The 246,012-nt window shown below is 44.1% G+C and overlaps 5 protein-coding genes across 13 annotated transcripts; 2 read left to right on the forward strand and 3 right to left on the reverse strand.

Annotated features, from left to right (window-relative positions):
• The first annotated feature begins 402 nt into the window (after positions 1 to 402).
• Positions 403 to 60,486, forward strand: MYO7A (myosin VIIA). Of its 3 annotated transcripts, XM_041414091.1 has the most exons (48): positions 403 to 420; positions 3,108 to 3,221; positions 4,245 to 4,397; positions 9,887 to 10,071; positions 11,511 to 11,632; positions 13,386 to 13,528; positions 13,616 to 13,729; positions 14,537 to 14,690; positions 15,339 to 15,415; positions 16,642 to 16,761; positions 17,957 to 18,099; positions 18,457 to 18,667; positions 19,144 to 19,279; positions 19,689 to 19,795; positions 28,253 to 28,390; positions 30,440 to 30,598; positions 30,946 to 31,038; positions 32,361 to 32,455; positions 33,544 to 33,628; positions 34,499 to 34,717; positions 34,867 to 34,974; positions 35,525 to 35,734; positions 36,277 to 36,480; positions 37,296 to 37,472; positions 39,560 to 39,649; positions 40,856 to 40,983; positions 41,518 to 41,644; positions 44,954 to 45,073; positions 45,783 to 45,956; positions 47,113 to 47,340; positions 47,753 to 47,923; positions 48,922 to 49,039; positions 49,320 to 49,446; positions 49,561 to 49,730; positions 49,840 to 50,030; positions 50,582 to 50,706; positions 51,436 to 51,593; positions 52,076 to 52,229; positions 52,344 to 52,499; positions 52,857 to 52,962; positions 54,640 to 54,753; positions 55,851 to 55,938; positions 56,736 to 56,842; positions 57,042 to 57,227; positions 58,072 to 58,188; positions 58,663 to 58,746; positions 59,275 to 59,394; positions 60,094 to 60,486. In XM_041414091.1, the coding sequence occupies exons 2-48, from the start codon at positions 3,123 to 3,125 to the stop codon at positions 60,181 to 60,183; spliced, it is 6,501 nt and encodes a 2,166-aa protein (XP_041270025.1). In that variant the 5' UTR covers positions 403 to 420; positions 3,108 to 3,122; the 3' UTR covers positions 60,184 to 60,486. The 3 variants fall into 3 exon arrangements, with proteins under 3 accessions (XP_041270025.1, XP_041270026.1, XP_041270027.1); XM_041414092.1 differs by lacking the exon at positions 403 to 420 and having other exon boundaries at positions 3,102 to 3,221; positions 49,501 to 49,730; XM_041414093.1 differs by lacking the exon at positions 403 to 420 and having other exon boundaries at positions 3,102 to 3,221; positions 58,072 to 58,182.
• A 3,988-nt stretch (positions 60,487 to 64,474) lies between these two features.
• On the reverse strand, positions 64,475 to 106,711 carry GDPD4 (glycerophosphodiester phosphodiesterase domain containing 4). The gene is made up of 16 exons (XM_041414159.1): positions 106,648 to 106,711; positions 86,481 to 86,689; positions 85,775 to 85,878; positions 84,918 to 85,011; positions 79,350 to 79,409; positions 77,520 to 77,618; positions 75,359 to 75,452; positions 73,662 to 73,807; positions 73,086 to 73,168; positions 72,076 to 72,226; positions 71,167 to 71,391; positions 70,198 to 70,355; positions 67,794 to 67,941; positions 66,603 to 66,685; positions 64,983 to 65,074; positions 64,475 to 64,506 (listed from the first exon to the last, which is right to left on the reverse strand). Exons 2-16 carry the CDS (start codon positions 86,661 to 86,663, stop codon positions 64,475 to 64,477), a joined length of 1,752 nt encoding a protein of 583 aa, XP_041270093.1. The 5' UTR covers positions 86,664 to 86,689; positions 106,648 to 106,711.
• Positions 106,712 to 109,501: 2,790 nt separating this feature from the next.
• PAK1 (p21 (RAC1) activated kinase 1) lies at positions 109,502 to 211,568 on the reverse strand. Of its 7 annotated transcripts, XM_041414203.1 has the most exons (16): positions 184,807 to 184,971; positions 158,499 to 158,578; positions 142,603 to 142,813; positions 137,661 to 137,761; positions 136,104 to 136,251; positions 134,939 to 134,976; positions 132,915 to 133,031; positions 132,427 to 132,601; positions 129,420 to 129,483; positions 128,516 to 128,564; positions 126,119 to 126,231; positions 120,770 to 120,887; positions 120,229 to 120,328; positions 118,253 to 118,449; positions 116,581 to 116,718; positions 109,502 to 114,772 (listed from the first exon to the last, which is right to left on the reverse strand). In XM_041414203.1, exons 3-16 carry the CDS (start codon positions 142,790 to 142,792, stop codon positions 114,686 to 114,688), a joined length of 1,635 nt encoding a protein of 544 aa, XP_041270137.1. In that variant the 5' UTR covers positions 142,793 to 142,813; positions 158,499 to 158,578; positions 184,807 to 184,971; the 3' UTR covers positions 109,502 to 114,685. The 7 variants fall into 7 exon arrangements, with proteins under 7 accessions (XP_041270137.1, XP_041270139.1, XP_041270133.1 ...); XM_041414205.1 differs by lacking the exons at positions 158,499 to 158,578; positions 184,807 to 184,971 and adding an exon at positions 211,492 to 211,568; XM_041414199.1 differs by lacking the exons at positions 158,499 to 158,578; positions 184,807 to 184,971 and adding an exon at positions 185,102 to 185,584.
• Positions 210,535 to 221,943, forward strand: AQP11 (aquaporin 11). The gene is made up of 4 exons (XM_041414207.1): positions 210,535 to 211,447; positions 211,549 to 212,193; positions 216,272 to 216,388; positions 221,803 to 221,943. Exons 2-4 carry the CDS (start codon positions 211,599 to 211,601, stop codon positions 221,868 to 221,870), a joined length of 780 nt encoding a protein of 259 aa, XP_041270141.1. The 5' UTR covers positions 210,535 to 211,447; positions 211,549 to 211,598; the 3' UTR covers positions 221,871 to 221,943.
• A 3,410-nt stretch (positions 221,944 to 225,353) lies between these two features.
• On the reverse strand, positions 225,354 to 237,779 carry CLNS1A (chloride nucleotide-sensitive channel 1A). The gene is made up of 7 exons (XM_041414208.1): positions 237,595 to 237,779; positions 234,886 to 235,022; positions 232,560 to 232,664; positions 231,722 to 231,832; positions 231,121 to 231,294; positions 228,690 to 228,774; positions 225,354 to 226,150 (listed from the first exon to the last, which is right to left on the reverse strand). The coding sequence occupies exons 1-6, from the start codon at positions 237,741 to 237,743 to the stop codon at positions 228,707 to 228,709; spliced, it is 744 nt and encodes a 247-aa protein (XP_041270142.1). The 5' UTR covers positions 237,744 to 237,779; the 3' UTR covers positions 225,354 to 226,150; positions 228,690 to 228,706.
• Between the last annotated feature and the right edge of the window lie 8,233 nt (positions 237,780 to 246,012).

Here is a 246,012-nt window from a genome sequence, read left to right on the forward strand (position 1 = left end):
CTGAAGCCCACGACCATGTTAGCGGTAAGATAGGGGGTCCCAAGCCCTGAGCATGGCTGGAAGCTTTCAGGCTGCTTTGAAATCTGTCTTGCTGTTGATGGGATCCTTGTACTGCTTACGCCAGCTTCTCTCACCTTCCTCCTTTGTCCCCCCCACCAAGCACTGCAGCTCCCCTGCAGTGCAGCCTTCTTGCTCTTCACTTTTTTAAGCTCCTCCTAAAGATCCTCTCTGTGAATTGTGTGGATCTGTGTGTGGTGTTTCCTCCTTTTGCACCACTGTTTGGTTGTCACTGCCCTCAGTTTGTGAGGTGCTCATGGTCTGCCCCAGAGCAATTTGGAAGATTTTTCTAGTTTGGAAGGATACTAAAACCCGCTGGCTGCATTGAGGAGGAAGAGGCAGACTATGTTGATACTGTAAAGGGTCTGGTGGCGTTCTCACTTCTCCAGTACTCTGTCATGTATTTTGGGAAATAAACTGCACCAGTGTAGGCATGAGGCAGGTTATGCAACTTACAAGCCACAGCTGGTAAATGCATGAATCACCCTGATTTGCCCTGAAATCCCCAATATATCTGCTGGGTTTGGGGCTGATCCGAGGGTGATTACTTCAGCAGAAGGAATGTAACTGACTTCCATGGGGTTTATATGAAATTGATTGAAGTCAGAAAAGGAAATGGGTTGGCACTCTTAATAAGTGATGTTCTTTTATAACTCCCTCAACCTTCCTGAGCTTACCAGCTTAGCCCATCCCATAAGACTTTTTTCACCAGTATTAAGAACTGCACTTTAATGGGTTTAAAAAGAGCAGTTTGAGGGGATGAGCACTCTGTGCATTAGGCAGACAAAGCACAGGAGTTGTCTTAGTGGTAGCAGAGTATCAATTTACCTTGGGGAGAGCAGACTGCCTTTTATCTCAGCTGTGCGGTAATACCACATATGAAGCAGGCTGCTTTTACAGCTATTCAATAGTAGAGATTTTTTTAAAAAACAGCATTACAATTCCTGGATTTTTGATCGAGAGCAATTTTTACAGAGCTGCTAAGGTGTTGGAAAGGTTTTCTGCTGAGCAGGAACTGAGCAACCCAGCTCATCTCTTGCTGACACCTTGATCAGGTTACCCACCATGTGGATGAATTTGCCCAGTGGTGCAGAGAGGATAACAGTGCTGAACGTTCTGAAATGCTTTGAGAGTCTTGGATCAAAGGAGCTAAAAAATAAATATTAATATAAATTGATTTATAATGTGTCTGCTCCTGATGCTGCCTTCATTAGTTGTGATATTTTTTTTGCCTTTTTAACTAAGTTATGAGATATAAAGATAAGAGTCAATTGGAAAAATGTATTAATATTATATTTTTATGAGCTGGATGAAGGTACTTAGAGCTGTAGCACCACCCTCTGAGGAAATGAAAACCCAAGCTAAGGACTGGATCCTGAGCTCCATGAAAGCAGGATGACTTTGTTGATATCCTAGTGGAAACCTAGCAAGCAGCTGCCAAGGGTAGAGTCTGCCACAAAATGGTTGGGAATTCCTGGTGTGTAGCTTCTCCATGTGTGGATCCCTGAGTGTCACCTTACACCCTGGTGGTACTCACAGGTTTGTGTCTTTTGGAAGTCTTAATGAATGATGACTTGGATGGTGATGTCTCCCGCTGCCACCACCCAGCAGAGCGATGAACATTGTTTAGCAGCTATTGGGCCAAACCAAATCCATAAATATGCTCTGCCCACAGAAATGGTTGATAGTGAATACTCGGGAAGGGGGTTATATCAGAGCACATGCAAAGTGATACATCCTGGTTTTCCCTTCTCCCTCTCCCAGCAGTTTTTCAGGACTTCAAAAGGTAGATACCACATTTGCATCAGGCTTAATAGGTACAAGTGGAGCTGGTCCCCAAGAATGTGGTGTTAGGTGGGGCTGCAAGTCCACAGCATTAATCTCAGATGCATGAATGAAAACACATCTGACAACTAGATTGCTCCCCATTTTAATACCCTTTCACCTTGAGTATAGGGGTGGAAAATAATTCTGCTTTGTTCTAGGATGGGTCCTGCTTGGGGCTTTAGTTTGAAATTATTTTAGAGTTTGCTTTTGTATTGAGAAAACAGCTTCTTTAAAAGCTTTTTTGCATTTAAGTAATTTAATATCCACAGAGCTGATGAGCAGATAGTGCCTGCCCAGCAGGACTGACAGAGGTGTATAGGATCAGTAGTGACATAAAGTGAGTGCATAGGGGTCAACTGCTTGCTGTCTTTCAAAATGAAAACACAGAGGTCTGAAATGAAAGAGGTAAAACATTTCAAATGTGTAAAAGGACACAGTCTTTTGGGATTATGGATGCTAAAACTTTGCACAGCTTCAGGACTCAAAGTGCTCACAGCAGATAAAATCCACTGAGAAGTATTAAATACAAGCAGCCCACCTACATATTGCTGTAGCTGGAAGAGCTCCTGAAGAAGAACATATATCTGCCTCTCTGTTTATATTCTTAACCCCTCTTTAGTCATTCCCTTTTCAGTTGCCTCCAAAGAATATCTGATAGTGATTCTCTGAAAGGAAGGAAGAAAGATGCCACAAGCCTCCAGATAAGGCTTATCAGAGCTCAGAACCATCTCCTAAATGTGATTTCCTATGTTTGTACGTTACACAGAGGAAAACCTCTACCTGGGTGGGTTTTTCTACCTGTATCACTGTTCTGTAACCACTCTGTGACCAACAACCACTCATGAGCTTGAGAAGCAGAGAGTTAGGGCAGTGGGACAGCACAGAGTTAGGTCCATATGCCGTGTGGACCATGCTCTGCTGCTGGCACTTTGCGCGGGATTTCACAGATTTGTGGAATCACTGAGGTTGGAAAAGTCTTGTAAGATCTTTGAGTCCAACCATTTACCCAGCAGCAGCGTGTTCACCACTAAACCGCATCCCCAAGTGCCACATGGAAAGCATCAGCTTTCCTGAGCTTCTGTGAACAGGGGTGGTTTGTGGTTTGCGAGGGAAGTAATTTGGCTTGTGCTAATGACTTGGGTACAAAACATCAACTGCTTGTATCCCAAGGGATGCTGAACTCCCTGCAGTGCTGAGTGTAACTGTGCTGTCTTTGGTTCCAGGGGGATTATGTGTGGATGGACCTCAAAACCGGACGGGAATTCGATGTCCCGATTGGAGCAGTGGTTAAACTGTGTGACTCTGGACAGATCCAAGTTGTGGATGATGAAGGCAATGTAAGTACAAGGGCTTGTTATGTTCCTTCTTCAGCTCGATGGCCTTGCTAGGCCAGGGGTCCCAGGGCGATGATAATCAACTTTGTTATGGACTTCCCGTATGTCCTTGGGAATCAACTGTGCCATAGTTTTCTATTTGTAAAGACAAGACAATGTTGTGTCCCTGTTTTCATGGCTGTACTGGAAGTGCAAAATTGAGAACCTTCTTGAGAGCAATGGTAACAGAAGCCCCCAAATACATTTAGGTAGTTATTTGAGCAAACCCACCTACAACTGAGGTTCCTCTGTTGTTATCCAGTCCTTCCTGACCTCCTACCAATACCTGATGTGCCAAAGCACTGGTCCTCCTTCAATTTCCCTCCTCTGTTTTTGTGCAGTGGTGGCTATTTTAGAGTAAGGTTCATATCAAGGCGGTTCTCTGTGCTTCTTTTCTTTTTTTTTCTTGCTGAGGTAATTGTGAATGCTCTCACTCCCTTCAAGGGTAATAGAGATTTGGTTTGGCAAGGTCCTTGTGGGCAATTTGTAGTGGCTTTTGAAGCCCTTAGAATTGCTGAGTCTAAATAACACTGCCAATAAAAGTATGACTTTGCCAGCCCTGTCCATCCCTTTCTCCTTTTCTAATCATCTTCTCTCTTGCTCAACAGTATTTTGTGGGAGAGGGTTAACCAGTGATGTGAAAATGCAGTTGTGAAGGGGAAGACAAATGTGCTATTTGTTATAAACTCCCCTGGTGTGCTGGATGACCATGTTGCCCTGGAGGAGGCTCCTGCCAGGATGGCTTGTGTCTCCTGTCTCTTGTTGCTGCAATAAAACTCCATTAAAAAGATGTTTTCCTTTTTCTGTTACCAAACTTTCACATTCATCACTGCCTTGCCCCAGGAATAGAAGCTGTGCCACATGTGTTGATGACCTCTTGTGTATGCTCTTCCGTTTGATCTTTCTCTTTGGGGTGGGCTGTTTGTGTCTTTCATCCAAGTGGTCTCTCATTTGACTTACCTTTCTGTGGCCTTGCTCTTTTCCCAGGAGCACTGGATTTCCCCACAAAATGCCAGCCACATCAAACCCATGCACCCCACCTCCATCCATGGAGTGGAGGACATGATCCGCCTGGGGGACCTGAACGAGGCAGGAATTCTCAGGAACCTGCTGATTCGCTATCGGGAGCACCTCATCTATGTGAGTGTCCACCTCACCTCACCTCTGGTCCTGCACTCCACCCCCTGCTCTCCTTAGCTCTGGGGAACCCATGTGGGGGGAACCCTGACTGAACTGAGCGTCAGGGTTTCTACCTTCATCTTGTCCCAGGTGGTGAAGGGCTTCTGACTTTGGAGGACATTGCAGAGCTTCTAGATGCCCCAGTGAAAGACCCCATGAGTTAGGTGATGGGCAAAGTCCACACCACCTTGCTGTCCTGCCCCTGTAGAAGTTTTGGGCATGTGCATTAGCTTTCTGCACACAGAGTAACCAGTTAATCCAGGCCATGAGCATGTTGTAGTCATCCTAAAGCAAAAATTTTTGTAGAGGTGTAAACTACATGCTGAATGTGACCCTTCTGCCCTCTCCCCCTGAGCTAGAAATTTATTTAACCCAAGGGGCTGAAGACAATCATTGCTGGAGATGGAAGGGGTGGAGAAAGGATGATGAGGGGCATGCATGAAATAACTGGGAACAAAGAAGTAAGCAACTCCCAGAACAGCTCTAAAAAATCTTCCCAGTCTGTGTTCATGGCTTATTAGCCTTAGGCTGTCTGGGATCCTGGCAGTTGATCTCTGAGGACAGCGGTGTCCTTCGTTAGGTCAGCTCAGTCATGTCATGCCCAGTGGACCCAGTGCAGCCTTGCCAGTCCAAACAGACATTCACAGATTGAGGGATTTGCAGGGAGCCAGTCAGAGCTGCATCTCTCTTCTGTGTGACAGCATTGCAAAGACCACCTCCCCACCAGGACAGGAGTCAGCATTCAAGTCTCTGTGCTGGTTTCATTAATGTTCTCTATGCTGTGTAGTCTTCTGTACGTTCTTCAGACAGAAATTCAGAGTGCACATCTGTTTACTGCTAGATAATGTACTCAAACAGCCTCTGCAAATATGGAAAAATTGGTATTACTCTTAAATCCTACATTTTTCAGATGTTCAGGTAAGTGCTTGCTGTGCCTTTGAAGGCCTTTTCAAACCCTCCTGGCCATTTAATTTTTAAAAGGCTCTAGAGACCACTAGATTTTCAGGCTGGAGGGAATTGCAAGACAGTCAGACTTCACAGATAAAATAATTGTTGTGCCTGTTGCCTAAGGCCCTATATTGTCAGTTTAGACAAAAACAGTATAATCAGAAAATGATTCCCACATTAGATGAACTGGGTTTCTCCCTTTGTAATCAATTTTTCTTGCCATTTATAATGGTAAACTAGTAAGTTAATAGCCCAAATTCATACTTGAGGTGGTATCTCCATGTGCATCCATGGCAGTCACCAGAGGTGTCAATAGAGCCAGCAGAGACAAGATTGTCTTTCAGCTATGCAAGCAGAAGTACCTCTCAGATGCTTTAGAGCTGACTGGAATTTGGATATCATAGAGGAGTTTATGTTGGAAGAAAATTTTAGGCTGGAGGTCTACCGTCCAACCTCCCCAAGCTCAGAGCACATCCATCTTCAAGGCTGGGTGCAGCACTTGTGTGGATAACTGAATTCAAGCTACCTGAATGCCACCTGAGAAGTACAGATGGCCAGGAACTTCAAGGAACTTAAATTTACCCATTGCCCCCTTTTCCCCCTGCTTGTGGGCACCCTGCAGTGGCACAAAATGGATTCCTGCCACTCTCTCTGAGAAAGTTTGGATCACGTTGGGTATTTTTTCAGTGTTGTCTGTGTATCTCTTTTGGGGTGTCTGTGTTATCCAGCAAGTGCCTGTTGCCTCTCCAAGTGACCTGAGGTCCTCAGATACAATTCTGTGTGTACAGTATCATCAGATTGCCTGTGAATACACAAAACCCCTTTGAAAAAGCTCTGTCTCTGAGCTCCCTTGCCAAGCTAGTCACAGGCATCCAGGAAGATTAGGAGCACAAACAAGCACTGTGCAAAGTGTTGTTTGGCAACATCATCCTAATAAGGGCTGATGCAAAGGGCAGCTTTTAGCCTGGAGGTGAGTGTGGGTGCTGATTTGGGCTGAAGTGACACGATAACCACATCAGTTTCTCTACAAGTTCTTCTGGTCCGATGGTGACAGTGCAGTGTGCCCTACAGAGATCCTGCCTAAGGGATGGCCACATCCCACAAGGACATTTGCATCACAGAGGTTCCAGGTTACTGTGTCTTGATTGCTCCACACCACTAATGCCAGGAACTGGGCACAGCACAGCAATTAGAGCAATCTCAAAATCAGAATGACACTCTCAAAATGACAGAGAGTGAATAGCTTGATAGAGAGGCATGCACACCACTTCTGTCTCCAGTGTGTAGTTGGAGGCTCAGGAGCCCAACCTTAGATCTCAGCTATGAGGAGTGATGGCACCAGGCGGAGTAGGTTTGTGTCGGATGTGGTAAATATTGATGTCAGTTTTGCAAAGCCAAGGTACCACCATATGGATGCCATGGATGCATGGGACATCCAGTCTGCTGAGCTGGTTTTTCTTCTGTGGTATAATTAGCACTGTCTCAAAGACAGTGAAGTTTCACTGCTTGAAAGGATTTCTGAGCCTGCTGAGTAAATGATTACTTTTCCAGTGGGACTTCAGTTCCTTTTGTTTCCTTGTGTCCTTAGCTTTGTGGAGCATGTAGTTCTGCTCTAATAAAATATAATTTCCCTTTTTCTTCTCCCTCACATTTTACTCATAAGACAAACTGCGGCGGGAGGGTAAGTATGACTACTGGCAACGCCATTTGCAATTGCTGTCATGCCTTCCACTGGGTCACCTTTTTCTGTTCAACATTGTGGCCTTCTCATTTACTTTGCGCCACCATTGCTGCCACTTCATAAATGCACGGAGAGCATCCATCCGCTTTGGTGCAGAGCTTGACCCACATGGTAAAGTTGTGACATGTTTCCAGAGCTGGAAAGTCCCCAACCTGTGAATGTGGTTAAAGCTTTAAGTGCTTCTCAGTAATGATCTTAACTTGAAGGGAAGAAATGTCTGCAGCAAAATATGAAAATCTTCAACAAGGGCTTCTTGCCCTTAGTTTTGCTTGCACACAGCAAGAGAAACTATGCTGAATAGCAAGAGAGTCTGGTGGGGAGTTTGGACTTGTGAGTAAGGTTAAATCTCTATCTGGAGATAAAACCAGTGCCTGCTGCTGCTCTCTAAGGGCTGCCAAAACACAGTAATGTTTGGTAGAGCTTTAACCCCATAACAATCCAGATGAAGTCAGCCATGGTGTTCTGGGTAGCAAGGGAAGCAGGCTCAGAAAGGATTTGTTTGGGGCTAATTAAAATGTAGGTCATGCAGGCAGTAATGAATTTGCTGTGAGAAGAGGTTCCTGTGGTCAGCTAAGGCAGAGTCCCTGCTCTCAGTAAAGCTTTATTTTTCCAATAGAAAAGGGCTTTGACATCACCCAGCAATAGAAACCAGTAAGCTACTATTTCCTTGGAAGTGCCCTTTGGCCCCTGATCAACAGAGTGAACAAAGTTTTGCCTTCTGTCAGCTGTGAGAATTGGGCAAATTGTGATTATTTATCAACTAGGAATGACCTGTGAAAACAAGCAATAGTACAAGAGTTCATGCTGACAAAGTGTTTTGTGGATCACAAGGGAAGGGTCAGTGGTAGCATCCAGAAAGAATACCTAATGGTTAACACCTTTAAAAGCCTCTCTGTTTACATTTGTGGCAGGGCAGACCAGTGTGACTGAAATGCAGGGATTTCAGAGACCTCTGCAAGGAGTTAGATTAAAAAAAAAAAAAAAAAAAAAAAAAAACAACCACCCTCAAGGAATATGAAAAATGTCCCTAAAATTAACCCAGTGATAAATTGTAAAGAGGAAATGAATGAAGTAATGAAGACTCAAAGGAGTCTTCTTCATTAGGGATCTTGGTGTCATAATCCCATTCAGAAACTGAGCTCCCTCCTCCTCTGAGCACTGATGTTACCTGTTCTGTCCCCTTTGAAGGCTTCTCTTGGATGCCTCTGCTCCCTTTTTCCAATACCTTCTTCTTCTAAAATCTAGTCTCCATGATTTCACAGCCAATTTCTACCCTTTGGAGTTGTGACAACATTTTTCTGGAGCTCAAAGAGCTTTTTTCCCTTACTGGCACATAATCCCCCGTTACAGAGAAGAGTATTGTGTCCTTTCTCAGTTAGCACTGTAAAGTCAAACCTCATGTGGGACTGAACTGAAAGTTGCTCTCTTGTGCTGGCCATGAGTGTAGAAGGTGAGGATCCCATAATGGCTTTCACCCTCCCTACTATGGGACACAATTGCCACCTACTGGCTGCCTTCAGGGGGCCTGAACTGGTGGCAGGTTTTGGATAGATGGGGGCAAATTATTTCTTCTCTCTCACAAGCATCCTTGGCTGTGCCACTTTGCTGCTTTGTGCCAAAGCCTTACTGGGTTTAGTCCATGCAGATGAAAACCCATAAGGATTATATGAATGTTGAAATTGCTTATTTTGTTTCCTGAAAAGATGTATGCAGTAGGTGGGGCACTTTCACAGCTGGTTCCAGCAGGAAAGAAAGGTAAGATTAATCTTATAACTTCAGTTGCTAAAAATTAACCTAGAGAAAGTGACTCGAATGAAGTCACAGAGTGAAAGTAGCCTTCATCTCATGCCCCTTGGCTAGCCCAAGGTGGAGGCCCATTGACTCATCTGCTCTAGACGCTGACTTTTAGACAGATGAAACAGGGGAAGGAGATCCTTATTCTCTGCCTTGAGCTTGGGATGTGGCCAAACCTCATAAACTTGACACTGCATCTGAGCAAGATAACAAAGTTCATGAGTCCTTTGATGAGAGTCTTGACAGAAACAGCATCTGGAAGGGCAGAAAGGAAAGAAGAAGACACTACAGAGTTTGCTACCCAAGGCCCAGGACAGCTAGACCAAAGGCCATTTAAAAAATTTCAGAAATCGATGAGAAGGGATATGTCAGGACTTTGTGGGCAATATCCATCTGCACAGGACAAGGTTTAAACTGAAGTATGGAGAGATTTGGTTAGAGAGAGATGGTAGAGAAGAATGCATTGCAGAAGGAAGTTTAGCAGCTGCTGTGGATTGATAACCTAAAAACAGGTTAGATAGCCATCTGTCAGAAGGGTTTAGATCCAACTGGTCTTGCATTGAGATATGGGAATAATTGTCAGGTTTCTTTCACCTATGGTTTCTTATCATATGTGCAATGCAGTAGATATGTCTGGATATATGCTGGTTCTGGTGATATTTTTGCAAATATGAGCTTCTCTTAAGTCTCTGAATCTTAACTGAGAGCATACAAAATATGAATTAAGGCTTGAAACCATGCTGTGCATGAGCAAGGCTGCATATGAACTGATTTAGGTATTCTGGCACTTCTGTTCCCATTTTACTCCAGGCTCCCCCTGCAAGCATTTCTTACTTGAGCATCATCTTTCATCCAGCTTTTAAAAAGCCTTGATTTTTCTGGCCTCCATCCACATCCCATCCAAGCTGATAAAGTCTCTCAGCTACACCTCACTGTCTCCATAAACTTTCATGTGCTTCTCCTCCAGACATACACTGGTTCAATACTGGTGGCAGTAAACCCCTACCAGCTCCTACCCATCTACTCACCCGAGCAGATACGCCTCTACACCAACAAAAAGATTGGTGAGATGCCACCACACATCTTCGCAATTGCTGACAACTGCTACTTCAACATGCAGCGCAACAACAAGGACCAGTGTTGTATCATAAGGTGAGTTTCCAAATGGGCCATATCCTGAAAGCAGATGCTGAGCAGATGCAACATGCTTGATTTGGAATAGCTTATCAGATAGTCAGACACTGAGGGACTGATTAGATCTTCCATCCACATATGCCCAGTGCAGAGGAGGTCTCTGTTCACAGTCACTCTGTTCCTGGTAGAGGTGCTTTGTCAGTACTTTGGTATTTAGCCTTACAACCCAATAGATCTCATATTCTTCTTTAACCTCCACTTTTAAATGTAAGCTCATTACTCCTACAGACATCAAAAAAGCAAACATGGATACTTTCTGCACAAGGAAAGGTCAGGGACAAGCTTGGTCACTGGACCTGTTGTCATTCACACTCCTGAATGGTGTCTCCATCCATGGCTCTGCTCTGGACTGATCAACCCAAGGATTACCTGGTCACAGTTATGGGTATAGTTCCCTCCAGTATCTGTCCCAGATGGTAGTATGAGCCAGATTTGATGTCCTCAGCTCTCTAACACAATCCTATGAATTCTTGAACCCACAGTCCTTTTTGTTTGAAGCACCCTTTTCCCCAAGGCATGCCTACCCTGTTTAATTGCATGAAAAACCATAACTCTGGAACATCCTGTGTGCAGTATTTCACATGCATGAGTCTGAAAAGGCCATTCAGTAAGGCTTATTTTGCTGGTCTAAAAAAGCATCATGTGGGGCCCATAGGAGAGTCTATGCAGCGTGCCAGTGGCCTGAAAAATGAAACAATTTGCCCATGAGGCCAAGGCTAGATACTCAGTGTCAGGAAGGTCTGTTTTGGTTACCCCATGTATTTACCCCATGTATCAGACATGCCATAGACTCACCCAAATATTTCTGCCCAGCCTTTCTCAAGATAACTGAGGTTATCTTTCAATGAAGAGAAGAGTTTGAGGAATAGCTCTGGCTTCCTGCCCCATAAGCTTCTCCTCTCTCACCTGCTCCTTGTTAGAACAAGCCTAGGAGACCTGTCTAGTCTCTCCTGGTAAAAGGCTGTATTTATTTCACAGTCTGCCTTATCACAGCTCAAGACCAGTGATGATGTCCCATGGGAACAGCTAGATCCTGGACCACAGGGTCATGGTCTGGTGATCATAGCTGGAAAAGCACTCACTGAAAGTATTTCACAACCTTCTTAGCACTGATGGAATGATGGCATTTGCTGGGGATACCCAAACCCAAGCAACAGCTTGGGCCAAATGGAACATGGGGCAAATCTGGATCTTGGCTGGAAGCTCTCTGGTACCATGTCCTACCATTTGTCCCACAACCAGTCCTTGGGATGCTGGAAACCCATCCTTAGTGGTCTCATCCTGCCTATCCTAGGAGAAGAGAAACAAGAGACAGTAGTTCCTTTGGAGACAGAGGGAGGAACATTGGCAGGGATGCAGCACGGCTCTCACTGACCTCCACTCCTTTGTCTTTGCAGTGGAGAATCTGGAGCAGGGAAGACAGAAAGCACAAAACTGATTCTGCAGTTTCTGGCAGCAATCAGTGGTCAGCACTCCTGGATAGAGCAGCAGGTCCTGGAGGCAAATCCCATCTTGGAAGGTGAGGCCTCAGATAATAAAGAATTCTTTTGCTGGACAAAAAAAAAGAAACAGATTCAGGAACCATAAAAGAAAACCGAATGTAAATCACTTATGTCACACTTTAAGTTTCCAAAAAAGTGACTTTTTTTTTTTTTTTACGTACAGTTTTGCTAGACAACACATTCAGATTCTTTCCATCTAAATTTATTTTTCACAAGACTAATTTTCTCTGATTTGAGCTGTCAGTGTTTCCTTTAATATTTTTGACAACTATTTTTGAAAGCAAAGCATTTCAGCTGACCTGTATTATTTTTTCAACTGTTTTGTTACTTTAAAAATTGGAAAAAAAAGTGATTTTCCACTTAAAACAGTACTTTTTTCCCCCCAGAAAATCCATACAAAACCCTGAATTTTGCCTAATTCTGTGTGTAGTATGTGAAAATGTGGGTCAATACTTTTTTGCATATCTGATGTTCAATCAAAGCTGTTTTGAAAAATCTCACCACCTCCTCCAGTGCTGGACTGCATGCAGAGCTTCAGTGTCCCATCAGTGTTGTATTCAGCTAACTAGTTGTTTGATTTTTTGGCCATAGTTGCAAAAATCCTATTCCTATTCTCAGATGGTTCCATAAAACATCAGTTTAATAGGACCTGAGCTTCACAGCACCTTGTGCTGGCTGTATACAATAGCAAACCCCACCTTTTCCTTCCAAGACCAGTAAATGGCCGCAGAATGCAGAAAAAGAAATAGAGGTGTCCAAGAAAGAACCAGATAATGAGAATCAGCTTGTGGCCTTAATAGGTTCATTGGCAGGCTGTTACTGTGATCAATCCCACTGTTTTAATTGGATATCTGTAAATTAAATAGGTTATCTAACCCTCTTGACCCAACATGATGCCAGATGTACCTTTTACGCTTACACAGAAAAATGGTATTTTCTTTAAAGAATAGCATTGGGGTTGTTCTCTAAGGACAGAGGTTTAATCAGCCTGGTCTAGTGAGAAGTGCCCCTGCCCTTGGCAGAGGGACTGGAACTAGATGATCTTGATGGTCCCTTCCAACCCAAACCATTCTGTGATTTTTACCTCCTCTGCTTGGTAAATAACCCTCTAGGAACCAACAGAAATGTGACAAGCACACAGGGCACTATTGAATATGCACTTGGTCACTGCTGAGATTCAGGAAAGAGAAGCTCTGTAATTCAAGCGCATGTCCATCACCTTCCAGAAATCCTGGAGCAGAAATTGCAGGGTGTGCTGGCTTAGGGCACTCATCCACACCCAGGGGATGGACACAGGTACCTTTCTCTGCACAGTCTTCTTGCAGGAAGAAGTTTTCCACTGGAGGTTGGCTTAGTTGTCTGTATTTCCCTTTTGGACATATTTTCCCTTTTCTTTCCTTCTCAATCATCAAATTACTCACCAGCATCTCTGTCATTTTCTGCACAGTGTCATCTTTCACACTCTTGCTCAACTCTCCTCTAATTTCATCAGCTGCTGCCAAAATCCTACCATCCTAGCCTTTCTTCCTTGATAAGGTCACCCCATTCCCAAGCTTCCTCTTCTGTGCTCCTCTCTGTATTTTCAAGAAAAGTCATCTGGTATACATCTTGTTTCCTCACATTGAGATGAAATTGATCCAGCCAAACTTAAGGGAAGGCTTTGAGGCTGCTTTTAACCCTGTCAGCCTCACTCTTTTGACTCCCTCAATGAGACCAGATCCATCATCCTCCCTGCATCAGACCCTCTCTAACGCACCATAATTCTTGCAGCTTTCGGGAACGCGAAGACCATCCGTAATGACAATTCCAGCCGATTTGGGAAGTACATCGACATCCACTTCAACAAAAGGGGAGCCATAGAGGGGGCAAAGATTGAGCAGTACCTGCTGGAGAAGTCCCGGGTCTGCAGGCAGGTAAGCTGGTACACCTGCAAGGTGCTGGCAGCTGATCTTTGCCGTGCTGTTCTCCTCACAGAGCTGGCACTTGCTCTTCTCCGGCAGGCCCAGGATGAGAGGAATTACCATGTGTTCTACTGCATGCTGAGAGGAATGACCGTGGAGCAGAAGAAGAAGCTGGGTCTTGGGAAAGCCACAGACTACAACTACCTTGCGATGGTTAGAGAGCAGTGAAACAGAGGTTTGGTGTGGTGATGTGGTGAAAGGTCCTTAGCAAGGGAGAAGGAAAAGACAGGTGCTTCTGCAGCCAAGAGCTGCTTTGCTGGTTATGACCTTCCTGAGCCTTAGCCACAGGGTTTGACAGATCTCTTTGTCTCACCACCACAAGCCTCATAGTCTTAGTGAAAATCCTTAATCCCTGTGTCTAGACCAGGCTATTTTCACACTTTCTGTGAAGTAGAACACAAGCTTGGATGAGATGGCGTGTGGTGCCCATGCCATGTGTTTGGAAGTAGCCAGGGTGTTAGATAAGACCTGCTGCTCTTGAGGCAGTGATGGGTGTAGAGGAGTGCTCGTCTGGATGGGACATTCTCAGCAGAATATGGGACTGAGGTATGTGTGACCGAGCCAGCAATCTCCAATCCCACTCCCTATATACCAGTGTTGATATCCAGAGGAGCTGATAGAAGCAGGTGTAATTGAGGCTGGTGCATCATCAGTAAGGCTGGGACCCTGCTTTCTAACTGGATCAGTGGGAGGCTCCAGCTCTCTATCCCCATCTCAGAGAGCTTTTTCTTTTCTGCTGATGACAATCAGATGCAGGGTACCTGGGAACACCAGGGTCAGTGTAGGTCACAAAGCTCAGCACTGAGTTATAGAATATGACAAAGAGCAGAGCCAGATCTACAAGTTCAGCATCATCCCTTAAACAAAACCTTGCTGGGGGGAAGCCCTGATAGCTTAGGGTTATACTCCGGTGCTCCCTGGCTTTGCCCCATGCAGTGTGTGCCCCGTTTGCCTCCTCAGGGTAACTGCACAACCTGTGATGGCAGAGATGACAGCAAGGAGTACGCCAATATCCGCTCCGCTATGAAGGTCCTCATGTTCACTGACACTGAGAACTGGGAGATCTCCAAGCTGCTGGCTGCCATCCTGCACATGGGCAATCTGCAGTATGAAGGTAAAAGGACAAAATACATGGTCCAGTGCACTGCTGCTCTTTATTCTTGCCTGCTGACAGGGAGCCAAGCTGAGGGATGGAGGTCTGTATCCAGAACACCTGCCATGGTGCCATGCCAGGGACTCAGGTGTTTAGTATGGCATTTTAAGGACAAGGAATAAGGAATAATTCCACCTGCTCACAGCAACACTGCCAGGCTGCAGTATGCTCAATGACATCCACGTTTCTGAGTGTTGTGAGGTTGAATATGGACACAGGCCATTCAGTAGACTCAGGTTTTACAAAGAGAGACTAATGGAGTGTTTGACAGGTGCCTATGTGATTGAATATTGTAAATGTACCAAACAGCTCTGCTGTCAGAAAAGACATAGTGATTTTAAAAGCCTCTTCAGAAGACAAAAGCCTAAAGCACTTAGATGCTGAAACATTTCTACATTCTTTACTATCCGGTCTGGCAGAGCAGAGTGCAGGTCCTTTGCAGTAGCAGCAGGACTCCAGCAGATGTGTGAACTTTTCTCTCCCTTCTGATGGCTAGATTTTGCATCATCACATAGAAGCAATGGAGAAAGACCCTTTCCCTCACCCCATCCACTTTCTGCAGAGACACGTCCCTTGCTGATGGCTTTCCCTCTGCCTTTCTTTCCCCAGCTCGGACCTATGACAACCTGGATGCCTGCGAGGTTGTTCAGTCAGCATCGCTCATCACCGCAGCAACATTGCTAGAGGTCAGTGGCCCTGCAGTGCAGCTGTTCCTTTCTGATTCCATCCCAGGTTTTTAGTATTGTGGCAAAGCTTTGTCTGAGGCAGCCTCTCCTTGCACCACCAGCTCCAGGAGGCTGAAGAGGCCTGGATAAGCCATATTGTGTCCTGCATTGGCAGCATGAAGGTGAATGTCTCCATCTGGGCTGAGTAGCCAGAGGAGGCTACAAAGATACTCAGAGGGCTCGAGCACCTCTTCTGTGGAAACAGGCTGGGAGAACTGGAGTGTTTCAGCCTGGAGAAGAGAAGGTTCTGGAGACAGCTTAGAGCACCTTTCAGTACCTAGAGGGGCTCCAACAGAACTGGAGGAGGGACTTTTGACAAGGGAATGATAGGACAAGTCAGAATGGCTTCAAACTGAAAGAGGACAGATTTAAATTTGATACAAAGAGATTCTTCACTGAGAGTGGTGAGGCACAGAACATGTTGCCCAGGGATTTTGTGGCTGCTCCACTTGTGGGCATGTTCAAGGCGGGCGTGATGGGACTTTGAGCAACCTGGTCTAGCAAAAACTGTTTCTGTTGGGGGGTTGGATCTAGGTGATCTTTAAAGGTCCCTTCCAACCCAAAATATTCTATGATTCCATGATCCGATTAGCTGAGCTCCCCTTCACACCAGCAGATAGGAACAGACCCTCTGGTGGGTCTAGCACGTTGTACTATAAAGGGCATCCAAAATACCTCAGTTCTTAAAGTAGGGTGTTTCCCTCACTGATATAAAGCAAGGTCATAAAGGTACTTGAGACAGAGGTCATATATATTCTGTGTATCTGAAGAGTGAGGTGAGATAACCCTCACTGAAATCATCCATGCAGTGACTGGAGCACTCTTCAGTAGCCTTCTCAAGAGCTAACAGGGGCATCATCTCATCTCCATAGGCACTGCTTGTCCCAGAGTGTAACCCACAGTTCTCTGTCCACTTAGGGAGTGGGCATTTCCCTGAAGAAGTATAAAAAGGGATCAGGGTGATGCAAATCTTTAACCCATGCTGGTAGCATACAGCTTTGCAGGCTTTGCTCTGCTTTCTCATCCTGTCTTCCCACAACTCGTTAATGTCTCATGCTAAGTCACAGGAACACCTTCCAGATTAAAATATGGTATAAAAATGTTATTTTTTCTCTCTGAAAAACCCTGTGTCTTCATTTGAGGTACCTCCCCTGTACAGCAGCTGTGTTTGGTGTTGTGTCTGTCAGGTTGAGCCTCAGGACGTGATGAACTGCCTTACCAGCCGGACTATAATCACAAGGGGTGAAACTGTCTCCACCCCTCTCAGCATGGAACAAGCGCTGGATGTGAGGGACGCTTTTGTAAAGGTAAGTCTCAGGGCATTTGGTTATGCCTTCTCTTGATAAGCTGAAGAAATCTGCCCCTTCTGAGACTGGAGCATCCACTGCACAGGAAAAGAGTCTCACTTGGTGCCTGTGTGAGCTCAGATCAGCAAATGCCCTTGAAACCATGTTCTAATTGGGATGTATGAAGAGAGTGTAGGTAACCTGCTCTGCAAGGGATTTGCAATCTGTACTGGAGATTGTACTCAAAAGGGGACCTGCAGAAGGACCCAGTATTCTGAAATTAGCTCAGCTTCAGTAAAAATACAGCTGCTGTAAATCAGAACAACTCTACCAACACCTCTAGCACACACACCTGAATTTCAGGATTTGGGAACATAAGCAGCAGTCAATACAGCTGAACAACACAGGGCCAGGGATAGAGCAGTCCAGAAGCTATCAGAGCACTTAGAACATCTTGAGGCTTTGGAGTGAAGAAGGTTGATGGGATAGGTGTACGTCACTGCTGTGCTGTTTGCAGCCCCATGTAAAATTGCAAGAGAAGCATTATTGGCATGCTTTTGCCAGCCTGAGTCCTCATTTTATCTGTGGGGAATTGGTCGATCAAGTTGGTTTGATAGCTAACCAGCCTGCAAATCCTGGCAGTGTCTTCTCTAGTGGTGATGGGCCTTTGAATTGGGCTCCCCTCTTGGTCACACCGCTGTAGCTTATAAAATAATAATTAATAACAGTTTAAAACATGAAGTTCTGGAATTACTGAAGCAGCAATATCTGTGTTATTAGATCATCAGACTGTTCAGCCAGTGCTGCAATGTTTCAGTGAGCACCTTGTTCAAGTGGGCAAGATGTTCTTGCAGTGTAACATGGCTCTGCTCTGCTGATCTGTAAAGAGAAATGTGTGGAAACCAAGGAAAGGACTATCTGGCTTCACAGCAAGCCCATAGATCCAAAATTTAGCACTATCCAAATTTGGGGGTTTGCTCTCAATTGTCTTTTAGCTAGGCTTTCAGGTCTGTTTTCCTTGATCTACATAATGCTTCTTGAAGCTTTAAACCATGCCAAGAGCCTGGCACAAACGTTGGTGAGCACGTCCTCAGGAACTGTCTGGTTTTGGCCATGATTTAGGAGAACCTGTGCCATCAAGGGTGAAGTGGTGACACAGACTAGTGGGACAAACTGCTGAACTGTCTCAGTGAGCTCCATCTTTGGGATCTTGCAGGGAATTTATGGGCGACTTTTTGTGTGGATTGTGGAGAAGATCAATGCTGCAATTTACAGACCTCCTTCCCAGGAACTCAAAAGTATCAGGAGATCCATTGGCCTTCTTGACATCTTTGGCTTTGAGAACTTCACTGTGAACAGGTATGGAGTCACCAAAAGGAGAACCAGGTCTTAATCCTCCTTCACAAGCCCAAGCTCAAGGTCTTGCAGTCCTTTCACCTCTCCTAAAGTGAACTGGACTGGGTTAGATCAAGTCTTTTTCCATATGAGAAATTATCAGAGCTAATCAATCGGTTTCTAAACTGATTTAGACCACACACATAACATTGTTTTGGGAGAAAAACTGATTGTCTGAACCAATAAAGAAATTCTAAGCAAACAGCAGCCTTATTGAGTGGTTGACAGGGTCTGAGAGTATTGCTTCAAGCGCGGAGAGAGATGTAGAAAAATTAACCAGGATGTATATAAAAAGGCCTTTTCTTGACCTTCCCTCCACAGTTTTGAGCAGCTTTGCATTAACTTTGCAAATGAAAACCTGCAACAGTTCTTTGTGCGCCACGTCTTCAAACTAGAGCAGGAAGAGTACAACCTGGAGAACATCAACTGGCAGCACATCGAGTTCACTGACAATCAGGATGCCTTGGACATGATTGCCATCAAGCCTATGAACATCATCTCCCTCATTGACGAGGAGAGCAAGTTCCCCAAGGTGTGTTTTGGGCTAAGCCTTGCTGCCAGTGACTCTCCTGATTTTATCCCCTTTGCACTTGTATGCTGGCATCCTGTGAGGGATCTGCTCAGCCCCAAACACACATTCACCAGTGGCCTGCCTATTTATAGTTTTTATTGCTCTCTTAAATTTTCTTCCATCAGTGTCACCAAAACAAGTGTTTCTGATGGGAAAATATGCCTGCAAGAGGCTCAAAAACATCTATTGGCAAAATTTAAGAGAAAATAATGTTAAATATACTCCTTTTGGAGCATTATTTTGAATACAGCACTACATAACAGTGATATTTAATAAATTTCTGTAATTTCTGCACTTGACATATCTTCTCCAGCATATCACTTCTCAACATAAATGCACATTGTCACCAAGACAAGAAAGAAACATGCTATTTACTGGAAAGTTATTTCAATGGGAATAGACTTGGTTAAATGTCAGATCTTTTCATGCATGTTCAGGGTACAGATGCCACCATGTTGCACAAGCTGAACTCCCAGCACAAGCTTAACACCAACTATATTCCTCCGAAGAATAACTACGAAACCCAGTTTGGCATTAACCATTTTGCTGGAATTGTTTACTACGAAACAAAAGGTATGGGGCAGCTCCTAGAGCACTGCAGGGGGTGAAGGGATATTCATGGCCAGACAAGCCACTTCTGTGTTGGAGCAGGGCAGGGTGGTAGTCCATGGTCATGTCAATGTTTTTCTTTTCTGGCTGCAATGACTTGACCCTCCAGCTGTGCCCATGAGCTGCAGTGTTTGGTGCTGTTTCATTCATGTGTGCCTGTGACAGAATGGCAGTGCTTTGCACCACTGCATCCTCAATCCAGTCTGAAGATGCACCTCTGTCTTCCTTCTCATGGTCTCTCTCTCTGCCCGCTCATTACTCCCATTACCTCACCAAGAACATCCAGCAATCCAACAACCCAGAAGCTGCTTGCAGCTCATGTGCTGACCATGTTGCGCTGTGTCATCTATGTGTTGTCCCATTATTTCTCTAGGTTTCTTGGAGAAAAACAGGGACACGCTGCATGGAGACATCATTCAGCTGGTGCATTCCTCAAAAAACAAATTCATCAAGCAGATCTTCCAAGCAGATGTGGCAATGGTAATGCAGGCGGGAGAAGATCTTCATTCAGGAGGAGGGGTGTTCAAGGGGTGGAAGATTTGCAGAGTCATATTGCTCCTATGCTCCTTGGGGTGTTCCAAACCTGTTAGTGAGAGTCAACCATCAGGAAGTGTTAATGCAGTGTCATGGGTGCATCCACATTTATGCCCCCAGTTCACTGCATTTGGTTCATCAAATATTATTTTTTTGCTCTGATGGCCCCTCAGACTTGTGTAGGGATTGGAACAATTAGGTTTGTGATTGTAGAAATCTGAGAGAAAAGTAACTGTGCCTTCCGTTCGGTCATCCAGATGTGTGTATAATAGATGAGAAGTAAACTAACAGAGGGCAGATTTCGATTAGGTGTTAGAAAGAAGTTCTTACCTGTGGGGGTGGTGAGATACTGGTATAGGTTGTCCAGAGAAGCTGTGGATGCCCCATCCCTCAAAGTGTTCCAAGTGTTCAAGCAATTTGGCCTAGTGGAAGGTGTCCCTGCCTATGGCAGGAGGATTGGAACTATGTGACCTTGAAGGTCCCTTCAAACCCAAAGCTTTCTATGGGTCCAAGTAAAAGCCAAATACTTGTGGAGCAGAGTAGAACAAAAGGACAGTCTTGCTGGTCCTTAAGCACCACAACAAGACTTGGAGGGAACAGCTGTGTTTTACTGTTACAACAGCAGAGAGAGGGAACACCAGTTATGAAAGCTGAACTTCAAAGCTCCTCTTTCCACATCTCAGTTCTCCAGGAGGTTATGTGTTTACTCCATGCTCAGTGTGAGAGAAGACTTTGGCCGTGAAGTTTCAGAGAAAGTCAGAGTTACTGCTTTAACTCTTTCCACCCCATTTGAGCATTTATTACTGGGATACCAGCTTAAATGCTGAGATTAGTGATCATTCCACATTTAATAACACAAATGTATAGTATTTTCTTCAGGAAGTTAAACATCTAAATCTCTGTACTCATCCCTCCTTCCAAATTTTTAAAATATCAGTCTTGCGGGATCTGAAAGCCTATACAAATCAGTCACTGTGGCCAAATCTCCCAGTCTTTCCCAAGGCAAAAGTCATGGGACTGCAGAGGGTGTGGGGATAACATTTTTAAAAGCAAACAGATTTTTTGGCAGTCAGAGTCCCATTTCCAAATGCCAGCCAATGCCACTGATGGACCAAGGGACTTAGGGACTTTCAGGAGTGCCAAGTTGTAAGTGCTGAATTCCTTTACTTGCCAAGGGAAAGAAATATTTACATTCCCAAGACATTTCTTTGAAAATGCTACGTGCTGTTTTGCAAGCCTTGTTCATAACCTTCAGCCATTCAGTTTTGCTCCTGCTGAAATTAATGATCATTATCCTTTTGACTTCATTTGGAATAAGAGAACATTTATCAATTACTAATTAAGCAACCAATTGGCATGACACTCCTGTTGGGTTCAGAGCTATCCTCAGAAGTGGGTACTCCTGTTGAAGTAGACGCTAACTCCCTTAGCATCAGTGCTGCTGCTTACTTTGCTTTTTATTGCTTATTCCTTGCTGCTTTTTATTTTTGGTGTAAGCTTTGCGGTTGACCTTGGAAGTGATTTCTTTCTTCTTTGGTCAGAGCAGAGATGTACTCTGGGGCATCAATGAAAAGGTTTGCACAGTCACACAAGCTTTCTCACAGGGATCCCTACCAAAGCATCTTTAAATATGCTGGAAGTATATAATAGCAAAGTTGAGATGTCTGCCTGGATGCTGTCTAGGATCTGAGAACTGAAATCTCTGAAAGCATTGGATCCCTTTTTAACGTAAAGTGTTTGAGGTTTTTTTATAGTTTCACTAGACATCTTCAGAATCTGTCCCAAGTGGTGGTGTCTGTGCTTTGATACTTTAATGATGCCTGAGTTTCTTTTTGGAATGAGAGATTTTTAGCCTTCTGTCATGGAACTGGAAGAAGAGCCAACATTGTGTGCCAGCTCCCCTAGTCATGAACAGTGTCAGTGTGGACCTGGAGAGCACTAATTCCCTGAACACCACCATAAAAAAATTCTCAGGGCAGGATCCAACATGGGGCTGAGATGCTTTTTCCATTGCTTTCCACCAACCTTCAGTAATGTTTTCAGCCCCTTTTTTAGGACATGCTCCAAAAGAAGGAGCAAGTGAGCCTGGGTCACAGGCATTGACTGCATGCAGCAAAGCTCTGTGGTGAAGCATCCTTGGAATGCCTTGGAGCTGTGCATGCCTTCCCCAAGCTTCAGTGAGGCAATCTGTGGAGGAACTTTCCAGAGACACACAAGCTTGGTCAATCAAATATAACATCTTCTCTTAAAGAGAGACAAGGAGACAAGAGAGACAAGACAAGCAGAACAGCTAAGGGCTAAATCAAATCATGAGGCATTTTGCTCAACACCTTCCAAATGGTGGTCCTCGGGAGCTTATTGATGAGTTTGTAGGATTTTGTGAGTCAGTTACAAGTCCACATCTGCTTTACATTCAGTCTTTCAAATGGGGCCCTTATATTCCAGAAACTTGAGAAAGCCACAGATCAGAGAAATTTGAAAACTGGTTGAGATTGTATATTTGAATGTTGTAGTAACTGTTTGGTCCCTGAAAGACCTAATACCTGTACACAACGAAACTTGTGGGGAGAACTGGAGCACATGGGGGTGTAATGTCTCATTTATTCATGGACATCACAGAGAGGGTTTATCTGCATGTGTTCGCTGAACAGGAACATTGCTTTGAGCAGAGCCAGATGAAATTATGGATTGAGTGGGAGTTGTACACTGTTCCTCTGAGGAATCAGCTGGTATGGTCTGGCAGCACTGATTGTTCAAGGAACAGGTAGAAGGAGCAGTGGAGGATGGAAAAATAAATGGGAAACGGGGGTGGGGGGGAGGTTTAAAGTTTAAATTCTATCAAAAATACCTGATTTTTGGGATTAAAATAAGGAAGGAAGGAAGGAAGGAAGGAAGGAAGGAAGGAAGGGATTTCTTCACAATTTTTGTGGTTTGATCCTGGTACCTTCCCAACTACTGTATTTTGAGAGCAGAGATGTGTGAGGAAGAAGAGTGGGAATGGCTGAAATTGGATGGATAAAGAGTGAGGTTAAAAAAATGTATAAAATTTGTTTCCAAGAAGCAGGAGCTGAACACTGGCAGATCCCTCACATTCAGAGAAGTGAACATCAAGACAAAGGAGAAAATCCAGGAGAGGGTTATACAAAAATCTGAGAATTAATGCATTTTGTTCATGAAATGTATAACAGCTGGACTTCCAAGACTAAAAATGTCAGGCTCCCATTTCAGTTATTCCTTCTTTTCACTATTTGCTCTTCTCTGTCTCTGTTTTGTGTTTTGTTTTGTTTTTTTACCTGTGCTTCGTGTAGTTTCTCTGTGGCTATGCATCCAGCACATTTGGCCAGTCGCCCACACCCACACCAAAGGTAAACCGAATACATGAGTTCCTCTTTTGTATACTCACCTCTCCTTGGCAAGGATTGTGCTTTACTCCTGTTGGTTTATTCCTCTTCCTTTACTATCTATAGAGGATCCATTTCAAGTGACCAATGTGTTGGAGAGCATTTTTACAGCTTGTTGAATAGGTACCAGGGGTATGACTGTGTCACTTCATTCTAGGACTCAACTCAGAAGAACTTTGTAATGATGGGGATTTGGTTTGGGTAAAATCAGAACCAGGCTCAGCCAAGGTTTTGAGGATTTTTTTCTGATACTTGAATAATTCTAAATAACTTCAGATTTGGCTGGGATTTGGCTGTTGTTTACCATGGTGCCACAATGGGCTTCAGTGAGACATTATTCCTCCAAACCGCTGCAAATATGACCCTGTTTTGCACTTTCTGAGGCAAGACTGCTCACATGCAAAGAGATACCCTTGGACTGCATTTCTGGGTTGTTAGGAAGCACTATCATTTCTGGAGGTGGAGGGTTAGTTCTTGTTCAAGGGGGACCTCAGATCCAAGCATTCAAAGACAAGATAATATGAAATTTTGTCATGATCATCAAAACAGGCTTTTGGCACCTCCTTTAAGTCTTTTCTGTTACATCTCATCTGCTGACTGGTTCTGATAACTTCCCAAAACTTGCTTGCTAGTTATTTGGCCTTAAGGTAGCATATTGTGTGCTAAAAATTTTATGATATAAGCTTTGTGACTCTGCTCACATTTCCACAGCCCCTTGATAACCGGAGGATTAGATTGCTTTTCAAAATTCAGCTCTTTGCATGGGGCTGAATTTCATCCCTTTTTACTTCTGCAGTGTCTCAGATGTTTGGATTTGGAATTCCAATGAGGAGGATCTGACCCAAAATGACTGAAAGCCATTAATCCCAGAGGTGGACTCCTTCCTCTCTGTATCACAGTTAAAATTGTTTCAATTGGAACATATCACTGGGCCTTGCTCTAGAGTTGAAGCAAAAGTAATAGTCTTTCCTGAGTTAGGATACGAGAGCTGGAGAGGGCCTTGAGTGATAGGACAAGGGGAATGGATTTAAACTGAAAAAGAAAATGTTTAGTTGCGGTATTAGGAAGAATTTCTTTCCTGTGAAGATGGTGAGGCAATGGCACAGGTTGCCCAGAGAAACTGTGGATGCCCCATCCCTGGAAGTGTTCAAAGCCAGGTTGGATGGGGCTTTGAGCAACCTGGTCTAATGGAAGGTGTCCCTGCCCATGGCACCAGGATTGGAACTAAATGGAGTTTATTAAGATCCCTTCCAACCCAAACCATTAATAATTCTGTGATTCTATAGTGGGATAAAATCCAGGAGACAAATGTGCAAAATCTGCCAGAAAAGTTTAGACCAGTTTTTTTCCTCTGAAGATGTCAACAGGTGATGCAGGGAAATGGGAGCTTTGTTGTTGTCATAGTTGATCTTACAACTAAACTTTGCATTTTGTAGGTTTTCTAATGAATAATAGTTGTTCATATTTGTTAGACACTGAGGTAAAAATGGAACAGCCAAGATGAAAATTATTTTTCATATATATATGTATACATACATATATATATATATATGCATCTCAATAAGCTTGTAATTCAAAATAGTGATACTTGGCACTGTTATGTAGCCCATGTCACCATTGCATTGGAAGGCATTTTCCAGACTGTACAGCCTTTAGGAGAAAGACTGTCTTCACTATATGATGCTGCAGAATGAGGTGGCCTCAGCTTTCAGTGGTCATCTGAAGGTCACCCCAGTGACATTTCATATAAAAATATAACAAAGAAAAAGCATAATTTTGCCCAGAAATTGCATGTCACATTGGCATGGCTCAATTTAGTGGCCTTTTAATCCTAAAGAGATGGGAGGATGGTCCTTTGTCCAGAACCTTTCCCCAAAGTATTGCTGATGGCACATGCTTTGCCCTCCTTCCCTAGCTTTCCTCAAGTATTTCATCTTTCTGCATTTACACTGAAGCAGGCTGTTGTCTCCTAGTGGTGTTTCTGGTGCACCAGCAGCCTTGTCCTTCAAGGAGGAGAAGGTGCAAAGAGACAGAAGGAATAACCTCTACCATTTCTGGCTCATTTACCATTCTCCTTGCCTTTTGTCTTGGTGTTACTGCAAACAACCATGTGTGTGTTTGCACTTCCAAAGTTCAGTCTGGCTTAAGATGGCAAAAAGTGGAACTGAAGCATGTCTGGATGTCATGCTGGTCTGCACATCATTCTAAACTCTCTTCTGGATGCTTCTTTTCTGTAAATCATCTAATTATCTTCTTTTTCTTGTTTTGCTCTTCTGTTTTTGAGTATTTTCCTTCCTTGATGTTGAGTACAGTCTGAGTGCTTCAGTCTGGGGTATAGCACCTGTGAATCCTGCTCATCCTTCCCCATTTTACACAGGTCTCATCCTCCCTTCTACTGGGCTTTGTATGAACACAAGAAGAGATAGTCTGAGTCCCAAAGATGTTACAGTCTCGGAGTTTGAAAGCTAGGAAGTGTCTGGCTGGGGAAAAGCAGAATGTATCAGCCCTTTCTTCATCAGGCTATGGGGACTGGGTCTTTTTTTAGCTTAAAAAAAAGCTTTTTCAGTGCCTTGCTAGGCTGTGTTGAGAGGCTGCTCCACTCCTTGTTTTTGAAGTCATTTTGTTGAAGTAAGGGAAGAGGTGTGATTCTCTCCAAGCTGGTGTTGAGGTGAGCCATAAGGAACCACAATTACTTGAGAGGGGTCACCCAACCCTGAAGGATGAAGCTGGTTATTTATTGTGTATCTGAAAGCCCAAAAAATGCCCATAGGGGTGGTGCCCACCATTAAGAGGGGTCTGTGCTCAAACATCAGCCCTGAAGTGTCATTCCTGAATGGGATGATGTGGTCTTGACAGGGGGAGCCCAGACCGCTCTGACTATTTGGACAGGAAGACAAGCTGCTCTCTGGTCACTGTCCCTTCCTTCAAACCCCTCCCAGCAAAAAGCCCTCAGATATAAGGATGGAGATGGCACCACTGCTTTTTGCCAGATCTGGATGCATGCAGGAAAGAAATGCAAGGCACCAGCAAGATGGAGAGGCATTTCTTGCTGTATGGGAGCAAACCACTCATGCATTCCCTTGTAGACCCTTGTACAAAGTTTTGCTCCCTTCCTAACACCATGGCTTAAAAATGGTCTCTCCCAGCCAAGCCCAAACTGACTAAAATTTGGCTAACATGCAATTGTTTTGGACTGCCAGCCCTGCCCCTGCATCTGTTGCTGCTTCCAGCCCCTGTGGCTATCCTTCCCCACCTCACAGAGGTGACCTCGTGTGCATAATTAGCAATGTGATAAGAAAACATTCATCAAAGCCTTTCAAACCAGGATTCTTGCTGAAACAGCCTTTTCCTCAGAAAATCTGCAACAAAATATGAGCATCAGACTCTACAGTGCTCTGCAGGTAGCAGCTGTGTCCATTAATTACTCTAGATTTGTTAGCAGTTTGTCCTTCTGGGGAGGATTTTGCTGGGAGAGATCGCTGGTAGCCCCCCATGCCCTTCTTGGCAACAGGCCAGGTTTTTGTGGTGTTTGCATGAGCTGGGTTTTCTCTTGTTGGAATTCCATGATGACTTTGTGTTTGTCTTGATTGGGTTTGTCTCAACATCACATCCAACCTGAGCTGTGTAAACTCCCTCTTTGTGGCAAAGGGGTTGGACTAGAGGGAATTTGTAATCTCTTCCGATCCAAATTATTCTGTGGTTCTATGGAATTCTTCAGTTTTGAGGGGTGGGAATGTTAAAGGTTATTAGTGATATGTGATGAAGCACATGTAAAAATTTTAGCAAAAGTTGAAATAAACACATCAACAGAAATGTGCAAATAAACACTGCAAAACACGGCATCAACGCCAGTGCAGATGAGGATTTTGTGACTCCACACGTGGCTTGACCACCTGCAAATAAGAGGATATTTGAAGCAAAAATTAGTTAAAATCCTGCTGGAATTCTCCTTTTGGGAATTCTCTGACCATCAGGTCATGTCACAGGTCATGTTACATGCTCAGCCTGTTTTTAATTAAGAGGGAGTTACCTCCTGGTGCCCAACTCTTCCTCCAGCCCTCCAGCATTACCTGCTGCACCAGATCCCACTAGACACAGCACCTCTGTGACTGATGTGTAATGAGCTCAGGTAATAGTGTCTGGTACGTGAAATGAGCTAGAGACTTGATTTGCAGGTGGTTTAACAAGGTTTTCCAGATCAGAGAGAAGGGACTATTAAGGGAAACATACACAGTCTCATTTAGAAACACTTGCCCCAAAATAGAGATTGGATTATTAATATGACCAGGGGAGCTGAACCAAGAAAAATACTGCAAATCATCCTGATTCCCCCTAAATACTCACCTCGTTTAGTCTAGTTAATATTTTTTTCCAAAAGTAACTTGAATCTGTAGTAGTACAGGCTGAGGAGTCTCAGCAGAACTTTCTGGAACTGTATCAGAGTCACCCTTCAGCAAGCATTTTCCTGGATTATTTTTTACCCTAAATGAGTCTCTGGTTCTTGTTCCAGGGAGCAGGAGGAGCCCTGCCTGACACGAGGAACCATGACAGAGGGTTTGGCATGCCCATGCCGCAGTGCATGGGGACAGGGAAGCCCACACTGCTCCTGAGAGCATCCCTGGGCAGGTGCACTGCCCCAAGCTGTAATACAGAGAATTTTGGTGGCCCAGAAGAGGCTGTTTGCTCTTATGGGCAGATCTTCCTCATGGCTCTGCACAGGGAAGATGGGTTTTCCAGTCATACAGGGAGGTTCAAGCAGGAGAAATTAAATCATGGCACTTTTCCTGCCTGCATAGAGCCATATGGAGTAGGCTGCCGGAGCCCGGCCATGGCAAGTTCACAGGCTCTGCCTTTCCCCTCTTCTGCCACAACTTGCAGCCACCTCTGGCCCCGCTCCCCGCTCCAGCCCTGGCTTTTGCAGGAGGTTCCTGGGGCAGCAGCCAGAGGGGAAAGTCAGTGTTATCCTTTCATTTCCTGAGTGTGCTGCGCTGCGGTTTTGCAGGGAGCAGAGACGAGGAAGCGCTCGCCGACGCTCAGCAGCCAGTTCAAGCGCTCCCTGGAGCTGTTGATGAGGACTCTCAGTGTCTGCCAGCCCTTTTTTGTCCGCTGCATCAAGCCCAATGAGTACAAGAAGCCCATGGTAAGTCCTGCTTTTCTCTCCTGATTGCTTTTTATATGGGATTGGCCGTGGGGTCATTCTGCTCTGGAGCTACTGGCAAAACTCCTTTGGGCATCAGTGGAGTCAGGACTGACCCTGCATGCTTGGAAAACCAAACCAGAGCCTGCTGTGCAAGCAACAGAGTCAAGAAAGGGTTGGCAAAATCAGGCACTTGCTTTGTAGTTCAACAGCACCCCAAAACTTTTGCAGGGGTAGCTCCGGTCCCTGCCTTTCTTCCCAAGGGCGATCTCAAGGAATTCACCCTGCAGCCCCTTATCCTATAGGAAATGCCTCTCCATTTCCATAGGGGGTAGGCTCCTTCCTGCCAGAGACTTCAGCTGAGCCATGGGTTTAGTTCTGTGGCAGAGTTCAGTGCTTTCTGAAAATCATCTTCCCGTGGGTGTTTTCCTGAAAATCTTTGCTCACAATGGATCTCCTTTATTTTAAATCCTGTTTGATCATTTTCACTGCCTATTTTGCATGGTTCTAAAAGCAGAGGAAAGTAAGAGGCAAAATAGCACAGAGGAAACATGAGAGGAGTTACCTTGCTCCAATTCACAGAGGTTTGTTTCAAAAGTAATGAACATTATGGGAGAAAACTTTTGGGAGCAAATTAAAAGGAGGGGGGGCTCTCAATCCCCCTGACCACAAACTGCTCATGGAAGGAACTCCAAGTTTTGCAGCAGAAGACAGGTGATAAGGTGGCTGCTGCACACCCTGATCCCACTCCCCACACCTTGCAGGATCAGACACTGATGCTGTGAGCAATCACTGTTTCCTGCTCATCAAACTTAATTGTGGTACTGCTTGGAAAGGAAGAGCTTCATTTAATAAATAATCCAGCCAGGGCTGGAGCTTTATCTAAAGTCAGTGTCTGTTAGCAAAGCTCAGTCGAGTGCAAAAAAGCATAAAATCCTGAATTTCAGGACTGTTGTGTACAAGTAGTGTTTGTTTGAAACTTATTTTTGCTGTTCAGAGAACCTAATATGATGCAGAGTGAAAGGTTTGGTGGGTCTCTCAGATCATTTTACTGTGCTCTTATCCTGGTTTTGGTGAGAGTAAAAACCTGTTAGTCTGTTAATGGAATATTTTGGGTAAATATTTAACAATATGTCTGATGTGTGATTATCATCTGAGCAGAGATCAGGACAAGACCTTCTTTTTGGACATAGGTGATGTTGAGAAGTAGGTGTATATCCTGAACTGATGTTAAGAAATTATTCTGTATGCCCTGAATCTGAGCTGTTTTTACACCTGGATATCTGGAATTCAGTCTGGTATTTTGACTTCTGCATAGGAAGTCTGTATTTCATCAGGTCTTGCAAGTGCTAAGCCAGAAGTCTCTGTTCAATCTATTTGTCTACAAAACCTTCAGTGGGACAGGAAAACAGTTTCAAGTTAGAAAGTATTAAACAAAGAGAAATTAATCTCCCCATGAAAGAAATAAATGCCTGAGCTAACACTGAATCAGAGACTGCAGTGTGATATGAAATGTGATTTCTTGCTAAATTTAATTTTGGCCTTGGTTTAATAATCCAAAGGAAAAGGAATCCCAGATAAAGGCACACAGAGCTGTGCAGGGTGACTGCAAAACAGAACATTGTCTGAGAGATCATTTTCTGTCCCTGCCTTTGAAGGAAAACGTACTGATAGTGATAGGAAATGGCATAGCGGAAGTGAAAGATCAGTGGAAAGTCCTGACTGTTTGTTACTTCATGTTATTCTAAAACTTTTACTTCCTTCTGAAATGTGCTTTACGGGGAAAAAAATTGTTTTTATGGGGATGCTGGCTGGAGTTCTCTGGGTCTGTATATCATCCCATACTGCTGCTTCTGAGTATTGTTCGGGTTAGTCCAAGAGTAAGGCGTGGGATGAATTAGATAACAAAACCATGCAAAGAAAATCAAAACTGTCTCCAGCAGTCTGTGCCTCATCAGGCCCACGTGGAGGAGCGCATAGTTGCCCATATGTACAATGAACTAGCCCTTAAAAGATTTGCAATCAAACACCAGTGTCCTGTAACCTCCCCAGCTGTTTGATCGGGAGCTGTGCGTCCGTCAGCTGAGGTACTCCGGAATGATGGAGACCATCCGCATCCGCCGGGCTGGATACCCCATCCGCTACACCTTTGTGGAGTTTGTGGACCGCTACCGGGTGCTCATGCCTGGGGTGAAGCCAGCCTACAAGCAGGTGAGAATCCTCCTTCATGGGTAGTGAGTGCTCTCTGCTGGGCAATCTCCAGAGATATTTGAGGGGTGTGCCTCCTCTCCAAAATCAGTTGCACAACATTTGATCCCCAGGTGTCACAGTAGTGCTCTGGGCTTTCCAAGTGAAGAAAAATGGTTACAGGGCTGGCAGGGACAGGTAGCCGTATTCAGCCTGTCCCTCTCACTCATCTTAAACAAAGTGACAGTAAAGCCATAAGAGCCTCATTAGCAGAAAACTGCAGGATTTAGGACCAGAAGAGGTTTACACTGGGCCTGGGAGGAGAGATGGGTGAGTCTGGTCCTGGTGAATCCCAACTCCTTTTCTGTCAGGGTGACCTGCGTGGGACGTGCCAGCGCATCGCTGAAGCAGTGCTGGGGAAGGATGATGACTGGCAGATTGGCAAGACAAAGATATTTCTAAAGGTGGGTGGTTCTCCACATTCCCTCTGCCATCTTGGATCCTTGCCTCTGGAGGTGTCTCCCACCATTTCCTTTCCATCAGAAGACATGACCCTTTTCTATGGTCTCTGGGCTGGCCTAGAGCAGAGGGGGGTAGAGCCTGGCTTAAGGCAGAACATTTGGGGCCAGTTTAGGAGCAGCAGGCAGGAGGAAGTCCTGACACGGTGCCAGCACTGATGCATTCACAAATCCATATCAACACAAAAGTGGTCACATCCAGTGCACAGCCTTTTCCCTCCTGGGCTGAGTGGTTCAGCTTCGTGTCCTGCCTTCACCCAAAAGGCACAGCAGCAGGACAGATGCCCATGCAGAGCCCTGCAGAGAGGGGGACATGAGCACAACAGGCACATTTTGCTTTCTGCACATCCTTGTACAACCCATGATGTGCCTACAGTCTCCTTTTCTGCATCAGTCCAGCTGACACAGAGTAATCCAACACTACAGGTCCCCTGCAGCCCCATACACACTCAGCTTTCCTTACAGACCCATTCCTGTGCTGTTCTGGGAAGGTGAGGCTTCTCTTGAGCAAAAATCACAATGATAAACCCTGACTGCTTGCACCTAAATTCACCCCCAAATCCCACTGCCAGTACAAACACCCCCCTCTCTTCCCCAGAACTTGTTCCCACTAGTTGCTCTTTGCAGAGCCTGTTATCAAGATTTCACAGCTGTCAGGACAGGAAACAGAGAAATTGGGAGGTCCTGAGGGGCCGCAGGAGGTCGAGCAAAGCAGGAAACATGTGGAACTGCCTCTGCTCCACGCAGTACGGCATGGCTCAGCTGCATCACACACAACATGGGAGGAATCAGAACAAAGCTTGGATTGGTGCATGTGAAAGCCTCAGGGCAAAGGAAATTCCATATTTTGAGGAGCTTTTTATTTCCTTAGGTTAGGGAAGCATTTGCACTCTTAGCTGGAGGAAGTGATGGGACCCAGGTAGCCTGGAGTTTTTTTGCAAACCTCTCCTGTGCTCCTAGGAGCTGCTCCCATGGCTGAGAGCACTAGAAGGGAGCTCTGCACGGAAGGGCAATGTAATTCTGTTGTTTTCAAACTGTGAAGTATTGCATTTGCAGCTTCTGGATGATCTGGTTCATTTGGGAATGAAGACTGTAAATCACTATGGTTTCTGTTAGGATTTCCCCAGTGAGCAGGTGGTGTGATACTTGGGATGTAAAATGACCCCAGAGTTTATTTTGGACAACTATCCTGGGGCAGGGTCTTGTACCACCCACTCTGGCCACATATCAGGCTTGAGACATTGATGTTGTGTTGCTTCCTCCCACAGGACCACCACGACATGCTGCTGGAGATTGAGAGAGACAAGGCCATCACAGACAAAGTCATCCTCATCCAGAAGGTGGTCCGTGGGTATAAAGACAGGTAGGTATGAATCCCATGGCCAAATGGGAGGTGGGCTATGTGGGATGCTTCATCCAGCAAGTGGATCCTGGAGGCTGCATCACTTCTTTGGTGCCCAGATGACCCCGATATGTTGGCACTCAGGTGCAGCAAGTACTGGAGGAAAAACAGTAGAGAAAACAACAGGGTAACTGTGTTATCTGCCTCAAACCTGGACAGAATAGGACCTTCTGTCCCTGCTCAGTGCCATCTTCAGGGGATGTGATGTTTGCTATGACAGTGCAGCTGTGGGCTCTGAGCCAGCTGTGGGCCACACTGAGACTCCAATTTATGGAGATCCCCACAAGACTGCAGAGGGAACGCTGGGTCACCTACTACTAAAGTTGCTTGGCCCAAGGGGTTCAGAACTCTTCCCTTTGCAGCCCAGTTTCAAGACATGGGAAGAGGACAGATAGCTCATGGCACCATTGTGGATGAAGAGGGGGAGCCACAGCCAGGGACAAGCTACACCTATGAAGGAGGGACAGTTCTTGGGGTTTTATGCTCTATGATTGTCCACGCCACGGCTGTGACTCAGGTTGTGCTTTGCAGAAAGGCCACATACTAAATAACTCATCAATCTTTCACACACTGATCGCAGCAAGACCCCCAAGGCCTCCCAACAAAATTGTTGTCTGCAGATAGGATCAGATCAGGCTGAGAAGGACTGGAGGAGCAGATAGGGATAGCAGCGTGGTGTTAGTGAGGTTTGCTCTCGATCATTTGGGTGGGATTCAATCCATTTTCAGGTGCTAGAATGAAATGGGAAGGACACATAGAGAAGAGATTTTAGGTGTGAGAAGATGATGCTAGGCTGGGATTCCTGCCATCTCCTGTTCTTCCCATTCCCATAATGTGGCATAATCTCCCTACAGAGACCTCTCAGAGAGAGTGCCTACAGATATTTTTATGAAAGCAAGGAAAGCTGGGTAAGGAGACATTTTCATGCAAAAAAATCAGTGTTTATTCCACCTGGACAATCAGATTCAAATCTCCAAGAAATGAGACCCAGGAGATGATGATAACTTGTGTCAAAACCACAGAGGCAAATGATTGAAATGCTTTTGCAGGTCCAATTTCTTGAAAGTGAGAAATTCAGTCCTGATGATTCAGAGGTACTGGCGTGGACATAACTGCAGGAAGAATTATGGTGCTGTAAGTACAGGGGTGCTTCCTCATGCCTCTGCCTTCCTGCCTCTCTAGCCTGGGACATACATAAGGGTTTCCTGGTTCAAAACGTCCCATTGAATGTCGGAAGTGGTGAGGTTGGCTTTTATCAGTTGGAGTGATGAACGGAAGTTTGCTCTTTTGCTTCGTCATTTCATTGAAGAGACCACCTTGTAGTTGTTCTCTCCCCTGTGACTTACGTGTCCATTGCACCAACGGGTCACTTGGGGTTTTGTAAGCCTTCCCCTAGTTTCCAGATGACTGAAAACGCAAGAGCAGCTTCCTCTAAAAAATGGATTCCATCTCCATGTGGGATCATATTTGGGTTTCTCACCCTCCCAGTCCATAGTCCTCTTCTCTCCCTGTACCAACTAGTTTTGACCCACCAGCAGTGTTTTTTGGAAAGTGTGTTAAGGTCTAAAGTATCTCAATATAATCTTTCAAGCCTGCAATTTGTAGAAATCACTACTTCCAGGCTGGCTAGAATGCTGCCTCCTGCCATCAGACAGCACCTTGACTGTCAGGCAGGAGTTCTGCAGATGCTGGACCTCTGTAGGAGCAACCCTCATGGCTTTTGGCTACCTTGGGATGGCCAACTAGACATCGTGAGTCCTCTCAAAGGCTCGTTGGGGAAGAAACTGTGTTTGTCCTTCCTGGGCTTTGAATCAATGCAGCAGCCAGAGCGCTTCATTTCTCCACCCTCTTGTAGAACCTCCCTCCAGAAGGTTTGCTGTCATGGGGACTGATTTCAGTGGCTCTTATTTAGAGCCGTGCAAGCAGGAGATTAGCAGTGGAAATCTGCTTACGGTGGGTGAGCCCCTGGCTGGCGGTGCGGTTTCATCCTGCTCCCTCCTGCAGATGCGGATTGGCTTCCTGAGGCTGCAGGCCCTGTACCGATCCCGCAAGCTTCACAAGCAGTACCACATGGCTCGCCGGCGGATCATCGAGTTTCAGGCACGGTGCCGGGGCTACCTGGTCCGTCGGGCATTCCGCCACCGCCTCTGGGCTGTCCTCACCGTCCAGGCCTACGCCCGGGGCATGATCGCCCGAAGGCTCTACAAGCGCCTCCGGGGGGAAGTAAGTACCGTGGAGGAAAAAAGGAGATGAGGAGAGGGAAAAATACATGCTTCTGTGTCGTGAGCTCTTGGGATCCAATTTTAAAGGAAAAAAATATCTGAAAATAATTAGATGCCTATTCAGAAAGGCTCTTCTGTTTATTCCCACAGTATTATCGACGCCTGGAAGCAGAGAAGCTTCGGCTGGCAGAAGAGGAACGACTTCGAAAGGAGATGAGTGCCAAGAAAGCCAAAGAAGAAGCAGAAAAGAAACACCAAGTACATGGGGACTGATCTCTTTGTGGGGTTCTGTCTGTTCTCCAGGAACTAGTTTTGCTCCTTTGGTGGGCAATGACAAAAATGTCTAAGGGATTTATGCCCTGCTTGAGTGGTTTGTATTTAATTCTCCAAAGTACTCTGTGCTCTATTAGTTTGAATCTGCTCCAGAATTTCTGATTTGCTGCACAGGAATGCCAGAGATTATAGTTATTATTCACTTTTGCTATTGTATGAAGGGGGAACTGGGACACTCCGTGTATGTGTGGACATGCAGGGCTGTTGTATAAAAGAAAAAAATTAGGTCAGTGAGAGTTTCTGTGCACGGACCAACACCCCTAAACAGGCACTAAGGAATGGGGAAAATGAATTGCTTTGTCCTTCTGCAGTTGGAAAACTGAGACACGGGCATGTCACTGATTTGCTCCAAGTTATGATACGGGTATAGTGCCCTAAGCACCAGGCAGCCTGCCTCCCTAAATCCATGCCCTGTGGAATTTACTGCCAGCTCTTTGGAAGGAGCAGTTCAGTCATTGCACTTCTCCTTTTGCAGGTACGCCTGGCCCAGCTGGCACGGGAAGATGCAGAGAGAGAAGTAAAGGAGAAAGAGGAAGCACGTCGGAAGAAAGAGCTCTTAGAAAAAATGGAGAGAGCTCGCAATGAGCCAGTGAATGACTCAGAAATGGTGGACAAAATGTTTGGATTCCTGGGAACAACCTCCTCCCTTCCTGGCCAGGAGGGACAGGCACCCAATGGCTTTGAGGTACTGGAAGATGTACTGGAGCTTGGCTATCACGTGACAGGTGTTGGCAAAACATTAATAGATCAAGAAAGAATACAGTAATAAAAAAGTGGGTCTCTGAAGGCTTCCTTCAGGGTAAGGCTCTCCTGTGTGACCCCAGAGGGTTATTGTGCTGTGGCTAGAGATGGGCAGGCATCCTGGCAGCTTTCCCTGGGACTACCAAATGGAGGAGAGCACTAAGGTCATCAAGGACTTGTGGCCTTTGAGATCTTCCCTTTTAGGTTCATCACAACTTAGGGCATTTAGCTCTTAGACATCCTTTCCCCATGCTATGAGTCGGGCCATGCTTGTTGCTTCTCCTACTGCTCTGGGGACATTCCTGGGCACATGTCCTTCAAAGCTTGGGCTTTGCGTGGGCTCTAGAGCTATATTCCATGGTTTTCCTCCAGCTGACTTTTCCTTTTGGGATGGAAATCAGACTGGCAGAAAAGTCAGGCCCAAAGGGAAATGGTAGTTTGATATCCAGAGCCATGCTGAGTGTCTGACATTTCCTTCCACAACAGGATCTTGAGCAAGTCCAGAAGGAGCTGGAGGAAGAGGACCTGGATGCAGCATTGCCTCTCCCTGAGGAGGAGGAAGAAGACCTCTCAGAGTACAAATTTGCCAAGTTTGCTGCCACGTATTTCCAGGGCACAACAACACACACGTACATCCGCCGGCCCCTCAAGCAGCCTCTCTTGTACCATGAAGATGAAGGAGACCAGTTGGTGAGGCAGGGGATGAAAAAACTTGAGCAGGGCTCAGTGGGTTGGGGCAAGCCGGGGTAATCCTCCAGCCAAAGGGCACCAGGACTTTCTATTTTGGGATACACTCATCTGCTGCACCTGTGTCCATGGCCACTGTCCCACCAGTATGCTTTGAGTGCTGGTAAGACAGTGAATATCAGTGGGATGGGGCACTAGAGAGGAGGGTCCCTCTCTGTACCTTGGTGTTAAGACAATGAGGTGCTGTGTGCTCAGGGCATGGACAGTGAAAATCGTTGCTTCAGTACAACTTCCAAAGCTTCTAGGGAGCTGGAAAAGTGGCTTCTTACCTTGTCATACCAGTGCAGAGCTAGAAGAGAAGAACTGCTTGTCCCATAGCCAGCAGTACACGAGCAGAAATGAATTGAACCTCCATGGCTATAATGCATATTACATTATCCATGAGCTTGCCCTCACTGTGGTTCTTCTTCCCCTCTGCAGTGGGTTAGTAGCTGCCAGTCCCTGCCCCTTGGTAAGGCTGGCATCTCCTGTTAAGAGGTAAACCCCTTGTAGGATTCATAAACACATTCATGGTGGCACAAAGACAGAGCCTGAATGTCCCAGCCAGCAGCCTGCCCAGCATTCAGAGAAGATGTGTGTTGCAGGCAAAAAACAGTGTGCCACTGTTACACATGGAACAGGGAATACAGGGAAGTATTTTATCTCCTGCACATGTACAGAGAGACCACAGTGGGGATCCTGATGGATCCAGCCTGGCAGGACCACCCCCTCCACTGCCCTGGTGTGAGCTAACGGGCTGTAATTTTCCTTTCAAATAGGCGGCACTTGCTGTATGGATCACTATCCTGCGTTTCATGGGAGACCTCCCTGAGCCAAAATATCACACAGCCATGAGTGATGGTGGTGAGAAGATACCAGTAATGACAAAAATCTATGAGACTCTTGGGAAGAAGACCTACAAGAAAGAACTGCAGGCTCTGCAGGGAGAAGGAGAGGTAACTGGTGTGGCTGTAAAAGAGATGTTATTGTTAGGTGTCGGATATTGAATTGTGTTGGAAAGAAACAACTTGTGGGGTTTGCTGCAGGCAATCAGTTTGTTGACTTTATTTTCACTTATGCTATGAAGGCAGAATTGCCTGTGATCCTGTCCCTTCCTCACAGGCAGAGCTGAATGTCCATCAGCTGAATGTTCCCCAGTGAAGGAAGTGCCCTGATATCTCTCATGGGACTTTGATCTCTCTCCTCCACCCTGCAGGGCTAAAGTACATGGGGGAATGCAATGTCCTATGTTTCTTATTTGGGGATTTCCTTTTGATCTGCCCTGAGTCAGAAGAAACTAAATTAAAAATGTGCCCTTAATCTTGGAGGAGGAAGTAATTAGTTACCAGGAGATTAGGCTGTGAAAATATTTAAAAAAAAAAAAAAAATCCCTGTTACATCCTGAGTGCCTTCTGGATGTCACTGGAGGACTTCATCTTAGTATCCTTCCCAGACAAAACATTATTCTAAATAAATCAATGTCTACAGTGCTGATACATTTTCATCTTTGGCAATTGCTTTATTCAATAGGACAAGATATAATCTGCTATTGGCATCTTCTGGATGCCACTGTTTAATTTTCAAGTTTTCTTGACAAATCTCTGTAGTATTTGCAGAGGTAAATAGCAAATCTCCTTGTTCTTAAAGTGACAATACCATTCAGCACTTCTAGTGAATTACCTGACGAGAGTAGCCTCAGGACCATAATTCTGTAAAAATATACACCACGAATCACCTTTCATTCCTTTGGCCCATAATTTCTTGCTTGTTTATTACAAAAAGGTATATTTTGGCCAACTAGTAGTAGAGAAGGAAATTTAAGCTGTCCTTTTTCTCTGTGGTTACATTATCTCTTCACAGTACAAAAAGATGCCTGAGCAAAATGATATGCAAATCCAGGTTTACAGCACCAGCTCATGTTTATAATGGATATAAACTGTCACAGCCACAGGACTCAAGGTGTCAATTGGATGTGAAATCATGGTCTTTTCAAAGCTGTTTAAATGGGTAGAGGTTAACTGGGTCCAAATGTTTGCTATAAAGGTAGAAAGTCAGCAAGTAATTTGATGATACAGAGTCAGTGCCTGGAGCTGTCCCACATCAGAGGTGTCCTTCTGGGAAACCTGATAGAGCACAGGCCTGGTTGAAAGTTATGAAACCACAGTGGGTGGACTACCTGTCCATGAATCCCTGGCTAGGTGACTTCCAGCTAAAAACCTGCTGTGCAAATGGCTTGTCTCAGAGAGTCGTCTTGCTCATCTCATTTCCACTGTCATAGAGCAGAACTGGGTGGACCTGGGTGTAGGAATGCGCCCCCTAATGTCAGAGTGGCAAAAACTAACCTTTGTCCCTTAAAAAAAGGAAAGAAGCCCAGAAGCTTCTCTCAACTGTTAGGTGGAAAGCCACCTCATAGGGCCTCAGGGACTTCACTAAACACCAGAGAACACCTAATTGGATAGAAGCCAAAAAGTCCTGCCTGATCAATCAAGTAGAAGAAAAGAACAGAACAAAGGAGAAGGGCTTTTGTGTGAAGTGTTTCTACCAGGGGCAGACCTCTGTACCTGGCTCGAGTTTTTCTGTTTGTTATTTTGCCTTTATTAAACCCTTTTTGTTTCTAACACAACAGCAGAAGCCATCCTGCTTATTTTATGCCCCCAAAGTGTAGCTGAGCTATCCTTGGGTGTATTAAGTGTTTTTCTAGGGCTTATAAGAACTGGCTCTAAGACAAACAACTTAATACCTGGGCTCAGCACAAATCAGCCATGTATTCAACATAAGTTTTTTCATATATTCCCAAGATGTAATTTTGTTCTAAGAGACACTTACTGATTAGAGAGTATCTACAAAATTCAGAGCCAACCCTGGGTTATCAAGGGGCTCAGGAATATGGGTCCAGACTTCTGGTTCCCACCAGCCTCTGACACATCTCACTCTCTGCTCAGGATTAATGGTCTTCTGCAGGAGCCCAGGGAAGGGCTCCAGAGAGAGCACTTGTTCAGCACTAGCATCTCACCACTTTGCATCCACTCCTCTTGCTTTGCAGAGTACTCATGTTGATGGGCACAAGAAGAACAGTGTGCGGCACAAACTGGTCTCCTTAACACTCAAGAAGAAATCCAAACTGACGGAGGAGGTGAGGGGAGAAGCTTGGCCGCCTGGCAGCACAAGTGCCGTTGGATTGTCTGCAGCCCTCTCTGACTCTCTTCTGCTTTTCCCTAGACAACATAGAACCAGCCCTCCTCTGGGTTTGGCGCTACCTGTCTCTCTGCCTGAAAGATTTAAGGAGTGTTTAAGGGGAAAGGTTGGCTTCCCGTGTCTCCTTGAGTCATTCTGCACCTCGCGCCGGCCTCCCCTCGGCTCCTGTTCTCCATCCATCCAGAACCTTCCCTCCCCTCTTTCACAGCCCTCCATCCAGCTGCCGATACCTCTCAGCACTCTGTGGTGGTCTGATTGTTATCCCTGCTTTTAGTTTCCTGCCCGTAGATAGCAGAGGTGGGGTCTCTAACAGCACTCTGCTCCACTCCAGTGCCAGGGACAAAACTCCCTGTGGGAGCAGTTATCCCAGGCTGAGAGCTTTTGAGAAATGCCATCTCAAAAGAGTGAGGAATGATAAGTCTTTCAGGTGGGGGTGATGGAAACAATTGATAGACTGCCCATTTCCAGAGCAGGCACCATCTTACCTGGCTGTAGCTGCTTGAGAGCATGAAGATTGCTCTGTGAGATATTCCCTAAGGGGTCAGTGGGTAGAAACAGGGCCCAATCCAGCTCACCCTAATGGGCTCTGAAGATGCTACAGAAATGTCCATCTCTCTAAATGAAGATGGGATTGACTAGCTGAGACGATGAGCTGCTAGGCACGCAAATGCCATCCTTGTTCTCACCAACAGCACCATGCTTCTGCAGTTTCAGCTGCACCATTAGCATGGGGAATGGGTCCATTTTGCCAGTGAAAACATTGATGATTATTTTAATGTGATTAGATTAAAGGACAGGTCCTCCTTGGCAATTAGATGGTTCCAAAGACCCTTGTGGCCCTGTCCCAGCAGTAGGACCAGCTCAGAGCTGGGATGCAAGGGGGTGCCATTGTAGAAACCCTGTGAAAGGACCAAGCAGGTGGAAGTGTAACTAGACAGGACCATTTTTAATTTCACCCATACATGATTAAAGCCAACACAGTCAAACCCTCCCACTGCTGTTAAAATCCTAGATGGAAGAACTTCTGAGAGCCCTCCTGGCTGGTGGAGGAGCCCTCCCAGGGGAGCACCACACACTTGGGATGGGGGTGGGGGGGACACAGTAACTGGCTGTCCTGAAAGAGACCAATTTGTTTGGTTGGCAGGTGACAAAGAGACTTCACGATGGTGAGTCTACGCTGCAGGGTAATAGCATGCTCGAAGACAGACCCACTTCCAACCTGGAGAAGCTCCATTTCATTATTGGTAATGGCATCCTCAGGCCAGCCTTAAGGTTAGAAATCAAAACAAAGGCATGAACATGCCATTCTTTCCATTTCTTCTTCCTTGAGCTTTTCTTGAGCTATTCAAACAAGTTTGATATTATCTGCAGCTTTACAAAGCTCTTGTTTCATTATTTTTATGGTTATGTTGTATAATGCAGGCTAGGCTGGATCATGTTCCTTACTGCCCGAATCAGGCCCAGTGGAAAGACCATGCAAACAGATTCAAACATTTCTAAAAGTCCTAATGACACTGGATTGTTCTTTTAAATGCCCACTCTTGTTCCTCACTACTCTGTTTTCCATTTGACTATTGTATCTCTTTTGTTTGTGTGAATATTTTTAATGGTGTGCTAATGAAAAACTCAAACTCATTTCAGCGGCTAAATGAAGCATTCAAAAATTGGAAAGTGTCAAATGAAGGGCACTTGCTAGTCTCTGGTTTAGCCAATTTATATGTTTATGTTTATTAATAGAAATTAATTGTTAAATAATTTCTCTTTTTTATTGTTTAACTTTTAATTATTTTTTTATTCCTATTTTAGGGATGAAATCTACTGTCAAATCTGCAAGCAGCTGACTCAGAACCCATCCAAAAGCAGCCATGCCAGGGGTTGGATACTGATGTCCCTTTGTGTGGGATGTTTTGCTCCTTCTGAGAAGTTTGTGAAGGTAAATTGTAGATGACATTTGTCTAATGAATTATCTACCAATACATTTTCTTTTCCACTCATGGGACCAGCTTTTCTCTTGGGTTTCACAGTAGAGGGAATCCCAGTCTTTGCCAGAAATTACGATGACAGAGTTCCTAAGGAAATTAATTGTTCATGATCCCAAGTTCAATGTCTCATGTCAATCAGATGAGTCACTCCTGAGAAGTGACTGTCTCTTTCCTGTGACTCTAAAGGTAATGTAGACAACCAAATTACATGATGTCTCCTGCATGTAGATCTATGAAGATGTGGTTAAGTAACTTCTGGTAGGAAATTTGTTTGTGGGAGCCTGCAAGTGGAATTTACACAACCAGAATAGCCCACGTTTCTTCTCTGTTTCTTATATGCAAAGGTCTGTGCATTCAGCATTTACTGGCTTTGACAGTCTGACCTCAGGCACCTACTCTACCAAAACTGGCAAGGAACAGAACACAGCCAATTACAAATATAAATGTATACTAAAAAATGCACATAGAAAGGGAAGGATTTCATTTATGTGGAAGTACATTTGCAAAGGTGCTCTCTGAATGATGCTGTGTTCCCCATCATGTGTCATATTGAGAACATCCAATTCCAAAGAGCCACATGAGATGACATGCAACCCATCTTTAGCAGCACTGTGGATCAGCAGGACTGAAGTCAGTGGGGGATGCCAAGTGGCTGACACTTTTGAAAATCAGGCTGTTCTTAAGCATTTTCTATTTTCTGAGCAAAGCTCTGTTGCCTAGATTTGAACAGTCTGCTTTCCAGGTGAGTTATAGAGTCGTGGAATTGTTTGGGTTGGAAAAGATGTCTAAGATCAAGTTCAGCCACTGCCAAGTCTACCACTAAAGCATGTCCACAGGTGTCATATCTGCATTTTTTTTTTAATACTTCTAGGGATGGTAATTCCACCACTTCCCTGGACAATTTGTCCCAGTGCCTGACTGGAAATAAAGATGTTCCATTTATTTCCGTAGCTATAAGATTAGGTACTGGGTGTTCAGCGCTGAAAGAGCTGAAGCCAGGAATAGAAATGTCTCCTTCATCCCCAGGCCTTGTCAGTGTGAAATCTAATAAAGAAGATAAATCACTGGCAAAGTCACAGAAAATTAAATTATATGTGGAAATGAGATCTGAGAAGTATGGTGCAGGAAGCTGTGTTGGTTTAAATCTTTAATAATAGAAGATTACTTTAGGATAGTGAAGCACTTGTCAGAAATAATTTATAAGCAGTTCTGGAGACTCAGACAGAGTCATAGAGGCATAGAATGGTTTGGGTTGGAAGGGATCTTTATAAGTCATCTAGTTCAACCCTGCTGCCAGGAGGGCATTCCTTCCACTAGACCAGATTGCTCAGAGTTCCATTCAGCCTGGCCAGGGATAAGGCAGACACAAATTTTCTGGGCAACCTGTTCCAGTGCCTTACCCTACCCTCGTAGGAAATAATTTCTTCCTTATGCCCAATCTAAACCTGACCTATTTTGGTTTAAAGCAACTTCCCCCTTGTCCTGTCATTCCATGCCTTTATCAAAAGTCCCTCTCCAGCTCTCTTGTAGCCCTCTAAGTTCTGGAAGGTGCTCTAAAGTCTTCCTGGAGCCTTCTCTTCTCCAGGCTGAGCAGCCCCAATTCTCTCAACCTGTCTCTATAGCAGAGGTGCGCCAGCCCTCTGAGCATCTTAGCAGCCTCTTCTGCACTTGCTCCAGCAGCTCAACATCTTTCTTGTGCTGGGGGCCCCAGAGCTGGATGCAGTACTCCAGGTGGGATCTGGTTAGGGCAGAGCAGGGGGCAGAATCTCCTCCCTCTCCCTGCTGTCCACGCTGCTAGTGATGCAGCCCAGGGCACATTTGGCTTTCTGAGCTGTGGGTGCTCACTGATGGGTCACGTTGAACTTCTTGTCCATGAATACCCTCAAGTCCTTCTCCCCAGGATTAGTCTCAATCCATTCTCTGCCCAGCCTATGTTTGTGTTTGGGATTACACCAGCCCAGGTGCAGGAAATTGCTCTTGTCCTTGTTGAGCTTCATGTGGTTCATGAAGGCCCAACACTTAGGCATGTCCAAGTCCCTCTGGATGGCATCCATTTCCTTCTATGATTCTATCAAAGTATCAATTAGAACTGAACATTTTGAGAAGGATTTTGCTGATAATGAGGCAGGTCTTCAATATGTATTCCAGCTCCCAGATATTCAAGTTATGCTTTGGATCCCATTAGACACCTTTAGCGCATCATGTGTTAAACATGGGCCAAGGCACATTAGCACTGCTGTTCTTTACTCCTTTCTTTCAACCAACAGTGGGTCTAGGTGGGAAGGTTCAGTCACAAGGAAATAGGAATGTGAAAAAATACGTAATTGCGTAGTTCATTATTAGCAATAGCATAATCAGAACTACACTTTTACATTGCATCGACCATTTACGATCTTCTGCAGCAGATCTCATCCCCGATACCTGGCTGTGTTGCATAGTTACTTCATAGTCTCTGTAAACTAGGATTGACAGAGGTATCTGTCTCTCTGGCCATGTTATTTATGGCTGGCAGTGTTATAAAGCAGTCTGTGTTTCTGAAGGCATAGCTGTGTGTTATCGTGCAGAGAACTCTTATCTTTCTACAAAGTCTCTCAGAAAAAAATTTATTCACAGATTTATTAGTCTTAGCTAACATTTTGGCCAAGATGTTTGTGTAATATTTTTAAGTGTGTTATCTTTCATATTGTGGAAATCACTGGATTTAATTTTCTCCACAATAAAGTGGTTATATTTTTGACATACACTGAAGTGCTTCAAATTCTTGTTTAGGCCAAAATGGTATTTTAAATCTGACTAAGGAGATATCTGTTTAATATCACTGTGAAAGATAGATAAATGTTCTGAGTGGCATTCACTTACAATCCCTCTGAATCATTACTTACACATATTTTTCATTTGCTCCCATCTTTCTGGCTGACACTCAATAGCATTTTATAACACATCTTTAAAATACAAAGATAGAAATCACTGGCAGCAATAGCAGGAACAGAAAAGCTTCTGCTCTGGCTTCGATCAAAGGTCTGTCTGGTCTGGTATCTTATCTCCTCTGAGGCCAGAAATGCACAGTAGAAGAACAAGGCAGGGGTGCAGACTGTCCTACTGTCTCTCAGCTTCCAGTGATTTGATGTAGGAACATCCAAGCCTGAGTGATATCACTGTCATTAGTCACAGAGGCCTTTTCTCCAGTAAAACATTACTTTTTGCAAATGCTTGGCCTCTTAAGCCAAAGGTCTAAACAATGTGTTCCCTGCTGCCAACAGTATTTAAGGAACTTCATCAACGGAGGCCCCCCAGGTTATGCTCCCTATTGTGAAGAGAGGCTGAGGCGGACATTTGCCAATGGGACAAGGACACAGCCACCCAGCTGGCTGGAGCTGCAGGTATGAGCCCTCCATGTCCTCCCCAGGGAGCTGGGGCTTAGGGTTTAAGCCTTTCACTGTCACAAGAGCCACATCTCTGTCAGGACAGAATGTGGGACAACAAAATGCCTATTTCTGTCAACAATTTTCATGAAATTCCGACATATCGCATTCCCTGTACATCCTGGATTTGCTCCAGAGTATGTTGAAGATCAATCCTTTTGCCTGCATCAGTATTTGTAAATTAAAAGTGTGCTGTTGGTATTGAGGCCAGCTGGCACAGAGCAAGCCCCTGTGTGTTCAAAAAACTATCTTCCAGATGAAGGTGGCTGCAGGCAAACTGCCTCCCATGAATGGTCCCTGGGGCTTTTTTGGGGATAATTATAGCTGGAACAGGCAGTTTGTGCAAAAACTGCTCATTTTCTAAACTGGTTTGCAAGCATATACAGCTGTGTTCTGGTGTCCGTGAGCATTCCCAAGCATGCTTTTATCTTCTGGATTAGGCACCTTGATGACTGAATGTAGTAAATAAAATATCTGTGACTTCCAAGTGCTTCCAGTGGCTGACTGTACATTATCCTGTTGATAAATATGGTGTGGTAGCACTGAAAAGCAGCCAGTCAGTGGGATCAGGAATTAGTAAGTAGTTTTCAGAGTGGGGTGGAAGAGTATGCAGTTAAATACTATTGAAATACATGTAACATTATAAAGTTTGACTTTAATCCTTTAGGCGACCAAGTCCAAGAAACCGATCATGCTGCCTGTCACATTTATGGATGGGACAACAAAGACACTGTTGACAGACTCTGCAACAACTGCTAAAGAGCTCTGTAATTCTTTGGCCGACAAAATCAGCCTGAAGGACCGATTTGGCTTTTCGCTCTACATTGCACTTTTTGACAAGGTATGTTTTAAGTTCTGTTCCTGAATAGTTCTGGGAGAGAAGGGGGAGGTTCTCCTTGCTGTCACATAACTTCCTGAAGGCAGAGGGATTATTTCCACAGTGCTAGTGTCAGCACGATTTTCACAAAAAGAGTTGTCAAACTCTGCAGCTGGGTTGTAGGAAAATCTCACTCCTTGGAGATATTCAGAATTTAACAGGAAAACGCACAGAGAAACCCATTCAAAGATGCACCTGTTCTGACTAGTGTGGTGGACCAGAAACCTTCAGAAATTCCTTTCCTCCTACAAACTTATGAGATGCTATTCTCTTACTTTCAGTTGAGCTTATTAGAGATGAATTTCCAGTAAAACATCCTACCTGGATTTTTATGCAAGGGAGACAAATTTAATTGGAAAGGAAACAGTTGAAATTAAGCTTCTGAAATTAGTTAAAATCCAAACTGCCATGCCTGCATTGGCATTTAACCTGCTTTATTTAACCTAAAAACATACATATTTCCAGAAGTTCTGTTAAAATACAGGTGAGCATAAATGAGAGGGGTAAAGCTTCATCAGGTGAGACAACAGCTATAAGTCAATGAAATTCAAGTATTCCAAGAGCTTCTGTATAAGAGGATGACGCATATTTTCACCTACAGATGTGGCCACCTCTACCTCTGTGTGGGGAAGAAAATGGTTTTATACTCTGTCTTCTTCATCTTTTTTGAGGAGACATTCAGCAAGGGATGATAAGTCTGAGGAGATATAGTGCTTTGGGGCTTCATGGCAGACCCCAAGTGAGGAGACGTAAATTTCTGTAACAGGACAGGCTCTTTTATTCTGGGTTTTTCTGATGCTTACTTAACTAGGTTGGATCCAAGCCCATGACTTTGAAACAGTGTGTTTCAAAGCACAGTATGAATCAACAATAGTTTAAAATGGGACCATTGGCTTTGCTGAATCATGTTGATGCTCTCCTTTTAGTCTGGATGGGAAGCTGGAGCTCAAAATGGAATGGCTCACCAAGCCGTGCTGCAGGACTTGGCTGGCTAGATGACATAGAACCATTGATTATTTTGATTATAAAGGTAGTCTGAGTGACTCAAAAGCAGATCTCTCTACCTAAAAAGGTCTGCATTTGGTCAGGTGAATGCCACATTTCTCTCTGCCCTGCCTAGGTGTCCTCGCTGGGGAGTGGCAATGACCACGTGATGGATGCTGTGTCCCAGTGTGAGCAGTATGCCAAGGAGCAGGGAGCGCAGGAGCGCAATGCACCGTGGCGGCTCTTCTTCAGGAAGGAGATCTTCACCCCCTGGCACAATCCCAGTGAGGACAACGTGGCCACCAATCTCATCTACCAACAGATCGTGCGAGGGGTGAAGTTTGGGGAGTACCGGTGTGACAAGGTATGTGACCTCAGCAGCTCCCAGTCTGGTCCAACAAGTGTCTTTGAGATGGTGAAATAGGTTACAACAAAGGGGATGATAAATATTCCTCCCTGGACACCCATTAACTTGGGCATTATGGTAATTCACTTGGAAAACAGGAGCTACAGCAATCAGATCTTCTTGACTGGGCTTGGATGCTTCCATGTGCTGCATGAGCACTCTTAACAATGAACATTAAGGCTTAATCATAGCTTTTAGTGGTCAGTGTCATGAACTTTAGATGTGCAAAAGCTGAAGTTCTGCCAAAAAGAAGCGTGCCCACATGATTCTGTAGTACACCCAGCCTCCACAACAGGCTTCTTGAGTGGTGGAGGATGGATGTTGTGATGACTTGGTGACAGCATTAACTTGGTTTGTTTGGCTCCCACAGGAGGAAGATCTAGCAGAACTGGCTTCCCAGCAGTACTACGTGGACTATGGGTCAGAGATGGTACTGGAAAGGCTGCTAAATCTAATTCCATCCTACATTCCTGACAGAGAGATCACAGCTTCAAAAACAGTGGAAAAATGGGCTCAGCTCATTATAGCTGCACATAAAAAGGTGGGAACAATAGATCATCTGTCGAGGACCACATCATGCTTCAATAGCTTCATGTGCCTTTTGAACGTGTGTCAGACATCATAGCTCAGCTCTTAGCCTGGCCTGAAGCTAAAACAGTGAGAAAGGACAGGGTTTGTACTAACCGTATTCAGCTTTACCACTGGTTTTTGTGCAAGATCTGACAAAAGACATCCTGCAAAGATTTACTGTGAGATGCAAAACACCATCTCAGGGGTGGCATTCCTGTTACACAAGGTTGTGGTGTTACCAGTTGTATTACAGAGGTGGTTCATGTCTGTGGGTAACGTCAGGACTTTTTTGTGCCAAGCGTTGTATAAAACCTCCCTGGCTTCAGTGAGAACATTTGTGACACTCTCACACAACAACACTTCCTATAACTCATTACCCAGTACTCATGACCACTCACGAGGGATGATGTTCCTGGCGTGAGGTTGGGCACTCCTTTAACATCAGGAGCCAGCTTCAGATTAGGATCCCTACTACGTAAACATCTCCATGTGCATAGGGAGTCTCACCTCAACTTAACTGTCAGTGGAGACACAGGGATTCACTTGGATCTTGCACATCCCCCGTCAGCCTGTCAGCTTTGTACAGAAGTGGCAGGTGTCTAAGGATGCCCTAAATAAGGGGCTTAAGGGATGAGTGTCTGCTTCCAGCTAAAGGAATGTCAAGCTGAAAAGTAAACACTTACTTTAGGGAAACCCACAGTCTAGTGAGATGAACCTCACTGAGATTGGTCCCTCCAGATGCTTACCCAGCCTTCTCCAAGTCAGATTATTCCATAAAGTGGGAACTGAAGACCAGGACTTTGACCAAACTATCACTTGTTCCTGTAGTAGTTTGGCCCTTAGCACCACTGAGACTTCCATTAATATTTGTTCCAAGATCTTCAGGTTACATGGTTTGATTTTCCTTGCTCTCTTCCAGGATATAACTGTGTTTTGCTTCATGTTGGTTGTGGTTTGCTTTTTCTGTAGGGAATTTATACTCAGAAGAGGGCAGACCCAAAAAAGGTTAAGGAAGAAGTAGTGGATTTTGCACGTTTCAAGTGGCCTTTGCTGTTTTCTCGGTTTTATGAAGCCTTCAAATTCTCAGGTGAGTCAGTAGAGCACATCCGCAGAGCACAAGATGCTCTAAAGCAAAAGGAAGAAAAGATAGGGATTCCACAGACAAGAAGAGGACCATCTAGCTCATCTTTTTTGGACACATTATTTTTTGTTGCATCCTGATTAGCAATGGCTCAGGCTATGGGTCTGCCACTATTTCTCTCCCTTAAAAAAACACAGAGCTTTTTGATAATTACATCCTCCTTTGAAACATTTTCTGTATCCTAAGACCCTTCATGAGCTGATTGAATATCTTGTCTTAACCCCAGGGCCAAGCCTGCCTAAAAATGATGTGATTGTAGCTGTCAACTGGACGGGGGTGTACTTTGTGGATGAACAGGAGCAGGTTCTCTTAGAGCTCTCTTTCCCAGAGATCACAGCTGTGTCAAGCAGCAGGTAAGGAGGAACAGACTTGGCTGACAATCTCACCATAGATCAGTCTTTTTTCAGGCTTTGCCTCTGGATGTCATTATGTTTCATGTTTATGTCTCCTATAAAAATATATCCTAGAGGAGGAAAGCTGCAAGGGCAGAGTTTCACCCTGGCCACCATTAAAGGTGATGAATACACTTTCACCTCCAACAATGCAGAGGATATCCGGGATCTGGTGGTGACCTTCCTTGAAGGACTAAGGAAACGATCCAAGTATGTCGTCACTCTCCAAGACAACCCAAATCCAGGCAAGTAAATAGCCCAGCTCAGTGGTAAACACAGAGATAGATTAAATATTCCTTTAGGAGCTTGGGAAAAAAACCAACAGTTCTAACCAATGGTTGGGGTTTTTTGCAGTGGGAGAAGAATCTGGGTTCCTCAGCTTCCTTAAAGGAGACCTGATAGTTCTGGACCAGGACACAGGAGAACAAGTGATGAACTCGGGGTGGGCTAATGGGTTCAATGAACGGACCAAGCAGAGAGGGGATTTCCCAACTGATTCCGTCTATGTCTTGCCCACCGTCACCATGCCTCCGTTGGAGATCGTGGTAAGCAGTCTTTTGGAATTACACAACTTGGTACAATGTCCAGGGAGATCAAAGCCTTTGTGAAGGGCTTAGATCTGGCCAGAGTCTCCCTGAACGTAAGGCAGAAACCAAAGTGGATGAGAGAGGTGACATGTTGTCCAAGACAAAAGTGATCTCAGCCTTTCTTCTGACCTTGGTACTCAGGACACGACAAACTTGTGACTTGGAATATCCATGTCTTGTGCTAAATCCTTCCAGCTGGCCTGATTGCTTAAGGGTGTACTGTGGTTAAAAGGAACTGCTACATTCACATATGGAGCTGTAGGTTCCAGAGCACATTATCTTCCTTAGGAAGTGATCCACGCTATGGAAATACTTATTATTTCTTGCATCAGTGACTGAGAATAGCATAGAGAAATGACAACTGCACAGTTCTAACTGACTGTTAACGAGAATTGATGGATTATTCTCATTTTTACAGTTCTTGTTTTGTATCTGCTTCCTCTCTTTGAATACATCAGGTATATTTTATTTCAAATACACCAGGTAACAGAGAGCTTTTCATCCCACAGGCCCTGGTCACAATGACCCCTGACCAACGACAAGATGTTATCAGAACCTCTCAGATGGCAGTTTCAGACAGTGAAGAAAGAGTAAAGCCATACACTTTGGAGGAATTTTCCTATGACTATTTTAGGTGATTTCTTTAAACCATTCTCAAAAATTATAGTAGTCCATCTGCAGGTAGCTTAGGAGAGAGGTAAATTTTGCTACTGGAAAAGACTCTGAATACCCAATTGTGTGACTTTGTACAATGGCAACCTCTGGTTTAGGTCATGGCATTTGAGCTGCAGCTTTTCCACAGAAAAGGTTTTATAAAGGATTTATTCTCATCAGAGGTGTAGCAATTTGAAATTTAATATTATGTGGGAGGATGTGCTTAGGTTATATAGACATTTTCATCTCAGTTCTAAAAATTTAAATGTGCACCACTGCTGAATGCAGCTGATCAAAGCTCCCACTTCTGTTTGGATGGGCTGGCAATCCAGACAGGCAGACTGGATCCTTTGAGATGTCTTGCCCTTGTCAGGCTTATACTGCTAGGTAATATTCTTTCAGTGTGGCTGCCCTGACCATTCATTGCCATCATTCTTCCTGTGACTAGAAGCTTTTTGGGATAGGGTAGGTGATTGTGGTGTCATTGCTGCGGTAGGGTCTATGAGAGACTCTTCTGAGCCATAGGAGAGCACACTGGTTCTCTTTGAGCAGAACTGGAGCTGGATACTTGCTAAATTGTGATGTCCTTTGTGATGTAAGAGTTCATTAGCCAGGTGCTGAGAGCAAACTGTCCTAGGTGAAAACTGGCCACAAGCTGTTGCTATCATCCCTGTAATCTCTCCACCTCTTGCTTTGCATTTGCTACCAGACCACCTCCCAAGCACACCCTCAGCCGGGTCATGATCACCAAGAGCCGTGGAAAGGACAAGCTGTGGTGTTACACCCGCGAGCCCATCAAACAGCCACTGCTGAAGAAGATCCTGGGCAGCGAGGAGCTGTCCCAAGAAGCCTGTATGGCCTTTATTGATATCCTTCCTCTGCTTGGGAGTCCCCTTGGGCAAGAGGTCTGATAAGCAAAGGACTGAGCAGGGCCTCTTTAGGGTGCCAAGCAAAGCCCAAAGAAAGGTTTGTGGTCCCTCTTGAGGGCTGTGGGACCATGTCACAGGCTTGGAAATGGGTCTGCACCACAAATTTGTACCTTAAACAGCCTTGAAATCTGAGGTGTGTCTACTTCTTAATCAGTGAGGATTCAGGGACCAGTTCTTGAGTCCTACTGGTCCACACACACTAGCACTGTACTGTTCTAGCTTGGTTCAGCTGACTCTCTGCACCTGCTGTGGATGGCCACAGCCCCAATGAGTCCACATGGCATTGGAAACAGAGTTTGCTGCCTGAATATCCCTTTGCAGTCACTTCTGTAGTCATGTTAGGATGTCTTTAACAACACCATCAACAGAGGGCCTTCACCAAATATCCCAGTTAGCTCATCCTTGACTCCTGCCTCCCACCTGTGCTGAAATATATGGGTGACTACCCCTCCAAAAGGACCCGCTCAGTCAATGAGCTGACAGACCAAATATTTGAAGGTGCCTTGAAAGCTGAACCCCTAAAGGATGAAATCTACTGCCAGACCCTCAAGCAGCTCACAGACAACCACATCAAGTAAGAGTTACTTGTTCCCCTTGGCCCAAATACACTAGACTGTGTTGGGCAAAGCAGATGTGAAGTGTCTGTGCCACAAGTGATTTTTTTCCTCCTGGGTCTCTTCTTGAGCAGATACAGTGAAGAGAAAGGATGGGAGCTGTTATGGTTGTGTACAGGCCTTTTCCCTCCGAGTAACATCCTCCTGCCCCATGTCCAGAGGTTCCTGCAATCCCGGAAACATCATCCCTTGGCAGCAGACTGCATCCAGAGACTCCAGAAGGCCTTGAGGTATGGCACTGGAAGACCTTCTAGTCCTGACTGTACCACAACATCCAAATATGTGTGAAAAAATACAACTGGGAGATATTTTGGTGACTGGGGGCACAGTGAAAGCTCACAGCCTCTCTCTCTTCCACCAAACTGATTGCAAGGGACATTGGGTTACTGATAAGTAGTGCATAAAAACAGAAATTAATCAACTTCATCCAGGTCCATTTCAGTCACTTTTTTTATTTTTTGGAGGAAAAATAATATTGAGAAAGTAGCTGAAGTTACTCAAAAAGGATATGCATTAAAAAATGAAGATTTAAAAAAAGGATTCTTGCTATGATGATGCTGTGACACTTACTACCTCCTGTTTTGCAGGAATGGATCCAGAAAATACCCACCCCATCTGGTAGAAGTAGAAGCCATTCAGCACAAAACTACCCAAATCTTCCACAAGGTTTACTTCCCTGATGACACTGATGAGGTAAGTGGGGGAGAAGGAAATTCTTTTCTGTCAGGATGGTTGTCAATTTTCTTATTAAAATCTCAGAAGAGGCTAGTATTGGTTCTGATTCAGAAAAACTCAGCCTTTCCAGAAGCCTCTGGGCCAAAGCCTAGCAAGGAAAATCCATCCTTGTCTACTCAGGTTTGTTGCAAGTTGTGTTTTTCAAGGCATGGGTGCTTTGCTGGTGTTCACTGGAGGCTTTAGAGAATGACTGCAGAAAGAGGGAAACTGGATGGGCTCATCCATTCACTCACAGTAGCTCACAGACCTTGGCTCTCAGTTATTTGGAGCCTAAACCAACATATATTGTCCACCCAACAATACCCAAAGGGCATGATGGGCCCCCCTGGGAAATGGGCAGACTATTGCAGGACTGGCAAGTAGGTGACTGAAATTACCCCTTCTGACCTGAGATGACACAAAAATCATACCTGCACTCAGGAAGCTCTCACTAAGCACCTTACATGCTGGTAAGGCAGCTAGTCATATTGATGCCAGAGCAGATGGGCATGTCCTTGCAGATACTTCTGTCTCACCTACTGAATAGTCTTCCTATGAGGCTTGCATCTCTCCCTTCCCTCATACCCCTTGGTACAAATAAATTTGTGTATTTCCAAGTTTATTTATTTGTAAAACAGTCCACACCCATGGAAGGAAAAGGATGATTCCCCTGCAGCAGCTGGAAGTGCCCTTGTTTATCTGTAACGGAGAGCTGAGAGAACTCTTGGGGTTTCTCATCACTTTGAGTATTTTTTCCTACATGACCAGCAATGAGCATGACATTACTTCATATGCATGCATCTGTGTGAGAGCCAGTAGAAGGAGGCTGTGGGGATTTCTACACTTGGACGGGTTTGCTGTGATCCGTTTGGCCATGGAAGTCACCAGGTGGACTGGCAGAGTAGCATCATTCCAGTACAGCGTGCATCTGCACTGACGTGGTGCTGAGCATTAGCAGCACTGAACCCCAATCAGACTCTCGTGGGATGTGGAACGTGGGTCCTGGTGGCTTGGTGGTTCAGTTGTGCATGTGGTAGTCAGAAGCTTAAGTTCCTTGAACTGCTATGAGCTGAATCTCAATAAGTGGGCAGAGCAAAACTGAGGCAATGTAAATGCTGAGCACAGCTCAAAAGGCAAAACCAGAATTGGGATGTGCATACGAATGGGACAGACTTCTAAACACCCATAAAACATGAGGAATCATTTTCCCTCTATTCAACTATCTAGAAACCAGGCATCTGGCGTGGACCTAGTCTAAGCCAGGCATCTGACTTCCTCATCGTCACTGGAGAGACAGTTGGGACAAATCAGGCTGGAGGTCTCTCACTCTGTCTTTCCTATCCCTCTTCCCTCAAGCAAAGAGTTCTGACACTTCACTGTTAGATCAGAAAAATCTCTTGCATTGCCTGGAGAGCTCTGGATAAGCTAGCACAAGATATAGATACAGCATCACAAAGCACAATGGTACAGCAGTAGCATGACAGAGTTTCTGCATACATCTCTTCCAATGCCCAGATCCCCAGTCCACAGTATCGCTGATTTCACTGGTGGTGGGCATTTATATCCCTCTGTGCATGTGCACCTGGAGCTCCTCAAAGAGAGCAAAAAGTAGAAATTTACCCTTAGATAGCAGTGGTGATCTTCCTCTCTTTGTAGGCATTTGAGGTGGAATCCAGCACGAAAGCCAAGGACTTCTGCCAGAACATCTCCAACAGGCTGCTCCTGAAGTCCTCTGAGGGCTTCAGCCTCTTTGTCAAAATCTCTGACAAGGTGAGTGACCCACCCAGAGGCTGAGGTAGCCCTGAGGTACCCAGGACAACCCGCTTGCCAGTAGGTACACATAGGTGGGGCCAGAGGTGTGTGGTGAGATGCATTTCTCCACAAGCTGTGTGGCATTCCTAATCAGATCTGACCTGATGCAGGTGAGGTTTGCAGTCCCACAGCCCTGACTTAACAGCAGTCACCCCAAAAGACTTAAAGCACAGACAGGCAAAGCTCTCCTAGCCTGTTGCTGAGTTGGGTTTATAAGAAAGGACTAAGTGAGAAAAATGTGCAGCTTAGAGCTGCCTCTGGCAACTGGGAGAACTCTATGGAGATAGTCATCAGGAAGGGAAAGGAAGGGCTGTGGTGAAACAAGCTGCAATAAGGAGTAATGGGTGAAATTAGAGACAGAGCCTGAAGCAAGGTGCTGGCATTGGCTTTCTCACATCAGCAGTTTATAACACATCAGTGTAAGAAGTGCAAAGCAGTGAGCAACAACTACAGGACATGGGCTGGGCAATGGCCAGCCCTGCCTGTGGAGTCTTGCTGCTTGTTTGGGAACTGGGAGAAAAAGTAAGAAATAAAGTAAGAAATAAAGCTGGTAGAGAGGGCTACGACAATGGTGAAGGCCCTTGAGGGGAAGGGGTGTGAGGAGCAGCTGAGGTCACTTGCGTTGTTCAGCCTGGAGAAGTGGAGACTGAGAGGAGACCTCATTGCAGTGTGCAACTTCCTCATGAGGGGAAGAGAACAGGAAGACACTGATCTCTTCTCTGGGGTGGTCAGTGATGCGACTCAAGGGAATGGCATGAAGCTGAGTCAGGGGACCTTTAGGTTGAATATTAGGAAAAGGTTCTTCACACAGAGAGTGGTTTGGCACTGGACCGGGCTCCCCAGGGAGGTGGTCATGGCACCAAGCCTGACAGAGCTCAAGGAGAGTGTGTGTGCAATGCTCTCAGGTACATGGTGTGATTCTTACAGATATCCTATGCAGGGCCAGAAGATGGACTTTGATGATCTTTCTGGGTCTCTTCCAACTCAGGATATTCTGTGATCTTACTGTATGACTTATTTGCTCAGCCTTCGTGATTATGTGCTGTGTCCCCCAGGTCATCAGTGTGCCAGAGGGAGATTTCTTCTTTGACTTTGTGAGACACCTGACAGACTGGATAAAGAAAGCAAGACCAGCAAAAGATGGTAATGATTACTTTTTTTTTGCCAGTATGGGTCACGCACAGCCTTCCTACCACCCTCCAGCACTTTCAAACAAGATTGACCACATAGTCTGCCACAAGCTGGAACAGGTTGTTTATGGAAGTGGTGGAATCACTGTCCTCTAGTGTTCAAAAAAATGATGTGGTGCTTAGAGATACTGTTTAGTGATGCTCCTGGCAGTGTTAGGTTAATGGCTGAACTCAGTCTCAGAGGTCTTTTCCAACCTCAGTGATTCTGTGTTTCTGTGATCTGTTGGGCCACACTGGTGGGGATGGTGCCCTCTGCAGCATCCCTGGGGACATCACCTAGGAGGTGGTCCATCCAGTAGCAGCAAAACCTCTGTTCCAAGGCTAGTCCTGGCCCCTGTGAGAAGCACCTGCTGGAGGGCATCTCTCCAGGAAGTGCCTGCAGGAAGGTTTCAGTGATGGGATTCATCTCACCTCACTGACCACATCAAAAGTGGAACTGGCTGCAGCTCTGCTGAATTTACCAGTGGCTGCAAGACACAGGTGCCTCCAGGGTACAACTCCTGTGTCCTGTGTTAGGCATGGGTACAACCAATGAAGTACAGTTGTGCAAGTGAACCCAGACACTTTTTCCACCTTATTAAAGCTTTGCATGGCAGTGATGTAGTTTTTTCTGCAAAGTCAGAGCCCAGTTGGCCTTGTGAATGCCCCTGTCCCTGCAGGTTGTGGTGGCACATGGGCACTGCTGGATGCAGACACCGATTGCCAGCTGATACTCACACCGTTGCTGTTACATTTGCTTCATTTGCACAGGTATAGTGCCTTCCCTCACCTACCAAGTGTTCTTCATGAAAAAACTGTGGACCAACACAACGCCTGGAAAAGACTCGATGGCAGACTCGATCTTCCACTATTACCAGGTGCGCCAGGACTCTGCAGTAGCAGTGGAGACTTGGGAGGGATTAGGAGTAGGTTGCAAAGGCTTGTCCATCTGCACATGTTCCCGGGGAACAGTCTGCTAGCCAGGGGCTGGATACCTCCACAAACTCCATTTCACATGTGAGGGTGAAGGTCCACAGACATCCTCTCTACCTTTCTGTTGTTCTTTCCTCCATGCAGGAGTTACCAAAGTACCTGCGTGGCTACCACAAGTGCTCACGGGAAGAGGTCCTGCAGCTGGCAGCTCTCATCTACCGGGTCAAGTTTGAGGATGACAAGTCCTATTTCCCCAGCATCCCCAAACTCCTGAAGGAGTTGGTGCCTCAGGACCTCATCCGGCAGCTCTCTCCAGATGACTGGAAAAGGGTAATCTAGCAGCTTGATTCATACACCAGGCCTGGCTGGGAGAAGCCCAGTCTCTCAGGTGACTTGTCTGACATTCAGTGTTGAAGTTGGACTGCCAAAATCAGTGACACCTGGTCCTTCTGGAGCCTTACAAGAGATTCAGCTTCCCTGGCACCACTAAGAGGAGAGATTGTACATGCATGTTCACATACACATGCCTTGCCCCAGGTTTTCTTTGTCCTGAGACTGTGGCTGTACTGGTGGATGCAAAGCCAGATGGAAACATGCTAAGAGATGTTCTTGTGAAGAGGTGTTCTGTCATTTAATGCAGACTACTAAGTGAAGGGATAATCCTTCCTGCTTTATGGATGGAGAGCTGTAGCACAGATGCAAAGTCTAGCCTTAAAAAATTAGAGGTGTCTCACTGTCAAGAAATAGTCCAATAAGTGCTTTCTGTTTCCTATCTGATATCAGGATCTCTGGGTTGAAGGTCTCTCAGTCTCCTCTCCTGCATAAATTGGGTAATCACAATTAATAATCTCTTTAATGGAGTCACCAGCTCAGCTTATCTAAGAAGGATCTGCCTTGGTTCCAGGCCCTGCTCTGGTGACCAGCCAGCACATTTTTGAAGTGTTATTGGAGCAGAGGCTATAACCAAACATCAAGGTCAGGTTGGGCAGGACTCAAAGCAAGCTGGTCTACTGGAAGGCAACCAGGATAGTTGGACTAGATGACCTTTCAAAGGTCCCTTGCAACCTAAACTCTTCTATGATTCTATCATTAAGGAGCTGATGCTCCTTGCCTGCAAATATCCCTGGTGCCAGGTACTGCAAGCCCTCCATCTCTGTTGTGTTCTCTGTTGCAGTCCATCGTGGCATACTACAACAAACACGCGGGCAAAACAAGAGAAGAAGCCAAGCTTGCCTTTCTAAAGATAATCTTCAAGTGGCCTACATTTGGATCAGCATTCTTTGAAGTGAAGGTACCTGCCCTGGGGGTTCTCTGGCAGCTTTTAGCCAAGATCAGGAGCCCTGTACCACAGAGGGGCTCCAGATCTGAACCAGACTGGGACAATCCTGATGAAACAAGGAAAAATGCAATACTCTGAATTGGTAAAGGGCAAATACACTAGTTCATTGCTGCTGTGTCTCTTTACACAGACAGAAGCATTGTAGAGCTTCAGCATATCTCAGTCATTGGGGCTATTCCCACAGCTGTACTGCTGAACACACAACAGCTCTTCTCTGTTTTGCCAATGTAAAGGGAAACCTGTGATTTTCCAAGGGATATGTCTCTACCCACCACAAACCAAATCCAGACCATCCACCATGGCACTACAATTCCATCAAGGACAGTAGAAGCCAGTGCTGTCAGGAGAAGACAGGCAGAGAGGAAATAGGAAGGGGTCTGATTTTGCTTGACACGTCCCCTAACCAGTTAATCTCTTTTCTAACAGCAAACTACAGAGCCAAATTATCCAGAAATCCTCCTAATTGCCATCAATAAGCATGGAGTCAGCCTCATTGATCCAAAAACCAAGGTAAGCAAAACTTGGGTGTTCACCAGATTCTCCTGAGCCCCCTCCCCAGGCCCTCACGGGAGACATCCCACGAGCGTGATTTTTAGTACTTAGTGAGTTCTCTTTAAGCCAGGTTAAAAAGGCTGGATAGACAGAAAATATTCTGGAGGCAGAAATTCACTGTTGCACAGAGCCAGCCCAGACTTTTCCAACAAAATATGAGTTGGGAGCATCAACTATTAGGGCTCTGTACCTGGAGGGTGCACGCACTCTTTCCTTAATCGTTTCACAGGAAATAGGACAGGAGTTAGAATGTATGAGATCTTACTAGTTACTTCCACCACCTGCATGGTCATTCTAGTGTAGCAGTCCTTCACAAGCTCTGGAGGATCTGGAGTCTTGATCTGCCATTTTAATGAGTCTCATCACAGCAGACATCCTTGGCCTGCTGTGATGGAAAGTGAACAGGGACAATGAGAAGTGTCCACAGCCCGTCATGGAAGTTGAGGCTCTCTTGCATGTTGAGTGTCAGTTTTGTGTTCCCACCAGGATATTCTCATCACTCACCCCTTCACCAAGATCTCCAACTGGAGCAGTGGCAACACGTATTTCCACATAACCATTGGCAACTTGGTGAGAGGAAGCAAGCTGCTCTGTGAGACCTCCCTGGTAAGAAGTGTTAAAGATTAGACCAAATCCTGACTTCAGCAGCAAGTTGTGTCTCGGGAATTCTCTGGGCTGAAAGTGGTCTCTCAGAAGAGCCACTGATACAGGTTTTTTTTTCTGATTTTCCCATGGCTCTGCTCAATGAATCAGGGCTCTCACTTGCTCCATCATCCAGCAAACAAGCAAGCCTAAGGTGCTTGGGATGTTGCTATATCAGGAGCATGAGGGACTGCTCCCTGTAACTAGACTGAAAAACATATTAAAGCTGATATGGGCTCAAGGGATACTCCTGAGCCCTTTAACCAGTACAATTTACCCAGCTTGTCCCTAGTAGCAATCACAGCAATAAACCTCCTCCTAGACTATCTTAAAGTACAAAGGATAAAAATTCCTTTTGGATTAATTGTTACTAATATGAGGCATTCAATATTTTGCTGGCCATTTGAAAATTTATGCCCTATCCAAAGCTCCCTATGTAGTGAGCCTCAGCAGCGAGCTCCTCCATCTCAATGTTGCAAATTATGTTTGGACAGTGTTCCTTGTGGTGGTGACATTTCACTCACAGAGAATGGTGAAATGTAGGTCAAAATGTACCTGAAAATATGCAAGGCAAGACCTGGTAGCCAGTGTGTTTAGGAGGCTCAAGCCAGAGACTGTAAGCTGTATTCTAGAAGCCGGTAACATCTTCCCTCTCCTCTTCAGGGGTACAAGATGGATGATCTTTTGACCTCGTACATCAGCCAGATGCTAACAGCCATGAGCAAACAGAGGAGTGCAAAGGGTAGCAAGTGAACTGCAAGAAGCCACTGGCACATGGTCATGGGGCTAATTCACCAGCTGAGGGCTGTGGGATACCCGTGCAGCTGGGCAAGAAACTTTGCCTCCCAGATGTGGAAGATGAGCCGAACACCATCAGGGAGTTCAATGGACTCTGACCTTGAGGGCTCCAATCCCACCTCCCCTTCCAGTGAAGATGACTATCTCTGACCTCCTACTCACCTTCCTCACCCTCATCCCAACTCAATCCTACACCTCAAAGATTTCCAGGAGACACCACTGCTCTCAGAGAGTGACCAAGGCAAAGACACTCCAGCAGGAGGTCACAAAGGCTCTTGGAAGAGGATTTTTGTGTGTGTGTGTCTGTGTGTGTGTGGCTTGCTTTGTTTTCATTTGTTGTTTTTTCTTAAATATGAGAGCTGTTAGGATGCTAACAGGTTTTTGGTGAAGTTCTGGGAATTTCAGGTTTGAAGAGGAATAAGAGAGCCCTGACCCATGCTGGAAAGATGTCCAGTGAACACTGCAGGGCTTGATTTTTAGTCATTACAGATGAATACACTGTGTTCTTAAGATGTACAGAAAGAAAAAGCAGGCAGGGAGGAGCACATTTTAACTAGGAATCAGAATAAACAAACTACTGATCGAACAGGCTAGAGTACTAAAGTCCTATCCGTGCAATGCTGGAAATATTTAAAGAACAAATTTCAAAGTTTTGTTTCTTCTTCTATTTATTTTTTAAAATATTAAAAAGGAAAAAAAAAATCCTGTATTTCGTGCCAGTATCTGGATGCTGACCTGCAGAACAATCCCTTGCCCAGAGATTCCCCAAGAGCCATGACTGCCAGAGGCTGAGCAAGGCACATCTTTCTCAGCCTAAGGGTTCAGCTGGAAGTGAAGCTTGGAAAATTAATTATCTCCTTTTGCTCCCTGTGTCCAGAACAATTAACCTTGACTTTTACTGCAAACTTCAGTATGGATATAGGGGCTTTGAACACCCCATGTTTGGAAAACTGAAGCCGAGCCTATGTTGGGCTGTAATTCAAACATTAACTTGGCCATCGGGTTTGTACCAGCTGATGATTTTATTGTGATTTGTGTGTGTGTTTCTGTGTAAAGCAGCTCTTCATGAGTCCTAGCTGGACTTGAACCACTCACAGCAAGGGCAGACCCTTGATTTTGGTGGTCTTTTCTCCATCTTTGATTGGCTGTACTCATCTGCTGGCTGTGTGTCTCATCTGCCACCCAATGTCACACAGTGCGGACCAACCTACTTTGGAGCAGAGATGGGACCTGCTGGCAGAGAGGAGCCTAAAACCATATTGTGTCTGGAAGGATGCAGGGAGAGAAGCCTGGGGGGTGCCTTTCCAAAATCCAGGCTTCAAAGGAAGACATGGCTGGGTGTGGGGTATCAAGAGAGGGGAAAATTGTACACCAAGATCTAGTGTTGGTGTAGCCAACACTGAGTGGATCTCAGTAGATGTTGAGGCCAGTCATGGTCCTGTGCATTGGGTTGGGTTTGACTGCTTTTGTAGAAGTCCATATTGTGGGGTGTCACATGCTGCTCTGTTAAGCTCAGCTGAGCTCAGGTCTCCAACACCAGGGTGTGCCAGGCAGAATTGGCAGCACTGCCTACCAGACCTGGAGGACTGTGACATTCAAGTGGGACGCAGCAGTGACTTACGATTTGGTTGCTCCATCAAATAGAATGAGATGCTGCACGGAGACATCCACCAGCCAGACAGGGCTGCTAGAAGATCCCCTTCCTCCATCATCCCTACCCAAAGCACTCTGGTGATGGGAGTGTGGTTACACCAGGGCTACATTGGGAGCCCAGCTGCCTTCTCACCATCCATCTCCAACATTTCTCTCCCTTCTCCAGCTGCCATGATACAGCTGTCCCAGGGATCTCACCTGTCCTTAGACACATGCCTATCATCACCACACCATCACTGCTTTTTCTGAGTCTCCAGCCATCCCTGCCACCCATTGCACACTCAGCAGGCGATGCACCATAGCAGTGTTTTCCAGAGCTGTCCTGGCTCATCTTTCCCCTGCCACCACCCCCATCCCTCCACTTAACAGCTCTGTTGGCATCCCATGCACCCCATAATTTTGGGCAGGGCTGGGGCTCTGTGTGTGTGTACCTGTGTGTCTTATGTATTAGCATCTGCTGGCCTCTTTGTATTCACACCAAGCGATGTAACATGAAAAATACGTATGTCCAAGTGAAATACTCCAATTAAAAAGCATCAAGTGGCTTGTGGGAGGCTGTTCTGCACTGTGCAGTCTTGGTGACATCTCCAGGGGGACGGGTGGAATCAGGGCTCCCAGGTTCTTGTTGTGGACAAGACTCCTCCTTGCACTGTGCAATTCCTGATGAGAGCATCCAGCAAGGGGGAACAAACCATCAGTGTACCCAGACTGGAAATTAATTGAAATATTTTATTTTGGGGTAAAAAAACCACCTAAGTCTGGGAGTCTCCACTGCTTGTCCTCTATGACAAGGGCTGAATCTTCCAGCCAGTTCTGAGCTTAATCACTGCATGTAGGAAGTGTTGGGTGAAAAGTCTGTGTGTGGGAGTCAGACAACCAGTCATGTGCTTAACAAGGTTGCCAGACCTTGCTAGCTGAGAAGCAACAAAAATAGTAGCTGAGATGTGATAGAGTGTAAGACATTAAAGGAAACCACAGGTCTTACTGGCCAGACTCTGTCTAGGCAAGGCTTCTGAGGATGAGGAGGGTGAGTACAGGGAGTTATCAGTGCATACTGGCCAAGCAGCAGCTAGATAACACAGATCAAAGAGCACTGAGGTGTCTTTTCCCAATGTACATCAAAGGCAGCAGTTGGGGAGTCACAGCCAAGTCCCTCACTTGAACACCAAGGCACAGGCTGAGGAGCCCATGAGGCGCACACCACACTTAACCCACACACTCCCCACCTCCTGCTTTTGCGGCTCACATTTCCTACGTGAGTGGTACCCACAAAAAGTTATGAACCACCTATGTATGCAGGGCACGGGGAGGGGGATTTAACACCATCCACTCCCCATAGTTCATAGATCTGGAGCTGCTCTACAACAATTAATCAGCTCTTTAGCCTTTTTCCAAAGGAGGATCTTCATTTTTAGCATTTCTAGCCTCCAAAATACTCCAAAATTGCAACTTGGAAAGGTTTGGGTGCTTCTCAGCACAGATAACTGAAACTTAATGCTGCCCTTTCACTTGTGATCACTTCATTTAACAAAATGCTCACATACAAGAAATGTCAATAGTCTAGATCTCTTAAAGACTATCGCATTCTTTCCCCTTCCCAGTTTGCTGAAATAAGAACAAAACAGGATAGGAGAGATAAAATGTATTTAAAACATCACTTGCAATTTACAAAAAAACATATTTTCTCTTCAAGTAGAAAGATATGGCTTAAACCTGAGAGATGTTTACATCTCCCTTACAGAGCATAGGCCCCCTCCCCACTGTGTGCCAGCAGCCACTGGGAGAAATAAAAATTGGAATAAATCCCAGGCTATAGTACAGGTGTACAAACCTTCCCAAGGGAGAAGCAAACACTTGGTAGGACCAATTCACACACAGCTCCATCCTTCTGAAGAAAAGTGGTTCTTACTGGTAACAGTCCCAGTAGCTACATGGCCAAGACACTATAAGTCCTTCAGCCCCCACATGCCCTCACCCACAGACAAGGGGAGAAGATTGTCCTGTTAAGCTCTGTGGCAGGGCAAGAGTGGGGAAAAGGAAAACCAAAGTTGCCCCTGGCTGTGTTATAGAAAGGTACCGATAGTAATGACCCAGCCAGCACCACCTGACCATCGTGGTGGGGACAGTGTTCTCTTGGGGATGGAGGACACCTGCAAGGGGGGAGGATGGGAGGTAGTGTGTGGAGAAGAGGCTGGTGTGATACGAGAAATCTGGCCACCTGAGAATGAGGAGGTCTGGAGGATGCTCAGATGCTTGCAGCACGTGCTTGCAGCACAGGGCTTACGCACAGCAGGAATGATTGCCCTGTGGGATGCCAGTAGTCTCAGGTAAATGGTGGCTCCCATGTGGTTGCTGCATCTCACCATAACACAGTTTCTTCATGGCTGAAACTGCATCTGCACTCTCCTGCACCCCAAGGATCCCTGACAGGCATGGGAATGTGAGAAAAGCTGTAGGAGAGGAAGGTTGGTGCTCATCTCCAGCAGGGCCATGAAGGCAAGTGGCTCCTCCTCACCAGGTAGATCTGAGCCCCCACCAGCTGGTCTCCCCAGCCTTGTCGAGATGGCAGGTCCATGTCCCCTCTCTGCCCATGTCAGGCCAGGACGGCAGGCATGTTACTGAGCTCTGGAAAAGGAGACACACAGTGAGCTACCAAACATCTGCATCTGTTCTGACAGCCACTGTCAGCAAACAGAACCTGTTTGAAAATGCAGGCAGCCTAGGTTGGGTAATTTTGTCTGGATGATAGCTGATAGCCCCACAGGGGCAGAAATGTGGTACGTGGGAGGGTCCTCAGCCAATCCCACCCTGCCTGGCAGAACCAAGAGCTCTTAGTGTCTCCAGAGTCTCTTTTCACAGCATTGCAGAGTAATGACTATTGGAGGGGACATCTGGAGGTGTCTGCCCCAGCCTCTGCTTGAAGCAGGGCCAATTGGATTGAGCTTTTATGGTGTCTGGGGCTGAGATAACCCAGACTGCATCCTTCCTCATTACCCTCCTTTTACGTATAGACACCCATCCCCAACCCACCCATCAGGATCTCGGTACTCCCACAGAGACCACCCTGAGCAGGATGCAGCTGCTCTCCTTGCCCTGCTCACCTGAATTTCTCTTGAATTTGTTGTAGGTGCCACCACTCTCTATCATGAGGTTATTGTCTTGGGCACAGGAGGAGAGATTCTTCTCTCGACACCTGCATGGGGCAAAGCACTTGGGTCAGGCCACTGCTTGCTGTGGTGGTCCCCACAGACCCTGCTGCCTTGGACAGCTTTTTCTTACTTTGTGAGGGCAGGTATTTTGGGATTTTCTCAGGTTCTTACTGAGAAAGGACTCAAGTGCATGACTGATGTCTAAGCATCCACACTTCATGTGTGCTGCATTTTGAAGGCAACTTTCTGACTAAGCCCTGTTTTTTAGGCATGATTTAAGAGCTCCAAAACCCCCGAAATGTTTATAGACATTGGTTCTACATTACAGACTGGTTCTAAAGCAGCCAGGCAAATTTAAAAACTGTGATTTTGGTGTGCTCATAAACCTGACAAGACCACACAGGGCACTGAGGCACTGCTAATGGCCCTTTGGTCTCAGGAGGGCTGGGGATGCCCTTCCTTGGGAAATGCACACAACATGAACATTATCTTGGAGGAGATGGGCATGGCAAGGTGGTGGTGATGCTTTACAGAGCATTTTTGTGTACTGCCCTGAAACCTGTAGCCTTGAAAACAAGGGGAAAGCAGGACTTCAGGAAAGCAGAGCAGGGTAAGAGGGGAAGGAAAGAACCACCTTGCCTAGGGAAAAACCTGGATGCCAAGCAAAAATGCCTGTACAGCTGCTAGTTAATCACTGTCAAACTGCTACTAATTAATTTTTTCACCATCCCAGAGCAATATTAGCAACCTTTTCCTATGCCAAAGCAAGTCAGTTAACAGCAGTCCAGAGTGCTCACCCGAAGGGTTCCCATACTTTCTGCTTGCTGCCACCAGCAGCACCATTGTACTGCCAACACCCTGCAAAAACACTCCCCTGGGCTGGCTGCTCTGATGCTCCCACCCACCCACATCCAGCCAGCTGAAGAGCTGAGCCCAGCACATCCTGCTTTCCTTGGGCACTACTGGGATGAGAGCACAGGCACGTTCCTCATACAGCTGAGGCAGAGCAGAACATCCAGCAGCCAAACACGACCAGCTGGGGTGAGCCCATTCCATGAATCCCAAATTCCCCAATAATCTTTGATGGAGTGGAAGGAAACAGAACGTGGTGTCTGTGACATGGTCAGACATTGTTGTGTGGGAGGATGGATTTCCTGTGGGACTCTGGTATCTGCAGAGAGACATGGGATGCTCAAATATTAACACTGAGAGCTTTCCTAATAAATCAGTCCAAGGAAACACTGTCAAATAGTAATAATAGAAAAATCAGCCCTTTTCTCAGCCCACCAACTTTGATAATTGGTTTTATGTTGGTACTATAAATTCACCAGTTCTCCACTAAACCCTGAGGGCAGACAATGCCTGAGTTGCCAAAATGGAAAGGGAAAATGAGAGCAAGCAGGAGAAACAGAGAAGTTTTGGGACTTCTGGGTCTTTCTTCCCTTTCCAAAAGAGAAAGCTAATGTTCTCAAGTCTAGTTTTAATCCTTCAGGTCACCTGAAAGCATTCCTCCTTCCCTCCACCTGGAGCAAAAGATCAGGTTAGGATGGCCATTAACAACTTGGTAGTTACCAGTGCAGAGCAAAGATGAGTGAGATGAGGAAGGCAGAGGTCAGATCTGTCAGGATCCACATGATGTTGTACTGCTGTGGAGTCTGGAAGAAAACAACAGAGGTTGTGCCACCACCAAGGACCACGAGATTTACAAAAAAAGTTACTCTAGCTCTTTCTTCCTGATTGAATATGGCTGTACAGCTGCCTGGTTTGCATCGGCAGTAACATCCCTTGGGTGTGTAAAGCACTTGATGGCACTTCAAAGTGGCCACTCAGCACTGGGTGTTGGTACTAAATCATTCTCCTTCATACAAGCAGGTCTGTTGTGTAGCCAAGAAGATTTTACCATATCATTGTGAATGCCACAGAGACCTCTTGTTTGTAAGGCAGGTCTTGTACTTCTCAGCTTCACCCCAAATAAAACATCAACTGGTGGCATCTCAATTTCTGGCAAAATTGCCCTTTAGTGAACACCACAGAGAGCCTGGGGTGGCTCCCACTTTAAGAGCATCTGAAGATTCATTCTTACACTGGACCTCCACCCAGACTTAGAATGGACTGAAACACTGCACTTCTCTGGAGGGGAGCATTGTAAAATCTAATTCAAGACTGTGAAGCCAACTGTTTAAAGCCCTTAAAGAGACTCTGGTGGGACCAATTCCCCAGGTGGTTCTTAGGCAGGATAGGTTGTCCAAGGCAGAATAACAAACAGAGAAATTATGTGAAAATTCCTCCCAGAAGGAAGGCGTATTTCTGTAGTTGTTTCCCTTGGACTTGTAGAACGAGACCAAGCTTGACAAGGGCAGTGGGACGCTCTGGGAAAAGAGAAACTTTTGACATCAGTAAGGCGCTTCAAAAGCTAGCTTAGAAATGGAAATCCTCAAGCATCAACTTGTGTCCCCAAAGGCCCTTCCTTTCTTCCTGCACAAGTCTCAATATGACTTCTTTTCCCTTATCTCAAGGCCTAAGGTGATAATCCAAACAAGCAGGGTGCTTCATCCTGAGCCAGGAGAAGAGGGAAGGGTATGGTAACACCTGTAGTGGCTTTGAGGTTCCAGGTAAGCCAGGCTTCAATTCAGGTCCTTCTTATGCAAAGGATCCTTCAAGGATGCTTTATCCATGTGTGAACTGGCCCATCATCTCCAGAGGTAATCATGAACATCCCTACCCTGTTTCCCATCCCCAAGAGGGAGAAAGACTTCCACTTACCATGAGGAAGAGTGGCTGGCTGAGATCCTTCAGCAAGTGGACGGCATTGGTGGTCACAGAGTGTGCCCCAGAGCACCATGCCAGGGAATAGAGCCATGGCTCGTTGACCACATAGAAGTTGGTGGTGATGTTTGCCTCAGCATATTTCCTTTAAAAGACCAAAAGGCAACAACCTTCATTGAGCAAGGAGATTAGCACTTCCTTCGGGCTTACTCAAGGAGATTCGGGAAGATCATGGGAAATGGTTGTAATCTTCTGTAGGGAGTGCTTACTTTAGGACCTAGATAAGGAACATAAAGGAAAGCCAACCAGCCAATAATTAATCATTAACAATTGGTCAATACAGAATAGCTGAACAGCTGGAAACAAATGCAGATAAAGCGCCCAAAAGGTCAAAACCTTTCTATTCCTTCTGCTATATGAATCAACGTAACAATGCATTTGTAAAGGAGGCTGTAGCCAGATGGGGGCCAGTCTCTTCCTTCAAAAGGCATCAGAAATATTCTGGTGTACCATTCTTTCAGCATGGAAGATCTTCAAGCAATAGAACTAGAAGAAATGGACCCAAGCTTCACCAGGGAAGGTTCAGATTGGATATTAGGAAAAAAATTCTTAATGGCAAGGGTTATCAAGCTTTGGAATCAGCTGCCCAGGGAAGTGCTGAAATCATCATCTCTGGAGGTACTTAAACCATGTGGATGTGGCACTTGGGTGGGGACATGGTTTAGTGGTGGTTTAGGCAGTGCTGTGATAATGGCTGGCCTTGATGGTCTCTTAAATCTAAACCATTCATGTTATTCTATAATATTCCCACAGTGTCTTCCAATCCACTGCAGAATCACAGGACAGCCCGAGTTGGAAGGGACAGAAGGCCACAGAGTCCAGCTCTTCAGTTAATTGCTCAGGTAGGGATTGAACCCACAATGTTGGTGTTGGTTAGAGCTCCTGACTTGGTTAGGCCAGCTGAGCTAATCTTTGAAGCTGGCCACCCAAGTTTGTTATGGTTGCTCCATCAACACATCATTTCTCAAGTTATTATAAGCTATTGAAACTTAATATGAAATAAGTTCATTCCTTGTATAAAGGTAATGGATCATCAATATCTGCATTTATAAATCTACTCAGGAACTCTCCAAGGTTTACCCAAATTGATCTGCCTGTGATTTTTTATAACCTTTCAGCCTGGAGAAAAGAAGGCTCTGAGGAGACCTTAGAGCAACCTCCAGTACTGAGATAGGCTACAAAAGAGCTGGAGAGGGACATTTTACAAGGGCATTGAGTGACAGGACAAGGGAGCATGGCCTTAAATTGAAGGGGGAAAGGTTTAGATCAGACATTAGGAAAAAATTCTTAATTGTGAGGGTGATTGAGACACTGGTACAGACTGCCCAGAGAGGTTGGGGGACTCCCCATCTCTGGAGGTGTTCAAGGCCAGGCTATGGGGCTCTGAGAAACCAGGTCTAGTGGGAGCTTTCCTGCCCATAGCAGGAAGGCTGTAACTAGATGGTGCTGAAAGTCCCTTACAACCCAAACCATTCTGTGATTCTATGATTCTATGATTTTACATCCTGTGACAATTATAACTGAGAAAACATGAACATTACTCTTGTCTAAAGGATTAAAATTTTTCATTTCTTTTTCATTTCAACTAGACTTCAATGGTTTTGGGCATTGAAAAAAGCAAAAAATCTTATTTACAAAAGGAGAGCTGGACAGGTAAAGCTGGAGGGTTTTGGTGATTTGTTGGGTTATTTTGCCATGTGAGAGTAGCATTTTGAGAACTTCTGCAATGAATGTGGAGCCTTTCATCATAAAATGACATTTTCAGAGTGTCACATGCAACAGACTACTGGTAGCAACAGACAATAAATGATGTCTTCAAAACACCGGCTACCAGAGAGTGATGGTCTCCCACCACAGCATTATGCACTCCCACTGGTGTTTGTGGAAGAGCCAAGGGAGGTTAAATAGTTGTTCATCCTCCTTGATTTGGTGTTGGTGGGACTGGGGATGGCACAAAAAAAAAATGCAATAAATCAGGATACAGCTGTGTTGTTCTGACCACCTCCTTGATTTGGTGTTGGTGGGACTGGGGATGGCACAAAAAAAAATGCAATAAATCAGGATTCAGCTGTTGTTCTGACCAGAAGATCCTCACATCCTGGTCAGCATGGAATTGAGGATAGCCAGATTTAATTACACCTGCCACCTCTTGATCAACAGTAGGAGTGAACTGCAGCCTGTCACCCCTAAAATACATCAGGGATGGCTACTTGATCTGAATGATCTATTCCCAAAACATTATAGTCTCTGGAACTGGTCACTGGAGGGAGACATTGCCCCACGCATGGGGCAAACATAGTCCAGATGTACCCCAAAGATTGTACTTGGGGCTGAAACCTACCGGATATCTTCACTGGACATGTCAGTGTAGACCAGATTGAGTTTGACAATATTGTGCTTTAATAGGTCTTCTATTGGTGCCTTTCTGCCCATGGTGTGCTGAAACCCTGGAGCAACAGATTGAACAAAGGACCTCACGCTGTTATGCAGCCACAGGACCTGCAGGCAGCAAGAGGAACCAGTGAATTCTCAGCAGAAGAATTCATGCCCCAATATGCCCCACTGTGCACACAAGCCCAGTAGAGATAACGTCTTCAGGGACTTAACCCAGCCTGTCAAATTTTCTCCCAATGTTTCTCCCAATGATCAAATAATATTCAGATGCAGGGTTAGAACTTGCAAGCCACTTGTACCAAGAAATAAGTATCCACTGTTCCTTGCTTATCTGCTGGAAATCAGTGAGTATGTTTCACACAGCCCAACAAAAGATGCAGTGTTAAAAATGAATGAAAATACAGCTTTGGTTTATGGAAAAGGCAACCAAAAATGTTCTGTTCTACCATTCTTCCAGCATGGAAGAAAAGATCTTCAGCAGATACAGATCAGCATAACTCCCCAGACATCAATGGGTACACAACCTCATTCCCATGAGTTTAGCATTCATCCACTGCCAGGGAGAGGAAGGCAATAAAGACTTGCAATTTATTTTAATTTAAGCCAGGAATTTTTATGCAATACATAAAAAAAGCATGGGTAGCAGGGAATAGAGTGATAATGATTACATTTATGGAGAGGTGCTGTTTAGGAGCTAAGGCATCAGCTGGTATATACGCTGCCTTTTTTCTTGTCCTGCTGAAGAATTACAGTATTGTGAACCTTCTGAGTATATCAGGAATATACTCCAAATGATGCCTTTTAAATCAAGTGAAATGCAACGGGCCAATTTTATGCAGGTGAAATCATGCAGAGTAAACCCCAAAGTCCCAATGAGGAGAGCAAGAAAAAGGGATATGCAGTGAGGCCACCCTACCAGATGGCGTTTAATCTTCGACTCTTTGAGGATGACATCCAGGACTTTGCGGAGCCACAAGTTCCTGTAAGGATGTTTCTCTGGAGGGCGGTAGAGATCAAATATCACAAGTTTATTGTGACTGTCTGCCAGGCGCAAAAAACTACTTAGCGTGTAAATGGACTGATTCTTTGCCTGCTTTTGATCTGCCTTTGACAGGGAGCTCATCCCTACAAATGGTTTGTTCTAGAAATAAAAACATATTTAAAAAAAAAAAAAGGAAATCAATCAGTTAGTTTGCTCTGGGAGTCAGCTGTATCTCTAAGAGGGAAAAAGTTTTATGTCAGTCTTCAACAGGTGGGGATAATTTATTTTGCTTATTTCTTCTACATAAGAAATAGGGGAAGCTAACCCAGGCTGTGAGGACACTGCTTCTGGGACCTAAATTGCACAGTTCAAAGCTAGCTCTGCTGTGCTTCTCTATCCCACCTTGTTAGCTCTGAATACTATAAACAACACATTGCACAAGTAGCTCTTTTCTTCTTCCCCCAGCCCATGAGCTCTGCTGCTGCCTTGATAAGGTGACACAAAAACACCGACCATCGAATTCTTACAGGTCTCCTTAGCCTGAAGGCAAACTGGACAAATCAAAGAGACCCAAATTGATTGATTTACACCAAATTATTTGAGTTTTGACTTAACTAGCAGTTCCTCTTCTAACACTGATGCTGTTAAATAACAGACAGTGTCTCTTTTACATCCAGTTGGTGATAGTCATGAAATCATATGAAAAGTTTGCATTGGAAGACACCCTTAAAGCTCATCTAGTTCAAGCCCCCTGCAATAAACAGGGATGTGTCCAACTGGATCAGGTTGCCTAGAGTCCAATCCAACTGACCTTGAATGCTTCTAGCCCTTTATGATGCTTACCTTAAGGAACCACTTTCCAGCGTTCAGTTTCCGCAGGGCATCCCAGGAGAAAAATGAAGCAGCTTTACCAGCGTCATTAGGGTAGACCTCTTCGATGTTAGTTGTCCTCCTCAAGGTGTCATCATGCATGAGGAAAGGAACCCCATCATAGCTGCCAGAGAGGAAGAGTTCAGGTCAGCTGGGGAGCAGGTTCATTCACAGCATGAGCAGACTCAAGCCAGGTCACAAGAACATGTGGGCCACTGTAAATGCAGCACAGTATAGCAGTTCTTTGCAGAATATGCAATACAGAGGAATACTGAGGCTCATGAGACCAGGTTATTTCCAGCTTAAATACTTTTAGGAGATCTCACAGAAATCATGCTTGTCTGTGTCACAGTTTCCCTAGGGGCAACATGAAGGACGTGACCTCTTTGTCTACCAACTCCCTCAAAAATGGTTAGTTACTTATGGTTGAAATCTCTTTTTGCTGACATCAAAGTGTTTCTGTGGTTTTCAGAGACTGAATTTTGAATGGTAGTGATGGAAACACAAAATTTTCTTTTACAGAAAGGTCTAGTTTAGTAGAACAAATGTTAGTGTTTTTCTCATTCAGTGCCTGTGAACAGCTCATCCTGCACAGAATGTTAGCATTTCATGGCAATGAAAGGCAACTAAAGATCTAACAATTAGGGCAATGCTGCCACAAATCTGAACACAATTTTCTGTTGGTTTGTAGACCTGATATAACCCTCACTGTGACCTGGAAGTCAGGCTAGATTAGGGGTTTGTTCTTATACTCTGCCAGGCATTTAAAACACACTGTAGCAATAACGATTGTTAAATCAATAGCTGCAGCTTATTGACTTGCCTGAGAACAACCATGCCCTACAGCCCCTGTCATCACAGGACAGCTGAGGCACCCTGTCCCAGCCATCAGTAAAACCCAACTGCCTGGAGCTGCATGTCTCCAAAGACAGCTCTTAGAAGAACAAGCATATATTCTGTGAGATGTGATGGTTTGCCCTCACCTTATAGCGACATCTGTTTCAAGCCCATCCCCACCATGCTCAATTGTCTTCAGAAATGACATCTCAGTGTTTTCTGGTGCCAGCTGAAAAAAAAGGCACATAAGCAGATAATTTTCAAACATGCTCTGGAGGACTCTGCAAATACTTTCTGCTTCTTTGTAACATCTCAGTTTTTTATTAAGGGAGCATCATTATATTGCTAAAGTCGACTGTTTGTTTTCTTCCACTTTAGCCAAACCCATTGTGTACAAGAATAACAGAATCATAGAATGGTTTAGGGTGGAAGGGGCCTTGAAGATCACCCTATTCCAATTTCCCTGTCAGAGCAGAGCCACCTTCCACTAGGTTGCTCAGGGCCCCCTCCAACCTGGTCTTGTCCCTCAGGAACATTGTTTTGCTTGTAAGCCAACTCTTGCAGTGATGCCTTTGGCATGCAGTGGCAATGACCAGAAATGTTTCCACCCTCCACAAATTTCATGGGGGAAAAAAAAAAAAAAAAAAACCACAAACAACAAAGGATGATGATGAAAGTAGCAACACACAGGACGAAGAAATTACGTAATTTCTTCGACTTACCATTGGTGCTCCACGGTGTCCAATGAGGGCTGGCTTTGGTCCAAGTGTTCCCATCTCTCTGATGCAAGGAGAGTACATCCCCAGAGGTATCAAGAAAAGAAAGAGAAGGATAGCCAGGTATGGACCAACAATTATCACCTGAGTAACTGAAAGAATTTGAAGGAGGAAGGCTAGAGTTAATCCACATCGTAACGTACGAGTCTGCCTTGCCACTTAACTTTTAATCGAATCCTCCATCTAAGTAGATTCTGGGCTTTGTCCCATCCCTTTTTCCTTTCCTTCTTCCCCTAATTTTCACTTTCTCTCCAAACAATGCAACCCAGGAAAACGAATTGGTCAAAGCAAAGATGCAGGCTGTCAGGACTGCAGGTTTTAAGCTTTAATTACATCTCACCATGCCTGACAGGAAGATATGGCTTTATTTCTTTTTTTCTTTAGACATGATGCAATTAAATCTCCTCCACATGTAGAAAAACAATCCTCAGCAGAAGGATGCTAACTTTTTCTTACTCAGATGAGAACAAGCACCATTTTCAAGTTTCATTCCCAATGAAGAAGAGTAGCTACCTCTCCTTCAACTATGTTGCATCTCTTTACTTTGAATGCTTCCCTGGTTCATTCAGATGGTTGGTAGTGACTGTCTGTGTGTGACCTAGATAATCCTACAGACCCTGAGAGCACGGATATTGCACCTCAGAAACTTGCCAACTCATCTATCTGTCTTCTCCCAAGTCTGTTGACCCATTGCCCAAGAGCCCCAGGAATCCTTCTCCTCAGGGACCAAAAGAGTTCTTCTGAGAAATGAGCACCTATGAACGAACACCTCTTTCTTGAATGGGTACCACCATCCTCTGTGCCAGTGGCTCTGAAGGAATTTGGGCTTACACTAAGATGATGTACTAAGCTAGGACTACCTCAGGCATGGTGGTATATAATGTCTAGGGTCCCTTGTATTCTCCCCCAACCTCCCCAGCTGCAGTTCAACAGGAAAAGTCTTGGATGGGAAAAACACACTTTCACCAGTCCATTCTATCTGTGATTGTTATAGCAAACCAATATCTGAAGATGACTGTCGGGTAGATAATTTTGGCTATATGGAGAGACAATAAGAGAAAAACAGCCACTCCAGTTAGGTTCTTCTGCAGTTGTTCCTGGCATCTGGCTTCATCCTTACACATTTGGTCATTCCTCCTAGAGGTGGGCAGGAACTTCCCACGAGATAACACTAGGAACTGATCAAAAAGACCTTTTCCCTTTCCCAGCTGGCCTCTGCTGAGGTATGCTAGTCTGAAGTGGTTTGTCTGACTGGACTGGAGATCCCTTCTGTACACAGCAAGCAAAAATCAGCCAAGGGAGCTGCCACTGGCTGCTTTCTCCTGCAGAGGGCCAAACAAATTTTCACTCATGACTCAGAACATTTGTGCTTCTGCTAGTCTCCTCCACCTCAGCACAGATCACTGCCTCAGTAGAGGGCAAAACACTGCAAGGTAACACACGAACAAGCAACAGACTGAGACAGCAACAGGGCAGTGCACAGCCCAAGCCCCAGCCCTACTAATTTCCCTGAGAGATGCAGAATTTGGAAGTCTCCTCCAGATGGAGTGCAGGTGTGGGAGGAAAGGGCTCCTGCATGCCTCTTTTCCCATGCTTGTATATATCTTTTATCATACTGGAAGCAGGAACCAGAGCTGCCGTACCTTTCTTATCTGCTCTGATGGCATGAAGAGCCACAGGCCAGGCAAGAAGGACCATGATGGCAATTGCCCCTATGTGCAGGTAAGGAGCTGTGACCTGGCAAGGAGAAAAAAGGGATTTTAGTCAAAGGATGAACTGTGGAGACAGATGGAAACAATCCTATTAGAGCTACAGTCCTTACACCTGGATGGGCTCCTGCTGCAGATACCAGCAGTCAACCTCTCTCCCTCACTTCTGCTGGATCCCCAAACACCTCAGGAGTCAGAAGAGAGACATGTGCCCCTGACCAGGCCAGGGAGGAGTGTGTCCCAGCCTAAGGAGTGCTCCTCAATTCTTTACTTTCTCCTGAATCAGCTGAAGGGGACACAACTACCCTCCTCCATGAGGACATGATGCCACTACTGATATCAATAATCTGTGAGCATCTTCCAGTTTAACCCAATATAAACGACTCCAATCCAATCCCATCCAGGCAATCGCTATCTCCACACCACACCACGCCGCAGTTAAATCATTAAATTGATGTCAACAAACCTGAGTGATAAAATGTGGTATTTACTACCTGTGGTATGAAACTATCTACTGTGATATAATAGAAGCAGATATATTAGATGATATTGCTGGACAGTTATAGTTAATAGATGTGATTTTTTTAATCCTAAAGATTAAACAAGAAGATCATAAAACAGGAATCACTTCTATGCTTAGCATGAATGCATGAAAAGAGTTGGAAACCAAGCAGAAATACAGAATCTAAACGGTTGTTGGTCTAACACATTTTTCCTAAAACTAGGCAAATTTGAACTAGAAACCAGTCCATTTTTTTTCTCATGCCCATCAGTGCCCTGTGGCAAATATTCCAGCTAGAACTGACAGTTATTATGGTATGTGCTAGGGAAAAAAACAACAAACAACTCTCCAGATGCAAACCTTTCCTGTTTCTTAGTCCTGATGCTCAATTCTCTAAGCTGGAAGGGTTGAAGAAAGCAGCAGTCACTGGGACATGTTACTGCACATGACACTGCCTGCCCTGGACACCTGACACCAACATCTCCTGACCAGAAGCAGGATTCAGTCATGCAAGCAGAGGTGCCATCTGAGATGTCCGGAATACCTGAGATAGATTTGCTAGGCTAATGGACATGGCACAGTATCTACAAGAGGTTCATGTCCTTTGGGAACAGCAATGGGAGGCCATCTCAAAAGGCATGGAAGCCCAAAATAAACAGCACCTTTGGGGAACCCAAAGGCTCTTGTGTCGCCTTCTCCTCATCCACATCCCTTGGTGTCTGTCGGGGAGGAGAAGCTGATGGTTTGTCATTACCTTTGCCAGTGCTTAACCCAGTGGTTAGCGACCTGTAGAACAGGAATGTGCAATTAACCACTCCCTACAAACACCACATCTTCAATTCCTCTGCCAGTCCACTTGCATTGCGCTCCCAGCCTTCACAAGCACCAAGACACATAGGGGAGAGGTAGAAGACCCAAACAGCATAAAATTATAGAACTGTAGAGTGGTTTGGATCCTGCAAAGCAGCTGTGGAGTCAAAGGCTACATGCTTCTTCCTTCCCAATTCAAGTGGGGACCTGGATGCTCAGACACTGAGCAGCACTGGACAGCTCTTGCCTCCGCCTTCAGATCTGGTGAGAGTTGAGGAGGCCAGCAACTATGAACTCTGACCTCCTGCATCCAGCATTTTGTCCCACCTGACACCAGCGTTCTCCACCTGCTCCCCAACAACCCAGTGTGCTCATGCCCTCAGGAGATGAAGCTCTTCTGAGTCACAAGAGACTGAAACTGTGCTGTACCAGCAGATTGGGATGAGGGAGAAAGTTCATGTTTCAGCAAACCTACCAGCCTAAGGGCTCTGATTTACCTGCCCTGGACAGCTGAAATTTAACAGTACACCTAAATTTTTGAGGAGGGAAAAGAAAAAAGGGCTTTAATTTTCTATATCTTTCCAAACTGGGATGTGTTAAATCACATAGCTTGAAACTCAACCTCGGGAAATGTAAAGTCATAATAAAAGTTTTCTCAGGATGTACCTTGCTAACAAAACCCATGTGAAAGACATCCACCATACAGAGTATCTTCTGCCAATTGTCACAAAATACTCCTTTAAACAAGCTGCTCTTTCAAATAGACCTCCTAACCCCCCTTACCTGGAATGACAGACGGACAGTTTTCCGGTGATCTCGCCAGAGTATGGATAATGCAAAGAGGGATGCGAGAGAGAAGCCCAGGACAAGAAAAGTCCCAATCTGGGGGACACAAAGAAGACATAAATCAGCCTCAGCATTTCTGCATAGGGTATGCTATCCATCCTAGTCATGGCTAATTTAAGCAGCTGGAAAAATTGTTTCAGATGCATGAGATTGACTGTGCCAGTTCAGAGACAGAGAGATCCAACAGGTCTAAAACCAAATCCACAATGCTATCAGTATGGTAGAACTGATTTCAGGAGTTGGATACTCAACTAAGTCAGCTCTCAGGATTCTCTCTGTAATCAGTGGAGAAAGAGGAATTTCAGAGGTGATCCATTCCTGCTTGCGTTATGGTGGAATATGCCTCTCTCTCTCTATTGACATAGATGGAGCCTAGGTGATCAGCTTACATTAAGTCCCTAACCTGCAGATGGGATTCATCACTTCTAAATTTAGAAGTGACAAAATCCACCCAAAAGGGACAACAACACAACTTCCTTGTTCTATGAGCTGCCTTGTAACAGGCTTCAGCAATAACAAACCCTCCCATAATTAAGAGATGAGAGCACTTTTTAACCAAAAACGTGAGCAATGCCTCAGTCAATTCTTCAGCTTCTTATTCGGTTTGGTACCAGCACTTTGGTAATGGCACACATTTCTTGGTATATCATCTTTCTGCTGACAACTAAAGGTAATTGCACCAAGGCCCTAACCATTCTTCAGGGGATCTTCTATGGATCAATACTTTAATAATCTATCCCTAATCCCTTGCACCCAAGAATGCCTCTTTTTTATTTTTTTTTTTCATTTTTTTTTGGTTGATTGGTTTTTTTACAAATTCTTCTACAACTTTCTGGTTCTTCTGGAACCCATTTTTCAATAGTAAAGATCATGCAGTTTCCATTACTTAAATGAAGCAGCACAGGATCAAGCATGTTCAGCTATTCCCTCCCCCTGCAGCTTTTGCAATCACATTGCATCCTACCCTAAACTGCATGGACAAAGAATCATTTTTAAATGCCTCACATAGCCTCAAAAATTACATAAGGAAGATTATTCTAACCCATAATTTTATAGCAACAAGGCCTTGATAATTTGTTTCCGTGCCTTCAAAACTCTAAAAGGCATTTCCCAAATCCTAGAATTAAGAACTACAGAACAGTTTTATTTGAAAGGGACTTTAAAGATTGTCTAGTTCCAGCCCCCCTGCCATGGACACTAGATCAGATTTCTCAGGGCCCCATCCAGCCTCGTCTTGAACACTCCCAGGGAACCACCCAAAGACCAAAAGGCATAAGGCACCAGGATGCCTTGGAAAAGCCATCTTTCTCTCCTGTGGAGAGAGCAGACACTTTTTTCACTGTTGCTGGGGTCTGATCCAGAAATTCATGCAGTGTTTCTCATGAAAACTTTGCTTTTGACTTCATATGTAGATGTGTCAAATACAGACATCTTCACCTGAAGAGTCACTGCAGGCACCTTTTAGAGTCAGTGAGGGGAAAAAAGGTTTTTTGAGTGTTATTCGTCTTTTCTTAATTTAGAGGCTTATGACCAGCTGGATGAATTGCATCCTCAGAGGATTCATTTCCCTCCACTGAGTTCAAAAGGAGTCTGAGTGATCAGCTCAGGTGGAGATATCATTTTCATGGGTATCTCAATCTCATAAGATTAACCTTTTCCCTCTCTTCCTTCTCTCCCATAGTCCAAGAGGTTTTCTGTGCAAAGAAACACCACAGACTCAATTAAAAGCATAGATTAGAGTTACCAGAAAGCCCTGACTCTCCCCACCTTGTGACTCCAGTGCAGGTACAGCTGCTGACCTTCTGCGAGTAAACACATCGCGAGGACCTGGGAAATCAAGAAGAGATTGTATGCATCCTGGTGGAAGGTGTGACCTGTGCCCGTGAGGCACTTCTGGAATTAATTTTGCATTGGGAAGTTACTTTACACTAGGTCTTCCTGCACAATGTCAATGTTTGCAAGAGAGGTGTATGGAGAGAAAAGTTTAGTGCTACAGTAAAATTGCTTCTGAAATGGCCAAGCACATATCAAGACTGCCCTTCAGGATCAAAGACATTTTTTCCAGGTAATAGATAATTGGGCACTTTGGGGTACTTGCTTACAATGACTTTTTGTGAGGAGTCTCTAAAAGAGGCATGATGGCCAGGGTCAATTATTATTGTATAAACCAATACAGCACTAACCTTCACTATTTTCTATGCATTTATTGTGATTAGAGGCATATCGACCACAGGAGAGAAGTCCAGGAATTTAAAATGCCCCAGAGCAGCACAAAAGTACAGAGCAGACAGAAAAAAAGGCAATTCTTCCACATTAACCACAGAGAATGTAAGAGACAGGCACATCTCAGATCTGTTTCGGAGAAAAGTGTCTTGAGGACTAAATGACTCCAATTTTTGGTGGTTGGCATGTCCCTTCCACCTGATGGCAAATTGGAGCCCTTGGGAAGGGTTCCTGTGAAGCATACTGCAAACCCCAGCCAGGACAGAGGACAACCCAAGATGCCTTGAACACCAACAAGCCAAGAATGAGGCAAGTCAGCCCATGGTTCTCATGCAGAGCTTCTTCACATAGTTCCATACCTAAGTAACCAGTGAGTCTGGAGATAAATTTCACCCCAAGAAACACTTTGCTGCTGTTAAAATGCACAGGTCTATGCTCAGGAATCTAAACGCCTGGGGAAACTTCCCAACCACTGTAAAGGATCATTTTGGGACCAGTATCACCAGGTATCAGGGTTTAGAGGAAAGTATGTTAGTAGACACCAGTGCTCCACTGAGGAGGATCATTTATGATGCAAGTCCCTCCAGACTGTAGGATAGCGGGATTGCACAAAAACAAGATACATAGATTTGGGGGAAGAAGGTCTTCTCTCCTGAAACTCGACTGCAAGTCATTTCCTATTCATGTACAAACACACTCTCTTTCCAGGGTCATGCTGATTTGAAGCAAGACACACAGCCAGGTTGGATGGGGCTTTGAGCAACATGGTCTAGTTGTAGACATTCCTGTCATGACAGGGGGACGGGAATTAGACACCTTGAAGGTCCCTTCCAACAAAAACTATTTTACAATTCTGTGATAAACTCAGCAGTGAACGTAAGTACTTCTTGACATGTTGGCTTCCTGTAATGCACTAAATGCACCCAGTATAGGATGAGTAACATGGGAGAAGTTGAGAGAGAACTGAAATACTGCTAAATATCTTAAATCAGCCCCAAGGAAACAAGCTATTTCAGGGTGAAAAAATGAGAGCAAAAAGCCACTCTGCTCCTTTGCTGCAAGTGATGTTACACAAAGGCCTGAATAGAGTAAAGCCAAATATTTAGAACATTCTGAGCCAGAAGGGACACACAAAGATCATCAAAGTCCATCTTCTGTCCCTGTGCAAAATCACATCAAGAATCACACCATGCTCCTGAGAGCACAGTCCAAATACTCTTGAACTCAGGGCACTCAGACAGACTTGGTCCCATGACTACTTCCCTGGGGAGCCTGTTCCAGTGCCCAACAATCCTCTGGGTGAAAAACCTTCTCCTAATTTTTAACCTAAATCTCCACTGATACTGTTTTATGATATTCCCTCATGTCTTCTCACTCATCTGTGTACTCCAAATTACTTCCACACACTTTCTGAGATTGTCTAATATAAGTACAGAGAGCTTAGGTGATCAGTGTGTTTCTGACTAATACTGCCAAGGTTAGAGTGAAGGTCCCTCCTGCCAATCCCATCATCTCCAAGAATCTTACAGCCTCCAACTCTTGCATCCTTCTCTTCTTTAAAATGAGGTGTGGAAGTGTCTCCCATCCACCTTCTACCTGCAAAGTGAGGATTAAGGGATGCTTCCCAGTGTCAAGAGAAATGGATTCACTGCAGTGCAAATTTCATTTCTGTCTCCCTCTTTCAGAATGGCTGCACTGACCACAAGGTTTTTCTGCAAAGCGTGGACAGGAGATGCTTAACTCCACTCTACTTCAGCATGGGAACTACCTTGTAATCATCTCAATACTTCTGGTGAGGTGTGCGCAGGCTCTGAACCTACACTACAAGGACGTGCAAGCATGTATTCAAACACTTGGCTCATGTGAAACATCTGCTCACTCAGATGTTCACAGCAGCTGGATTCATTCACTTTATGGCAAAAAACTCAGAACTTGTCTGGTACCCCAGTCTCTTAGGGATGGAGTTCTTTGAGGTCACATTTTGGATTTCAGTGTCAATGTACTATTTTGTGTCCTCTCCATCTATGAATTAAGAGGTCACAATACATCTGAACCTCTTCACTTTGTACAGTCACAAGTCACCTTCTCACAACCCTTAGAAAAAACATGGTTGAACTGCAGAGAGGCAAATGTTATCTGTTGGGATTTGAAAGACTATACAAGAAAAGATTTTTCTTCTCCACTGAGCATAAAAAGTTCTGTAATTAGACCCCTCAATTTAACCTTTTAGCCTTAATGGGGATGAGAAAATTGTCTTGGGGAGTGGTTGAACAATTGAATTAATTGAAATTGATTGTGTGAAAAAATGACAATCATGCATGTGGATGGAGAGCATCTTTTTCCAGACAGTTAGTGCTTTCTTGTGCAGCATTTTCTTCCACCATTTGTGGCTGGTGGGCAGAAGTCTGTATGCTTCAGTGGGTCACAATAAGGTCATGGAAGGAGGTTTGCAGGTTCCAGCTGGGCACCATCAATAAGAGAGGGTATGGTGTTCACATGCAAAACCAGACCAGCTACTGGCTGATATCAAATCTTTCTGCTCCAGCAAGGGCATCAGGGTGTTCAGTTTTCTGATGCGATGGGCTGTTCATGCAAAACACCACCAGAAAACATCACCTAGGTGAAGGTACTCTCCATCCAACACGGTTCAACCAGAACTTGGGATGTAATTAATCATGGCAGAAACCTATTTGGCCATCAGTTGTCTGAAATGTATTAGAACCACACACCTATATTATAGTTCCCAAGCTGAATGACTTATTTAGATGTGGAAGGGCTGAGTTACTCTTACCAGCCCTGATGCTCCCAGAGTTTTCCTGGGTGGTCCATCAAAGCCTTCAGTGAAAGGGAAGCTATGCAAACATTGGTGGAGGGGTGGATTCCTGGAGAGTTCTAGATTCCTAGAGTCCTCATCTGAAAGAGCCCTGCTAGGATGAGCTTTGTTAGCCATGGTTGCTACAATACCCTTCATGTTTTGAGATAGCAGGAGCATAAGTGGTGGCAGTGATATCTTTCCTTGCCCTGCTTTCCCTCAAGACCTAGTAACATTTAAGTAGCAGCCTCACATCCCCAGCACCCACTTCCCAGCATGGATGCATGCAGCAGTCTTGCTACAAAGGACATGTTGGCATGTTGAGGCTGTCAGGCAGGACAAGTGTCCTCAGAAACACCCAATAACTTTGGTTGGGTCACCTAACAGCTTCATAAAAGCAAGAAGAAAATGGGCCTTCCTGGCAGGGGCTGTTCCCAGAGCAGAGAAACCTCTGAAGTGTTTCTCCTGTTGTCTGATACCATCCAGACTACTTGCATTCTTTATCCATGCTCACCCTTCTGAGGAAGGCAAATGTTGTTAGCCTCATTAGACAGAACTGAGAGGCTTGAGAGGAAGAGGATGATGCAGCTACATAATAAAGAGTAAGACCAGGACTGAAGGAAACTGTGTAGGACACCAATTTCACCTCATATCCTCCATCTTCCTTTCTGGCTTTACTTTGCCCATCACCTGCTCTGATAGCTTGTAGTCGCCATATTTATAGTGACAAAAACCTGAAAATGCTCAAAGAAAGTCCACTGCTTGGACACTGGCTGACATTTGGATCCAGACGGAGCATGACCAAGCTGACACATCAGCCCCAGGGGTCTTCAGCCTCTTTAACCCCAGGAAATTCTGTAAAGCCAGTTTCTAGCATGGGCTATGGTGAGTTAGTCTGATCCTGAGGTTGACTCCAAATCCATAGCCTGAGCACCATCTCAGATGTATCCATGTCATATGGGCATCTCTGGCAAAGCTCTGAGTTGCCCAAAGTAGTATTGCAACCACAAACTACCCACATTACTCCATGCCCCCTGGGAAAGCCAGGTAGGCTTTGCTGAATAATAGTCCATGAGCCCTGGAGCCACCATGGTGCTGCAAAATCCTTTTAATTAATTATTGTTGTTAGTCCCTTTCAGAGCTCAGTCAATCCACATCTCTTTCAATACTCTTGATCGCTGTGGGCATGAACAAGAACCTGTCCTACTTGTCACTATGGGGTTTTTATGGCTAGCACTAGAATAAAAATTCTATTTATTTGTACTTCATCAAGAAAAAAGGACCCCAGAAACCAATTTTGTTAGGTACTGCATGGACAAAGCCAAAAGAGGTTCCCTGTCATGAGCAATTCACAGACTGATTGTATGATGACACATCAGAGAATGGGTAAGAACAGCAGGAATGGATGATAAAAGCTGGTTGTCTTGGTCACAGAGGTGAGACAAAGCCATAACCTCACCTTGAGCACCTGGCATTTCCAAATGAAAGTCAGAGCAGGCATAGGACTGATGTGAACTCTAGTGCCTGGAGTCAAAGTGAATTCTTGGCCTATAGATCTGGATGAAGAAGGTGGAAAAACAGGTGCAAATCTGTCTTTATTTGAGAGCTTTCTTATGAGGGAAAGAACAGAGAAAAAGGATAATTAAGTAGAAATTTTAGGAAAATTTTGGGGTTGGTATGTTTCCCTAACTAAAACAGACATCATATCAGAAAATTTCACAAGATTTGGAAAAGTGAAGATTTCAGGAACCTCTTTCAGCATAAACTTCAGCAGTGTTTTGTGATCGCATCTATAGCCTCTACCTGGAGAAAATCCTCCATCAAAGCAGAGTCAGTCAAGTGAAAACATTCTCTTCTCCTTCCTCTCGCAGACCTTTCTATCCAGGATTAGAAGCATAACTCAGCCGTGATGACGTATCACCACCACCACAAGGCTCAGAGCCCCAGATTTCCCTGCTGCCAAAGCAACAATTTTTAGTTCCCCCTAAATCTAAATCCAGACACTGCTGGATCAGCTTTCCTTGGGTTCAAGGAGGAATTATATGCATTTATCAAAGGGAAATCATTGAAAGAAATGACACCTGGCTCAGAGACTCCTGAGCTGAAACTGGTCATTTGCAGGTAGATACAGGGAGAAAGTACTGTAAATACCCATTGTGTTCCAGATCATCTCCCGACTTTCACTGTCTAAGGATCATATGGAGGACTAGACTGAGCTTTGGTCTGACACATTAAAGCCACCCCTATGTCCACCCTTCAGGACTACAAATGAAGGTCAGCTTACAAGGAGCATTACTTACCAGTAACAGTGAGATGTATGTGAACAAGACTGCAGCCACAATCAGGATAAGAAGAGACCAGAGAAACCAGTAGCCCAGGTTCCCATAGTTATACCTAAAAATAAACAAATGAAATACTGTAAGAATGTTTTTGGTTAGCATGTGGACTAGAGAGGACCAACAGCCGCCTTCCTTGAAATTCTGAAATTTTCTAAGCAATGAAACAAAGAAAGGCAGAGGAGTAGCCTACGCTGTAACATGCAAAAGTGATTAGGAGCCTCCTTCCCAAAAACCCTGATTGCATTAACCATCAGACTAAAACACACTATTATACCTTTCCTTCCCATAGTATTTGAGCAGCTTTAATTTAATTTTAGGGGCCAGATTTGCATAACTGTTGCCTATGTAGTACAGAAGGAAAAGATATGAATAAATCCCTGATGATTATTTCTTACTTTTGAATTTGGGAACATGGAGTTCTCTTTCAGTGAGACAGCGGGTGCAATGCCTCTGATTCCAGCCACTATATTTCTTCACATGGAGTGGTGGAGAAAGGGAAGGAGGAAAAGAAAGACTCAGAGAAGGAAAGATTATTTAGTCCCTTCCATTCACAACTTTTGTGACGATGATTCTCCCCTTTCTCTTAAATTCACACTTACACCTAAAAATTGTACCCAAGCAAAGAGCAAGTCTCAGCACCTCCAGAGTCACTGGACATTCAGTTTGTATACTGTAACCAAGAGTTTAAGGTGCCAAATCTTTGCTTCATGACTAAAGTGCCCTGTTGCACCAGAGCTGCTCCAGAGGGTGTTCATCCCATTCCAGTCATCCTAGTGACTGGCCAAAGGGGTGGGAGAGGAGGAAAAGATGGTACTTACCAGTCAAAGCTGTTGTAGTCATTTTTACCTTCACCCCACGTGTACAGAAAGACCAGAGAAAAGCAGAAAGCTGCAACGAGCAATGGGAAAAACATGCATTCCCGCTGGAGAGGGAGAGGAAGGACAAGCAGTCAGAGCTACAGCCAGCTCAGAGCAATCAAAGCAAATGGCAGGTACTTTCAGGCTGTCCCTAAACATATGTAGCTTGGTGTTGGAACTCTAACTGAAGTAAATATGGAGGGGAATTCCCATCCTATCCCTTGTAACCAGGAAAATGTCCTCAAAAGCATACTCTGTACTGCTCACTCTCATGGAAAACTCATTACTTCCCAAATGAATGGGATTTTAACTGCTTCACATGAGAGGAAATTGCACTGTGGAGCAACCTTCTTTGCAATTCTTACTGCCCACCCAACCTTAATGTTACTTCTTTAATTTGATTCTATGGCTTTGAGGTGTTTCACTGGCCAGGAGAGGTTGGTGCAAAGTCCACATTTATTAGCTGTGTGGTGGCACAGACAAATTGAGCCTGCCACAGAAGCAGCAATTCATCAAGCATTTAGACCAAAATCTAAACAGTCCAACAGATCCCACTGGACTCCAAACGATATTGGGCTGGGATTCCATGTCATCAATCCCTTGTCTGCTCAGACTTCCCTGCCCCAGTAAAGAAATCCAAGTCTGTGCTGACTTGGAGCTCACTTACCATGTTGCAGCAGCATTTCCCAGGCTCGGTCCTTTCGCGCTGGTACCGCTTCCAGCGGCAGCTGTAGAAACCAGCCAGGCAGGAGATGAAGGGCTGCTGCTCGTACCTCTGCAGCAGGCTCCGACGGACCACCTTCAGCTTCCCAAACTTCAGCCTCTTGAGGGTAGTGGCACTGGCCTCCATCTGAGTGGCTTTATCTCATCTTCCTCCTGAAACAAGAACACAAGTTTAATGGGGAGACTGTTGGGCAAGCTTTCCGTATTTGAGAAAGGAGAGAAAGCTTTCCCAAGCAGATGCCGAGACCAGCAGGAAGTGATGCTGAGGACATCCCAACTAATTTTATATACCAAAGTGAGATGGTCAGCTGAGAAGGACGGTCACTGCAAATCCTCTTAGCAGTCAGTGGTGCCGCTGGTTGTAACTTAGGTGCTCTGAGTCACCTTTGATGGTCTATCTCTGCCTCCTTTTGCCTATACAGGAGGTTCTGGGAAATGAATTCATAAACTTAAGCACATTTCAAATTATGTCATATGAACCTGAAAATAGGATTAGCTATGGGAATTATTCACCATCACTGTGACCTGTTTAAAACATGCTATCAGTTTAACTAGCTCATGTAAAAAGGCACTAAACCCCCCCAGGTACACAGCTCTTTTATCCTGGCAAAACTGCAACACTGCAGAGACTGATCCCTTAAGAAATAGTTATTACCTGGCTGAAACAACTTTACTTGGAACAGATTTTCAAGTGTAGAAAGACCAACTGCAAGGATGCACATGTGGGAGATCTCTTCATAATCTTTATTAAAAACAAAGAACTTTGTGGTAAATTGCAACCACTGTAGTTACAGTGAAGCAAACAGCACAGGGACTAGTGCTAGGTGAAGAGTGGTTCACCCAGCAGGGCACTACGAAGACTTCAAGGAAGGATTTAGGAAAACAGTTTTGTGTGGGCATGTAAAGAAGCCCCATTATACAGCTCTTCTTTGGAGTCGAATTAGTCAAAGATTTTTTTTCTGTAGTGTTAAAAGTGCCATCACATCATTGAGTCCACATCAACCATGTTCAAATCCTGGAACACCTGCTGCAAAATCCCAGCTTAAGACTCAAGATTTCCCTGGTTTTTCAGATGTAATAACAACGATTTAAGAAGAAGAATAAACAGTTTGCTGCACTATACATATGGATGAAACATAGACGTGTAAAGGGTCTGGAAATAACTCAGATCCCAGTGTGACTTTGGAAAAATCAGTGCATAAATCCTTGCAGAATGACACATCCAAATAACTGACCCGTTTGCAGAAAGCACAAACAAAGCAGAGACATCAGACACAAGTTAAAAGATAAAAGACACTCCCCTCGTACTCTTTCCAAATGCCCAGCCTATTGGCAGCTGGAGTACAAGGAAAGAGGACGGAAAGAAAACAAAAAGGGGGTTCCGTTTGGACCAATAATTATTATGCAGCACTGAGAATGTCATGCCCTGAATGCCTTCCTGACACAGATGTGTCTGTCCCTTCAGGACAGTCATAGGGAACAACACACACTTGGATCTGGTGGGGTCAAGCCATCCCTAGAAGCTCAGCAGTGTCAGATCCTGGCACCAGCAAGCCACCCTTAGTAAAAAATTGATGCCAATCTCATGTGGCAAGGTGGTGATCCTGCTCTAGAATTCCAGAGCACCGCTGGGGGGATGTGGCGCAGATGACATCTGATCTGGCTGGTTTCATCAGCTGGCCTAAAGCACACCTGGCATAAACCCAGCAATTACCAAGTAACAGCCACAGCTTTTGAATTTATTTTGAACATATGACCCTTCAGAGCTCTTACCAGAAGGTTGTCAAATGCCATGGGACTGCAATATTTGTTACCTCCTGAAAGGATCCCCCAAAATATGAGTTCCTGTATCACCAAAGTACAGCATCCATTCTTGCTCAGCCCTTGTCCTTCAGCAATAGGAATTCAGGACCCTGGACCAAACCCATAAGTTTTACTGTCAAAGGTTGTTTGCTGTCATTTGGTTACTCACATTCCCGTGTGTGGGTACAAGGATCACACATCAATATTTGTCTATGAGCACACAGGACTTGACAGGAAAACTGATTATGGAGAACCTGGAACACTGCCCACATCATCTGTCTGGCTACAGCAGCATGCCAGGCGTTAAATCTAGGTGTTAGTTTACCCCACATGAAACTGTCGTGATGGAGATCCCACCATCTCTCAAGACAAGCTGAATAGGTCCTAACTTGCTTTATAATTAAAAGCTGGCAGGTTTTTTCCCAGTGTCTTGTCCCCTCTATTACAGTTAAGGGCATTATTTCATGCCTTGTTTATCATGGATACAGTGAGCAACTTAAACTCTTCCTCTGTTAGGTATTACAAGTACTCACATATGGATGTCTTCCCTTAAACCTTCTCTGGCCTCAATTATCCCAGCTTTTCTAGTCTTCCCTTGTAGGTCAAGTTTCCTCCTCCTGAGAGTATCCTTGTATGCAGTGCACAGTCACCTGCTATTTGGGATTTCTGTGGCAATTCCCATGGGTTTTGGCACACAGTAGCCACAGTCTGTCCAGGCTACACCTGTTCACCCACAGCACAGGCTACTTGATACCTGCAGTATCCAGTTTCTCTCATGTATCAAACATCATCTGGCCCTGAGCTTCCGAATACTTAAATAATTTACCCTAGACTCACCCCCAGCAGAAAGAGAAAGGTGTTTTCAGTTTCTTCACACAGTGACAGAATTGTCTGGATTGGAAAGAATTTTAAAGATCATTCCACTAGCCCAGGTTGCTCAGAGTCCAATCCACTCTGCCCTTGAACACGTCCAGGAATGTGGCATCCAAAACTTCTTTGGGCAATATTAGAGCTTCATCTCAGAGTACTTATGACACCACTATAATTAAGAATTTCATTGCCGCCTGCCTTAGTCTTTCCAATGAAGTCACCTTTCCAAGCCCATGTGTTATTGGGAAAGGGACAGCTCATTGCAGCAGAGCCTGGGGAACGAGGGAGAGACAAACACAACCTGCTGTCCACAACCACCTCCACCAGCCTCCAGTTCTCCCAAGAACATCAGGCTGGCCAAAGAAGAGCAAAAAAAGATGCCTTTCTCTCTGGCATCCCCTGAATCCCCACTGACCCTGCTGCCCAAGCAGTATCACTATGGCAATAACACCTTTCAGTATCAAGAGACTGAAAAACATAACTTGTCCCCTGCTTTAAACTCTAGCTTCTGCTGGCATCCATCCATCCCTCTTTTCCTATCCTTTCCCTTTTTTCTTTCCAGAGACCTTTTCCCTCCTCTCCCAGCCCCCGACAGACAGAGTGATCTGACTCAGCTGCTCCTTTGAAGCCTGCAAAGGGCCAAAGAATTCTACAAAGGCAATAACCTCGGACTGACATTTTATCTTGTCAAGTAGAGGACAGATGGTCTCTAGCATAAATCCACTCAGGTAAATGGACACATAAATGGAGACCCTGTAGCACCTTCCAGTACCTAAAGGGGTTACTATTGAGCTGGAGAGGGACTTTTGACAAGAGGGAATGGCTTCAGACTGAAAGGAGGTAGGTTGAGATTAGATCTTAAGAAGAAATATCGGTGAGCTCTTGTCCAAAGCAGAAACCATCCTGTCAATTCCCAGACCATATTTGATCCAGGGCTTCTGCTCCCTCTGGGCATACAGGGCTCACCTGGCAAATGGGAGCCTTTGAGCAGCTCTGCCCACAGCTTCAGGAACTGCTGGGTCTCTGCTGAGGAATGAAGCACAAGGCATACTTGAGACACTAGAAAAAAAGGTGATGCTTGCATGGAGATGCAAAGGAAAGAATTGACAGGGAGAGGGAAGACCAAGGACAGCTCACCAAATTTGAGGCTGCTCACTCTAAAGGCAGTGACTCCTAAGAAGAGCCCATCTCCCTCTACAGCTCTGCAAGATCCATGTATTGCAATGCATTTACTCTGCGCTGTTGCTGGTATCAGCAAACAGTCCAGTGGCAACTCCTAGAACAAGTCGAGGAAAAATCCTTCTTAGATGTGCCAGGTCTCACATGAGAATGAGGAAAACAGAGACAGACACAAGGACAGTCAGAAGGGTGCTTCTCAGTTAAAATGTACTCACATCTTCAGGCATTCCATTGTTCTCTTTATATGTGTCCTTCCAAACACGCATCACTCTCCCCTTTTACCTCTGCATATTTTCCCTGGTCTCTGCCCTCAGGTTCATCTCCATCTTCTCAAGTAATTGTGTTCCATTTAACACAAGCTCCCTCCTTACCAATCAGCCACCTTCTAGGTTCTGCATGACCCTCTGTCCCACGGTTTCATCCATGGCAACCAATTGCCAGTCTGCTGCCACAGCTGGGACAAGGCAATTAGAAGCTGTAAAAACATTATAACTCCCAAGATCTGGCTGAATCTTCAGTGCCTCAGACCACATCAAACACTGATACATTTGAATTCACAAGCATCTGATCCCAAGAAAGATAATATCCCAGTAACTGGGCCCAACAACCACCTAAGGGGCAAACAACACCAAAACAAATGACAGATGCAGAAGCCAAAAAAACAGTTCAGTCCTTGGCAGGACTTAGCAAGAAGCTTCACAGTCCTTGCATCTAGATTTGAAGTACGGTTCTCTTAAAATTCAGAGATCGTCTGCAATTCCTGCCCATCTTTACCAAGCAAAGTTAAATGGATAGAGAAGGGAAACAGCAAACTTGCATCCATTCACTGGAAAAGCCATGGGAGTAGAGAGCAAGCAGGTAAACACGCATCAGTAGGATGGCAAAGTTTAGGACTCCTTAACAAGTAAGGCATGAAAGCAGTAACATATGTTTTTCTGCTCCATAAACCCCAGGGACTTCAGGTTTTTTCTATGTCAAACAGAGACTTTGCTTGCAGATAAGAGTCCCCATAATCACAGGCAGTCAGACAGAGCTGCTGCTTTCCCACTGCTTGGCAGAGAGTGAGGAAAAGCATGGGAAATAGCCTGGGGGGATGAGAGAGGAAAGAGAAGGAAAGAAAAATCAGGAAATATGTTCAGCCACACTGAATGCTGAAAGCACTGAAAAGAGGAACCTGCTTCAGAGGCCAGCGCTTAAACAAGGATTAAAATCTTGTGTCTTTTTGGGCACTGGGGCTGGAGCTTCCATCTTCCAAGAGGCAAAGGTACGGCAGCCAAATCTGGCATTGCCCTGTAGCTTTTTCCCTTGGGGCCTCCTGAGCATTTCTTTCCTTTCCCCGGCACCGAGTGTCCCCCGCCCCGTACCTAACAACGCCGGGGCTGTAAGGCGCTGTCGGCGGGGCGGCAGCAGCGGCGGCCGGGGCCCAGGGTCAGCTCAGGCCGTCCAAGGAGGAACACCCAGGAGCGCAGAGCACCCGCAGCGCCGGGAGGCTCACGGCGGCGGAGCGGGCCAGGAGCGGGCGGAGCCGGGAGCGCCGCGGCGGTTTCGAACCGACCCGGGAGCGCGAGCGGCGGGGCCGGCGAGCGGGGCTGGCGCGGGGGTGGCGCGGGAGTGGCGCGGGGGTCTCTGGCGGGTAGCGGCTGTCCCAGCGGTTGTCCCAGCTGTTCTCTCAGCGGCTGTCCCAGCGGTTGTCCCAGCGGTTCTCTCAGCGGCTGTCCCAGCGGTTGTCCCAGCTGTTCTCTCAGCGGCTGTCCCAGCGGTTGTTCCAGCTGTTCTCTCAGCGGTTGTCTCACCGGTTATCCCAGCGGCCGTCCCAGCGGTTCTCTCAGCGGCTGTCCCAGCGGTTATCCCTGCGGTTCTCCCAGCAGTTGTCCCAGCCGCCGTCCCAGCTGCTGTCCCACCAATTGTCCCAGCGGTTCTCCCAGCGGTTCACCCAGTGGTTATCCCACCAATTGTCCCAGCGGTTCTCCCAGCAGTTGTCCCAGCAGCTGTCCCAGTAGTTATCTCAGCGGTTCTCCCAGTGGTTGTCCCAGCGATTCTCCCAGTAGTTGTCCCAGCAGTTTTCCCAACAGTTCTCCCAGTAGTTGTCCCAGCAGTTATCCCAGCAGCTGTTCCAGTGGTTGTCCCTGTGGTTATCCCAGCGGCTCTCCCAGCAGCTGGCAGAGGGAGGGCGCTGAGGCGCTCCAGCACTGGCAGCAGAGGCCACAGATGCCTCCAGATGAGACAATCAAGAGGGGACCTCACCCCTAAGTGTCTGCGGGGAGGGTGACAAGACGATGGAGCCAGGCTCCTCTCGAGAAACTGGTGTACAGGAAGCTCCACCTGAGCAGGAGGAAGAACTTCTGTACTGTGCAGGAACATGTTGCCCAGAGAGGTTGTGGAGTCTCCCACTGGAGATACTCAAGAACCACCTGTGCAATGTGGTTCAGGGTGAGGCTACTTGAGTCGTGACGTTGGACTAGATGATCCACTGAGGTCCCTTCCATCACGACCCATTTTGATTCCATGAATCTGCGGTTGCAGGCTCTTTCCAGATCTTAAAAATACATTTCCCAGTGCGCTGCAAGAAGTGAATTGGGCGAAAAAAATTACATGGGCAACAGGAGTCACATGAGGGACACGGAGATGGTCATTGCTTGGCCTCTGAGCATGGCCAGCTTCTCCTAAGCAAAAAACAGCAGAAAGGAGTGATGCCCACTCTGCCTGTTCCACTGTTTCCAAGGGGTTTGGAGAGAAAGTGAACCCCATGCCAGGACTAGGAGATTCCTTGAACCTGAACTGAGCCTCTCCAGCATCTGCAGCTCCTTAGCCTGGAGATTCCTGCCACCAGTCTTTAGGGCATCACTTCCTGGCCTTTCCTCTGGGATTCTTTCACAGCATCACACCAAGAGAAGCAAAGGAGTAAAACCTCCTGGCAAGCTGCTGGTTGATCACCATCACCATGACCCGCACACAGATCTTGCCACTAGCCAGAAAGGCCAACAAAGAGCATCCCTTAAACCTGCATTTCTACCCTATAGTCTGCCCAAGGCTCTGGATCACAGTCTAAGATCCCTTTTATTTGACTATCATCTGCCTTCAGTTCTTTTTCAGGAAATTAATGAGATGTAACCCAGGAAATGAAAAAAAAAATCAAATCAAATAAAAATAGTCATAACCACCCTATGATAAAGAATATCATCTATATCCTCTCCCTGACAGATGATAATTATAATTTATCAGTACGACCTTCAGCAGTTGCTTGATAAGCCCTGGCCTGGGATCCCAGGGAGTGCAATAGCCTGGGACAAACACGTGCAAGGCATGTCTCGTGCATTGCTTATCTGTTGGCTTCTGAGGTGGAAGAACACAGCCATTAGCAGAAAGAAGCAACAGGGCTTAACATGGGAAACAACCAACAGATGTGGATGTAGAAGGGGTTAACAAGGAATTACAGCTCCTGCAACTGCAGGGACAACGCTTCTCCATTCCATTTGTTGTAGTACACCTCTAACAGGCAGTGGCTGTGGCTTTCAAAGACATGGGGAAGTTTCCACCAAGGTTCATGCCCTACCTTTTGGAACATCCCACCACATTTTAAACAGACAAAAACAAACAAGCCCATTTCAAATAAATACTGCCAAAATCCTGTATCTATACACAGGGTCTTACCCCATCACAGAGGACATCCAGCAGGAGCTGTGCTGGAATGGGTGGTGTGCCCTGCTCAGCCACAAGTGCCTCAGCTGTGGGTACATGCTTTAAGGCAAGATCTTCTCAGGCAACCAACTGATCTTCTGGGGTCAATTTGAAAAGCCCATGAGGAGCCCCCATGGCTAAGAATGAGTGAAACAGGTTTGGAAATGCTGCTGGAGCCCCAAATTTCTAAGCATACTCCTACATGGTGAAACAAGCCTCACTTCAAGGTGAGATCTATTCACCCCTTGAAACAAAACCCAACATGAGAATTTAGTATACAAAAGGCATCTTAATCCCTGGTTTTATTCCAGACTGATCACCATAGAAAATAAAGCTGTAAAGTTGAAACATATTTTTTCACAAGGCGGCCGGGGCCGAGGGTCAGCTCAGGCTGTCCAAATCCCTTCCCCAGAACTGCTTAGAGTCCATTTCCTCAAGATACCTCTCTCAAGAGTCTCACACGATCAGAGGACAGCAGCACATCTCCTGTGAAGACAAACTGAGAGAGTTGGGGCAGTTACTAACTTTAAACTGAAAGAGGGTAGGTTTACATTAGAAATTAGGAAGAAATTCTTCACTGTGAGGGTGGTGAGACACTGGTACATGTTTCTCAGAGAAGCTGTGGTTGCTCCATCCCTGGAAGTGTCCAGTGCCAGGCTGGATGGGGCTCTGAGCAACCTGATGTAGTAGAAGGTGTCCCTGCCCATGGCAGAGGGTTTGGAATGAAATGATCTTAAATTTCTCTTCAACCAAAACCATTTTATGATTCTGTGTTTGGAGTATGTTTGTCCCCAATGTCCGGTGCCCAGTGACGGCTCATTATTCACAACTACTTGCAGAATCCTTAATCCTTAATCATACTTATCATCATTAGAAATTACAGCTGTTTTTCTTTATTTTCAAAGCACTTTGCAGGCTACATTAACAAATGTGTGCCCAGGAAATGACTGGCCAAGTCTCAGAGCATTTACAATGGGTTTTATACAAATGCTTTCAGCTTCACATGGAAACAGGCAAGGGGAAATCATCATGTTTGTAAAAGGGTCTCAAAGTGCTACAATAGATTTTCTCTCTTGCCTGCTAGGAGCAAAATGAGTGTTTTGAATAAAGCTGAATAGTTGCTTAAAGAAAAAAAAAAAAAAAAAAAAAAAAAAAAAAAAAAAAAAAAAAGAAAAAAAGAGAAAGAAAGAAAAAGAAGAGGTGGAGAAAAGTTTTTTACAAATGCCATGTCTTTGGCTGGACTCACGCATAATCTGATCCAAGTGTTCTTGGGTACATGGGCACTTTTCCAGCACTGCAGAACTGAGCATGATGGACAGGTATCTTTGGCTCTGTTGGTGCCAGACACCTCAGCAGTGTCTTTTCTCTGTTTTTGACCCGAATCAGCCTTCATATACCTCATATATAACCCGTTACCTTGGGTTATACAGCACCTCTTATCTCAGTCTTGGGTTCCCACCCCAAAAGGACAGAGCCCTTTGGGAAAGCCAGCACCCTGCCCCTTGGCAATACAGGTAAGCAGAAGTAGAAACTGGCCCCAAAAGGGATCAGGAACAGTCACTTTCCATCTGTGATCACACAGAGACCTTCCATCCCCAGCCAGATGCTGGTCCCAGATGGCAGCAGCGAGCTGTCCACGTCTGGGTGTCACTTTGCTCACCCAAAGAGGGAATCAGGAGCATGGCTGAGGTTATACCTCCCCAGGTCAAGCCTGAAAACACGGACTCAGCATAACCAGTTTGGGGTGAGATGCTGCTCCCCACACTTCAGCGTGGTCCACAGCAGAAGGGAAGAGTTTTGTTCTCACTGTGCCTGTGGTCAGGCAGTGTCACCAGCAGCAATGTGTGCAGCTGTTCTCAGCTAGCCCCGTGCAGCATGTGGGCACAGAAAGCTGGGTGGCCCACAGCTTTCTAAGAAGTCACTCTCCCTCCATTGAAAAGCCACTGTGGGGAGGCAAAAAGTGCTTCCACGCCTCAAAGCCTGCCTGGGCGGGAGGAGGACGAGGAATAAATCCCTTGGAAAAAAAATTTGAAAGAGCTCAGAAAGGAGGGAAATATTTCTTTGAAGATATAAATCCTACTTTGTGCATTTCAGCATGCCCTGGCTTGGGTCCCTCTCTGCTCCTGGGAATGCCTAAGCAGCTCTTTGTGCCCTGCCATTAAGTGGAGACGAGGAGACTGGGACACAGCGTGGGGGACCCTGTCCAGCCCCACTGCCCCACCGAGGACTGTGCACCACCCCAAGCATCATCTCCAGGGAAGGACACCATCCCTGAGCCAAGAGGGGAGGAGAAAGGAGGTTTCCAGATTGCATACCTCTGCTCAGCAGCTCTGCAGAGCACTGTTCAGCCTGGACAAAGGACAGGGGCTCTGGACAACCACTGTGCTGAAGACCCCAGTGCTGGCCCTCCCCCAGAGTGTGGGTGTTGAAGTTCAAGCCTTGGAGCAAAACACCCTGCAAGGAGGGGAGGAAAGGATGCTTTCCATGCCACCAGACAGAAGTTTATCCATTCAGTCATTGACAGTATCCAAATGCATGAGGGATAGCCAGCTTTTGCACCATAAGGACGTGGTGCTGCTGTTCCTAGAGAAAAAGCCTTTTAGCTAATTAAACACTACCACAATTCTGCATAAGCCAACTCAGAAAATTCTGAACTCATTTCAGAGCAATAGAATATTCTGGCACACAAATCCTCTGACCTAACCTCTGACTATGGATGCAGCGGAGCCATCACCCAGAGCCTCAGTTTCCCAGTTCAGGGCTGTGCCAACAGTGCCACAAGATTGGCAGGTGAGGATTGCATGGCTCATTTGATTTTCATCCATCTGCTGGTGTCAGACATGGAGTTTGCTTAGCAAAACAAGAAGATTAGCACAAACAACCCAAGGGCAGAGCCTTGATGGAACTCCTCGGGGCCAAGGACACGCAGAACAGTCAGATCTGCTGGATCAGCACTCAGCAGCACCCACATTCCAGCATCCTGGAGGAAACAAGTGATTTATTTAGCTGAGAGCTTGGGGCGGGTGTTTTCATTCTTCCTTTGGTCTTTCTGGAGGACTGACAAAAATCATAGAATCACTAGGATTAAAAAGCCCTCTGACATCAAGTCCAACCATTATCCCAACACTGTCAAGCCTACCAACTAAATCATGTCCCCAAATGCCACATGTACACTTTTTTTCCAGGTGACTCCATGACTTTCCTGGCCAATCTGTTCCAAGGCTTGAGCACCCTTTCAGTGAAGAAATTTTTCCTTAAATCAAATCTAAACCTCCCATGGTGCAACTTGAGGCCATTTTCTCTCATCGTGTTACCTAGAAGAAGAGACAGATGCCCACCTGGCCACAGCCTCCTTTCAGGTGGTTGTAGAGAATATTAAGGTGCTCCCTCAGTCTCCTTTTCTTGAGGCTGAGCATTCCCAGCTCCCTCAGCTGCTCCTCATCAGCTTGTTCTCCATCTCCTCTGTGTTTAAGTGGTCACCCTGATCACCAGAACAAGGGCAGATGTCTAAATAGACCAGATGAATGGCCTCACACACATCCAGAGTGCCAGGGCATGAGCCCAGCCCAAAATGAGAGGGCATTCATCCCTTAAACCCAGCAAGCCCTGCCAGTTCTCCTTCAAGGAACTTCTGCATCCTGGCATGGAAAGGACAAGGCCACAACTGCCAGGGGGGTGTCATCCTGTTGCCATGCAAAGGGACAGCCACAGAAATTCTGTATGTGGGGTGACATGAAGCAGTCACAGGAACCACAGGTGGGCACCAACAGGCTGATTGAGGGCAGTAGTAAATAACCCTACAATGCCTCATTCTCACAGAAGGGCCAAAAATTCACTCCCCTGTGTCCCCAGAGAGCATTCACCATGAATTGCAAAGGAATATAGAACAAGCCCAGCCTGCTGGTAACAGGTTGCCAACTGGCAGCAGGGAGGGAAGGAAGAGGTCACAGCAGCAAACACTAAGATGAAGGCTGGCAAGTCTGAGGGATGGAGAAGATAAAAGGGTTGGCGTCATTCACCTGCATTTCTTGCAAGGATTGGGTTGTGCTCAATGAAAAACTTCTTAAAAGCTTTGCAGGGAAGGAGAGCACTCAGGACAGAGGCACCATGACCCCAGAGAACCTTTCTGACGGCTTTGAGGCATGAATCAATTAAAGCAATCACAGAGCAAAGGTTAATCAGTAGCAAGTACATCTTAAGAAGTAAGTAGTCTTTTAGAAAGCAACTGCTTTTGCCAATTCCCCCCTTCCCATTTTCTAAAGTGTCTTTTATTTCTCTAGCTCTGGAGACCTTCCAAAGTAAGGTCAGCGATTAAGAGCAGCTGCCGAAAGGACCAGGCTGGGTTGGTGGCGGCAGCCGGGGCTGCCGGAGCAGAGAGGACCAGACCTGTAATTGTCATTGTGCTGTGAAAGTGTCTCAGGGGCTCAAAACCTTCCAGAGCCTTCCAGCCTAACTGGAGCAGATGGAAGATGGAGAAAGAAGGAATTTCTCACAGTTAAATTGGAGAACAGAGGAAAAGAAGCAGGAGAGTAAAGCAGGGAGTGACTCTAAAGCACTTCTGCACAAGCAGTGACTCCAGCCTGAGACTCCAGCAGGCCTACAGCAATGCTTTGAGCTGCTCCTGATCCCTGCCCTGCTTGCAGAGATGTGGTTCCTTCTTCTTGCACCCAAAACTGGAGCTGACGTCAAAACAGCCTCCCCAGGCAGCAGCCACAGCCTCATTCACGCATGTACTCATTCCCCCAGCCCTGCCCTCTTTCCCTGCCTGCTGCTATTCTCATGCTCCCTGCTGCTATTGCACACCACCACCACAGCAAACCCCTCACCCTGCCACCTTTCCTTGCAAGTGTCGATGAAAGAAAAGACCTGGCACACTGTGGTGGCCCCAAGAGCTTCCCTTGGCACCAGATCAGCAAGGATGAGTCCCAGAACAGGGTTTCTCTTGCTACAGCATTGTGTGCACTCACATAGGCTACAACTGCTCAGCCACCAGAAAGGACCTGGGCCATGAGCATGGAGAGTCCATCCTGACCCTGACAGCAGGCCTGCATCATGCTTAACACAACATCTTCCCTGGAGACACCAGAAGACTGGCAAGGCAAACAATGACAGGAGAAAGGGATCAATATGAGACCAGGACACAGGCATGTTCATAAAATCAATGTATCACAGAATGGCTTCGGTTGAAAAGGACCTTCAAGATCAACTGGTTCCAACCCTCTGCCAAGGGCAGGGACATCTTACTATTCAAGCCTCTGAAATGTCACTCTTTCTACTTCCCTCCTCTTTTTCTAGAGAGATCAAGAAATACAGCAAATGCCAATGTCCTGCTGGTGGGGAGAATAACAGGGAACATGACCAAAGATACCCTCTGTTTACTGGGATTTTATAAAATGCCAAGCCCTCACCCACCAGAAAACAGCCAGCTGTGAGTTCTGCTTGAATGCTGCTGGGAGAGCAGTGTCCAGCTCAAGAAGAACAGGATGAGGACAAGATGCTGAAGAGAGGAGCACCTGCAGCTGGTTGCTCAGCTCCCTCGCACCACATGTCTGTAGCTGGAGCAGAGGGTGCAGCGTGGAGCCAAGCCTGTGTGCCCTCAGGGCTCATCCTGCCACGAAGGCAAAGCCCAGGGTGCATCACAGGCCATGTCTCCAAGCTGCTCTACCCACACCAGCTCTTTCCTTTCAATAGATCCCAACTATTTTTGCTCTCTGCTTACCCAAAACATAGCCCAGGACTCTGCACACCACAGAGGTCTCTTGGGGCAGTTCTAGAGGCCAACACAAAGCAGGCCACTCCAGGATGAGGCACAGACCTCTTCCTAAGAGATATCCTCAGACATGGAGTCAGGTTTGGACCAAAGCCAGGCTGTTGCTGCACATGTGCATGGTGTTGCAGGGAATGACCACTGCAGAGCTGTCCCCCATGAAAAGCCACCGAGCTGGGGCTTTGCCAATGGGCAGGATCTGCTCCACACTGGAGCACGTGGGTCTCAGCTGGTAAGTGGTAGCTTCTCAAAGTGTCTGCACACAGCCAGAAAGGTTTGTCTGAAGGAGAGACTCTGGGTTTGCAAAGAAAAGAAGGTCATACCGTCAAAGGGCCAAAATTCCTAGAAAGAAAACCCAGCAACTTTCTCTTTTATTTTAGCTGATACTTTATCACACTAAGCAGAGCTGTATGGTAACAACTTGCACAGAGGTACATTGTGAGCTGCAGGCATTCTCACAAAGAAGCTGACACAACTAAATTTAAAGAACTGTGTTTCCATCACCAGAAATGATACATAAAGACAACATTTGCTCACCTCCTTGGTCCAATGTCACGGCATAAGGAAGTCCCAGGACTGGTCATGAGAACAAGCTTTGTGTTTGTATTCTTGCAAGGATTTCAAATTGCCCTGAAAATCTTGCACAACTTTTAGACATTCAATAGTAAAGTAATAAAGTGACAGCTTTGTCTCCTTTCACATTCAGAACCATTTCTAATTAAAATCCAGCTGGTCTTATGGTATATTATGCCTTTTCTTGTTGTTAAATGCAGCTTAAAATCTTTAAGGAAAAATCTGTTGGAAATCATTTCTGTTCTCTCTTGTCCTTCCACCTGGTATCATCTCTCAGAATTTATCAGGAGAGATGCTGCATTGTGAGCCAGGACTCCCAGAGAAGATGCAGTAGTGAAGAGAAGGTGATGTACACCATGGGCTGGACCTCCAGCTAATCAAAGTTTGCACTTTGCAACTTAAAGTTGTCCTAGTGCCAGTCCCCAGGTTTACATCTGCCCAGTGCCTGATACTGAATTAAAATTCACTCTTTCATAAAAGTGAAAATTCCTGTTTCATTGCTAATTGTGGTTATGCCTACAAATAATGTGGAAGCATTCGGACAAGAACAGCAGCCTAAAGCCAGGGTCAAATCCCGTTTCAGCTGCAAACCGAGCTGCTCTCCAAACAGTTGCCCATCAGAGCTCCCAGCGTGGCTGCAGCATCAGGGCAGATGGCAGATTGGAGTGTTGCTTCCAGCCTTTCTACCCAAGTCCTGATTATTTACAGCTGTTCCCAGATGTTACCTTTTCACGGGTTATTTGTTCCTGAGTCAAGCTCCCCGTTCACAGGCTAGGCAAGCTCAGGGGAAGAAAGAGAGAGGCTCCTTTCTCCCTTTTACTATGGAAACAGCCCTTTATCCCAAGGACTGCAAACGCTCAGCCGCCGTTTCCCTCCCACCGCTGCCCAGCCACAGCGACCCCAGGAGCCGCCGCCGCTCACGCCTCATCCCGGCTCCCGTTTATCCGCTCAACAGGTCACAGCCGACCCATCCAGCACGGACCGGGGCGAAGCAGGACTGCTGGAGCGTTTTCTCCTCCCCAGCAAACTACCAGAAAGCCCCCTGCTCACAAATGCCCGCCTTGCCTCCCCTTTTGTTATCCTTTCTCCCTGTTCTCCGGCTCTCCGGGCTTCGTTTTCCCTTCAGCCCAGGCGAGAGCCGTGTCAATTGCCCGCTGTCGCATCCCAGCCAACACACCCAAACACCCACAGATAACAAAGAAAAGTGGAAAAAACCTCGCCACCTCGGGGCTGACTTCCAAGGCAAGCAGGGGAAAGGAGGCAGGGGTGAAGCTCGGCAGGCAGGAGCAGCTCGGGGACTTCGGAGGTAGGAGGGAACTCACCGCACCCCGACGCGCACGGACGGGTTATTTCTGCTTTCCGCTGCACTTGGGATGCTCTGGCCCCTGCTTGTGACACTCCGGGACGCGAATGGTGGCACCGCTGTGTGACACCCGGTATTAGAGAGGCTGCTGGAGCCGGCCCTCCCACGGGAGGAGGGGCCATGAGAGGCTTAATAAACGCAGTCCCCAAGGCTGGAGAAATTAAAATCTCGCCATGGGACGCAGGCAGCTGCTAGTGGCATGGCTCTGGGAGACACCCAGGACCTGGGGACAAACCTGGGATTGATTCACTTATCCCTTGCCCACCCAGAATAGGAGAGGTTGGTGTTCCCATCCTGCCTTGGCAGAATTAAGTGTCAGAAGGATGGGGTTTGCAGAAATATCCCAAAGGAGATCTGGGGAAGATGTGTCATTGCTGACCCTCAGAATTAAAACTCCTGAACTTCCTCCATGAAAATATTTTTCACAACTGTAAGCCCCAGGCAGGAATCCACTGCACCAGATTTCTGAGCAACCCTGGATGCTAAACTGCTTATTTTACTTGGGTTTTTGCATGGTTTTGGGCTTTAATATCTAAATCCTATTAGACTTATAACTTCCTTTGAAGAGGGAGAGGGGACAGGTCTGTACAACAAAAGCAGGTTGGATTTTGTAACCTCCAGTGCACTCTGGGCTTTCAGAGAGGCAAAATCCCATAATAAAGTTTCTCAGGACAGGAAGCTGCGCAACGTCATGCAACTCCTCCTGCTCCATAAGAGCTCTTCGCTGCACCAGAAGCTAAACAAACATCCCCTCCAGCCCTGGAGGGCTCTCTGAAACACCACTGGTACAGTTTTTCCATCCCTGTAGTTTCTCACATTGGAATTTTTCTTGTTAAAGACAGATCAGGGGGTCCCTCAAAAGGAAAATCAGCAAACTACCCTTGGAAACAAGGAGGGCAAGAATGGGCAGAAAGGATGGGCCAGTACTTTTTGTGCAGTTCACTTTACAAAGGGAAACTTTCCAATAGAAGATGAGCTGTAGAGGTGACAGCCTGGTTCACTCCGAAACTTAGCGACGAGCAGAAGGCATAGAGGAGTTCCACTTTGGAACAGCCTTGCTAATCCTTCCTTAGCACTTGGTCCTAAAATAACATCACTCTTCCTGTGGAATTGGGAGAATTGGAGTTAAATAAATGCAGGAACCACAAGACGTGAAGGTAGAAGCAGCTGGTTCTGTTGCTGGTGGCTCTCCAGCTAACATTTAGCTGTCTGGAGCAAAAATGCATGGGGCTGTGTGGGAGCCTCTGGAAAAATGGGTTGCTTTATGGTCTAATTCCTGGAAATCTGATAAATAGGGCAGGAAATGGTGAGATTTAGAAGACTGGTGGCACTAATGAGATTTAGGAAGCAGCAGCTTTTCCAGGTACCCTGCAGCTTTAATCTCCTGAGTTGATCCACTGGATTTTTCTTCTTACGTATTTGGGGCGTGTGGAGCCCAGCTTCATCATGGGGCCACACCAAAGTCCTGAAGGTCCAAGAAAAGGGGAAGCATGGCATGGAGGTGGCCTGGAAGGCTTAAGGAGTAGTGGAAATCACAGAGAGCCAGAGCATTTTCCTCTGCCTTTGAAGACAGTAGTAGGGTCAGCAACTCCCCAAAAATAAGTTCTGAAGGGTCTTCACCATCATCCCTGTTCAGGCTGCCATTCTTCCAGCTGCTGCATCCTCACAGTGTGGATGGACCCCAAGGGTTATATGAAGATAAAGGCACAGGGTTGAGCAACTTCATCAGCCCAAAAAAAGCTCTTTCATTGGAGGTAAGAGCCTGAAAAATGAAAAAAGCTTATTGAAAGCACTACCATAGCCTTACCTCCTAACAAGAAAAGAAAACCCCAAATATCTCTATTCTCTGCCCTAAAATATTCCTGAGGTTTTGCTTTCTTCTGGATATAGAGATGCAAAGCATTCAGCATCAGTTTGCTCTGCAGACACCTGGCAAAGGACTGATCAGCTGGGCAGATGCTGCTCTGGCTTCAGTATCTTCAGCTCAGAGTTCACCTGCTTACTTTGAGCGCAAAATCCTCACCCAGTGTTCCAGTCAATGTCCTAGATCTGCCAGAAACTGGGAATAGAGGCAAGCAAGGATCTGCTGGGGCCCAGCAAGTCCAGCCTTGGAGATTATGAGTCCACAAAGGAAATATCTGCAAGGAACTAGTGCTGTACAAACCCTCTCCAAGGGGAGAGCAGGGCACGTCAGCCTTGAACCCAGTGAGTTTTGCCTCTGTTTGTGTCAGGAGAAGATAAACCCAGGGCAAAAATGGCACAAACAGGGACTGGGGATGGTGTCCCTGCCCAGCTGCCAGCCACATCATGGAGGATTTTGCTGGGAAATGAACAAATGTTCACACCCTCCTACCCTAAGTCCTCTCACGACACACTGCCTTGGCAGCATGAGGGGCCAGGGTGTGTCCCCATCACGTCCCCCATCCCACACAGCACAGTGGCACAAGGAACAACTCAACTTTCAGAGCAGGGACTCATGCAGGCAACGATGTCCCCGTGAAATTTGTGATAGAAATGGCACAGTTTATGGCAGTTCCAGGAATGATTGGGGAGGTGGAGAGAGAGGGAAGTGACCTGAACTGATCCAAGCTTCAGACCCACAGCCAGGGGAGAGCAGCATCTGCTTTTTTCAGCAAGTAGTATCCCACCAAAGAGCAGAAGTCTCAGTCCCCAGAGGCACACAGGATGGGCTGAGAGGGAAGAAAGGGACTCTGGCCAGCTCCAAGCCCCATCACAAGAGAGCAGAGACTCCTCCAGCCCCTCAATACACAGCATGTCCAAGAATAAAGATGTTCACAGACAGCTTCACATCAAGCCCCAGAGGATGAGGCTGCAGGGGAAGGGGCAGGCTGGGGCATCCTCTTGCCATCCCCCAGTCTGAACCCTTTGACACCCAGCTCCAACACAAAAGAAACAAGAGAGCATCAACTCCCCCCAAAGTGTTGGTGTGGGGAGACTCAGGGTGAAGTAGAGGCACAGTGAAAAAGGGGAGCAGCAGGTTCTGCAGGATGCTGGCAAGCCTCCATGGAAACCTGGGCTTGGCCCTGCTCCTGCATCCTGGGACACGTCCTTCACTGACAATTCTCAGGCTGCTTGGGCTGATCAGAGCTGTTTCCAAAAGCACTTGATACCAAGAAATGCTGCTGTCCCTTCCCAAGGACAGCAGTGGCTGTGGATAACGGTGCCAAGTCCAACCATTTGAGCCCAAGATGGGGCAGTTTCTTCTGGAGTGTGCAACCCACACTATAGAAAACGTACACCAAGAGCCAAAATATAAACTCAAAAAAATCACCTCATGCATGCCAAGTAGCCAGGCAAGTCCTCCCAAGTCCTGGGCTCAATGAGGGGCTCTGAGCATCGTTTCTGGGAAAGCCACATCCCTCAGGTGGGCAGGAAGGGACACCAGGCAGACATACAAGAGCCTGGCTGTAGGGAACCAGCCCCCAGCAGGAATACAGGCTGTGTTCAGTGCATGGAGGGAGCTTTTACATTGTCCTCAAAGCAGCTGGTGGGGACAAACTCTGCCTCTCACAGCTGCTGCTGCTGCAGCTCTGCTGCCCGCTCTCCCATGGCAGGGCTGGCTGCTGCTGGAGCTGGTGCAGCCTTGTCCAAAGGGAGAGAGGGACAGTCCTCACTCTTCTTCCATAGTTTCTGGCTGTTCTTTAAGAAACAGCATCATTTTGTCTAGAAATCAGGGAATTGAAGCACAGCCAGGAGGATACAGCTTGAGGTATCCTGAGAGGCCAAGGGATTTCAAGAGGGGAAAATCATGCAAGGACCAGTGAGGAAGAGAAGGGTGTGATAAAACATCCCTCAGCCAAATGTTTCTGTGCCCAAGAAATGTAACATGGCAAATGGTGAGGGGGGATCATGACAGATCTCAGGAGTGAAGCACTTCAGAGGTTTGTTTCTTGAGCACACAGGCAGCACACACAGCTCTGTGCTGCCTCCCCCTCCTCTTTGGCTGGTGAACCTGGAGCTCTGTGATAGCCCTGCCCTGATGGTTCCTCTCTCAAGAGTGATGGGGACACCTGCTGCTCCTCACTGGGGATGTTGCAGCAAGATCCCCCACTGTCCCAGGGTAATAAACCACCCTTCAGGGAACTGAGCATCAAAAAGATCTGTGGGGACTCAGAGGTGCTGTCCCATTTTGGACTAGCAAAGATGGTTCCCACCACTCAGGCCCTTAAAACTGTGACACTGTCATCACCAGGATAAGTCCAGAGAACTCACTGAGTGCTTCTTACCCTTCACGTGGTGGATGGCATGGACGAGCAGACACAGGCTGGCCAGTGGGACCCACCATCAGTGAGACCTCCCTTCCCCAGCACAGCAGTGGTGACATTGCCTAAAGCTCCTGCACCCACTCGGGAGCACCCAACCCACTGTCCCTGTGCAAGGGGACACCTGAACTGGCTGGTGCCTGCTCTGGGGACACTGCCATCTTTCTGTGCCCCAGCACTGCCACTGATCTCGTGCTGGTCCTTCCTGAGTTGGGACCTACCTGGTGGATTCTTCATGGTGGAAAAGAGATGGGACAACTTACAGGGTCCCTGGGCTGGGGGGGCTTCAGAGTGGCACAAAAAAACATAAAGGCCTTGAGTGAGAAGTGGGGATAGAGGCTGATGTGGTTAGAAAATGTGACAAATAGAAAAAAGCTGTGGATGCTTCTCATCTAGGGACTCACTGATCATGCAGCCATGAGGCTGGGGAATGAAGAGGAGTGGGACTGAGGGAATAGTTTTCCCCCCAGTTCACTGGCCCCCTTGCCAGTTGAAACTCATTCCCCTGTCCACCTTGTCCACCACTCACTCCCTTGTCCACCAATCCTTTTGAGCATTTCAACTCTCCACTGGTGAGAAAAGAGAGGACTCTTACCTGCCCACTGTCCTCCAGGGCATGATCCAGGCACACCTGAGCCCTGGAGACTTTACAGCTGCACACATGACCATGACCTTGGCTGCCACAAGAGCTGTTAGCCCCAGATTTATGCAGGTTAGTGGTTTTAGGGCACAAGGTGTGGGATGGGGGATGAGCCGGGGCTCACTTCACCCGACCGCATCCACAGGGGAGGAGCCTCTGCCCAGCAGCCTCTCTCAGCCCTGCCATCCCTTGTGGCACAGCCTTACCAGGCTTAACCAGTGTGTCTGAGCAGGCCTGGCCCAGCAGAAAGTCCCACCAGACCTGGGGGAAGCACAGGGGTGTCGGTGAGCACTAGGGACCCGCGCTGAGGAGCAGAGGGCTCACACATAACCCATGGTCTGGGGGAAGGCATTTGTCTTACAAGCTTCTGCAACTTAAAAATGTGAGAGGAACAAAGCTGGAGGTGGGGTGATCACAAGGGAAGAGACATAGCAGGACACCAGATTCCACGTCAGGATGGTCTCCTTATCCATGCCTGTGTGCCCCGGCTGCCTTCAGCGTGCATCCTCCAAAAGAACCACAAAAAGTTCCTTTTTACATTGCTCATAGAAAATGAACATGAAAGGAAAGGACTTTTGAGTGCAGTTGCCAGGAGAGGGCATCACAGGCCCAGGAATGAGAAAGGACCAGGCAAGCCTAGCCTGCTCCCTGCTTACCGTGTCCGGGCTACAGATCCTCCTCAAAGATGAACTTGAGAACCAAACTTGGAAGTCTTCTGCGTGCTGCTAGAAAGTGAGGGGACCCAGTCAAAGCATCCTCTGCTCGAGGAGCTGCAGTGTTCCTGCAGCATGTGATAAAGAACACCTCTGTTGCACCTGCCAGTGTATTGCTTCTCCCACCACTCATTCCCCCATTTCACTCCTAAATAAACCAACAACATGCAATTACACAGAGAATAACTGCTCCCACTAGGATTTAGCTGCCAGTTTGCTGCGTCCTGCTCAGACCCGAAGCTGTGTTTTCCTCAAAGCTCTCTGCTGTCTTTCCTCCCCTGCTCCCCCTCCTTAGTAACACAAGGTGTCCTCACCTTGTGTCCATCTCCAGAATTATCTGACTCCCTAACTATTAAGCTATTAAATAAGCCTTCAATAATTATTTGCTTTTAAATTTGATTATTAATTTACCTTTAAGAAAAGCTGCCTTGGGCTCTGAAGAGTTTTCAGACAAGTTAACTTCACTGAAATCAATATCAACCATTTCTTAAAGCCTTGCCATCATTCACTGTCCAACATCTCCCATCACTCATGCACTGCTGGGCAACTCAACCAAGTTCGTCTCAAGAGAAGAAGCCTCCAAGAAAGTTAGTTCTCCCCAGAAATCATGGGTAATGGTAACTAGTTAAAATAGACTATGCCCCCTCCATGGGGTAGGGGGTAGAGCCACAAGAACACCAATCCAGTAGTATTTTTAGGGGCACTTTGTGGGGACACACATTACCATGAGCAAAGTTTGCCTGGTACCCTGCTTTGTGAAGCGTTGGAGGAAGAGTGGTTGTTCAGCCTGGAGATGAGAAGACTCTGTGGAGACCTTAGAGCACCTTCTGGTACCTAAAGGAGCTGTAACAGAGTTGGAGAGGGACTTTGGTCAAGGGCATGGAATGACAGGGCAATGGGAAATGGCTTCAAAATAAAAGAGAGGCAGTTTAGATTGGATATTAGGAAGAAATTCTTCACTGTGAGGGTGGTGAGACACTGGCACAGTGATTGTCCAGAGAAGCTGTGGATTCCCCATTCCGGGAAGTCTTCTAGGCCAAGTTGGATGGGACTTTGAGTAACCTGGGTGTAGGGGAAGGTGCCCCTGCCCATGACACTAAAGGATCTTTTAGGTCATTCCAATCCAAGCCATTCTATAATTCTATGAAGGGGAGGTGGTGTTGGCCCAGTCAGATTTCTTTTCTCTATTGGGACAAGGACATCCAACATGGGATGCTACCACACCATGGCAGAGAATCATCCCAAATCCCTGCCAGTAGAGCTGCAACATTCCTCTTGCTCAAATAATGGGGCCCCCATCTTTGTCAAACACAACTTGATGGGTATCTCCTCTGGCTTTCCTGAAAAATACCTGGAAAAGCAAAGGATGGAAAGCAGTATTCAGCTCCAGCATCTGTTCTAGGCAGAGGGCATTTTACAGAGTCACATTGATTTCCTTATTCTACTTGGTAAAGTCCCCCATTCAAGGTGTTCCCTTGTGTCTCAGTGATTTCTCTAAAACCTGGCTCAGCACCCAGCTGACTCATGGGAGCTTGTCAGAGCTTCTCACTGCTCCTCACCCCCACATTCCATCTCAGAAACCGCTCAGCACCAGGCTGGGCTTCTCAAACTTCAGAGTAAAACATCCAGGTCAGATGATACCCAGGCAGTGTGATGAACTCCTGTTCTTCTCATGAGCCTTATCTTACCAACCCTAAAAGAAAAAGTGATGCTGGGAAGGTGGGTGCGCATACCCATCTCAAACCTATCCCTGATTTCCTCCTCCATACCAGGAGTCTCAGACACCAAACTTCACCTGCAGAGAAAACAAGAATCCAAGCTTCCTTCCTTTCTTCTTCAAGCTGTGCTCTAGATCCTGCTTCTAGGCAGTTTTCCAGAATATTAGCTGTGTCCAAACAAGTTAAAATAAGTGGTGAAAGGCACACTTGCTGCAACAGCTTTTACTGTAGTCACTTTGCTCAATCAAATAAGACCTGATTAATCTAAAATAGGTCAGAGAAACACAACCCCTCCTTCAAGCACCCCTGTTCATTTCTACTATCACTGCAAGGATCATTGAAACAGCAAGTCAAGCAGAACAAAATAATTAATCAAGGTTTTATATAAGGTTTCAATTTTTATTTTTAAGATGGCTGAGCTGATCTGGCACATTAAACAAACCCAGCAGTATAGTACAGGAGTTATGCCAAGGCAGCATGGGGAGAAGTACATTATCCAGCAGATTTTAAAACTGCAACAGCCTCCATAGTTCCAGGTGGGACACGACACAAAGACACCTACCAACAGCTGAGAGCTGCATCAGAAATCAGTAGGTGCAGAGCAAAAAGCCTTCTTTACAAACACGAGGCCGAAGCTGGGCAGCTGCTGACACGATCCCAAAGTAGATCTCAAAAAGACAAGACACTGGTGCTGCAAGGCAGGAAGGAATGAGCTACTTGTCATCCACAGAAGCCGGTGTTAAATTTGTTTCTGCTGTTTCACACATTCAGGAAATCTGGCCTCTCTATTCAGTTCCTTGGCACATCAAGGCCATCTCCTCGGTTCTAGCTCCACTCTTCCTTTTCAGCTGAATTTTGTCATTTTTTATGAACCTCCTGGATTAGCTCCAGCTCTGAAGCACAAGCTGTGACTCAGAGCCATATTGCTGCTCCACTCTCCACTTTCAGCACCTTTTCCCTTCTCAGGCTCCTTTCTGCTCTCCTCCTTCAGAGACACTGCTGCCTTGAGATGCAGCAGGCTGCTGTGGCACTCCCTGAATTTCCTCAGCAACTGTGTGATTGAAGTTTTATCCTTTGCTATATCCTACCCATTGGACCAACTCTGTCTCTTTCCCACAAGTTGCTGCAGGCTCCATTCTGGCAGCAGGTTTCTGTCCAGCTCCCATCTGCATTGCAGTTTTGCTGCTGTTGGCCATTCCCTGTCAAAGCTGGCATCTGCTTCTCTAAGGTCCCACCTTTGCCACAGTGAGCTGTCTTTAGCAACAAACTGTGAGAACCCACAGCATTCATTATACATATGCTCCATCCAGCTGGGCTTTTGAGCCCAAAATGCATTTACAGGCTCTCTATTACAGCTGAAATAAGAAGTCATTAAGAAGTCCTACTGTGTTATGGGGGAAAGACGAGCAGATAATCAGTTCACCTTTAGCAATTTTAACTCTGAAGATGTTGTCATTCACCAGACAAATGGACTATGCTCTTAATTAGGAGTGGGCTCCAAACAAGTATTCTTAGAAAACTGGTCAGAACCAACTTTGCTGTCAGCCAAGAAGGGTGGGTTCTAAGAAAGCAAGCACCTACTACAGACCATTGCAATCCCTTCTTGCACAGTGCTCTGCTGCAAACGTGCCCTGCTTACACCGACCTGCAGTGTTTTGAGACAGATGGATCAGGATACTAACAGAATCTCAGCTAAGCTAAGAAGAGCCAGACTTTTATACACCTCACAATCCTGACCAGGCAACACCCTCAGCACTTTTTCAAAACCAACCCCCTGAAAAGAGGCATCAAGTTGGCAACAAAACACTGCAGCAACTCCAGCTGCTTTGCAAAACAGTGGTGTCGATGTGGTGTCTACCCACCAAACCTCTTCTCAAGGCTTTGCCAGATTGTTTAAGTCAAGTAAGTGTCTCCATGGAAACCTCCTTTCTCAAAGAGCCTCCTTTGCTTGAGAAATCCCTGCACCCCTTTTGTTTAAAAGGGGAAGGCAGTTTGGTAGGAGCATAATGCCTGCCTAGAGAAGTGCCTGTAGCAACAAATCAGTCAGATTTATGCTCCTTAAAAACACATCCATGATGTGAAATGAAGACATTTCAGGGATGGCTAAAGGTGTGCTACTGCTGCTGCAACCAGCTAGTTCTGCTGTGCCCTCCACCCCTCTCCTGGCTCTTCACTTTCAGCCTCACAGAATATCCTGAGTTAGAGGGGATCCACAAGGATTACTGAGTCCAGCTCCTGGCCCTGAGCAGGACAACTCCAAGAATCATACCATGTGCCTGAGAGTGTTGTCCAAATAACCTGCCTTCTTCCCACGTGGTCTCCATACCCCTCTCACACACAAACTCTTGGACACAAGTCAAATTGTTTGTTTAAAAAACCTTTAAACTCTAAAAAACCCTAATAGCTAAAGTAATACAAAAACTCAATGCCCATTCTTAAAACATAGGAAAAGTCTTATTGAAGATACCAACTGATTCTCAAATAAGACAACTCTCTGTGCTTAAGAAAAGATGAGTTTTATCCTTTCCCTCCACCAAGCCTGTAGGATACAAAATTATTTCTGCTATAAGATTGCTTGAGATCCCCCAAAAAGGAAATCAGCTTTCTGAAAGGTCAAAACAATCGAATATTTAATGTTCTAATATGGAAGAGAGAACTTTAATATTAGCACACAAATTAATAATTAAGGGCTGTGATTAAAAATGGTTTCAACTCAGGCATAAGAGAAAGTTAGGGGGAAAAAAGGCACCAAAGAAGCTGTCAAGTTGTAGTCACTTTCAAGTAACATCAGGGACAGATATTCTTGGAAAATAAGCCCTGGAGATTAAATTTTAAGTCAGAAAGTCACTATTTAAGAGCCCTCAGAAGACAGGAGGGTGCCGTAGACAGGAAGGGCTCTTCAAAAGCCAACAGAGGTGCTGGTGCTGGGCAACTCACACATGAAAGGAGAGGGGAGGAAAGGATGCATTTCAGAACAAGTAGAACAAGGTAAACCCATTCTCTTAAGATTAGGCTAATTACAATTTTTTAAAAAATATTTTAAAATATTTTCTGAGAACATAAAAACACAATGTGTCTGGTAACTAGAAATTAGGTCCAGGCACACTGTAGCAATCACCTCCTTTTCCCACCCACCCCTCACGAGTGGGGACAGAACAGCCTGGGACAAGATGACACACAAGCATGGGCACAGTCTTGCAGCTTTTCCCAGCAGAAAGACCTTTGGCAGCACCCCTCTCCAGCAGCCAACAGAAACCAGGCATGACTGAGTCCATGTGGAAGTCGACGAGACAGAAGCACATTGTAAGATGAGGGATAAACAGTCACTGCTGATCCCTTTTCATTATGCAATAGAGGATCCAGAAGAGCAACTTAAAACACATAAAAATAACCTTTTCCATCTTGTTTGGGGAAGTTTAGCAGAAATCTTGCTGCAGGAAAATAAACTCCCATGCATGCTCACAGATAGGGCACATCTGCATTAAGGTTCTCATCTCAATGAGATGCAGAGAAGGGAGTGGGGAAGGGAATCAAAGTCAGAGACATGAAACACACTGTGGATCTAATTGAACCCTGCGCTGTCTGAAAAAATAGTCATCTGCCAAATCTGCCAGTCAAATGAGATTTTAGATCAAGAGAGATCTAGCCACTAATTCTATTCCTCCAACATATGCCATCCTGAGTCTTCCAGAGGGAATACAAAGTCATTTTCAAAGGGAATTATTCAAGCATAGTGGCCTTCCATTCCAGTCTCCATCTGAGCTCCAAGCAGATGAGCTCATCAATAGATCATATCCCTTTCCAGGTTGGCAGCTCTACTGTTTTACCCAAGGAATTCATCCTTGGATACAAGCTTTGTGAGAGAAACTTAACAATAATGGGAGATGTAATATACACACACAAAGGGAGAGAAGCTGCAAACTGGGGGAATAGACTTCACCCCTCAGCCTTTTGTCAAACAGTGACTGCCCTGGAGCACAAAGGACAGCAGAAGGCCCCTCAGAAGCAAAAGAACTCACAAAGTACCTGCACCCAGTGAAGCTAGTGTAATAGCTGTCATGGACTCGGGGCCAAATCGGAAAAATATATTTAATTAAAGCCCAAGACCAGAGAGGAAAGGACTGAGCCAGCAGCAGGTCTCACCATGAAGTAATGAATTTATGTCCAACAGAAGGATGAGAAGTTACTCCAGAATAGGTTTAAACTCACCCCGTATGTGATCAAAGCAGTACAGAGAAAGCAGCTCCCACAGTTACAATACACATTTTTTTGTATCCTTTTCACTATGTGTGAAGTGGCCCTTGGGAGCCACTTGCTATCCCAAAGGACTGCAGAAGAAGAGGTAAAAAACAAGATTAAATTACTTCATCCAACATATCCAACTACCTGGTGACCACACAAGCAATGACAGACTTGTCTGGTGACAGTGAATTCTCCAGTTCTCCTCTATCCCCAAGTTAAGAAATGCAGCAGTCACTTTATTAAAAATCAGTATACAGTTTAACATCAGCCCAGTGTTTACAACCAATCCCTCTTCTAGTAGTTTCAGGTTTCCTGTTGTTTGTTACAGACTATTGGCGACCCAAGAAATCAGTAGCATAAAGAAACCATAATTTCAAAAATTTATGTCCCCACATCTCCACAGAGAAAGCAGCATCCATTATCAGTTTGTTTTCCATTGGACTTGCTCTAAGAAGTAAGAGTTTTCAACATATTTTGTGGGCAAATCTTGTCTTTACAATAGTAACTGTTCTGTTTGTTAATCACACAGGGCAGCATCTCTAAAAAGCCTCACAGCACTGATAAAATAACCCTAAAAGAGCTCTCTGTCATTTTCTTCCTGTGATTTATTTCCTAGAACAACAAAAATTATTTGAGATTTGTTTAACTAGTAGAGTTGCCACTAAAAGGGGAAGAGGGGAGTAGGAGGCAGTTCACACAATTTGGCAAAGAGATCATCCATGAATTGAGTTCCTCAATGGCTGCAGGCAGCACGCAGAGGCTTTGTCCATGCTTCCTCGAAGCATCCAGCAGTGCTGCAGGAGGGATGCACCTTCACCCCCTCGTTCCCCTCTCAGCTGACAGCTTCCTTCCCTCCTTGAGTCATCGAGAGCCCAGAGCAGCCTCCATGGTGTAACAGCAGCTTGGCAGAAGCAGGGAAAGTGCAGCCAGCAAAAGATTTAATTTATTAAGATAAACATGGCATAAGGGTCCACGTTATTTTTAAAAATAAACACTGTAAGAAATATGAAAACAAACTGGCTTCACTACGTGTAGGTCAGGTTCAGATGTTCTCAGAGATCTTGTCACCCATACAAAATGTTCTTCCCCTCTCGTCCCCACCAAGAGGATGGAAGGACTGTTCACCTTGTAAGATCAGCCATGTCCTGGTGGGTGCCCTTCCACGTACAGTGAGTGATGCCTCTGCCACCCTCCAGGGCAAGTCAAGGTTTTAACAACACCCCTGTGAAGAAGGAGCAGAAGGGGAGAAGGGCAAGTAATTCAGTCTCTGAAATGAACATCTAGAAGTCTTGACATGATGACTGTGTTGACTTCACCACTTTAATGGTTGTTCTTGGCTGCCTCTTTAGCTGCAATAATCAGAGGAGTGAGACTGGACAGAGGCTTTGCAATTTTCAAGAACTGGTGCTAGGACAAAACAAAAGGAAAAATGGTTAGATTTTTCAGAACGTGCCACAGAAGTGGCTATTCTAAGCATTTTTACCTAAACCCATATGAGATCTAAGAACATACTCTAGTTTCTGAACGCATGAATCCAGAAGCTCTGGATTCTATAACAAAATTTTGGGGATTGCCTAAAGTGATGTAAAGATTTGCACTCAACACATGCTAAATTATCCAATGTTTGCATATGTTCAAGATCAAGCAAAACTCAGCAAATTCTTCTGGGGAATTATAAAGTTGCGAAATCTATAGTGAAATCCAGTGTGAAAGAAGGTGTACCGAAATCAACCTATGTGTTTCAGACACAAGGGGTAGGGCTCAATGCAAGAATCACCTCTCATTTCCCTGTTCCTCATTGTCACAGGTATGGAGAAAGCATTGCCTTGGCCTTCTACCAGATATCAGAAATTTTCTCTTTTTAAATAAAACAGTATTGATTATCAAAACAGCTCTCAGGTGAGAGTGAAGGGCAAGTCCACAAGCTGTTCTGAAAACAAAAAGCAACAATAATCCACAAGACTTCTGAGCATCACAAGGGATCAATCATCCAAGGCAACATGCTTCAGAAATGGAAAAAAATAAAAAGTAAAAATTCAGAGGCTGCAAGGTAGTAAATAACAAGCTGAAATTTTACAGTCAGAATGTTCTCCGGCTCCGAGGAACAGAACATAACTTCTTTCTGATATTTTAGGACTGAAAAGTCCAGAACAAAAAATGATCTTTCAGCTACTACCATATTGTCAGACATTTATGCTTCATTATAGTTACAGAAGGCAGCAACACACCCAAGTCTGAGCCCACTACACAAATTAGTGGAGACAAAGAAAACAAAATGTTAGCTGTCTGGTACTTAAGGTCTGAGTGTTCCTGATCACAGATCTATTTTATAAAGACTTACATATTCTACTCTCATGGCAAATTTGACAGAACACACAAAACACTCATCTCATCCATGTTGGTAAAAAATCCTGGCAGCTTGGTCCTCAGCTTTCACTGTGAGTTCAGACTAAGACACCAGGTTTTCAGTGAAATATCTGGTTATAAGGTGGTGAGGCACTGGCACAGGTTGCACAAAGAAGCTGTGGATACCCTGTCCCTGGAACTGTACAAGGCCAGGTTGGATGGGGCTTTGAGCAGCCTGGTCTAGTGTAAGGTGTTCCTGCCCATGGCTGGGGAAGTGGAACCAGAGGATCTTTAAGGTCCCTTCCAATCCAAGCCATTCTATAATTAAGATATCTCACAAGCTTTGTTCCATCATCTCTCTAAGGAGTAATATCAGGCAAAATATTGTAAAAGTGAACTGCTCCAGTTAACTGAAGCCATCAACAGTTCAAAGAGCTTAGTGATCCCTCCTCCCAAAAAGAGACAGCCAGAATATCTGATAGCTAGAAGCCTTCCTGCTGTCCAAATTGGAACAAGCATGACAAGACAACACACACAGATGTCATGGCCAGCCACATGAAGAAACCAGGGGAATCAGGGGGCTCAGCATCTGGCAGGCCTGGGACACAGCTATTATTTGAGTCTGGACACAGAACATGTTGCACAGCTGCTGCCAGTAGCCAGTCCTGGAAAAGGAGCAGTCTGTTATAGCTTTATTATAGATTTTTGTTGGAGGGCTGTGGTTTTTGCCTTTTCCCCTGAGTGGTTACCTTACCTTGTGCTTTCAGCTGATGCAGTATTTAAGACCTCAAACAGGATCTCACTCCTAAGCCTGGCCTCACTCAGGATTGTGTGATTGTACTGTTCCTGTCTTGTCCCCCATCACATACCTGTAGCAGCTCTTTTGCAGAACCTCTCTTTTCCACATCCATCTCAAGACAGCGATTTAAGAAGTCTCGGAATATGGGTGAAAGCTTTTCTGGATTCTGCAGTTCTGGAGTCCCGTTAGTAGCAATGAGATACAGGGCCTGAGACAAAAACAAGCACCCAGGAAACAGGAGGTTATGAAGATTAGATTCCATCTCTGAATTACAGACACCCATTTCTCCTCTCCCTCCCACAGTTCAATAGGGAGGAAAAAACCCCACCTTATCAGGGTCACTAATCAATGCCTACATTTCAGCAAACAGAATAGCTGCCAGCCCTATTTTTTTGTGGATGAGATCCAATCCTTTATTGTTTTACCCTTGTAATCTGGGTTTTGAATCCTGCAGCCCTCTCAAGAGATTACAAGGACAAAAACAACATTCCAGACCCTGTTTACATAGGGAAGTTAACTGGCATGACTCTATCATTACTCCTGTAATGACTATATCCTCATGGGAAGGTAACCCTGACTAAATAGATCTTTTTCTGTTGGTACTGTGCCTAAGTGCACAAGGCCTAACACATCAACACTATAAAGATGCAGCTGGCTCCTTATAAAGGATGCCCATAAGACCCTTGGGCATTTTTCCTGAAGGAAAAAAGCAGTTTTGCTACTGCTTGGGGATAAAGCATTCACACACATCCTCCTCTGAGACTCAAGTGACTCAAAATTCATCCATTTCAGGATTTAATGTGAGAAATTTCCTGGATGAATTTTCAAGAGAAACAGAAATCTGTCAGAGACTTGTTAATATACAGGCTTTTTGAGCACATCACTCAACATGTCCCATGGGAGCAGTCTGATAGCCTGGGAATTGACATCAATTGAGTTAAATGAAGCCAAAGTATTTTTACTTTAACTCAGCACTGTTTTATTCCTTATAGTCTTCTTAGCTGCTACACTTCTGTCCCAAAAATCCCCTCCATTGCAAGAGATGGGAAAAAAAAGTTAAACAGAATTTTTCTAGATCCCTCCAACCTGTGCAACTGGGGAAAAAGCCATAAACCTAGCTTATATTAAGAGCAGTGACGTCCCTACATCCTGACAGCATATCTCCTTTTGTTAATAATTAAACAAAGGAAAGACATCAGGAGGCTTAAGCCCTGTCTAAAGGCTTATTACACTTTGAATTTTACTTGGAGCATGCAAGGAGGAGCAATCTGCCTGCAGGAAAAAGCTCCCACTAGAATAGAACTGAATAGAATCATAGAAACATAGAATGTTTTGGGTTGAAAGGAACCTTAAAGATCACCTAGTTCCAATACCCCTGCCATGGGCAGGGAACCTACACCAGGTTGCTCAGAGGAGAATTCGCTCATTCACAGCGTAGAAAGTTTCAAGACATGACTGCTTTGTTGCCTTAAGGTAGAACTTCTGCCTCTACTAGCACCACAGAAAGTGGGAAATTACGAGTGTCATGATCTAACTCATAAAGAACCTACACCTCTGCTACCCAGAGCAAAACATGGCTTTTCACTAAGACTATCTCAGTCTTCTCAGTATGACATCTAAGGAGGCCACGGGATCGTTTGAGTTACACGGGCTGGAGGTGATGAAACCACACCGGAGGATTCACATGAACTCAGCTCCACCAGCAGCTCAGTGAACACCTGAGGAGAAAAGCACTCTCTTACTCTCAGAGGGTTCTCGTTGAGGTAGGGGGGCTCTCCTTCGATCATCTCGATGGCCATGATCCCCAAAGACCAGATATCCACTTTGGGCCCATAAGCTTTCCGCGTCACCACCTCGGGGGCCATCCAGTACGGGGTGCCCACCATGGTGCTGCGCTTGCTCTGCTCAGGAGTGATCTGGGCACAGAAGCCGAAGTCAGCTGGAAAAATTAAAATAGGGTGGAGGGAAAAGACATAGGAATCAGCAAGTTTCTCCAAAAACAACCCTTATTGATACCAGAGCTACAGTACACTTCAGGCTGCTGCACTGTCTGGTGTGCTGCTGCAGCTGTGACAGGAGGAGTGGTTTTGTGGCTAACACAGAGGATGGTGTTTACAGCCAAGTTTCTAAACCTGGCACTCAGAGGCCATGAGGATTCTAGAGCTGCTGGCTTGTCTGTGTGAAAGATGGGGATCAGGAAATAACCACACACAGAAGTTAAGACACTCACCTGTGTTGCAGCATTACACAGATGTTACACACTATGTAATATATATGGACTAAAGACCATTCCTGGGTATGTGAAAACAGGAATTAATGCAAGACTGATCTAGATACTCCTCACAGACCACACGCTGTACTGTCTGATGATATTTTCAGTCCAAGGGTATTACTTCCCCTGTAGACATATCATCCTTCAAGCAGCATTTATTTTACTGAGCAAAGAGTGTTCGGAATAAATTTAAAGTGCCTAAATTTATACTGATTATTTTCTTTGAACAGAGAGAAAGACGGAGGGTCTTCATACAAAGATTGCTGAACCCTGTGTTTTATTTGTATTTGGCTCACCAAAAGAAAACTAAATCTGTTCTTGTGAACCCAGCAGAATCAGCAAGATGACTGCCCATCCTGACACCCTATGGCATCACAGGTCTAATTTTAGGAAAAATTATGAAAATTAAACTGATTCCTAGCTGAGTTTTCATCAAGGGTAAATACCAGGAAAGGACATATGGCTCATAAACAGAGCAAATTTCCAGCAGAGCCAACAAGCAGCTCAGATCCAGAAGGTTACTGCATCATATCCACAGGGATTTCTCTAACTTTAAACTACAGCCTGGCACCAGCACACTGTGTTCAAAGAAATTGTTCCATAAGAATAGAGCACCTTGGCCCCCATCAGCTATTCATTGCTAATGCTCCTGAGACCTGGCTCTATCAAAGTTCAGCTTTAGTTTAAAAAGCAATTATGTGCAAAAAACCCCACCTTCTTACTCAGCATATCTGCACTCTGTGAATTTTGAGTCATATCTGCTACCGCTGTGAACAAGAATATATTTATTTATGCCTGTTGGGTGCTAGCCAACAGAACTGAGAGGAAGAAAAAGGGAGCACCAGTCTGTTAAAGTTATAGGTGGAAGATAATAATTCACTGATTTCCAGGGTTATCTCTGCATGGACAATGACCAGCACAACAGCTACCTTAGCACCCAATGGGCAGAACAGTCTCAAGATTTTCATTACCACAAGGAGGAAACAGCATTTAGGCACCAGTCTGGGCTGGCACTGTAAGATTAAATGATTTCTAGTTACACAGATTTCAATTCTCCCTCCATTTCCCCTGCCCCTTGAGTACCTGCAGTATTTTCCAGACTGAAGAGGTTGCTCATAAATAAAGACTTCTAGCCTTACACCTTCCAACCGAGCTTTCTGAGCTGGAGTAGCATTAAAACACTGTTATTTTAGTTCACATAAACAGATGGCCCAAGGCTAAGTGAAGCCCAAGCCTCACTTCAAGTCTGGTATCAGTTCACAAGGATTTGTGTTTGCCAGTCTCCATTAAAGCAAATGACATAGAAATATCTACAGTAGCATTTCTACAGCCTGTTCATCATGACAGCATGAAGCACCTCCAACACCCATCTCCCTAAAATGCCTGGCCCAGAGGAGATAACTGGGACAGGTTTCTAAGTCATCAGCAGTAATGTTCCCTGCTTACTTAGTTTGACAGAGCCATCCATTCCCAGCAAGATGTTGTCACTCTTGATGTCCCTGTGAATAACTTGGTTTGAATGGAGGAATTCCAGGGCTTGGAGACACTGAAAAATAATTGAGATATTCTTACTGTGGATGAAATGATTCACCAGTCACAATTAGCCAACTAAAGGACTCAAACAGACTGTGCATATTTGGTAGTAAGGGTGCAGTGTGTTGGGACATTTCATATATTCAGTATGCGTAGGGCCACAGGGAGTTGTCACATTGGGATCAGCAGGTCCTAGGAGGACAAGTTAGTCCCAAAGGACTTGAAAAACAGACAAAACCAAGAGGATCCCATTTCCCACTCTAGTTCCTGCCTCCGAGGTGAAACACGAGGCTTGCGTTAGCATTGCATGCTGTGTCCTCACAGGTGAAAGCCATCCTCTAGAGGAACAACTGTCACATTAGAGAAGCTGGAAACGTGTCCATGGAGTCAGTGACAGGTTGTGGGAAGTCTGTGTCTCATTCCCAACCAGAGCTCCCTCCGAGTGCTGCCTCACCTCGCGGCACACGGCGGCGATTTGTCCCTCGTCCATGCAGGTCTCCGTCACGACATCGGTCAGGGAGCCTCCTGCCAAGTACTCCATCACCACCCAGAGCTCTTCTCCTACAAGGTAACTGAAGAGCCCAAGCCAGATTTTAAAATCAGAATGCACAGGGCTGTAAAGCTCTCTTACAAGTGCAATAAAAGCAAGAGCTGCAGTTAACAGTACTGGGGAACCACGTGCTCCTGGTACTGTCTGTGCATGGGAGCATCCGATCACAGCCTGAATGACCAAAGAGAAGGGTGAGTGCACAAAGTTCAGGAGAGATGTAGTGTGAGAGCTGGCTACAAGTTTCCTCTCCATAAAAGCAAGGCTGAATTTTTCTGCCATGGAAAGAATGCAGACTAAGATGGAGACCTGACCTTACAACTTCTCCTGCTGCTGGGAGAGAAGGCAAAGAGCTACTACTCAAGGATGGGGTCCAAGCATGCAACCCAGATATTTGGCACACAGCAATGGCTTCTGAGGGCTCTTGCACTGGAAGAGGTGCTGGGGGCTGTTTCATTACTCCTGGCATCCTGCTGTCCTAAGCAACAACTGCTTTGCCTCAGCCCAGGGACAGTTCTGGGTGACACAAAAGATGGCTACCCACAATCAATCAAAGAGCACTTTTTTAAAGCATTGTGCATTTGAAAATCACCTCAATCTTTTCCATGTTATCAAACTAGTCTGTGATTTGGTCTGAAAATTTCAGAACCATTTATAAAGGCAAAAGAGTATGCCTTATTAGACAAAACAGCAATTCTAAAGACTTAAAATAAAAAATGAAACCCCCAAAAGGCAGGTCTTTTCTAAAAAAGGCTCATAGGAAGATGGGGAGGAGACAGCTGAGATGAGAGTGGCTTTTCTCAGTCACTTGGGATATTCCTCTCTGCTGAGTGTGTGTGTGCCCATGTTTAAAAGTGGAAGACAGGCGATGAAGGCTTCAGCAATAACTCATTAAAAACAAACAAAAAAGAATAAATAAACCACCCAAAAAAAACAAAAAAAAGAAACCAAAGAAAAAACAAACACATTAAAAAACCCACCAACGATTTCTGCCCCTTTTTGGACCCATCAACACAAACTTCCATGACCAATAAATCCATCAGGATGACACATTCCTGAAGGAAGGAATCATCAGTATGAAAACCCATCTTTTCAGCCTATCCTCTCATTTTTCAAGTGGACAGATGAGTCAAAAGTGAGAGGACAGAGAATCTAATTAAAAGCTTCATCTGGCATTAGAGTTCATCAAGGACACATTTGCTTTGCTATGAAACACTGATCCTACTGAGGAATGCATTTGGCAGGAGCCAAATGCAAAAGCAGGGATAGGTACTAGGGAACAACTAGGTAGAAAGCAACAGTAAAGGAGAAAGAAGCCATTAAGCTTGGCATGGAAAGTAGACAGAGATGAGTGAGACATCACAGGAGTGAGCAAGGTCCCCCAAAGGACACACTGACAACACTAAGCTGTTGAAAAAAATCCCCCTAACTAGTAACAATGGTCTGAGCTACCTGGATGACAGCAGCATTACAGCTATGGACAGCTTTTAATTCCAGAGACAAAGTGGGTGTCTTGGCTTGCTGATGCTGAGGACTGTGCAGGGAGGTGCCATCTGCAGATTCTTCCAGGATACAAAGCCCAAGGGCACAGGGCTGTGCTCCTGCAGCAGAGGTCTCAAATTCCACCGTGGAACAGAAGCTGATGCACTGCATTTTGTTTTCCTAGCATTACAGACCACAGCAACAGCAACACCACCTGCAGAGCAGCCCCTCTGTGTGAGAGAGGAGCAGCAAGACTGCTTTCAGGAGCACTCCTGCTAACTCTGTGGGTCATTTACTTTCTGTTGGGCTCTGAAAGCCCAGCTCCATCCACACTCTTCCTTCCTGCTCCTATGCTATAGCTGCTTCTTTACTTCTGCCAAATCACATCATCCACCATGGACATCACAAGGTTTCCCTTCACTGCCAGTAGCACTCTCTGCAGCCCAAATGCACTTGACTGTAAGAATGAGGGCAGAATGAGCTCTTTGCATGACAATCTCAGGTTCTACATGCTGGGAGCAAGCTGGTATCTCTCTGCATCCAAAACAGATGGAATGTGCCAAGAACCACCCTGTGAAACAAAGCTGAGCCATGAGCAGCCACAAACATGTGCCAAGATCCTGGCAACAAAACATTTGATAGATTTGACATAACACACAGGGAATGGAACTTAACAGTGGCTCCCTGCCAGCTGTCACCAAAGGAATGTCATTCCAGGGTGGTACGGTCTTGGGGATCTTTCCACTCTCTTCCCAGTCCTAGTCACTGAGCTGCTCACTGTAGGCATGACTCAAACCCACCCTCAGCAGTTCTAGAGACACCACCAGGAAGCCCATACATCTACATGCTGCTGTGGTGCGTCATCAGGCACAGCATGGGGTCACATATTGTCACCCACAGTCACCTTCCAGAACAAGCTGGAAGTAAGAAAAACCTGGTGAAAGTCTGTGAGGAAGAAGATGGTCTACAGCTTTCTCTTCATCCATCTGCAAGAGCAGGTAATGTAAGGTGTTCCTCAGCCTCCACTTAGACACCTTAGGAAGCTGTTCACGAAGCTCTCTCTATCACAAATACACATTCTTTATTGATGACATTGATAGAATTTGGAGCTGCCCAGAAGTGTGAGTTCATTCATTACAGAATTTTGCACCAGTAACATGCCTCCAACATGCATGTAGCCTGGAAAGAAACCAGTGTGTTCTTCTAGCATGACTGTCTTACATCTTCAGCTTTATTCATTAACCATCCATCCACTACAGTTTGGGGTTGGGGTAAATGAGGCTACCACTTATTTGGGGGTTTATTAAGTTAAGGAGTTGTCCAGAACAAAACTAAAGGGCAGGAGTTAGCTTTGCCAAGCAGTGGGTATCTGATGCCTGTGTTTAGGTGGCTGAGTTTAGAAGCAGGGCTCTGAGGGCTTCTTTCATGCAGCAGAAAGGAACTGGCACCTCCAGCAGGTAACTCAGCACAAGTGGCTGTTTGTCTGTACAGAAGACTAGTGTCACTGTCTTCAGAGCCAGATGCTTCTAAATCCAGCTCCTAAGTACAGGCCATGTCACTATCTTAAATATCACAGCACACCTTTGTGCAATGCTGGCCACTACGGCTGCAGCAGAAAAGCTGCTTAACCACACCAAGTAGGCCAGGCAGTTAACAGAGGACAAAGCACAGGAAACCCTTGCATAAGGGCAGGAGCTGAGAGAGCTGGTTTATGCCAATGACTACCTTGCAGCTCCCCTTAGGTACTCAGAAGGGCAGGCACTGTAACAAAACCACAAAGCAGAAACGAGGCCCCACAGTGATCAGCACATCCTTTCTCCACCTCCTTCAGCAGGAGGCAGAAGCCAGCAAGTGGCATCCAAATATCAGCTTAGTTCAGCATTTGGGAAGCACAGGCACATTTAGGCTGGGTAAGAGGGACACAGCTCGCCAGCAAAAGAATCCTGCAGTTGCAGAGCTGAAGTGGCATAATAGGCACAAGAACCCCCACGTTCATCCCAGCTGCTGTTCTGTCCATGTGCAGCACTCAAACAAAAGCTAATCCCTCTGAGAAAGATTAGTGAAAGTGGAGGACAAAAGCAGCAGCTTTTGTTGCTGAAAGTTTGAACGAGAAAGGGAAGTGGAGCGATCCTGCAGCTGAGATGCACTGGCTAGACAAGGGAAGTGAACACACACAGCAATGCTCTCTAATGGGAAGAGCCTGCCTCTCAAACAGTTTTGCCAAAACAAAGCCTCTAACGAGCCAAAGGAAAATAACAGTTCTAGCCCAGATGCAATTCTTAACCACTTGTTTCATTTTACACTGGTAACATTCTTCTCCTCTCTCCAGGAAGAGGCCATGTGCCCAGCATCAGATCCCTGCACACACACCTCTGCCATAAAAATTTCAGGAGCAGACTTTCTGTCTCCTCAACAAAGTAGCTCTTTACAGCTTTGCATGGGACTCAGCACCACAAAAATTCAGAAATTAACTGCTGCAGTTTGTAAGTACCACCTTTTTTAGCTAAGACACTAAAAGCCTGCAAAAGAAACCTATTAAAGAAACAGCTGATTAGATTTTGATATACACACAGAGCAAAAAAGTGTGCAAATCCTCTCTCATATTTCCAGAGATTCTAGGTCACATCCCTTTGTTGTATCTTCCAAAAAACCCAAGCTGCTGAGATTAAAGTCTGCAGCCCACCTTATCAAAGCAGTCTTTACCCTTACAATAAGGCAAACCTGTGGTTCATCAGAACTGCAACATTCAGATGGTGAGAGAGGCAGACTGAAAATCTTGCTGCAGCTCAGATGGAAAACTAGCTATAGTTTTAACAAGTCAGTGACACAGGCTTGACACAATGCAGCACTGTGATGTTGATGGTGAATTCAAGCCACCATGAAATGCTTTTTGCCTGCTGGGCTTTCAGCATCACAGAATGCTTTCGGTTCAAAGGGACCTCAAAGACCACCTTGTTCCAAACCTGGAACCATGGGCAGGGACACCTTCCATTACACCAGACCGCTCAGAGGCTCACCCAACCTGGCCTTGAACACTGCCAGGGCAGCTGTATCTTCTCTGGGCAGCCTGTGTCAGTGCCTCACCACACTCACAGTAAAGAATCCTTTCATCATACCTAACCTAAATCTTCCCTCTTATCTGAAAACTGTTCCCTCTTGTTCTATCACTGTCTGCCTTAAAAGTCACTCTCCCTCTTCCTAAAAGTTCCCTGAAGTACTCCTAAAGCTGCGTTGAGGTCTCCCCAGACCTCATGTTATGTGTCACATGTCATTCACCCTCACTGCTGTCATAGTACTGCGCAAAAACCTCAGTGGACAGTCACAGAGACAGCACTGCATCTAACCCTGGCAGCAGTCTGCTCCGCTGGCAGCAGAACACCAGCATTGCTCAGTGGAGAAGAAAAGAAGAGGAAAGCAAATAGAAATAATACATTTCAAACTGTTTCTACTTCTCCTTTAGTAAGAGGAAGGAAATAAGCAGGAAGTTTGTTGTGTCAAATTTGGTAAAGGAGAGAGATGAAAAATGCAGTCCTGACAGGACCTTAGTTGCCAGCATCTCCAAAGAGAGCCTAGACATCCCATTAACACTGGTTCAGATACCTGTTTCTTCTCATTCTGGAGAGAGGCTGCCAGGCCACCCACACTCCCACAATGCTTTAAGCAGTACAAAGTTGTCCTACACTTGCATTAAGCTGAGCCAGGAGCCCTTCAGACACTTAAGACAAGAAAGCGTTTTCCGGTGTCCCTTTGTGAGCCCTTCAAATACTGACATACCTGTCCAAGTAATTGACAATGTTGGAGTTTTTGTTTTCCCTCATCACAAGGATCTCATTAATAATCAGTTCTTTCTTTGGCTGCTGCTGCAAATTCATCTGTTTGATTGCAACCTGCAATGAAAAGAGATCAAGTAAAGCATTATTGCAGGAGTCCCCAGAAACCTGCCACTACCAGTCAATTTAGTCCTACATCCACATGAGGCAGGAAAAACACCTTTTGATCATGAGGTCACTTTTTCATCATCAGCTACTGAATTACCATTCCCTAACTCCTGCAGCCTGTCCATTTCCACATACACTGGATGATAGTTAATGAAAAAAAAGAGGGGAACTGCCATTTTCATACTGGACCTTAATGTCACAGCTGGATAGCTGTCTCCATCTACAGTTTCTTGGTAACAGAGACTTGCCCTGGCATGGACTGGTATGTCAAAAACTTTTTGTTTCTGAAAGGATTCTTATTAATTTTATTTTTAATTGGATGTTTCTGGAAAGTTTTTGGTGGTTTTTTTTTCCTTGCTCCCATGCTAATTTCGGCTTCTAGAAATCTGAAGTAGGGTGGGTAAATAACACAACCATGCTTAGTATTTCAAGGTAGTAACTCTATTTCTTTTGTCACAACAAGACCTGGGGGAGAGAAGCACCAATGTTTACATAAAAGGCTGAAAATAACTGAATTGGAGTCAGCTTTATGTCCAGTCATGCGTGAAGGGCAACAGGGATGGATTTTTCAGCTGCAACCCTTTGGTTTCATAGCTTTCTTCCTGTTTTAGGATGCCTGCTCTGCATGTATGTATGCAAAGAACAGGAAAAAGAGTTACAACACGTTTGTAACTCTTGTATTCAGGTTTCCACACTACCACTACTCCGTGAGAGCCCCTGGCCCGCAGAGGCTCTTTCAAATCAGTAAAGCTACACAGCACAGCTGGAGGCAGAGATAACTCACAGAGGTTACAGCTCAACTGCCTTTGGTACAATATTTTGGCAAAGGGAATGAAGTGAAACTATGCCTTTATAAAACTGCTTCATGCAGAGAAAGAGGCCTGGGTGAATGGACTGCAGCCAGCAACTACAGTAACTCACAAAAACAAGGATTTTAAAAAATAAGTCACAAAGTGCCAATATAGATGGATACAATTAGCATTTTGATAGTATAGCAGGGAAGACTATACAAAAATCCCAACACATGAGAAGGCAAGAGCAGACAGACATGCTGCTTTTCCACAGTACTCATGAGGGCTGTACTTTAAGGAGACAAAAACAAAAACCCCAGGCTGCTCTTTGTACAAGACCAGAGAGAAGAATGAAAGATGAAGAAGAAAGGGAAGGCATTTTATGCAGATAAAGAAATTCCCAGTGTTTCCCTGCACTGAGCTCCTGAGTTCAGTGCACTTCATAGAAAGGAACAAACAGCAGCATGACAAAGTTACAGTGATCCCAAAGGCAGATTTAAAAACTTGGGGCCTGATCACACTAGGAAAATAGGAATGATTTAGAAGTCTGTTGTAGTACAAGAGTTCAAATTTTCACAAGGGAGTCACCCAAGGGGTCCAGAAAGAAAGCAGAGAACAATCAAAGGACTTCCTCCTCCTATAAAATTTCTCATTGCTTCAAAATAAATATAAGAACCCTTCCTTAAAGGCTGCAATTAAAGTGTGTTAATTCTTCAGGAACTGAAAAAGGAGGTGAAGGAATTTCAGGAAAAAGGACAGTCATGAAATTTAGTGGTGAATAACTCTTACATTGTACAAATGCAAAGTAGACACACATTGTTGCAGACTTCCATAAATATATCTGGAATAACACAAATTTTCATCTTTTAAAAAATTCTCCATCTAGAAATAAAGGTTTCCACAGATGCTGCATATCCATCACTACTAGTTTATGATGCAGGAAATAAGTATGGCACTTCTTAATACTTGTGAGGGGAAAACAGAAAAGACAGGCATTCCTTCTCTCACAATTCAAGGACAGAAAGTAAGTGGCCAAGGGTGGGACAGGAACTATTTCTATGAAAGTTAAGTCCTGTAAGTGTAGGAAGCAGAGGAGCAGAGGGCAATAAAAGAGTTTGTATGAAGACAGGGAGCAGTCTTGGGGAAGAAGAGAGAAACTTTTACTGAGGAACTGCCCAGTCCAAACATTTGTTTCTAGCCTTTCCCATCACAGAAAGAATCTTTATAAATATGAAATGATTCAGCAATCAAAACTTGTGAAGTCATTTTTTCCAGTTCTCTGCTCAGACCACTCAACCATGTCTCATTAGTAAGTAAATAAAGACCTCATTAAAAATAAGATGTCATGAATCCCTGAAAGACAGTCTTTATTTTGCAGCATCAACTTGAACTTTTGGGACACAATCCAAAATCCACTCCTGTGGTACTCTGGCAGCACTTACCTCCTGTCCTGTAGCTACATCTATTGCTGTGTAAACTGTACCTGAGGCTCTAAAAAAGAGAAAAGAAAAAAATTATTTATTAGTGTCTCAAAGTAAAAGTGAGAGCTTAAGACATGCCCCTTCCCACTTTTCTCTCTGAAATGCTCTCAATCCCATTCCTTTACATGCAATAATTCCAGTGGTAAACATCTGAAATATTTCTGAGACAAGGCTGTTGTTGAGGCAGAAGCCAGAGGATTTAAGGGGAGAAAAGTTCCTAATAAGGAACACTATGGCTGTCCAAACCCTTGCTGCTAAACCAGCAAACTGTAGGACTGTGAGTTTATTCCACTTCAAGCAGCATGACTGCCCGGGCTTGCAGAATGCCCAACATGATAACAGAGCAACAGGATCAGCTGAAGTAAACAAATGGGGCATTGTTCTGAGGAAAACAGGAGTTTGAGCCTCAGCACGTGGATCTGACTGCAGATCTGTGTTTTGCCTCAGTACAGTCTCTCCTGCAACCTCTATTTTCCCTCTACCTTGCTTAGAGGGGCACAGCACATGCCTTGAGGAGAGCTGATTCAGAAGCAAATCTGTAAATTGAAGATGGTCTTGCAGTTCTTTCCCTGCTTGTAGCTGTATTTATCAACCTGATCATCTAATGGCATAATATCTTATATTACAACACAATTCCACAAAAACCCAGTCCCTGTGACTTTGCCAGGAATAGGATGTGGGGGGATGTGGAACCCAGCAAAACAACCAAAAACAAAAAGAAAATAATAAATAAACAACCAACAAAATAAACTTTTCCAAGTCTCCCCAACAGCCTTTCCAGCAAGATAACTTAGTCTGGTTTTGGTGAATTCTTCTTAGCATAAGGAAGTGAAATGTTTAGGGCAAAGAAGAAGCATATACTAACCCCTGTCCAATCTTCTCAAAATTCGTGTACTTCTTTTTTGGATCGCCCACACTCACAATACTTCCTATAAAAAACAAAAAACAAGAGCATTTTCTTCAAGGCCTTTTTTCATACAGCAACAGAGCTACCTGTAAGAACAGCTCCATCAACCACAGTAGGCTCTGTCTCATGAGCCACTCATCAGAAATCCAGAGGCACATGGACACCATGGAAGTCCTCAGTTATTTACGCGCATCCCAGCTGCAGCATTCCCCTGTATCAGGAACTTCCCTCCAAAAATGACACACACATTAAGAACATTTAACCTTTACTGGCAGTCATTACTAGTCATTACTAGGTACAGGATGGGGATAGACATGCCTAACACATGGAAAAACAATTATTTGTTGGAAACCTGCTACTTGAAGTCACTCCCAGCTTCAACACCCTGGACGATCTAAGATGCCCCCGCACTGCAATGTCTCTGAAGTTGGAGGCTCAGCTCTCAATTATCTTGGAGGCAACAGTCTGCTGTAAAACTAGTCAAAGATTTCCCTACAGCATGACTATTTGTAGCAGCAAAAAAAGTATTTATGATGTTTTCATAACAAGACAACCACAACCTTTTACTGACCCAGTGACTGGGCTGCAAGACTCAGGAGAGAAGGTAGAGAGACCCTTCAGAGCCCAACATCCCCTGCCTGTCCTGGGCAATGCTCAGCTGCTCTTCCAGGAACCTGACAGTCAGCACAGGCTTTAACAGCAGTTACCAGCATCCCTCTGGTTTTGGAGAGCAACCTGAGACCACCTCAGCTCATTCTCCCAAAACCAAAAGAAAGTTTCTCATTGCCATCCCAAAAGAGAAAAGCACTTTGCCTGGTGTTCCACAGCAAAGGGCTCCAAGTGGCTGCAAACTTAAACTGATCTTGATAACTGCCCTACAGCAGGCAGGAACTACACCCTTTTTAGGGTGAAGGAACCAGAGCCAGCAATTTCTAGAGCTCAGCTGGGAGCCAGTCTCCTCTCTAACAGCACCAGGGTGGCTAATAGGATCAAGGGATGCAGAGCTGCATCCGAGCTGGTGTTTGGAAGTCACCGAAGCTGCTGACATACGGTGCTGCTCTCACAGGGTCTGGGCTGAGCCTCAACACATGTACACTGGCAAAGAAACTGCTCGTGGTCATTAAGCCAAGAAATCCAGTAGCAAGCAGAGCAAGAGCAGGCTATTTTCAGACAGCACTGGAGAGCAGCCAAACCTAGAGGGTTTAGGAAAGACAGAGGTAGAAGTAGGGAATATCACCCATGTTTGGAGAAGAGGGCAGGAAGAGAAATCTGGCTTTACAAAACCCACTCTACAATTACGAAAGCAATGCTGTCTGCCCTGAGGACTGGTATTTCTGGACAAATATTCACAAATTTTCCCTCAAAGCCTAACACAGGCTACAAGCTCAGACTGCAAATGCTTCCCCAAGGCAAGGACTGGACAGAATGCTGTGGTGACAAGTGGCCGTTGCCAGTTTTGCCCAGTTTAATGCTGGTAACTCTAAAATGGTGGGGTATTTCCTACCTTCCAAAGAGTCAGGTGAGGATTCATTAATGCTTGCACCAATGCTATATTTCTGCTGAGGGGCAGGGATTGAGCAGCCTCCTTTTAACCTTTGCATGCATTTAGCACATCTTTTGTATGCGTAAATATATTTTTGCTTTATGGTTTCAATCATTTCAGTTACATGGCAAACTAAAATGTTCAAAGGCAGCTTGTCTGCACAATTGCAGCTCCATTGCCCTCAGTGGAAAGACATTTTTAGTTAGATTAAGACTAAAGATTAAAACTTCATAACATTTTTCTGACTAGCCCACATATAAAAGCTGGCACCTGGAGCAAGCAAGGTGTCAGAAGGTACATCTGCTTCCCAACACTCCCAAAAGTAGCACTTGCACTTCTCTGCATGACTGAAGTGGGTGTATTTTTATTAGAATAGCACTTTTTTTCCTGCCACAGTTGCTGCTCACCCTGCCTGGTCACAAAAATCCTTAAAGGCACAAAAATCCTGCTAACTGAGTTAGTGAAGTTGATGTTTTGAAACAATGGGTGTGAGTTTTCCAATAACAAGCAGTTCCAATTAATAAGACATCAAGTCAATTTAGGCTTTATTTAGAGAAATGAGTTACTCAGATACCATTTTAATATTTTTTAAAAAATTCAGTTATATCCTCAGATTAAGTCTTCATCTAACTACAAGACTCTTACTCCTGAAATACTGGCAAATATCCTCAAACCAAAGAGGCCAGCCTTATCATAGAGGTGCTGACACAATTTAAGTCTACTAATAAGCAAGGCATGGACTTAATTAATACAGGATTAGTAGTTCAAAGAATTAGAAATGTTCTCCTCTAATAAAACCAGGCTGAGGATAGCAATCAATTGCATCAAAGAGCTGGTTCAGCTGTTGGATATGCCACAGCATAACCCAAAACCACCAGGAAGCAGAGGAGCACTTGCACTGAAGGTAGGAACTGTTAAAGACATGAGGACACATCTGAGAGACTTGATGAATTTTTCTCAGAAAAAACCCACCAATGTGGCTACCCACAAAATGTTAAAGCACTTAAAAATAACCAAGCCACTTTACACCATGGTACTGTGGAAGGCAAACTTGGGGATGCATTAATTTTCTCTCCATCTTTTAGACACCTCATGTCTAACATCGCAATATAATCATTCAGAGCTACAGAATCAGATGTGGAACGATCTCAGACTTCATAGCTAAATAGATATTATTTATTCAGGGCTTGTTTTGCAGAGCTTGAGGATCTGTAGCTTCCTGGGGACTTCAGCCAGTATCACAGGGGCTCAGCCTAAATTCAAGCTCTCCCCTTATACCTTCCCCCAATTTTGTGTTGTGACTGTGTACCCATGTCTTCACTAAGGGATTGCAAAACGGAGAAACAATTCAACTTATTGACATTCTGAGAAACCAACTCCACAGGACCTGGAATTTAACTTTTTTAAAGAACAAGGACATACTTAATTTTTCCAGTATCTCTTCATCTGACATTTTTGGCTTTTTCTTTTGCTTCTCTGTGTTCCTGACCAGCATGTCGGGTGCTGTTGTGCTGTTTTCCGAGGGAGAAGAAATAGGAGAGGTGGCCACATCTCTGGTAGGCGGAGGAAGAGGGTCTATCACAGAGCGGGTGTATATCTAATTTTGTTGGGAAAAACACACAAGTCAGATGAAGATTTAAACACTTCTATTCATCTTGTTACTGTTGTTGTCAGGGAAGCATTTTCATAGCTGCTTTGCTAGCAACTAACATCACTAGTCAAGGACTCGTGTCCCCCACAACTAGGCAGGTGAGAACACTAAGGTACTCTGCCAGAAGGAATGGCTCCCACTGCCTCCCTCCTGCTCCCAAGAAGGGCTCAGCATCAAGCCGTGCAGAGGGACAAAGAGTCACAGTCAAGGCCTGACTGTGATTGCAGCAGTGCAGGCTGAAGAAAGAATTTCTGCTCACAGATTTGGTGTGTTCAGGTCGTGGAGCTATCACAGGGGGTGGAGCTGCATCATCTTCATCGTCCTCATCTTCAGACACTGAGGGCACTGCAGGGGTCTCAGAGACAGCCTTCACATTCTGCATGGAGTTGCACAAATAGCAAAAATCAAAACCCAATCACACATTATAAACAAAATCACAAACATTGACTAAGCTCCAAACAGAGATTGCACTGAAACAAGTGCAGAAAACCACTGCAGAACAGGTTGGTGAGTTACAGTGTCTGAAAAATTCAAAACCCAAGGTTCCTGGGTCTTCATGGGAAATGGATGCGCACTCCAACACTGCCTGACACAACTATTCAGACAGAGCTCCTCATCTGCCTGAGTCACAGCAATCCTCTTCCCAAGGACCTAAGGAGACCTGGGCTCTCTCACTGCTTTCCCAACACCCACACAGCTGACCAGCAAGTTTTGGGACACCCAAGTTTGGAAATATCTGTCCCTATTTATACTGTCTCTTAGGGATTTTTGCTTGCTTCAATCCCTGACCATTCAGTATGAAGATTTCAGACTTTAAGCGCCAGAATTTGCATCAAACTCCTATTGCTTTCTCTAAAAGTTAGGAGGTCAGGTTAGCATCGCTGCTGATATGGTGATTGAGAACTAATTAATTAATGTGAGATTTGGAAGCAGAATCTGGCAAAACCTTTTCATATCTCTTTTTAAATTACTTCCAATAAAAAAATTATGGAAAAATAGGAACAATTATTTTGTTTAAAAACAGTTTTATAAGTGGTTAAAAATTTATCTGGAATTTTCTGCAATACTGTGATTAAGAATGAAAGTGACTTAAATTTATCCACATGAAACTGGATTTGAAGTTCATTGCATCCTTTACACTACAACCATTTCAAAATAAACTTGGTAATGTCCTCAACCCACTAGACCAGTTCTGTTTGTGCATCATCACCTCCCTAAGAGTGGTGGGGGAAAAAATATTAAAATCCTCAGAAAGAGGGGGAAAGCAACACTGTGTTTCACTGAGCCTAAAACACTTGAAGTCATCATCGTCATCCTGACAAATAATTGTCAAAACACACTTGACATAACACAAAAACCTAGCTTGTCAAAAACAACAAGGAAAAACTATGTACTAGGAATTCCCTGAATAGCCCCAAAATTAGATGTTGGCCTGAGCGAGGGCATTGGGTATCTCAGTAGACTGGTAACTACTGCTTTTGTCAGGATTTACTTAAAAATCCAACCTCAGATATTGAAACTTCTGAGGACTGACATACAGTGATGTGTAATAATGAAAAATGGCAGAAACATTTTTCTTTTATTTTTACAGAGTCCTAAATGATCAGATCTGAATAAGCTGCCTTTGGAAGGGAAAAGAACAAGCCTATTCTAGGTAATGACATGGCCATGAGAAAACAAGAGCTGAGGGAATTGTGGGGCTTTGTGAACCATCTTAAACTGAAAGTTTTGTTTCTTCCATCTCACAGGCACACATAAAAAATTATCATGTCTCCTAACAAAGCAAATAGGAGTGGTGCCTGCCCTGGCAAGGACTGAGTAAAGGTCAAGCAGAGAGGAGGAGAACCTTTTATTTCCTGTTCTGCTAGAGATTAGTCTGGTTAATCAACATTAGCTTTAGTAAATCAGACCTCACAGGTTATAAATAAACTTCATTATAAAACAGATGTTTATAGAGAAATAAACCCTGACAGCAGAGTGGCTATCAAATTCTAGGTATAGGAAAAGACCAACTTCTATGAAAACAGAGCTATTGCTACTAATTAATTCACTAATTTCCATTCACTAATTCCCTATTCACTATAAATTCTACTGCTGTCTGCTTTATTCCCCACCAGTCAAAAAAAAAAATGAAAGGAGCATTCCTGTTTTTATAAACATGTACTGACAATACAAATACACATAGTTCAGATTTTAAAACACTAAGCAAACTACAAGTTTACATGTAATTAACTAGGTTTTGCAAGTTTTTAATCCAAACTCGAGAGAGAATGTGAGGCTTACCAATGTATTAGATGAATTGTAATCCTCGGCTGATTTATCTGAAAGACAGATAATAATGTCACTAGAAATGAGTTATAAATGCAGCAGTGGAGAGAGGAGCAAGGGAAAAGCTCTCTTCAGAAAAGACAGGAAAAAAGGATGCTCCCCAACTTAGCTCCCTAACTGCAGCTTCCCAGGACCAGCTGAACCCTGGAAGATCTAGGAACAGAGGGTAAATAAATGCAGACCAATGCAGGGGTCACAAATCCCTGCAGCAAGAGGGTGGAATTGCCCAGAGCAAAACCTGAATGAATATTGTCCTCCATCCATGTGCACAAAATACTACCAATGGACTAAGTCCCCAGCAGAGGCACTGCAGCTGACTCCTGACTGCAAAATGTTCAGTAGTCTCAGCCACCTAAACTTCCTGGAATAGCAGAGAGGACCCCACAAGTCAACTGATGGGCTTCTCATTTGACTGTCCAGGCACATATGGGGAATATTTGTGTTTTTATCCCTGCTTGGAGCCTTCCTAATAAGTACCAGATCTGGTGACATGGTTCTATCCCCCCAAAAGAACCAAAGTAGGGGTTAATATTTAGAAAGGGAAGGAGTTGCAGCTGAAAGGAAAAGGAGTGGTGGTTGCAGATGTCCTTCAGAGGGCAGATAACCCATAGAAAGAGGCACAAAACCTTGGCAGTTTCAACTTCTAGAGGAACCCAGCCAGTAATTTTCAAGCACCCAGGCAGCTGAGGCCCATTCCTCAACCATGGCAAATGGGAGCAGAGAGACTCTCACCCCAAGCACACAAAAACAACATCCACACCCACCCTGCAAACTGAAACTGGTGTAAAATTTAGCTGCCTGTTTTCTTCAGTGACTTGGATCAGGGGGAACCCAGCCCCAGCAGCCTGGGATCTGCCTTCCAGATGCTGGCTGTGAGCATCAGAAAAAAGTATGTGTTTGGGAGGCTCAGCCAGCTGACTGACCTCCTCTTTTGCAGCTATGCTGGGCATCCAGATTAACAGAAAAACATTTTAAAGGAAGAAGGGTGCTTGAGCAGCCGGGGAATCTCATTCACGTTATCCTTGAAAAGAGAGACCTACTTGTCAATTAAACTAAAGCCCCACGTGCCCTAACCACAGAGAGTTGGACAAAGCAGCCACACGAGACCATCACCATGTACCTGTGAAGCTCATGTACTTCTGGCTGTTGGAGATCTTCTTGGAGTTGTAAAACTCCAACACATCCAGCACTGCCTGGGGGTTCTTCTTCTGCTCTGACTTGGTGATGTTGGAAGTCTGCAGCAGACGTGCCCATTGCTCTGGCATTCCCTGTGGGAAGAGGCACCTTGGTAACACACAGCTGGTCTAATGTGCACAAAACATAAGCCCACTGCCACAGTTCTGTCCCAGCTTCTGGAGTTACACAGTATTGTGAGGGAAATAGGGAGAAAAGAGGGCAACAGATGAGAGGAAAGAAAAAGAGGTGAATGTGTGCCTCCCTAGCCGCTGCCTGTGTTACAAATCACATTTGGGCATGTAAATGTCACTCTGCTCTTGGGTCTCTGGGTGACTCCCAGGTCCTTTGCATACCAAAATTCAAAAACCAGAAAGGAGAAGAACCAAAAAAACAAAACACAAAATCCTTTATGCACAGGTATTCACATACTTATATATACTCAAGAAAGACTATAGAATTAACATGCACTGCATAGCCCCCAGCACAATGGACATGCAACACCCATTTGGGTCTTCTGGTAGCACTAGAGATCTTTGGTAACAGCAGTGTGGTGCCCTCTATAACCAGAGCTGAGAGAGCAGAGGTGTTAACTTCACATCTGAAGTTCAGAATTTCATTAGGGGGACATCATTTCAGCCAGAAAATAAACACACCTGGGAAACAGCCAGGCTTGTGCCTTTCCTCACCAGCAGGGATAACAGTTTGTACAGACAAAGTGGCAGAGACTGGGATCCATGAGCAATGAAGTTATTCTTGCTGTTCAAAGGGATGGTTGGACACACCTCTCAGGTAATGCCCCACTAGTACAGGTGGGGTAACCTGGGCAAGTCTAGAGGCTGCCATGCAAAACACATGTGTGCACATGACTCAGGGTAGGGGAATAAAGTCCCTGAAAAAGCAGCATATTACAGACAGGTAAAACACCTTGTTCACAAACAGCTTCTGCTGCTAGGAAATACTAGCTCATAACCAAAATAAGAGTGAAAATACAATGATGAAATACAACTCTGTCTTTATAGTATTTTACATGTCAATAAAGAAAAAAACCCATCACACCTAAAAGCATCTGACATTTAGCCTTAGAGCAGCACATACATGCTCTCTTCTAAGTAGCTGTACACAGCTGTGTGCCTCTCAAAGGAAAACTCTCAGAACCCCATTCGGGGACACAGACTACGCTATAGACTTCTTTCAGCTCTAGAGGGGGAAGGGAGGGGAAGAGAAGGGAAGGGAGGAGAGATACACCATGTTTAGCTGACCACAGCAGCAAAAAACCAGGAAAGGAAAAGTTTGCTGGCAGCCTGAGCACCTGGGATGTGCCAAGTTTGACAGTCTCTCAGCATGAATTAGTGGATAACCTCTGCAGATGTGTTTCAAATGAGATCAAACTAGATGATGGTAATAGCCCTTCCAGCATTAATATATAAAAGATTAATGGGCCCTGGCTCCTCCTAGCAATAAGCTAAACCACACAGTTCTCTTTTCCTCCAGCTTCACTTACTGTGAATTCTCCCGTGACTGCATCAAACCCCACATGAATCGTGTGTTCAAAGTCTGAAGGCAGGGAGATCTCCGGCCGCTCCTTCTCTTTCTTCTTATTGGCTGCAAGAGATAAAAACAACAACAATAAAAAAAATTCATACAAGCATCAAGAATTAAAGTCTCCCCGATAGCTTCTAATTCACCAATACAATCACCCCCCCACACTTTTACTAGTCATAGGATTTTGATCTGAAGCAGACAAACAGCAAGTGAAAAAATTTTCTTTCCACACTTAAGAGCAGCCACAGTGAGTGGACAACAGAAATAAAAATCCTGTAACACAGGACAAGCATAAAAGAAGGAAAGTGATATTTTCAGTATGTAAGGTATCAACTAATATATCCAGACTCAAGAGCATGAGAGCTATTTACCTAAAATATTCACTCAAACTTACACAGGTCAGAGTCAAAAGCTCTACAGTGGCAGTAAGTGGAAGCCAGTCCATTTTGAACACATATGTCTATTTGTTGTTTGAAGCAACTTTAAAAAAACCCAACAAAACAATATTATGTGCTTTTAAATATATGCTTGCCTCTCATACAAAAGCCAGGGACAAACTTAACTACAAATACTGCTTAGAAATTGCTTCCTTCATTTTAGTTCCTCAAAAGTTTGTGAAGAAACCTAAATATAATGTGGGATTCTGCTATGAAATCTTATGAGCAAAAGCACTTCTATTTTTTTTTTTTTTTTTGCCCACAAAATGAACTAAAGATGGTTTTAATAACCAGCTTGGAAGACATGAGCAAGATAGCAGAATCTGGCAGGTGAGGAGCAGAAGTCATAAAGAAACAGGGAAGGAAATATATCAAAGCAGATGCACCCTGCAAATTTTAAACCGAGGTCTTCAAACAAGATTATCATTATGCATTGGATTAAGTTCTTCCATATTCATTATATATTAAAGACTTTACTTTCCTTTTAGTATTTATTGTATTCAAAAAATTGCGATTAGTTTAAGGAAGAACCACACTCTAGTCGGCTTTGCTGCTGCTTGCAGTTATAAAATCAGCGGAGCCAGGAGAAGGTGAGCAAACCACTCACATTTCCCAGCTGCTCCCCTTTTTCATCCAAAGCCAAACAGAATTTGTTTTGTGGCTGACATTCCCCAGTGCACTTTTGGCAACGTGAATGCCAAACCCCAGGTATTTGAGAAGCCTGCAAGGCTAACATTCAGTGTAGAAATTCTTTAAGACACTGCTGTGGTTGGTTGTGTAGAGAGGCTCAGGGCTGGCCCCAAAGGACTGAATTGCATTTCCTTCAGCGCCAGCTCTGGCACTGTTCTCTGTATCATTACAGAGCTACAGTTGTACAGAGTAATTTTGGAGAAAGAAAAGGATCAGATGCTCCATTTGGGACACAAAGATGGAACAGATTGTTTTTGATCCCTCTTTCAAACAAAGGGAATGAGAGAAGCTGAGTCACAGAGGAGCGACAGAGTTGCCAAGGGGAAAAGAGCAATGCTGGAGGAGCCATCGCTGAGAAGGGAGCGAGGAGGAGACAGGAGCAGCTGCTGGTTAGCAGATGGTGAGCATCTGCAGCACAGAGGCTGCTGCACCACTAGCGCCGGATGGAAACAACAGGCAAAGAGGTGCAGGGAGTGCCACCAGAGCCACCATATTCCATAGGTCTGCCTACAGGATCAGTGCACTCTTCCAAGCCAAAGACTGAGGTGTCATCTCAGCCTAGAAGCCCATTGCTCAGGTGAGGAAGAAAAGGACACCTCCACCAGCACCACTGTGCAAGAGCTCCACACGGACAATGGACACCCACACACGGTCCAGGATAGCTGCCACCACAGAGCTGAATGTACTCCTAAACAAAGCTTAAGGGCATTAGGCTGTTATCCAGAAGTCTTAGGTGTTTTGGTTTTTTTATTTTATTTCCACATTCAGGCAGATCTGACAGATCCAGAAGCCTAACCATTATTAAACCATTAATACAATTGCCTTTGTAAGTAGATATTTATGTCATAGCAGGTGGTATAAGGGAAAAAGAACTAAAGAGAAAGGCACTCCCAGTCTTGCTAAACACTAATGTCACTTTCAAGTGATTTCATTATCCTTGCAATGAGCTAAAAAGACTTGAAGAATCTTAATCTAAAAAAAAAAAAATACAAAAGAGAAATAATATATTTCAGACTACCTACCTACCACCACCAAAGGCTTTATTCCCACAAACACCTCATCACCTTCTCATTCACAGCCTTCCATGTTCAATGCTGTCACAAGAGCCTCCCACAAATTTTCCTTGCAATGTTCTGGCAACTGGAGCTGCAACTGTGAAGCACGATGTCTGACCGTGCAGTGTGGCCATGCTGAAGCACACTGAGATGAGAAAGGTCTTGACCACTGCTAACATGGAGTAAAGTGCTCCCAGTCACCATGGAAAGGGCTCCTGGTTGCTGCACACTGTCACCTTGTGGGTAAAACCTTGTCTCTGTTTGAAGCTGCAGCTGAGCTCAGCAAAGTTCAAAGGAGATAAATGTGCCCCATTCAAGCCAGACTGACACCCTCAGTTAGACACTGACGAGTCCCCTGAGCCCAGGAAAATTCAAAATATTCACAACTCCTATTGAGAGCAACAAGTCACACAAGCTCTGCATCCTATTGGGTAGGACCCACTCAGTATTAAGCCAACAGATTTTTTAAATACCAGGTTTGTGGCTTAGGCTTGGACAGAGGAAATGAGGACTACAAATTACATCTTAAATTTTGCAGGCAGAGCATGACATCTCCAGAGCTCCTTGGCAAAGGGTACAGTTCAATGCAAGTGTGCAAATATGCATGAGGCTCTGGATTTATGCCCCATGGGTCCTTTACACAGCACCTCTGCTCATGCAGAGGGCTAGCACAGAATTGCTCAAAATTACTTTCCTCTAACTGAATGGAAACCAACTTCCCTTTTAAAAAAATAAAAACTAAAAAATAACACCCAAATTGTTTCAGGCACAAACCAGAGAAGTGTTGTGAACACTGAAGAATTTCCCTACATTCAAGCAGCCTGACACACTAGGAATTTAGCTGTCATCAGGAGACTACAAGAAGTTTTCATAAGATGGAAATCAACCAATTTGAAGTGAAGGTGACAGTGTTAAAGGAATTTTTTTCTCAAGAGGAATTAGAGGACAGAAGCAACCATTCTCATTTGGGCAGGTGTATTGCAACAGAAGGCTCTGCTGGGCTTGGCTAAACAAAAATCTCTCATGTCTTGAAGCATCTGCCATGTTGGCCAATCTTCAGTAAACATGGCAGCACTGGATCAGTCGCAGTCTGTCTGTGGTGTTCCCCAAACCTTCATTTTTCTCCTTGTTTGTAGCTTTCCTTCATAATCCAACTCAAACTAGCATTTCAGGTTCTACTTCTTTTTCCCCTTTACAAGTTTCAGGTGATTTCTTTGATCTCTGGAACAGTTCATCCTAGAGATTTAAAAACTTGTCTCCCTTAAGTAAGTCAACACAAAAATCCTGTAGCTTTTTTAGGATTCATACTCATAATGGCAAGTTCTAACCCAGACCTGGCAGACTTTTAACATTGAGTTCACGAGTTTCTGGATTGCAGGTTCAAAACCCCACATTTGTAAAACAATCCAAAGTTGCCAAAAGTATCAGATAAGGATAATAATAATGAATTCCACATTCAATTTGTAGAAAAATGATCCACCACCTTGCTTATTTAAATTAGTGAAGCTATCATTTCAATTAGTCTTTTCACTAATAAAAATTAGGAGGCGGCCTCCCTCCTGAAGGCCAGGGAGTTGAAGATATTTAGTCTTGACTTTAGTTACCCAGTGCTTAGAAACCATTGCAATACAGAAAAAGCTGATGTATTATGAAGAGGAACTCCAAAAAAAAATAGGTCAGATATAAAAAGAAACCAGCACATATTAGGGGATGGGGATTTTTTCTTTTTTGCATCACTTCAAAAGATTCACAGGAGAGAGGTTTTTTTAAAATATCCTCATCCTAGAAATTAGAATTTCATGTACAGTTCACAGTTCCTATCTCTTTTTCCATCTGTTACAGTCCCTTGAACATTAAAAACTCCTTCAGATCACAGGAAATATGCAAGAATTTTCAGTGACAGATTGTTCTTAAAACCAAGTAGACAATGCCTGACCCAGACATTAGAACAGAGTAAATGGCCATGAGGCAAAATATGACAGGTCTAGTAGGAGATTGCATGTTAGTCTTGTGTAACTCAAATTATTTGCTGTTTAAAACAACAAAACAAGCAAAAGACCTCCCTCTGCTCTCCACCAATTGCCAATGCCAACTTTATTGGCCAGCTTGTAATTGGCACAAAACCTTATGATTTTCAAAAACATTATGGACAGGTCAAGCTGGGAAGTAAAAGAGCTAGTCCCAGAGTTAGTCCAGGTTTTCAGGGACAGTGTTCATAATTTACGGGAAAGGCAAAAAAAAAAAAAAAATTAAAAAAAAAAAGCCTACAAGAAAGGGGGCCTAAATGAGACCTGCAAAGGGATTTTGGCAAGGGCATGGAGTGATAAGACAAGAGGGGATGAATTAAAAAGAAGAGAGGGCAGGTTTAAACTAGACATTAGGAAGAATTCCTCCCTGTGAGGGTGGTGAGGCACAGCCACAGGTTGCCCAGAGAAGCTGTGGCTTCCCCAGCCTTGGAAGTGTTCAAGGCTGGCCTGGATGAGGCTCTGAGGAACCTGGTCTGGTGGAAGTTATCCCTTCCTATGACAAGTAAGTTGGAACAAGATGATCCTTAAGGTCCCTTCCAACCCAAATAATTCCAGTAGTCTATGACCCTATGAAAAAATGAGATGGATTAAATGTCACAGGATTAATCATTAGAAACAACATATCTGCAGTACCTTATGTACTCTGAAACAACCAAGACAGAAGGTTTAGTAGAAGATATAAAATACTGTACTTTTATCTCCTGGCAAAATAGATCGGTAAAACCGATCCTTCCTCTTCTTTTCTTCTGGATTGGGAGGCAGAGGTTTTGAGCCATGGTTTAAAGTCCCGGGATCTTTGCTTCCTGAACCAATCATAGTGCTGGTGTTTCTCATTGGAGGAGCAGGTGGTTTGTCTTCTGTTTCAACTCCATTGTTAGACATCTTCAGTTGGGGAGACCGTTACTGGGAATTGGAAAAGAAAACAAGTTAGAAGCCACAATTATTTATATATTTATTTATTTATTGTAGACTAGAACCACACACTACCAAGTAAATCACAAGCAGGTATTTGCAGATGGATCTGCAACCTCAGCCCAACCATTAACCCAGCACTGCTGTGTACACCATTAACCATATGCCCATGTGCCTCATCCACAGGCTTTTTAAACTATTCCAAGGATAAGGATAGCAACAAAAATCCAGCATAAAAATTTGTGTCAGCACAACAGATTCTACTCAAGATCCCTTTTTTTTTTCCTGGTAATAAGACTAGGTTTGAGCATTTGCATTATTGATCACTGAGAAAAGCCTGTTTCAGGGTACAACAAATTCTCAAGCAAACCATGGAGCAGAAGTGCACGGTGAGAGGGCAAATATGATGTAGTGAAGAGTAAGGATACCTGAGAAGAGCCAACAAGTTGCTGAGTTTGTAATACCTCTCAGATCCATGCTAGTTCTCCTAAAAATCATGTCAAAAGGTTAGCATCAGTCTCCAGCACAGCACAACACAGAGACTGAAGTTTGTACTCAGAGTTTTGATGCAGCTGCTCAGGCTCCTTTGCTAAAAAGCTGCTGAGTGGGTTCAGAGACAGAGGTGGCCACAAAGCCCTGAGCTGTACCCACCCTGAGATGCAGGGCCACAGCCCTGGATTGTGCCAAGGCAGCCCTGGCCTTTCTGCAGTAACTGCACACGTCAGGAGCAACTCCAACTGCCAGGAAGTTGATTGCATTTTGTTCTGTTGGGAGGGTCAAACGAAACTAGATCCCCAACACACACTTAAATCCATAAGTAAATAATCCCTGCTGTGCAGATTTAAAGACGGAAGCTTGGGAACGGGGTAATAGATTATTCTGCAACAGCTAACTTGTTCCACCCAAATGAGATCAGCATTACTCCAGGCACAGCCCGGCTGCAGCAAGATACTTCTGGAAACTAGAATTCATCTGCACTACGTTTTCTTTCAAAAGTAAGTTGGGAGTTAACTGCTGAATAAAGACCAAAGTGGGAACAATTTCTGTTTGGGTGGAAAAAGCAATTCAACAGCTTTACCACTTTCAGAGGCAGTAAGGGAAGTTGTTCCACTCAGGGAGAATTACAGGGTGGCAGAAAGTCAGAAGCTGTTTGCTCTCTGCAAGTAAGAAGTTTAGTTATAATGCTGAGATCACTGCTGACTGGCCAGGGAGCTGCTTTCCATAGGCTGGACTCAGTGTGACACTGAGTCACATTGAACAGATCTCACCAGCACATCCACAGTCCACACAGCACCCAGCCAGCCTTCAAAGTCTTCTTTAGCCAAGCTACTGATCCTCAGTGTAACTGGCAAGCTTTGGACCCAGAGCACACTGCTCTCGCTGCTGTGGGGAACTAAGGCAGGCAAACACTGCCCACAGAAGGCACTCAGCAGCAATGTGCCAGATTTTGCCAAGGGCAGAGTTTCCCTGTCATCTGCCCAAGCCATGGCTGACCTGCAGCTCCACCTTTGCTTCCACTTGATTGATTCCCAGTTTCTTCACAGTTGCCCTTAAGTGGGAGGGTTGGCAGTGTTGTACAGCCTGCAAGGCTTTGGGCAAGTCTTCACACACAGGGAACTTTGTAAAAGGTCTGACCCTAGCCCCAGTCTCCTTCCAATACAGCTATGCAAAGGAATATTAAATGACGGACTAGCATTTGGGGATTGATTTTAATGGTGGGACAGCTTTGGCATTTGGGAGGGGTGGGGGGAAATTATCTGTGCACTTGTCTGGGCGTGTCCCTGCATTTGCCCTGTACACATCCCACAATCAAGCTTCAGCCTCATGCCATTCTCGGGTATAAAAGAGAACAGAACCAAGTGACAGCTGGAGCGCCAGCCATGAAGTGGTTGGTGCAAATGAATACTCTCCCTGCCTAAGCAGTGGAAAAAAGTCTAAGCTAAAACCCAACTGATAATTTTGGCAGCCACTGCTGCACAAGCATTTTGTGAAACATGAAGATACTGAGGCCTTCCTGATGGGCTTTGCACATCACAGTGTCAGTGGCTGGAACTGAACAGGCACAACTAAGCCATTCGAAACAACATAAGCAGCAGTGTCCCATAAAAGATGCATTCTCTGCTTTGATCTTACTTAACTAACAAAGAGCAAATTGTCAGGAAGGTGCTAGGAATATACTGCAAACAGGGAAGCAGAAGGAAAAGGAATGTTAGCAGCCCTGCGCCTGCCAAACAGACCTCCCCAGGAGTGGCACCACATTTGCTGCTGTAACAGCCTGATTTACCCCCAGCGGGGGTTTGAATAAAGGTGCATCCAAAGATTCCCCCATCAGCCAGACTTCCTGGAGCTGCAGGCATGGCTGGGATGGAGACTGACTCACTTCTGGGTCTCCCTCCCACTGAGCAGAGAAGTCAGTATACCTGCTGTCAGAAGCACAGAACTAAACAGGGAGTAAAGACTAAACAGAGTAAAGTTTACTAAGTCGGGGAACAGATGCAACATCAGACCAAAGTAGAGCAATATGTGGCTCCAGGCTGGAGAAAAAGAAGTGAGAAGAAGAATTAAAAAAAAGCCCTAGATTACAGGCAGAGGCTGGCCTAGCATTGGGAGGAGAAAAGGAACATAAGGAAAAAACCTCAAAAAAAAAGAGTATAAGAAAAATCTCTGGATGTCAAGCATCCTCCCTCTCAGTTCCACTAGTGCAAAACCCCAGGGACATCTGCTCTCAGTTACTTCAATATAAGAAAGTTTTTCAAAATCCCTCAGCCAGAAAGGATAGTGCACAAGTGAATTACTGTTTTACCGCAGGGATAGAAACTAGCAGTACAAGCTCTTGTTTATCTTGCATTATTCCCTGAAAGAGAAAGTAACTGCTGAGAAGTTACATAGCTTTACAAGCAATATTGTTTCACACCTATTTGATAACTGCACCTTTGCTGTAGGCAAAGCCTATAGTGCACCCTCTCATTTTCTCTGCATCGCTCAAGTTCAGAGACGTTTGTCTTCATCAAAGTCTTATGTTTGGAGTCACATGAGCTGTTTGGAGATGGGGGGGATGAGAGAAACCCATTGATCCACAAAACTAAGATACTCAGACTCCACAGAAGTTACCCCCTGAAATAGCTGCACTAGAGGGTTCCCAAAAGCCTTCTGCCACTATATATTTAAAGGGAAAACTAAAAACCTGCTTGAGTGAATCCCCCCACTGCAATACAGAGGTCATAACATCATTATACTTCCAACTTCTATTGGCTTCGAAGTAGGCAGATCAAACCCTGTCCTGACAGAATTACACCCCCAAGCCAGAGCTGAGAGCCCAGAGCCATGCCAAGTGGTTACAGAGGTAGCCATCTCCCTCAGTGCAGCCCAGCTGGCTGTGCAAATTCTCTTCTTCCTAAAATAATCTCCTGCCAATTCACAAGTAAGCAGTCTTTAAACAAACCCCCTCATGTAGGCTCTGCTCATATTGAGAGCACCAGGCAACCTCTTCCCCAGCCGGCAGAACATCAGTGCTAGGCCACTGAAATGAGTCACCCAGCTCGGCACAATCCATTCCAACAGGAACGCAAAGCAGCGCTGCACTGAGTTATTTCCTTCACACTAGCATGACTCTGCCTTGAGAAATCCATCTCAGGTTTCCACGGTGTGATTAAGTGAACAGTGGAAGCAATGAAACAGCACATGAACTTTTCAGCCAGAGTCAGATGAGGGAATACATTTTAGCTGCAGATACAATTATTCTCAACTACTACATATATTAAAATACCAGCACTCAAACCAGACTCCGTAGACACCACTAGGAAGGCATAGCTGTAATGTAGGACTATTGTTTCTGCAGACACTTGAGAATACTGAAAGTTTGAGTTGTTTCAGCATGCAGAAATCATAAAAAGTTTTATTACATACTGCAGTTTGTGACTGCTATAGTCAAGTTATGGTTGCCTTCAATGCACCCCTGTATCTTCCCATCAACTTTTGCAGCCCATTAACATATCAGTGCGCCAGACTCAACAGCATCCAACAGCAAACTTGAGAAACTCTCCTTTTACACCTACAAAACACTTATTCAGACAGGAAAAAGACAGACAGAAGACAGACCAAGCAGAAGTACTGAAGAGAAGACAGCACCCACAGGTGCCAAGAGTGGCATCCAAGAGCTCAGAGTACATTCACAGATGCAAAGATACATGCAGGTTTGCTGATCTTTGTTAAGAAGATATAACACAAAAGATAATCACAGAATCATTAAGGTTGAGAAAGATCCTAAGATCATCAAGTCTGAACATTAACTCAGCACCATTGTGTTAACCACCAAATCACACTCTCAAGTGCCACATCTACATGCCTTGGAAATCATGGAAGTTTATGCCTAAACTACAGGCATAAACCATAGTACATTCTCCTGAGACATACACCTCGCAGAGTGGGACCCAAAAGTAGGTGGGACATTCTGACCCTGCTGTAGCACACACGCAAGCAGAAAAAAAAGAGAGAACAAACACCCTCTATGTATGTAATTTTTCCTTCCACTTAACTTAAGCACATCATTTGAAACCTGCTGCTCCACACTGAACTCTAAGTTTCTATCAAGCCGCTTGTGTTTTCTTTGCATTCCTTAGCAAGACAGACAGATGACTGATTGCTAAAACAGAAAGCAATTAAAAAGTCAGAAAGGCTGAAACCTACGCTACAGTAGATGCCATACAGATAACTACATCCAATGCATATTAATTGCAGGAGTCAACATGAAAACTCATAAAAGACATCTACAATTCATGCAGTCTGGCAAGAGAGTAGCTTTAAGTTACTCACTACAACTTACAGAAGAATAAACTACATTAAACAAGACAGGGAGGAGGAAGATGCTCAGCAACTGCTCTTTCCCCTTTGCCTACTACCAAAAGGAAATCTCATATTTTTGCAAGACAATAGTATTCTATTGTTGGCAGGGTGAGAAAAGGGTGTCTTGCCCACCCCCCAAAAAAAAAAAAAAAAAAAAAAGAGTCTTAACCTTTAATTGAGTTGATCCTGATCACAACAAGTGTTTTACCTCTGCACCAGTCTCACCCTCACACTGCCCTGGTGAGAAAGAGCACAGGCTGTGCCCTGCTCTGTTCAAACATATTGCAAGCAGCAGATTCCCTCCCTGTGTGTCACGCTTCCATGCAAATCCCAGCAGAAAAAGTAACATCAGAGTTTACCAGCTGGGTTTCCACACAGGATGAAAAGACAGTCATTGGTTTTTTATTACTTTACGTGGGACTAAGTCTCAAACACCAGTCTCACGCTGAAGGAAAGGCACCCCACGCCTTCCACCTGAAAAAGAGGCAAGAGGTGTCTTCTTCCTCCACCCAACAGCAGATGGGACCTGGAACACATGGTGTCACAAAAAAGGCAGCTGCAACACACACACTCTGAGGGAGGAAAGACCAATCACTGCATTTAGAGGTGATTAAAAAAACCCTCAGAAACCCTAGCATGGAGCTGTCTCCCCAACCAGTTACTGCACATCTGAGCTCTGTGTAAGTGTGCCAATTAAACCAAAAAAGCCAAAGACCAGCAAAGCACCAGCCCAGACCCTGCATTTACATGTAAACTACAACAAAAATAACAACAGGTAAACAAACAACATAAACCCCCAACAGACTAAACAACAGGTTTGCATAAAGTTCAAATAAATAATTACAAAACACCAGTGTTTGCTGTGATGTCTTTTTAGAACTTACCTGTTAGATCCCTGCAGGTGCTGCCAACACCTAAAGACGCAGATGAAATCTCTAAATTAAATGAAAGAATAATCTCTCAACATCAGCATACACGTAGAAGAGAATGCATCCACTGCTACAGCACGGGTGGGTGGGTGGGTGGATGTGAGGAGGGGGAAGGGAGACACTCTCATGGCAGATGGCCAACTACCAGTTGCAGTCTTGCTCCACTGCCAGCATTATTTCCATAGTGCCAGACATAAAGGATGACTGACCACTTACAACTCAACAGGAAAAGCTGGGCAATCACACGGCTTGGAATTTTAAAAGCCAAAAGTCTGGACTGTCCTTTTAAAAAAAGCCTTTAATTCAACCCCAACAATTTGGGCTAATGCAAGGTGGGATTCCCCAGCCCAGATTTTGTAGGAAGACGTGGACATCACTGTAGTGGGCAGAAGAGCTGCAAAACCTCTCTCTAGGCAGATATCCATGCTAACCCATCCTACCGCACAGATACGCTGCTAAAGAAGAACAAACTAATTATAACTACTCGATTCCTAGCAACAGAGTTCTCCTTTCATTCAAGTCAAGGAAGCTTCTTTCTGTTTTGCTTGAAAGAATCAAGGCCCAGTGTTCAGCAGCTTCCACAGTGTGGGCCCATGCATGACCACTGTGACAGTAACCCAGGCACACTGAGGGTTTCAGAAGCACTGAGGCAGGTCAAGCCCTTTCCACCACATTAGGCTTGAATCCAAAACCACAGAGAGGCAATGCCAGCTTAAATTGCCGTGTTCAGACTTGGCTTCAGCTGTTGCACAAATAAATGGCCACGCCAAACAATAACCACTTCACAATCAATGCCAGCTATGCCCAAGTACCTGGAACACGTGATGAATTCCCCTTAATTGTGCTCCAGTACTCAAACTTGGAGAACTGCAGGGATCAGCTCTGGCTGATCCCATCCCTGGGCAGCAGCCTCCTCATTTTGACCGAGCATTTACCCACTCCTAACAGTGTTTTAAACAGCCCAAGAGAAATAAATTGCATCCACATTCAAGGAGGAAAAATAAATCCAAGCTGCAACAGAAAGAACCAAGAATATAGTTTTTAAAAGTTCTCAGCCCACAAATCATCCTCCTTGTTTCCTCATCTCCAGAAGAGCTGCCTCCCCTCCCCCAGCTACATGCCTGAACAAGCAAGTTTGCTGTTGCAGATGTCAGGACAGGCTCCCTTTTCCAGCACAGCAGAGAGCAGCCTTGGCTCCGGTTCTGCTTTGGCTCACAGGAGGGCAGGGCTTCAACCACACAAGTCAAAGCAGTCGCTGGAGTCGGAGCTTGCTAAGCAGGGTGGGAAAAATAAAGGCTTCTTATGTTAAAGCATATCCAAAGCCCATATAAGCAGGTTTCCTGGAGGAAATCTGTTCTCCAGAGGAAATGACTAGATGCAGCATAAAAAGAATATATTAATGCACACAGTTAAACCCACCCCCACTACTCTTTCCTAAGTTACTTGGCTCAGAGTCCTAACTACACATTAGCAGCAACAGCAACTGAGAGCAGCCAAATCATTAATCATTATTCCATTCAAAAGTTTCCAATGCAGGAAGATGGACATAGAGCACACGGCTTAGAATTAAGCCCTGCTATCTCCTAATGTGGAATAATTCCCAGCACAATGTATTCACACTTTAAATACATGTTTTGCAAATGTTAGCATTTACAAAAACTGCACCTTTTTAAATCCAGAGATCTGTCATTTAGCAGTGGGGGTGGGGGTAAGAAACATATAAGAAAATGAGAACATTGTCAGATCAAGTCAACGACATCCCACAGGCACAGAGGACACTGCAATGCAGTGGTCAGCAAAAAAAGCCACAGTACATAAATAGATGAAAGTTTACATTAACCTGTAAAAGCTGAGTTTTTTCCGAGGTGAAGAAACACCGAGACACAGAGACCTGCAAGGAGGAAACCAATGTTCTTAAAAGCAAAACTCATTCAACTCCTTTGCTGCTGGGAAAGTAAAGAGCAAGAAGACAACCCAATTATCATTAGTGAATGAAACCACCCAAGACCCTCAATTAGACTGAGGGGAAAATGCCACAACAGTTCAGTGCTAATTGGAAATGCAAACATTTATCATCAGAGTAGCTCTTGCTCCTGTGTATAGCTCCATTGTGCTCATTGCAGCTAATGACAGTAGGAAGCCCAGTGCTCCATAGTATTTATGTAATGACTGGCAAAGCTGTCACATTCCCTTAATTGCTAGCCAGGATTTTCATACTGGCAGTAGATTTCAATTAAATAAAAACACAAAGATTGGTTCCGTTTCATGTTGCTTTGTTAAAAGCTTTGGGTCTTCAAAGCTGGGAAAAGAGGGGAGAATGAATAGTTCTCCAAAGACAGGATAAGCTCTGCATCAAATATGAAGTTTTTGTAGACAAACTGAACTTAGAGACAAGCACCATCAAATACCCAGTGCTGCAAGAGCTAATTTAATATCAGTGAAGACAAGAAATTTGAGAACTGCACATAAATCTGGTTCAGGTTTACAATGATTACTCCTTCAAGTGCAATCCATTAAATGCTCTATGAGCAGTTCACTTATGAGGCAAAATGAAAAAGCCTAAGGTGGCTTGCAGTTTCTACCCTAATTAAACTGTCACAGTAGTCTTCTTTGCTGCAAGAACATCACCTCTGTGTTTATAATTATACACTATGTAGCAAAACTCCCTATTCTGCCTGCTTTATGATTCCAGAACATACAGGAGGAGCCATAGTGGCAAGGTCTCACATCCCTACACTTCCTTACTTGTACCAAATGCACTGCAGAGCACTAACTAGCTCATTAAGAATCATCATCGTTTAATTTAATGAGCAGCAGTTTGTTTTCAGGAAGCACCATCAAGCCTTTTATCACATCATTTACTCAGATTCCAATCATACTTACTGTATGTCAGTAGAGAAAAGAAAGCTCTGTAGGACTGGCACAAAGGAACTGCTGTTTCTGCAATATACTACAACCAAGTCTGCATTAGCGCTCAGTTAAATAAAGCCCATGAGCCAAGTGAACTATTTTTACTCCACTGAACAAAAGGAAGTACAACAACATCATTTATTACAGTGGCAGGCCCATTTTAAGGCACTATGTAATTAGGAGTAGGAGTTAATTGCAAGGCTAGATATAGCAGGCAAGGTTTTCCTCAACATCTTTGAGCAAGGCTATTCTGGGGCACAGATCTTCTTACCCCTGTTCTTGCTACAGTGACCTAAGCAGCTTCCAGCAGGATGCATGGATCTTCACTGCTACCTATTTAAAACTCATTCTTTCTCAAGAAGCAGCAGCACTGCAGCCATAAAACCCAACCCAGAGGAGACTGACTGAGCTCCCATTCAAAGCCCTGTCAGCATCTGAAACAAGTGACTTGCTAATTTCCATCCAATTCCCAGTGGACAAGCATCTACATTATACAATTAGTGACAATATGAACTGCACATTCAGCAGAATTTGGATTTCACTGATGGATGGATGACGATGGATTGCCAGTATGCATGTTTTATTCATCTCAAGACTGCTTTGTCAGGTTGTAGTTTGTCCTTTATGTAGTTAAAATGCTAAAAATCTTTTTATGGCCACTACTGGGCAGACAAGAAGCTCTATAGACAATGCTGTAACTTGGCCAACTGGTAGATAAAACTCAACCCATTTCCAAAATGAAGACAACAACCAAAGGCAGATGCTCTAAGAAGTTGTAGGAGTTAAGGCATTTTGTTCAGTACAGTATTCCCTCCCATTGCTTTAAGTCACCTTGCCCAAGTCCTACAGCTACTTGTTCCTAAGGCCACCAGCATATGAACTAGGACAGCACAGCATGCAGCAAGCCCAGGTGCAGTTTTCTGATAATCCTCCCCTAATTTCAGCAATTAAGACTCAAGAATGTTTACAGCAGGCTGTCATAGAGATATGGTGCCTACCCACAACCCAAAGCTCTCTCTCTGTTTTGGCCACACAAACCCAGCACCCACCTCAGGTTACCTGACCACACTCTCCTATCCAAGGCAAGAGACTATAAAAGGGTACTTTAAATTCTGTAACTAGCACACCATAATTTCACCTCTCACCTCTACAGTAACAGCTCTGTTTGCTAAAAATACTCCAGATATGAACAGGGCAGTCCGTTTTGGAAACACGCTATTGCACAGCTCTCAAGAAATCCCAGGTTTCGTTCCTAAGCACACCCAGGAGCAATGCATGGGGATGCATTCCCAAAGCAATTTTTCCCCCTTCACTTTATGCCATTTATACTTTTCCCAGGCAACTGCTGCCTTCTTCTTTACTAAGAATTCATACTCCCATTGTGGCATAACCTGCACTAACTCCATCTTTCCTGTTCTTACACTCATTGCAGAGGGATTCAGTGAAGTAAAATACATTTGCTGGGGGAAAGGAGATCCTCCAAATCAATCCACTACAGAGCTTAAGTGAAGTGTCTCCTTTGCAAGTATGAGGTTGCTTCTTCCACTCTTTTCAGTTGTATCTTTTGGCCCAAGTATTCACAGAATCATAGAAAAGGCTTGGGTTGGAAGGGCCCTTCAAAACCAACTAAGTCCAGACCCTCCGCCATGTGCAGCAATACCCCCCAGCACATCAGGTTGCTCAGGGCCCCATCCAACTTTTTGTTCCATTCCTGCTTATTCTTCTACCACTGGTATTTGCAGGTGTTCATTCACAGCCTCCCAACATACCTGGCATGTTTGGCTGCTTTTATTTCTAAGAAAAATCTCTTCAGGCTGGAAATAACTCTTGCTTTCCTGTGAACACTCTTCAATGTACATTCTGAGGAGCTTAAATATTCTACATTGACAAAAGTTTTGTCAGACTCTGCAACTCTATTAAAATGTTATAAAACAGACATCTAAACTTGTGGCTTCTTACTTCATAAGGTCCCTTTTAGCTTTGAAATAAGAAGTTGGATTTGAGCCCAATATATATTCTTTAAACTTACAGCGTGGTTTGAGTTTACATCCCACACAGGTAAAACTTCCCCAAAACTTCGTAAAGATAATTAAAAGTCTGCAAAAAGACAATGCTTTATTTCTGACAAAATGTAACCAAGGTATCTTAAGTAGAGTACTCAAATCCCAAATCATGACTTTTTAAAACGGGCTCTCAAAAAGTAGTCCTAAGCAAATAAGCCTGTCATTCTGTCATTTTAGTATCTTGTGTTGTCAGCAGACAGCTTCCATCTTAGATCTGAGATGATGTATTGTCTCCAGCCCCTGGTCCACTGGCTCCCAGCCTTTTCTTCCCCACAGAGCATGTGGACTCTGGGTATTTCCCTGAAGATTCATTAACTGCTTCTTCCTCAAAGGCTGAGATTATTGGCATTTTTCTCAGACTACATTTCTAACCATTTAAAAGACCTGTCAGGACAGAGAAATAAATACCTACCAAAAAATAACAATTCATCAGTCTCTCTGTCAAGACATCACAGGTAAAGGGAAAGCCTAAGTTTTGGCTAATGCCTTTAAAGACCATTTTCTATCTTGCATGCCTGTAAATCATTTACATAGCATTCCACATCCTCTTTTAATGCCAGTATCCCAAGGGAGAAGGAGTATTAGAATATTGGCATCTTTAATTTAGGAGGCAATTAGACCAACAACAACAAACCAGAGCCGTATATATGCTCAAAACAATCTAGTTAGAACTCTATTTTAATTAAAAGTAAGTAAAATAATCCCATTATGCCAATAAATGTTTTAGGCATGGTTCCAATCCAGCACATCTTTTTCTTTAGTATTTTTGTTCCACGCAGAGAAAGTGATTGAAGTAACACTGTAGACTACCAGAATGGTCCTTTCTGTACAGCAAATTCCTCTTCCAGTGAGAGAGCTTGAGAAGATACAGAAATAAATGTTCCAATGTCAGTCAGCCACTTTGTAAGCCACTTAATAAAAGAAACAAAAAGAAACCTGCTAAAATAAAAGCAGCCTACATCTCAGGCCACTGTGACCAGCAGGTAGAAGAAGGGGATTCTCCACTTCTGCTCCACTCTGGTGAGACCCCACCTGGAGTGCTGCATCCAGCTCTGGGGACCTCAGTGTTAGAGGGACATGGACCTGCTGGAGCAAAATTGGAAGAGACCAGAAAGATACTCAGAGGGCCAGAGCACCTCTGCTATGCAGACAGGCTAAGAGAGCTGGCATTGTTCGGCCTGGAGAAGGGAAGGCTCCACAGAGATTTTAGAGCACCTGCCAGTACCTGAAAGGGCTACAATAGGGGTGGAGAGGGACTTTGGACCAGGGCATGGAGTTACAGGACAAGGGGGAATGGCCATAAGACAGAGGGCAGGTTTAGATCAGATACTAGGAAGAAATTCTTTCCTGTGATGGTGGTGAGGCACTGAAACAGGCTTCCCAAGAAGCTGTGGATATCACATCCTTGGAAGTCTTCAAGGCCAGGTTGGATGGGGCTTTGAGCAACCTGGCAGTCGCCACGGCAAGGGGTTGAAACTGGATGACCATTAGGGTCCTTTCCAACACAAACCATTCTAGGAGTCTGTGAAATCCAGTTTCCCAGTCTTCATCCCACTACCTGCAAACCTCACCTCAAAGGGCACCTAATTCCTCATATTTCCCCCTTTTGCCTCCTTTGTCAAAAAGTAACACGCACTTCTACTATAGCTGCACAATTTCCATGGTCTTGTTTTTAAAAACCATAGAAAATAAATGTTTCCAATAGCATCTTTAATTTCTGGATTTGCTCTTACATGGTCTGTGGGGCCCTGCTGCATGACAAGCATTTTATCCACAGCAAAGACCAGCAGCACAGCTGCCAGAGGCAGTCACCTGCCTGCATCACTGAACTGGGGAAGGGGACAGAAGGAGCAGGGCAGAGGTCTGTCCTACAGAAGAGAGTGTGGATGTATAAACATGTATATCCACACACATACACACAGATTTATGTGTGTATATAACTCGCACCACCCAAGTTAACTCACTTATTTTGTTCACTCCCAGACAGTGAGTGTGCATCATGTGATATAACCATTTATAAAACATAGTTATCCTCAAGTGACAAAGTACTTAAAAGAAAAACAGTTGTGGGAAAGTTACAAAGTACCACAGACCGCTCTAAAACAATATAATTTGGTATTGTGCATTGCCTAGTTATTTTTGTAAGCATTCATACACCGGATCTTGTTTCCATTAACTGGAATCTATGTTAAATTATAAAATAAGTAAACTTATTCCCCAGAGGCATGTAAACAAGGCTGCTGCCCAGATCCACGTTGCCCTAATGCACATCAACCACTACCCACAGTACTGAAATATACTTAGGAATTAAATGAGAAAAAAAACGAAGACACTTCTTGAGGCCACTTCCTCTTCCAAGACACTTGTGGGAGGGAGGACCCAGGAGCTTAGCAAAGGTGAACCTCACCGATTCCCTCCAGGCTTGTGCTGAAGAAAGAAGAGATTCAAGCTCTTGCATTTCCAGAAATAGAAATCCTCCTTTGCAGACATTTTATTCTACCAGATCAACACACAGAAGATATTGGTGAGTCCCCCAGACATCATCTGCACCACTCCTTATCCTGCAGACCCTTCCAGTCTGCCAAACTCAACCTTTCAATGCCTCCTCTGGCTTCTTGGGAAGTAAAGAAGATGTTGTCAACAGACAAAAGTAATACAGTTACTGAACCACCTGGACTATTGTCACATTATTTTTAGCATTTGAGTGTGGAAGTCCAAGGAACCGATGGGTAGAATCAGGTTTTGCTCATCTTGGTGTTTTGTACTAAGACTAAACTTCATTGCGAAGCCATCTTGCCTCTCCAAATATCCATGGGAAATCAGGTAGGGTGGTTTCGAAGGTAGCTAAGCTATCTTAAGTGAGTAATAGATCTCCAAAAGCTTATGAGCATTAAGAAGCAACTGTTATGTTTCGGGGTGGTGAATGTGTATGTGATTATGAAGAACTGGGGAGGTTTTTCTTATTAAAGGCTTTCCACAGCCTTAAACTTTGAGAAACTCTGCCTGAAGAGATGAAAGCACACTTCTTGGTGCCAGGACAGGACAGGGGGGTAGACCCAGAGTAGTCTCCATGAAAGTGTAACAGAGGTGGGCAAATGACCCTTACACTCCAAAACAAAATCATTACAAAGAAGCAATCTTAGACCCGAGAAATCCTTACAGTCAGGATACAGTCAGGAAGCCAAAGCAACTTGGCTTTGCATGCCTGCAGGATTAAGCACAGGCATTCAACGCCATGCCACTGTCCTGCAGGATCAGGACCACCACTGGGCTGCAGCCTGGTGGTCACTAGAGCCAAAGCCCATCCCACCTACACACACAAACCCAGCACGGAATATTGCGTCACGAGGCCACAGGACCATATGGCAAGGGCACCTCTGAAGGTGGAATCAGGCAGCCATGAGAGTAACAAGCTGACAGAAGAGGTAATATTTGCTCTGAACCTTTTCTGTATCATTAGTGCTTGTGCTAATTGCGCTAACCAACAGCAGCAGTCACTCTGATGGGAGGGCTGAACAGGAGTGACACAGCTGTCAAATCCATTCAAAGAACTAAAGCCTTAAAAGTTCGTCATTTTGGGGGCAGAACAGAATCCATACAGCACGGTGCAGAGGACTGCAGCTTTTTCAGGGCAGAAAGTTCCAGAGAGCAAGTACAGCTGACGCAGACGTTAAAAAACCAAGCGTGTTTCCCTGTTTCTCAGGGGGATTTAAACAGCAGGTGAGTGGGGCTGGTCTGTGGGACATGACCCTTTCTTATTTCAGCTATTTAGATGCAAATTGTTCCCCCTCCCTCCCCCTCTCAACACCATCTGTTAGCCCAAAGGTTTAGACTGTGCCTAGGATGTAGGTTTTGGGGGAGGGGGATATAGATAAAGCATTGAGAGAATTTCAGTTGATGCCTCTATTTCCTCCAGGGCACAGTTTTGGAGAGAAAAAGAAAAATCACTTTGCAATACTATAAAATAACAGTAGGACTTGTCCCTCATTCTACTGCACTTATTTTTACTGCCCCCATGGATTTCCTGCCCTAGAAAGCATTCCTTGTCCAGCTTTTGGCCTACAAGCCACATTATATAGTGACATTTATAGCAGGTTGCTATGGTGTTAGCAAAGGGCAAGAGCCAGTATTGCATGAAGTATCAGAGATTGGAGGAATGAAAGTCCTAAATAATAATAATGAAGTCCTTTACTACAAGGCACAGCATTTAATGTCCTGTTAGTGCTAGTGAAGCTGCCTCATCTCTGTCTGATTTTCCCAAGTGAACAGCAATGTACTTTCTAGAACTGTTGAGAGATTTGATTCATTAAACACTTCGCCCAGGGCTCTAAATTCTTTATAAAGGAAAGATTATGGGTGGCAGCAGAGAATCCACTTTCAGGAAGTTTGAAGATGATACAGTATTGGAAGTGGTGGCTAACAGACCAGGCAGGCCTGCTGCTATTCAAAGGGATGTGGACAGGCTGCAGAAATGGGCCAACACCAACCTTTGCAGTTCAACAAAGGAAAATGCAAAGCCCTGCTGCTCAGGAGCACACACTGAGAGCCAACAGGCAGAAAGGAAGCAGAAAAAGCAGAGAAAGGCCTGAGAATCCTGGGGGATATCAAGTTGGCCATGAGCCTCCAAAGCACATTTGTAGCAAAGAAGTTCAACAGCATGTGGGCTGCATGATGAAAAACAACTTCCAGTAGGTCAAGGGAGGGGATCCTTCCCCTCTGCTCAGGGCTGGTGAGACAAACCTGGAGTGCTGGGACAAGTCCTTCCCTCCCCAGTAACAGAGACATGGACACACTGCTGAGAATCTAGCAAAGGTCCACAAAGACAATTAAGGGACTGGTGTATCTGGCATATAAGGAGAGGCTGAAGGAGATGGGACTCTTTAGCCTGCAGAAGAAAAAGTCCAGAGGGATCTTATCAATGCGCATAAATACCTGATGGAGATGTAAAGAAGATGAAACCAGGCTCCTCTTGGGTGGTATCCAGCAACAGGACAAGAGTCAGTGGGCACAAACTGAAACACAGGAAATTCTATTTAAATGTAAGAACAAGCCCCACAACAAACCACACTTTTTTCTGGGTGGGGATGAGGGGAGATGGACACAAAAGCACAGAACTCAGAAAACCACAGGTTGCTCAGGAAGATAACGGGAATTTATATCCTTGGGCATGCTCAAAACCCCACTGGACATGCCACTGAGCTGACTGTTTCAGCTGCCACCACATGAGGTGGGGAATTGGACTAGACTATCCACACAGAGGTTCCTGCCAACCTACAATTCCGCAATTACAAGCCACACAAACTGACAGGGAGGCTTTAAAGGAAAGAGATACACAACATCATTCAGACTACTTGTCTGAAACATGTTTTCATTCCTCAGTATCCAAGCCACCAGTTTAGTGATGAAGACAAATTAAAAGTGGTTGTGACAACCTTGAGCAGAAAACCAGCAGAAGAGTTGGGATCAGAACCATAACATGCTCATTATGAATTTTAGTATGTGGAGTACAGTTCCTGCACTTGGGAGATGCCAGCTCTTGTCCCAGTTCTCACAGACCTCATTTGTGATCTTGGAGGCACAAGAGGGGGACAAATCCAAAGTACTTCTTGTCTGCTTGACCCTCCTCCTGTCAGTCAATCACTTGTTTAAAGGAAAGGCAATTCAGGTAGTTACAGAGCACACAGTAGGAGATGAATCCCTTCCAGGTGCTTCTGCAACTTCAGCTAGCACAAGAAACATATTCTCAGGAAGAAAAAAAAAGAAAAAAGAGAGTTTGTGCACACAATCCAGAGCGGGAACTCAGAGGTAAAGGGGGGCAGTCCCAGCGATGGGACAGAAGAGCCCTCCTGAGCTTGAAGTATGAACAGGCAGTGACCACCTAAGGGGAAATCGGCAAGAAAAACAACTCAATGTGGGCTTCAGAGCCTCAGCCGCAAATGAGCAAGTTCTTGGAATGCCCTTGCATAACATTTGAGGCTGACATCAAGTTGGGTTCAGTCAGACTTGAATTTTGATGCTCCACTGAGGTGCAGGAAAGAAGCTCTTCAGCTGGTAAGACCTTCTGCCAGCTAAGGTTTGCACAGCAACATTTTCTGAAGGGATTTGGGCCTTTTTCTTTTTTACTGTTGAAATATTGTTTCATTTTCTTAAGTGTTGCCAACACAAATACAACATCTTTCCTCTTTCTTGCATAGAGAGAGATGAAGCCAAAACAATTTATGATCTTAATCACTTGGTGATAGTCAGGAAGTTCAGGTACTTGTTTTCAGCCTCTTGACTTCTAAAATACATTTAATTCAATTTTGCTGGAAAGCAATATACTGACAAATGTTGCAGGAATTTCATAGAAACATTATCCTAAAAAAATAAATATCAGTTATCTGAGCAAACAATTTCAATAAATTTATGCTGGTAATTTGAAAGAATTTAAATTTTTCAATTTAAAATACATAAAAATAATGGGATTATATATTCTCCATTTATGAAAAGTAGAGTTTTCAGAACATCAGCGTTTCCTCTACAGAATTAATGTCTTCTTCATGCACTGTTCTAAATCACCAGCTAATTTCTGTTTCCAGATCTCTGGCATTTCACCAGCACTACTGAGAATCCAAAGAACAGTTACTGGAAATGTTTTTGATTAAACAACTTCTTGTTCACACATCTCAGCACACTTGCAAACTTCAAGGGCTGCAATCCTGCAGTTTGATCTCTAGTACAAGAGAGAGGCATCAAGTCTCAGTCTCCTTGACTTTTAAAGGACAGAAAGATCATCTGTAATAGCTGAGGGGTACTTGGCCTTAATGCCAGCAAGCCACCCACTGAAAACAGTGGGAGTTTAGCCCAAATTAGGATTTCAGGATTTATCCCTGTAACACTTCCCACACAGTACTACCTGACAGCTTCTGAAAACTGGCAAAATGTGAGGGACATGCCAACACCATCCCAGATGAGGTTCCCAAGGGTGTGTTTTGTAACAATTGAATTCAACCAACACCAGTCTGCATATGCACATATTCTCACAACTCCAAGGGGGTTTAGCATGCTGATTTTAAAAGCAGTGGCTAAAAACACCTCTCTGATAGCTATTCAATGCCAAATAAACCACACTTTAAAACAACCCCAACCATAAAGCAGTTCCATCCAGGGTATCATTTAACTTGTGCAATAATACCCCCACCTTCAGACGCTTTTCTAGAACATTTGTCCAGCACCCAATACCTCCAGAACTGCCCTAAAATAGCTACTGCCATCCCCAGCATGACCTGGGACAAGGTGGGTTTACAGACAGGAGGCACTGAGGTCTGAGAAGCCAGTTTCTGCCCAGACAGTGCCTTTGAACCCAAGTCTAATGGTATTGATGCTCAGGAAACCAGTTTACCACTGGCTGATGAACTTTCCCATCCCTGTGCCACTCTTAACTGAGCAAACATTGACCAGGTAAGTATGTGCCAGAGCTGAGGGCTTCTCCTGGGGGAAACATGTCTACGAGCCCTGTTCAACCCAACCTGGCCTTGATCCTGCAGGGAGCTGAGGAACTCAGGGATTACAGGGGCCAAAGGCTTTGCACACTGTCATTGCTCTGAATGCGGCACCTGGGTCCTGCCCAAAGCCCCTGGTTTTACAGACAACAGCATAGGGTCTGTAGCATCCAATTATTTAAAAGATCCTTTATTTGGATCCCTGGAGGCACCAGAGCTTTGCACAAGACAGGGTCAGCACCTATGGTGCAAGTCAGATTGTATCCTTGTAAATAACTAATGCAGCAACTGGGACACAACAGGTAAGAGGAACAGCCTCTTCAGCTACCGCAGCATCTCCCTGACAGCAACCAACGGAAAATAACCCAAACAAATGATAAAAAAAAAAATTTAAAAGACAGTCAAGGACAGTGGGGCTTTTGGAGACTGAAACATGACTCATTTTGGAGCAAGAGCACAGCTAAGCAGACACACTGCTGAAGAAACAAGAAAGGTACCACTCTAAAAGCATTAATTAGTTAGCAAATGACAGAAGACTTCTACAGGTTATTTGGTAGACTTGCATTTTTCCCTAAAACTAGTCATTTTTAAGAGGATCCAAATGCAGGAGAAAGAAAAAAGCCTGACTCAAAGAATAAAAAAAAACACCAAATCAAATAGGAAAAAAAATCCCATAGTTGTCATGCTTATGACTTACATTCTCTAGACAGGAAAACTTTGGAGCAGCAAAAGCCTCTCCACTCTTCACTTCACAAACCCTTGATATCATAATCACATTTTTAAAGTACTGCCTTCTCGAACGATGCAGATTAAAAGGTAATTCTCTGCCATACTGTTGAAAACCACACACCACCATGAAACAGCATTTATGGCGTGCAAGGCCACTAAACTGTTACTTACAGTGCAATAAATTGTATCCACACAGATACCACTGTCACTGCTGAGCACAAAACTGAGGAAATTCCTCGTTCCTGGCCTCTGGGGCTTGAGTGAGAGAAGTTGAACTGTTCCTGCTTGGAACAGGGTTTTGTCCTGCAGAAAGTTCAGTATCTCAGCTAAATCAGCAATTGTCCTGTAATTATCATGCACACTTTATAGTCAGTGGAACAAAAGGGAACTTTCACTTCAAAAGTACTTTTTAAGGCAAAAACAGAGGACAGCTTTTCAAAGGATGACTGGGAAAGGACAAGGAGAGAAGATTGTGCATTTTTATGGGTCAGCAAAGCAGTGCTGAAACAACTGTGGCAGAGGATGGTCATGGAAGACCAGGCTTCGTTTGCCACACCAAAAGTGGGTTTACTTTCCCAGAGTTAATGCACTTGTCAACCACTCAGACACAGCCCCAAACAAGAAGGCAGCCTGACAAGACAGAACAAGACACTCAGCTGGCTCCACAGTCTAGACAAAAACTTGCTTCTCTGAAGCTTTTATATTTTCCCTTCCTCTTCCAGAGTTAAAATTGGCATGGTATCAGTTCCTTTCCCAAATGGAAAGCCCTCTGAGATCAGACCAGATTTTGAAGCTTTCTAGCAACTACACAGATCAGACCGCCAGAGCTTGCTGCTTACATGTCTGTGCTCAGGGCATCTGCAGGGTAGTCTTGGGATCAGAGCAGAGCTACAGTTGGATGCTCTCCAGAGGTATTTTGGGAGAACAGAATCAAATTGCCACAGAAACACAATTGCCAAGTTTCCATCTACTGTTTCAGCAATTTGCTTCACGTTTAATTTCAGAGGAGAGAGTGGTAGAGTAATATGTTGTTTTTATTAATATGTCCAAATTCCTTAACACAGCATTCATATCTTTGGTATGGTGCAGGACTCTTTCAAGCTCTGCTTTTGATAACAGAAAGCATTACAAATTCTTCATGCCGCCTGGAAAAAATATTTGGATAGACTGAGTTTAGGGCAGGCACCGAGATAGGCGCAAAGCAACATTCTTAAATTACTTATTTAAGCTACCTATAAAAAAAATCTTCAAATCTGGAGCAGAGAATTTTAGTCCTCTACTTTCTTTTCAGCAGTCCATTCAGAAAGCAAACCTTCCAGACACCTGTTGAGCATCTAGTCTCTTCTTTACCTGATGATTTCAATTCCTGTGGCCCACACAGAGCTAACTCATGTGGGAAAATATTTCCCTGCCTTCTACCCCACAGAATTTAAGAGATTTCAAATTCTGACCTCTTTTGAAAAGCCTGTCCAAGATCAGCATGTTTCTATGCTCCCATCACCAACTCATTGTCCATCCAGCTCTTGCCCACTGCACCTCTCTATTTCCAAGCTTACAGACATCTCACAGCATCCCAGAGAATACTCTGAGATCATCTGAATGCATCAATATGCATTTGGATCATCTGTAAAACCCACAAGGCATCCACTGTCAGAAGATCCATAAAGAGTGAAGAGTCAGTGTGTATGACTTCCTCTTCACAATTTATTTTTAAAATATTTCAGTCCCAATTCCCACAGAACTAGAATGACACCTGAAGAGGACTGTTTGCCTTCAGAGCTACATGAGAATTCAGATTTTCAAGCAAAGCTGAGCTATCAAAAAAACAAGTTGCTTATACATCTAGAGAAGAAGTGCAATATTGTCTGTTACACTCTGCACATGTAAACTGTTCCTCTTCTTCAACATTTCAGAGCAAAGAAGTCAGTAAATTTTTAATCTAAAAAGTGAGAAGAGATTACAGACCTCTGAAAAAATTACAAAAGCTATATCATTCTGTAACGCTGTTCACAAGAATTGAGTTCTACCTTCAGGAGCCTGTCATTTGGATTACTAATTTTTTTTAGTGTGAAAGGGATGTATCCCAACACTGACTTTCAAGCCTAAGAGCATTTTGGTCTGAAGATGATTTACCATAGCAAAAAAATCAAGCTAAAGAGTGCAAGAAGTGCTTCAGACCTTTTTAGCAGGTACATGATTTCAAGCACAAGTTTGATATTAGGTTGAACATCCAACAGCACAAGAAGCACCAATTCTAAGCCAAAGATAGGGCAAGTCCCAGCTTACAGTCATACAGAGGCAACAAACATCCATTCTTCCTCTCCAGCTATCTGAAGTTGTCTCCTTTCTTGAATCCTTGGAGAAGGGCATTTTTCCTGCTCTATTCCACTTCACATGGGATTCCATGTAAGTAGAAATTCCAGCTTTCACATTACTTTTTGGCACAATCTTCACATGGGAAGATAGATTTTGAAGAGAGCTTGAGCTTGTAAAAACTGCACCTTCCTACTCCACAAGATAGACAAAGTACTCCAAAATCATACTCTGTGTAGTAACAGTAATTAAGATTTTACCCGTTTCCTCAGAGTTTTGCAGAGCCTATGAAAAATCATTTAAGTTTTGAAGCCACAAACACCACTGGCCCCGTCAGCCTCACAGACTCAACAGTGGATTTACAAAGAGTGGGTCACACTTCTGCAGGCAATCTCCAAGCCCTGAGCAAGAACAATGCTGGCCAGAGCTGTGACAATGCAGAAGTGACAGGCAGCACTTGAGCACAATCTGGTCAACAGCTACTGCTTAGAGATCCCATGAGAGCTCCACTAGAGATATTAGAGGAAAAAACTTTTGCAGAAATCCTCTCGCAGGCACAAAGGTGGAGTAAGAAACAGTACAAAGCTCTCAAGCACTACTTTGCTTGCTCTTGTACTAGTGAGAGAAACCCACAGCAGCACAGACTTCAGCATGAGCCACTCATGAACACTGCAGCCTTCCAGTACCCAAATAGTGTCCACGAGAAATCGAGAGGGGAACAGTTTACAAGGGATGTAGTGATAAGACAAGAGGAAAAGGCTTCAAAATGACAGAAGGCAGGTTTAGATTTGATATTAGGAAGAGATTCTCTCCTGTGAGAGTGGTGAGGCACTGGCACAGGTTGCACAGAGAGGCTGTGGATGCCCCATCCCTGGGAGTGTTCCAGGCCAGGTTGGATGGGGCCTTGAGCAACCTGGTCTAGTGAAAGGTTTCCCTGACCATGGCAGAGGGTTGGAATTAGATGACTTTGAGGTCCCTTCCCACTCAAACCATTCTATGACAGACACCCTGACTGCAGGCAGCTTGACCTGGTTAAGCCATGACACTGCCCATGCTGCAAACACACCTCCAATGGCAGTGAAGACTGAGCTACAAAGACAAGCACAAAGCCAGGTGACACAGATTTCAACATGATAACACCGTTTTAACAGACATTCAAGCACAACCCCAGTTTCCTCTAAAAATGAAAGGTTTCAGTGAGATAACTCAAGCAATTTAAACCTACACAAAGCCTTGAGTCACTAGCTGGGTCAAGATCCAGCTGATTCCAAGAATCTGTATGCAGGCTGCTTACACAGAAATTAACCTACTGCCTCAGAAAGTGTTGCTTAATTTAGAAGAGTGATTACTTACAGCACCTGCTGCTAGCCTCACAGCCCCATACACCAGCTTCTCCAAAATTAATGCTAAGTCTTCTAAAATTATTTACATAAGTCATTAAGGAATGAACTAAAAAAACTGTGCTAAATGTAAAACATAACAATCAGCTGAGTTATCAGCAGCAATTGAAACTGTAATTTCCAAAGTAAATAGTGTGAGTTAAGGCAGTTTGAGCTGAAGTTGCAGAGCCAGTCCGTGTGGCAGACTCCCTTCCTCAGCCAGGAATAAACAGCAAGCACTGCACAGGAGACACACACCAAACTGTGTATGCACACGACACACCACCTTGGAAGCGGCCCCACACAGCATGAGAACCATTGCAAAAGAGGTGTCCTGGCTTTAAAGCCACATTATCTGAAGGCTTTAAATGTAAAGCCAAACCCACAATAGCCTTGTCACGAAAGCAAAGAGCCTCAAGCAGTAGCTGAGGACTGAGATCAGCAAGCAATGGAGAGAGAGAGAAGAAAGGAGGACTAAAGAGCAGCTTGATTCCCAAGCCTTAGCCCTCCTCTAGAAGTTTCTGTTCATATCTTCAGATAGATACTCTAAATAAGTACACAGGCCCTAACAGGATGTATCCAGGAATGCCATTGCTAGGCCAGCTCAGTAATTTTTGATCATTCATGGCAATTGGCAGAAGGGCCCATAGACTGGAGGAAAGCAAATGTGTCAATCTTGATGTTCCAGAAGACCCAGGGAGTCACGGGTGCACCTATAGGAACCTCATCAAGTTCAACAAGGAGAAACACAGTTTTGCACTCAGGGAGGAACAATCACAGGCACCTACAGGTGCTGGGGTTCACCCAGATGGAAAACACTCAGGCAGAAAAGGACCTGGGGGTCCTGGTGGTCACCAAGTTGAGCGTGAGTTAGCAGTGAGTCCTTCCAGCCAGGAAGGCAAATGGCATCCTGGGCTGTATTAGGCCAAGTGTTGCCAGGTTCAAGGCAGATGGTCCTTCCCCTCTCCTCAGCACTGGTGTGCTGGGTCCAGTTCTGGGCTTTCCTCTATGAGAGGCACACAGGCCAGAGAGAGTCCAGGCCACAAAGATGCTGAGGGGAGCATCTCTTCAATAATGAAAGGTTGACAGAGCTGGGAGTGCTCAGCCGAGAGAAGAGCAGGCTCAGGGGGATCCCATCAGTGTCTATAAATACCTGCAGGGAGGATGCAAAGCAGACAGAACCAGGCTCTTGTCAGTGATGCCCAGGGCCAGAGGCATGGGCACAAACTGAAACACAGAGGGCCCCTCTGAACATCAGGAAACACTTTTTCACTGTGAAGGTGACCAAGCACTGGCACAGGCTGGCCAGAAAGGTGGTAGAGATATTCAAATATCCTTGGAGATATTCAAATGCTGTCTGGGCACAGTCCTGGGTAACTGGCTGTGAGTGGCCTTGCTTGATTACAGCAGGTTGGGCCAGGTGACCTCGGAGTTCCCTTCCCTCAGCCAGTCTGTGATTCTGTGAACACACGTACCTAAAGGTGTACAGGCATCAAGAAAAGCCCTTCCAAGACACAATGCAAACTTTCGCCTCAGTTTTAACTACTGAATGCACATTTTTATTTTGCTTGGGAAAAGATGACATTTCAGTAATGTTAGCTGAGATGTTGCGTGCTTCCTTGCAGGAGAAGGGGTTCAGAATTAAAGATGTAACCCTTTACCACACAGGTCTGTCTCAGAGAAGTCAGCCCACTTGCTTGTGTGCACACAAATTGGAAGCAATCCACATTTGGAGGCTTATTTCTTTTCCTAATCAAGATAGAGGTTATTCGCAAAAATCCAGCTGGGATCTTAAAACCCACTTCATGCACTCAGAAGGACTTTTTCAGCAGCTTGAAAATATCCAACAGTCTATGCCTGCTTCCTCCCCTGACCCATATATATCAAACTCTAAAAGCCACAAGCGGCCTATACAGAAAAGTTTGCCTTTTAGGAGATGGAACAAAGAACATAACATTCCTGTCTGAGTGCAACAAAAACAGTTTGAACAAGATTTCAAAAGGTCACAGTCATTGCAGCCTCCCAGAACTAGAGGCACCCAGTTGCAATTCAAGCTACGCAGCTCATCTCTTTCAAGCCCAAAAGCTTGGCTAAGTTTGCAGGTCTTTTGGGGACACTAAGCAAAGCACCGGAGTGCCTCAGCTCCAGACACTGGCTGCCTCAGAAGCCAAAGCAAGCAAAGTAAAACTCAAAGTACTGAGGCTTAGGAGAGCTGTGTGGGCAAAATATGACTTCATCCATTGCTTTGTAGCTGTGTAGCAGGCCCAGAAAGCATCACACTTCATATGATTCCTTAGGGTGTTCTTATTTCCTTGCATATGGTTTATGGATTGAAGCATCTTCTAATCTGTACATCTTTCCAAAAGAATCCACTATCTGCTGTTTCACAATGCACAATGAATTAATGAAGGTTTGATATAAATAAATAGCCTGAAATTATTTTGGAAGAGAAAATGCACAAGAGTTTCTCCAGAAAAGCATACAACTCCTCCTTCCCCCACCCCCTTGGCCAGCTCTGCCTGTACAAGAGGCTCATAAAATTTCAGGACTTTTTCTAAATTTTAAGCACTGCACAGAAAACCATTCATGCATAAAACAGTACTCAGTGATAAAACGTTACTAGTGTGGGTGGAAGAACAGCTTCTGCCAGGTAACACAGAATACCTGAAAGTGCACAGTAGCTCCACTGCCCTGCTATAAACTGAAGACATAGCTGAAGTGAGTTGAGAAAGGTCACACAGGTTTACAGCAGAGAAGAAACACATCTTCCAGGTTTCTGTCCTGTTCTGCTTCTGCACTTGCAACCCTCCAACCCTCTGTTAATTTTGCAAGCGACTTGAGCAAGGCACGGAGCAGGGATCTGCTGCTGGAACAGGCTGCCAAGCAGAAGCTGCTGCAGCTGGCACTACTCTCAGAATGGAAACAGCTCAGAGAGCAGGAAGAACTGGCAGTGCTCTGCCACTCTTACCCATCTTCTGTGCAACTTTCCCAATCAGAGACATTGGCACTGCTCACTCTCTTTTGCCTTTCCACCTGAATGAGCCTCACAGATTTGTTCCTGGTTTAAACTACCAAGTAATTACAACACTTTACCCTAGTCCCTATAGGACACAAGTTGCATAAAGCAGAGATTTGCATCACTGCTCCTGGCACACCTTATAGTGTTCTTGTTCTGACCACCTGTGCTAGGAATGGAATTTTCATGTCACAGAATCATGGAGTCATTAAGGTTGGAAAAAAACCTTTAAAATCATCAAGCCCAACTACCAACCCAGGATCACCACCACCACATTCACCATTAAACCATATCCTCAAGTGCCATATTCAAACATTTTCTGAACATTTCCAGGGATGGTGACTCCACCACTTTCTTAAGCAGTCTGTTTCAATGATTTATAACACTGTTGTGAAAAAAAAAAATTCCTAATATCTAATCTAAACCTCCCCTGGCATATCTTGAGGCCATTTCCTCATGTTCTGTTAAGATGAAGGAAATGGTCAGGCCTCTTTCTCTGGAAATTCTCTGGAAAAACATTTCACCATCAGACATTTCTCTACAGCTTCTGCACTCTGAGGTGCTTAAAGCCTTCAGCACATCCCCTCAGACTGCCATGACTGACATTGACCTTGTTCCCCACTTACCTCACATCAGGATGAATCTGTTGCCCTCCACTCAAAGCACATGCTCCAACCCATGAACTCGCCCCAGAGCAAAGCACATCCAAGCTGTGACATGACCATCACATTCCCGTCTTTCTCTCTAAAGTGCACTCATTTATGCTGCTTTGCTGAACAGCTGAAGCACATCTATTCCCACAGGCCCATCTTTGCCCCACCTCCTTGCTCATCTGTTTCCTGCTTCCCCAGGAGATTGGTGGCAGATGCTCACCTGGGGCTGCAAAGCCCCAGCACCACCAGTGAATTCCCATCCATTTTAACTTGTAAACACTTTTCAGATCAATGGCATGAACTGCCACTTCAATGAAACATTAAGATCTGAGCATCAAAACCCTCCTTTGATTCATGTAAGATTCTGGTAAGAGAAGCCATATTTCTAGACATTCTCTAGAGGCAGCCCTTGGGGCAGAAGCAGAAATAGAACAAAACCAACATTGCCCTCATGGAGTGGCGTCATGCCAAATCTCTCTAGGCTTTTGGCATCAGAAAAAATTGCCAGCTACCACCAGATTCAGCAGGAATCAAGCTGAAGGTCTCAGGTGTGCAGTCTATCACCAGTTCAGCTTCTTGAAACACACCAAGGTTCTGATAACAGGAGAGCAAAACTACCTCTAGCATGAGACTTTCTGAAAGGGGTGCTTCCTTCAGTCACCACAAACAAGCAGCAGGTGCTAAAAACATGCCAGGTTTGACTCACAAACTTCATTAGCCTCTTTACAGAGTTAGTGGTTTGTTTTTCATATTTCTCTTTGTGAACAGTGAAGGAGATCCTCTTTTATTTGTATGCCCCTCTTCCAGTACAGTTCCAGCAACAGCTGAGTTTTAACACCTTTATCACTTTTTTTTCTTAACAGGAAAATAAATAAACAAAAGGCCCCACACACACCCTGGATTTTCCCTCCTTAATGGTACAGAAACATTTTACTCATCTGCTCCCTGTCCCTTCCAGGTTTTACAACCCAGAACAAATTTTAGCCAACAGCATTTGTTTGTGACCTCCAGTGCCATTTGTCTTCTTTCTCAAAGGTTCAGAGAACCATCTTGACCCAATCCCATTACTACTGCTAGTACATTAGCAACTCATCTGGCTGGTGGGAATCACATATTGATCATAACAGGCACCACTGTTCCAACGAGATGGGTAAACCAAGTGTTGCAATACAATACCCTGGCAACAGGCACCATGGCAGAAGTTGTCTGAACCAGCAACAGGACGTGGCTGAAAGGGCTTGGAAGCAGATTCACATCCCATTTGGCCACTCCCACTACAGGGACAACAACCTCAGGCAGAGCTGCAACAGCCACCCCAGCATCTGTCCAGAAACCACAAATTAGTGGCCCAAAATAAAGTTGTGAGGAGGCAGTGCCTCTGCATTGGTTCAATTCCTCTGGCTGTCAACCAGCTTGGAGCAAGTCCCACAGGTACAGAAAACCTAAGAGACTGGAATCAGGCCTCCCATCGGTGAGGCAACCTGATTTCACTGTCCTTTTCATCAATCCCTCAGGGCTGTTTTCACTCTCTCATGAGAATCTGGGATACAGTTACGTAAAACAGATTCCTCACCCTTAATTAAAATAAAGTTCACATGCACACCCTGCTGAAGGCAGCATTTAAAAAAAAATTACTTCTATGAGGAATAAGTCACTTATAATTAAAAAAAAAAATCTCATTGTGCACACAAGGGAGTGTCAAACACTTGCCAGCCACCTGGATAATTGCTTCCTATGAAAAATTGCACAGGAGAGCCCTGGGGAAAGGAAGGGTCATGCAGAGATTCTTGCAAAAGTAAGAGTCTTGAGAAGTACAAGTGGGATTTGCCCTGCACAGGTGAGTCCCTGAAAGCCTGCCACCAAATTCTACCCAGTCTGAGGCTACAGTCACCAATTCTCCACTGCACTAGTATGGTTTTCCACCTATTTTAAAATCAAAGCCCATCGTGTTTAATCAAAAGTTCCCTGGTTGTAAAAGCATGAGAGCTGATGGCTCATATTAGCTTTACCTGCTGACTTTGTGATTTAAACCTTTGTTCCTTCCTTTCTTCCCATATGGAACAGTCTCAACTATTTTAGCTTCTTCTTGGAAGGTAGCCCATTTCATTGCCCTTTCTGCAATGCCACTGTGCTCTGCAAGAGATGGGAAGACCAGAACTGCATATCACCCACAAGATATGGGTGCACTGAGCATTGATACCAAAGCCAAATGGTGTCATACATCACCTTCCCAATGAGGATGGCGGCCTTTGTGGTTGCTGCTGAAGTGATGTTTCCCTCTCCATCATAAGATGTGAAATTTTTTACTTCCTGTTATCCATGTGGCTTTCAAACCATAAAAAGGCCTTTCCTCCAAACTTACAGGAGCTTAAGTCATTGACAGAAGTTTTCTCAAAATCCAAACATCTTGTATCCACTTTAACCATTCCTTATTTACACCCCACAGAACTTCATGGGATTGGGAAGCAGGATTTGCATTTTCAGAAGCCACACCGACTTTCCCATTCACAGTTAACATTTCTCTACACATTCAGAGATCCTTTCCATTCCTGGTAGCATGACTCTTTGTTGTGTTGTTTCCAGGATCCCCTCTAGAGCCCTTTTTATACTTGGGAATCACACTGGCAGCTCCCCAGTCCTCTGGCACAGCGGCTGTCTGCAGTGATAAATTAAACAGCTTGGCCAGCAGTTCTGCAGTTTCACATTCAATCTCCTCAGGATTCTTGAATGCCATCCAGCTCTGGTGACTTATTAACATTTCTCTATTTGGTCTAATTTTTCCTTTAGTAATTATCTCAAATTAGTTTATGGATCTACTAGCTACAAAAAATGCACTTGACACAGGAACATCCCCAACACCTCCAGCAGTTAAGACTCTACATTCTCTGCTAATGTTTATCATCTTCAAGTAGCTTGCTTACACCTTTGACATCAAGCACTCCCCAGGATACCCAAATGTTATTGGATTATATCCTCAGACATAAATATAGTATTTATGTCCTAGTGGATATAATAAGAGATGTCCTAACATCTCAGAAGAACAGTCCCAAAACAGACTGTTTTACCTGCTTGCTGTCCCCCTCCTACCAGCCTGTGCCCTGGAGCAGCTGTCACCCTGCTTTTCCCTCCTGGTGAAAGTTTCAGATACCACAAGAGATCAGTGAGATTAAACTGTGTCACCATGGCAGCCAGCTGTAAGGCAGGGTGGAGATCCAAGCACTAACAATCCAAGTTTGGGACAGGAGCTATAAAGGCCTAAAGCAGAGTTTTCTAAAGCTTCTCCTGTCTGGGAAGGCTGGCACAAATGGGAAGAGGCTTTTGTGTGATGTGATGACATTTATAGATGCCAACCAGGTGCAATCAACTGCAGATTTTAGTGGTTTACCCTGACTGCCGTAGTAAAGCAGGTGCCTTCCTTGCTGCCCCACCTTTGTTTCTGTTCCTCAGCAGCACATCGCTGTGACACTCATAAGGTTCCATGAAAATTCTCCTTTTGAATGAGGCTGTGTGTGAGGCTACCTGCCTGCACAAGCACTTGCAGGGTAGAGATTCAGTTTCTTTCTTCCACACCCTCTATTCCTTGGCATTTATACCCTTCAGAAGCCCATAGCAGTCCTGCCCTCCCACTCATTTTATAAAAACTACACAAGTATATAGCTTTTATCTCCCTCTTGCGTCAATCCCTCCAATCCCAAAGTCACTTCTGTTGCTTTCCTTCAACTTCCTTCTCTTTATCTACTAGAAAGTAACAATGATCAAAGCTACCATTACATCACAATAAAAAAATCCCCCCGCCCTTCACACTGATTAGCAACATCAGCCCAAATTTTCAGAAAGATATCTAAGAGTTTTTTAAAGTACTTTACCAGCTTAGGTGCCAAATCCCAACAGTTTCTGAGGGAATCAAGCGCCCACGCGCTTTCTGGATTCCCACTAGATGCCTACCCACATCTTTTAGTACGTAACCACATGAAACACTACTTTTGTTCTCAAGGTTAGGCTCTCAAGTGCTGCTAAGACAGTTCCTGAATGTTCCCACTGAAACACATAGGCTACTGAGAGAGTTATGCCTCCTGGTTAGGGGGAGGAAAAAAAAAAAAAAAAAAAAAAAAGAAAAAGAAAAAGAAGACAGGGTGGGAGGGAAAGACAAGAAAAAGAAAAAAAAGAGAAAAAGCCCTCCACAACTTTTGGCTTTTGCTCTTTCATGGCAGGCAGATCTTACCAAATACCTGCTGCACAGTTCCTGCCAGATGAAAGCTTTGTTTTCATCTTGGCTATGAATTCTGAGGCACAGATGTTGTTGAAGTCTTTCTGTACATATTGCAGGGTATTCAGAGATAAAATGACATTATGCTATATCAGAAATGTGTTTTCCTACTCCTCCTGTGCCTGCTGCTTCCCTGTTTGCCCTTTACACCTATATGACAGAACCAAGCATATTATTTCTCCAGCACAGTTGTGTTTTATGCTCACTGTGAGCCTTTACTGGCAGTGTTTAGGTAGAAGGTGACAAAGAATCACAGCACCTCCATGAAAAAGCCATCAAACATTTGCACAACTCCTACACTACAGCACTTTGGCTATGAAGTGGAGGACTGCAAGGTAGAAGGGGAACAGCGAAACAGTAGGCTTATTTAATTTCGTGAGACTGGCTACAGCATTAGCAACTTTTAGCAACAATTCTGTCTCAGAGTAAAAATATAGTTCCAACTGAACAGAAGAAGTTTGGGCCCAGCTTGTAATCATTCTCTCAATTCTGAAAAACTTCTCAAGAATACAGATAACACGTACATGACATAAGACATTATCCAGATAGGTGATGGGAAAATCCCAAAAGTGATCTGCTACACTAACAAACGAACCCACCAGGCCAAGCACAGAAGTCCCTACAGCATGGCAGGGATTACAAGAATTATTCCTCCATATGGAATCAAAGCAGGATTCAGAGCAACAGAACAACGGGATGGGGAGAAATACATGATCCAGTTGTGATGTTTTGTCAGGGTATTTCCGACAAAGACATTTATTAAAGACAGAGAACTAGCTAGAGAACAGTCAAAATCAAAAGGCTGAGAAAGCTGGGGCTGTTCAGCCTGGAGAAGGCTCCAGGGGCACCTTAAAGCCCCTTCCAGTACCTAAAGGCAGCTAGAAGAAGGTTAGAGAGGGACTTTTTACAAGGGCATGGAGTGACAGGGCAAGGCTGGGGGTGGGCTTAAGCTGAAGGAGGGTGGGCTTAGGTTTGATATTAGGAAGAAATTCTTTACTATAAAAGTGATGAGGCACTGGCACAGGTTGCCCAGAGAAGCTGTGGATGCCCCATCCCTGGAAGTGTTCAAGACCAGGTTGGATGGAATTTTGAGTAACCTGCTCTAGTAGATAGAATTTTGAGTAACCTGCTCTATGGCAGGGGGATGATCTTTAAGGTCATTTCAAGCCAAGCAATTCTATGATTCTATAAAATCCATTCTGCACTAAGGACTTTCAGTTCTGCAGCATAAGCAGGTCCCGCAGGAGCTGACTGGGCAGGCGCTAGAGCTTCAGGGAGCTTGGGGGCAGAGGGATGTAGGAACAAAATAAGCAAAATAAAAAGCTGTATACAGCAGGTATCACAACAGCAGAGATCTCGCTGTCTGTATGTCGCACAGACCTTGCTTCCAGCACTCAGACCTGCAGGCAGCTCCGTGATCTTTAATACTACATCACAGCTACAATCATTCACACTGCTTTGCAAAGTTTCCTGCCAGGTCAGCTCACAGCCAAGTGCTGAAAGGGAAAAGCACCCTTGCCTTTGGATGGCTGTGTGCCACGATGAGCTCAGCTGTGTCAAGCTTCATCCTCCAATCTCAGCTCCTAAGAAACTCAAGCAAAGAGCACACTCCCAGCAGGTGGAGAGAGATCCCTCCTTTCCTTTCATCATGCACTCAGCCTCCAAAAAAATTCAACTTCAGAATTACACTTTCAATGTTAACTTTGAGTTGACCACATCAAAAGGAAAACAGCTGCCAATGACCACATCCTTGCTTTATAGTTTGGGGGAGGAGGGGAGTGCAAGCTGGTTTTGAGAAGAAAAGCAACACACAAGCTCCTCATATGCTAGTTGAGAAGAATCTTAAGTCAACCACACTCTCCTCCAAAATTTGTAGTTAATTCATTAGCAATTTAGAGCCCTCACTGAGTTTTTATGCTGAAACTAGCACAAGTTATGTTTACAGAGAACCCTTTCCCCACTGACCTCATTCATACCCTGATAAAAAAAAAAAAAATGCTCACAAGAGCCCCATCACGGAAGGGAAGCACATGAATTCATGAGAAAGGAGATTCAGAGCACAGAGATCAGGCATGCTCATCATCTTGGATTTCAGATGATTTACCTACAGCTACAGGAAGTACAGATGGAACAGGATCTCAAGCCTTCAAAAACAAACACAGCTACACCACACATTGGATGAGATCACCTTGTTGAAGTCACTGCTCCTCGATACTGAGCCAAAATAACAGGGTGGGATTCAAAAAACAGCATCATCAGAAACACAAAGCATCCACTGTAATACTAAATTTAAAGCAGGTATGATGTAAAAAGCAGAAAGCTACTTGTTGCTCAGGTGAGATTATGTTCATCTTCATGATCATTACATCCTAAGCTGCACATTTAATGCTGCCATATGTCATCATGTGATGAAATGTTTTTGAAACAAATGAAAAAAAGCCCACACAAACACTGTTGGTGGCATTTGGACTAGGTCCCAGGATGAGTAAGTATTGGATCAGAAGGCAGGAAGGGCTCCTGCAGGATGTACCTAGTGTTAGAAAGAATTGGCTGTTATATAAAACACAAAGGTCACCTAGAATAAAATTGATTATGTGAATTAAACACATTAAAAAAATTATCTTGATGATCATCTAACAAGGTGCAGGAGATAAAGGAAATCAAGCTGAAAGCATTTCAACATTAGCATTTTTCTAAAGTAGCAAATAACTTTAAACTAAGCCTTTGCCTGCAAGAAAATACATTTTTGGTTGGACAAAGTAAATGACTAAATTCTTACCATTTTTTACAGCTCATCACTTCTGAATGTTTTGGGGTTTTTTTGAAACTCAAGGACTTGTTTCAGAGGCACACAGAAAAAAAGAAAAACTGGCATCCTGAAGTCTACAAGGCAGTGAGATTTCTGATCTGCCCTTGCAGCCTTCTCCTGCCCTGACACCCCCAAATCCCCTCTTCACTGTGAGTCAAGCTTGGGAGGGGGGGCTGTTAATATGAGCTGGCAGGACACTGTTTCAGCAAGCATAACTTGGATGTGGAAGGCAGAAGCCCTACTATGACAGTGCAGTGAGTCACTCGATGACAAGTCACTGAGGCATTTAGAGATGGATTTTGAATTCTAACAAGTGACACTGTTTTGCCTCCTCTAAGGGAAGGATGTGCCTTTATTGAACCTGCAATCCAAACACCGCCTGTGACCGTCTGCCTCCGATTAAAGACAGCCGACACAGGAATACAGTATTGCATATTTTCTGTCTTGCAGGAGAGCCCTGAAGGAATCTTGAGTTGTTTGCTTTCTCTTCTTGAATCAAGTCCTGCTTTTGTCATTCCCAGCCCTAACCTTACCTCCTTAGCCTTTCTAAGGAAATCTACAGATTTAAATATTTCCAGATACTTCATCACCAAAACTACCTGCTTGATAGAGTGAGATAATGGGTTTCTTTCACTATCCAGTCTTCATCCTCCTCCCAAGCCCCAAAAAAGATGCTTTGTACTGGGGTGGAGGACAAAATATTTCACCTCCCTGCTGCTCATCTGTGCTTGCCCAGTATCTTCAGGATCACAGAACTATAAAGAATCTGTTTCTCATCAGTATTAGGAGTGGCAGGGGAAAGTAAAGATAGGCAGGAGATGAACAAGGTTTCTGTAGAAAGGCAAAAGGAAAACAAACAAATAAACAATGCTTTAAGAGATATGATCAAGGAATGAAAGCAGAGAAAAGAAACCAAACAGGAAGAATACAAAAGTTATTTCCCCCATACACACTGCAAGTTAAGCTCAGTATTGTTTTCAGGGCTCCCAGAAATGGCAAGAGACACAAGTCTAACACTGGAGGTTACAGCTCCAGATAAAGTGCCAGTTTAATTTTATTCATACTCTTTAAAATCTGGTTTAGAAATATATGCAAAGGAATTGAAGCAGGCCTGGAAAAGTACTTCCAGTCTCACTTCTTCAGAGTCTTTTGGCTGTGGCATGGTAGTGGATGTGACTCCTGCTGATTGCTGTGACTATGGTACAGCCTTTTTACTCGTTCTCTCAGCTACCAAGGGAGTCAAAATTGCACAGAAGAATTTATAGCACACACAAATGTAAGAGACTGCAATTTTTCCCAGACACCTGATTACCAAGACATAGAGGCTGATGCAACAATAAGAAATTTGATGAGCCAGAAATTAAAATGCAGATTTTTATATTAGATCAAGATAATTGTGAGACAATACTTGCTGCTGGTGCTGCAGTTTCCTCTCCTTCCTTCCCTCACAACTTTTCTGGCTTTCTGTAAGGCTACTCAGTGAAGACTTCAGTGATTTTGAAGAATTAAGTTACAATGCTAGTAACTCACGGTTAAGAGTTAGTGGATACCATCATTTCCTCACCCAAAATTAGGAACTGGAGGCTCAAACCAAAGCCTCTGTGTGATTAAATCTCTTCATTTAAGTGTTCAAGGCACATTTGGATCAAATTCTGTCATTTTTCTCTACAGATAGGAGTGGGAGAAGTCTTTTTTATATGACACATATTTTTGCATAGCTTTTACATCTCCAGAATCTTAGAGCTTAAGAGAAAGCATCAAACACCTTAACACACACCCACAACTGCATACATTTTACCAAAGAACCTTACCAATGACTTTGATTATAAGAAAGGGGATGGTTTTGATGAAAGACTATGTAGTGTCATCACCATTTCATTTCTGGGTCTTTCTTTGAGTTCAGCTCCCAAAGTTTTTTCGTTATCACCTGTGACCATGAGACCAAAGAAGCAACACTGGAAGTGAACACACATCTTATTCCAAAGAGGGACTGAAGATGAGCACAACAGCAGGGTAAAACAAGGATGGGAACTATAAGCTTGTGGTTAACACTTTGTGGTTAAACAGGAAAATTAGCTCTCCTGAGCAATGTGGCAAAAAAATTCAATCAAACTTTTGTGGAAAAAAGAAGTAGCAATGACCACATCCATGAGAAGTGCCATCCACCAGCAATCATTCCGGGATCTTAGTTCTAAGACTTATCTTCCTCCAGCCTCCTTCTTGCATGGAAACTGAGTATTCCAGAGCAATGTCTCATTTCAGCAAAATTGGCCCTGTGTCAGAGGGCTCAAACCCTCTCAAGTAAAGCCTTTATTAAAGATACCATTCAAAAAGAAAATAAAAACACAAAAAACCAAAAAATAGAATCCCACACAATATTTAGTAAAGCAGAGAAATTCACACTGGAAATCCAGTTCTAAGTCATTTAAGGTTCCATAGGGTAATTAGATCTATAGGTTAAAAAAATTGCACTTATGTACTAAGGAGGCAATATACATATTTCTGAAGAATTGGGAAAAATTTCACTCTTTTCCATTTTAGGAACAACAGGCCCTTTCACATACTTGTTCCTTGAGTTCCTGAGCTTGAATCAAAGAGTTTTCCCCTCTGTGTGCTGTTAAGACAAATTTGTCTGATTTGCTAAAATTGGCCAGTATGTGAATATCTGCCCAATGTTAGTTTTTGACCCTACCTAAAACAACATTAGCCCCATTATACACTAATTTAGATCACTCTCAATAAAATAAACTTTTTAGTACTATGCCTACATCTTCAAGTCTATTAAAAATGTTGCCCTAACAAAAAAAAAAAAATGTTTTACTAAATAAAACAATTACAAACTTGGGCTCTATTAAAAGTTAACACATTCTGTGGTTTGCAGAGGAAAATGACATTAAAATTGTCTGGTGTAATGTATTCCTGAAAGGATAAGGACATATAAATTTTTCTATTTCCAGAAGAACTGCAAAATGTAATAGGACTTTGATAATTGAGTGTCTTATTAATTTTAATGAGCTAATCAATATTGCATTTTGAATCTTGATGTGTCCATTTGCTGCTAATCCCTCTTTGTGCTGTGCACTCCCTGGTCTTTGCAGCTGTTACCTGACAAATCTACCTTCTATTGTGAAGGGACACAGGAGTTCAGGCTCAGGTGACCAGTTTCATGAGCAAGAAAAGCAGAGGATACATAACGAGCCTAGCCTCATTTTTTTCCCTCCTCTACCTCGACAATGCTGGCATTAGAGAGCCCTATAACAGCCTCAAACACCTCACACAGGTAAGCACAGGGCCTTGAGCTGAATGAATCTAACAGCTTCAGCAGTGTACAGAGAATTGGGAAAGAGGGATTGGAATATCCCCTCCCTTCTGCTACTGAAGGAAATCAGCTTTTGCTTCACCCCAAACAGGTCTGAACTCTGGAAGCACATGAATTCCACATTCAGCTGTGACTTCTATCCTCTCAAAGCACGACTGAAATAAGGCATTCTTGAAATACCTACTAAAGGCAAATCATAGAATCATCCTGGCACAAAGCCCTCAAGTTGAACTTGTTGGCAAAACTGCATAATGTTTACTTACAGATAGCTGGGGAAATTAAATACAAGTTTTACAAAAGGAATCACTTTTCTACTCTTTCCACAGCAATTTCTCTTAACCCAGTCTCAAAAGAGACTGGGTTAAGAGGCCAAGCCACTCTTATTTTAGGATCAGCAGAGAATGTTCTTTTGGGAATGTGTAGGTACCAATAATCTATTTTGTGATTTCTTTATGCTAAATAAGTGACAAGGTATTTTGCATTACACTACATGCAAATCAGGAGAAACAAACACCTGATGCAAGTCATTGGTTCAATTAAAAACATTTCTCACTCCAGCTCTTACTTCATGAATAGAACATCAGCCCTGAGAAATGGGCTTTGCCTTGTAAGGGAAGCATCATCTAAAATACTGGTGTGCCACTGCAGTCATTAAGAAAGGTGATAGTTCAAAGCCCTCCTGATGCTTAGAATAAGTAGCTCAAAACCATGCTGTGACCTTAGCAAGCCAGGGTGACAAACTGTCTCCTAACCTTTTGTATTTGATTTTCCTTCTCTCTGCTGCCACCTGGAAAGTCATCAAGAGCCATGAGCAGTAAACCATGGGCAGACACTGTAACTACACACAGCAAGCTCACAAGGGCAGGAAACAAAGCCTTAAGGTAAACTTGCAAGACTTCTCCATTCCCGAAACACTCACAACCTGAATAGCAATTATTTTCCTCCCCCGTTTTCCTTTTAGATTACAGGTGGACAAACTTTATGGAAAAAGAATGAAAAAAAAAAAAAAAAAAGGCATGACACAAGTCTTTATGCCCCACCTGCCTGCAGCACATACTCTCCACTTGACTTCCTCACAGCCCCACAGCTGAAGGCCCATGGAGATCAAGGAACTATTTGCAGCTGGATGTCATATGCTTCAAGGCAGTCACAATATATTTTGTGCACTGTCTCTCACATAGTAGTTGGGACCACAAAGGGCTACTTTGGTGGAAATTATTTCTTTCCAGAAAGTACATTTGGTTACTACTTCTGCAGTCTTATGATTTGGCCCAATTTTCAAAAATTAAGACTTTTTTTTTTTCTACACCAGTCACCTTTTTCTCTTCCTTTCTTTAAACCTAAGAGGATACAAGGTTGCCTAATTCAGCACCACTTCTGACTTTTGACAGGAAGTAAGAAATAGAGTGGCTTGAAGGCAGTTATACCAGCTTAAGAGTAAAACAAACTTGCTATATGGCAGGTCCAAAGAGTACAGATTGCAAGAAGGAAAGAAACCATGGAGGAGAAGTTATTGTTTAACCTGCATCTCAGACTACACACAAGAGATTGATAGTGTACAAGCGGAAGCCGGAACACTTGGATTGTCATCCTGAAAGAGTGTATTAGTACACAAACCAGAACTGAATACTTGGACTTTTTTTTTTTTTTTTTGTTTCCTCCTCCCCCATCCCAACCAAAAAATGCTAAAATGAAGAGGAAGGGTGAAAAACCACACTACAACAGTGTTTTTGTGGATGGATTTGTTAGCAACGCTGCCTGCATCCCCAAAGTGAGAGGAGCAGGTAAAACTCCTCTCAGCTGCTCCAATATACAACACAACACACAGCAGACAAGAGACCAGGGAGACTACAACAGGAATCAGCATTTTTAGAGTGCAACTCTCTGACCTATTTTAAAAATACCTACGGGAGGGTGACACAAGGCACATCCTGAAAGGGCTTTTTTCTCTCTGCAGATCATACTGGGAGCCTGGGGAAACATGTTCAGCTCAGAGCAACCAGGTTTTGAATTTGGAGCGTCCATGTTTTCACCAAATGGATCCCATGAAGGGCCCTGAAATTGGGACATGTACACCAGTGTCACGTGCCAAAAAGAAGACAGACCATGGAAGGACACAAAGACATCCACAGCTCTGAGGATATGCCTGAGGTGAGATGGGACAACAGTCAGCTCCCTTTCCTGCACAAAGCCAGGAGCAGTCATCACCACTGGAGCACTGAGCGTTACCCCTCACAGCTACATCACATCTGCACATGCTGTGTATAACTGCACCCAAGGGCAGGAATTTCAAACTTGAACTTCAGTTTGCATAAAAACCTGATTAGTACAAGCAGCATCAGGTACTTTTAACCTATTTACTCCCAAAGAGCATCATGTGCCTTAACCTCAGATGGGAAAAACTGATCGCTGATTTCTGTGCTGCATCAGTGAGAACTGGCTGACAGTCCCAGTTCTGCTGCCACCAAGGGAAATGGACCTAGCCATTCCCATCTCTGGCAACAGGGGTGCAAAGCAGCTCCTCCCAGGTGAGAGCTGTGCAAGTGCATAAGACAAACCACACACTGGACTATTTTTTCCACAAGAGCAAGCTCTCAGCATCAAGCAGAACATGCTTACATTGTCCTCAATTCCTATACAAGCCAAGACATCAGGCTGAGAAAATTAGTTCGGCTTATTGCTAAGTATAGAAAAACACTCTTTGACACAGTACAGTTCTGGGGCACAGTATCATTTTTCCTTCCCATAGAGGTAAAAAGCCAACAGTAGGCATTCTTGCACCTGTCAGAGGGCTAATGGCTGACTAGGCTTTTAAGAAATATGGCTGATTTTTAGTTGTCTAGTTTCAGTTTGTGTCTTGCACATCCTCACCAAGACTGGTCAGTTCCTTTACAAAGTCTATTTGCTTCTGTTATCTGCTGTTGGCAGGATGAACTGTAAAACCAGAACACTTTGAGGGTGGAGCTCTGGATCATTTCTGTATTTTTCAACTGAGAAAAGTTTATTTCAGCTCTAGGTTGTTCTGTACACTCTTAAGCACATAAGGAAATTGGACCATAGCAACAAGCTTTTGAAATTACAAACCTTCCCACACCAAGGAAGTGAGACAGGTGCACAAAAGGGAAAAAGAAGAAAAGAAGCCATACTGCAGCTCACATTTATAAAAAGACAAGACACTAGTCAGCAAACTGGTGAAATTCATGCATTGGAATCAAAGCTGAGAGAAAAGGTCTCCCTTCAGAGACCTGGAAAAGGATAATAAAAGAGTTCTTTGACCCCTCAAGCAAAGAGAGCTAGCATCAGTTTTCAACCCAGTGCAAGCAAGGCAGTCAGAAACACAATAAACAAGCAATATATTTTCACTTGTGGCAGTTATATTGGACTTGTCACATATGTCTTCCTATATGCCCATGATGCACAGAAAAGCACGAACTGAAAGCCTCACTTTTCCCTATTCTTTTTTTTCTGAGCAACATCCAGAGCACATAATATTCCTCAAAAACCAGTAAAAGCACTCTTGCCATCATGCTACAACAGCATTTTCCTCTTCAAGTTTATTTTTGGCTTTCATTTCCAAATCAAAGAAGGGCAGTTATATCATCCCATTTTAAGATGCAGGACTCAAAAAAGGCTAAAAAAAAATTCACCTGGCGGTTTATTGTCCAGTCTTAGACTCCAGCTTTGTTCTACAGTACAGCTGAGAACAAATTCTGTGGCACAAAACAGGCAATCCAGAGTTAAATACCATCAGTATTTAGACATTCAAATTCCCACCATACCTTCTGTTCCCTGCGCAGAGATGAGCTTCACTTCTCTGACTTACCCACAAAAAAATGCACGGGGAAAAGCAGTCTCCAAGCATCCAGTGGACACACACGCAAACTGTTCCACAGGGAGGAGTTTTTCCAGCCTTACCCTATAAAGCTGGGAGCAAGACCAACACACCCACACTAAGAGATATTGGAGCAGCAGACAGGAAGATGCTCCCGGCTTGGCCAGGTAATGTGCGCAGCAGCACCGGGAAACTCCAGGTATGGAGGAGGGGGAGGTGGTTCAGTGAAAGGCATCCCTAAGCAACCGGGCAAAGAGTAATTGCGAGCAAAGAAAACAAACATTCTTCCGTCTGTGCCCGACACAGCCATTTCGCCCAGCTACAATACCTGCTTTCACTTTGAAAAAGGAAAGAGTGGCTAACTGAACAGCTTTTATGGTTGTTCTACACAGATACATCTCTCATGCCTAGTCACCACATAAAGTACACGCCTTACAGCCAGTCCCAAGCAAGAGCCAGGTTTTGACACCTATTTATAAATCTTGCTCCTGAAGAAAAAAACTCCTGGAGGCAATGTTGAAATAAGAATCAAGTAATGCTCAGCAGGAGCAGATGCACCGTGACACACATACGGATGGAGCCAGCTATTCCCAACAATCATGAATTTTAAACCCTCTGGATAACAAAAGCAGCAAGACCAGGGACTGCAGGCATGGGAGAGCTGCGGACTGGGGCATTTCCTTGCACAGTAGAAGACAGGAGCGCTACTGCCTCCGAAGTCTCGTCCTGCTGGTGCTGCCTCCTCCTTCGAGTTCCCAGGTGCATTCAAGAGCACCCAGAGGTGCCACCCATCTCCGATGTCCCTTCACTGCTCCCCACTCCCCAGGCAGAAGCCCCTCCTTTGAACGAGGCTGGATTAGAGACCACCTGACGTTCCCTCCAATCTGAATTATGCCACGATCCCAAAGTTCAGCTTTGCTTTTAAGTACTTTACTAGCAAAAAAGCCACGGTTTCGTACACACGCGCGGGCTGAGGGGTTAAAAGACAAGCTCCCACCTCTCCATCCCTCCTTCACCAGCCACACAAAGCCCGAGGCTTCATCACCCCATCGCCCAGCATGGGTCCAGCTCCTCAATTCTTTGTGTTTGCCCAAAGCGCCCGCCCCTCCAGCCGAAGCCAGGACGGGGTGCTTGGCAAAAACTGTGGGCTGAGCCCCGATTCCAGCCCAGCCTCTGCGCCGGGACCCCAAACATGCAGCTCCGAAGGGCTCCCCGTTCGCAAAGCCCGAGGGCTGAGAACAACTCCCTTTGTTAAATGAATGAGCCGGGGAGGCAGGAGGGGGAAAGCAGGGTCAGTACCCTCTTCTAAAAGAAAATTTCAAAAGGAGGGGGGAAGAGATGGGCTGAAGAAGAAGAACGCACCCGTCCGCTCAACCCCTGCGCAAACTTCCCGGTTACAAAACAAGGGAGGAAATCCCCTCCGCCGGCGCGGCGGGACTCACCTTCCGCCCGCCGCAAGGTGCTGCCCGGCTCCCCGCCCGGCCCCGCTGCCCACACCGCCCCTATTGTCGGCCCGGCGCCGCCCCCCGCACCCTGCCCGCCTTGCCGCGGCCATTGGCTCCGGGGGGCCCGCCCCGCAGCCCCCCTGCCGCCAAGGTGGGCAGCCGGGCCCGCCGGGGCGGGGAGGGGGTGCGGGCTAGGGGGCAGGTCCTTGCCGCTTGGCTCGGCGGCGGCCGGGGCGCGGCATCGCAGCCGAGTGGCCCGCGGTGGAAAGTTTTTTTGGGAGGGGGGTGGTACCTTCGCGGCGCAGCAGGTCGGGACCCCGGAGCGCGGTGCGCCTCGGCGCTGCCTCGGGATGTGCTCCGCCGTGCTGGGCTGCCGGCGGCTCCCGGAGCCCCGCAGCTCCGCCGGGCAGAGGGCGGGAGCGGCGCTGGCCTGCCTGGGACGTAGGAGTCTTGGGCGATCACGCCATCAGCGGAGCTGCCACGCGGGGAGTGGATCGCCGGCTAATGCACCCTTGGCGAACGGCGCTGCGATGACTTTATTTCTGCTGCTCGTATCGCGCTGCGCTATCGCGGAGCCGGCTCCATTGTGCTGAGGTCTGCGTGCGTGCAGATCCAAAAAAGGCAAGAATAAAATGAGCTCTGCCCTGCTGCTGGTGTTGCACAAGCCGAGGCGTCTATACCTTATATTGCCGGGATCCGGGTGTCCCCTCTCCCCGTGATCCACAGCTTGCTGGAAACTTGTCACCCTAGTTAACAGGAGTTTTCGGTTCCGCGCTTGTGCTGTGCCCGGAGAGAAAAAGAGGAGGGGTTTGACTGCGCGCAGGGCTCTCGAGAAGGGAGCACGGGCATGCTGAGGTGTTCTGGGGACGTGCTCTCTAGAGGTACGAAGGGGAAATGTTGCAGTGAAGCAGATACAGGCAAAAGGGAGACAAGCTTTTAGCGAGACAGCGTGCCCCTACACACGACAGATTAAGACAGCGCTGCCACAGTCTCGCCCTTCCCCCTTGTGCCAACATTTATCGGTTCCCGTGATAAGTTTGTTCGGGAGCTAAACCAGCAGAAAATTAACATCGCAAAAGTAAACAAATGGAGGAAGCGAGAATTCGAGTCTGGGACTGATAGGGGGAGTGGGAATGCCACAGAGCTGATTTCAGTCAGCTGAACCTGCTGTGGAATTGCACACTTGGAAGCACTTCCCTCTGTCGGATGTATTCAACATAGGATTCAAATCCACACGCACAGGCAGATTGCATGAGCTCCCTCAAGCATCCGCTGTCCCTAGTCTGGTTGCAACATAAACGTTTTTATGTAGTAGGGTAATATGTATCAGTCCCATCACTTCAAAGACAGGATCAGACTGTGTCAAGAATCCGAGATACACGGGAGTTTACAGGATTGTTGCTGGGGAGGGTCGGGAGGAGGGAATGAACTGAGGCAAAAGCCATGCAGCTCAGCTTAAATCCTGGATCCATAAAGGGTACTCCATCAAAGCTGGAGTTAAAACCCAAGAGTTACCCTTTGGCCCTGAACTGGGAGCTGAAGAGTGACTGCCTTTTTGTGCCTCACTTGAGATCCCAAAACCTTTTCAGAAACATGGATGCACGCTAACAATTAAAAAAAAAAAAAAAATTTGAAGCCAGACAAGAGAACAGCCCAAAATACTCCATAAAACATGCCTGTTTGACAAGATGTTTTACCAAATACATTCATTCAACCACATGGAGAATGGATAAGTCAGGGAATTGCAGTGGTTGACCCAAGGCCTGGTCCATATACACTGCATGCACTCTACTGAGCCCTGGAGAGCTCCATCTGGAGTGCTGTGACCAGTGCCAGGCTCCTCAGTCCAAGAGAAATATGGAGCTCCTGGAGTGGGCTGTGTAGCTATAGTGTTTGCCCAAAGCACCTGCCCAAAGAGCTACAAATATGATGAGGGGACAGGAGCATCCCTCTTGTGAGGACAGGCTGAGGGAGCTGGGCATGTTCAGCCTTGAGAAGAGACAGCTGAGAGGGGACAATCAATGCACAGGTTAACTCAGTTCAGAAATTCTTTCGATTAAACCTTTGTATATTTGCTGCCAAGGAATCTCACCAAAACCTTAAGAATCCTTACGTTTTGCTATTTTCCTACTCTGTGGTAATGTGGAACCCTAATGAGATATCCAGGAATTACAATACTTAGAGTTTTCTGAATTACCCAAAGTTCAAGATTCATTTGTCTGAAACTATTGCTGGATATTTCAGAGAGAGTCCCTGAATGAAAGGAGGAAGACATCCATGAACAGCATAAGAACAGGATAGAAAGCTATCACTGCAAACCAGAATTTGGTACTTCAGAAAGGAATGAGTGAAATGCAAATCTCTTTATTTGCATTTCTAAGCACTCACACCTAAGTGTTCAGGGGTGTTCAGCAAAGGATCCATCTTGCCTTGCACTCAGGCTCAAGTCAGATGGCCCTTTTCCAATATGGAGGAAAAAGGGCATTTCTTACACCTCAAAAGGGTCTCCTGTGTTCTGTGGGAAGAAGCCTGGCACCAGACCCCAGCCTCAAAGACCAGCTGAGTTGAGCAATCGATTTCACAGTGATCACTTAAGAGCTGCGTTTTCCTCCCCTACAGACACACAGCAGAACAAGCAGTACACTGCCGTGGGGCACAGCCTGATGATTTCTTCTTTGTCAGCAGCACCAGTATCAATAGTTCTTACTCTGCTGTGCATCTCTGTTCCTGAGCTACTCCCTGCACTGTGCCAACACAGCTATTTGTGCAGCTATGTAATGGAAGGGATCAAAGAACTGGTCTACCTAGGAGTTTTCCTAGGTGTTTTTACCCAGATCAAATCCCCAAACACCTTGGCTGACACGATGCAGGAGGAACACAAGAGCATGTGAAATCACAGGAGCTGAAGCTTAGCTGAGGGACAGTAACTTGTTAGGATGTGCCCACTTAGTCACCTGCAATAACCTGTCCACTCATTTAATCTGCTCAAGCAAACAGAGACAAATTGGACTCAGCCCACATGGAAGAAAACAGAGTTCATTAATGACTTGAAAACTAATTACAGGTCTCTGGATTTTAGTAGCAGGGAAAGGAAAAAGATAAAAAGAAAAATGGAGTCCTATAGTTATACAACACAAAATTACAAAGTTCCTCAGCTAAATATCATACTGTGAAGATGAAGAAACAGCAAGCACCAGCAAGCAAAACTGAAGGTGATGGTGGGTCAGCACACTACTGCCTGGAGGTTTCTCACCCAGTAAATCAGAAGTCAATCCAGCAAAGTAATGTTGCTATAGTGGTGTGAAGTGAAGAAAAAGACAGACTATGATTCATCACATATCATATAAGTTTGTACAGCTCTGCAAAATGTATGTAAAACACTTTCACATCACAACTATTTCCTTTTCATTTTGTCCAGATAATGCAGTACACTAAAGCAGTGTGGAATGTGTTTCTGGACACAAATCTATGATGCACAAATGTTTTTGCTAAACAAACACACAAAAGCATGACAGCAACAATCTTTTATTTCCTCAGTAAATTTTAAGGAGTTTTAGTGCCAGAAAAGCAAAGTAAAAAATAAAAAAAAAAAAGGGCCAGAACACCTGACTAGCACAAAGTAGCATCTGGTTCTTATCTTATATATCCTGGTGTTAGATGGTATGCAATACCCATCACAACAGAGGTTAAAATCATTTCCAAAATGTACACAGACAGCAGATTACCTCTGATGCATATTTAACATGAACAAGCACCTCCTACCATCCTGTAGAAAGCTTTGCTATGATTTCTCTGCCCTAGAATAAGTTCAAATATAGAAGTAAGAACCAGGGTCACCATCTTAGCAAAGCTGGCTCTGAGTTACATTTTTTTGATCTTAGGACTGAAGTAGAAAATCCAGCTTATGCAAAAACATTTCTCAGTATTTGACTCTATGCAGTTGTTTCATTCCAGATAAATGGTTAAGGCATCATACTGTACACGTTCCCACTTGCCACTAAGTCCTCTGTTTCTGTACTGAGAAGCTCACAGTAAAGGGTCAGGATCTGCCTGGTACAGTTATAACAGTAATTACAACTTGGTGCCTTTTTTTTTTTTTTTTTGCTTTTTTTTTTTTTCTTGATGCTTAAATCCCAAATAATTCTGTTTCTTTTTATGGGTTACTTCCTTGTTGGTTAAGTTACCCTGTAGTTGGTTGAAATCTCACAGGAACCTTCATGCCATTCCAATTTTAAATAATCTCTTACCGCTTCATTGAAGTCCTGGAATCTTGCAAAACCTCTGGTGATGAATACACTTTTACATTCCAGATCTCCTTTAGCCAGGAAATTGCACAGAGACAGCTAAGAGCACTCAGTGCTTTGGTGAGCAGTCAGCAAGTCGGGGAATACTAGGGAAGCCACAAGTGACTGATTCTGGAAGCCTTGTGTATCTCTGGAAGTCATAAAATACAGATGGGCAATGGCTTAACAGTGAGGTCAGTCTTTGATTCATTAGCTAACAGACGAATTTAAGCCATATATCTGAGTTTTGAGGCATACTGCTAATTCAAGCTTAAAAGCAAGGGGGGAGTTTTACCCTGCACAGTGAGTTTCTTTGGAGCTGTACAGAATCACAGCTTTGGCTTAAGTTTTTTATGTTCTCTCAATGATCTTAATAGTTTGGGTTTTGGAAAAATATTAGTAGGCACTGGTAATCTTAGGTAAAAAAACATATTTAAATGCTGTAAGCTCTTCTTTGTGGGTGGAGGTATAAACTTCAAACACACTGGGTCAGTCACTGGAGCTATAATAATTCACACCACTGACCATTTGTATTGTAAATCAATCTGTGCAAGAATCTGTGGAGATGAGTGCCATAACAGAAGAGCCTGTTTTCAGATATTAAAAACAGTACCGATGTGCTCCAAAAACCGGAATTTGGTTCTGAATTTTGTCTTTCAATCTCGCAACTGCAGTCATAGCTATGGTTCCCTACATCAGCTTCCCTCTGTCTGCAGTCTAAAAAACACCTATCCCTGCCTGCCCCTATTCTTCTCCAGCTGTATCAAGAAACATCTACTCATTCATACTTCCTCTCCTTTCCCCTTCCTTCCACCTCCCAGCCTCATTTAATCATTCACCTCAGTTTGAAAGTCCCTTTCCTCCCTCCATCCCACCAGCCAATCTAAGGCAAGGATGTGAATAAATACAGTCTAGACACTCCTTTAGGGATCCATGTCCCATCTGGACTGGAAATTATCCTAGAATGATTAGGGTGGGAAGGGACCTTAAAGACCATTTTGTCCCAACTCCCCTGCCATGGGCAGGGATACCTTCCACTAGACCAGGTTGCTCAGAGCCCCTTCCAACCTGGCCTCAAACACTTCCAAGGAATGAGGCATCCACTGCTTCTCTGGGCATCCCATTCCATCTGGACATCTTCACTTCACCACTTTTGTAGTGAAGAATCGTGGCAGCAGCTCTGCTTTACAAAACACGGACAGCAGCAGACAAAGAACGCGGCCCCCAGGGAGAACAAGAGGGGCACTGCTGAGAGGGAGGGGAGGGAAAGGGAGGTCATAAATACTGCTCATTCACTTGGGCCTTTGGAGCATGAAGGAATTGCTGCCAGTGAAGGAAGTGTGGAAAGTAGCATAGTAATGGCAGGCAGGCAAACATCTCAAGCATGAGAACCTGTCTCCCAAGTGACAAAATACCTGCAGAAATCACAGAACAATCTATGATTGCTGGCTGTCGTTCAGCCACCAGTACAAGGACCTGACCTGTGAAATTGTGTGGCACAGCCCTCTTAGAACTGTTTGGGTGATTGTCCTGGCCTCAGGTGTGAACTGGTTCTCTGCACTGTCCCAGAACCATGACTTTAATTTCTGCTCCTTAATATAAAGAAATCAGAAAAAAAAAAAAAAAAAAAAAAAACCCTCAATACTGCCCAAAATGTAAATTTGCTACCTAGGACAGGTTTCCCAACAGTCTGTGACAGGTTTTCCTTCCAGGATTCAGCTTACATAGTAACAATAGTTTTATAACAGACACTCAGAATCACTTTTCCATTCATTTTATTGTGGTTTATGATGAGAAAAATCCTCCTCTGTGAGAACATGGAAGAACACAGTAGAAATAGATTTATGCATTTCTTGGGCTCAACAACTCCTGCTGAACCAGTAAGAAAACAAGAATAACACTACTGAAACTTAATCCAAATTATTCTGAACTATGCTATTTTTTTAAAAAAAATTTCTTTTACCTATAAGTGGGGAGAAATAAAAAAGAAAGCATAACATCAAGGGGACACAGCTCTGGAAGTGTGGAAAAAGTAGAGTGCACTAAATTTACCTTTCATTAGGGACTCCCCAAGTTTAATGGGCTACCATTCAAGGAAAATAATAATAAAGATAATTTTAAAATCAATTAGCTTTTCCTCTCTATTGGCTTTTTACAGAATGCCCCTGGAGAGTTTTCACTTCCAGTGTCAGTGCTTAAAAACATAGCTAGGTAATGCAAAAGACAGTATGAATGAGACATCAGACAGAGACTGCTAATCCAGAATTATTTATTACTCAAAACCTAACAAAAGCAGCTCATTTTTCTATGCAGAAAGTCTTAGTTGCATGGGAGGACACTGTAAACAGAGGAGGGTGAGGCTGAGCAAGATTGTAACAGTGTAATGGCATCACAAAAGTATATTCTTTTGCTGGTTTTGCTGAGCTTATTCAAATTGAATTACTCTGAAGAGCTGATTCTGTTTTGACTGAAGCCAGTGAAAGATTTGACACACATTTCAGAGTACAAAACCAGCCCTTCAGTCATAGCACCTCTGCCAGATTTTGTTTCACACCCTGCCAAAATGTCATAGCTTGAATCACTTCAGTAGCTTCAGCCATTTAAAACTGGACTGAATAAAACCCTGGAGAATAAACTGCAGAGAGGAATCTTCCCCTGTTCTTTCCCTTATCTCTGCTCTTCTGCCTCACTGGGTTACATGAATAGCAACCAAAAACTGCAGAGCACTGACAGACATGGTGTCTCTGGGCATTTTGGATGTTTCACAAGCAAGCTTTGAAAACGTGAAACCTCTGTCCTTCACTTCTACCTATTTGCATTGTGTCCAAGAGGACTTTAGTGGATCACAACAGAAAGATTATAGAGTAGCTGACTTCAAATGTTTTGGAAAAACTGCATTGAATTTGAGATTTCATGGCAGCTTCAAACAGTGCGGTGAAATTTTATTAAAGTGCAAAGTAAAGGTCTTCAGCAACATAATCTGAAATGACATGGAGCAGACAAAATATCATAGAAACAGCAAGATAACTCAAGTTATTAACTCATCAAAAAGCTTGAGAGATGGAACAACCATTTTTCAGGGTAGAGAGTGACTTTGATAGTTTACCCAATAGAGGGAGCTATACAAGCTCAGGGGCAATTTGTCTGAGGACAGGGATAACTGATAATTTAATTATACTGGTTGGTCACACTATAACCAGAGTTACACTAGAGATATAGATCACAACATGCCTGCCAAGAGAGCTGGCCCTGCAGAATTCCTTTGATATGATGTACATCTCCGTGCTGTCCAAATCGCTGATGAGTCATGGATTGTTCTGCAGGACACAGGAAAGCTTAATAAATTATTTTATTGCATAATCCTTTCCTATTGATTCCTTGATATACCTGCAGGAACTGCTAAATAACAACATACAACCCCCTGAGTTTTTTCAGTGGCTGCCTCAGCATACCACATAAGTCTTGCAAAACTGCCAGGATAAAACTGAGGTTTCAGGAACATACCAACGTCTAGCTTTACATTCATGTCCAGTTGCCTTTGCAGTCAGAGGGATGTCAAGTTGCACTGGCTGTAATTTGCCTTAAGATCTCTGATGAGGTTTCTATCCTGAATCTCACCATCTTGTCTCAGTTTGTTAATTAACAGTTTTAGGGATGGCTATTTTGCCTTTCTTTTTGCCACATTTTCTGGGATATGCACAGATTCTCATTAAATTGTTACATACTTACCAAGTAATTAACTTCATCAGCATAAACTAATCACCAAACTATCCTAGGAACTGTATTGCAGATGGGGAAAATTAGGTAAGAGCTCAATCCGTAGCCTCAGGCTCTGCAGCAAAACTACTGCAATAATGCTTTTTGAATTCAGGAGTTCCTACTTCCCATTTCTGCTCTCAGACTAAATCAATCCTTTAAGCTGCCTCTGAAAGCTTCCAATTGCAGCAAATATAAACTTTGCACAAGGGACCTGGGCCTGCAGTCATACAGAGAACTAATCTTCAGCAGGCAGGTGAACTATAGGGAAGAAACTTTTAATATTGCCATTTACAATTGGTGGCCTCTGTCCACAGGCTTTGCGTTGCAGAGAGCAGCCCTGCAGGAAACTGTGATACTGAAACTGATTCTCTGGTGACAGTGGCCTTTATCACACACAGAGATGAAGTTACAAATGGCTGTCTAGAGAAAAAGGGCCTAGAGGTCCAAGGTAAATGATTTTCAAAAAACAGTGCAGAAAGTGAGCCAACTGTGATGTATGTGGACTGTGCTTGAAACAGGAGGGCAAAGCTACTTGCTGAAGGGAAACCGGATTTGGAAACATTGAAGCTTCAGGATGGACAATGCTCCGTTGTGAAATCTGTGTATTGAAGATTTCTTATTTTGCCTGCGTGGCTATATTTCTGGGAAGAGCACTTTCCATCAAACCATATTCAAGAAGCCAATGCTGAAGTAATTCTTTTCCCCCTTTAGTTTACAAGTGGTTACAAAACAATGAAGCTCTCAGTTCTTGACGCCGCTTCGCAGGGGAGAATGTACAAAGAGCTGCCTAATCTCTTTCAGTTCAGCTCTTTAATTCTCATGGGTATCCAGTTGCCAGGTATCTGTATCAGTCTCTGAGTTCTCAGCTGTGCATCAAACTGTTGGCTCTTGTTCTAACATGCTGTTTCAGAGCCGACCAGGTTTCAGCACGAACATGTGAGGGCTGCTGTGCCTAAACCCGTTGGACGTTGGCAGAGGAGCAGCATCACAAATCCAGCAGTGCTCGCTCTGGTGATGAAATGCCAAGTAAGCACTTTCACAGTGCCAGGCTAATCTTAACGCTGACGTTTGCCATCCAGAAGGAAACAAGCTGTACAACTAAAGGAGGCACGTCACCAAGGAAGATTTGAATGCTTCCTGATTGGTTTCCCAAATAATTATGTCATTTGCTTCTAACTGAGGCTAGATTGCAATTCAAGTATTAGAGGGTTTTCTCAAGTGCAAACTGCAATTAAGGAATCAAAAGGCAAGATGCAAACCATACCACAGGACAAGCTAAGAAAAAATGGTGAAACCAGACAAATTAATTTTCAATTTATTTCCTGTCATTATTGCTAGACAGTCTCAAATGCAAAGTGAAAAAAAACCCCATAAACAAATTTATAGCTAACGTAAAAAATTAACACCTGTATGCTATATTAATGCGTGAAATTTGCTAAATTAAAATGCTAAATTAAAATGCTATATTTGGCTCAGTCACTTAGCAACAGCTGCATCAGTCTAAGACATTTTCATTCTGCAGCTGTTAGTTGGTACCTCAGGCTGGAGCTCCCGTAGAATCATAGAATGGTCTGACTTGGAACTTGGTCTTGTTCCAGACCCCCTGCCATGGGCAGGGACACCTTCTACTAGACCAAGTTGCTCAAAGCCCCATCCAGCCTGGCTTTGAACACTTCCAGGAGACGGACAGCCACAGCTTCCTGGGAAATGTGTGATGGTGCCTCACCACCCTCACACGGAAGAATTTCTTCTTGGTATCTAATCTAAATGTACCCTCTTTCAGTTTAAAGCCATTTTCTCTTGTCCTCTGACCTCATACCCTTGTCAAAAGTCCCTCTCCAGCCCTCTTGTAGCCCCTTTAGGCACTGGAAGGTGCCCCTCCAGGAGACTGGAAGGTCTTCCCAGAGCCTTCTCTCCTCCAGGCTGAACAACCCCAATGCTCTTAGCCTGTCTCCACAGCAGAGGTGCTCCAACATCCTGATAATTTTTGCAGCACTCATCAGATCCATGTCCCCTCCATGCTGAAGACCCCAGAGCTGGATTCAATACTCCAGGTGGGGTTTCACAAGATCAGAGGGGCAGAATCCCTTCCCTTGCCCTGCTGCCTGCAGGTTACAGCCCAGGACACAGTTGGGCTGTGAGTATTGTCAGGTACGTCCAGCCTCTCATCCACCAGCACTCCCAAGTCTCTTCTCAGGGCTGCAATCAATCCATTCATTCTCCAGTCTGTACTGATACCAGGAGCTGCCCAATTCACATGAAGAATCTTGCACTTGGCCTTTTTAACCTCATTAAGCTCCCATAGATCCACTTCTCAAGCTTGTCCAGGTCCCTCTGGGTGCCATCCCATCTTCCAGGCACATCAGCTGCACCACACATCTTTGTGTCATCTGCAGACTTGCTGAGGGTGCACTCATTCCTCCACCAAAGTCAGCAGAAGGAAATGTGTGCCTGCATTTTGCCTGCTTCTCTCCAAAACCAAGTGTCTTAATTCAGATGCATCTTTATCAGTTTTCTACTGGCTTGGTTTTGTCGTCAGGCAGAAGCCTCAGCACCTGTTCATTCTGACAGCTGTGAGGTGAAGCAGTACCCCACACCAGAGGGGCAGAACGAGCAGCCACATCTTAAACTGCCACAGCAATAATCACCAGAGTGTACCCAGCAGTGCCTGAAGTGAAGATTAAAGTAGAACTGCAAAAAAGCATGAAAGTGCCCAAGGAAATAATCACAAGAAAAACAGCTACATGAATTTTGTCACAATGCAACAAACTGTTTAGAAATTACTATGCCAAAAAGAAGAAGCATAAAAGGTTAGAAGACACTGCAGGGAAAAGGGACATTCTAGTCTTGGTCCAAGCTATCTTGACTACTTAACTGCAATGCTGTGGTTATTTATTTACTTGTTTCCTGATGTGACTGTGAGTGGTGTGATGTGTGTTCAGGTCGGTGCTGTCCCCTGTGAGGCAGGCGTGCCTGGGGCACAGCTTCCAGATCACAACCCTCAGTGGATGCAGATAAAGGAATGCCTGCTTTGAGGATCATGGGCAGAATTAAAAGCAACACAAGAGCTGAACTGCTCACCAAGAAAAATTCAGAAAGCAAGAAACTTTGCCAGCCAGAAAGAAATCACTTGGGCTGGTGATTTTGAAGGACAATGCTTTTGAACCTATACACCTAAATTCCAATAAAATAATGCTTCAAAATTAATATTTTGATCCTTAGATATTCCTGCCAGAGAACGCCACCAGAATAAACAAATTCAGTAAGTTACATTTGCAGAAAGATCATTTTTGTGGGATGGTGCTTATATTTTCTTCTTCAAATGGAACAAAGAAGTTTCTCTCTAGGAGCTGCAGCATCTCCAGCTGCACTGAATGCCCTTGGGCAGGGCAGAGTGGTGAATCTGGAGCAATGGGGTATCAGGTATCACCAGATATCGTCTGCTGTTCATCAGGCTGGAACTCCCTCAAGCACAGGGATGCTTTCTCCCATGCTTTCCTTTGGCAAGAAGAACTACACAAAATCCACAAGAATACCACTGCAGCTTCCATAATAAAATTTAAGATATGGATGGTGCCATCATGCTCAGCCACAAAGAAGCAATTGGTATGCTGGAAATGCTGCTTGTTTTATTAATCATCCTAATTTTTCATTGTGTTGTCTTTCTTCATGAACATAAAAAGACAGGAAACAGCTAGCCTGTTTCTTCTGCTCTTAGCCTGCGTACAATCTGCACAATCACCAGGGATGCCACAATCTTTGGCTGATGCATTTCAGTTTTAAAAACTAACCAGACAAAACATGTACCCAGCCTAAGCTGTACAGTCATTAAAATGCCATTAAATGTCCATACATGAAAATCACACCTGGATTATGTCTTATACAGACCAAGATCAAGGCCTCCATCTGACATTTTTATCAGTCCCCACAATGGCAAGGCCATGGCTTGTAGGCACCACCATAAAACTGGTTATGAGTAATAATTCCCAACCTAAATGATCCGGTAATAATTTGCCAAGCCTGAACTCACAGCTCCAGCATGACACATACAGACATCCAAACCACCCACTGGTACTGCAAAAATCAGGAGTTCCTGTGCTTATTTATTTATTTCCACTGGGAGCAGCACATCCTCTTGTAGAAATGGAGGAAAACCATCCAGCATTGCAGATACATGACTAATCTCTGTAACAAACAGGCACTGAAAATATAGCCAGGAAAACAACCTAATAATCTGAGTGGGCCAAATCCTCCTCTGCTCAGTATCCTTGATAGTCATTTATGTTATGCCAGGCAGTAGGATAATAAGAGTTCATCACCTCTGTTTTGTCCTGCACCATGTACATATACAAATTAGAGCTATTAAAAATTATCTTCAGCTTATATGCTACTATATTCAAACCACTAGTAAGGCCACTTAAGCTTTTATTAGCCTAGGTAGGAATTGCATGTGGTTCCTTCCTATTAAAGGAGCTAAATTTCCTTCAGCAGATGGTCGTCAGGCTTAATAACTAAATCTAGAACTGAAGATTTTTATTGAAACATGAAAAAGAAGTAAGAAGGTTGCTATTATTAAACAAATTCCAATCAGAGATGGCCAGTGCCTATATTTTTTTCCTGGTTTTCTTTTTCAAACACTGGAAGGTAATGTGATGACTGAGAAGATCACAAACACAGTGGGTTACAAGGCTTACATACTAAAGGAAAATAAACTGAAATGTATTACCTTAAGTGCTTTTAAAAAATAAATCAGCTCAGTAAGCAACCCAAATCCTCAAAACCTATATAGGAAGTTCTCTACTTCCAAAGTGTTCCCCTTCTTCAACCTTCTAGGTCAGTTTTGTTTTTGTTTTTGTTTTTGTTTTTTAACAGCACAATTGTTTGAAGGTATTCAGAGTGAGCAGAGTGAAATTATTGCTTTGCATGGTGTGAGGAATGAGAGATTAACTTTTAACTCCACTCTGCAAACTACTTCCAAAATCAGTTAATTAAGTCTCGGTCTACTTTATAAAATAGTAGAAAAAAGATGTTTTGTAGGTTTACAGACAGTATGCAGAGCAGAATTTGCACTTGCCCAGCACTCACCAGCAGATCATGTCAAGCACACAGTCACAGACAATTTTATATATCCAAATAAGCCAAAAAACTCCATGCACAGCCTACACACATGCAGTGACAACACCCTGACAGCTGCTAGTTGTCAACCCAGACAGAGCTTTGAAATAAACAGAGTGGGGTTTGCCCCTTTTGCTGATTACATGCATATTTCCTATGAGTCCTTCCTTCATGACCTGTTAGTCTAACATTGACAATATGGCACAAAACAACGAGTTAATGGGCTCACAGGATGCAATCATGCAAAATCCCAAATAACTAGGAAACTTTGACCTCACCTGTTTATGTCACCCTTCTTGCCCTAATCCTCACTTTTGCCTGTTTAGCTCAGTTATCTTTGTGGCAACACACCAACTACTTCACTGACATCCCAAAAGACCCCATTTTCCTTGTCAAAAATCAGTTATTTCACAAAATAAACATACTCTTGGTGTGATACTATCTATTTTGGTTAACTCCTTTTACTTCTTACCCGATCTCCATTTGTTTCTAAATTCTCCAGATTTGTTGTAAAGCCTCTGCTCCCATCAAGGTCAGATTAGTTCTCCTGAGAGGCTTAGGGGCTAAGCTGCAGTTTGCTGGTTGCTCTGCAAGATGGCCAATGAAGAAATAGCACGCTTGAGACCTCTGCTCCACAGAGATGTGGGTTTTCTTTAAAGTAATTTGCCTTTTTGCTTGCAATGCAATTCCAAAGAAAGCATTATATAGCAATGAAGTCATAATGTCAAAGTGTTATTTACACTTTGATTGCAAAGGAACTGTTTTTTTAGTTATGCCCACTATTTTTGTTTGCTGTGGTGTCACCTTCTGTGGCAGAGAGGAACATCATTAGGAACATCTACACCAGCACTTCTCCCTTGTCTAACAAACTAATCATACAAATTGTGATCGCTGGTACTTACTGCAGACCAAAAGAAGGCAGCTGATGAAACCAAAGTTTGTCTGAGTGCTTGAGATTACTTTTCTTATTATTCCAATTGGAATGGAAAGTGTTGATCCTGCAGTTCATCCACATGTCTGCAATCTGAGCCAAATTCTCCTGTCAGTCACACATTTGCACACACATTAGACCAGAGTCCTTCCAGGTGTAAGTCTACAGACTTCCAGGCAATCAAATCACAATGTATTTAGCCTACTGTTATCTATTTTTAATTTTCACCAAATCTTTTATCCAGGCTTCTAGGATGCTGCAGAAAGCAAAGCATATCTCAAAACCCCCCTGTATTAAATATACCAAATAAGTTTAAAGAAGAAGGGTGAGACATAGCTGCCAAAGAATGCACTGACCTCCAAGATCTGCACCAGGAGACCCAAAGAAAGCTGAAGCAGGATGTGGCTGCCATCCACAGGGACTGAGCTCCTCAAACAAGTTCCTGACCTGAGAAAGCCCGATTCCCACAGCTCAATGAGAGGAACTGCTGGATGAAGACAGACAGACTGTCCCTGACTGCCTGCCTGCATTTTCAAGGAAGACAGTTCTACCTGGTTCATGTGCTACAAAACCAAGCAGCTTATCTAATACTGTAAGAAATGCATAGAAGCCAGAATCTTTCACAGTCACTGCTGCATGCCCAAGTCACTTTGAGCTCTGTGGGAAGGAGAAGAAGAATGGATGTCTTCAAAACCACAAGCACTCACAACCAAACAAAATTACAATCTCTATTGTTTGTTAACAGCACTCAGCCTGCAACATCCAGCTGGGGAGCTCTAAGCAGTGAGGCTTAAGGATTTTACAACATTTGATATTACAGATTATTACTAACCATCTTTATGTTAGTAAGATTAGCACAGAATTTAGAGTTCTAAGGTAGTAACAAAGGACAGCAGAGATGGTGCAAAGAGAACATGTCTCCAGTTTGAAAAAGCACACAGTTTAAGTAGACAAATCAGGGACTACACACTGCTATTCATGCTCCCAGCCAAAGCTCATACATCTCAGTTTTTCAAATGTAGCCCAAGACAGCAGTAACTGAAAAATCTGGGCTTCTGACAGCTATTCTGTGTTGTGACTGCAAAGCTTTAAAATCCTTGCCTAGGGCTTCCAGGCTCTACCTCTATACAAACCATACACAATGTTAATTAAACGCACAAAAAGGAGGCTGAAAGAACACTCATGAAATTTGCAAATCTAAGCATATGAAGGCTGCAAAATGCCAAAGTGAAGTCAGCTGCACCACCTTAATTATTGCCCTTTGAATATATTCCTTATGGTGGATTTTAATTACCTGAGTTGGTGCTGTTTTTCCACAGGTCCCAGCTTCCTCCTTTAGTTCAAAAAAGAACATTCACTCAAGAGGAGATTGATGTAATTTGTCTTTAGGCAGCAAGTTTATGCAATCTGAGTCTTAAGTAAGCTGAGTCTCCTTTGGAAATACAGAGCTTACCACAGTGAACAAAACCGTAATTTAGGTAGATATCTCATAGATATGTCAGTAATCCACCTTTCAAAACAACAGCAGCTTAACTCCTTTTCTTCCCCCTAATTTCTTGAATGTTCCAAAGTCTTATTCATTGTAAACTGGCCAAAACTGAAGAGGGAAAATATTACTTTATTCTATAATTTTCTATGATTTTCATGATAGAACTTCAGCATTTCTTCCTTATTTTTATAATATACTAGAAGATGGAGGAGTTAATCTCTCCAGTCCTATAGGGAACATCTCTTGCTCAGTCTCAGCTTCTCACTTCCCATACATCCTGTCATTTCTGTTTTGTTTGTCCAATATATTTGTCCCCACACAAATCAAACTGTTTAGGTAAATCTTTCTCTACTCCCCCACAGCCAATCCAACACCTTCATAAGGCCAGTCCTAGTTTCCTGTTTATGTCCCCTCTCTCCCATCATCTCATCCAGCCTCTGTCATTCTCCCACCCACTGTTTTATTTTACTGTTGAAGTTTAGCACAACTCCCCAGAACATGAGAAGTGAGATTCTTTTTTAAAGGCTCCTGACTTGGCCAAATTTAGGTCAATTTTCACAGGCACAAAAAGTGCAGACCTGACATAGCCCACCCTCTTGCCAAACAAAAAAAAAAAAAAAAAAAAAACCAAAAAAATAAAAAAAAAAAAAAAAAAAGACTAAACATCTCTGGCTGAAATTTCAGGAGGAGGTAGGGTGAGTCAGCCCAAAACAGACCCCTGGCTGAAAAGCATCAGAGTTAATTAAAACTAAATAGGTAGTCTCAAACAGAGTCCCCATTACAAGTCATTAAAGGAAATTGATTTTTTTTTTTTTGCAAGTTATGTGTTTTTGTGGTCTCCATATGAGCTGTGATTACCCTGGTAAGATATCAGTCACATTTCTGAAGAAATTTGCAAAGTTATGGTCTATTGACTCTTAACATCAGTTCATTAGATTTATCTCAGATTGTAAACACTGAGGGAATTAGGTTTTCACACATTCTTGTTAAATGCTTCACCCAATGGAATCCATGCAGCAAATTATTATGTTTTGAATATGTTTTGGTTTAAATGCATTGCATCCTTTAGTGTACAAAAGGCTACCTTTTTTTTTCTCCATACTCCCTTCTCATTAGAACCAGTAGGATTTAATTTCCATGTAGTATTACCAAGTCTAGTTCCCTGGTTCCTTATACATCTGTGTCTTGAAATCTTAAGCATTTATTATCCTTGTTATTGGTGGTTTACCAGTTGGAGATTATGGAATTGGTCTGGAGTGAGGACATTTGCAAATCCTGATGCAGAATCCTACATAACCAAGATTTCTTTTAAGCCCTAGCTCATTAAGAAAGGCTCAGGCTCTGTCTTTTTAAGGTACATTTACTTCTGAAAGTAAACAAATGTCTTTCTCACTTTCCTGACCTTCAGTTTCAGTTTTGCTCTTACATGCAAGTCAGTTTTCCCCTGTTCGATTTGGGTCCCATTTCACTTTTCAGAGATCAGGCTGAAGATTCTGCTGAGAGCAGACTGGGAGAGGCGTTGCATTACTGAAATCCTCTGTTTGATCCTCAGCTTAATTAAAACCCCTCTTCCTGTTTATATTTATTTATATTTATGTTTAGAAAACTATGCAGGTTCAGTGGTGCTGTGGCACAGCCTAATGAACCCTGATGTAATTGGTAACTTGACTTTGGCTTTACTTTAAGATTACTTGGAGGTTCTTGTATTTTAGCAAGGAGAAGTATTACTGACAGTAAATGAGCCTGCACATTTTTCAGCTGTAATTCTCGGGACATAACTGATAACATGACTGGAAAGGAATCCTTGAATTATGAATTTGGGTTCTCTGCTACTAGAAGCATGGGAATCAAAGCTGAAAATAAATGTGTTTGATTTCTGGCTTAGCAATGATTGCCTACTTCACATTTCATACATCTTTCCATTAGTTCTTGTATCAATATTGTTTTTTACATTGAACAGGTCATCTCTCTGTGGAGCTTTAGCTTCTTCCATGTGTTCTGAAACAGCAACAAGAGACATTTCAAGATTTCATTTGCCTTCATCCAGGCACATCTTACAGCTGGTCCACAGTACACTGGCAGCTGGCAACTGAATCCAGATGTTTTACCTCTACTCTTTCTGCAAATCTCCTGTCTTCTATCATATTTTTTTTCTTTAGGCCCCAGTACATGACCATATGTCTTCTATTACTCCAGTTCTCAAGGTTATGCAGTCTTCCTACATGATGTTCCAGTTCTTCTTTGTTTTGATTTTGTGTTCCAATTTTATGTCATTGCTAAATTAAATTAGCAAATTTTCTCTTGCCTGAAAATTAGCCCTGAATATCTTTGTTTTGATTTTGTGTTCCAATTTTATGTCATTGCTAAATTAAATTAGCAAATTTTTGCCTGAAAATTAGCCCTGAAAATATTGTTAATTTATTGCTTTTATAAGCTTTTGTTTGTACTGTATCACTGTTCTCTTGACACGCCTACAAAAACATTTCTCTTTATTAGATCTAAGTGGTTATCTAAGCAGTTAGCACAGTTGTTACTTTTTCTATAAACTTTAAATGTGTTATTTTTCATGGTTACGTGGCCCCTAGGTGGATTGGGAAATTGTTATGGCTCTTCAGTCCAACTCCTCAATAATATGGTAAATAAAATGAAACAATTTCATTTGTTAAGTTCAGAAATATTATCCACTGAGAAGAAAGGCATCTGTTCATGGTTCTCAGGACTATTTTTCCCAAAGAACTCTGGAAACTCATTTCAGTCACATATTGAATTGTTTTTTGAAATCCTGCAGGCTAGAAATCAAAGAAGGTGGGAGAAAATGGGTGTTTATAACAAAAAATTCAATTCTGGGAAACCAGTGGCATTACAGAAAATTAGCAGTTGTCTGTGGTTATACACTGGCTGAATCTGACCCTAGGTGACATGGAAGTTCAGGCTTGACAGACTTCAGTGTGGTACCCTTCAACAGGTTAAAACTCATAGAAAGGTCAAATAACTGAGAAGCAGCAGGCTTGACACAGTACTTGTTTCTTAAATCTGCTGTCTCAGTGTTACCCTTCAAATTACATCTTATTGTCTGTCTTGAAGTATGATGTCTAACATCTTACTGAGGAAAAAGGGTCTCTTGATGCTCAGTGCCCTCATCACACCCTCATAAAAACTTTCAAAGCTCCAGTTGATTCAGACTGGGCCCAGCACGTCCACAGCAAATAGCAAACCCATTGCTCAATTTTTAGGCTCAGAACACCTGAGCAAGAGCAGTTGAAGATAAAGAAAACCCAACAAAATCATAGCCAGTCCCCTGAGCAAGATTGTGTGCTCTACACACAGGAACTCTGTTACATTTTCAGGTGTCACAGTTCTTGGGTTTACCAATAATTTGAAGTGGCTGGAGGGAGTATGTGTCAAGGGTGTCAATACTTTGGTTTTATGATCAAGGTTAAAACCTGGGAGTCAAGAGGCTCCACATAATCCACAGCCTTCCTGTCATCTCAGCCAAGGCATTTAACAATCTGTTGATTTACTGCCCAGTAAAACAAACAATGTTTCACTGTGTTGTAATAGTGCTGTGAAACACACTTTTTAATGCTCATGTAATATTCCAATATCAGTGTTATTTCTAATTAATTGTATTACATGAGGGATAGAGATCCCATCTGAGATGTCACTGGATGCCAGTCGGCAATGATGATCCATACCCCCAAGTTTTGACAGTGACAGTTGACAAGTCTCTGGCTGCAGACAGGCTCAGCTGGATTGAAAACAAGTCCACAACACATGGTTATGCAATAAGGATTAGACTGCACATCTCTTGACTAGATGCATGCTTTGCTAACAGATTACCTCATCTCTTACAAATGAATTATGATTTCTTTATGGAAGGAATACCATTCAATGCTTCTTCTTACGCTGCAAAAAAATGCATGGATTGTAATATAAGATATAAGCAAACAAAATAATCCTCCATGGAAAAAAATACTGTATCTGCTTGAATGAGTTGAAAGAAATCCAGTTGTGTTAATAAAGCTTTAATCTTATTAAACTTTCAAAGCAATTATGTGAATGCAATGATAAACAGGCATGAGATGTCTCCTAGTACTAGAAGCAACAACTTCACTAGTCACTCACTCAAAATTATCTTCCTGTCTGACACTGAAGTTCTCCTTTGCTTCAGCTTCATGGCATCAGGAACAGTGAACAAATGCACCCTAACAATAGCAATTCCAGCAAAGACAAGCTTACAAAATGCTCTCTCTGAAGGAAACCACGATGGACATGGACATGGTACAGCTCAAGGTAAAGGCACAAATACAAAACAGGCATAAATCAGTCACGCTCCTTTTCCACAGTTCCACAATCTTTCCTTTGGCACCAGAGGCAGACAACATCAGAGCCACCTACAAGTTGTGATCGTTCCCTTTATATCTGGTTCTCCACTCACCTTCGGTCAAGCTTGCTGCTGCAGCATTCTGGTTCAAATCCTTCTAAGATGGGCTGCCTCCTTCTCTCAAAATCTTTCGTCACCCATTCATAAAGAAAAGCAGAGCTCCCTTTTGCTTTCTGAAATACTGCTATTGTACTCTCAAGGCTGTAAGCAACACATGAGTCATTATCAGTAACAACTGAGAGAAGCAGAACAAAAGAGCTCACTTCTTTCCTACAAAGAAATTTCTGGCACGCTTGCTAACACCTTTTTTGATAAATGCTTTCATACATGTTGAGGGAATGTGATGTCTGATTAGTGGTTAAGAAGGACACTTGGCAGGTGTGCACCAACATCATACAGAGAGATGATTTATACTTGAATACACAGTTTACCTACAATAAAACTCGAATCCAAGGTGCTTTGGTAACAAGTGTAAAAGGAAGCACTACTAGCACAAGCCCTCCTGCTCACACAGTACAGTGGATGCCACTCACAACCCAAATACATGAAGGAGAAAGATAAAACTGAGTGTGAACCAGGTTGAAATGATTCCACAGAGTGTAAAGCTAGTGTGTTAAAAGGAGTGCTGGATTTCAAGGCTCTTAGCCAGCCTTGCAAAACACAAAGACATACTAAATATATTTCAGTGCTACATGAGACAATACAGTCCCTAGAAACTATATTGGTACAAAAATATTCATTGGAGCTACTCTAAATCACAGTGGTAATTTATTTGTTGGTTTTCATGGTACTTCACAGACAGAAAGCCAAGTATTAGTGAGAGCAAGCACAATTCAGAAATGAATCTTTCTTTACAAGTTCAGCAGAACATGTGTTTTGCACTTACACATTTCTTTTCCCTAGAAACAAACACAGATAAAAAGAAAACACAGCAATGAAAATTGTTGTTGATCTATGGCACCATGTATATGAAATAGAAGCAGATTTCAGTTGGTTCTTTTGGAGATTGTAGTCCTAAACATACTTGAAAATTAGTCATTTCAGCTCAGGGCCTTCTACTGTTTTTTCAGCATTTACAGTTCTTAGAATATGATTCTATGTTACCTCATATAATCAACTAAAGTATGTTCATAAACAACTTACAAAGTTTTTTGAAAGTTGGGTGTAGCAGACATATTGAGACGACAAGCATTCACTTCATGGACTCCCTGTTCAATACAGGACCTTGTTTTAAGGCAAGCAGTTTGATTCTGGAACAAGCTTCAAACAGATGGAAAGCAACACGATGGGAAAAAAAGATGAAGGACTGCACACTGTGCAATTTTTGTTGGCAAGTGTCACTTCACTATCATGAAGGGGCTATGGCAGGTAACAGCAATACTTCAGAAAGGCAAAGCTAAGGATTATTTTGTATTACATAATCCAGAAGTGGGGTTGGAAAAAAAAAACAACAAATAAAACCAAAAAAAGAGAAATGGCCTTGGAAAACAAGAACCTCTAAAAAAAATCAGGCTTCTTCTCTGCCTTTAGCTTTTTAGACTTTTATCCTTTTTTATTAGTGGATTTAGTGGGCCCTTGTAAACCTCGTGAAGTTCAACAAAGCCAAGTTCAAGGTCCTACATATGAGTCAGGCATTCCCAAGCAGTGATTTTATCTATATTAACTTGTATTAATAAAGATAAATATAGATATTATAATATAGATAAAAGGCCTAAATTAAAAAAGGCCTTTCCATCAAAGCCAACATCATGATCAGAAAACAAAAATCAGTGGTCTACTAACACAGTGCTAGAGGTGCAAGGTGGCCAGTCATGACTGAAGAGCAAATAAACCTTCTGGTCCTTTTGTATGAGGCAGTAACCTTTGGAGGCAGCGTAGGGGAACAGATGGAAGCAAGGTCCCTTCAGTTCCTGGTGTCTAAACCAAACAGGGTTTGCAAAAACAGACTTTCAGTCCAGTGGCCAGCCCTAGTCACTGTGATTATACTCACATTAGTAAATTAAACAAGTCTGGGACCAGTCTCTGCCCCTGAGGCCAGCTGGCACAGGGCATCCAATGTCCGTCTATGAAAGCTTCAGAAAGTCCATGAAAGCACAGTCTGCCTGTTTGTAATGTATCCCCTAACCCACACCCTGGAATACTTTGGGATACTGCTCATTGGCTCAGGCTAAAACCATGTAAGGATTATGAGAATTCATGTAAGGATTATGAGAATCAGTAGAAACAGCTGAGTTTGGTGTTCAGGAGCATCCCTGACACTGTTCAATTTGCTGGTATAGGCAAAGCTTTAAAGAGTCTGTACAATTTCCACACTTTGATCTGTGCCAATGCCCTCACCAAGTCCTTGTGGCAAGAGCCCTCACAGGCAGTGGCATTTCTTGCCCTGAAATCAAAGGCTCCCAGGTGTATTGTCTAAGAGCTCAGACTCCTGTGCACTGAGCTGCTGTGATCCCTGGCTCTTCCCTACTGCCCATGCACCTGGATCCCTCTCTGCACACCAGAGCTGCCCTCTGGTGCAAATCCTGCCTCTGGCATCCAACTGCTGTGAAATGTAGCCAGAAAGGGGAAATGTCCCAAACCTCCACAGCTGCTTGCTAAGAAAAGCTGTGTTGAAGCTGTGCCCGAGCTTGCCAGGGCCTGCTCAACAAGGATTTTCTGTTTGGAGGCACTATGACTACTTTTACTTTCTGTATTTCCAATGCACCTTTAAATGTCAGACTAATTTTGGGGGAAACCAGCTGAACCACAACAGAGAGAACAGGGCACACAGATTCCCTTCTATATTGTTACCTGAACTACAGATTCAGCTCCTCCGCAATTATTCATTAACATTAATGTGGATGGAAGCATTTTCCAGCATGATAATGCCCAATTTTACCCCTGCAAAACCCATCCAAGAATTCTTGGCATGTTGATACCCTCCATGTGACTCAGCCTGCCATAGAAAAAGGAAGTAGATGAGGGAATTTTAGGAAGGAAAGGGGCTGAAACCATACACACGGCTAAGAGCAGTTAACTGCATACAGAAAAAGCAGGAAATGCAAGGGCTTGGGCAAAGAAGGAAAGTAGGAATACAAGCAAATAGGAAGGAAAATACAAAGACTGATTTGCGTGGAAGGGAACATGGGAGAAAAGGATATGGAGGGATTCTGAAATGAGGAGAAAAGAAAACGGGACAAATCAGACAAAAGGGAAATTATATATGTCCTGGTATAGAGCAGGCAGGACTGTGAGGGAATCCTGTTCAGGCAGAAGAGAGCATACATAAGGACAACCTGGAATGAGACAGAGCCACCAATGCCACCAAGAAGAAACTGATGAGCCTAACTAATTCAGTACCAAAAAACTCTCTATTGTAAAGTGAATTTTAAGAGACATTTCAGGCTTGAACACTCATTTTTACAAATTACAAAATTAAGGGCTTGAACTTATACATAAGAGATCTACTATTCTCATCTCCTTGTGGCAAAATACAAAATATAGCTCCTACAGGAGCACACCAAAAGCAATTGTTTGGAATGACACTACCCTCTGGTGGTCAAAAAATATAGTTATATGGACACCAGGAAGTAAAATATTCACAGCTGGCTGTACAGATAACTAAAAGATACAATCAATTCCAATCCACGCTCCAGTAATCCACCTCGAGACCGTGCTGTTAAATCAAACATCTTATTAGTTTGTTTAAAAATGACAAAGTCGTGACTAGTCATGCGCACAAATAACTGTCCAGGGCTCTGAAAGAGACCAGGTTTTTTTTTTCTTCCACATCACATCTACAGAACATCATTGCTGGGAAAAGCAATTGTATCAATGCATAGTTTTAATGGAGGTGTTTTGAGATTTATGTAATGACTTAACACAGTCATGTCTCCTGCCTTGCCTCACTCAGGTTTTTTGACATCTAATCCTGTACAAACAGTAAAAGCCAAATACTAACTGCTCTGTCATTTTCTCCTTTCCTCTCTTTATATCATCACTGTTCAACGGCTGTGTTTCTCCTCTCCTGTTAAAAACAACCATATTTCTCAAGGCCAAATGCACCTTCCAAATACTCTTTTATCACCAGACTTCTCAAGCCCAGATGTCTCAATGGTCCTACATTTCTGGAAATGAGGAAGATCTTGTCATGTCACTCCCTCCTAGAGAAACAATTCTGTATGTTTCAACTTTGATCTTTTTGGTAGGTTGACCTTCAACTGAAAGCTGGCTGTTGTTGCTTGGAAGTAATAGATTTGTGTATTGCCTCCTTGCAGACCTTGATCGGACAAAAGTCATTCTTGCGAGGTCTGATTCATTGTCATTGATGCCACCTTGTGGCGAAACTACTGGATATTGGAATTCTGGAAAAACGTTCAGCATTTGCCCCTCCTTGCAGGTGCATTGAATAGCAGCACAGTGGTTACTGCTGCTTGCAGCGCTTCAGTTTTAGAGTTCATAAAACCAGTATTTGGACACTCCTAAAAACACATCACCAGTCTGTAAAAGAGAGGAGGAAAAGTAAGAAGAAGCACCACAAAATACATTTATTTTTGTTTTATTAGAGTGAAAACTAAATCAGTATAACCAATGACACATGGCACAACCATTCATGTGCTCAGAGCTTGGGCATTTTTTTCTCTTTTCCCACTAGAAAAACACTCTGGCAAGAGTTACAACCCATTCCAAATACTGTAAAATAGCACTGCAGGGAGAGACTGAAGGAAAACTCAGCCCCAGCCTAACAGGACAGAAAGCATTTCCCAGTTACCTCACGCTGGGCTCACCCTTCTCAGTTACCAGGCCCAAAGAATTATCCTAAAGGAGTCCATGCCTGTCTTTCCAGGATGGTCCTGGTGCCATTTGGGCCCTGCTATGAATGCCAACATTACCACATTCAGCAGAATGAGGCTGATGCCTATTTTTAGCATTGCTTCCACTAGAGAAGCCCGAGAATCAGCACCTGCTTCCTCCGGGCACTCTGTCAAACACCCTTCTCCCAGCAAGCAAGTGGGAGGAAGAGGCTGAATCAATCTGTGTGCCTCCTTTTTCTACCACCAGGTTCCCAAAAATACAGGAAAGAAACCCCTCTCCTTGCAAAATGTGGTAAATGTAAAAATTTTCCTCAATGTTTGATCTTTGTATATTTCAAGCCTGATCAAAAAGAAAGGAGGTTTTATCCATGAAACAGGGCAGCCAACAAGCTCTAAGTGATGTCTGGGTGTTAGAAACACAAAATAATTGTCAGTAGAATTGCCTTGTAATGGTTTAGAACTTAACATATTTCCACGATCTCAGACCTAGGGAGAGCTTGGGAAAGGATGTACTGCTGATAGTAGATACAGCACAGAATTTATGGGCCACAAGGACATTTAGCAGAACTCACAAGATAAGGAAGAAACTAATAAAGACAACACAGCAACTGTGCTGAATCAGCTCCAACTGGGTAAAAGGTAATTCTGGCAGGGTGAGATCTCGACCACCAGCTCACACACCCCTGACCCAAGAAACACACCGACTCAGAAAAGAGAAACACTGAGCATGAAGACTAATTAGCATGAAAAGTGAGAGAATCGTTAACCAATAGAAGATAGCGTACTAATCAGTAAGAGAATTATGCAGCTTGTAGTCGGTGAACAAATCTCCTGAGGAGTGGCTGAAGGCGCTGGAAGTGCTTAGTGTGGAGAAGAGGAGGTTCAGGGGGGACCTTATCTCTCTACAGCTCCCTGAAAGAAATCCGTCGCCAGGTGGGGGTCGGTCTCTTCTTCTGGTAACAAGTGAGAGGATGAGAGAGCACAGGCTTTAGCTGTGTCAAGGGAAGTTTAGGCTGGACATTAAGAATTTCTTCACAGAAGGGGTAATTAGACATTGGAATGGGCTGCCCAGGGAGGGGGGGGAGTCACTGCTCCTGGACGTGTTCAAGCACAGACTGGATGTGGCACTCAGTGCCATGATCTATTGTCATGGTGGTGTTGGGTCACAGGATGGACTTCACGTCATGTTAGAGGTCTTTTCTAACCCAATTGTTTCTGTGATCCTGCAATTCCTGTGTGTGCTACAATGTACAAATAGCAAAAAAAAGTTCTGACAGTCGGCGTGCTCCTTTTGCTGAACAACACCGAGCACGCAGGCTTGCGCAACTCTAAACAAATAACCAAAGTCTCACTCTCGAGCTCGCTGCAAACCGCGCGGCGGGGGATGTGATCCCCAGGGACTGCCGGGTCCGTGTCCGGTGCCGGTGCCGACCGCGGCCCCGGCCCCGCCGAGCTCCCCCTGCCCGCCCCGGCCGCTCCCTCAGCGCCCCGCGCGCCCCGCCCGCATGCGCGCTGCGCAGCGCCCGCCGGAGGGGGCGGCGCGGCTGAGCCCGTGCCCGGCTCGGCGCTGGGGCTGGAGGCGCTTCGCAGCCACGGACACACCGCAGCGCCGATCCCGCCGGGGAAATCGGCTCCCCTCCCGTTCCCCCGCGGCTGGGAGCCGAGGCCCTCCCTCCGCTCCCGGTCCTCCGGCAGGCTGAGGGGACGGGGAGCCCGGTCCGTCCCGCTGCGGAAGGGCTGAGGGGGCAGCAGAGCCCCCTTGCCCCCGCTTCCCTCCTCGTGCTTTTCCACCGCAGGGAGAGAGCTTCCCTGTCCTAACCCGTGCCCTGCAGGAAGCGGGATCCCCCTGCCCTCACCCCTGCCCTTTGCTCCGCCGAGCGGAGGGTGAGTCAGGCTCCTGGCAGGTGCCGACAGAAGCTGGTTCTTACCTCCAGGGGAAAGCGGGGGCATTTTCCCTCCCTCTCCTGCCTTCTTTCTCCCCGCAGGTGGTGGGGCTGGACCTTCCGCGAGCCATCGGGCCTGTGCAGCTGCGGGCATGGCTGTCCGTGGGGTCGGGAGCTCCCTGCTGCTGATGTCCGGCGTGGTGGTGACCGTGGGGCTGTGCCGGAGGCTGGCCCGGCGCCGGCTGCGCTCCCGCCCGCTCCTCTTCGCTTTCCTTGTGGAGATGTTCAGCACCTTCCAGATCTGCGCCTGCACGAACGAGCTCAGCCTGCTCGGCAACGTGGAGCCGAAGCCGCACACCGCCCTCACCCTCACCTACGGCTTCACCGTCCTGCACGGCCTGAGCCTGGCCGGCAGCACATGCAATCCCTGCGGGACCCTGCAGCCCATGTGGGGCGGCGGGACGTCGCTCACCATGGGGGGACTCAAGATCGCCGCTCAGTTCGTGGCTGCAGTGCTCGCCAGAGTGTTCATGCACTTTATCTGGAGTCTGGAGATGGCAGAGCCACATCTTGGAGCACTCTCACAGGGCTGCAGCAGCCCTATGCAGACTACAGAGATGCAGGCGTTCTGCATAGAACTGCTCTTTTCTGTCGTTTTCCAGCTGGCCGTCCTGCAAGCCGAAAGCGTTAACCCCAAGTACAGAGTCCATTTAATTGCTCTTCTCATCACCATGCTCGTGTATGCAGGTTAGTCTTTTTACTTTTTCTTCTTCTGTTCCTGCAATAAAGTTGTAACGGAAGGGGTTCTTACTGTTTGCTTAGCAGTGTTAAGATGCAAAATGCTTTTTCTTAAATTACACTTTCCTTGATGAGTTCTTTTTGTATTGTCATACGTATGCAAAGTTCATTTGGCGTTTATATAAAGTTTGCCTGGTTGCATTCCAGGCAGGTATGGGGTTAAGAATGAAATGAGTTATGCAGTTAAAGTGATGTCAGGTCTGCAAGTACATATGGTTAAGTGTTAAAATATCTCAGTGAAGGATTGTTTCATAATCCAACTATTTATACAGCGTGAGAGATTTCATACTATGTGCTCTGATTACAAAGTGACATTGGGAGAGCACCGCTGGCTGCATCAGGAGAAAGTGCTGATTGTGCAACAGCAGCCCACAGACTGGTAGGTAATATGGAAGCTCTGCATTTAAATAATGCATAATTCATATCAGTGCAGTTTATTTAACTGCTTCCTTAAATCAGAAGTGGGAATGGTTATTTGTGGAATGCATACAGAAATAATACCTCATGAGACCAAATGCAAAAAAGGGGGGGAAAAAAAGGTGCCTGATTTATTAGAGCCTCCCTTGTCTGTAATGCCATGTGTGTCCATATCCCTGACTTTTGCTACCTGATTGTCACCTCGTGCTTCCCAGAGCTGAGACGCTGTCACCTGTGCATCCCCTCTGGACCAATGGGAAGGGAGAGGTGAGGGGATTCAGTCTGAACTTCTTTCTTCTGACTGTTGAGGTTCTCTCTTGTCCCCACGGAAGTGACAAGAGTTGTTAGGTCACTTGAAGACTGCCCTGCTGGAAGTCCTTTTCCTACTGGCAAGGAGATTGTGTAGCTTGGAGAAGTGAAAGAGATGATTACAGAACTCTTGCTGTTGCTGCTGCCCCCACCACAGAAAAAGTCATCTAGGGAATCACCAAATCCCTTTGAGAGAGGGAGATCACTTCTCTTACCTGCAAACATCTGGGATGTCATTTATGCCTTGTCCTAAAGGCTTAGCTGTATTAATGCTATTTAACATAATAGCATATAGAACAGTGTACAGTCACATTTTTAGATGTAGTAATGTAAAAATCTTTAGCTGAGATTAGCTAATACCTAAAAGATAAAAGTCATTGGGGAATTTTGAAAATTAACTTAGGAATTTGAACTACTTTCTAAAAGCAGAAGCAAGGTGCCAGTGCATTTGAGGACATTAAATCTATTTCTGAGTTGCTTGGTGGAAGTGTAGCCAAATATCCTCCTCCCTCTTCTACAAGCACAGAAATCTGGATTCCTGATTCCTAACATTCTTCTCCTGCTTAGCACAGAGTCATATAAAATAATACATGTCACACTGCGTTTCTTTTAGCTAATTCATGCAAAGAATTCACTCCCAGTGTCATTGGCCAGGTTCCTATCTTCTCCTAGCAAGAGAAGGCTAAGTGTGCCACGTGAAGGCTGAGTGTTCCAAGTGCCCTTCTGTGCCATAAACCTGGGCTTGTTGGGACTCCCCGGTGCAATCGATCTGCACGAGCTTCTAGGAAACCTCAGGCCTCTTCTGCATCGTGTGCACAACACCCTGTGCTACCTGGTCATTTTTCTTTGCATTTCTTTCAAACTACAATCTGCTTGTCTACTATAAAAATATACAGGTACTCAGAGCCTGTCGTGGCTGGGGCGGTAATGAGGAGCCAGGAAAGTGGCCATGGACGATGCCTGCTGCACATATCCCGTATGTCCTGTGGATGTCATGGCATAGCCCTAGCCATGTCTGTCCCACCTCTGCTGCTTGCACGCAGTAGGGAGAGTCACTCACAAATCAGGTGTCACAAATAGTGGCCTCCAGCAGGGTGGGTTCTCATCTGCAGGCTGTGAAGACAGGCAGATGCATAATTTAGCTGGGCTGGATCATTCTCAGGAAATCTTCTGCACCTCTTCATTTACTGTTTATAGGTCTGCCAGGCACCCTACTCCAACAAATAACATCAGGTTGTACAGTATTTTCAAAATCACAAGCTGTTGCTTTAGTTTTTCTTATACTTTTTCCTATTCAAAAATGTTTATTTTTTTTACATTTAATCCTACACATTCCAAATTTTTATAGTAGTACATACTGTACATAGAAGCTCCAATACTGCTTCACTCTTTTTTCTACTAAATAAAGACCAAAAAGAGAACATTATGTCTTTACATATTACCCTTACTAATGATTCATTAACTAAGGATCCAGACCATATACAAGATGGTAAAGAATATTTCTGGATAACTCCTTTGGGAAAGTACTTATTCAGGGGTTAAAAAAATACACCTTTTGAGGGCTTTTTCATTTACAGGTGGCATTACAGTTAGGTCAGAATCATATGAAATTGGTTAGATTTTTCTGAACCTAACATATCAAGGTACAAATAACATACATATTGTTAATTCTGAGTTTCTTCCCAATTTTGGCCTTTAATAAAGGCAAAAAGGTAAAAATACTTTCTCATGCACTGTGTGGCATTACTTCCCCCTTTAAAGTTTTTATGCACACCCCATCAAAGTGATTACATTTCTTCTGCCATAAAATAATTTGTCTTTTCTGTTACACAGACTGAGGGGCTAAATGAATAAGTTTAAGTAAGATTATAGTGGTGCCCTTGGCCTATGGTTGATATTCCAGTAGTTATTAGTAATGAATATTGAAGAAATACAGCAGTTAAAACTCTGTCTAATGCTTAATGTTCATCAGCTGCATCCTGAGAGTGAAATTCTGCTGTCAACTGTATGTTTGTGAATATAACAGCAGAAGCAGTGGAGTCATAAACAGATTAAAGCAAAGTAAATTACTGTAGCTGGGCTTCCTGGCAACCATGGACATTGCTAACATGTCACTGTGCAGAAAAACAGACTGCACAGTAAATCTGACTTGTTCTTGAGAACAAGTGCAAAACCACAGTAAACTGAGTAGGCAAACAAAGATTAAAATTTTCCTTAACTGTAATAATAGTGAAAGAAATAATAAAGAGAATATGGAAAGAGAAATGAAGAAGAAGAGAATGACAAAGACCTTACTAAAACTTTGGATAAATGATTGCAGAGTCATAGCAAATGAGGATTACAGCAGCAGGGTATTTGTACAAAGGATAAGTTCAAAGCTCATACAAGCTTATCTGGGGAGAAGTCAAGAGTAAACTGTAAGGAATTATACAGATGCAATTACAGAATATGTTATGGTAATGGGTTAACAGATAAAACAGGTATGGGGTGGTTAGTAGCTAACAGTATAGGAATACAGGTAATTTAGCTATGAGCAATGCTTTTTCTGCAGAATTGCAATGAAAGGAACAACATGTCAGAATTAAACACACTTAGCTCCAGGTTCACCTGCAGTGTAATTACAGTTTAGTCCCCAGTGTAATGTGTTTGGATCTTGTTATTTAGAAAATGTTTAGGCCAACTTCATTTGCATCTGAAATCAGAGGCAAGGAAAGATGCTTGACTTCCTTCTGCAAGACAGTGGAGTGGCACTTGCTTCTATTTTCTTCAAACAACATATAGAGTTTTCCCACAGTTCATATACCATGTGAAAATCCTAACATTCTGTACATTGGTATAATAATATTAGTGTTCTTGTAAGAAAGTATAGAGGTCAGCTTAGCAAGAACACTACTTGACAGTTTTTTCTTTTATCTTGCATGTGTGTTTCATGTGACACGAGGCTATAATGTAATGGCTTATGTAAGTTCTGTCTCCTCTAAAATCATGATACAGAAATGGCTTCTAGTTTTATCAATAGAAACATTCAGCATTAGCCAGACCTATCTCTTTAAAGAATATTTGCTAGAAAGAGATAAAGGAAGTTACAGCTTTCCCTTCCCATGTTTTAAAGCCTTTGAGAAAACAGTTAAACTGTTTATTGAGTCATCAGGTGAAGAGCTTAAGGAGAGTCTTACCTGTTCAAACTAATGCTAATTAATTTTATTGCAGGGTGTAGATTTCTTATAGTATGGTGCATTTGAATTTAAAGTAAATATTTAAAAACATGGTCTAATTTCATGCTGTTTACATCTTATTGCAGGTGGAAATCTCACAGGAGCAATCTTTAACCCAGCACTGGCGTTTTCATTACATGCAGATTGTTTCTATGACAAATTTTTGAGTTACTCTCTAGTATATTGGCTAGCACCATGCTTAGGTAAGTTCTTAATACTTTTTGTGTTTGAGAAAGTGTTATTTAATACATGGTTCATAAATCAAGAAATAAGTGTTCTTTATTTGAGAGTGTTTGACTTTTGCATTAAATAAATCCAGAAAATAGTAAATTATAATCTATATGTTGAAATAATTCAGAATCGTGGTTTCATTTTGCAAATGCAGGCTGTGTATTTTTAACATTTTTTAATGCTCTATGTAGAGTGCCTGCAGCACTGTTTAGTGAATTATAGAATTATTCGGATTGGGAAGGACCTTTAAAGATCATGTGGTCCTTAGCTGAAAGTAAATATCAACCTGATTACCTTCAAAAAGAGAAACATACTGGTTACCACACAGTGTCTGTCTTGTTTTGTGACAGTTTACAAAAACATAGGGATGATAAATTAAAAAAAAAAAAACAAACCAAAAAACAAAACCTACCCACAGGTATTGGGACAAGTGCCTTAAATATGCTTTCTCAATTACCACTTTTTTATCCCCATAGTGTCTAAACTTTGCAGTTCTCATTCTTTGTTTTTCCCCATGTCACTGTTGGACACTGTCTGCTCTTAGTTTAAGAAGTGTTAGCAACTAGGTTTTTCCTAACTTAAATTATGGTTTTAATTTAGAACCTATTGATTTTGACTTCTCGGTGTGTACAGATGAAAATGGTCCATGTGATACTTCATGCTGTTGTTTGTTTACAGTTGGTCCCTACAAATCTTGAGCTTTCTGCTTAGGGTATATAAAGAGACAGGCTGCTAATCCTGGTTCTTTCATGACTGTTAATCCTATTAGAAGGTACAACAGTGATGAAGGCAGAACAGCATGTAAGATATACACAGAAAACAGTGGAAAGGGATCCTGTTATGACCAAAAACTTCTTTTTCTTCAGTTCATGTCTGTGCATGTTCTACTTGCCTTGACTCTCAGTCAGCCAAAAACAAAGAAGTTTAAAGCTAATTAAAATTCACTTTAACACAATCTTGTTGAATTAGATCTCTAAACAGGATGACTGAACAGTAGAGTAAGCTTGATAACTGTTCAGTGAATAATTAATGAAATGTCATGGGCAAAGCTGATCAGATTTGCTGGGGTCCTGACAGACCACATAATATTTCTCACATTTCAGCTTTAGCTGTCATTAAACTGATTTCAACCTCATAACATTTAAAGATCTTCCAGGTTGTAAGTATATGAGATTTAACCTTTTGGCAAGTGATTTAAAGAAAGAGGAGACATTCTGAAACCCCATGTTCTACACACATACCAAGATGTGGCCTGCAGAATAGCTTTGCAGCAAACCTCCAGGTGATTTTTGATGTAAGAAAATCAACAGTTGTTAAGTGAAATGGACCCATGGCTCGAGGAACTTAGAATGTGGTTTTGGAGCAATGTTACCTTTCTGTGAAAATTCATAAAAAGTGGTTTCTCATTAGCTGACATCTAGAATATAAACACAGAATACATTGAATGCTGTCTCTTGATTTATGAGGGAAAGGAACTCCTCCAGACTGAGCAGTTGTAAAGATGTGAATACTCAGGACACATCACTCTTGCACAGTGTCACTACTGTAGCCAACATTTAGTGGCAGATCTCAGGTCTGTGGATCACCTGAAGGACTGAGTAATCTATTGGTGCCAAAATATCTCATTACAGAATAAGGATGTTTCATGGATACATTTAAGAGACCTTATAACTCAAGAGTTCAAAACAAATGTACTGTCCAAGGTACAAGAATAGAGGAGACTGCTGTGTTTGAAAACTGACTTGATGAATACAGGAGTGCAAATCTACAAATTTTAACATGAAGTGAATTTTTTCTGACACTTTTTGAAAATAAGAAAATAATAGGAATAGAATTTTTCCTGTCATGATTGGACAAAATGACGAGGCGTCTAGGAAAATGAACTGTTATGATGATGAATTATTGTGGAAAGAACCTCTAAACAGAATAATGAAAGTAGGTGATGAGGGAAGGGATATTTTAAATTCAATTGTAAAAATTACTTTCAGAATCCATATGTCAGCAGAAATGCTGTTTCAGACTTCCTAGAAACTGGCAGAGTCACAATGTTAGGCTAATCTGATGTCTTACTTCTTCCAGCATCAGCTTCTCAGCTGGTTAAATTACTTTGTTCTTACTTTGGGAAATTCTTTCAGAAGGGTTTTTTTGTGTTTTTCTGCAATAACTACCTCACAGTAGTACCTTGGACTAACATATCATGGAACTTAAAATAGCCAGTGGAAAGTGCAATATATTCTCATTTATGGCTGTGGCAAAAATCCATGAGGGCAAGGATATGGAGAGCATTCAGAATACAACTGAATACTGATCTGGCTGTAAGCACATCATAAACAGTGTTCTTAGAAAGGACACTTGGAAAAAGAGCAAGATTGATTATCACTTTCACAAGACAAGGATGAAATGGAAGTTTTCTTTTAGGATAAAAAAAATCTACTGGTGGTTTATGGTCTTTCAGGAATTTAATCTTGAAACTGTAGTTAATTACTCATTTTTCAAAATGGCTTCACCGATGTTCTGGTGAAGGTGATTCTCCAGCAGCATTAAACTCTGGATTCCTCCAATAAGCACAGATGCCAGCAAGTGTTAATAACTTAGCACAGACAGGCCAAAATTCTGCACTGTGAACATAGACTCAGTAAGTACCAGTGGAACAAAGATGGTTTCTGTTTTACTGCCAGAGGAATTCATGTTAGTTGTCCAGGCATGATTATACCATCAGTAATGATGGGGGACTGAGCTAATGCTGCTCTTTCAGTAGCAGGGAGATGGCAGCTATGAATGGAAGAGTTGGTGACAAGAGGTCAATAAAATGAAATGCTCTTTCCTGGACAGGTGCCAGCTTAGCATATCATGGAATTGCATTGTAGAGTGAGGGACATTAAAGACCATCCAGTTCCAACCCCCCTGCTAGGGGCAGGGACACCTTCCACTGGACCAAGATCTCAAAGCCATCCAGCCTGGCCTAGCCTCCTGCTACGTTTCTAAAACTATAAAACCAGAATCAAGGCCCCCTTCTTTAGATCAGTTTTACCAGAAAAACTAATACTATTCCATAGAAAATAAGTGTCAGAACAGTCACTTAGCAGGACATGTAAATGGAGGAGGTAAGCAAAGGAGAAGGCAGCAGGTGAGACTTTGACCTTTCTGCTCAGAGGAGAGGCTATTCTGAGGCTGCCAGCAAGTTCAGAACACTTAAGCAAAGAAACAAGAATTCTATGTCCGTGTTCAGTGAAGTGTTCAGTATTTCAGGGACTTGGAAGCAAAGGAGGTTTTCAACAACAACTGGAAAACAAACTACTCCTATTTCCAGGCCCTGGTCCTCATAGGGGTTTTCAGCTCCATAGACATCATCTGACAGAGCAAAAACTCTTATGCAGTGAGTGGATGCAATCCCTGAAGTTCCTAGAAACTGATAGTAATTATGTGTAATTCAAATCCTAAAGGGCCAGTGAGTGGTAATGCTGAACTTGACGTTCCTACAGAGAAGAATGGGTCCTGAATGTGGCCTGTTGGGTTGTAGTCCTCCCAAGAGTTCAGGGTGCAGAGGAAGACTGGGAAGGTAAATAGCAGAGCTGTCCAGACTTTGGACTTCAAAACAAAATTCTGCTTATTTAGGGAATTGCTAAGTCAGTAGTAATTCCCTTGGAAACTGCTATAAATGGAAAAAGGTGATTTTTAGAAAAGGCTTATGAGAGCTCAGTAATAGATTTAGATGTGCAGAAGGAATCTGTCACATAGTGTTAGACTGGGAATTTGTATAAAAAGCCTTTCCCTGCTGGCTAGAGAAAGAGATTCCCTACAATAAAGGAGAACATGTAAGAGGCTGAAACTGGGAAAGGCAGAAAAGGAGTATAAGAGCTTTGCACAACTTGGAAACAAAGACAGGAAGGCTAGAGCTCAACTGGAACTAAGAGAAGGGACATGCAGAGTTACAAATACACTAATCACAAAAAAAAAGTCTAGAGAAAATGCAGGTCCATTGGTGCATGGGGGAGACAACTTAGTGATCGGTGGCATGGAACAGGCTGAGGTACCACTCAGCCTTCCCAATCAAAATTTGCTCCCAAACCTCTGTGTAAATCAGTAAGGTTTTGGAAAGGGAACAATAAATAGGAACAGCATATGTGATTGTGAATCCACTGTAGTGGTCTATTGCCATGGTGGTGTTCAGTCACAGGTTGGACTCTGTGGTCTCACAGAGCTTTTCCAAAGAAATTGATTCTGTGATTATTGCCTCCTTCTACACAATGCCTGTGAGGTGACATCTGGAACAGGGGTGGTTTGGAGTCCCCCAGTTCAAGAGCAAATGTGTCAAAAAACAGGATCCCGGCAGTGGAGGACCACAGAGACAATGAAGGGCCTAGAGTATCTGATCTAAGGGGGCAGGCTGAGGGAACCAGACTTGTATAGGCTGCAAAGTTAAAATGGAAGCGTGTTTTAAGCACACTCAAGCATTATTTCAAGAGTAGTTACAAGGATAACAGAGATTAACCGTTCTTTTTAGTAATAAGTAACAGCAAGGCCACAACTGGGCATGGGAAGTTTAGCTTAGACTCCAGGAAAACATTCAGGAGGAAGGGTGCAGCAACACTTTTCCTGGAGAAATGCTACAGTCTCCAGTATGGAGGTTTTTGGGACTCAGCCAGGGAAAGTCTAACTGACCCATCCAGCATAGGCAAAGTCCTGCACTGAGTGGCAGACTAAACAGAATCCCTTTTAATAAGCTTTTTTTGTGATCTGAGAAGTTTCATAAATACAAGCTTATGTGTGGCCAACACTGTCAAACAGGATCCCCTTTGTTTCTGAAAGAATAATCTGGTTTTTTTTACTGTGGGAAATAAACTGTATCTGGATGGTCTTTGGACTCAGTGATCCCTGTGGGTCCCTAGCAACTTGAGGCAGAAGTTTCTTTATGAGAATCATACACTACCTCTTAATTACCATTTTTTCAGCTTCAGAATAAACCCTAAATCAGAATGATGTTCAAAAAAACACCCACTATCCCATATCCACTTGGCAGCACCTAAAAACTATGTGGTTATCAAAACAGGCACAGCTAACAAACCCAGGTGAGGGATGGAGGTTAAGCTGCTGGTTCAGCCATTTATACATCCAGCCACAAAGAAAGCAGCCCTGATCAGGATTCACCCAGACAAACTCTTTGCCTTTGGCTTGGCTTACACAGATCAAAGCATTAACTATGAAAAACAAGATTATTATCTCACAGGGAGCACTTGCATGGCTGTTGAAGCTTCCTTTGCAAAAGGTACTGCCGTATTTTGTTAAAGACTCAAATACTTGAATGCAATGTTTATTTTCCATACCAGTAATGTGTCCTTCTCAAACCCATTCAAATAAAGGTCCTTTCTGTAACCTCTCATTTCAGGTACAATACTTGTGGTTTTTATATGGGATGAAATCTTTCCTCGGAAATCCCGATACATCAAATCCTGAAATTTGGGAGCACTACATTAAAAAATATTTCCAACATCTGCAGACATAAAGCTTTCAGAGAACTGCTGACAGACTTCCGTGCCATCTTTATGCTGTATTTTCAGATTTCATGTTTGAAATATTTGACTGACCACTTTGTATTAAAATAATTATTTTGTAAATGACTATTGGGATTTTGGGAATATCTGCCGCCATTTTCAGTTAAGCCATGTGAATGTGAAGGACTGTTAAAACACAAATTTATCACTTTAGCCATAAGTGCCATTTGCTGACCTTTATTAGCATGCAAAAGTAATTTTAGAGAAATACCCCGTCCTTTCAAGGTTTGATTTTATTGGATTTCTTCCCATTGAAGACACCTGCAAAAAGGGAGCTGAAGATTTCTTATACTGACATCATCATATTCCTACTTGCCATATACCTACCTCTGAGAGCAAAAAAGGCTACACTACTCCCTAGAAGAGTCTCCACAGCTCTGTTCTAGAGGCACCCTACACCAAAATTAAAGCCTGTATGACCAACATTCTTTTAATAATGATGATTTTAATACCTGAGTGTAGGTAAGTAACCCCTCACTTCCTTCCAGGAACGCTCTGTCACATCCTGTCCCAGTGGAGACTGTTGAATGTTTACCTTGGTTGGAAAAAAAGCAGTAATAAAATACCATAAAATTCTGTAGACACACACACCAAATGGTATTTTAGGCAAAACCCTTGACTTTTTATCAGCAATTACTGCTGCCTCTTCACATAGACACAGTATATAGAGATGAATCATGCAGTACTCAATTTGTCCTTGATTTTACGTAGCTCTCACCAACTTCTTTTAAAAAACAAATGAATCTGCAGTGCTGGAGAATAAATAACAGAGATAAAAACTACAGGAAAGCTACATACACAAGCATGCCCTTTATAGCCTCAGCTGAGGCAAACTATCCTCTGAAGCTCTGTTCCTAGCACAAGGTTGCTGCTTCTGGCTGCAGCTTAGTTTTTAAACGTGCCAAAATATATTTCTGATATTTAAGAGTAAATTAGTAAATTCAATTTTTCTTTTGAAGTTTACTTGGTTTGAAAGGAGCGATGGTTAACAAATTCTACAAAGATCTCAGTATCATGTCCCTCACCTCATCATCCAAGTCACCTTACAAACTATATTTTAAGAGAAATCAGATGGGGAGTTTTTCACAGTAAACTGATGAAGTCTTTAACAGCTACTATTGTCAGCTATCTTTTTTGCAAGAGTTTGGGAAGTAAATATTTCCATGTAATTTCTTCCTTGTTGCAATAAAATCTTTTCTTGTTTTATTTTTCCAAGGTACCTGTAATATTGTATTACAAAATTAAATCAATTATATGAACATGCTTTACATACAAGAGTCCTCTCCATGACCCTGTATTCAGTTATTAATAATAAAAAAAATTAGCCTGCAAATATGCTGAAGAGAACTAGAACTGCTGGGTTATCATTCAGCAGCTCTTCAACCAGTGTGAATATATCCACCAAAGGAAAATTGGCCTTGTTAAAACTCTCCATTAGCAGGGACCATACACCAGCACACTGACCCTGAAAATATGTGATCCTATGAAAAAATACATATTTTTATACCTTGTTCTGCTTCTAAAACAGATCCTTTTGGGGGTTTCTACCTTCCCTTTCTTACTTTACTGGGTTTTATCTCTTTTACCTCCTTTTAAAGTGATCCATACCTAATAACTTTTTTCCACCACTTTTTCACCTTGTTTCTTATGGAAACAAGTCTTTCAAAATCTACATTACTTGCTGTCTTCTCTAAAGCCATGGAGCCCACAGGATAAAGGGCTCAAAAATAAACCTCAGAGCATAAAAATAGACAAAAGAGAAAACAGATATACAAACCTACAGGCAGTCAAGATTTGTTAAGATTAGAGGGCCTACTTCCACTTCATTTTTGATGGTCTACAAAAGCAAAGTCCATAAAGTGAAGAGGTTAAATCAGATCTGACTTCTCCATGTTTGCCTTGTTTATTTTGGCACAAATAAAACACATATAGTTTAAAAGAATTTGGTACAAATCTGGGTTATTAACAAGTAGTTGCTGTATTTACAGGCATTAGAATATAATTTTAAAAATCACTAGGAATTAGACAAGCCTTAAATTGACTAACAAGAAAAACAACAAAAGTAGCAGAAATAATGAAAAAGAAACCTAAGCTAGGAACTGAAGAATGTAACTGGATTTGGTAGTGCAGGCGAAAAGGAGTACTTTACATTGGAGCTAACGAATGCTTATGAAGTCCAGAACACTTACACACAAAAGGTTTTATTGAAAATAAAACTTGTCAATCCACACAAGGCACTTCTCAATGCTACCTTCAACATTCATTCAGGTTTGTTTCCACCTCAGCTCAATTAATCTTGCTCCATTGATTTGACTGGAAGCATTACAAGATGTCTGCTCCTGAGCTCCACATTAGTACAACACAAATTCTGGATGTAGTGAGTGCTGAGAGGAGCTGTGACCAGTCCAGCTGCCCTGGAGTTAACTTTGCCCATCTGCCAGGGTATGCAACAGGCTGCCATTTAACGTGGAAAACAACAGACACACCACATTCCAACTCAGATTTTCACACACTAAAAAAACCCCCACCAGTCTGCTTCAACAGTGGATGGTGACTTAGAATTCAGTGAGCCCTTTGCCTCAATTATGGTGTTGGTAAGAGTTTACCTGTCCCAAAATCTCACTGTGCCAAGATTCAACAAATGCCAGTGCAAAAATCAGCTCTGTATCCTCCTTTGGAACTCTGAATCCCTAACAGTGACATGCACACACTCACATGAGTAAGTTTGTATGTATACAAAGGGGCTGGTAAAGACATTCCTGTAGAATGTCTTGTTGCATAACATGCTGAATACCTCATTTATTCAGCTACGTCAGTGTTCACAGCACTGTTAGGACATCCCTAACTTGACTGGCATTCCTAAGGAATATTCAACAAAGAGTGGTTATAATTAGCATGTACCTTGGAACCAAATCACGTCCTAACATGTAAGCAAAGTGTAAGGCCAGTAAACTGTTCACATACCAACACAGCAACACCTCACCCCCACCCCCCCAAAAGAAAACCGCAGGTCAATTCAAAGCAAAAGAAAATGGAGGAAGTTTGGTCCAGACTTTCATTTCAATACTGGGGGAAGAAAGAAACAACCCGAATTTGCTGATTTTTTCCAATGGCAAAATCACCATCCCATAGAGAGACGAAACAGGAAAAGCTCCAGCAGAACCAACAAACACCTTGGCAATCTAAAGCTGGGTTCCTAAGTTTGGAATGTGTCTGGTTAACATACTCTGCAAGTGCTCTGCCCTTTTATCCTCACATCCAGGTAAATGACAAAAATGGCTTTGGCTTCACTGAAGATTTTTTTGTTACAGAAGAGGGTTCTGAAACTCAAGGGCTCAAGATGCTTGCTGAAGTAAAGGAGGGAGAACTGCAACAGTGAGCTCACTGTGAGATACAAAAATCTTAGTTTATTTAACAATGTTAACATTTAATACAAAGACACAAAACAGTTCTCTTTGTCCCGACCTTACAGACTTTATTCCATGTCCTCTACCAGCCAAGCTCAGCTCTCAGACAAATGAAAGGGATAGCACTGAAATGGTAAAGCCAGTTACTTGAGGGGGTTTTAATTTAGTTTTTCTTTTGATCCTTGGCCAACCCTATTTCCTTTGAGTCATAACATTTCTATTCCCATTTCTACTCCACAAAGTCAATGACAGGTAAAAAAATATGGAAAATTCTAGGACCATCTAAAATTCCGTTCTACGTACAGTTTTATTTCTGAAGTCCCAAAATCCCTACAAAGGCTTCTTTAAAAGGCCAGAGAGTTTTGTCAGAGAGACTGTGGCTGCCCCATCCCTGGAAGTGTTCACAGCCAGGTTAGGATGGGGTCCCGAGCAACCTGATCTACTCAATGGCATCCACGCTCATGGCAGGTGGGGCTGGAACCAGATGATCTTTAATGTCTGTTCCAACCCAAATAATTTTGTAATTCTATGGAATGACCCCTGATTAGCCCCATTCAAGTGTTAGATGCAAGAGGTTTTATTGTTTTTGTTTATTTTGTTTTTTCTTAAACAACCCCATAGTGGTCACAAATGTCAAACCCTGTTTTAAACATCTCTACAAGCATTTTTAGACCTAGATGTCTAAACTTAGGTCATTAAAAGAAAGGTTAACTCCCGATAGTCACTGCAATGCCTTCGGTTTTACAGCTTATTCTGGAAGTGCCACAAGAGGAATCTGAAAGACACAAGACACCCAAGTTTACATAATTGGCATTAAAATAAAAGGTTATTAAGCACCACAGAGTAGTAGCTATCTGTTGGTTGCAGTCAGTTGCACTTTACTACGAGCCCATGAATTGTCAGAAGGGCTGAGCATCTTTGCCTTTGGCAGCAGCTCTAACTCAGGTCAGCTAAGGACAGCATGTGCTCACAGCAGGCACCGGGGTGCCCTGGCAGACCCCGCTGCACCCACACGCAGACACACCAGTTGCTTCAGAACAATTGTTGCAGCCTCGTGATGCCACAGACAAAAAACCACTTATTGCAGGAACACTGGAAATGTCCTGCACCAACTGCCAGCAAGTCTTGCAGGGGCTTCAGCAGGAGACTGTCACATCTCATTTGGGTGGCATGCATCATGAGCATCACCCAAGAGCGTTGTTTGGGAGGCAGGGCAGCACACTGTTCTCTAAGGGATCACCAACAAGATGTTCCTGTAGATCATTCTGCAGTTCAGGAGGTTAAAAGGGCCAAGCTGCTCCATGGAGTACCCACAAGATCACAGCATGCTCCCTTTCCACCCCTACATACAGAGTGTGAGCCAAGCCACTCTCTGAGCAGGGTGATTAGCACAGACCTCCAAGAGCTGACCTGGTCACTTTCTACCGTCAGTTCCGTGCTGCTGCCTTAGACCCCAGATTCCTAAACTTCCTTAGATTACATCCACACACTCAGGCTGGTGGTTACTCTAAGAAGGGCCGTCCCAAACTGCTACATGGAGTGATGTCACTGCAGCACCTGACACTGCACGTGCAGGTCACTGATCTGCTCTGACAGGGATCAGCCCCTCAGCTGTGATCAGCACAAGCAAAGCACAGGAGGAAATCCTCTCCAGTCACCTCTCACAGAATTCATCTCCCACAGCCACATGCTGTACCATGGAAGGCAGAGTAATAATTCCACTAACCACACTACTTCTTACTGGGTGTACTTTGTTCTTTTCTAGAAGAACAGTCTACAACACTTCCACCAGCACTTTCAGACTTCTTAGAGATCTGCTATCAGCTACTAACTAGCTCCTTATTCCAGTTAAATTTTAACCAGGATAATAGATAAAGCAGTTAAATTTGAATTTTTCAACAGCATGATTTTTTTTGAATAAGCCACTGACCAAAGTAATCTTGGAGATAGCCATCAGAGTCTAAATTTCCATTCATTTAATAAGAGGCACCTGATCTACAGCTAAAGGCTTTTCTCTGATTTTTAAGTGTGTCCTTTACCAAACTAGTGGACCAGCCAAGGGAAAGATAACCAATATCTAATTTTTTTTTTTTTTTTGAGAACTCCTCTGTTAAGTCCTTCCTACAGAAGTTTGAGCTCTTACACTAGACAGCAAATACCAATTCAGGAGCAGTGGCAGAGGTGGAGATCAGTAAGAGAACACAAGACTACTCCGAGACTTTCAGAACTGCAGCAGCAAAGAAAAATAGGCAACAGAGGAGGAATGCAGGTATGCAGCACCCCTCCACAACAGCCCTCCTTGGGGACTGCAACCTCTTTCTTTGTGATGCTGTAATCCCTAATCAATTACTTTCCCACTTTTCTTTCAGTGTGTCACACTCCTTTTTGTGTCCCTTTCCTCCTTCCTCCCCTGAGCTTTTGGCTTTCTGCTCCACAACTGCTCTCTCCAACATTTCAAGTGGGATAGCTGGACACTCATTTAAAGTAAGAGCTGTCAGTCTCCCTTCTGAGATAGGCAGAAGAACTGGGACAACACAGCACCACCTGAGCAGCACATACAGACTGAGCACCAGTGAGCACTGCTGAAGCAAGGGTGGCATCACAACCCCACTGTGCCTGTGCATCTCTACAGACAGTCCCAGAAAAAGCTGCTCTTCCTTTCCCTTCCAGCACCAGCAAGGAACCACTGGCACATCCTGTAATGTTACTAAGAGGAGAAAAGCAAGCACAGGTGATGGAAGACAAGGGATCACACTGGCACAACCACCTGAGCAGGGTGTTGTCTCCAAGTTGTTCACTCCCGAGAGCAACCCCATCCAGATAGCTCAGTAACTTTACCAGGAACTGTTCCTGCTCTGTTTATAATGAAGGAAGAGATAGACTTGGAGTGCTGTGAAGTGTCCTGCCTCTTGGAACAGCCTGGGAAATCCTACACACTAAGGGCAAAACAACAGACACTAAAGACAGTAACTTCCCAGGGATGCCTCCAGTGTTCATATATCAGCATCCAAGAGCCTTTGAGATCAGACAATTCTTAAATCAACTAAAAGGTTGACCTGTCTTGCAGACAGGCACATCCATGCAGGCTGCCTCTGCAGGGTAATGGTTTATGCCAATAGGCATTTTGTCACACATCGTTAAACATATTTCTACATTTGTGACAACTACAGCTCCCTTTTCCTTCTTCTATATCATCATCATCATCCTGATATCATGAGACACTTTCCGTAAGATCACATACATTACACAAATTACAGAGAGGGAAGGCTCTGCAGGACTGTAAAGCATTGGTGTGAGAAGTCAGAAGAACTTACAGCAGCATCTGTCCCCCTCAGTGATCAACTTCGGCATCTTCAAACTGCCCGGCAACTACTGGAGCCATGTCCACCTCCATCCCATCTGAAAAAAAACAGGCAGTGCTCCGTAAACAAGCGGATGAGGGATGACGTTTTCACGGGAAAGAGAGCAGATGCCCTCTGCTGACAAGAGGAGGCCAGGACAGAAAACCACTTCAGTGAACTTCTGAAAGCAGCCTAAGGAAACGTTGATGAGCTCACAAGTTTCTGGGTTTGCTGCAGCACTGTTGGTCAGTCATTTACAGATGTCACCACTTCCTACAACCTCGCCTCACCCTGTCTTATTAAAAGACTTAAACATTGGATTTAACTATTTCATGTTTTAAATGAAGTTTTGGTGTAACAAATGTCATGATTCCTTTGAATAACTTTATTCTAGTAGAAAGAGGCTGTATCCTGTTCTGAAACAATCACTGAAAAGAAAGATTGCCCTCTGCTACAATGTCAAAATATAAAGTAACTCTGAAACTGAGCAGCCCTGACGATATTTGTAACTGCAGTAAACCAAGCAGCAGTACTGTAGCAAGTAAGATTAGAAAAGTAAACAAAACTGATGAAGATGAGTCTGAGACACGTGACATACTTGCTGTTCAATTTACATTCATTTCTGGAATTTTGGAATTCAGAAACCTGACTAAATTTTCAAACAAAGGGCACTGCTGAAACAGGAACCTATCACCTATAGTTGTCTTTACATAAATTTATTCAAAACTGCAGAACAAAGAGAACCTGAAAACCACTGACAAAACAAGTAAGATTAAAAACCTCTCCCTGTGGATGAGAAAAAGTAGTTATTGTTTTCTAGAAATCCACAACTGCTGGATCATTTTCCATCTTTCAAAAACATGAGGGCATATAAAAAGCACTGCAATTTATATATAAAAAAAAGAAGCAATGCTGCTAAACTATTTCCCTGTTCTTCTCTCAGATAATATACTGCTCTAGTGAAAACAGCACACAGAAAAGACAGAGTCTGAGAAATCAGGTGGTTTTCCCCCAACAAAAAAAAAAATTACTCCTTAAATACACACTTGAATGATCAATAGAATTAAGAGACAGCATCCTTCAGAAAAATAGATTTTTAATAAATCCGTTTCAGTGTGCTTGAATGATTCAGAATTCACCCTGAACTCTGTTAAGATAACTGTTAACTTATAATTTTAGGGTATCAAAAAAAAAACCTCCAAAATCAAAACCCAAACAAAAACTAACCGATTCCTAACCCTGGTGCAGACTGATAAATTTAATTTTTTTTAAATTCTAAATCAACTTCACTTTACCACTGTTCCAGGAAATCCTACCAAGAAGAATCAAGTGTTCTTAACACTAAAGTGCTCACTCTTTAACAGAGCAGCCCTCAATCCACGGCAGGCAACATGGTGCCCACAGGGCCACAGGCATGTGGGTGATCCCCACCTTCTGCAGGGAGCTATCACCCATGGCACGGCACTCGCTCAGTCCTGCTTTATGGATTAGCCAAACTGGAGAGCCACTGCTTTCCTGTCACAGAACCACAGAATGGTCTGGGTTGCAGCCATGGGCAGGACACCTCCCACTAGACCAGGTTGCTCAAAGACCCATCCAGCCTGGTCTTCAACACTTCCCGGGATGGGGCATCCACAGGTTCTCTGGGCAAGTGGCTCAGCACCCGCATGGTAAAAAGTCTCTCCTTTTATCAATGTGAGTCTCACCTCCTTTGGTTTGAAGGTCCTACAACTGGCCTTACAAAAAAGTCCATCCCCATCTTTAAGTACTGAAAGGCCTCAGTAAAGTCTCCCCAGAGCCTTGTCTTTTCCAGGCTGAACACCCCAACTGTCTCAGCCTGTTTCCACAGCAGAGGTGCTCCAGACTCCTGATGATCTTAATGACCTCCTCTGGACTCACTCCAGTAGGTCCATATTCCTATTATGCTGAGGATCCCAGAGCCGGACGCAGCACTCTAGGTGGGGTCTCACCAGAGTGGAGCAGAGGAACAGACTGTCCTCCCTCACCCTGCTGGCCATGCTGCTTTGGCTACAGCCTAGGACATGCCTGACGTTCTGGGCTGTGAGTGCACATTCCCAGGTTAGATGAAACTTCATCTATCAGCACCCCCATGTCCTCTTTTGGGCTGTTCTTAATCCCTTCATCTCCCAGTTTGTGTTGATACTGGGAGTTGCTCCAACCCAGGTGCAGCACCTTGCACTTGGCCTTGTTGAACCTCATGAGGTTCCCATGGATCCACTCCTCAGGTTTGTTCAGGACCCTCTGGACGGCATCCCATCCTTCTGGAGTGTCAACCGCACCCCCTTCAGCTTGGTGTTTGCAATCTTGCTGAGGGTGCACTCGATCCCACTGGCTGTGTCACTGATGAAGACACATTGTTTAGTAAAACAAAAGCATGTCTTACCTTCAAACTCCCTTACGGAGTCCTCTGTTCTCACTCCAGCCATGTTGTACTGGGTGCTGACAGACTGGGCTAACATGCCTTCTAACCTCTCCAGCGTGGCCTGGCCTTCTGCAGTTAAATGTGACAATCCCTCTTCGTATGTGTAAAAGCTTGGGATGTCACCTTGTTCTAGCTCTGCAAAAACAAGTTTATGTTTGGCAGACTTAAGTTTAGAAGCCAGAAACATGCAGAGGTGGAGGAATAGGGGAGCAGCTGGGCAAGTTATGCTCAGATTAAAATCTGCTTACATCAGGTAAAGAATACACACAGCAATGTGAACTGACCACAAAGCAGCACACACATTGAACCTGGGCTAACACAGCCACTAGGAAAAGGAAAGGCTGTTCTTTGTGTCTGTGGGTTTTGGAGAGCCAGAACAATGCTTTTGTGAAATTGGTGTCATTTGTGACAGCTAAACTACAGGTTTTCTGCAGATTTATGAATTTCTGTACTGTGCCTGTGACAAAAGGGATGTTTAGGCAAGATAAGTAATAAACAATTATGACAGATACCAGGTGTCCAAGTGCTGGCAGGTATTTCAAAAGAAGCAACTGTTACCAACCGCGGGCCTCAACATCGTACTCGTCCCCTTCGTAGTCGTTGTCTGAGTCCTCATCGTCCGGGTCTGGGTGCAGGGCCTGGCACTCACACATCGCTGAGAACATGGCTTCCACTGCAGGAACACAAGGGAACGCAAGCGTCCACCAACACCCCAAAGCAACAGGCAAGAAACCCCCTCTGACTGATCAGAGGGAGACAGAATACTCCTTTAGCAGAACCACAACTGAATTAATATTTGAAAACATCATCCAGAAGCCATGTAAGAAACAAAGCAGGTTTCAGAGATCCAGCCTGGTGCTTTAGCCTCTTAACACCACTTCTGCATTATTTCACTGATGATAAAGGTTTATGTCTGGTTATGTCTGTGGATACCTACTGCAGGAAAACTTGCAGCATATCATCCATCAGATTCCTAAGACTTGAATCCAACTGTAAGCTCCACACCAGACAGGATATGACAGCTTTCCAGTGGTAGTGCCTGGGCATTAGCATGTTTCTAATGAAATTGTCACTGACTCAACTACCACTGAATTTGTAATTAAAAAGACATTTACCACACATATTCTCTACAAATGTATACAAGTGAGATTATTCATGCTGTGTATTTATACTCAGCGGTTTCTATTTTAAAGAACTGGAATTCTCCTTGAGAAGCAGCTTCTTGAAAGAGTCCACTTTTCAAGCCAGATAAAACAATTTGCTTTATTCTTTCCAGCACACAGGAATCAAGTACTAGAAAAGGACACTGAAGGATCATAATATTTACACCTCTACATCCAAGTGTCTCCCACATATAATCAGGAGTTTGAAGTGAAAACACAGCTCCCACTCGCACTTACAGGCTGATTTGTCGCTAGGTACAAATCTGAATTCCGCAATCGGTTCAACGTCATCATCGCTGTCATCCCCCTCCTCTTCAGTCATGGGAGCCTCTTTTGTCTCCTCTTTAAGAAATTGAAAGATTTAGAAGAAACATGTTTATTTTGTATAAAAATAAAAGTCACATTTGCTTACACTTTCAGGAACACACACATAATCAAATCAGAAACAACCCAGAAGAGGCACAAAACCTCCACTCTGTTCCCCCAAAAAACCCCATGACACTCCAAGACCCACATGGATATATGAGGCCCTCTCAACACTTGCAACACATGTGAAAATATCTCTCTTTATAACCTAAGGAGTAAAGATTTCTGTACTGGCCACACAATGTACTCAAGTATTTCAGGAAAATTGCCTGATTCTTATTAAAAACAACAGTGCTCAAAACCCCCCAGTTCACAACTGTTACCATTTTTCAAATCACATGGATTTTTTTTATGGATCCTTAACATTACTGTCACAAAATCAGCTAGCTTCCAGTGTGGCCCCTCACACGGGACTCTGACATGTGCAGAGGATCTCTGCTCCAATTCCAACATTCCTAGTCAGCCAGAAAGATGTCAGAAATACAAAGTACACCCAGAACCAGTGACATCTCCGGTGCTTCCTGACTTCTGTATGCCATGTACATGAATAAATAAGCACCACTGTGGTGTTTTACCTTCTGTGAATAAAAACCCCACAAAAATGGCTGCAGTTCCTCATTTTGGGGCTGGGGAGCCTGCACTGACAGCCGCAGAAGTGCACAATTATTTTCTACAGGAGAAGAGGCTGTGCCACTGAGAGTAGTTTTCATCACACACAAAACCGGCACCACCAAGAATACAAAGATGCCAAGAAGCTGCCAGCCAGCTGCCCCAAAAATGAAGTGTGCAAGGAAGCTACCCAGTTCTTTTCCAACTGACACCTGCAGGCACAGCTTGCTACTGCTGAGTCCAGCTCTTGGTTTTCAATGCAGTCAACCTCTGAGTGCCTTTTTCTAAAAAAGGGGTGAGGACAAGGCACAAACACACAGAGAGGACATGCAAAACTTTGAGAGGAAGAACACAATGTACCCTACAAAACTGCGAATGAAGACTCCTGAAGCCAACTAAGTGGAAAGGTTTAACATTATTCAGCAGTTAAAATTGCAGGCCAGGGCTAGACTTTGAAAAGTAAAACTTATCTGCTGTGGAAGATTTATTATAGGCAGAGCTGATATACTAAAAAATACACCCACAAGAAATACCCATAAAAAACCAGTCTATTAAGGATTTCTAGATAAAGGCTTTCACAGGATATCCAGATTTTCAAATGCCATAATCAGAATGAATTAAAAGCTACAAACAGTATCTTTCTTCAGATGAGACTCTTTTTACTTCAAAACAACCACAGTTAAAGGAAAATGAGGAAGAAGAACCAAGAGGAATATGCAAATGTCCTCTTGTTATTTGTAGTGATAGACTGTCAGAGAACATTAGTAACATAAGAGAAGGAAATAATGCACTAATAGCTTAAAAGCATCTCCATCTCCTCAGAGTCTTGTCATTACTTTCTGGATACATTTAAAAAAAAAAAAATTAAATGCCAGATTTTAACCTTTAGCTGCGATGACCAGCAGGCATGAAGGGGAAAAGGAGACCTGCTGAAGACCTAACACCCATTTAATCTCCAATTGCGATGGCAGTTTTTGACACACTTAAAATATTAAGAGGTCTGCAAGAAGAAAAACATCTATCTATATATATATATATATACAATCTTCATACAAACAATGAAACAGAAAGCTTGCTTTCTCTACATCAAAGCAACAATGGTCAAAAAGGTGTATTTTGTGGGCCATCTACAAAGATTCATTAAAGCCTGGTAACAGGACCTATTGCCTTCTCTTGTTTGTATTTAACCAAGCTGTGGGAGAAAATTACTGAAAAGTTCCCCGGCTGTGAAACAGCAAGAATTCATCAAGCCTGGAGAGGGCAGCATCATTAACATAAATTCAATAAAGAAAAAAATGTACTCAAGATGGAATCACAGGGAGACTGGCAGAGGAACTAAATTGTTTAAAACAGTGTAAAAGGGCAGAGAACTGATTCTCAGCAGCTTCAGTGTACACAGCCACAAGCTGAGAGCAGAACGGCAAAGAAGTGACTCTGAACAAATGCTAAGCTGTGTTTCTACAGTGACTATCCTTAAGGAAAATAAAGAAGAAAATACAAGCAATTACTTAAAATCAACATTTCCTCCTACTGAGGAGGAAATCCTGTCACTCAGGACTGCGTGGGAGCAGCAAGCAACGCTCCTTACCTTCGAACTTGGCGTTCACCATGACGTACAAGTGCTCCCTTGGGTAGGCACTCAGGTCCCTGGAGACAGCATGCAAACTTATGGTGGGGTAATCCAAGGAGAAGCCAACTCCAGAGTTTTCCAGCCAAGACAGGCGACTAACGAGGGAGGAAAAAAAGAAGTGACAAGTTAGAAACTAACGGAGGAATTCACGGTATCAGATTCAAGCCTGCAGAAAAGCAAACCAACCCCAAAACGTGAGTAATTGTGGAGAGGGCACTTAGCCCACTCTGCAGCACACAGGGTCCTGGACCTGCCTGAACAGGACTTTGCAAGAGCATTAACTGATGGCTGAGGTAAAAGACACCTTTGCCTAAAGAATGTGAAGCTAAGAACCCTAAAGCCATCACAGCTTTATCACATTTGCACTAAATGCTGAATTTTCCTCCCTGCCTCTCCATTTTCTCCTCCCTGCAGATATCTATCATTCCAAAGTCAACTACAGAGGTTCCAGAGCGCGATTTGTAACTCAAGCTATTAAACGTGATTTTCCAAGACAAAGAGGACACTGAAAGGCAAGAAAGTGTCATAATTCCTAGAGGACTATAGATCTGATGTGGATATAGCCTGCAGGTAGAAAAACAGCCCATTCTGTGATCAGCAGAGGCGGGTTATGGGTATTCCTCCAGTCCAGCTTCTGTGCCATAGCCTCTGCTTTCCCCACTTTCACTGTCATCCCTAACCACAGCAAGAGAGAGCACAGGTTGGTACCACCAGGATGCTGCCTCCTTCTTATCAGAACCATCAACATCTTTCTACACACTAAGAAATCAAACTCAAACTAGATTTGGGTGCCTGTAATCAATGATGTCACACACTGAACAGAAATACTCAGTGTCAGAAAGCAAGACCTCCACCATGTGCAAAACTCAGCATTCACAAGCTTTTGTGGTGGGACAAAACCAATGGGAAGTTCACAGAAGACTTCTGGCCTTGGAAAATCTGGCTGAGAGCAAGAGCTAGTACAGTGGGAGCAAGGAGTTTATTTCCTAGCCTCAACTATGCAGTCCTCAATGTTTACAGCTGCTGGTGGAGAGCAGTACATGGATCAAGAGCCACACTGTGCTCCTGGATGCCCCGTTCTCCCACGGCACTCCTGCAAACACCGGTGTTCTCTGTTCATCCCAACAAGTGACTCCGGTGGAAGCTCTGTGGTGCATTTGAAACATGTGGAGAGGAAGCTAGCAGACCTGCAGGTGCCTCACACAAAAGTCTACTGAAAGCAGCCTACAAGGAAACTCAACATTACACATCCTCAGAGCAGATACCACACGAACAGAAGTCCTGGTAGCTGTAACTAGACTAAATAAAACAGAAAACAAAATTCCAGAGAGATTCCTCTCCATCACACCACTAACAAGCTCAGGTGGGGCAAAAGCTCCTCTGACAATATTGGCCATTTCATAAAAGTTTCCTAGTCTGAGGTTTTAAAAAGTGCACATTTTAAATTATGCTTTTGTTCCAACAATGTTCTTCAATTACAGAATATATTATGAGTACATTTCCATGGTTAAAGAAAATTCAGTTGTTTTAATCATCAAGCTGTCTCCCTGAGCTATACAATGCAGGGAGAATTGAAATGAGACCATAAAGATAACAGATAACATCTTCCAGAATAACCAGACTGATTTCTGCCTAGTAAGAATAGTCTGCACATGATTAATACAACATTAAACACTTCACAGAACCAGAGTAGTTATTAACAGCAGAAACCAAACAGCTCTGTCTACTCCCCTGTCAAAAGACGAGAGCTGCCGTGGTTTTAATTATAGAATGGCTTGGATTGGAAAAGACCTGAAAGATCATCTAGTTCCAACCCATTACCTTGGGCAGGGACACCTTCAGAGGCACATCCAACCTGGCCTGGAACGCTTCCAGGGATGGGACATCCACTGCTTCTCTAGGCAACCTGTGCCAGGGTCTCACCCTGCTCACAGTAAAGAGTTTTCTCCTCATAACCAATCTAGTGCTCTTTTTCAGTTTGAAGCCATTCCTCCTTGTCCTATCACTACAGTTCCTGTCAAAGAGCCCCTTCTGATACTGGGAGGTTGCTGTGTGATCTGCACACAACTTGCTCTTCTCCAGGCTGAACAACCCCAACTTTCTCAGCCTGTCTTTGTAGCAGAACTGCTCCAGTCTCCTTATCAACTTTGTGGTGTCTGCTAGACTTGCTCCAAGATTTCAAGGTCCTTCGTATGTTGGGGATTCCAGTGCTGGATACAGCACTCCAGGTAGGGTTTCACAAAAGCACTCGGGCAGAATTTCCTCTGTTGCCACGCTGTATTTGCTGTGGCTCAGGCTACAACTGGCTTTCTGGGCTGCAAGTACACATTTCTCTACCATACTGAGTTTTACAAAATGGTTTGGGTGGGAAGAAACCGTACAGCTATCTCGTTCCAAGCCCCTGCCGTGGGCAGGGACACCTGCCACCAGAGCAGGCTGCTCCAAGTCCCATCCAGCCCAGAATGCCCCAGCCAGCCGGGTCCCTGGCCGTGCTGCTCCCTCTTGCCTGCTTTAAAACGAGCAGGAGCAGCGGGACGCCCGGCAGAGCCTCACAGCCCTGAGGGCTTCCCCCGCATCACGGCCCCGTCACCCGAGCCCCCATCCCGGGCCCCTCAGGGCCGTCCCGGGCATGCCCCGAGGGATCCCAGCCCCGCGCGTCCCCCGCACCTCTCGGCGATGTACAGGGTGCCGGAGCCCAGGCTGCGCCCCGCCAGCAGCGCCTCCGTGTCCGGCTGCTGGTGGCGGACGCCGTCGGCCGGCGGCGGGAAGCGCTTGAGGAAGCTCATGGCGCCGCCGCCGCCTCCCTGCTCCACCATCGCGGCCGCCGGAAGCGGAACGCGCCGCTCTGTGATGCGGTTCCGCCTGGGACGCGATGTCACCGCCCCGGGACGCGATAGCACCGCCCCGGGACGCGATGTCACCGCCCTGGGATGCGATGTCACCGCCTCGCTGCCGTTCCGCGGGGCCCGGCGCGGCCGCGGCGCTGGGTGCTGCGAGTGCCCGGGCGGGGTCCGAGTTGAGTCGTGTTTGTGTGGAAAAGAGGAGCAAAGGGGAGCGCTGAGGTGATCGCTGAGGGCTGGAGCACCTCTGCTGTGGGGACAGGCTGAGAGCTGCTCTCCGAAGGGAAGGCTCCACGGAGACCGTACAGCCCCTTCCAGTACCTAAAGCGGGATACAAGAGAGGTAGAGAGGGACTTTGGACAAGGACGTGAAGGGATAGGAAAAGGGGGAAAGGATTCAAATTGACAGAGGGCGGAGTGAGATTAGATATTGTGAGGAGAATTCTTCCCTGTGAGGGTGGTTAGGCACTGGCATAGGTTGCCCAGAGAAGCTGTGGCTGCCACATCCCTGGAAGTGTTCAAGGCCAGGTGGGATGTGGCTCTGAGCAATCTCGTCTAGTGGAAGGTGTGGTTGGAACATGTCTTTAATGTCCCTTCCAACCCAAAACGTTCAGATTCTATAATCGACAGTACCAAGAGCAGTCACAGAACCATTGAATATCCTGAATTGGAAGGGATCCACGTTGATCATCCAGTCCATCTCCCAGCCCTGCACAGGACACCACAACAATCATACCTTGTGCTTGAGAGTGTTGTCCAAATGCTTCTTGATCTATTTTAGCCTGTCTCATTGGACCGGTGACAGAGGGAAAGATAATAAATTATAATAAATAAATACAGCAGATTCACAATTGGATGCTGGAAGCGGAATTTCTGGTGGGTGACCAGCACCTAATGTCTCATAAATGCACACAGAGAAGAAAAAGAAAATCACAAGTACCTGAACTGCTTAAAGGGTATCCAGTTGATTTCCCCCAGCAGAGATGAAGTTGGGGTCAGGAGCCTGACACTACTGCAGAACCTGGCAAGCGGAGGGTGTCACAGGTCAGCATGTTTCAGGGGTGGGAAGGCTGCCACCCCCTCATGAGCACTGGCCCTGCTTCTTCCCCCGGATTTACAGCATTTCTCTTGCTACTGCAGTGAGAAACAGGGATTACTGGTGCATCAGTGAAGTACATCTCTGTCAGGATGCTTTTGTTAGCAGCACGGCCAGGGACCGTGAGACAGCATCGCTGCAAACATCCCTTCTCCCTGACTTGTCATGATGGCAAATGCTCCTGCCACAGCAACATAACAAAAGCAAGTTGTTAGCTTGTTCTGGGTGTTAAACTTCCCTTTTATCAGTTTTCTCACAAACATGAACCAATTATTAACAAGATTAAGTTTCCATCTTTCCTTTCTCTGGACTTTCCTGCTATGGTCTTGGATAACAAAGAGCAGAACATGAAATGGTTCTCTTAGTCTGAGGTATTGACAATGCTTTGGAAAGCTGGTCAGCCATGCCTACCCGTTTTGGATTTTAATTAATTAAATAATGATGCAAATAATTGTTACTCATACAAATAATCACCTAGACCTAAATGAAAGCAAATTCCACAGTGAAGTGATATTTAAACACCACTGGAATAGCTTGGAAAAAAAAAACAACAGGCAACAGGAGACGAGGAAAGGGGAATTTCTCAACCATCTTCAAGTTTGCCGCACCAAGACAAATGGTCAACTGGAAACAAAAATTTGCAATTCATCCAAGAACACAGATCAGACTATGGTAGCTGGTGGGAAGAGACCCAAATACACAGAAATACCATTCACTACGCTTAGTGGTTACAAAGCAATGCTCCTGTTCATGTCCACTCCCTCTCACCTAATCTGGCTGTCATATGAGCCACAGAGAGTTCTCACCACCTTTGTAGTTAATTCCAAATCACACAACAACTTCAGGTCATTATAAATTAAGATTTCTGAGTGGTTGGGGTTGAATTATTGCTGATTGAAGCCGCTGCAGTGGAGTAGTACAGAGATAATTTCTTTTCCTGCATGCAAATGTGAGTCTCTCTTCTGTGGCATACCACTCTTCCAAAAGAAAATGGGGAAAGGGATAGTTTAAGCCCAGAAAGGAAGTTGGTTTTGAGGATGAGGCATTAAAGGAGGAGGACAAATCCACATCTTCCTTATTTACACTTCACAGCAGAGTACTGAGTGCTGCACCTAAGAGAAGCTTGGAGGAGGAAGGCAGATGTTTCCTCTAAGTTAGAATGGAACAGAATGGCATTACCTGAAAACTTTCCTTCAGCTCTAAGAGCTTTAAGAAATGGATTCGGATCCAGCCCCACACTGATGTCTGAACACTGGATGTCCAACAGTGATTTAGTCAACCAGGGCCGTGTTCAGAGGCAATGGAGAGCAGCAGGCACCTTCACAGGGTTGTCACCTTAGCACAGAAGGCAGGAGTCACCATCCAGGGGAGCTTGTTTCTCTCCACATCACTGCCTGCCATAAGGTAGCCAGTTCAGACTCAGATACCCAGAATCTGTTAGAAATGGAAGTGTAAAGTTTTGGCAGTGGAGCAAGAGGATGGATTTCACAGCAATTTCTCATCACTACAGAAACACGCAGAAGCTTGACTGCAGCCACAGACACGTTCAAAATAAAGACTGACAGGCTTCAGCAATTCACACAAAAAAGCCACTCCCTTCTTTGATTTGTTTCTTTCTCCCTGACTTTCTCCTGTTAAAGTCCTGAAATATCATCCATGTCCATTGTCATGTGTCAGAACATCTGCTTCAGTGTGTCTCTGCACATTTCCATTTTCCCCCCATTTCTCCCAAGTTTTACACATCTCAGCCTAAATAAATGAACCTGGCTCCTCTGTGCACCACATGGACACCTCATGGCTGCCTACTGGCAGAGCCTTCCTGGGTACAGTGCTGGCTGCAGGCACAATGGTTTTTGTCAAGTGACTGCAACATCACTAGGAGATGAGATATAAAAAGTACATAAAAGTTGGAACACACATAGAAAACCACCGTGACTGCAAAAACAAACCCATCAGGTCTTCCCCAGCATCAGCCAGAACTGCTCAAAGAAAGAAAGTTTCTCTCAGTTGAGCTGCTGCAACAAAACCAACATAAACCAGGAGCTGCCCATTCCTGTGGCAGGCAGTGGCACCATCACAGGCTGGAACAGTACACAGCAGCCATTACTCAGTGCTTGCTCTAAAACTAAAGAAGGTATGTGCATGTGTAATGCTCATTAAAAAGCACTTGTATCTGCAATACACATTATACTTTGTACATCAAGTTATTTCAATTTTTTTTTATTATGACAATTTACATGTCATATTTATATGAAAGAAATGACAGTAGATATTATAACAAAACCATTATGAAAGAAAGTTACACAATTAGGCCTACAAGCTATAAAATGGCTTCAGGCCCAGCTTATACACAAAGAGTTCTGACCAGACTGTAGTGAGAGACAACGCTGAACAATTCATTAACAAAAATATTGGCACCAGCCTTAACATTTTTTCTTACTTCATTTACAAGGAATACAGTATTTAAACAGTTGTGTACTGCAAATCTAAAAACATTAGCTGTTAATAAACTGCAGTTAACCCTTTGAGCACTATGCCACCATGATTTCCATTTAAAAAAGTTTTAACGCAGCATGTTTTACATGCACGTGATATTACCAGTGGGAGGGAAAAGACAGTGAAAGCACCACCCAATTTATGTGCAACAAGAATAACACTTCCAGTTTTTTTCAAGGTATTTCCCCCCCTTCCCACACACACAGTGTGTGTCCCCAGGTCCTTTCCCTTTGATATTGTAGCAAGTCATGACTGAAGAAAGACTGAAAAAAACAAGGTTCAGGATTCAAAAAATGCAAGGATTAAACGCTACATAAAGAGCTCCACTTGTGGAACTTTACTGTGTTAATTCTTTAGAAAAAGAAAACAGAAGATGAGGCCAGCTGTGGAGACCATTTTTAAGGAACTCAAGGTGTCTTTGCAAACACAAACAGCACACGCGAGCAAGACAAAACTGTACTTCATGTAAGCGTATCTTAAATTTTAAGAGACCTGTCTGGCAGATTTGATCCAGTTGTCAAAATAATACTGGAGGGTAAGCATCCACATGGGACACTGAGAATCCCCAGTGTTTGTCTCATGGACAGGATCTGTGCCTGTGTGAGAACTGCCCTGCACTCAGGAATGGTAACATCATGTGTTTGGATCACTCCCATCCATCCCCTGGCTGAGGCAGGAGTGCTGTGAAACACGGGCAGGAACCAGCAACTGCATTGGCAACAGTTTAATGGCAGTTAGGGGGAGAAGCATCCTTTGAGTGAATAAAGGACAGGAATAAGGTACTGTACAAAATTTTAGAGTCGATATAACAAGTACAAAATGGAAAACTAAACAAGGCTTATTATGGTTTGACTTCCTTTCCTACCTCTACCTTGAGTGGCAGATCAGCATCTATTAACAAAGAGTGCACTGGTCTATCATATATTTTTGCAGAAGGACTTTATCCCTTAAGTAGAACCACTTAAGTTCTGACAGACTGATCCAAGTTCAGTTGTGTGGGACACTGGAAGAGGAACAAACAAGAAAGCGAACTGTGTGGACTGTGACTGTCACCCTTGGAGACAAACATTGTCATAATATTCTACGGACTGCTCCTAATTTTTTCTACATCCACATTGCACTGATGGAGAAACATTATTTATTCCCTCAAGGAAGGAGACATCAAGTACATTTTCCAGTTACTTTGAAAATCAGGATGAGAAAAGGAGGGTATCGGGATGATTCTCCTAAATGGAGACCTTCCTTTGGAAATCCAGCCTTTAAAGAGCAAGTCACAAGTAGCTTCTAGGCCTGTCCAAGACCTCTCTTGCAAATGGCATGAGTTTGCATACACACTATTCCATTCCACTTCCCTCCATCCATTCCCCACCTCCCCATTATTGGAACAAGCATCCAAACAGCAGGAGCGAGTGACTGTCTGCACCTGGGGAGCCGGTGAGACTGACTATACACAAAGTGCTGCAAAGTGCACAAAGTAAACCAGCCGAACAAACGCTCAGCTCTCCTCAGCAACCTTTGGGGTTGTATGGAGCAACAGCAGATCTACTGGCAGGCACGTGTGCCCCTCTAACTGCAATGCTGTCCCCTCTCCTGCTCCTCAGCTCGAGTCTGGGGGCCCAGCCTTTACATGATAGTCGAAAACCCAAGCTGTAAGACTTGCCTTTAATTGCAGTTGAATCTGAATGCTTTACACCACAGATTCAACTCTAAAAACGTATCTGCTTTAGAGTGTTTTATTCTTTCCTCCAGAAGCTCCCTGCAGTCTTTTATTTACATGTTATACTAAGCAATATACATCTTCTGCGATGTACAAAGTAAGTTAAATTACTCTGAAGTGTTGGGACAATCATTCCCATGTTTCTGTTGTTTGGAACTACCTTGATTAGTTACACCTAATCCAAAAGAAGAGCTTGGTAAGTGATGTGACTTTCCAAAGTGACTAGTAATCCTCAGTACCCCATCTGCTGGGTCTCCAGAAATAATTTCCAACTGATAGATATTTCTGAAGCTAGAACTCTCCGTTAGGCCTCAGACTGGGTAAAGCATCAAAGATTAGTCACAGAAATTTTTCTTATATCAGGATATACTAGCAAAAAAAAAAAAAAAAAAAAAAAAAAAAAAACCCCAAAAAAAAAAAAAAAAAAAAAAAAAAAAAAAAAAAAAACAAAAAACCAAAACAACCCAACCAAAACAACAACAGTAACAAAAAAAAAAAAAAAAAATCAAATAGATAATTTCTGCTGGATTTTTTAACTTTCTGTCTTCCAACATTTTAAGTGAGATACAGTCCCTATGCTAACTGTTAGGGAAGGGGAGGCAGAACAGATTACCAGCAAATGTGATCTTGATCCTGTAAATCCTTACTTGGGACAATATCCTAAATGCTTCTATGGAAGTTTTGAACACTTAAGGACTTGAAAAATTATGCTGCTGCCTTATTTCTAGAGATTCCCATACCATATTCAATGCAAACTTATTCCCAAATTTGCATTTGGGAAATGCAATGAAACAGCATTTGAAGATACTTGATCTTCTAATATATAAATATATACTTAAGGATTTTATCCACCCATCAAACCAGAAGCATACATCAAATGCAAATACATACCTAGGGTACACACTGCACATCAGAACCACATTACAAGTCTGTGAATAGTAGTCACTGCACATGTATCAGACCCAATTTTCAAGGCCTATATACAGCTTTTTTGAATTAGGTTATACAAATCTCTTTGTCAGACCAGTTCTGGGGGCGAGCATTACTGCCATGATTTATTTAAATCACTGTGTACAAAGTGAATTTAAAAAAGCAGGTGCCGTAAAAACTCCCTGTTTACTTTTCATAAAAGAAGTTTGTAAAAATATGTGATTTGAAATCATTATTTGAAGGTTTAGACTAGAACTTCCTACTGCAAAAACTGAAAACCATGTTATTATAAGCACCTGAAAACAGAGGTATAAAATGGACCCCCTGACAATGAAGGATTAAAATTATTACATAGTCGCAGCATCTGGATACCAGTGTAGTTTAAATAATAGATGCAAAGAAAAATCAGAACAAGTGTACCACTACCATACAATTTTTCTTTTGTGAACATATATCTTTTGCCCCTTGAGCTTCTCAAGGTAAGGTCTCTCACCAAGATCTTAGACACAGCAAATAGAAAACAGAAGTGAACAGAAAACAAGTCCAACTAAGTCATTAGCTCCCATAATATGGAGAGTAACCGAGACACTTAATACAATAAAATCTTGAAGGTGACACTTCAAAAATGAGCTTTTTTTAAAAAAGCGTCTCTTGTTTCTCTTAAGTGCTGCTAGACCGGAACAATCAATTCATTCAAAAAAATAGTCAGGAAGATGCAGTGATTTCAAAATGTAATTCAGCATGTACAAAATGAACGTATCAAAGAGCTGATTGTTCAGCTCTGACCTTGCCAACTAAGGGTTGTTAAATATGGTATCACTTTCCATCTTATATCAAGAATATGCTCAAGTTTATCAGACTCAACAACCAGAAGACAGCAACTGTGGTGAAACCAACTCAGTTGTTAATTCTATCCCCCTTCTGCTTAGATCAACACACCCCATTCATTACTGCAGTGGCCCTGCTTGTGTGCTTTTTACCACTGAGTCACAGCAGCAACACACAGGGAAGCGAACAGCCAGCATTTATCCTGGTGGCACAAAAAAATCCACTCCTCCACTTGATCTAGATGTTCTTCTTCCCAGCAGTGCTATTTAGAGTACACATAGAAATCAGCTTTCTTCCCAGTCAGTTATATACAAAAGAGCTTGCTGGTAAAAAAAGACAAAGCTGTTAGTGGCAATCTGTGTGGAATAAACAAGAGTTTGTTGAATAAATGCTCAGCATGTTCACCCAGTAGCTGCTTGATCTCATTAAAAACAATCCCTTACCTGCTTCCATTTCCCACACAGTTTGAGCTTTAAGCCCAAACCTATACCTGAAGATCTCTGTTTAACTAACTTCTGATCTCACACTGTGCACAGAAGCGCACAAGACTGTAAGGACACCAGGAAGACATTTTCACTCAGGAATCACATATCCATACTGTAATAGCATGAACGCTGTGTGATAGCTGGCCTCTTGTCGGAAAATGCCATCTTCCCAAATAGGAGATGATAAATTTTCCACCAACCAGAAAGCCTTAAAAATGACAGAAATACCAAGTTTTAAAACAGTAGTATTTTCCAGAGCATTTTTTTTCCATTTTTCCTTGCACATCATTCCCACTGATCTAAGGAGGAACTCTAGATCCTATGCGATGAAGCCATCTCAGGTACTAAGGGTGACCTCTTAGAAAACAGAAAAGTTGCTTTTAAGAAGAGACCCTATAGAAAGTAGAATTTGGTAACAACTGGCCATTTTTAAAACATGACACTTCTGATGCAAGCTTCAATTTTGCTTCCTGGTCTTTCCTGCTTTTACATTGCTCTAGCTCAGTACTCAATTTTTCTCATGATCGGTATATCCAGAATTGTAACTCTTTTGAATTTTCTTACATACACAAGTACCTCCCCACTAAGTATTTAGCTTTTGGAGTTGACTCTACAAGCAAACATGTTTGATCAGATAATAAAAGACTCCATCAGGCAGCAAAGGAAAACATGGCACTGCCAAAACAAATGAGGA

The sequence above is a fragment of the Onychostruthus taczanowskii genome, unplaced genomic scaffold, assembly GCF_017590055.1.
Source record: "Onychostruthus taczanowskii isolate IOZ18803 unplaced genomic scaffold, ASM1759005v1 scaffold44, whole genome shotgun sequence".
Lineage (NCBI taxonomy): Eukaryota > Metazoa > Chordata > Aves > Passeriformes > Passeridae > Onychostruthus > Onychostruthus taczanowskii.

Excerpts from the sequence above, each read along its gene's own strand:
- MYO7A (XM_041414092.1), top strand. The coding sequence starts at position 3,123 with ATGGACCTCAAAACCGGACGGGAATTCGATGTCCCGATTGGAGCAGTG. Across the intron at positions 14,691-15,338 it reads GGGCAATCTGCAGTATGAAG|CTCGGACCTATGACAACCTG; the intron begins GTAAAAGGACAA and ends TTCTTTCCCCAG. Across the intron at positions 34,975-35,524 it reads AAGCAGAAAAGAAACACCAA|GTACGCCTGGCCCAGCTGGC; the intron begins GTACATGGGGAC and ends CTCCTTTTGCAG.
- AQP11 (XM_041414207.1), top strand. The coding sequence starts at position 211,599 with ATGGCTGTCCGTGGGGTCGGGAGCTCCCTGCTGCTGATGTCCGGCGTG. Across the intron at positions 212,194-216,271 it reads CACCATGCTCGTGTATGCAG|GTGGAAATCTCACAGGAGCA; the intron begins GTTAGTCTTTTT and ends ATCTTATTGCAG. Across the intron at positions 216,389-221,802 it reads TTGGCTAGCACCATGCTTAG|GTACAATACTTGTGGTTTTT; the intron begins GTAAGTTCTTAA and ends CTCTCATTTCAG.
- GDPD4 (XM_041414159.1), bottom strand. The coding sequence starts at position 86,663 with ATGGAGGCCAGTGCCACTACCCTCAAGAGGCTGAAGTTTGGGAAGCTG. Across the intron at positions 75,453-77,519 it reads CTGTCCGTCTGTCATTCCAG|GTCACAGCTCCTTACCTGCA; the intron begins GTAAGGGGGGTT and ends TCTCCTTGCCAG. Across the intron at positions 65,075-66,602 it reads CTCATCTTTGCTCTGCACTG|GTGTCGAGAGAAGAATCTCT; the intron begins GTAACTACCAAG and ends TGCCCCATGCAG.
- PAK1 (XM_041414205.1), bottom strand. The coding sequence starts at position 142,792 with ATGTCTAACAATGGAGTTGAAACAGAAGACAAACCACCTGCTCCTCCA. Across the intron at positions 128,565-129,419 it reads TTTGAGAAGATTGGACAGGG|AGCCTCAGGTACAGTTTACA; the intron begins GTTAGTATATGC and ends TCTCTTTTTTAG. Across the intron at positions 126,232-128,515 it reads ATGTAGCTACAGGACAGGAG|GTTGCAATCAAACAGATGAA; the intron begins GTAAGTGCTGCC and ends TTTTCATTGCAG.
- CLNS1A (XM_041414208.1), bottom strand. The coding sequence starts at position 237,743 with ATGGTGGAGCAGGGAGGCGGCGGCGGCGCCATGAGCTTCCTCAAGCGC. Across the intron at positions 235,023-237,594 it reads ACCCTGTACATCGCCGAGAG|TCGCCTGTCTTGGCTGGAAA; the intron begins GTGCGGGGGACG and ends CTCCCTCGTTAG. Across the intron at positions 231,295-231,721 it reads GTACGATGTTGAGGCCCGCG|AGCTAGAACAAGGTGACATC; the intron begins GTTGGTAACAGT and ends TTGTTTTTGCAG.